The sequence below is a fragment of the Panthera tigris genome, chromosome D1 (assembly GCF_018350195.1).
Source record: "Panthera tigris isolate Pti1 chromosome D1, P.tigris_Pti1_mat1.1, whole genome shotgun sequence".
Lineage (NCBI taxonomy): Eukaryota > Metazoa > Chordata > Mammalia > Carnivora > Felidae > Panthera > Panthera tigris.
In genome coordinates, this window is record NC_056669.1 from 74,420,565 (window position 1) to 74,664,357 (window position 243,793).

General features: G+C 49.1%; 3 long non-coding RNA genes and 1 other non-coding gene across 6 annotated transcripts; 1 reads left to right on the forward strand and 3 right to left on the reverse strand.

Annotated features, from left to right (window-relative positions):
- The first annotated feature begins 39,017 nt into the window (after positions 1 to 39,017).
- Positions 39,018 to 243,567, forward strand: LOC122231086. 2 transcript variants are annotated; one of them, XR_006208218.1, is made up of 6 exons: positions 39,018 to 39,072; positions 137,187 to 137,355; positions 233,395 to 233,496; positions 234,956 to 235,054; positions 243,027 to 243,158; positions 243,285 to 243,567. It is a non-coding gene; the product is annotated as an uncharacterized LOC122231086 (long non-coding RNA). The 2 variants fall into 2 exon arrangements; XR_006208217.1 differs by lacking the exon at positions 39,018 to 39,072 and adding an exon at positions 123,469 to 123,559.
- LOC102952346 lies at positions 90,191 to 105,367 on the reverse strand. 2 transcript variants are annotated; one of them, XR_006208219.1, is made up of 9 exons: positions 104,903 to 105,367; positions 103,437 to 103,519; positions 102,693 to 102,914; positions 102,431 to 102,473; positions 99,554 to 101,966; positions 98,817 to 98,896; positions 93,114 to 93,239; positions 92,393 to 92,477; positions 90,191 to 90,939 (listed from the first exon to the last, which is right to left on the reverse strand). It is a non-coding gene; the product is annotated as an uncharacterized LOC102952346 (long non-coding RNA). The 2 variants fall into 2 exon arrangements; XR_006208221.1 differs by having other exon boundaries at positions 105,262 to 105,294.
- LOC122231087 lies at positions 163,285 to 165,632 on the reverse strand. The gene is made up of 4 exons (XR_006208222.1): positions 165,489 to 165,632; positions 164,036 to 164,140; positions 163,595 to 163,837; positions 163,285 to 163,387 (listed from the first exon to the last, which is right to left on the reverse strand). It is a non-coding gene; the product is annotated as an uncharacterized LOC122231087 (long non-coding RNA).
- LOC122231611 lies at positions 179,358 to 179,492 on the reverse strand. Its single transcript, XR_006208868.1, has one exon. It is a non-coding gene; the product is annotated as a small nucleolar RNA SNORA1 (small nucleolar RNA).
- Positions 243,568 to 243,793: the final 226 nt, after the last annotated feature.

The following is a 243,793-nucleotide window of genomic DNA, read 5'->3' on the forward strand; positions in this document are numbered from 1 at the left end:
AGCCTGCTTGGGATTCTGTCTCACGGACCAGGCCTCGGCCCCACGATGTCTGTATTAGGTTGGTGTATGATGTACAACCGTTGACCTACAACCCGTGAGGATGGCTACACGCCGATTCTCTGTGAAGAGTTACGGCGTTATTCAGAACGCCCTAATACTGCCATTCCTCTCACGTCCACGGCTCACCCAGGGCCACGCCGTGAGATCCACGAAGTCTGCAGGGTTTCCAGAAGGAATCTCGTGCTCCTTCCTTCTGGGGGCACCGCGCCTGACGAGGGAGTCTCCGCTGTGAGCTACTTCTCAGGCTCTCTGCCAGCATCCCTTCTGAGGTGCTCACCTTCTGAGGTGAGGAGGAGTTGGGTAATATTAGGTGAAGGGGTGGCCCGTGGGGCGTGCGTCTCATGGGTGGGGTGGGGCCCTCTGCAGCAGCGTGGCTGGGTCGTGCAGTGGGGCTCTCCATTGAAGCAGATCTTCCCTCTTCCAAAGAATTCAAACCATCCAAGCACATCATCCTTCCATAGTGGTTAGGCTGCTGTGTGTGGACTTAGGGACACTGGATTCTCCTAAAGTGGGTTTCATGAGTCTTCACTGGAGACTGCTGCCTTGTTTTAAGAGGGACATGGAGGGGTGAGGGAGCAACAAATGTGCAGTTCTCTGTGGTCGGGGCCCTGGTGATGTTTGTGGGGACAGGTAATCCGGACCATGTCCTGCAGGTACCACTGACAGAACCGGTGAGGGCTGCCTGGTGAGAAGATTCCGAGGGCTTTGGGTAGTATTCTTAGATTCTTGAAGGCCTCCTTAAAAGAGGAAGCAGTGTGTTTGGGGTTGTCAAAAGGTCTAAACTAGGGCTGTGGGTAGTCAAGGTTCTGTTCAGTTAGAGGAGGACCTCTCGGACCACCAGAGCTATCGATCAGTGGACGGGATGCTTCCAGAAGCAGTGATCTCTCTTGGTGTTGGAAGTACACAAATCAGGACTGAGGGACCACTTGGCAGGCCTGTTGGAGAGAGGATTGGATTCTCTGAGGGGTGTGTGTGTGTGTGTGTGTGTGTGTGTGTGTGTGTGTGTTGGGGGCACTGTCCTTGTGTCTGTTGGGGGCTGTAGACTCCTGACCCCTGATGTCCCAAACTGTTATAGCGACTACCAGTGGTGTGTGTGTTTGGGGGTAGGTGGGGAAGTGTATCATCTCAATATTTTATTTTTATTTATGCGTATTTAAGTTGAATTTGTTACAACAAGCAAGCATGGGTTTTATAATAAAAATATATCAAAGTCATACCCTGAATTAAAATTGCCCCTGAATTCCATGTCACAGAAAGAAGACTGGTAGACTCCAAGTCAGGAGACCTGGGGTCTAGCCTCAGCCTCACTGCACCCTTGCCCTGTGACTGCGCAGGGTACAATTCCACTCTGGGCTCAGTTTGCCCATCTGTAGAAGGGAGGACGGGACTGTATATGCTAAGCATGGACTTGTACAGCTCTGATACTCAGGTTGGCTGCTGTGGGGGGTCAGAGAGGGACAAAAGGAGAAAGGACAATATCAGTGTCTCTATAGGATCGGGGTAGGGCTAGTGACAGCAAAGGGATGCATGTCCTTGGACTGCATGCACTTTGTCAATACTGCTCTGTTCCCCGATTCTCCTAGGCAGCCTCTGCCTGGGAGATGTGCGGGAGGTGTTGGCACATCCCTGGTGTCCCAGAAACTCCATGATGCCTGGAGGGCTGGTCTCTGGAGAAGCTGGCCTGGGGGCTAGCACTGCTGGCGTCCCCGTTTGTCGGCCAGTCTCTGTCCCTTCAAACGCAACTGGCTTTCCTGTGCATCGTGCTTCTGCCCCCATGATGGCTTCTGGCCGTACTCACGCACTGGCTCATCATTCCTGAGTCCCCTCTGTGCTCCACCCACCCCTCTGCACTCCCATCCCCGAACTCCTCACCCCTGCTTCCATTCTCCCACCTACTGGAGGTCCTCCCTCCCTTGCCACTGAACCTCAGTTTCCCTTCAGACTCTCAGCTCCGCCCAGCCCCTCAATCCTGGTTAGACCCACAGCTGGGGACTAAGAATTGCCCTGCGAGTGTCAGCTGCGTGCAGCTTCCCCTCCTCAGCAACAGCCTGCCCTGTCCCCCTCTGACACCCCTGACCTTCCAGGAGAGGAGGATTTGGGCCCTTTCCTTCACCCATAGACATGCGCATAGTTGGTGGGTGAGCAGTGCTTTTGGACACCATCTCAGCCCCTGGCAAACACCTTTCCTGAACCCTGGGTCACTATTGCTTAAGTCACAGCTGGATGCTGACTTCAGAGCACACTGATTTCTCCCAGGACTTTAATAACCCTGAGCTTCGGTTTGCCTATTGGCTCCTTTGTAATGTATCAGTCTCATAAAATGGTCACTTTTGGTTAAAAGATCTTATTACTGCAAAAAGAGATGTTGAATCACACTTTCAAGGTCGCTGGTGAAATGTGATCTTTGAGACTCATTGGCTCTGGTCCAGGGCACAGGGAAGTGGATATTAAGAAGATAAATTAGAAGTCAAAACACAGTGCTGTTTTCCCCTGTGTCTTAAGCTGAGTGTCTGTGATGAATTTTGCAAGGAAAAAAAAAAATTAGAACTCCCTCTCCCTTTGCTGTACTCCCTGTCACCTTCAGAAGTCAGATTCCAACCTGGAAAGATCGTCAGCAGCTCTTTATTTCAGCCTCGACATTACCAGAATGGTAATTTCTCTGGGTAGTCACACGGGCGGCTCTCTTCTCTCCTACAAGTCTCCAAGGTTGGATCTACCCCTCAGCCCAGGTATTTTCAGTTCTGGGCAGTTCAGCAAGCCCTTGTGGATGGCCTTGCTGTGTGCCAGGCACAGTGTGCTTGGACAGGGGACACAGAGGAATAGGACAGGGCTCCTGACCTCAGAGCCTCCAGGCTTCCGGGAGAGAGATGGGGAGATGTGGTCAGAGCCCCCTTCTGCCCTCAGTGCTTCTGGGAGAGATGGCAGGCCCTGCTCTAAGTATTCTATGTACATTCTCTCCTCTATCCTAAGCTCTAGGTACTTGGGGCAATTCCATATATGGTGAGGAAACTGAGGCGTAGAGAGGTTCACATGCCCCGGGCCGGTGGTGGAGCCAAGGCTGGAACCAGATCTGCCGGTCTCCAAAGTTAGCCAGCTCATTACCCCACATATGGGACTGCCCCTCTCGGCACCCAGAGAAGCCCCAGGCCCCGATCCAGATGCTGGAGAAGCATCTTTAGCTTGTGAAGCCAACCCCCTTGAATGCCATTTTCACATTAATAAACATCCCATGAATGGTTCTCAGTAGCAGGTTAATGCTCTCAAATGACAGATTCCTGCATCTGGAGATGAGAGACCAGTCTGCCTTGAGGCACTGTTTTGAGGCCAGGGCAAAAGGGACCATGCCTGTTATCCAAAGGGTGTGTTTAAAGAAAATTGGGGTGGGTGCTAGAGTGAGTCGAGGGACAGCTGTGGACTCAGGTAAAACCAGCCTCAAGGAGGGTGGGAAAGTACGCCAAAAAGCCACCTCTTCCTGTATCCCTACCCTAGCCTCGTTTCTCCCTGTTCAACTCTGCAGTAAACACGGGTGCCAGCACCCACCTGGAGACGGTGCTCCTAAGGTTGACTCGCTCTTTGGTGTGGCTGGGCTCTCTCGTAGAGGGAGTGGCAGAGAAATGGGGACAAGAGGTTATTTCTTCCCCTATCTGCTACTAACTAAATCTTTGTGTCTCTAGGGTACTAGTATCCCAAGAGATCCACCATTGTAGCGTTTCACCTCTTTGCAGAGATAACTCTAGATAAGAGCTCTGTAAAAACACCTGGAGATTCCTTGGGGTAAATACTCCACTACCTAAGGACAATCTCCAGGGAAGGTCCCAGAGCCTTCCCACTCATCACTGGAGGAAGGCACAGCAGGGACTGGGCCATGAGTCTGGCCTGTTGGGCTTTTCTAAAGCTCTTAGGACTACTTTGGACTGGCAGATATTTTTGGTTAGTTTCTTGGGCCTCTGAACACTTTCCTGTCTACCATTCATTTGTTCATTCATTCATTCATTGGAAAATGACTCTCTGTGTTTCTAATGTGTACCAGGCACTGTCCTAGGCACTAGGGATGCAAACAGATGAGTCCTGTTCTGAGCTTATACTCTAGTGAGGAGAAGGGATAGTAACTAATCAAGATAAAATGAATAAAACATATAACATGTTAGATGGTTATAAGCGCTGGGAACAAAAACGAAGGCGGGTACAAAGCCTAGAAACGTGGTGACAGAATGCTGGCGGTATGTTACCCAGGCTGGTTGGGGAGGGCCTCGTGGGCATGGCTCACATTTCAGCAGAGTCCTGAGGTGACAGACTGAGGCATGAGGGTGTGTAGAGAAAAGAGAAGACCAAACACAAAGGCCTTGCAATGGCAGTGTGTTTGGTGTTCCAGGATGAACAGGGAGCCGCTGTGACTGGAGCCGGGAGAGCGATGGGTGCTTGGGGTCTTATAGGCAATAATAAGGACTTTGGTTTTTACGTGGAGGGATATGAAAACCCAGGAGAGGGTTTTGAGCAGTGGAAAGACAACATCTGGCTTACTTTTTCAAGGATTCACTTGAGCTGCTGTGTGGACGGTGCCTGGAAGGGGTGTGAGGGCATGAGGGGAGCAGTTAGAAGGTGTTGCAGTGATCCTCATGGGCGGTGAGGCTGACCCAAACAGTGGCTGTAGCCATGGAGGTGTAGAGAAGTGGACTGAATCTGGATATGTTTTTAAGTTTATTTATTTTGAGAGAGAGAGAGAGAATATGAATGAATGAATATCCCAAGCAGGCTCCTTGCTGTCAGGACAGAGCCCAGTGCAGGGCTCGATCTTGCATTTTGTGGGATCATGACCTGAGCTGAGATCAAGAGTCAGACGCTTAACTGACTGAGCCACACGAGTGCCCGTGGGTATATTTTGAATATGTGACAAACCATACTTGCTGATGGATTAGTTCTGGATTGTGAGAGAAAGTGAAGAGTTAAGGAAGGCTGAAATTGTTGGCCTGAGCCAGTGGAAAAATGGAGTTGTTCTTCAATGAACCTGGAAAAGCACTTGAAGAAGCAGGTGTGGGGAGAAGAAAATGTGGAAGGTTAAACTTTGGACACACTAAGGGTGAGATGTCTCTACTAGGGATCTCCAAGTGGAGGTGCTGCGTAGGCGGCTGTGTAGGAGTCTGAGGTTCAGAGGAGAAGACTAGTCCTGATATATACCTTTGGAAGTCATCAGACTATAAATAAATGGTATTTAAAACCATGACACTGGGAATAAATATAGATAGAAAAGAGATCTGAGGACTGATCTCTGGGTGCTCACTCCAACATTAAAATATCAGGAAGACAAAGAGCATCAGTGCAGGAGAAAGAAGGAACAGCCAACGAAATGGCAAGACAAGCAAATGATGCGTCGCATTGTGACCCACATCAGAAAAATACGGTTCCTTGCCATTCTCTGCTTCTTCCATCCACTTCGGGTCTCTAACTTTGGGCTCCTCCTGCAGAGGGAGCAGGGTTCACCCTAAGAGTATATCACAGTAGACTCAGAGATGCAGACTCCTCATTCTATTATATGTCCTGTGTAGGTTTCTAGGGAGATCCACTGGTCTTTGGCCAGGGGGACTCAGGACTACATTTCAGGTGGCAAGTTGTCTTAGGCCATCCCAGTAGTCAGGATGGATGAAGTTTGCTTATGGATGGAAGAGGGATGAGAATCTTTAGACTTTGAATTACAAAGCAAGAACGTGCAGACATCTTTCAGTGCGAAATCTGAGTTGGAAGTCTGGTCTTGGTATAAAGAGACCATAAAACCTGGTGACGTTTCTGGGGAGTAATTATGGAACCACTCCTGAGCAGGTGTTGGCTGCTAGAAACTGAACTGCCGTGGCTTCCACAGAAAATGGCAGAAGGAAGAGACCATTATTTCACTTCAATGAGAATGTAGCCTGGTGTCTTGGAAAGAACAAGAGACCCCATCTTAATTCAAATTCCAGATCCGCTCCTGATGAGTCATCTGTCTGACTACTTAAGATCTTGGATCTCAGTTTTTTTCATTTTCAGAAATATGTATTCAATACTGTATTTTGTTTTTTGTTTTTTGTTTTTTTAGTTTTTATTTAAATGCCAGTTAGTTGACATAAAGTGTAATATTAGTTTCAGGAGAGTCAGTTGCTTTTATTTGCTTTCCTCTAGGAAGGGCTGGGGCTTTTTAGGAAGGTTAAACACACATATATATGTGCCTCCAATTCTGAAAATAGCCCTCTCTCACAAGCACTCCTCAACCATTTGGAGACACAAAGCTGCTTGCTTGAGAGCATATAGAAGAGTCCTGTGGAGGAGACAGTCTGAGGGGAGAGAGGAGGCTTCAAACATGGCTGAGCCAAGAAGGATGGACAGAGTACGGATGGGTGACCTGGAGAGAGCATCTCTACATTTAGTTCTGGATTGTCCAGAGGTGAGACAGTTAAATGAAAATCCACTTTATTTGAACTCATTCATTCATTCAGCAGAAATTGGCAGCAACTGTGGCACAGAAAATAACAGAAGTTTTTGTCCTCAAGCACTCCCAGGCTTGTAGGGTATTTGAGATGCAAGAGAATATAAGAGAATATAAGAATAAGAGATCACGTTGATGATCCGGTGTGGTGAGTTCTCTGATGGGATGGGCAAAGGGGCTGTGGCCGCATTGAAGAGAGGCCTCTCATAGTAGACACAAACCTGAGAAGCAAGGGTTTAATTCAGTAAGAGCTTTGGAGAATCTGGTAGATCGCGAGTCAAGAAGGAGCTGAATTGTCTTCATCAAAGGAGTAGAGATGTCCTCATCGTGTTCCAGATGGAGGCTCTGGTGAGGGGCTTTGCTAGCATCACGGGGAAGCAAGGCCCTGGCTTTCCCATCTGTTCCGGTTGGTATCTTCCTTCAGTCTCCTGGAGTTAACGTTGGTCCCTCCGACTGGCCGGCTCATATGTTGTTCAGGCTTGTGCTGCGGGGGAAACAACCCACAGGATTTGAAGCCTGGGGGACTGAGTTTGAATCTCAGCATCAGTCTTGGCCAGCTGTGGGGCTGCCCAAGTCCATGTCTCCAAGTGTAGAATGGGGATAATGATCTCTGAATTGCAGGCCATTCATTGGAAGATGACTAGCTTATATAGTGCCTTTGTGAGAGTTTGAATTAGAAAAAGATATCCCTTCCTCACAACGCCTTTGCTGTCATCTTCTGGCCTATGACATGAATGGTGCCCCCTAGGGTTATATAGGATGACACATTATCCTTTCCATAAATGATGGCTGCTCCTGTTATAATCATTGTTTTCACCCTGATGGAAAATAGCTCCAACCTGACCTTTGGGTGGGTTAGTTGGATCAGCCTGATGCCTGATTAATCTAATTTCATCACAGAAGAGCAGTTCTCTTCTGACCAGCTAATATATAATCATGACAACAGCAGGGTGTGACAGGAGCTGTGTCTTCTTATTAGAGTTTTTTAACACTTGGAGTCAAAAACTGAAGGTCACCAAAACATTGGCCATCTCTAAATTATTGTGTTGCCAAAATAACTCCTACCACAGAGCAGACTGTCTCCAGCCATTGGAGATCAAAATAGAACCTAATGGATTTAGGAAGCAATCAATGCTTCTAAAGACATTTGTGGGTTGTAGCCCATAAAATATTAATTCTCTCTGTTTGTCTTTAAGTATATATTTTATATGTCAATGCATTATTAAAAAGTGCTTATAATGTTAAGTGACTCAAGGCCTGAACATTGAATGACCAAATTTATTTTTCTCTGTGATATAAATGTAAACTATAACGACAAAAACCACACCCCACTAACCGTGCTGTCAACCAGGCATTGACAGCCATGGGATCCATCCATACCCTTATACCATGAAGTTGTTTTATTTGCGTCTGGATGGGCAAATAAATAACTTATGTATGACATTTCCCACCCAATAAAATGTTTCACTGTTGGATTTACTGGGCATGTTTATGAAATCACAACGGTACAGCTCAGCTTTATTTGGCCTTAATGACATCAGGGCTGGGGAGAGTTGTATCTGGATCTTCAACGTACACAATGTTGCAGTTGAAGGAGGAGTGATTGCAAATCAAAGGAAGCAATCTGGAATACTGTTTAAGATCGACCCAGAATTCACCTTCTAGACAGAAGGTACTGCAGACATTTATTTGGACTCTCCTGTGAGTGGGCACAGCGTAAACTATACAAAAGTACCCATGGGGTGTTCCTTGGTATATTTCATGGAACACTAACTACGTTCTGGAAGGAGTGATTTACTGCGCTTTTTAGGGGGCCACGGACCACAGTGAAAATTTAAACCATAGTGCTGAACTTAAGAAGTGTGGTCGTTGGGGCGCCCGGGTGGCTCAGTCAGTTGGGCGTCCAACAGGGACTCTCAGCTCTGATCTAGTCCAGCAGCCCTGTTTTTCACCCCAGAATGCTGAAAATCAAAGAGGGGGTGGCCTGTCCTGGATCACACCGTTCCTGGTGCCTTGTCTCAATACCACCGCTCTAGATGGTAGAGGAACGTGTTAACTTGGCAGGGAGGAGTATAGACTCTAGAGCAAGACTTCTTTGGTTGATACAGTAGGTTTGCTACTTATTGGTGGTTTGACCTTGAGCAAGTCATTTATCTTTCTGTGCCTAAAATGTCCTCACGTGTAAAATGAAAACAACAATGGTACCCACTACACAGACGTGTTGGTGTGAATGATAAATGGACTGATGTATGGAGAGCTTGGTACTTGAAACACAGTAAGCACTTTGTATATATTGGTTTCTGTCATTGTATATCTAGATCAAGGTCCCCTGCGATGTGCTTTCCTAGTTCTTTGTATGTTTTCTTCTCGGTCTGGTGCTTTCCCCTTCATTGTGCCCGTAATGTAATTGATATCTATTGGAAATTATCTTGACTCTATGTTTGCTTATTTGTTTTCGGTTTATTTGAGTGTAAACAGATATGGCTTCATCCCCAATATTTAGAATGGCCCTTGGCACATAGTAAGCCAACAATAAACGTTTATTGGGTGAATGAATGAATGGCCCTTATTATAATCTGTCCCCGTGTACTCATGTGATTAAATAGCATCTGTCTCCCTCCTACTTGGAACCTCCCAATAGGAAGTTCCATGAGAGTATCACAGAAGTTCTCTCTAGCCTTCAGTGCTGTGCCTGGCACATTGGGGGTTCTCAATAAATATGTGTTAACTGAATGTATGAATGTTTATATGGAGGCAGGACTGACTAAGAATGACAGAGGGAGCATAGAGAGAAGAGGGAAAGAGAGAGAGAAAGGGTAATATTTAAGGTCCAACATGTATGGCACTTACCCATTCATTCATTACTAAGGCAATAGGGGGTGGTGTTTAAGAGCCCAGAATCCAGAGCTGGTGTCAAACCAGCTCATTCAGTGGCTCATTTCAGCCACTTACACTGTATGAATTTGGGGCAACTTAGTTAACCTCTCTGTGCCTCTATCTATCTATCTGAAATATGGGGTTATATTAGCACCTGCCTTCTAAGGTTGTTAAAAGGATGGCGAATTAACCTCTGCAAAGTGCTTGGGGTACTGCTAGGCAAATACTAAATGCTCCATGGGTGACAGCTGTAATTATCATGTATTTGCTAATTCGGCAAACGTTTATGGAGTGTTTACTATCCTCCAGGCCCTTGCTCGGTGCTCAAGATATACAGAACAAACAATACATTCCTCCCTGGGGAGCTCAGAATCTCCTAGGGGAGAGAGAGAAGCACATCAACCATTATGTTCTGGTGCAACGGAGTCAGCAATGGAGTCAGCAACAGAGTCAGGATAGAGCTGGCACCTTGCCAGGCCTGGGTCCAAGGCACAGGGACATGGAAGGTCCCAGAGAAGGAGGGGGCGGGGGTAAAGAAAAGCTGGGGTTGGCCTAGTGATAGAAATGGGAGGAAGGGCATCCCCCACAAAGGAACGTGTTCAGAGATAAGGAGGCACTCAGCAGCACACTATGAGAACAGCAGACAGAACTGGATGCCGTTCATCCATTTCATTCATTCTGTCGGTATTCATGAGCACCAACAATGTGAAGGGAAGGCACTGTTCTGTGCCCTGAGGATAGTGCAGAGAACAAAATGGGGTGAAGTCCCTGGTGCCATGAAGCCTCCATTCTAGCATGGTAAGACGGTAAACCGATGTGGGTATCTTGTGTCAGGTACCCATGAACACTCTGGGAAAGGATAAAGCAAAGTAGGGGCCATAGGGCATGTAGATAGGGGAAGGGGTGTTATTTTAGATGGGGTGGTAAGGAAGGCCCTCTTTGACAAGCGACGTTTGTACAGAGCCTGATGGAAGTGAAGGAGGGAGCCATGTGACTCTCCAAGTGGACACTGGTCTGAGTAGAGAGACAGTCCCTGAGGTAGGAACGGGCTGGATCTGTTTGAAAAAATAGCAAAGAAGCCGGTCTGGAGAGTGCTCAAGGGGAGAGGGAGGAGGCATGGTGGTGTGCTCTTGGGCCTTGTGATGACGAGTTGGAAACCTTGAGTCTAGAGTGGAAAGGAATACAGAGCACTTGGGGGTTCTGACTGCTCAGGGCCCCTGGGACAAGTCTGCCAGGTGATTGGATTTTCTTCATGAGAGCCAGGGGAGCCACGGAGAGATTTTCATCATGAGCATTGTGATGATGTTGTGTTTGACAATGATAACTCTGTACTGAGAGTTTATGGGAGAGGGTGGGAGTCAGGTGAGGAGCTCGTGGGGTCACCTAGGTGAGAGAGGAGGGAGGCTTGAACTTGGTGGGGGGAGCAGACCCGATTTCACCTGGGTCTGTCTCGTTCACTATTGGCAACCTCCTTTCCCCCCAAGTCCTTCCCCCCCAACCCCAGTGCCTCACCTGGAGTAAGCATTGCCTCCTAATTGAATTGTGGGCGGGAAAGGCCAAGACAGCAACAGTCAGAAGGCACCTTGCGCGTCTCTGTGTATCTTTCATAGATACAATTTCTGCAGCTCCAAGCCTGGGTTTACAACACGGAGACATTTTTATACTGCATACTGCAATATAAATCAGATTATTTAAAAATAATGTCATCTGTCATTAAAAAAATTTTTTAATGTGTCTTTGTCTCTGTTCTTGGAAAACACTCTTAATTTTTATGCTAAAGTGAGTGATCACAGCCCAAGAGCTCAGCAAGTTTGCACTTTAAACATTGACTCCGTGATTTATTTCCTTCCGATGAATTCATGATTAAATTTTAAGCCCACACTCCTATTCAGCAGGGATTCACAGCACAGAGGGTAAAATGACTTTTTTTTTCTTTTTCTATTTTTAAGTTTTAATCTGGGAGTGCTGTCTGTCTGGTCTTCACAGCCCCATTGCTGAATGTCTGCCTTCTCAGCTCCCTCTCTGCACCATTCGCCTGGATCTCCAGTTCCCCAAGGCAGTGGACAAGGAGTGTGGACCAAGGACAGAGGCAAATGTGGCTGGCCTGTCCATCCTAGATATTTTGTCTCTAGCCCCTGGAAGATAAGAATTGGTATTCACTGTCCTAGGAGAGCCCAGAGTCCTGATGCCTCTCTGAACGTTCACGAATAAGAAGAGAAATACTCACTGACAGGATTGCCGAAGGCTGCTGGCTTTAGACCACTAGGTTCCGCGCGCCCCCCCCCCGCCCCAACCAAACAGGGAAGCAGATGTTTGCAAAGTGCCTGCCAGGATATTGATAGTTTTTCACCCAGGTTTTGACACCGGACTGACTCCCCTCCCCTTCTCCTTTCCCACCTGGGTCTCCCTCCCCCACCCCTTCTTTTCTGTAGTGGTTGGTTCTGTTCTCCACGGAATTCTTTCTGTAGTCAGGGCTGTTTTTACCCTTATGTGAAGGACTGACGTGGAGGCTATCAAAAGGTGTGTTTGTTCTAAGACCGTCACCCTTTGCACACTGCAAGCAAACCACCCCTGACGGCCCCCACCCCCCCCCCCACGTACCCACAGGTGCTTGAAAACACCACCCCATTGAAAGCCAGCTTGACACAGTGGAATAAGCCACGTTCAAGGTTCAGAGAGGCCTAGGTTGGAAGTTTTACTCTGCCCCTCCCAGCTGTGGCGTTGGATGAACTATTGAGTTTTGCCAGGCCTCAGTCCCCTCATCTGTAAAATGGGATTGGCAGTACTTTCTTTGTGACTTGAGCACATGCCCATCACAGAGCAGGGGTATTAGGGAACAGTGACTGTTCTCGTTTTCGCGACTTTCATTAGGCCTTTGGGTGAAGGCATTGGGCCTCCAGACAGAGCCCTGTAAAACCGCAAAAGGGTTATGTAGGATGGATGCTGTATGATGCTGTCACCTGGATGGATCACCCTGGAATGGATTGCTTACCAGATAGGCAAGACAGGGCTATGGTGAGTAGGAGAAGCATGGCGTTGTGTGCGTGCGTGTGTGTGTGTGTGTGTGTGAGTTTGGGGGGATATGCAATTTGATGCTGGGCGCAAATAAACAAATATACAGGAAGAGCTCCTGGGTGCCTGGTGAGGCAGGCACAGGTGGAACACGTTTTGCTGACTTCCGGTGGTTGGCCCAGGCTGGCTTGGCTTCCGTGTTCTCACCTGGCAGCTTGGGCTGCCTGGCAGCCTGCCGGGCTCGAGGGAGTGCACAGTTTGGACTTACCCGGTTTGAGTGGGGGCGTGGCCACTGACTAGCTGGTGAGCCTGGACAGGTGACTCTATTGTTCTGATTCCCTGCTTCCTTACCTGCTAACAGAGGGACTTAACTGCTAGGGTGTGGGAGATTAAATGGTGTACATAGGAAAGCACATGAAAGAATGACAGGGTGCGAAGCAAACCATGGAGGGGGAAGTTTTCAAGAAGAGGAAAAGGGAACACAGACAGTGGGCAACTTGCTGAAAGCCACGGCTCCCTCTTCTCCAGGCTGGCCGGCTCAGATGCTTCTTGATACTTTTCCTGGGTGTCTCCCTGGGGCGGGGGATGGGCTCATGGCCCTAGGAGTCTTCTCCTATTTCCCCTCACCCTGGCTTCTCTTTGCAATTAACCAAACTTCTTTTCTCTCGGAACCCCTACTGTTACCACTGCCTTGTAGGGAACGTGGGCCTCACAGCCTGAGCATCCTCTAGCCAAGAGGGTCTCATTTGCTCCTGGCCTTTAAAACACATCCATAAAGGCAGCACGTACTCGTGACTGTTTTAGGAAACTCCCTGGAATCACCTTCTTCCCCATCTGCTCCTAATTCTCCAGCACCATCTCTTATCTTTCTGGCCCCAGACTTCTCCTTCATGTGCCAAATATCTCTACCTCTGCTCCCCTATTTGGGGTAACTTCCAAGCTCCCTCTTGGAGATTTTGTTTCTGGTGTCCTGTATGGCTTTCAGCTTTGTTAACTCATTTGATCTCTGTCTTCCAGTGCCAGATGGAGCCTCCTTCGGATGAGGGCAGAGGAGGGGGCGGGGATCCCGACCTCACCCTGGCAGGACGTGCGGCCCACTTAGGACTGCTGCATCCTGCCGGTGTGAAGCTTCTTTCGTGTGCATATTTACTTATTCGTCTTACAAACAGTTTCAAGCATTTACTTTGTGCCTGGCATGGGGCAGGTACTGAAAATGCCACAAATAAGGCAGACCTTGCCCCAGTGGATCGTACAGTCCGGGGAAAAGTAACGAGGCCTCAACAATACAGCTGAACGGGGCGGTGCTGGGAGAGGCTGACATGGGAGCACTAAATCCCAATTTAATGGTGGTCAGGGAAGACTTCCTGGAGGAAGCCAGTCACAGATGACACATAAAGGACGACTAGGAGTTAGCCACATGAAAGAGTGGAGAAAAGAGTGTTGCAAGGGCCCACATCCAAGGGCATCTGAATGAGTGAAGTGTGGCGGGAGTGGGGGAAAGACTAGAAGTGGTGCAGGCAGGGTCCAGAACGTGGAACGGTGTCTAAGTGTGCTAAGGAGTTTGGACTCTCTCCTGTGGACAATGGGGAGCCCCGGGATGGCTGTAAACAACAGATTTGCATTGTGGAGAGACCCCTGCTGCTGCCTTGTGGAGGATGGAACCAGCGCCCAGGCTGTGGTGGTGATAGATGACCTCAGCCCTTAGAACTTGTGCTCTGTAGAGAACGCCCCACCCCCACAGCCCCCATGCGCACCGCCCCCCCCCATGGCCCCGCCCGCCAACTTGCCACTTAAAAACGAAATGCCAGCCTTCCTTCCCTTCCACACTTGGCTTTTAGTGTGTCCCAGGCTTTGTCCAATCAGCACCGGCTGGCTCAGTGCCGCTCCGTTCCCTGGCTGGGGCCTGATAATGCGTGTCCTCCTTTGTTTCATTGTTCAAATATGTGTCTGCGATGTGGTTGGGACTGATAAGTAAAGAAAATTGTGTAGCTTAACAGCAGACATTTCATGACCTCCGGAGTCCCCCAAGATGCACGCTCCCAGCAAATTGTCGGCAAGCCCATTTATCACTGCTCTGACCTGGGACTTCGTGCACATTTCCCTATGAAAACAAGCCAGCACTGTCAGTTCCCATCTGCCCCGATGCCACCGTAATGAAGCGAGCTTTAACTAACCCTGGTACCCACTGAGCGGCCCCATCACAAATGGCTCTTGGGCTGCAGACACCTGCACGTGGAATGCATCATCTTCCTAATGGTGGATTCATGTGGAAATCCAATACACCCTTGAAGCTTTATTTATTTTTGGCTTAGGTAATTGGATAGCATTAATTATTTATATTTCATGTTGCAAGCGGGCAGAGAAAGGGCAGGAAGGTGGGGGGGGAGGTTGGGAGAGGGACAGCCGACCAATTGGGACCATAGCAAGCAGCTAAAATATTCTGAACTTGATTAAGTATGGGTAATTGTGTGCGGTATTCCAGATAATTTTTGTTAGGCGTTTTTTATGTGGCTCCTCAGAAACTCTTTGGTGACTCCATAAGGCAAAATAACAATTTGTCATTCTTTGGGAAGTCCCTTGGCCGTCCAGTTCCTGCTACCCCAAAACTCATTGCACTCCGCAGTTGTGACTTCAGTGATAAGCGCAAAATGCAAACCTTTGTTGGACGTTCACCGCATGCCAGGCGCAGTGCTGAGTCACTACAAATGTTACGCTCATTTGAACCTCACAAACTCCATGAATTTTCTGTTTAATTATTATCCCCATTTTACAGATGAGGAAACCGAGGCCAAAGAGATTAAATACCTTGCCAAGATCACAGCTAGTGAATGACAGAGCTGGGATTTGAACTTGAGCCTGGCTGACTCGGAGTTCAGCTTCTTTTTTTCTGAGGATGTTAGTACTCCAGACGGAAGATAGGCACCCCCCCTACCCCACCCCAGAACCTGTGAGTCCCACTGGGGTTTTAAGCTGCCTGGTCGGATCAGGAGGGAGAAGTGGATAGAGCTCTGTCTTTTATACTTGGCTTTCTTTATGAGTTGTGAAGCTAAAGGTTACTCTGTTAATTAAATGGGGAAGAAACGGGGCTGTTGGAGGATCAGTGGCAAAGTGACTCCAATTAAACCTTTAATGAGTATATTAAGCCATGTAAATCACACGCCTTTTTTCCCCCCTTTGGGAACATCAGCATCCCTTGGTGAGCAAATCACTGGCCTACCTCGTGTCAGCTGGGGCCTCCGGGAAGCTAGGAACATGGTTCATTCTGCAAGGAAAAAAGCTGAATGGTGTGTGAGGGTTTAAGAAAGAGAAAGTAAGAAAGAATCCCCTTTCGGTTGCTGGGGTTTTACTAAATGGGACTTCCAGACTTAACAAAGCATGGAGACTAATTTAGGTGTCGCCTCGTCCTGAGCTTTCATGAACAGAACTTGGTTTTCTGGGAAGCTGCCAACCTCTGCCAGTCGTCCCCTAAGCTCTCAGCCGCGTTCTTGGGTGGTGGGTGGCACCTGGAAGCTGCCTCCTGTTCCCGTCATTTAGGCAGTCCCCTGGGCTGCCTGGGGGGGCTTTGGCAAGGATGAAGGGACAAGTGATTTGGTGCTCTTCCCTAAATGGAGTGGGGGAGGCCATGAGCTAGAGTCCAAGACTCTGGTCTGTGTAATCATTCATTCATTCATTCATTCATTCATTCATTCATTCAGCAAATCTTCACAGAACGCCCAGGACACTCCAGGCTCCATGCCCCCGAATTGACCATTGCTATTGAATTACATTTTCTCAAAAACCCTTGGTGGTAGACTTTATTACCTCATCCCTGTTCTAAAGATGAAGAAACAGACCCAGAGAGGGTAGTTACTTACCCAAGGTCACAGACCTAATCTGTTGCAGAGCTGGGACTTGAACCAAAGTCTAATTGGCTTCAAAGTTTGGGATCTTTACTTGACCTGGAGTTGGAGAGTAATGACTGAATGTTCTAGTCTGGGCCAGGATTCAGGATTCCATGGGGGAGGGGCCGGGACCTGGGCACAGGAGACCAGACCCTACAGAGAGAGCCCCAGGATATCCACAGCACCTCTGTGCCCCAGCGTCCTCTCTGGAAATGTTTCTCTTCCTTCTAACCCATGTCTCCTGCTTGACTTCCGGGGGCACTGATGGAAGGGGCACCTTCCTGAGAGCTTGGGAACAGGCAGGGCAGTCCTGGGTGCGTTCTAAGGTTATCAAACTTTTTGTATCAGACAACTCCTGCCCCCCTTCATTGGGGCCCTTCCCTCCCTTTCCTCTATTATGTGGAACTTGATTCTGTCCACTGGTTTTCGTCTAATCCCTGCTGATTGATTTACGTATTCAGCGCACACTTAAATGGTTTTGAGTGTGCCGGGCATTATTTTAAGCACTTTACAAACACTAACTCACTTAATATCCACAACTACTCTACTAAGTAGATACTACCACCCCTGTTTTACAAATAAGGATACTGAGGCATGGAGAAGTTCATGAACTTCTGCAAGACCACAGTTAGGACATAGCTAAGCTGGAATTTAAACTCAACGAATATGACTCCAGCCTCTGGACTCCTGACCACTACATTGTGCCGATGTTTCTGGCAACTCTTTGATGGGATATTTTCATTCCAAAGAAAAATTTAAAAAACAAACAAACAAACAAACAAACAAAAAAACCCTTTCAGGTATGGATAATGAAGGTTTAATGGGATGGACTGCTGCATAGTAGGGTCGTCTGTCTTAACATCACACTTCAGACTGGGCAGGGAGGCCAGATCTCCCGTAGAGCCAGGCTTCCTTGACACAAGAAGGGCTTTTTCCCTTAATTAATTGCTGAACAGATGTTTCCTGAGCGCCTAGTATATACCAGGCACTGTGCTGGGTGGTGAGGACTCACATGAAACCTCTTCACTTGGGAACATCGTAATAGAGTGCAGGGGACAGAGAAAGGGACAACGTATGACAAGGCTTAGGGTGGAGGGTCAGGAGAGCTTAATGGGTAAGACAACAGACTTTGGCACCAACTTTACCTGGGTTCAGTCTGGCTCCATCACAGACCAGCAGTGCCTCAGTTTTCTGTAGTCCCACTCTGGAAAGTGGGAATAACATTATATTATGATGTAGCTCTCAGTTCTCTTTTAAACCTGGCCCAGCTGTCAGCAAATGAGAAGTGAATGCTGCTGCCACCATTAAAAATGATCACTGATGGAACGTGATGATTTTCCGAAGATCCAGATGGCGGGAGCACACAGTTCGATTTCTAGACAAGGGTTATATTCTTTTTAAAAAAAATTTTTTTTTGCATTTATCCATTTTTGAGAGACAGAGAGAGACAGTGTGAGCAGGGGAGGGGGAGAGAGAGAGGGAGACATAGGATCAGAAGCAGGTTCAAGGCTCCAAGCTGTCAGCACAGAGCCCGACACGGGGCTCAAACCCACGAACCGTGAGATCGTGACCCGAGCCGAAGTCAGACGCTCAACTGACTGAGCCACCCAGGCACCCTGACAAGGGTTATATTCTTAAGTGGAGTGGCAAAGGGCAAAAAGAGGTGACTCAGCACTGGAAAACTCCATTTAATAGTGGTCCCAGGCATCTGGAGATGTCTGGTCCTCTAGTGATAAATTCTCCCCACACAATTGAGGCGAATGCCATTTGTCCAAAGAGTACCTGGCTGTGCTTTTTGTTACCCACAATATTTAGAACCATCGCTCGCTCTTTAGTTGAGGGCTGTGGGTCTTTTCTGCACCAAATTGCTCTTTGGAAAGACAGGTCCTGGGGCGCCTGCGTGGCTCAGTCGGTTAAGTGTCCAACTTCAGCTCAGGTCATGATCTACGGTTTGTGGGTTCAAGCCCCGTGTCGGTCTTTGTGCTGACATCTCGGAGCCTGGAGCCTGCTTCGGATTCTGTGTCTCCCTCTCTCTGCGCCTCCACCACCCCTCCCCCCCTCAAATGAATAAATATTAAAAAAATGTAAAAAATTAGAAATACAGATCATCTATCATTTGATCAGTTGCCCTTCATTGCCTGACTGACCTCCGTTCATTCTTTCAGACCCACTGTTCTCTAGAGAGAAACCATCCCTGCCTGGCTTGGGCAGAGTGCTCTGTGCACAGCATGCTGTCCCAACAGCTGTCCCTACAGCTCTGTAGTGGTGCTGCGATTGTCAGGGTGCACGAGTAACCACAGGAAGACGAGGCAAGCACATGATCCAGTTTTGGAGCGTTGTATCCAAGGATTAACAATCAAAATTAAAATTTTAAAGTAATTAAATTCAAATTAAAAAGTAACTGAAATCCATTACTTACATGTCCCGGAGACACCAAATATACTCATCATCATCTACCACAATCCTTGGCAAAGCTCCCTTTTCTCTCCTCTCTCGTTAGAGCCGACCCCTCTCTCTGCCTCAAACCCCAAATCTCATAACACATGATGTGCGAGAATTTTCTGTCTCTTTCTTCCCTCTGCATGTTCTCTATTCCTTGTCTGTGGATATAGTTCCTTTCTTAGCAAGTAAAAATCTTTCCTTTTTAAGAGAAGGAAGCAGGAAAACCAAGATGGCAATACGGGATCTTCCTTAGCAGGTGAAGGTAAATATAAACACTGAAACACTTAAAGTCAGCCAATTTTTGTCCCATCACCCATAGGCTTTCTGTCCTCTCCATTGTGAGACTTTCTAGACTCAGTAGGGATTGAGCAATTCATCCCTGTCCTGCCTGTAGCCAGTGTTTCCCGAGGTAACAGGGGAGGAAGGGCGGGAGGCATAAATATTTGTTTGCTTGTTGAGCCCCTATATTTAAGACTTTATTTGAGTTCCGGGATCATTTTTTTTTACCACGAAGAGAATCAAGGACATGTGCACAGAGCAAATTGGCATCAGGTCTGCCTTTAGCTGGTCTGGAATACGGGGAAACAGGTGTTGGTGGTGCTGGAGGGCATATGCCCACAACTGTGGAAGCTTCCATGCCACCTCCAGCTCTCTCTCATGTTCTTCTGGCCAGTTAGCTCAGAAGGTCTCCACCTGAATGTGTCATAGAGTCACCTGGAGGGCTTTCAGGTGGTTCAGGCACCATTCCCTGAGTTTCCGATGTATTAAGGTGAAGTGAGTCCTGAGAGTCTGAAAATCTGAATTTTAACAAGTTCCCAAGTGATGCTTTTGCTGCTCTGGGATCTGCACTTTGAATATCACTGCATTAGCGGCAAAAGGTACTTCCTATTCCAGACCATCTTATGAGTTCATTTGAACTCCTGAAGAATTGAAAGTCCCTGGGTTATGGGGCGTTTAAAGGACCTTATAGGAACCAGAACACATTTTCTACCCACATGCCATCAATAGCATTTCCTTCCCCTTCCCAAATGTATCCAGAGTCTTTCTCCTTCATTACAAGACCCCAGATACATGGACGACTAGGAGCCATTTTGTGTGTGTGTGTGTGTGTGTGTGTGTGTGTGTGTGTGTGTGTGTGTGTGTGTGTGTGTCTGGCCAGGGTGTCTTTATTCTGTCAGTCTCTTCTGGCTTTCCTCCTTCTCATTGTGTCCTATTTATTATTTATTAAGAGGCTTTTAGCCCAATCCCAAGGTGCCCTGGGAATATACTAAGGGATGGGGAATGGGGAGAGGTTATGTGGAGAGACTGTTCCCTTCCATCTGGCGAGAAGAGGACCGGAGATCGTACTTACTCTAGAGCACAGCCCTGCTATGGGGTCTGCCCTGCTTGGCACGTCTTCGTTTTGTGAAGCATCTTCACAGCTGGTATCTCACTTTTTGTCACAGCATCCATGAGGCAGAAAGGGGAGGTATTACTGTCATGAATGTAGAGGTGAAGAAATTAAGGCTCAGGGGGGTGAAATCATCTGACCAAGGTAACATGGCTTGTGGCTATGGGAGTTTGGAAAGAACCCCCTCTCTCTGGGCTCCGATAAGGGCCCGCTGACAAACTGTTGTCCAAGCTGAAACTCTTATTCAAGGATAAATATTGACGGTTTAGGAGATGAGGGACAGAGAAAGGACATTCCAAGCAGAGCCCAGCATGTGTAAAAAGGTCTGCTGGCAGGAGAGAGTAGAGTATACTTAGGAAAGACCTCTGGGTCTGGAGCAAAATAAGTCAAGAGGAGAAAAGCTTGAGATGAGGCTGGAAAGGGAGGCAGCAGCCCGATCATCAAAAGGACTTTGAGCGTTTTTCTGAGGGCCATTCAAAGCCATTGGATGCCCTGTTGATGGCAACAGAGTATTGTGATCAGATTCCCGTCTCTAATGTGGCTGGAGCACCACGGTGGGGGTAAGGAGAGCGGTCGGTGAGGAGGTTGTTGTGGGAGTCCAGGTAGGAAGAGGGAGGTGGGCTGGCCTCAGGTGGTGGCAGGAAGGAGTGAAAGCTGGGGACAGATTCTGGAGAGACGGTTTGTAGGATGCAGGGTTTAATGGCATTTGGGAGGCAAGGGAGGGGAGAGGGCAAGGGTGACACCCGGCCACTGGTTGTACATAACAGTTCAGAGAATGTTTACGGACCTGAACACATCTGATGGCAGACACATGCCTTGAACGCTGAGCACTGAGCCCTGGAGGTGTGGGGTCAGTGGTCCTGGGGGACTGGCTCTATGTTGGATTTTGGAGTGCTTTTCTCTGTCTTTCATGGCCCCTTCCTGCAAGCTGCCTGTCTCCTCTGAACCATATTCTACGCATGTATTTGTTGTTGAAATGCTATGTCTGACAATTATTTACTTTTTAGGGAGCGTGTAGCTTTCCTGCCGTCTTTAGAGCAAAAGTGCTGCAGGTGAGTCTCTTCCAAACCACTGGAGAAATCCATCACGAGGACTTAGAAAACTGGGGCAACGGGTCTGATGTGAATGGGCCTCATGAATAAGGTTCTCCAGGGAATGTGGGCAGAACGTGTTTCCCAGCAGTTTGCACCCATCGGGACAGCTGAGAACGGATGTTGGTGCGACAGTCCCCTGCTTCTTCCTTTCTGCACTTTGGCTGGTATGAGGAAGGGCCCGCAGCAGGTGAAGCCTGAACACCTGGCTGTTAGTCCAGAGAGAGGAAATGGGAGTGAGAGAAATGAACATTCCAAGTTCTTTTTCAGAATTCTTCGGGATTAATAGTTCTCTCTTCTTTACTGGCTTCTTTTTTTAATGTTTTAGTTTGTTTTTGAGAGAGAGAGAGAGAGAGAGAGAGAGATGCATGAGTGGGGGAGGGGCAGAGAGAGAGGGAGACAGAGGATCTGATGAAGTGGGTTCTGGGCTGACGGCAGAGAGCCTGATGCGGGGCTTGAACTCACGAACGCTGAGATGCTTAAACGACTGAACCACCCAGGCACCCCTCTCATTAATGGCTTCTTAGTAATACCTTATACCAGGCTTAGTAATAGATGATTTGGGAATGAAAGATGTGAGATAAGGCCCCTTGCCTTCTAGCAACTGATAGTATAGGGAGGTGATAATAGGATGAGACTCTTGCCTAGATGGAGAATTTCTTGAGAGCAGGAATTGTTTCTGATTCATTCCTGTCGTCTCAGAAGCTAGCGTGCGGGCTGGCAGAGCAGGTGCTCCAAAAATGCTTGTTGAATGGAAGGATGGATGGACTGTTGAGTGGATGGATGGAGGCGGTTTATTGGTTGGATGTGTGGATGAGTAGATGGTTGGATACTCTTTAGTTGCAAGAAATCCTGAATCATAAAATGTGTGTACAGAATATATTTCGTCATTTCCGTGACCAGACTGTAGTCTTTATTCACTCAGTCTTGCTGACACTCTGTCCTTTCCAACAGCTTATATTCACAAAGACCTGCTTCATTTGGCATTTGATTTACCAGATGAGTTTGGCTCAGTTTCCTCTTAGGATTGACGAAGGATCTTCTGCTTGTTTCTACATGTAGTGAGTAAACCACTCAAACGTTTAGAAACAAATCAGTCCACCATATTTAAATTGGAAGGAACGTCAGAGATCATGTAGTTCAACACCTTCTTAGAAATGGGGAGGAAGTGAGTTGAGTCAGTATAAGCTCAGTGAAAGCATGTTGGACTGGAATCAGAAGAAAATAGGCCTGGGGCGCCTGGGTGACTCAGGCAGTTAAGCGTCTGACTTTGGCTTAGGTCATGATCTTGCAGTTCGTGAGTTTGAGCCCTGCGTTGGGCTCTGTGCTGACAGCTCAGAGCCTGGAGGCTGCTTCGGATTCCGTGCCTCCCTCTTTCTCTGCTCCTCCTCTGCTCTCTCTCTCTCTCTCTCTCTCCCTCACAAAAAATAAACATTAAAAAATGTTTCACAATAAAATAAAGATGAAAATAGGCCTGAAGTTTGTGTCTGCTACTCAGTTCACAAGCTCTCGAGAATAATTTCTTCCTTGCCTGCCTTCATCAGTGTGTTGTAAGGGACAGATGAATGAGCGAGGGCTCAAGTAGGGGTTTGTGCTTTGTAAAGACGAGTAGCAGTTGTTGCCTAATGGCATCAAGCTAGTAGCTGGAGAGCAGACACTAGGCTAGGTCTTCTGAGTCGGCATCTAGGCACTCTCTGCTAGACCACGTTGCTTCTGAGAAATGACATCAGCCGACGGGCTAGTCGTGCAGATTGGACAAAACCGAAATATGGGTGATTTATAACCTACCAGAATGGCTGAAATTAAAAAGACAAAAAAATCCCAAGTGTTGGCAAGGACAACTGAAATGCTCACGTACTATTGGTGGGAGTGGAAATCGGCGCACCTGTTTTGGAAAACTGGCAGGAACCACTAAACCTGAACAGGTACACGTATCATGACTGAGCTGTTGCATTTCAGTGTATACACCCAAGAGAACTGAGGGCAAATATTGTGCTAGAAGGTTCACAGCAACATTATTCATAACAACAAAGACCCGAGTACTATACAGATGCCCCGTAAGAGTAGAATGAATGAACTGGAGCAGGAAGTTCTGCTCCCGAGAATGGACAATTAGCCACCAATGAGAACAAACCAGCTAAAGCTACATGCAACTAAAGGGTGCGTTCCACGGTGTGCATGGCGGGGTGCTTGGGGGCCTCCCCTTCAATCCCCTGACTCCAGCCATAATCAGACCCCTGAGGATACCACTGCCCTTGAAGGCGCTGGCCATTTGCTCACCTTAGTGACACAGCTTGGGCAGTCAGAGCTTGGGTTTGATGTGTGGCTGGGGGCCCTGCCCCTTTCCCGCCCTCCACCTCTTCATGCTCACCAGTCTCCTGCACCGGATCAGACCCCACAGCCCTCGCTGGCTGCATCCCCACTGGAAACTATTCTCTGGGTTCTCAGGGATCAACTTCTGCCTCCTTTGCCTGCCTGCTGTGGTCCCGGTTCCCATCCCACAGCTGCCTCCACGCCAGCCAGCATCCACCACGGAAGACCAGATCACACGTCTGGGGAATGACCCAGACCCAAGCACACACACGCACGTCCACCCAGGCAGACAGGGGCAGGGACTCAGAGCAAGAGCTGAATGGAAGCTCAGAGGTCACCGAGTTCAGCACTTTCCCCAAGCAAGGCTCACTTGCCTCTGATGGCGTGCTTCTAAGTGTTACCTGGAGTTTGTAATTTAATTGTCAATTTCTTTTGTTGTGGATTAGGAAAGAATATAACCAGGGCATTTACATTCTTGATTTCATGTATAGTATTACCTAGGATGATGGTAAACATTTTATTTCATTTATTTATTTTTTTGATTTTTAATGTTTTAATTTATTTTTGAGACAGAGAGAGACAGAGCATGAGCAGAGGAGGGGCAGGGAGAGAGGGAGACACAGAATCCGAAGCAGGATCCAGGCTCTGAGCTGTCAGCACAGAGCCTGATGTGGGGCTCGAACTCACAGACTGTGAGATCATGACCTGAGCTGAAGTCGGACGCTTAACTGACTGAGCCACCCAGGCGCCCCGGTGTTAAACATTTTAAAACAACTTGATTTGAATTTGATTTAAAGACAAACGTTAAATATTAGTATATGCGATATAAGTATATGGTAAAAGTCATGAAGTGGAGGCTTGGGAAACACTAATCTAGTTTCCTCAGTTTACAATGGGGAAACTGAGGCCTGAGATGGGAGGAAAAGCATAATGATTCTGACTCCTAACATTGATCCTACACTTGATGCCTAGTAAGTGCCTTTAACAGAGAGGTTTTCTTATTAGATAGATTTGGCCCAGCATGAGAGGTTAAGATAATGACCATCATTCCTTACTATAAATGAAGGGGCAGGATTTCTGATGGGGCAGTGATGTGAATGTAGGCTTCAAAGCCAGATCAGCCTGGAGTCATACCCCAACTCCCCATTTTCTTGCTGTGTGACGTTGTATGTGTCACTTAACCTCTCTGAGCTGCAGGTTCCTTATCTGTAATAAAAAACCTTATGCACGCATCATGGTGGTGTTGTAAGGCTTAAAAGAGATGATCAAGTCCCAGGCCCACAGCTGGCCCATCTCTGTCCCTAGAGAGAGGAGGGATTCCCCTAGGGCAACGTTCAGAGGCAGAGACAGACCTGGAACCCAGGAGCAATCCCTCCTCATTTCAGTTCTGCAAGTCATTGCCCCAGTGGGGCGGTGCCAGCTGGGAGGAGAGCAGCAGTGTGGTTTACCCCGATCTCTGCTGGGCCGGGCCAACTGCTGGTGGTACGAGTATCAGTGATTTTAAGAAGCCTCCATGACTGAGGCTGTGGAGCATTGGGCTGGGTCTGCCCAGCCACATGGGCTGCCGGCTTGAGTGGGAGGCCCCCCGTTGCCCTGGGGAGCAATCTGAGTTTCTGCAAGGGGAAGCAATGCACCTGTGATGCCAGCCCCAGTGGCCACCTGTGTAGGGTTCTGGGCTGGGCAGGTGCTGGAGGGTCCCATCCCCATCCAGCAGGAAACCATCCCCATGGGCCTTCTGGGGCCAAGTGCAAATGAGAGGGCCGCCCTTTGGTGTTTTATACGCTGGCCGGGCATTGCAGGTTTGGAGACCAGCAGGTCCCCATGGCAGCAACTATGCAGAAGATCGAATGGGTACGATCTGGCCTTATAGGAGCTGCTCAGATTAATTAGAGCATTTGTGAGCATCCTCCTTCTCGTTCTTACTCCTCTCTTCTGCCTCTTCTTTTCTTCCTTCCTCCTCATCTGGCATTCGCTGATTCATTTATTCAAGAGGTACAGTGGCACCTCAGGGGCCCACAGGCAGAGAGACCTGAGTTTGAGTCCTGGCTTTCCCTTTTAATATCAGGTCGATCCATCTGAAATGGCCATGTTGTAAGTCTAAAATGGTCGAGAACTGTGAGCCAGTTGCTTAACCCCTCTGAGCCTCAGTTTCCCCACCTGCAACTTCACTTGTCTCACAAGGTGTAAATACTCATTTGTATTTTCTTAAAGGTGGGGTATAGGCAATTTCATATGGTTTATCTCTGACTCACATAGCTTCTGGGAAGTTGCCATGGCAAGTCTCTTTGAACTTTTGTGTCCTTAACTGTAAAACAGTGTCTACCTCAGAGGGTTGTTGTATAGATCAAATGAGCTAATGTGTGTGAAGCACTGGTGGTAAGCATCCAACAACTCCTGGCCATTCTTTTCCTTCCTTCCTTCCTTCCTTCCTTCCTTCCTTCCTTCCTTCCTTTCATTCATTCATTCATTCATTCATTCATTCATTCATTCATTCTACAGACATTTCTCAGCTAACAGCTGTTCCAGGCTCAGTGCAAGGTGCGGGAAACACAGAGATGAAGGAGACATGGCCGTTTCCTTTAAGAATTTGCCCTCCAGGAGGGACGCCTGGCTGGCTCAGTTGGTTAAGTGTCTGACTCTTGGTTTTAGCCCAGGTTCTGATCTCACAGGTTGTGGGATCAAGCTCCGCATTGAGCCCTGTGTTGAGCTGCACGTTGGGCTCTGTGCTCACAGCATAGAGCCTGCTTGGGCTTCTCTCTTCATCTCTGTCTGTCTTGACCCCACCCATGCTCTCTCTCAGATAGATAGATAGATAGATAGATAGATAGATAGATAGATGAACTTAAAAAAATAAGGGTTTGCCATCCAGTAGACTTGACAGGCAAAGGGCTCGTGAATGCTTTATGTTGTGGGAAATAAATAGAGCTGTCAGACTGCTGAACTCAGACTGAGTTTTGTCTTAAGTGGGAGGAGCATTTATTGAGCATCTATTCTGTGCTGGATGCAACATACACATGATCCCATTTAGCTTGGACACAAGCCTAGGAGGTAGGTATTACGTGAGGATCTGTAGTTCAGAGACAGAAGTTGCTTACTAATGTCTGTCTACCTCCAGTGTTCATTATCTTCTTGCTTTACGTGGCTGCCCCCCAGGGAACAGAGGTGGGGAACAGAAGTGACTGAGGACCTGAATGTAGCAGTCAGCTTGATCTGACTTGCTATGGGTTTCCTTCCTCTGAGTTACTCATGAGTCTGCAGAGATGTCTGGGGTCAGGGGAGACTTCTGACAGCCTTTTCCATCTTGCCTGGGGTGGGATCTTTGTGGCTCAGAAATAACTGGGTACTTCCTTAGGGTTGAAGCTTGAGCTGGGGGTCCTAAAATAGCATCAAGTCCCTTTAGATAGAACTCCCCTTTACAAAGATGCCACATTAACACAGGACCTCTAGAGCCCCAAAGCTCCCATATCCTGTGAAAGGAGTGATCTGGAATGGAAGTTGTAGGCTGCTCTGTGATAAACTAATGCTCTTAGAATTTTAGCTATTCATTGTATGAGCTGCTTTGGCAGGGAAATTAGACATGCAAAATTTTAAGCTCTGGCCTTATTCATTTTTAATTAATTTTTGTGTAATAAGCTATAAGCACATTAATATCAATGAGATACTTTCATCAGTGTGGCTAATATACAGCTTTAAGGAGCCATGGGTATTGTTTCCCCCTCTATTTGCGTTGAACAAAGATTACTGGTTCTCTAAGTATTATTTGCTGGTTCCTGGGAGATGGGGCTGCAAGAGAGGAGTTAAATTTTTCCAGCAGGCTTGAGCCGAAATGTTGTCATGGACATCTATAGCACTATATGGCACTCACCGAAGATTTGACTGTCAGAAATTAAAGGGTCTTCCATAAGAAGCCGTCACATGTGGGACCCATAACTAAACAAGCCATAGAATTTGGAATGGGATTATTCCAGTATTTTTATAAGAAGATCCAAGCCAGAATTTCAAACAAAAAATATTTATTTAATACTTAAAATATTAAAACTGGAGTAGTTTTGCTATGTTCAGACATTATGGGATTCCATTCATTCATTCATTCACTCATTCATTCATTCATTCATTCTGTAGTAATTTGAACACCTACTATGCACAGGGCATTCTGACATTATCAGGTACAAAATATGAAATCCAATCATGGGTCTAGGAGACTACAGTTCACTATGGAATATTTTAATTTTTTTTTAACATTTATTTTATTTTTGAGACAGAGAGAGACAGAGCATGAACAGGGGAGGGTCAGAGAAAGAGGGAGACACAGAATCTGAAACAGGCTCCAGGCTCTGAGCTGTCAGCACAGAGCCCGACGCGGGGCTTGAACTCACGGACCGTGAGATCATGACCTGAGCCGAAGTCGGCCGCTTAACCGACTGAGCCACCCAGGCACCCCTGGAATATTTTAATATAAGGCAAAGTGATAAGTATCATCATGCAGGCAAATTAGTGCTCGAACAGTGCAGTAAAGAGATTGTTTGTAGAAGAGAGAGCATGGACATAACTTTTCAACTGGACCTTTGAGGATGCATTCTTAGAGAAAGGAAAGCCATTCTTAAGATGGAATAGGCAATTCATATCCAAGACAAGTGGGGACAGGGTCACCAGATCTGAGGAAAATAATAACATGCTTTATCAATGACGAATCTTCAATCATGCTCTTCCCTCCTTTGAGAATGCCTTTTCCTTCTTCCAGCATGGTAGGTCTCCTTGTCCTGCTGGTCCCTCCCTGTTTTTCCTCCCATCCAAGGTCAGCCTGTGCTAATTCAACTGGCTCATCTCACATCAGGCAGAGAAGCTTAAAAGGCAGAGAGTTAAAAGGACATGTAGCTACTTGGTTATAGCCTTGACTAGAACTGGATCCTTGTGGTTTACTCTTCTCTGCATTCTATATATTTATGATCCATTATGTCAGAGAATAATGGCCAAGAAACTTTCCTCCAGCATGGGAAGTTCAGTGCTGCTTCCATTAATTGCTAGACCTGGGGACAGGGATGGTTCTGGATAATAGAGGCCTATCCAGAAAACCCTTTTGGCATCAACCGTTGTTAGTTCTGAGTTCTTTTTTGTTTTTTAAGTTTATTTGTTTTGAGAGAGAGAGAGAGAGAGAGAGAGAGAGAGAGAGAGAGAGAAAACGAACATATCGGGGAGGGGCACAGAGAGAGGGAAAGAGAAAATCCCAAGAAGCTCCACCAATGCAGGGCTTGAACTCATGAACCGGAAGGTCATGATCTTGAGCCCAAATCGAGTCACTTAACCGACTGAGCCACCCAGGCGCCCTAGGTCTGAGTTCTTGTTCATACTCTAGTGTATACAGCACAAGGCTCATATCGAATCCCACCCCCCCCCAAATCTTTTTTTGGACGATTAAAGATGTTAAAGCACCCCACGCCTGTAATTCTGAGCATCCATGCTTACAGCTCTTTATTGCTGATGTCAAGCCCAAGATAGCTGCTAAAAGTTATTGTCCAGAGCCCTCAGGTGAGATTGTTTTCTTATCTTTTTGCCTTTTTGTTTTCATGACAGAGGGAAAGAGGGAGCTAGATGGCTTCCGAGTTACCGAGGGCTCTGATATGGCAAGGTTTGATTAACTGAAGTTGTGCTCTTTCAGAGAAATGCGCTGTTTTGACAACTCCAGCTCAGTGATTTTGAGTAATGGTGAGAGGAAACGCGAGTTTGGGTTTGGAGAGACTCTGGGAATGTGGTTTTCTGCAAAATTTGACAGCTTCCTGCCCACCCTCTCCCTTACTCTGTGGCTGTAATCAGCGCTCAGAGCACTTGGCATCACAGCTCTAGATGCAAAGAGCTCTCTTCCCTGAAGAGGGCCTGGGCCAGGTCACAAGGGAGGTTTCTGGGATGGAGAAGTGCTGTTGTCCATCTCTAAGGAACCAGCTTTCCCAGGGCCACTGGGTGGTGGCTTGTCCCCCCATCACTCTTCCCTGGGAATTTTCGCCATCAAAAATAAAGAAATAAATCAGGGATGCTCCTCGGTCACAGAAAAAATATTGGCTTTTCCACCCTAGTCGCTGGTTTCCAAAGATAGTCTCTCGCCAACGATAACAACATCTACCCACAAATGGTTCCATTAACGAGGAGGGACAGGTCAGCAGGAATCCTAGTGTCTCTCATGGCGGACTTGCCAAGAAAGGAATGTGATTCGAGCCATGGGGAGAGAGAAGCCAAGGAGGCTGTAACCAGTGAGAACCTCATTGCAGTCCCAGAGCGCGAAGTCATATCATTTTTTGTTTTCTAACGAGTTGATTGACTCCTCCCCCAGGCGCTCTGTTGTAGTAGGAAATTCGTGTCCCTCTCAGGTGCTGTGTGCCCCCCCACCCCCACCACATTACCCAGGAACCTGATGATTTATGCAGTGCAAAGGGTCAGTCGTGCTTTCTGCTCTAATCGGAGGAAGCAATGGCATTTGACGGGTTCACCATGGCTGTTTCCTTTATGAAGAGCAGCCGTTGAAGACTGGTCTTGGCACCTCTCTCACTGAGGAAGAGGATTAAAGGAAAGCACAAATTAAATCTCTGGCATGGCACCCTGCTACAGTGTGACTGAGGCATCTCAGCAGTTGCCGAGGGCACTCTTAGCTTCTGGATTTCCTTTCTCTCCTTCAACCAAAACGACCCATATAAAACCACGCTTCTCCTCCACACGGTCCCAAGCTGTGGCTCCTTTGTTCAGCAACTCCCTATACACATCTGTCAAAGAAGGTCAAGTCCCATGGCTGCTCTGAATCTGTGTTCTCCCCTATAACAAGAGGATGACAACGCGCGGGGGTCCGTTGTAGGGGAAAAGTGAGATACTGTGCACGAAGCTCGGCGTGGCTCCTGGCGCACCGTGAAGTTGCAACAGTGCTAGACCCCCTCCGGCCCTCCCGCTGCTTCTCTTTTTCTTTCTCTCTTTTAATAGGAAATGGAAGAGCGCATGCAGCTCGGATGATGGCTGGAGCTTATTTATTTATTTTCAAATTTTTGTATTCGAGTGTAGTTGACACACGTTATTACGTTAGTTTCAGGGGTACAACGTAGTGATTCAACTTCTCTAAACATGATGCTCTGCTCACCACAAGTGTGGCTGCCATCTGTCACCGTACAATGGGATTACAATATCCCTGACTACATTCCCCACGCTGTACCCTTTATCTCCATGACTTATTCATGCCATAACTAGAAACCTGGGTCCTCCACGCCCCTTTAATCCATTTTGCCCGTCCCCCCAAGCCCCCTTCTCTCTGGCAACCATCAATTTGTTCTCTGTATTTTTAGGTCTGATTCTGCTTTTTGTTTGTTTATTCATTTTTTTTTTTTTTTTTAGATTCCACTTGAGTGAAATCATACTGTATCTGTGTGGCAGATGGCAAGATCTCATCCTTTTTTGTGGCTGTGTAATATCCCACTGCATGTATATAGGTGTGTGTGTGTGTGTGTGTGTGTGTGTGTGAATATGTGCATGTGTATACCAAATCTTTATCTGTTCATCTACCAATGGACACTTAGGTTGCTTCCCTATCTTGGCTATTGTAAATAATGCTGCAGGAACTCCCTTATTTATTATTATTATTATTATTATTATTATTATTATTATTATTATTATTTTAGAGAGAGTACAAATAGGGAGAGGGGCAGAAGGAGAGATAGAATCTTAAAGCAGGCTCTAGGCTCACACGGAGCCTGATGCGGGACTCAATCCCACAACCTTGGGATCATGACCTGAGCTGAAACCAAGAGTCAGACACTCAACCAACTGAGCCACCCAGGTGCCCCACACTCTTCGTATTTTTAACTAGAACTTTTGTCTAATTACAAAAGACATGTACAAATTATCATATGTGCTGCTGAAGCAAGCACGGCATGTGCAAATTAAATGCCAAATAGGACCCAAAGTTCGTGTTTCCATCTTCCGAATGCAGGTATGAAACTCTGAAGGGCCTCTCCTCATTGGCACACATGATTAAAAGTCCGATGGTTTCTGGACCGTGGCACAAAATAGTTGTTGTTTAATTTTCTGGAGGCGGAGTTGCAGACAGCCTCGCCAACAGAGTGTATTATTAAGGTTTTGGATACTTGCCATTCCAACCTGTGAAAAATGGCATCTCGATGTAATTTTTTTTCTTTAAATTATGAGTGGAGCTGAACATCTTTTCTATGTTTAAGAGCCACTAGTATATCATTATCTGTGAAGTGTCAGTTTATATCATTTGCTTATGTCTTACTGGGTTGTTGATCTTTTTACTTATTGATTTCTTGAAATCTTTATATACTAGAGAGGCTATACCTGTGGAATGTGAACTGCAGTTTTCCCCCAATTTGCTGTTTGTCTTTTTGACTTTGTTTACGGTGTTTCTGGTTTTCATGGAGTCAAATTTATCAGTCACTTTTTAAAAAATAGCTTCTGGATCCTTTTCTTGGGAAAGCCTTCTTTATCCTGAGGTTATAAAAGAATCCTCCAATGATTTCTTCTTCTATTATGATAGTTTCCTTTTATATGTTTAAATCTTTGAGATCTTCCAAGTTTTTAATTAAACTGCGGAAGTCAGATATTTTGCTAAACGTTCCAGTTGTTAATACTGGCAACTCACTCACGTAATATATACACATGTTCTATTGGCCTAACAAAACCACACACACGGGCCAGATTTGGTCTGTGGACCCCTGATCTGCAGTCTCTGATTTAAGACCAGACTGTCATCTTGCTTGACAATGTCAACTAATTGGGCAGCAGAGGTGTGCTATTTCTAAAGTACATCTCCATTCCCCTAGTACAGTCATTTCCCAATTTGTACAGAAGCCTTTGCCCTCTGTCTACCAGTGCCTTTGGCTTAGAAGGATTGTCTACTGGCCAGTACTGAGCTTTGACAGCCACTGAAAATTTTGCCAGCTGCAGATAGGGGGTAATCCGATTGGCCATCGCTGGGAATTATCTCCTTGACACACTCAAGCTACTGTACTGCCTGGGCTGTATATAATTGGTTTTGCACCCAAAGAGGAAAGTGCTTATCCCTGGTATTACTTACGCCGACACTGAATTCAGTTTTGGATTACCTGATTTAAAAAAAAAAAATGCAGCTCCTGTCCTTCCCCCTAAGTGCTTTGAGATCACTGGGTGAATGGTGCTACTCAGACGTGAAGTTCGATACCCTGGGAGCTAAACCTTCAGCTCTGTTCCCTTTGCTCTCTTGAGGGAAGTCCTGTGCCTTGCCGTCACCTTTCCTGTCACTCAGTCACCTCCTGCTGTAAAAGTTTATAAGCAGGGAATCAGGCTGAGAAGAGAAGGGCTGATTGGCATGACTGTTAAATTATGAAATGAGCAGAGATGCACAAACTAATTGTTGGCAAACATTTTCCCATGTGATCCTTCCTTCATCTGTATCGAGAAAGCTCTTGTCTAAAAACCATGACTTGTATGCAGGGCAGTAAGGTTTTTGCACTTGAAAGTAAGCTGATAGAGGACTTTCTGTCAGCCTGATGACAGAGCTGGGGAGCTCAAATTTGGATACTCCTGAAAGAGAGGTTGCCCGGGGAGAAAGGGGCCAGGCAAAATCCTGAATGGACCTCCGTCCCTTTCCATCCATCACACAAGCTCACGCACCCCTCTATGAAGACTTTCTAGAACCTCAGAGCCTTCTGCCTTCCTTCTCGGGATTGGGAGCTCAATTAGAATACAGACAGTGGTTTCCAGATCCACTGGAAACCTCCACTCGCAGCTCCACTCGCAGCTCCACTCGCAGCTCCTGGCACAGGAGGTAAACTTGGTAAAGGTTTGCTGGGTGAATGAAAACTTGTGCCAATGCGTTCATGCATCTGGCAGCTTCTGGCACGGCCAAGGGGCCAGGCCTCTGGTTACTTTTCGATCAATGACTCAATCAATGACTTGATCAATCAATCAATCAACCGATCTTCACTGAGCTATTATGGAAATGTCCGGGGGCTTGGTAGAAGGAAGACTGGCTTTGGGGGGAGATTTTGGTCCCAATTTTGACTCTGTCATCAACCTACTGGCTGACTCTGAACCTCGGTTTGGTCATGTATAGTGTAAAGAGGATTCTGGCTCTCCACAGTCTCTTCAGCCCTGCTGTTCTAGAAGCCCACTGGTTTCAGGGACTAAGGGGAGGGGGACCCGTGTTCAGTAACGGTAGACATGCGCTGGGCACCCCCAAGTGCCACTTTCTAGATGTTGGCATAAACACTTTCATTTTAGTCTTCAAAACCTCTCTAGGAGGTGAGCATTGTTATTCCGCTTAATGGGTGAGGAATCGAAGGCTTAGGAAGGTCAGGTTTGGATGCCGTAGACCAGTGTTTCAAGTTTTCTGAACTCGGGAGGCTCTGATGGGAAAGCACATTGTTTTTTCTCCTAACAGTGCCTTCAGTATCTCACTTCCCTGTCATTTGGTGACACACAGTTTCTAGTGCTTTTCAGCCACTAAAAAGAATTCTCAGCTTGACCTATTTGAACATCAAGTCCAATTTCAATCAAAAACTTTGATATTCAGTTTAAAACTTTATAACTCCGGGGGCACCTGGATGGCTCAGTCGGTTAAGCATCCGACTTTGGCTCAGGTCATGATCTCGCGGTTTATGGGTTCGAGCCCCGCTTTGGGCTCTGTGCTGACAGCTCAGAGCCTGGAGCCTGCTTCGGATTCTGTGTCTCCCTCTCTCTCTGCCCCTTCTCTGCTTGTGCTCTCTCTCTCTCAAAAATAAACATTAAAAAACAAAACTTTATCCCTCCTGTCAGCTCCAACCTGTTCTGGAACTCAGGGAGCAAGGGTGGGGAAGGAGGCGTGCCCTCTGCCTTTCGTTCTCCATTCTCTACTTCTCACCAGCCTCTCCTCCTTACTCCCCCAGCTCTGCTCCTCGGGGTTGGGCAGAGGAAGGAGCATGGCAGAACCTTCTTCATGCAGCTGATGCTCTTTGCACTCCTTGCTTAGCTATCCACTTGTCTTTGCCAGGGTGGTCTTCCAAAGTCAGCACTTCCATGAGCAGTGGTGGGTCCTCAGAGCTCTCTGCACTGCCCCCCACCACATAGACAATTCCCCCACCCCAGCTGACTCCTCTGGGGCCTGCTGCCCTCCTTCAGGCCCCTCTCCCACAGCCTTCTTCAGTGGGGTCTTCTGAGACAGTTCAAGCCCAGCTGGCCTTCTCCAGTGTTCTCTGTCCCGTGGGTACAATGCACCCTTGACCTGCTGCCATGGCCGCCTCAGCCTGGCAATGCTTTCATTTTACGTTCACCTTCAAATTCCTGGGGGCATGCACGCTGAGTTCCCACATATTTTCTCACTTCTGTCTGCTTCACTAATGCCAAGGAGTTTTTTGTTTTGTTTTGTTTTGTTTACAAATTTCTAGAACTCAACACACACCAGTTTTGGAGGTGAGAAGCCATTCTCCCCTGCTGCATGGATCCTCAGTCTCTGTAGGGTTCTTCACCCAATGAGGGGTGAGGGTGGAAGGCACCACCTTTCTCTCCCTTCCCTTTCCTCTACAAACGTCCTTAGAGAGAGAGGCCTGCCCCTCACCGAAGCTCCAGGCTCCTCTTACGCAGCCTGGACGGAGAGGGGGTCTCAGAGCTGGCTTCACCATCTCTCGGGTCATGCTGCTGAGAGGTGTCACACAGCTCTCTAGAACATGGGCTGTTTGTCACCCATTACCTTTAGTTGGAGGCTTTAGCCAAGATGTGGACACAGCAGGAAAAGCCTCTTTCCACAGCCTGTTAAAATGCTTATTGGGCTTATTTTAGTGTTACTAAAGGCAACGTGGAAGTGACATCTCCCGCCCGGGAGTTGCCAACGGCCAGTTTCACCCGCTGTCCCTCTGCCCTCGGTGGTCAGACGATGCCAGGGATAAACAGCTCATCCCTTTAAGCCGGGCTGAATTGGTGCTGCTTAAAAAAAATTTAAAAAGAAAAACTATTATTGACACAGCGGGCCATTGCTTCCTGGAGCAAGCAGGTCAGCTGTCATTTTTCCAGCTCTTTGCTGCATTTAAGGACTGCTGGAGTCACGACGGGGAGATGGAGTGTGCCCGTTGGCTTCAGCCTGCCCCAGGAGGGGGCCTGGGGGATCGTGCACGCGCTGAAAAACGAGACCAGCCACTGAAGCGCAGAAGCCCGAGAGGGGCCTGGCCTCTGCAGTTTTCAAGTTTTGCTTTTGTTTCGGGCAGCATTGTTCCCACAAACTCTTACCTGGAATTTAATTGCGTTCAACAGTTTTCCTGGCCAAAGTAGGGGTGGGGCTGGGTGCTACTCAAGCCCTCTGGTTCTGCTTCCTCTCTTCATGGTTCCGAGAGGGCTCTTGGGAATCTTTGGGATTTACAGAGCGGAGACAGAAAGTCCAGTGTCAGAAGACAGAATCTCGATTAAGTGAGAACCTGCAGGCCTGGGGCCTCGGGCAGAATCTGTGAAGGCGAATCGTGAGAAGAAAAGGTTTTGCACACACAGGTGCAGGGTGGAGATGGGCAGCTTAGCAGCAGCTGGTAAAAGCACAACTTTGGGATTTTTCTGGGGGGCTTAGAGTGCGACGCGGCCGTCGAAAGTGTCGTTCCGCCTGATTCGTGACGTGGTATGGGACAGGCCCAGCCAGGATAGGCTCGCCATCTTGTAAGACCCTGATGGAGCTCCTTGTGTAGAAATTGCCTGCCCCTCCCCTCCATGTTGGTTGGTCAGCGTTCTAACTAGGCCGTAGGCTGGGTGGCAGCTGAGAGGGCAACCTGCTGCTAAGACTGTGCGTGACTGGGTTGGTGGTGATTCAGTGATAAAAATATCAAGTTCTCTCCCCGTGGAAGTTTTGAATTTAAATCATAGAGAATATTTTGGGAAAAGACCACAAGCCACACACACAGAGGAGGCAGGTGGGAGGAGAAGCCAAGAGCCATCATGGGCGTGAGCGGGTGTCGCCAGGAGTAAGCAGATGCGAACAGACCTGGGGAATGGAGGGGGAGGCAGTTGGTGGACGGGATCAGGAGCAGCAGAAGATGGGACGGGATGGGGCTGGGGCCCCTGAGGAGCCCCTAAGGCCTCCGTGTAGTTAGAACTGCGTCGTCCTGAGTTCCCTTACACTTCCAAAGCGTATTCTGGTGCGAATCCATTCCAGGGTTTCCACGAGCTCCAGGTTCTTGCTTCCTCATCTTCACTTTCACCTTTCCAGCCAACTCTACGGTTGAGGAGAGCCTTGCCTTCCACTCAGGCGATTTGTTCTTGAGCAGAAGAGCCCGCTCACCCAGAGCCATAATGTCCTGAGCACCCGGGAAGGTAGCCCCAGTCCTCTCGAAATACCTGTCAGGCTTGAGGCTGTTGCTGGTGTTTCAGTTCTCACAGGATACTGAGGAGCTGGAGTATGTTCTGAAGAAGGGTCCTAGACATTGTGCTCTATGGAGAAGAGAGGACTTTGGGACAGAGATCAGAAAAAGATAAGTGTTCAGCTTTCACTTCTGTCATCAAATGCATGAAGAGTCAGCCTGTAGAGATGGGATTGAGCTTTTTTTTTGGGGGGGGGGTGCCTCTAAACGGCAGATGTGGGACTGAAGAATGGCATTGTTGTGGTTGGCCACTTTAATTTTCTAACTGCAGTGCCCTTCAACGCTAGAGCATGCTTCTTCATCGAGTGGTGAGCTCCCCACGACAAGGGCCAGCAAACACAGGTTGGGCGCTCCATCTAGGATGCTCTAAAGGGGATTTCTGCATTTGATTGGGCAACAAGACAAAGCCCAAGAGTCCTCGCAAGTGTGAGATGCTTGGATTCTTAATTCCTGTGCATTTTCGTGGGGAACAGAGATCTAACCCTACTGACCTGCATCAAGGGAGGAACTGGAACATGTTGACTGTTGCTTTTTAAAACTGAGTTCAGAAGCAGGCAAAACCAGGTCTATTTTTGGAGCAGCACATGCCAGCACAATTTATGTCAAACCCCCCATCTGCTCAAGTGAAAGGCAGTGGTGTGGACCAAGCATAACTTGTTGAAGTCCCCGTTTGCTACACGGGGACTGCCTGATTAGACCCACGAATCTAGTTGGGAGCCTTATATTAACTCCTTGCTGTTGTGACCACTGCTGGCAAATTGCATTTCCCCCAACTCGAAGGCAGATCTGTGCTTTTCAGAAAAAATCCCAAATCCAATTGAAATGTTTAAGCACAAATAAAATCTGCATTAGAAAAGAGTTCTCAAAAACAGATTATGTTAGAGTAAATAGTGCTAGGTGCTGTAACAGATAAACCTTAAAAATCTCAATAGCTTAACACAACAAGGGTGTGTTTCTCACTCGTGCCATGGTTTGAAGTGGATCAGCAGGGGGCTGTGCTTTATATAAATATTTGAGGACCCAGGCTTCTTCCAGCTCAGGGAACTCACATCACCCAGGGCCTGTTAGTATCCTCCATACCGTGAAACTATCATTGACCTTACGGACCACTCTCCGGAGTCGCTGGGTCTTTAGCATCTGGCCAATAGGCAGAAGAGAAAGCATAAAGATGATGCAGGTGATTTAGGCGCCAGGCCTGGAAGTGGTGTTTGTCACTTTGCCCACACTCTATTGGTACAAAATAATCACATGGCCTCCCTTGAGGGAAGGGGCCTGGGAAATAGGCCAAAGAAATAAGATAACATGGATATTGGTGAACACCAGCCGTCTCTCATAAGAAACAGAGGATATGACTTTCTATGTGTCTCAAGAGATGGCTGCTGCAAATTTATCAGTGAAGTTGGAGCCAGGCATCTGATTTTATACACAGCAGGTGATCGGTGGCTGTTGATGATGTGGACGTTAAAGATAGTAAGGCGTCTTGGTTCCTCAAGGGAGGAGGTGGCACTGGGGGTCATTTCTGTGCAATGCAGGGATGGAGAAATGAAGAAATTCTCAGAGAAGAAATAATATGTCAGAATGGCCACTGTTTTATTACTGATAATTAGAAAAAGAAGAATTAAAAACCAGGAGAGAAAGAAGGGAAGGGAGGGGTTGTGCAGTACAGCCTTGGGAAGCAGGAAGGAGCTGAGGTCCTTCCCATTGGAAGCATGGAATCTATCACCGAGTGAGCCTGTGCCTTCCTGGGCTCTGCGTGAGGTTGTGATCGATGGATCCACAGTGGTTTACCCCCATGTTTGGTCCTCATTGCTTCTTCTTTTCCCTCCTCCTCCTTCCTAACTTGTGCTTATTTGTGTCTGTGGGTGTGTAAGTTCTATGTAGATTTTATCACCTGTTCTAAAACCACAAAGACTCCTTATGTTGCCCTTTTATTGCACATTTCTTCTTTAGCTCCTTCAAGAGGCAAGTCCTGTTTTAACAGGTCTCAAGGTGTTTTCCTGGCTTGTGCAGTCAAATTATTCTAGACGGGGAGGTGGGAGCTAACACCTTGGCTTTGTTATAAATGAGCCTTTGAATATCAAAAAGATGTTCAATGACATTGTACATGGAAATTTCAACTGTAATTCAAATCTCTCCTACTTTTATGGTCCAATAGAAGCACAGGAAAGAAGCAAAAGCCTGTGGGAGACTTTCGCCAAGGTCCTTTTCAGCGAAGGTAATGAGTTCTTCGTGTTCCCCAAATCTGTTTTGACTTCTCACATTGGCGTTCATGTCTCCTAAATCTCGATGGTGCCAATCTGTCGGTGGTGGGGTGAGGTAAGTGGAGTGCAGAAGGGACGGCAAAGGCATCCTCGATCATGTGATCTGTCACAAAGGAGACAGTGACCACTCATGAGCTGAAGCTATTACCATCCTCAACTCTCACTTAACTGGACTGTCCCAAGGGCATATATTTCTGGTTATCTGAGGCCAACAAGAAATATCTTTTGTTTCCAGTCCTTGCCAATTTGTCAATAACCTCAAATCTACTTTCTTTTCCAAACCTATGTGGTAAATGCAATAGAATCTTTGCTTGATAATTGAGGATTTCAAGTGGCTCGGGGTCAGTCTTCTAAATACTGATTCCTGTCAGGATGGGCCCCGTATATGGATAATAATTGCTTCTGACACCTCTGTGCACTCTGCTGTTCATCTTTCTTTTCTATCCCCATCCTTCTCCCTTCATATCTTTTTAGCTTCCTCGTTTTCCAGCAAAATTATCTATGGGGAATATTGGGGACATAAGGGAGAGCAGTCCTTAATACTTTAGGGTGAATTCCCATTTTTTGGCAGCTAATCCTCACAAACGGGTCATGTGCCAAGTGTCTGTGAGTTAGTGAATTTCATCAAATCTCAGATGCCACTGGTGGTAAAATTCACAATGATTTTATGTGCCACTCAGAAAAAAAAAAAAAGATTGCCAATGAAACGATGACACAATGCATTCTCATCACTTAGAATTTCCCTCCTTACTGAAAGAGTTCTCTTACATTTAATTAGACATAGCTTGCTATCATATCACTCCTGTGCGTATGTAAAAAAGACACAGGCGAGATAAATTGAGTTAGAGATTCCGAAAATGTCTCCAAGTGGAGCCTGAGATTTCCGAATCACTTTTCGAGTCATCCGTGTGTGTCTTCCCACATAACGTCATTCTCTGGCGATGCCAACACAGGCGTTGGTGGTTTCGTGTTTCTGAAATGAATTCTTTTTTTTTTTTTTTTTTTAATTTTTTTTTTAACATTTATTCATTTCTGAGAGTGACACAGCATGAGTGGGGGTGGGCAGAGAGAGAGAGAGGGAGACACAGAATCCGAAGCAGGCTCCAAGCTCTGAGCTGTCAGCACAGAGCCCGATGCGGGGCTCGAACCCACGGACCGCGAGATCATGACCTGGGCCGAAGTCGGACGCTCAACTGACTGAGCCACCCAGGCGCCCCTGAAATGAATTCTTAAAATGAAAACCCATTGGTGCTGGGCCCTCCAGCTGCTTTGGCAATTATGTAGAGTGAGCCTACTTTCGACTCCTGCTTCACTTGGCTTCTGATTCGCCCCATCCTTTATCTTATAAGCATTCAATTCTTGGGATTAAAAGAGTCCTTTGCTGAGGCTCCTTACGTGGATGATCTCCTTACATGCCTCCTTACACCGCTCCTTACATGGATGATCTCATTGATCCTTACAACCACACTACGAGGAAGGTGCTGTAATGATGCTAGTTTACAGTTGAAGAAACCGAGGCTTCCAGAGGTTAATGTGTCTGAGACACAGTTAACGGCGGGTCAGAGTTTGAACCATGTTGGCCTGTCTGCTTATACCCTCAGTGCTGTTAGGATTGTTGACATTATATTGTTGACTTATCACCTCAGCTATGACATGTGCGAGTCAGAGGGTTAGGGGAGGCTCAGGTCTGGAGTCACACAGCTCCCAACTCAAATTCTGTCTCCAGCCTTTATCAGCAGTGTGATCCTGGGAGAATTGTTCAACTTTTCTGAGTCTGTTTCCCCAGTTTAGAAGCGATGGTAATAATATTGACCTCAGAGAGAGGTTGTGAGGGTTTGGGTGGGTGATCTGTGTAACAGGCCCAACATGCTGCCATGTTCACTTCCTGCCCCCCACATATGCTCACTCACATATTTGGCCCTTAATCATTCACACAGTACACAATCAAGAAATATATTTTTGTGAATGAATGTCATGATGGATGTAATTTCCTAGGTAACTGGGGGTTAATTAGAAATCCTCTTTTGTTCCAACCCTTGTTAAAACTACTTGGAAAATGTCAGAACCCATTTTTCTTACATGCCGTGGGCATGATTTAATCTTTGATTCATTCCTAACATCAGTCCTCATTACCCAGGACTGCAGGTATAGCCAAGAATGATGTAGGATACTGAGGATAACATGCAAATGGGTTAAAAAAAATTAATTCCAAATGTGCACTTTAAGGCCTCCAGCAAAATGCCTATGTATTTGAAGTTATGCCATGAAGGCAAGATATTAGAAGCATTCTATCTTTATATGCAATTGTTACTCAAGTATTTGTACAATCATTCATTCAGAAAATTCATTCAGAGCCTATTATGTGTCAGGCGAAGATAGATCTTGTGCAAGACAGATCTTGGTTGCTGTTACATGAAGTTACTGTCTAGTGGGGAAGACAGCCAATTGGTAGGGGACGTCCTGGGAGCTATGGGAAGCCATGTCAGGGATTCCTACCTCGTCTGGGTTTGGTGACTGGTGACGGTGAAGGTGGTGATGGTCAGGACAGGGCAGGCATTCTGCAGGAAGTGGTCAGGCAGCGTGAGCTGACGGATGAGTTGGAGTTGGACAGAAGTAAGGTTTTCTGTGCAGGAGACACAGAGTGTGCAAGAGTGTGCCTGGGGTTATCCAGAGTGCTGGGGTCATCGTAGCTGGAACAGAGAGTAGGGGCTCCAGGGGATTGAGAAAGGGTAGAGGAGAGGGGCCAGGTTATGCCCTGACTGACTGTATGGGAGGGGGCTTGTGGGGCTCCAGTCATTCTCCCATTCTTTCATTGGCCATTTACTTGGCACCGGGGGGTGGTGCTGGAGACATTGAGTGTGTTAGACACTGGGTACACACAATAAGCAGGTCACGGCCCTGGGCCTCAGGATTCCCACAGTCAATGGGGAAGAGAGTCACGTTGGTGCCGTCAAGCATGGTGGAGGTAAGGAGGTGGGCACAGATCATAAAGGAGGAAGTGGTAACTCCGCTCGGGAGGCGAAAGTCTCAAGAATGACTCTGTAGAGGACAGGACACATGAACTGTGCCTCGTGCCTGGTCCATGCCTATCTCGTTAACTGCTGGAACCTGAGTGCACAGCCCACACATCCTCTGGCAGCAGTGAGAGGCATCCAGTGAGCATTTGGTGATTGACTAACTGAACAAATGAACGAATGGGGGAGTGGCTCAACCCTCCCTGCTCGGAAGCTACTCAACGTGTCCTCTTCGGTCTGTGTTGCGTTCGCGTCTGCAAACACCTCTGCCTCATCGCAATGCAGGCCAGTCGTCCTGTACGGTGTTCTGGAAATCAGTACAGGGAGAATGCAGTTTGACCTTGCTGCCGTGGAGCTCACAGTGGAGTGGGGAAGACAGGCATTAAATAACTAAGCACACAAATAATTATGTAATTAAAATGGTGACACACGATACAAAGAAGATGTACCGGGTGATGTAAAGGCACATAAAGGGGCCAAGAAAAGCTTTCTTAGGAATTGCTGTTCGCATGAGGCTCGGAAGGGGCAAAGGAGGCTGGGAAGAATGTCTCAGCCAGAAGGAGGAGCAGAGGCAAAATCTCCAAGACAAGCAAGAGCATCGTGTGTTCAAGGACACGACAGAAGGCCAGTGGGGCCGGACCCAGGTGTTAGCTGGCAGAGTGGCTGGGGATGGGGATGGGACTGGATGCAGGGCTCCTGGCAGGAGGTCTGTCAGCCACGTTAGAGGTTGTGATCTTTGGCCTAAGAGAACTGGGCGCTGCGGCAAAGTTTTAAACAAGGAAGAGACACGATCGATCACACTGTGAGGCAGGCAGATTAGAGGGGAGCCCAAAGGACACTCACCGCCCCCCCCAGACACACACACACTCACCTACACGCACTCATACCCACTCACACAACTCTCACACACTTGCTCTCACACGCTTACATACACACTCACTACATACACACTCACCCACACACGTGCACACTCACACACTCATTCTCACACACTCACCTACACTCACACACTGAGACTCACAAACTCACGTACTCACACACTCATACATTCACACATGGACACACTCACTCTCACACACTCACCTACACTCACTCACCCACTCACACAACTCTCACACGCTTGCTCTCACACGCTCACATACACACTCACTACATACACACCCACACACGTGCACACTCACACACTCATTCTCACACACTCACCTACACTCACATACTGAGACTCACAAACTCACGTACTCACACACTCATACATTCACACATGGACACACTCACTCTCACACACTCACCTATACTCAACACCCACTGACTTGCACACTTGCTCTCACACGCTCACTACACACACTCACCCACACATGTGCACACTCACACACTTGTTCTCACACACTCACCTGCACTCACACTGCCTCACATACACTGACTCACACACACATACACACTCACCCATTCACACACGGACACACTCACACACTCATCTACAGTCACACACACTGACTCACTTGCTCTCACACACTCACTACATACGCACTCACCTCCATGTGCACACACTCACCTACACTCACACTGACTCACACACTGACTCTCACACACTCATACATTCACACACTCTTACTCACCTACACACACTCACCTACACACATGCACACTCACTCATTCTCACACACTCACCTGTACTCACATTGACTCACACGCTGACTCTCATACACACACACTCACACACTCATACATTCACACATGGACACACTCACGTACTCACCTGTGCTTACACACAGTGACTCACACAGTTGCTCTCACACACTCACTACATACACACTCACCTACACACGTGCACACTCACACTCACCTACACTCAGTAACGCTGACTCACACGCTCACACACTGACCTACACACACACAGTCACTCACACCCACTCATACATACAGAGCCTCCAGCCTGTCTGACAGATTTGTGTACAGATAACTGTGGGAGCCCCAGACTGAGCTCTAAGAGAGGCCCGAAATCTCCACATTATTTCTTGCTAGTCTTTCTGAAACGACTCGCCCCCTCATCCTGCGTGGAAGCTGCCCCTAGAAAGACGGCTGCCACCTGTTACTTTTAACCAATTTCACGAAGCAACAGACGCCGCTTCCCACGTGGTCGTTACTCTCAGGGAGACCGTGAGGGTCACAGCAGACAATGTGCTTTTATCAGAGCCCGTTTTCTCCCGTGGTGTTGGGGGGAGGGTCCAGGCCGGAGGTGCTAAAGTCGGACAGGAGTGGAATTCACCCCCGTGTCAGCGTTGGCTGGCAAACGAGCATTAGCACGTATTCAATTTGGTATAGGAGCTCCCCTCGGACACCGAACCTGGTCCTTATCTCATTTTTCCCATTAATAATGAGCTGTTAAATCACATTGCTCATGCCGTTTGCAGAGATCGTGATGTGCTGGCCTAATTGTGGCGGCCCTGACGCCCCATCATCTTAATCCTTCTCCTAATGGCTTGGCAGGGGGAGCGGCAGCTCCAAATTACCGGTCCGGGCCTGCCTTCCCTTAAGAAATCTCCAGTTTCAGAAACAGGGACTATCGCAGCTGAAATGGAGTGGAGCTCGGAGGGGCCAGGGCACTGGGGAGGGGAGACCACAGACGGTCCCATCTGTGCGCTTCCTCCTGCCCGTGTCCCCAGAGACCCTTTCAGGAATGCTAATGGGTTGAGGGAAAGGGGCTGATGTGGGCGGCCGGGCCTCCACTCCCGTGTCTCGTGTCTCGCTTCTTGTGTTCATTGCCTCAGCGTTTCAAGTAGGTCCCTTGCTCCTGTGTGGCTTTTGCGGGCAGCACGGACAAGCTGCTGACTTCTTGGGATTAGGCCAGCTGATAAACAGGGTAATTATGTCTGCGGGTTTGGAATCCCTCAGAACCAAAGGTGAAACGATTCACCTCAGAGGAGGGCTTTCCCCGAAGAAATGACTCATATCCTGTGGTAGGTGTGGCTAGGAAGAAGGTACATTTCTCAAACGTGGGGAGGTGACCATTCTGTGCTCTTCCTGGGGGAGTCCGGGCATTGGAGGGCTGGTTGGAGTTAGGGTGAGGGCCTCGGTTTTCTGCAGAAGCCTGCAGAGTTTGGGAGATGGTGGCATCAGAGAAAAGGCCCAGAGCTCTGCTCCCAGCCAGCCACCAATTGGCTGTATGACCTTAGACAAGATGCCCTTCCGCTGCCTTGCTCTCAGAGTCCCCATCTTTAAAATGGCTGTGGCAACGGGCTGTATCCAAAGTTTCATCTCCTCCCTCTCAACCGCCATTTTCAGGCGTGTGGCTCATTTCCCTTGACCAGAGAAGCTGCACAGGTAGAGTGCCCTGTTGTTCCTAACGTTTTCATCCCGGCTGCCCCTTCCATCGTGGGGAGAAAGGTGGTTTCTTCCGGGGAGAGATCTGAGATGCAGTCCTGCCCCGAGAGGTCTCCCTGTTTCCCCATCAAAGTGCCTGAAATGCCCACATTTGCATCTGATTCGAGAGGGGGACCGAATACTGTAGTGGGGAGAGCTTGAGCTCTGGTGATGAGACACGAGCACCAGGCATTTTCCAGATTGCTCACACCGCCGTCTTTGTGAAGATACTGCTGCCTCTGAGTCCCACTACCGCCTGGGGCAGCACCCTTGCCAGACAATCCGAGCTGAAGCTGTGGGCCCACAGGTGCTCCACACCCTCCACGGGCCCTCGTCCTCGCGGGGTCACTCCTAGCTGTGACATGTGGACAGAACGTCACAGTGCAGGTTCCGGTTTGTCCTCAGTGCCCACCAAGGGGCTGAGTGATACAATGTCGACATAGAGTCAGGTCTCCACAGACGTGGGCCAATGGGAAGAGGAAACTTGGGGGAGCTGGGCAGATCCCTCCCCGCTCTCTGTCCCTCCCATGGACCACTCTGAGGTACGTCTTGTCCCTTGCGGTGCAAGCACCCCTCTGCCACGTGACCTGCTGTGTGTCGTAGCAGCTTGTGGGGAAGCGGTGGCCAGCATGGCGAGGCATCTTATTGTATCCCTTTCCCTCTTTCCTTTTCCCCGTTCTCACTGTCCTGGAGCTACACCTCCCAAAGAGTGTCTGCGCTTGAATTCCTGAAGAAGCTCTGCTTTCTAGGAGGCCCGGGCTAAGACATCTGGCTTGGCGTTTGGGTCTGCCGCTGCCCAGCTGTGCGCACTTGTGCAAATTCTTCGCATCTCCTAAAACGTCCATTTCCTTTACTCCAGAAGAGGGATCATAAGACCTATCTTCTAGAGCCTGGAAACTAGGTATAAAGTGTACGGGTGCCTTGCACACAGCCTGGTGTGTATGCATAGTGAGTGCTTAACTGACGGTGGCTTCTTTTTATTATCTTTATTACCGCCACAGTTCCTGTTTGTGACAGAAAGGGCTAGCTGTCCACCAAAGATGCCTTCCACGATGAAGAGTTACTGCTCAGAAGCCCTGTCCAACCAGGGACTTCATTCTTCAGCCTTCCTCCAATCTAGGGAAAGCCGCATTCCTAAGTTCTGGCCGATGGAATGTTCGGTAGAGGGGACGTGCCGCCTCCTCCGGGCCTGGCCCGGGAAATGGGCTTGCTGCCTTTTAACCATGTGCAGAAGCCAGCAGAGCACCTACCACTCTGGAGCCCCAAAGGGCTGCAGAGGGGAGACCTCCTGCTCACCCACCCCTCACACCGCCCTTGAACTTTTCGCGAACAAAAAATGAATTCCTTTTTTGTTGAGCCACCAAGGCGTTGGATTCTGTTGTAGCAGGTACTATAACCTTAATAATTATACTCTTGTTGCTGTTGTCGCTACAATGTATTGTTCAGAGTAAGGCCTCGGCTGGGAGGCCCCGTGAAGGCTCTCCTAGGGGTCAAGCAGGTGAACTCTAGCACAGAATGCCTGGAGGTCAAGTCCAGCTTCGTCACTTCGCTGGCTGTGTGACTTCTGCGCCACGCTACTTTATAAAATGGGTGATGGGGGATTGTGAGGGTTGGGTGAGGAAATCTGCATAAAGAATCGGACCGTGTCATGCACAGAATGAGTTCAAGAGGCGTTACCAGCCGCCACTGCCGTCACCACCACCACCGTTGTCTTTTGTCAGAAGAGAACTGGGTGCCGAGTAAATGGGAGGTGGAACTGTGGTCTGGCTCTGGGGTTCAAGAGGGACGTGAAAAAGATTCAAAACAGGGTTCACAGCTTGGGGAAAAGCAGTCGAGCCGCGGGAGGATGAGGTGACGTGGCTCTGAAGACAGATGGGGCCCGCCCCACGGTTTGGCGAGGAGCAGGCTACAGTCTTCTGGAAGAGGTGTCAGTCCTCCTGGCCACCGAACATCTTCTGAGAGCCTGCCATGGATGGAGCACTGCTCTGGGCGCTGTGAGGGATGCAGAGGAGAGGACCCTGAACACCCAGGAGCATGAGGCACCGGACTGGGCACGGTTACTTGTTGAGCCTTCACCACAAGCTTCGTAAGGTTGCTGGGACACCCATATTACAGATGAGGAAGCCGGTGCACAGGACTCTGTGGGACCTGCCCAGAATCACACAGTAAACCGTGGAGCTGAGATCTGAATCTTAAACCGGATAGAGACTATTGTCTTGTGAGCCACATGCCCTCACCAAGGTGAATTCAGCAGAATTTCAAAATGTAGCTGGGGAAAGGCAAGGGACATCAGTAGCCAGGTTCTTGCTTTATCTTTGCCATTAGCTGCTACTGTGGCATCTGGCAAGTCATTTCGTTGTCTCTGACGCTTTTTTTTTTTTTTTTTAAATAAGTGGGGAAAGGCTCTGAAGGGAAAAGCCACACGTGTCAGGTGCCATACTGGATTCTTTCAGGACAACAACGGACTCATTACCTTTCCAGTAGTTTACAAGGTAGGTGATTGTCATGGCAAAATGAGACCCGAAGAGAGTGAGTTGCTTGTCCCAAATCTCTGTGGCATAGCCAACTTCCTGCGTGTGTGTGTCAACAACATTTCAGTGGTGTGAAGTCCCAGGTTATTGTGCCTGGATGAAGACACACTTGGGTGTCTTCAAGACCTCTTCCAGCTCTTAACTTGTTCAGTCTTCTTTCTGCAGAACTTCTCCAAGAAGCAATGCAAGGAAAGCAGCCATTTGCATAAGCCTAAGATGGTGGAAATGGAGCCTCGTAGGCCCTTTTGAAGCATAGGATCAGGGATCTTGGTTCTCCTGGCTGTGAACCCCTGTCTTCCTGCTCCTCCCCCGCTGCCATCCTAGCCATGGCACCCAGCTTCCTCTATTTCTTTAAGGATGGGGAGACATGGCTTCCATGCCAATTTCACATCCCTTCCCCCCAGATCTTCTACCACGTGTTCTGTGTCATTGACCAACTCCCACCCAGCACAGAGAACAAGACCAGGGGTTGTTTGGGTTTAGAAGAAAGTGCAGATACACAACTCGGGGTGTATCTGTTTCAGTGGACAGCTCTCCAGAGAGTGGAGTTTTTGGACTTGTGGGAGGGAGTGTTTTGCCTCTTCATGAGCTGCTTGTACCCCGCCAGGTGACAGCAGGGGGTCAGCGATTGCTTTAGGGGATTTGATAACAAGAGTGAGGACTGCATCTCAGACAGAGCGCGTCCCCCCTGGCCGCATTGAGACAAACAGCTGAAGTGCTGAACTGCCCAGGCTTCTTGGGTGCATGGGAGCTGGAGAGAGAGTCGGGGCATTGTAAGGGTACCCTTGGAATATGACATCCACATCTACAGACTGGGGACCCCACAGCTGCCAGATGTGGATCTGTGTCGACAGCTGTGTGGAACACGTGCTGATATATCCTGGGCCCAGTGGAGAGAGAGAGCCAGTGTCAGCCTGGCCCCTCAAGTGTCCTGAGAGTCCTTCAGGCAGGCGCGATTCAATTTCTCACCAAAGAGAGGGAATCAACAGTGAGAAAAAGAACACGGCGTGAGCCCGTGAGGTGATGACAGTGTCAGTTGGGCCAGGAGGGTGTTCTGTGTATTCCCGTCTCAGAACCTAGATGGTTTTGCACCCACTCATTGTACGATTTGGGATCCACTCTTGTCCAGAAGGCCTGTGGTAAAAGAGGGTTCTCTCCCTTCTGATCCTGACGTGAAAGCCTTTTCCAAATGGACAAACCAGTCGGAAACAAGACGCTGGCCGTCTCTTTTTAGCCTACTTGTGGCTCCCCTGAAATTGAGCGGCACGGTTCTTTCCAAAGCTTCACTGGTAGATTTTCATCAGACTGTTCTGCGGAGACCTGAGGGAGCACTGGCTTTTGTACCTTGCTTCGTGGTTCTCAAAGCACTCCCACTTACCCCTGTTTGAGCAGCTCGTGTGAGGTGCAGGTTCCGGGCCTGGGCTCTGGAATCTAACGGAGTAGGTTCCGACCCCAGCTCTTCCACTTCCTGGCTGAGTCATTGGGACCATGTGTTCGGCCTCAGCTTCCTGAACTGCAAAGTGGAGATAGCAATTCTGGTCTCGCAGAGCTTTGGGAGAAGATGAACCGAGATGATAAATTTAAGGCACTGACTCAGGGTCTAGCATTGAGTCCACTGCTATTATTATCACTATAAATAATTCTCAAAATGCTATGAGCTATGAGGTAATACTCTATGAGTGACTAGGGAGATGTATGCATAAATAGTATGCATCCTTGACTCAGACTATACTTTTGCCTCATGGCCGGACACCCTATCTCTTTTCACTTACTAGAGAAAGTCACAAAAGGTCAATTTCTGGGCCAATGAGGAACTTGAACTGATTTGTGAAGACGTCCCGGGAAGAATTCTGTCTTCTTATCCTTGATGTTCCATGAACAGGTCCTTCTGCTGGATTCTTGCAGGGAGGCATGAAAGATGAGGCACAATTCAGAACACACGAATCCACACCAACCCACCTTCCTTCTCGGTCTTACAAGCAAACACCCCAGCACCATGGTTTAGCCTAAGCTATTGCCCATCACAAGTGGTGGGAAATGGTTGAAGGTGATAGGTATGGTCTGGATGCTTCTTCAGCATCCCCAGCAGGCCTGACTGTCTCGTTGCATGAATCGAAAAGATAAACAGAGGTGGCGGCCACCTCCCTCTTCCCCAGAGAGAGAGAGAGAGAGAGAGAGAGAGAGAGAGAGAGATGGCAAGGACGCCTAAGGCTGGGACACCCTAGGAGTTCTGGATCCCTACTCCATCCCAAGTCCATTTTATACTGGATCCTGGCATATGTTTCTCCTAAGGGAGGCCATTTGCTGTTTAGCTGGATAATTTGGGGAGGGCCATTATGTTTTGTGCTCTGAGCTCTGAGTATTAGTTACCTGAACTTGAGTAAGTTCAAGCCTAACCTCGCTGATCCTCAGTTTCTTCATCTGTAAAATGAGACAACAATCCTTACTTCATAGTAAGAGCATTAAATGCAATAATGCATGTATATAGCGTGCTGCATATTACCTAGTACATACTAAGCACTCAGTAGACACCGTCTGTTTTCTGTTTTGTTCACATAATGATTAGTTGTATAAATAAAGCCTCTTTGGCAATGAAATTACAGTCTGTGCAGGAGAAAGAGAGGGGAGCCAGAGTCAATCTGCTAAGAGTGATAGCTGAGGAAATAGAGCTGTTTAGAGCACGGTTATTTATTTGTAAAATAAACCACCCAGGATTGTACGCAGTGTGGGATTATTTTTTTCAAACTGTGAAATGCAATTTGTATAACATGATCTATGGATTATTAAATTCACTTAGCCTCGAGCAAGCCTGAAATTGAGCGATTATTTTCACCTCTCCCTACCCTCTCCTTCCCAGCTCCAGCCTCTAGGTCTGACAAGCCATCCTGGACTTTGCCTCCACTTTGGGGCGCTGGACCCCAAACTAGGTGGGCTCTGTGCTGAGGAAAGACACACGCATGGCTTTGTCCATGGTGGTGTGTGTGGGGTGGGGGTGGGGCTCTTGAAACCCTCCCTAAGGGAGGCGTCTGAGGAATGTGGAGGCCTGATTTGAAATGTGGGAGTTGAGAAGTAACAGCCGCAGGCAGAATGTGTGGACCAACCCTGCAGGGAGGGCTGTGAGCTCAGGGGATGCACTTTGCTGCCTAATGATGCTACTTCCGTCTTCCTAGGCAGGGACTGCCACGCCTCGTCTCGTCTCGGGTCTGATCCTCCTCGTTCTTCATGGAGGGCAAAGGGGAAGTTCAGGTGGAGTGTGGGTATGGAGGGGTGGGGAGTAGGCAGGGGTAGGAGCAAGGGGTGTGGTGCAACCTATTATTATAGTCTGTTTCCCTATCTGCCCCCCACTCCAGGCTGTGTGGTCACGGAGGGCAGGGCTGGACCACGGCAGTGCCTTCTATGTCCCTGGTGCCTGGCACAGGGTCTGGCCCAGAGCAAGTCAGTAGTGGTGCTAAGAAAACAGTTGTGGGCTCCAGTGACCTCTCTTCCTTCTGCCAGCTTCTCTTGTACCTTGCCCTCAACCCTGAAGATTTGTGGCTTCATTCCGTTATGCTGAGAACGAACCAGACATCCAGAGCAGGGGCCAGCAAGGAGCCTTATTTGCTTTCTGGGGAAAGGCATGACAGGGAGGGATGCTGACCTGAAAATCATTTTCAACTCACCACTGGGACTTCATAAAAAAATTAATTGCCTTAGTGTTTGGAATGGGGTAAAAAAGACCTTTTACGACGAGAGTGAGGGTCTGGTCCAGGACCTTAGAAGTCCATTTGTTGCCATACAGTGCAGCTGCAGGGGTGAGTGATAGTGGGAAATGTGTGGATTTTTAAAAATCCCCTTCTGAGGCACATTGGAAGTCAAGGAGCAGCTAATTTCCCTGAACGGCATCCAATGATTTGGCTCCTGGGTGGCACAGGGTCAGTTGCAACCAGCAGCATTCAGAGGTGCGTTGTCCCCTAATTTCTTCCCCCTTTCATTTCCTTCTTTATCAGTCAGTGTCCAAAGACCAGCTCCTTCGAGTCGCGGGGCACTGGAGGGAAACTATCTGGTTGCAGGAGAATGGCTTGGACTGTCATTTTCTGGCCAGAGCTGGCCCAGGCGAATCACTGGTTCTAAGCCCTGAAGTCATTTGCTATGCATGTAGCATAAATGGCAAAGAAAAAAAAAAAATCAAACCACACACACACAAAACCCTTTCCTAATCTGTGAATGGCTTATTCAAAGCAGCACATAATTCAGAACCTTTGCTATTCCCCGGCGGAAAAAAATGCCCTATTAATAAAAATATCAGAAACTGTCACATTTGTAGTCTCCTTTTGACTTTTGAATGAAGGTCTGGTCTCCTGCGTGTTGAATTAATAAGATTTGCCCACATAACTTATGCAACTTCGTCACTCATGGCAAAATCCCGCCGCTAGACTGGCTTACTCGGTTTGGCTTGAGGTAGCAGCATGGTCGTGAACAGTGGCCACTGAGTGGCATCGATTCTTCTCTCTCAGGAACAAGGTCATGTGTGCGACCGGTCTGTCCTTGACGTAGCTGATGCTTCCTGGTCTGGGCTGCCTGAGCACTGTGGTTCCAACTGGTAGGTGATTGTTTGGGCCTGCTGGGTGGGGTAGAAGTCTATCGCAATTTCCGAGTAAGGTGTGGGCTTAGGGTCAAAGAGGACAGAACCACTTGGAGGCCTCTGATAGGAGTGACCAGTTAGTAAGTGACCACATAGTAGGGACTCCTCCAGTTACCCTCCCAGAATACACAGGGACGGAAGCTTAAGCTCACCCCACATGAACTCTACCCTGAAGCATGGAAGGAGCTGATAGGACACAGGAATCTAGCTTTGCCCCTTAACGATGTCCACAGCTCTCTCCCTCTTGCTCCAGAACCAAGTCCCAAGGCTGCTGTGTATTGTCTCCCTCTTCTCTGTTCCCTGCCCCTCTCCCACTCTCTCCTCTTTTTTTGACACCCAGGTATTCCTAGACATCTTCCTGTCCCCCAAGCAGCACAGAACCTGTGACACCTCAGAAAGGAAAGCATATCACTTGCTAATGGGCTCATTGTCCATCTACACCTCTCCCTAAATGATACACATTTTGTCTTCCTCCCTCCCTTCCCTCCTCCACCTCTTCCTTCCTTCCTCCCTTCCTTGCTCCCTCCCTTCCTTCCTTCTCCCTTCCTCCCTTCCTCCCTCCCTCCCTCTCTTCCTCCCTCCCTCCCTCCCTCTCTTCCTTCCTTCCTTCCTTCCTCCCTCCCTCCCTCCCTCCCTCCCTCACTCTCTTCCTTCCTTCCTTCCTCCCTCCCTCCCTCCCTTTCTCCCTTCCTTCCTTCCTCCCTCCCTCTCTTCCTCCCTCCCTCCCTTTCTTCCTTCCTTCCTTCCTTTCTCCCTCCCTCCCTCCCTCTCTTCCTTCCTCCCTTCCTTCCTTCCTTCCTTCCATCCTTCCTTCCTTCCTTCCTTCCTTCCTTCCTTCCTTCCTTCCATCCTTCCTTCCTTCCTCTCTCCCTTCCTTCCTTCCTCCCTCCCTCACTTCCTCCCTCCCTCCCTCTCTTCCTTCCTTCCTTCCTTCCTTCCTTCCTTCCTTTCTTCCTCCCTCCATCCCTCTCTTCCTTCCTTCCTTCCTCCCTCCCTCCCTCCCTCCCTTTCTCCCTTCCTTCCTTCCTCCCTCCCTCTCTTCCTTCCTTCCTTCCTTCCTTTCTCCCTCCCTCCCTCTCTTCCTTCCTTCCTTCCTTCCTTCCTTCCTTCCTTCCTCCCTCCCTCCCTCCCTTCCTTCCTTCCTTCCTTCCTTCCTTCCTTCCTTCCTTCCTTTCTCCCTCCCTCCCTCTCTTCCTTCCTTCCTTCCTTCCTTCCTTCCTTCCTTCCTTCCTTTCTTCCTCCCTTCCTTCTTTCCTTCCTTCCTTCCTCCCTCCCTCCCTTCCTTTCTCCCTTCCTTCCTCCCTCCCTCCCTCTCTTCCTCCCTCCCTCCCTCTCTTCCTTCCTTCCTTCCTTTCTTCCTCCCTCCCTCCCTCTCTTCCTCCCTCCCTTCCTTCCTTCCTCCCTCCCTCCCTCCCTCCCTCCCTCCCTCCCTCCCTCCCTTTCTCCCTTCCTTCCTTCCTCCCTCCCTCTCTTCTTTCCTCCCTCCCTCCCTCCCTCCCTCCCTTCCTCCTTTCCTTCTCCCTCACTCCCTTCCTGCCTCCCTCCCCCCTCTCTTCCTCCCTTCCCTTCCTCCCTCCCTCCCTCCCTCTCTCCCTTCTCCCTCACTCCCTTCCTGCCTCCCTCCCCCCTCTCTACCTCTCCTTCCTTCCTTCCTTCCTTCCTTCCTTCCTTCCTTCCTTCCTTCCTTCCTTCCAGCAGTTTGTCTAGTGAACACCTGCTACTTGTCAGCTCTGGGCTGGAAGCACACAGCAGTGGAGCCCAGGGTCTGGAGGTGGCACAGCCATTGTGCCTGTGCGAACATTCCAGGTGACCCGAGTGCTGTGGAGGAGAAGTGGGGGATGCCAGAGCTCCAGTGTCAGGCCAGGGAATCTGAGAGGCTTCCCTGCCCTGAGGATGTTCCTGCTGAGATGGAGGACAGGCTTCCGTTTCCTAAAAGGCAGGAAGGGGAGAGGGACAGAGCTCCAGCGGAAGGAACAGCTTCATGGCTCGTTCAAAGTCCTTGAGGCAGGAAGGAGGTAAGTAAGGTCAGACACTTGGACAGGACAGAGGCTGGCTGGTGCCTGGAGGCTGAGGGATGAGCAGCAGCTGCCGAGGTGGGCAAGGACGAGCACAGCAGGTCCCCACAGGCCAGACCGAGGGCAGGGATCTTTGTCCTGAAAGAGAGGGGTCACTGGGGAAAGTCGAGCAAGGAAGTATCTTCCCGTAAAGTATCCCCATAAGGGTGGTATCAGCTGTCCCGCCCTCACTATGTGGTTCCATTATCCTGTGATATGCAACCCTGTTTGGTCAGTTCTGTTAGGTTAAAAATGTGTGTGTGTGTGTGTGTGTGTGTGTGTGTGTGTGTGTGTGTGCGCATGCATGTGTGTGCGTGTGCACATATGTATGAAACCAAAGGTCCCCTTCTCCTTGTTTTCTTTCTATTCCTTCCATCTAAGTGGATAGTCCTCCAAAAGTCAATCCAACTAAGGCAAATTTAAGGACATCCTTTCTTTTTTTATGTTTTTTATGAATATATTTTATTGTCAAATTGGCTTACATACCACACCCAGTGCTCATCCCCACCAGTGCCCTCCTCAATGCTCATCACCCATTTTCCCCTCTCCCCCACCCCCTATCCTCCCTCAGTTTGTTCTCTGTATTTGATAGTCTCTTGTGGTTTGCCTCTCTCCCTCTCTGTTTGTACCTCTTTTATTTTTTCCCCTTCCCCTCCCTCATGGTCTTTTGCTCATTTTCTCAAGATCCACATATGTATGAGTAAAAACATGATATCTGTCCTTGTCTGACTGACTTATTTCACTCAGCATAATACCTTCCAGTTCCATCCACGTTGCTGCAAATGGCATGATTCCATTCTTTCTCATTGCCAAGTAGTAGTCCATTGTATATATAAACCATATCTTTATCCATTTGTCAGTTGCTGGACATTTAGGCTCTTTCCATAATTTGGCTATTGTTGATGCTGGCGAGGACGGAGAAAAGGAAATGCTTTCTGAAAACTCATTTAAAATGCTAAATAGTTGCCGAGCACCTACCGTGCTCCAGGCCACGCTGGGCCCTGAGACATGGAGGCCAGTGAGGAAGACACGCTCACAGGGTGGGGAAAGGGCCACAAACAAATGGCCCCGTGCCCTCCTTCTCTTCCAGAAACGTTACCTGGGCCCCCTCCCCACACTGTCTGGATGCCAAATGCTCTCTCTCTTCCACGGTCCTGTATTTCCACTCACACAGTAGCAACCAAGATACCACGCACTTACCCAGCGGTTACTATAGGGAACATGTTTTAACATGCATGAACTCAGTCCTCAAAACAACTCGTGATAAAGGCACTTGTTAGTCCCATTTTATAGACGTTGAAACTGACGCACAGAGACGTGAAGTAACTTGGTCGATATCACATAAACCCAAAGTCATAGGGTTGGCAAGTGCGAGAGCTGGATTTTGACCCCAGGCAGTCTGACTCCAGAGGCTGGGGTCATAACTGTGACAGCACATTGCCTATATTCAACTGTTTACTGGTGTGAATTCCCCTCTAGATGCTAACAGCAGATGCCATGTCTATGTTTTTTTTAAAGTTTTTTTTTTTTTTCCGGAGAGACAGAGACAACACAAGTGGGGGAGGGGCAGAGAGAGAGAGAGAGAGAGAGAGAGAGAGAGAGAGAGAATCCCAAGCAGGCTCTGCGCTGGCAGCACAAACCCTGATGAGAGGCTCGAACCCACGGAACTGTGAGGTCATGACCTGAGCTGAATCCAAGAGTCGGACGCTTAACCGACTGAGCCACCCAGGGGCCCCACCATGTCTCCGTTGTTCCCGTTGGATCCCTCAGCACTTAGCGTTGTACCTGGCACATCACACGTGTTCAAAATAAACACATGGAGACTTGCTCATTTCTAATAAGGGCCAAGTAAAATCCTGGTCAACAGATATGGGGCCAGGGACAGAGTAAACCTCTCGGGACTAGAGGCCCCTGAGGAGGTCCTTAAGGAGGGCTGTGGTCCAGCCTTGACAAAATTCCATCTGGAATCTCTCTGGCCAGAGAGATGTAGATCAGTTCAGGAAAATTGCTATTTCATCTTAAACTGGATGTTATACGTGTATTTGGAGGATCCCTGACCTTGCTGACATTTTCTGGTATATGTGGATGTGTCCCCCAGAGGCCCCCTGGAGACTCCCATGGGCTGTGTCATCTCTGAGGAAACCTGCAGCTTATCCGCGTGGCCAGGAGGCTTGGCCATGCTGATCCTACCAGCCAGGTCCATCAGCGTGGTCGGCCCGTCTGCTGAGCACTGTAGCTCCATCCAGAAGGCACTTCCTTCGTCAGGGGGCCATCTTCACCTCCCCCGGAGTACCTCGAGGGCTCTGGCTTCCTCTGGACTTGTCACAGCCCTGTCTCCTTAAAAAACTTGCTTTGAAAGCAGCTCACAGTCATTTCTTTTTTTTTTTTTTTGATATGAAATTTATTGTCAAATTTGTTTCCATACAACACCCAGTGCTCATAGTCATTTCTAACCTCTCTTATTAATTCTTTTCAAATTGACTGGAGGGGCTCCTGGAGCCACGGTCATGGTTTTTGGCTGAGACCCCACTGGGCCACCAGCCCCTCCAAGTTTCTGCTCCTCCTGTAGCCACAGGGCCTCAGTGCTACCCAATCCTTGAGGCCCCAGCCGCTCTCCGCCTCCTGAAATCCTTCCAGCCAGGAGTCTTAACCTTTCACTGATAAACCCTTTCTTTTTAAAATGACTCCTTTAAGGTTTTGTCTCCTGCTCAAGGCCAGAGTCAGCTCTTTAGAAAAGGGAGGAGAGAGCCCATCCGGAGCCATCCGTCTGCCTTCCCGTCACTATTGTGCCTTAATTGAACCCCTTTATGTGGGGCGAGGCCATTACGATCATTTTTCGTTATTAATTGCTCATCCGTTTATGCCTCTGAATAGCCTTCATGGGCAATTTTGGACATCATTCTCTGCCGCCGCCGTGGACACAGGTTCTTCTCACGGAGAGATGCTGGCTTGAACAAAACAAGGGACACAGGACTGTGAGTCCACAGCTCGAAGTCAACACCCCTCCTCCCGGGGCAGTGCTGAGGGGGCTGAGGGCAGGGGTCAGACTGCAAGGCCTCCCTGGGAGGGGGACTGGAGAGGCAGGAGGAAGGGCTCGGTCCCCCAAGGGTGACGCCTCAACAGTGTGGGGGTTGACTTGATTATACCAGAGGCAGGCTGTGTGCAGAGAGGGAGCCGTCCACCCGGCCTCATCTGGCAGCGGCCAACACCAGCTCCAAATAGCCACCTCAGTGCCGGCCAAGAAAGTAGGTCTCGGGGAGCTTTGAGGACACAGCCTCTCTGTGCCTCCCACTGAAGCATGGATCTCTCTTTCAGGCCCATCGCCCTGAGGCCTGGAGGTTGTCCGTGACACCTGTCATTTATCCTGTGCTCGGCCTGTGCTTAAGGGCTCTATGTGGACTGTCCCAGACTGGAACATCCCTGAGGGCGAGGGTCCTGTTCTTTATTCATTCTGCATATGCTTATTGGCGGCTCCCCACCTGCCTGCCCTGTGCTGAGGTGGTGGGCAAAGCAGAGGCAGCCCTTCCGTTGTGGAGCCCACGGGAGAGTGGGTGATGTAAGCAACGGGCACCCAGACCCAGAATTACCAGGCCAGCAGAGCCGAAAACAATACAGGAGGCAGATGGATGAAGATAACATTTCTGAGGAACTGGAAACTAATATGAGGAAGAGCCGGCCAGGGGAGAGCTGGGAGGTAGGGGGACAGATGGACAGAGGAAACAGCAGGTACAGGTCCTGAGAGGCGACAAGCCTTTGTGCCTTCAAGGAACAAAACGAAGGCCAGTGGCTAAGGCTCAGTTCTCAAATGTGCATCCGGAGACCAGCAGCACCAACCAGCGTCACCCGAGAACAGGTTAGAAGTGCAATTTCTCAGGTCCGCTGCAGATCTATGGAGTCAGGGACCCTGGGGTTAGCCGCAGCCAGCCCCCCACCGCCCCCGGTGATTCTGATGCCGGCAGAGTTGGGGAGCCAGTGGGCTTGAGCCCCGTGAGCAGTGAGTCCTGGGCAGTTGCCTTGAATGAGCTGCAGAGCTGGGCGGGGTCAGGGAAGGGGCCGTAGCAAGTCCAGATGGTAAGCGCTACAGGGAGTCACCAAAGGATCTCCAGCACTTGGGTGACATGATCTGACTTTTAATTTTAAATACTTCTGGCTGCCGTGTGGGTGGGGGACAGACCACGGAAGATGGAAGGCCAGCCGGGAGGCCGTTGACCGTTACCCCTAGCACCTAGAACCACACGTGGTGCAGAGTATATGTTCAGTAGCTGTTTATTGACAGAACGATCACATTTTAGACCGTCACACACTCTCAAAGCATCCTGTAAACTGCATGCATAGCATTTGCCACATACGGAAGTTAGTGACTCGTGCGTCATTGTTGGTATGTTTCTGCCTCTCTGCTACGACTTCTACAAAGCCAGAACAGGTACCAGGCACAATGCCTGCCACTTAGGGCCTGAGGGAACATATGTTGAATGAATAATCGAATGTAATCATGGCATCACTATAATGGGCGTTCTTCTTGTTCCCATTTTGCAAGAGATGGAACATTTCAAGGGGTAAGTAAGTTGTCTTCCTCCCAGAGCTAGGGAGTGGAGGGGCTAGAATCTGAAGCCAAGCTCTTCAGGACTATGTTAACTCCTCCCTCCTTTGTCCTTTTACGTTTGTGCTGTTTAAGAAAAATCATCAGTAGAATTCCAGGGGAACGTCTGTGCTGGCGAAACAGTTCTGAGAATGGTTCCCAGCCTTGAGCAACTGCACCAGAACCACAGCATCAAAAGGCCGGGGATATTTTGGGGCCTGCCGGGTTGCCATGGTATTTGACCTATTGAAGTCAGAGGCATCCTTGCTGTGGCTGAGGCCTGAGTGTGCATATTCATGGGGAGGCCCGCCCTGCAGAGGGGGACGGGAGGAGGCCAAGCCGGGCAGCACCAGCAGCTCCTGTGGATCTGGGTTTGAGTACTGGGAGGTGTGGATCCCTCAGCTACCTGGATCCCTCCCATCAGCTCCTTCCAACCAGGTGAGGACCCAGCTCTGGAGATCATAATCAGAAGGCTCTTTTATAGGTAGGAGAAGGAAAGTAAAAGAATGTGCCTTTAAAGGATACATGCGAGGGCGCCTGGGCGGCTCAGTGGGTTAAGCGGCTGACTCTTGGTTTCGACTCAGGTCATGATCTCTCGGTTTTGTGAGTTCAAGCCCCGCCTTGGTCTCTGCGCTGACAGTCCAGAGCCTGCTTGGGATTCTGTCTCTCTCCCTCTCTCTCTCTGCCCCTCCCCCATTTGCACTGCCTCTGTCTCTCTCAAAATAAATAAATAACTTAAAAAAAAAAAAAAAAGATGATCTCCCCTGCTCGCTAACACATGCTCGTGCGCTCTCCCTCTCTCAAAAAGAAAAAAAGGAAGGAAGGGTACATGTGATACACCAGGTGTTCCTGGGATATTCCCTACTGTGACTGTAAGTCATAACAGCTATTTAAGAGCACCTACCGCGTCCCAGGTGCCACGATAGATCCACGGGCACTATTTCATCCTCAAATACCGTTCAGAGGTATTAATGATGATTATTGATAAATAACACTGTGTGGAGCAGCCTGTAAAGTAGCTGTTACACAGCCAAAACACCTGGGGCTGGAGAGCAGACAAAGAACTTGCCTGACCTTCCAGGTGGAAGCGCCTGAGAGGGACCTGCACCAGGTCTGTCTGACTCCAGAGCTCCCCCTCCCTGCCCCACCCCGTGCTCTCCCCTGGGAGCAGTCTTCCCGGATGGCTTGCTGGTCCCTGCCCAGGACTGGACTCTGCTTTCTGGTGAGCTCTCCTACCGTGCAGGGCGACGGAGGGGAGGAGACTCAGAGATGAACTCAAGGCCTTTCAGACTAAAGCTCCTGTTGCCCCGTCCTCTGATGTGCCCTTACTCTGTCACTTCTCTAGGACTCAGCATTTCTGCAAAATGTGACCAAGGTAGGGGCGATCAGGAGACTTTTCAGGTCCTTTCTTTTATCAAAAACAGTTATTGAGCTTCTGTGTACTAGCCAGACCCCGTTCAAGGTTCTGGGGATTGAAGGGGACGTGAAGCCGATAATGTCTCCACTCTCATAGAATTCGTATTCTGGTGGGGGGAGAATAGAAGAAGAAGATAGATAGATAGAATGGAAGAGCAGGGAAACAAGGCCACCACCCATGTCGTTTGGGTGAGTAATGCTAAGTATTGGGAGGAAACCAAAGTAGAAAGATGCGATAGACTAGGCTGTGTGGGGGGCACCTGGGTGGCTCAGTCGGTTGGGCCTCTGACCTCGGCTCAGGTCATGATCTCACGACTTGTGTTCCAGCCCTGCATGGAGCTCTGTGCTGATGGGTCAGAGCCTGGAGCCTGTTGCGGATTCTGCGTCTCTCTCTCTCTGTGTCTGCCCCTCCCCCAATCATGCGCTGTCTCTCTCTCCTTCAAAAAGAAATAAACATTAAAAAATTTAAAAAAAGACAGAGAAAAGGCTGTGTGGGGTGGGGAGGCTGACTCAGATTGCGTGGACAGGAAGCATGTCTCTAGGACGGTGACTTGGAGGCAAGAAGGAGCCAGGATTGTGAAGACCAGGCAGGGGAAGGGCGAATACAGATGCTCTGAGGCTCAGTGGGTGGGAGGCAGGGAACAGTAGTCCTATCCCTGGGAAGAGTGAGGGAAGAGACCTGACAGAGCCAGCTCCGGGAGGGCCTTGTTGGCTGTGGTGAGTTTAGGTTTCATTTAATTAGTGTGGGAGGCCATTTGAAAGATGGAAGCAGCAAATGACACTCTCTGATTTGCATTTTTAAAAGGTCACTCAGGCTGCCACGTGAAGGAGAAATTGCAGGGGGCGGGGGTGGGGAGCAGGAAGACCAGTCATCCCCGTAGGAGGTGCCCCGGCCTGGTGTAGAGGAGGCAATGTGAGGAAAAGCAGAAAGATTTTATAACAAGTTTTAGGGCAGGACTGTACTGGGCACAGGGGAGAACAGAGAAGTGTGTGACAAAGCCCCTGCCCTAAAGGACCTTACAGACTAGTTGCAAACTTGTGTTTTACCCCCAGGAAATGATTATAGAGAATTAAGGAGAATTAAGCACAGGGGTGGGTTGTGGGGGCACGGGGTGGTCTGCAGGTGCCCAAGGAATTAGAGAAGGAAAGGAGGCAGGGGGTCTCCCTCCTAGGCCCGCTTGCCTACTCCTGCCTCCTTTCTGGCCCCACAACCTCTGTCTGCTCTCCCTCCTCACTGACGGTTGGAGGACACGTAAGGCACCTGTGTGCACGCACCCTGCTCTTGCCCAGTCTGCAAGCCCCGCCAGATGAGAGCATCTGGGAGGCGGAAGCTTCATGGGAAGAGGAGGACACGAGGTGGCCTTTGGGTCTGGTGCCCATCGCTGTCCCAAAGAGTGGCTCATGGCCTGCTCCCAAAGCATGTGAACAAGAGGTCATCCCAGTGACAACCACACTGTAGCTGGGAACAGAGGGTGCCAGTGCTGGGGAGTCAGGGAGATGCAAAGGTGACCAGCCAGCTGTGGCTGCTCCGTGAGCCCCCCTCCCATGGATGTCGGGTCTCAGTGCAGAGGTGGCATTAGATGAGGGACCCTCCACATGTGCACGTAATTCACCAAAGCCTTCCTGTAGCTCTTGGTAAAGGCCAGCCCTGCACCTGCCCCTCAGACCTGCCCAGGAGTATTTCATGGCTCCCTGTGTCCTACAGACAAGACTTAGATCGCTTGTAGTCTGTATTTTTTTTTAATGTTTATTTTTGAGACAGAAACAGAGCATGAGCAGGGAAGGGGCAGAGAGAGAGGGAGACACAGAATGTGAAGCAGGCTCCAGGCTCTGAGCTGTCAGCACGGAGCCCGACGCGGGGCTCAAACTCACGAACTGTGAGATCATGACCTGAGCCAAAGTCGGACACTTAACCGACAGAGCCACCCAGGCACCCTGCGTAGTACGTATTAAGCACTGCTCTAAGTGCTTTGTGTTTGTTAATTCATTTAATCCTTACAGTGACCCTTCAAGGTAGAATCTATCATCGCCACTGATTTATAGACCAGGAAGCCAAGGCACAGAGGGGTTACGAGGTTCAAGTCTCCCAGCTGGTAAGGGGTGGAGTTAGGATTTAAGCCCAAGAAGTCTGGCTCCTGAGCCCCCATGTTTAACTAGTTCTCTAAACATAGTAAATGAAGAATAGAGCTCAGAGTCCTCTCATGGCACACTGCGTGCATTGGTCCCTCATGCCACCTTCAGCCACATCTCCCACCTCTGAAAGGCAGTCTTCCACGGCGGGTGGTCATGCGTTCAAATGCTGAGGTGGGGGAGTGCAGGTTCCAATCCTGCCCTGGCCTTGAGTAACCTTGTGACAGTGGGGAGGGGTGCAGGTTACTCAGGCAGAGAGCAGCTCAGCTACTGGCAGGGAAGCTTGGGTGTGTGAGTTCAGGTGATGACACTGGTGCTGGCGTGGGGGAAGGGAAGTCCTAGGTGATGGCCCTGGAAAGGTAGGCTGGGCTCCTGATGGCTCGGGTTATAAGGTCACCCAGGGGACCGAATTTCCCAGTTGTAAGGAGACTGCCAGTTGTAAGCTGTAAGAAAGTCCAACCCAAACTAGCTTCAACATAAAGCAAACATCCAGGGGTAAAAGCGTTTCAGCCCAGGCTAGATCTTGGCACACCATGTCATTAAGAACATGCATCTTGTTTCTGCAAACTACATTCTCGTATGCAATCTCCCCAGGGTGGCAAGGGGGATACCAATGGCCCTGCACTTAAAATCCCCAAGAACAGAGGATGTTTTTGCCTTAGCCCAGTCGTGGAATTAGCTCCGGGGTTAACACTGGCTTGGTTTAGCTTACTTGCCCGTACTTGAATCTATCACTGCGGCCTGGGGGGTGTGGTGCTCTGATTGGTCAGGTCTGGTCACAGGCTCACCCCAAGGTAGACTGAGTGGAGGACAGCCACCTCTATTACCAGTGTGATGAATGGTGGTCACAAATACAGCAGATGTCTTCATAGAGTCATGTTCAAGCAAAGGAACAGTGTAATCGAGCAATATTTTGAAAAGAACGCTTTGGTGGTAGGAGAAGGATGGACCTGGCCAGGGAGATGGGGAAGGAGTGGTTATCTACTTGTGCTTAAAAAGCACTGTTGGGTATGAACCCTGGAAAGACTGTTTGGATCTAGACTGAGGAGAGCCTGAAGCCGGGCTAAGTATTCCCTAGGCGCTTGGGAGCCATAGTATGTTTTTGAGCGACAGAGTGCTACAGCCTGAGTTGTTTTACGATGATTAATAACCACAGTAACCTATAGGGTGGATTGGGAGTGGGAAGGAGAAGCCCTTCCGAATTCTAATCATCATGCTGTAGTGGAGAAAGCAAGAGATTTAGACTCAGGGAGTGGGATTCAAGCCTGGCTCCTCCAGTTTTAAATTATGTGACCCTGGGCAAGATACTCAACCTTCCTTTGCTTCGGTTTTCTCATCTGGAAAATGAGATAATAATCTTGGTCTGAAAGGAATTTTGTGATACAGAAAACTTCTATGAGCACCTAGCCTGTATAGAGCAAATTTGCCAGTATGCAGCAAATAAATCCTAGTGTCGTCTTTTTTCCCCTTCCTCTTCCTGTGATCCCATTCGACTGCAGAGCTTGAGGAAGTAGGTACTGACTTAAAAGAGTACATGCTTGGGCTTTGAAGCCAGACACCTGGATCAAATCCAACCTCCCTATTTACTGGCTCTGTGGCCATGGACAACTTAGTCAACCTCTCTGCGCCTCTTTCCTTATCTGAAAATTTTCATTTACAATCCTACCTTACCTAACAAAGAAAGCTCGGCATGTTGCCTGCTTGGCACATGGCAGGTGACCCCCGGATAGTAGTTATTAGAAATCATCATTTAAAACAACTCCTGGGCAGGAAGATCAAAGATGAACTTTCTAGGTATGTGAATATCTCACCTGGCGGCCCTGTAGGAGAGATTCCCCCTTGCTTAGTGGGTGGAGTCCTTTATACTCCTCATTTCCTTCCACATGCAACAGAAGGAGTTGAGACTTACAGCATATTTCTGATGGGATTCATAATTTCAGGTCCTTAGAATTAAATTCGGGTCTGATTTTCCAGGAGGGGGCGATTAACAACTGCAGCGGCTTCCGTCTGCAGAGTTCAGGTGCTGTGATTGTAATTTGTAACCAGCACCTTCCCATTTGGCTCCTTTGCGGCCATCTGGTCCCTTTAGCAGAGATCTGTTTTGTTGGCAACTATTGCACAGAGCAAATGCCACGGGAAAGTCGAAATTTACCCGTCAGAGCTCAGTGCACCACGGAGATTCCCTTCTTAGGCCCCACAGAATGATCATCTCCGACCCTGCCTCCCCCCTCACTGGTCCATTGCCAACACTCCTCCATGGGGATTTTCTAGGGCTATGATTATTTTATTGCCAAGAATCAGAATAATTATAACTTTTGGAGGGATTTCCTAGGAAAAGATACACTTAGATTTATGCAGAAATCTAAGAAGAGGTTTGGAACCTGAGCATTTTATGCGGTTTTAGATGCGAACATGAGTTTCATTTCCCTCAAAAATACTTAGTGTCTACCTGATGCTTACTTCGTTGATGATGATGATGATGATGATGATGATGGTGAAAGCTACCATTAATTGAGCAACAGGCAATGTGCTAGGTATTTTACAAACATCTCTTCTGATCAGCCCAGTTGGAAGGGACTGCTTGGATCATTGTTTCTTTTCAAGCCATAGCTTGAGATCCACTAATGGGTCATGAAACCAATTTGAAGAACTGGAACCAGCATTTAGAAAATGAAATAGGGCAAAATGATATGAAGTAGAATAGCAAGTATCAGAGAGCATTTCTAGTAGGAAGGGGAAGAATGTTGCAAGAAACGTGTGTCTCAGTTATGAACATAATGTGTGTGTTGGGGTATGAAGTTATGATGGAAAATAGATTTCTTCCTGGGGGTTGGGTGAGAGTAGTGTGAACACAGCAGGCCTCCTTCAGTGGTTCCCAAGCTTTTGTGTACATGAGAATCACCTGGAAGCCTGCTAAAGCGGCAGGCTTGACCCCTCTCCAGCGTTTCTGTAAATGGGGCTGGGTAGGGCCTAAAGATATGTTAACATGTTTCCAGTTGCTGCTTCTGCTACCTCCAAGCTATGTTTGAAAATTACTGACCTAATTATCCCCGTCTCATAGTTGAGGAGGCTGAGATTCGGAGAGATAAAGTAACTCACCATGGTCCACCGTTGGTACGATTAAAGAGCTAGAATTCAGATCCAATCAGCCTGACCCCAAAACTGTAAACCTTGCCAGCCTTACTTTGGTTTTGGAAATAATCTGTCTTCAACGATTGGATCTGGCAGGAATTTCTCACTGTGTATTTTGTGTGTGTTTGCATTTTCGAAGTCCCATGTGAACAGCCCAAGGTAGAAGAAACATGGTATTTGCAAGTCTAACCCCCGCACTATCCAGATGAGGGCCTAACACCCAGACTGGGGGAGCGATTTGAAGATCATATCGCTTTTGAGTAGCACAGGCTGGATGAGAAGCCAGGCAGCATCTTTCATTTACATCAAGCTTTGCAAGCCCACGCTACCGCACTCTGTTAATTTCCTTCCTGCTTGGGTCTTAGTTGGAGTCTTGACACACGCATTGCTTGGTTCATTGAAGATCCCAAGGCCAGGAGGAAGCCCCGCTGTTCAGGAACATTCCCTATATCAACTTTGTTTCTGGAAGGGCACTCATAAAGGCCAAACTTTGGTACTTCCTGGGCTGGGACAATGAGTATAATATTGAGAGTACAGTATTGAAAGGGTACTTGAATACAGAACTCAGAGTACTGTATTGAGTATCGTATCAGATGATACTTTTCTTCTAAGTTTAGCTGAGTTGAAAGAGGAGTAGCTATGGGACTAGAAAGAGCTGGGTTAAATCCTGGGTCTATTACAATGTGATCCTGAGCCATCTACTGAATTTTCTCCAGGTTCTGATTTGCCGTTTTTTTGTATAGGACTAAAAATACGTATAACCTCATAGGAATCCTTTGAAAATTAAATAACATACAAAAACCACTTAATGGTATTTGGTGGTTAATAAGTCCTCAATAGATAGCAGCTACTATAGTCTCCGTTTGTCAACTCACAAATGTTTACTGAGCACCTACTCTGTTCCGTGCACTGTTCTATGTATGCCAAAGCTACAAAGCTGACTATGGCCCTGCTCCTACCTTTAGGCAGCTCCCAGTCTATTGCTAAACTGGCATGTCTGTCTCCACTCTCGGAGTCCATGCTTGGGGCTGACAGGGTTAATTGTTTTATCATTTCACAGTGAGCTCAGTATGCAACTTTAGCATCAATCTCCATGGCAATTTGGGCAGCGTTACCCAGCAGATGAGTGAGCATAAACCACTAGCTTCTCTGCCTTCCCTAGGTTAATGAGTGAGACCCAGAAATGGACAATTATGTGATGTGCGTACACGTCACTTGGGGAAAACAGAGGTCCTCAGGAGCAGTGTGAGGGAGAGTATGATGTGTAAGACTTCCAGAAACACCTAAGTCTGGAAGGACAAATAGGAGTGATCAGGGAGAGGGGAGGACAGCATGCATGCACTCATACATATAAGACAGACAGGCAGGCAGGCAGATATCTATCTCCCTATCCCTATCTCTGGTTCTGGAGGTGAACAGGAGCGAGGAGCATTTGGGGACCTGAAGGGCGGACAGAGTGTGGGGATAGGATGTTTTTAAGATTGCAGCAGTAAGGAGGGGCCTTCCGGCCACGTTGGCATCAGCGGACCTTCTCTGTGGCTCTGGAAGCCGGCAGGTGAGCGTCCCCAGCTCCCTGTGAGGGAGCTCAGTGGCCACTGCTATGCTGCATGGGAGGGAAGGCTGAACTGATGCGGATTAACCTGGAGAAAAGAAGCCAACAGGCAAGAAATGTTCCTGCTCTGTGTGAAAACCCCTGAATCCCAAGAAAAGATTTAAGGGATAATGGAGGCATTTCTCTATTTCACATGGTAGTAATCCGGGTCCCTCAGGATCAAGCACAGAACCTGATTAGTGCTGGGCCAAAGCAGCCCAGAGCACCCGTTTCCATCACGAGCTGACTGCAGGCTACACTCTAATGGGATTGTTTGTTTAAAAAAATGCCATCCCTGCTTGAAAAGAATGTCCTTCTTGCTGAGCCCGAGCTCTGTTGCTACTGTCAGGGGACGGGACTGGAAAAGATATTTAAGGTCCCACTCTTGGGGATGATTGCCTTTGAATTTTGGCTGCAGAACTTTCTGGTTAATAGGCTTTCGAGGTGAGGGAGTAGAAAGGAAGTGACTGTATGTTGGAAAATACCCTCTGGTTAGTGCAGAGGGATGCAGAGGCAGCACCCCTCTCGGTCTGGCATTCAGACTCACACCTGCTGGACCTTGAGCAAGACTCTTCCCCTTGCTGGGCCTCAGTTTCTCACCTGCAGGAAGGAGAAGTTGGAATCATACTGTCTACATTTCCCACCATCTGTAACGTTCCTCGTTTAGACGGCAGTTGCCTGGCAGATTTAGTTCATAGGGAGTTTGGTCAGCAGAGTTTCCAGGCTCTTCTCATCCATCAGAGGGATGCATGCTGCTAAGATGCCTCATCCAAATTTGCTTCCATGATCAGAAGCAAACCATGTGGTGCAAGAAAGTTATCCGTTGCTGGCAGGTGCCTGCTGAGACCTGTGCTGCGTCCCTATAGCTGGTTTTGGGGTCTCTTGTGTCAAACTCAGAATGCACTTTCCAGGAAATACTCCATTTGGAGGTAACTTTCTTGGCCAACCTACAAAGACGCTGCTTAGCCCTCAGTGGAACGAACATAATGTTGGTTTTATGACTAAGCTGATAATAAAACTTATTTCTGTGGAGCAACCTGTGGAGCTCTTTCATGAGCTAGCCTGGAAGAGTACTTTTCTGATGGGCCTTCTGTGGACTAGTCCCATTTCTTTGGGTTGATCTGGAATAGTGTTGACTTTGACAGGCTGACTTGGGATGAAGCTATCTTGCAGGTGGACCCAGGAAACCATCTGTGAATTAGCATTTTCTGCTTTCCTTGGGGTAAGAGGACCCCAGGGGTATGTTTTCTCCTGCAGGTATGTCAACTATGGTAGCAAGGCCTGAGTGCTTCTGATTGCCCAAAGAGAAAGGAGCCCCCTGCTGGAGGGAGGACTGCCCTGCTGTCCTAGCCACAAAGATGTCAACATTTCTATTTCAAGATTCGTCTGACCTATGGATAGAGTAGAATCAAAGATCGTAATTAAAAAAAATTATTTTAAAGTGTTTTTCCTATTAAATAACCATTATCTTTCCAAAGATTTTAGTTGTTATTAAATAAATCAAATTTAATTAACCAGCTCAACAAAGAAAAAAAAAAGCCTATAACATTTCAGATTCATAATGAAAGACTAGGAAAGAAACTCTGGACTTTTTGGGTGTTAGGAAGTTCCAGGAAGGGGAACATGAGAGAAAAGTCCCCTGAGGAGGGCTTTTGAGAAAGTGATTAGACCAAGTTGATGGCTGAACTCGAAGAATAGAAGATGGTGTTGCATAAAACATTTGTTTGAGGATGTGCGGTGGGCCAGCCATCATTTATACGTAACATTTCATGTTTTCCTCAAAGCCAGCCTGCGATGTAGGTGTTTTACAGTTGGGGAAATTGAGGTTTTGCTCACGAGTAGTGGAGCTGTGGTTCAAACCCAGCTGTCTGATTCCTTTACTCTTTCTAATGTCTTAGAATTAGAGATGGCCTTTTTCCCAAGGAACGAACCCGGAAGGCAATCGGTAGAGAGGAAACGAAACAGTTAATGCTCTAGCTAGAAGAGCACCAACTGGTCCCTATAATGTATGATGCTTTCTGGAGAAACACAGGGGTCCAGAAATGCTCGTGAATGGGAGCATCATTAAAATGCAGTTCACAGTAGAGTTCATTTAGTTGAATTTCTTGTTTCCATGAGAGAGTGATGATGATGATAATATTGGTGCTGTGTGTGTTTGGTATTTTATTTAAATTTTTATAGCAACGTGCCAGATGGAAAGAGAGGCAGCATTTATAAAAGCCTTGTTGCTGCGCTGGGTGATAGGCCAAAATGATGAGTTAGACGTTTCATTTTGTCTGTAGTGGTGGGATTTCTCCTCCTGTGACCTCACTGTGGAAAATCCATTTGCACCTGTCCACAATCCTGTCCACCATCCCTTGTTTCCTCCGCCAAGCATCCCTACCGCGCCTGTCCCTGAGATGCGTCTGACAGCCACACTCGTGGGAGGGACTGTTCCCAGTTTGGGGGTGAATGGGCTCGCCCCCAGGTCCTCCTAGCTTTTGTTTGTGAAAGTCTGGGAACAAGGTAAGATGTGTGCAGGTGCCGGAGCCAGCTGCTGCTCAGAGCAGATGAGCGTTTCTTGGAAATAGTCCCAGATGATGAATGGCTCGCGTGGTACAGAGAGATGCACTGGAAAATTGTCCATTCACTGTGCCCGCTCTTTGACTCTTGAATGCACTGACGTTTGCTTAGTCTACAGCTCCGCGTGGCTCAGGAATGAGCCACACATGAAAGCTCTGGATGAGCCACGGGAGGAGCCCTGTGTAGTCCGCCGGTTAAAGCAGGGAGGGGAAAGGTTGGTGTCTGGGACATATGACTGGACAGAGATGCCACTCTCCTGCTTCCCCTCCAGTTGTAAGACATTGTAGAGAGCTTAGAAAATTACAAAGAAGAAAAGAAATTCACTTCTAGTCTGCTACTCAGACGAAAAGGATTTTTGAAAATGTATCTCCTTCTGTAAATCCAAGAATCTCTCTCTCCCTCACCCTTCTTCTCCCCCATCTATCTATTTTTCTTTCTTTTTCTTTCCTTCCTACAGTCCAAATCGGGGTCATATTGTGTGTACAATTTTGTAGCTTGATTTGTTTTCGTTTAACCTTATAGCACCCGTATTATCCCATGATATTACATTTTCTTCAGAATTTACCTTGTTTATATGCCAGGTATGATAGTTAATTTTTGGAACGATTTTTTAAGTCAGTAAGGCATAATATTCTATGAGCACACTGCAATTTAATCCATCACCTATGGCCAGACATTTAGGCTGTTTTCAGTTTTTTCAAAATAATAAATAGTATTGTGATGAGCATCTTTGAACATAAGTCTCGGTTGGCATTTCTGACCATTTTCTTAGGGAAGATTTCTAGAAGTGGATAGAAACTATGAACTTAAATAAAAGGAAAAACCACGTGTGATATTCGTGGCTTTCTCACTTTCCGGGAAGTTTGTACCAATTTACATTTTCGTTGGAGCCCAAATAGCTTGTTTCAGCGGACCCTGGATGGACGCAGATTTTTCCTTGGGAGACGGCACTGAATTTAGAGTAAGTTGGAGGGACAGACCTGATGTCCGATGCTGCCCAAAATATGTGGGAAATATCTTGTGTCTCGTGAGCGTCTGTGAATCTCTCAAGTCTTCTAATGAATCGGAATGACCTCTTGCCGCCAGGCTCAGTGTCCTGTCACTGGATGGGGCAGTCCGAGGGCAGATGGGCAAGTACCGGGTGAGCCTGAACGCCCTGCCCTGGGCTCTAGGCAGAGCAGCAGAAGACCTCACTGGATCCTGGCCTGAAGGAGGTTTCAGTCTAATAATGGAGCCCAGGCTCACCCCGGACTGAAGAAGGCCCACAGAGGGGGGCTTAAAGAAGGTGCCACATGGCCCTGCACGCTCTGTGGGAGCGTGGGAACTCAGAGAAGGGAGAGGCCATGTGGACAAGAGTCAACAGGGAAGGCTTCTGAGGGGAGGTGGGCCACGGGGCAGGCAGCAGGAGCCGTGAGGGCAGCGGTGCATGCAGAGGATTGACACGTACTGAGCCTTCTCCCGCAGACAGGCCATAGGCTTAGTGGTGGAGCAGGTTGGAGTCGGGCAGCCTCACATTCCATTCCTAGCTCCGCTACTCACTCTCTGTGTGATCCCAGACAAGCCAGTTAATTCCTCTGAGCCTCCTCATTTTTCTTCTCTGTAAAAACAGAAAAGCAGTTGCCTAGGGTTGTCCGTTAATTTCTAGGCCTGCTGTAACGGTACCATTAGCTGGATGACTTAAAACAACAGCAATTGATGTCTTCACAGTCTGGAGACCAGAGGTCCCAGGGCAAGGTGTCGGCAGGGCCATCCTCCCTCCAAAGCCACTGGGGCAGGATCCTTCCTAGCCTCTTCCAGTTTCTGGTATTCCAGGCCTCTCTTGGCTTGTGACAGCATAACTCCCATCTGCCCTCTCCTTGTGCGTCCCTGTGTCTTCACCTGTCTCTCTCCTCTCTGTGTCTCTCTCCTCTTCTTATAAGGCCACCGTTCCTTGAGGCCCCGTCCTCCTCCGATGTGACCTCGTGTTACCTGATTACAGCGGCAATGACCCTATTTCCAAATAAGGTCATATTCTGAGATACTGGGGATCAGGACTTCAGTGTATCTTTTTTGGGGACACAATTCAGCCCGTTACAGGTTGGTCAGGAGGATTGAATTGAAGTAAAACTCATAGTCCAGTGGCTGGCTGTAGTCAATCTAAAAAAAACTGGAAGCTATCATCGGAAGCTGTTATTACCGTTGCTGGGTAGAGATAGAGGCCTCTCTGTGTTGTTATTGCATTTGTGGAAGCTATTTGTCCCCCACTTTTTGAGGAGGAAATTGAGGTGCAAAGAGGTTATGTGAAATATAGATCCCATAATGGTTAAGTGCAGAGATTTGGGAGATGGAGAGCTGAAGTGTGAGTTCCCACATACTCTGTCAGTGACCCCGGAGCTGTGTAATAGGGACGATCGGACTGACCTCGTGGGATCATCATGAGCTCTCATGATGAGAGGACCAAATGAGAGAATTTCATGTAATGCTCCAAGTATAGTCCCTGCATATGGAAAGTACTCAAACACTGACAGTCATTTTGCCCACGTGGCAGAGCTGGGAGCAAACCCCAGATAAGTGCAACATCTGAGTTTCGCCCCTTCCAGGGAACCCGCTGCCTCCCAAAGGCGGATGCTCCCCTGGCTCCAGTTCTGGCCCCGAGAATGCCTATGTACGCATGCGAGTCAAGGAAAAGCTGAGGCAGGCCCCTGGGATGAGGCAGAGGTGGTGGGGAAGCCATCTCTTCAGACTGTGATCAGTGGCCTTTGCCATCAACTCTGTGGGGGTGGGGTGGGAGAAAACATGGGGCTTAAAAGATCGGCCTCTGGCTTCCAGAGGATTGGGTATCTTCTGCCGTCCCTTCCAGACTGGGCAACAAAGACCCACCATTCGTAGAGCCCAGCTTCACTGACCCCGCCAATAAAGCCATCTGGTCAACCAGAGCCATTTTCCCCGAGTGGCCAGTGGTGCTGGTGCCTGTGCTGTCTCATCTCCAGTATGTCACTATGACCTCTCATCTCACCTCACCAGGTGGACTGTCACCAGCCTGCGGGATCCTGGCAGACTTTGCCTTGGCAACTTTGGCAGGCATTAGAAAGGGCAGGTGAAGGAAGGAAGAAACCCACTGAAGTCCAAAAGTTATCTTTCTGATCTGGCCACATTTGTCTCTGGCCCTCCTGCCCTTCAACCTGTCCTATATTTTCTTGCTGGACCACTTTTAGTTAAATTTTTTTTCTTGCCGTATCGAATTTTTCCAACGAGGCGGCTCTGGCCAGCCGCACGAAAGCCCCTGGAGAGGCTCTCACTTTGATTCCCTGTCTTCTTGGAAGGAGGCAAGAATGCAAAATAAGGCAGGCCCTGTGTCTTGTCTGTCACTTCAGTATCTTTATTACTACTCAGAGAGGAGGGTTACCAGGTGACCTGCTGGTAGCTTGACGTTGAGCTTGCCTCTGGTTAGAGGGTTAGCCCAGGCCATTACCAGGCAGCCCTTCCTGTGTCTGGTGGGAATTTGTTTCCGCAGAGATTCCCTGTTTACAAAGGCCTGGGCAGGGATGAGGGAACCAACAGGAACTGACAAAAGCAGGAGCTATTCCAAGCCCTATTGAACACTATTCTGAGGGGGAGGTGGGGCTCCATGTAAAGCACTCACAAATAGGAGTCAGCTCGTTCCCCTGTGCAAGTTACTGAACCTTTCCAAATCTCCATTTATTCGTCTGTAGGTCGGAGCTAGTAATACCCTCCCCAGCAGGTGGTTGAGATGAGAAACTGTTCATAATGCCCTTGGCCAGTGCCCGGCACATGGTCGATGCCCAGCAAGTAACAGTATTACTAATGAGGAACCGCAATAACTATTTCTTGAGCACTTACTCTGTGCTGGGCGTATGTTTTTGACTTTAGGACCATCTACAGATTCAGTTCCCTTTGGTGGACGAGGCACTGTTTCCATCGTGATTGTGTCTATGCAGGACCTGAGGGGTAGAGATTAAGCAGCTGTCCGTAGTCACAAGGAGAGCAAATGAGAGAGTTGTCCTAGGACTTTATTCTTATAACCATTAGCCTCTACTGCTTCTCAAGAGTGAGTACATCACCATCCTCACTTAGGATTCACCTTTGATTTTCAACCAGCAAAGAGTAAGCGTGAAGAGGGCACTGCTTAGCCCAATCAGAGAACCTGGTAGCATTGCAGCTCCTGCTGTACCTGCTTGGGGCTGCCCTGGTACCCATCCGTCTGGCTTCCAGAGCCACCGGAACCTTCTCTTCCACTGCCATTTTCACTCTGCTTCTTTTCCCATAGGTGCTGCCCTCAGATCCTCCCTCCTATAGGCACCTTCACTGAGCACCAGTGAGATCTGTCATATTCCCAGATCTGTTGATATAAAATATGAAGGTCAAGGGGGTAAAGAGTGCTTTGCTTTAAAATTCATTTAATGTTTATTTATTTTTGAGAGAGAGAGAGAGAGAGAGAGAGAGAGAGAGACAGAATCTGAAGCAGGCTCCAGGCTCTGAGCTGTCGGCACGGATACCGACGTGGGGCTCAAACCCAAGAACCGCGAGACCATGACCTGAGCCAAAGTCAGACACTCAACTGACTGAGCCACCCAGGCGCCCCAAGAGTACTTTGCGCTTAAACTTCATTATAAATTCCTCCCATCTCCTAGATCTCGGCTCTGCTGCCGGTATTGTTGCTGCCATGTGTGTTATTAGGCAAGTCTCTTTTCATCTCTGGTTCTCAGTTTGTCTATCTGTAGAATGGGGAGATTGGACCTCAAGGCTGTTTCTCCAAGGCCCTTGTTTCTTGGTCAGTTTGGGCGGTGCTGTTCATAAATCCGGTGGTGCCTGGAGGGGAGATGAAACTCTGCCTGTACTTCAGTGGTGGAACCACCACCAAGGCAGCTGAGCCTGGTGCCGCTCCCCTACCTGAGGTGGGACCCCTCCCCACCCCCAACCCCAACCCCCCCCACCCCCCGCCCCCAGCAGCTCAGCTGTGAGGCTCGCACGAGCACCATGACGAACTGGAGGTTTTCCAGGTCTGGATGTGGAGCCCACCCTTTGTGCTGCAGGCTGGTAGGCCCCATTTTCCAGATGAGAAGACCCAGGGCCCGTGGGAATGTCTCCCCGAGAGAGCAGCCAAGCTGGGATTGGAGCCGGAGTTTCAGAGTTTGGCATTCCGGCTCAGACCCGTACCTGCCTCTTTGGTCCTGATTCTCCCAGCTATGTTTTCTGAGATCAGAGCCAGCTGAAGCCAGAAGCTAATGTGGCTTAGTGGCATCTATGTGGGTCTATTTCCTGCCAAGTCAGGCTTGCTTTGTTCATGCATCTGACAGGATCTTTGACCGTTGCTAGAATCCTTGCAGAATAGGTCAGAAATGGGCCCAGGTTGGAGGGTACAGATAGCTCAGTTCAAAGTCATTTCCATGAAATGGGCTTGCTCATACCCTGCAGGTGGGTGTATAAATCCGCACAGGCATAGGTGAAGGGGGAAGGGCTGGTAGAACTATAGCTGTTAAACTTATTTTATTTTATTTTTTTAATGTTTATTTATTTTTGAGACAGAGGGAGACAGAACATGAGTTGGGGAGGGGCATAGAGAGAGGGAGACACAGAATCTGAATCAGGCTTCGGGCTCTGAGCTGTCAGCACAGAGCCTGATGAGGGGCTCGAACCCATGAACCATGAGATCATGACCTGAGCTGAAGTCGGATGCTTAACCGACTAAGCCACCCAGGCACCCCTAAACTTATTTTAAATGTATTTAAAAGTGCCTACCCAATGACTTTGAACATTAGTATATACTTTAAGCTGTTTTTCTTATTTTTTAAAAAAATTTTTTAACATGTATTTATTTTTGAGAGAGACAGAGACAGAGTGCAAGCTGGGGAGGGGCAGAGAGAGAGAGAGAGGGAGACACAAAATCCAAAGCAGGCTCCAGGCCCCGAGCCATCAGCACAGATCCCTACACAGGACTTGAACTCACGAATTGCAAGATCATGACCTGAGCCAAAGTCAGATGCTTAACCAACTGAGGCACCCAGGCACCCCATACTTAAAGCTGTTTTTTAGAGAAACTTCAAATCAAATGGATCTAAATAGCACTCAAGTTAACTTTTCTTTCCTTTAAAAGCTGCAAATGATCTCTTTATGGCTAAACCTGCTGGGTCCTGTTGGTCAGAACCTGGCCACTTGTACTTCACCGTGCACGGGCCTGGGAAATGGGGCTGCTGTTCTGGAAGTGGGTGTGGAGGATGCTGAATCGCCTGGGTTCCTTCATCAGGGCTGACGTAACCATCCCTAGCTGCTGGAAATATCGGGGACTGATGGTACACAGCGGTGTCTCTCTGGTCATTGCCCAGAGTTGCAGGGAATCGTCTTGCCCAAGATCACACTCCCTTGAAGAACAGAGGCTGGAGGCCCTGGGTGGCTTAGTCAGTTAAGCGCCTGACTTCAGCTCAGGTCATGATCTCGCGGTTCATGAGTTCAAGCCCCGCGTCGGGCTCTGTGCCAACAGCTCAGAGCCTGGAGCCTGCTTCAGATTCCATGTCTCCCTCTCTCTCACACTCTATCTCTGTCTCTCAAAAATAAATAAACTTAAAAAAAAAGTAAAAAAAAGAAAAAAGGCTATTTTTGCCAATAATTAGATTACACAGGCATAAAAAATGCTCCCAGGAGAACTTCTGCCTGCAACACTCCACACCAGAGACAGTTTCAGGGAGCCCAAATGAAGAAATCTGTGCTCTGTACCAGAAGAGAGGTAGAAGGATGCCAGGAGCAAGTCTTCCCTGTCGCCTGCTGCAATCCCATTTCTCATATCGGCTCTGAAAAAAATACTTGCAAATGTGCCCCAGAACAGGGTGCAGGCCACTCCTGCAGCGTGGTCGGTGAGGGCAAAAACTGAACAGCTAACAAATCACGGTGTGGCTATATTATGGAACATGTTAAGAAGACTGAGAAAGTTCTAGATTTGCTGCCTTCTATATTCTCCAAGAGTTTATTGAGTATAAAAAGTAAATTGTGGAAACATACACGCAATATAATTATGGAAAAGTGATGAGCACTACATAAATGGGTAGCTATGGATGTATATAGATGATAAATACTTAGAAAAACAGCGGAAGGTCACTGTAGAAGCTTCTCATGGTGGTAGACTTTGGGAAGCAAAGGAGAGATTTGGATGTGTGAGTGTAGGGGTGGGGTGAGAAGATGGAGTAGGGTGGTATAAAGAGCTTTTTAAATTTTTTTTTAATGTTTATTTATTATTTGGAAACAGGGAGAGACAGAGTGTGAGCAGGGGAGGGGCAGAGAGAGAGAGGGAGACACAGAATCTGAAGCAGGCTCCAGGCTCTGAGCTGTCTGCACAGAGCTTGATGAGGGGCTCAAACTCACAAATTGCAAAATCATGATCTGAGCCAAAGTCGGATGCTTAACTGACTGAGCCACCCAGGTGCCCCAAGAGCCCTTTTTTTAAAAAAATTTTTTAATGTTTATTTTTGAGACAGAGAGAGACAGAGCATGAACGGGGGAGGGTCAGAGAGAGAGGGAGACACAGAATCTGAAGCAGGCTCCAGGCTCTGAGCTGTCAGCACACAGCCCGACGCAGGGCTCGAACTCAGACTGCGATGCCCCAAGCCGAAGTCAGAGGCTCAACCGACTGAGCCACCCAGGCGCCCCAACCCCAAGAGCTTTTTAAGCCTTATCTGTAGACTGTTTTGTAAAAAGAATATATTAGCCTATATTCATGGATTGTTTCATTAGAAATTTATATTAAAAAGGAAAATAGAAATCCATGCACACTCATGGGAATCATACTCCCAAGTCATTTCCTGAGGGCAGATGAAAAAAAGCCAGTTTTGCTTTCCAAAGACAATCCTTTATTTTCATTTCAAGAGACCTCGAGGCCTTGGGCAAGTCACTTTAGCACCCTCTAGCCTCAGTTTCCCCATCTGTGAAGTAGCAGTCACAAACCTCATCTCATGTGTTGCAAGGTTGAATAAGGTAAAACTGAAGAAGCTGTTAGCTCAGTGCACACCGTGAAAAAGGGGCTGATGGACTTCAAGAAGAGGTCCTCTGCTTCTGGAGGAAACCCTGGCCGCTCTTGACAGGGGTTTCGGGCTGGTCAAATGAACAACGGTCTGGCTCAGCCCGACTGGCCAGTGGCCAGCAGCTTGGACAGCCTTCAGCTGGGCCCTGGGTCAGCAGCCACAGGGAAGGGGAGGGCTTCTTTCCCTGGTCACAGCCTGCATCTGCGGGGGGCCGAGACAGACTGTTCCAGAACGCTCCAGGTGTTCTGGGACTGGGTCTCAGTTTCTGGGATATGAGCAGCAGCTTGTGTAGCTCCCGAGGATGTATTTTGTATTATGTCAGAGGGTTCGGGTGGTTTTTCTGTCCTCTTCTTTCTCAGAATGAAAAGGACAAAGCCTCCCTCTCTCTCAATGAAGCCCAGCAGACCAGAAAGGCTTTGAAATCATGAAATGCAAATACTGGCTGCTTTTGAACTGCGTTGAAGGCGGAGCTGCTGAATTAAATTAACATGGCCCATAAATACAGAGGTTACAAAATGGGACACCAAGTGCTCAGAGCCTTTTGTCCAGAGGAAAAGTAATCACAGGACAATGATCTAGTTTGTTTGGATTACAGGCCGGCCGATATCACATTAGCTCAAACCTGGCAATATTTATGTTGAAAACTGCTGTTTGCTGAGCCCTATTGTCCCAGTTTATCTCTGTGGGGAATCCCTCCAAGCAAAGCGAGCTGGGCGAGGGAAACCTTTGCCTCCTGCTGACCTGCCTGGCTCTGCCCAGATTGCCAGAGTGCTGGGGTTTGGCTATCTGCAGAGAGAAATGGATGGAGGTGGAAGGAGAAGGTTCTAGCACAGACAAGCTGGGGGCCCATAGGAAAAAAATTTAGGGGTTCCTGGTTGGCTCAGTTGATTAAGCATCCGACCCTTGATTTTGACTCAGGTCATGATCTCAACGGGTTCGTGAGATCGAGCCCCATGTCAGATTCTGTGCTGATAGCATGGAGCCTACTTGAGATATTCTCTCTCTCTCTCTCTCTCTCTCTCTCTCTCTCTCTCTCTCTGCCCCTCCCCCACTTGTTCAGGCTCTCTTTCAAAATAAATGAATGAACATTAGAAAATAATTTAGCCTGCAAAACATTGTTTTTTAGGAGCTCTACCATATACGTTTGTCTGTCCTGCTTGTCTTGAGAAATCAAAATAGCAGCAACATTTGAGCTGCATGTTCACGTGACAGTATCATAGGAGCCAAGGAGTGACTGTCCCTTTAGCCAGAGTTCTCCTGTTCGCTGCAGTCCCTGCCACTCTCTCTTACTGCCTCCCCCCACCCCCCAAAGCCCTCAGGCTGAATGCCATTGCCATCATGAGCTTATCACTCCTGGGCCTAAAGATTGTTCATCTTTAGGCTAAAATTATTTATTTCACCAAACCCGTGGCATACTAAAATGTAAGATAACATGAGGTGGATCATCCAGAGGCCTCTTTTCTCATAGCCAGCTTTACTCCTGTGGGTGGTTGTGTGGCCAATCACTGGGTTACTGCCGAAGCCACTAGGCCTGGACATTGGTCTCAGTTCTTCACCGACTGATTTTAGGCAAGCAACCCCTCTGCCCCCCACTTTGGGTTCCAGTGTCCCCGTATGTGAAAAGAAAGAGCATCCCGAGCTGTGTTTCAAGTGGCATTAGCTCTGTGGAACATAAATAGGGTTCCATGATCCGATAACCTGAGAAGTGCTGTTAGAAACAATTAGGTCAGTCCCCAAACGCAGGCCTTTCCAGAGCCCTGAATGCACTGACATGCATCTGTTTCCCAAATGAATTTACCAAAGGAAGCCTATTTTCATGGAGCATCTTGGGACATTAGAGTTCTCTGGCCCGGATCCCAGGGACGGGAAGAGTGATGCCCAAGTTCCTGCCCAGCAGGAAGGCTCAGTGCCCAGGCTTGGCCTCCTGGTCCTGCATCAGGGCGTCTTGCCTGGTACCAGCAGGCCCAGCTGCCACCTTGCGATGGGGCTTCCTTCTGTCTTCCTCCCAGCTTCCACTCCCAGCACCCCCTGGGCATCAGGAGAATCTGGAAGGCAAGAAATCATCACCCTCCCCATCATATCATGTTCCTCAGAGGTCCTTCACCCCCAGACTGGGCCACAGTAGGATAAAAGTAGACAGTCCTCGGCTAAGAAAAATGGTCTATTTGGGTAAGGATATAAAAACACTTTTCAAGGTGAATCAGACACTCACACAGCCCTCCATTAATGTTGGCAGATGAACACCAGTGAGGGTATCAGTAAGAAAAAATTGCAAAGTGTGTGAAACCTGTCTTGTTTATGGCCCTTTTTGTCAGACTCTGCTGTTCTGTCTCCTGCAGTGTTTGCTGCTTGTGTTAAACCAGAAGTCCTAGAGGGCAGGGGGCTGCATTGATTTTTTTGCATGATCTATTATTATATCCTATACATTCAAACAGTTAATCAAAAGGATTTAGCGAGTGGGGTTGCTGACCCCTCAGGTATAGGGTCCTACGTTAGAGTTACGAATAACAAAATGCCCACAGAGTGGCAGAGTGAAAGCTGCGAACTTTGCAATCAGATAGAACAGGGATAAGATGGTCTATGTGACCTTGGTCACATCGCTTCTCTTTGAGCCTCAGTTTCCTCATCTGTAAAGTGGGGATCATACTAGAAAAGTCACAGCCTTCATGAGGATTCCCGGCATAGAGCTTGGTACATAGCAGGCTACAGGAGAATACTGTTGTTGTGATGCCTGAAGGTTTGCTAGAGGCTTCCTTCCACGTACATCATCTCATTCCTTTCTCCTTGAGCTAGGTAAAGCCAGGATCTGGACGATCTGCATTTCGCAGATGAGGAAACAAAAGCTCAGAGAGGTGGAGGGGCTTGCCAGAGGTTTCTCAGCCAAGAGGATGGTGGGAACCAGGCTTTAAAGTTTGGACCTTCTCTTCTGCACTCTGGGTGGCCTCCTGCACAGCACCGGTTCCCGCATGACAGTGGTTTGCCAAATGCAGACAGCATTTAGTACATGGGCTAATGTATTGTTGTGACAAACTCAGCATTTAATACTATGGGCAAGGATCTCTCCTAGAAAGATGTGCTGGAGCCCTCGAAGAGCCTGTATAAGGATAATAAGCTGCATCCATTAAAAAAGAGTTTTACCAGGTAAAAAGTGGTCAGGATCACCTAGAGAAAGCGTGTACATGTCTGGGGAGAGGTGGGGGGGGGGCACTGCAGCTAGAGCCCCTCTGGGAGGTGGGATTCACAGAGGCACAGCAGGAGGAACGGGCAGAGGAGGCCCCGAGAACAAAGCTCCGCATCAGCAAAGCAAAGGGGGAGTCTGGGTCATTCAGGGTGACCGGACAGGCACATCCAGAGCCAGGTGCCCGCAAGAATCGCTGATGGAGGCCTTTCAACGTGAGGGGATGACAGAGGAGCGGGTGGGGGGTTGCAGGAGACAATGTCAAAGCGATAGACAGTGCAGCCAGCTTCAGGTTCACCCACGAGGAAATCAGCAAGGGCCTAGCAGACCAAAGGACAAGAGAAAAGGAGGGGCTTATGAACTAGTTGATACGTAATCAGATTTTTCAGTCCACACAAATTTATGAAGTTCCTCCTGTGTGTCGGGCTTAGTAGCTGCTTCCGCAAGCACCAAGATAGTACAACGAGGTGATAGGGCCCAATCTCAGCCAAGCAGGATGAGAGCCGTAGTCCTGCCTGCTGCCCTAGCCCCTCCGCCATACGCACGCCCGTGTACATGAGTGCACAAACACACTCACGCGTGCACACACCTCCCCATTTCCTGTTTCTGCTAGTTTCTATAAATGTCACCAGGCATCCCTCCTCCTCTGTCCCAAGGCAAGGCTCCTAACTTGTCAGGTCAGAAATTCTGATGCAAATACAATGTCTACTCTAGAAACAACGCTTTCCCCGTAATGAGATCATGAAAAAGGAGGCTTTGCCAGGCATCTGTTTTTCGTTACGTGAGACAGGTGTTTTCCCAGCTTCCAAGGTGTCCCTGATGTTGGCGGTCTGGACCTGGCCTACAGAGGTGGGTGGACTTTTCCCCCAGGCTGCCCCGGCCAGCTGGCTGGGGCTGAGTCTGGGGGGCAGCTGTGAGTTGAGCCGTAGTTCATTTGGTGGCCCGGTCACCATGTCGGGTGTAATTAACTGAGCTGAAAGGAGGCTAAAGAAACTTCTCTGACAGGGAGGTCAGAGAGGATGAACTCTGATGGGAAATTAATGATGAGAGTCTGGAAACTCCATGAGAGGGCTGTGGCTCCCTTGCTCTGGTGGCAGACTAGTGGTTGGTCTTTCCCACTCCTTACCTCCTAACAGAACATAAGCACCCAAGGGGCCTCTTTGGGGGATTGTTTCTTCTGGGCATTCCAAAGAACACTCCACTGCTAGATAATGGTATTAGTAATAAAACTGAACTGTCATCAACAACATGAATAATTAGCGGGTGCTTACGTGACGATGGCTGTGCCAAGTGTTTTATAGTCTTTCATAAACTGTCACGTTGACTCCACATCTCTACCTCAGGAGCTGTAACAGAGCTTAAGCCATTTACCGAAAATTCTCAGAATCACTAACTGGCAGAACTGGGATTTTGACCTAACCTCTCACCTGCTGTGTTATTTGACCTTTTAGTAGGTCTTGCCTAGAAAGGAAGGCAGGGCTGGTGTAGTTCATGGCCTAGGGCAAAGATTGGCAAACTGTGGCCCTCCAGCTGTATTTTAAATAAAGTTTTATTGGCACGCACTCACGCCTTTTTGTTTACACATTGTCTATGGCTGCTTTCCACTGTAACGGTAGAGTTGAGTAGTTACAACAGTCTAGATGGTCGGCCAAGCCTAAAATATTTACTATCTGACCCTGTTCACAAAAAAGTTTGTCAACCCCGATTTAATGAAACCCAGGGCGATGCAAAATTAAATAGGTTTCTTTGCCACATGACTTTGCAGACATCGTGAAGGTCCGAGAAAAGGCCATCGTATGTGGCAAGTCCTCACATGTCTGCCTAGAGGACCCCCTTTTCACGAGGCATCCTCGAGCTTTGGGGAGCACTACTGGAGACTAAACTCAGTCATTTGGTCAAGGAGAAGATGGGCTCAGAGATGACAAATTGGTCCAAAGGCGTGCAGCTTGTGTATGGCTACACCAGGATTTGATTTCGATTCCGAGAGTTCCCCAAAGCTGTGCTGTGCCATTTGGCCTTTGCCCGCTTTGGTAAGAGTGACTGGTGTAGGTCCAGGAGCTCCTTCTCCTGAGGGGGTCGTCAGCGGTGGTGGCCATGGAGCAGCCTTTTCTGCATTCAGCTGTCCGATTACAATGATGTTCTACAACGCCGTCTTTATGGGGCCTGTTTGTTCTTCAAGCCCAAGAAGAGAAGGAAAAATCATCATACTAATAATGAATGTCAGGTTTAATCAGCATCATCTGACATTATGAGAATTGAATTTCTACCTTTCACTGCATACATTAAATATGGGGCTTTATCTCCTCGTGCAGAATTGATTTGCTATAATTCTCTCCTTTGGTTCTTGTCATGTAAATCGTGGCATTTCTCCCCTATTGACTGCATGAAGCATAATCTGCAGAAGCAGATTAGAGGTGTGATTCCAGCCTTCCCCACCAGCTGCTGCTGGGCTCTTTGTCTGTCTGTCTTTCTTTTCTCATTCACGCTCTCCCTGTCTAGAATTGTCATTGGGGCTGCTAGCTGGCCAGTCATGCCCTCTGCAGATGAAACCCACCCGACAGGGATGGTGGTGTGGGGGCTGAACAGATAGGGTGCGTGGAAGTCTCGAGACCTCAGCTAGGGGGATCTCCAGCTCCTGCAGTGTAGACTGGTGACCAACTTGGTTTGTAGAGAGGAACCACAGGGACATTTGCAATTCTTGGTCCACGACTGAATCAAACCACCAGTATCCTCAAGAGTGCTGTACTTTCAAATATTCCCCAAGGGGCCCTGGAAAATCTGCAGCTCCTGGCACCTGTTACTGGATGGATGAGGACAGAGGTGGCTTCTGGCTGATAGAAGCGCCAGGAGCCAGGTGGGGAGCTGGCCCCCGGGCTGGGCCTATGAACCGTGGCTTGCAAACCAGCACGAGGTTTGGTGGAAAGGAACAAGTTCTCGCAAGAGCTGTCTCTGACACATAGGCTGTATCACTTAGTGAGACTTCACGTGTGGACATCTGTACCGCTGCTCCGTAAAGCCCTTAAGCCTCATTTTTATATTGTGACTATTTCTTGCTAAATACGTCAGCGGTATTTCTGGAGGCAGAAAGACCAGGGTTCAAGTTCTATATTTTCCACTTATTAATTGGGTGACCTTGGGTAAATTACTTAACCCCTCTAAACCTCTGCTTTACCAGTCTTTAAAACGGAGTCATAGCAACAGCCCCGTCCGTGAACTTATTTGGAAGATTAAATGAAATAATGCACGTGAAGCATCTAGAACAGTGCCTGGCACGTAGCAAATGGTCAATACAAAGAGGCTGCTCTTAATGATAAATCTTTGTCCTGTGCCAGGTGTGTCTGAAGACTTAACTCGTGGTAGACTTTGGCGTATCTACCAAAGTGCTTCAAGGCCACTGAATACCAACAGTGGGTCTAGGGGTATCCCACAAAGGTGGGGATGGGGCAAGCAAGAATCTACCCCTTCCTGAACATTTACTGAACACCAGGCACTTTAATAGTAAAAGGCCAATGACAGGTGGCTTCCATAAATATCACTGATAGCATGTCCCTTAAGTGTTGCTGTCAGAGACAGAATCCTGGGGAAATAAGAGATCTGGCTCTGGTGGAAAATTCTTAACGCTATCTCTAGAGAAGGATAACTTAAAAGGAAAAATACAAGTTACGTTTGTGATTTTAAATTTATAATTCATTTATTGAAAGCTTGCTATGTGCAAGCACTGTGCCTGGAACTTTACTGTGATCTAATTATGTTCCACAACAACCCAAGAAGGCAGGTGCCATTATCATTCCCATTTTATAGATGATGAAACTAAAAGCCCTCTACCTCGTCACTGGAAGGAGGAAGGCATCAGCTCCAGAATCAACTCCAAGATGAATTTCCCCTACAAGCCTTCTGCTGCTCTGTGGTTAGCCTCCCGATTCTGTACTGAGCCTCCAGTAAAGAGAATGCGCTGCTGAATTAGTACCTTGTTACCTGGACTGTCTCTATCTACACTCAACTGTCCTAGACCAGAATGGAAGTCCCTGGGGACCCCTGGGTTATCCTTGCCTGTGGAAGGAGATGGCAGTTTTCCCCAAGTCAAGCCATGGCCAGAGCAATACTTGCAAATATAGGTAAACTCACTGTAAATGGAGGTGGCAGTTGATCGTAATGACGGGGGAAGGTCAGGCCTTGGTTGATGTGAGCCACTCTGACCGCTCGGCGCAGCCCTCTCCAGCAGCCTTCACAAGCCAGGACGGCTGGCACAGGCCAGGCAAGGTCCTGAGAGGTTAAGGAGTCAGCCTGAGCTGGCCAGGTGGGCAATGATCTGGAATCACTCTCAGGACCACCAGAGAAATACCCAGCACACCTTAGTGCTACTCATTACAGGTAAAGGTATTTTCTCGAAGGCAGGTGGGATAAACTTCGGCCTCTCCCTAAGCGTTGTGAGCCTGCTCACTGAGCCTGCTGACTGTGTACCGGGCACTGTGCTAGCCTTTGAGCCTGCCCTCTGGTTCAGTCAGACCCTCAAACACCTGTTGTAGGTGAGTGAGCACTGTAATTCTACTTGGTTTTCAGAAGCAGAGGTGGGAGCACAGAGAGGCAAAGTAGCAGAAGTAGCAGGAAGTAGCGGAGCCAGAATGCAAACCAAATTCTTGATTCTGAAGCCCCGATGGTTTACTCAGTAGGTCTTAGCCACAGCGTCCTGCCTGTCTGGGTGTTACGGACCATTGTGAGATGGGCTTCAAGCACCCTGTTGCTGAATGAAGTACTGTCTCTTCTGCGTCTCGAGTCTAGTTATGCTGATCTCCGTCTCCTCCCTGCCCCTCATGACCTTGGATTTGTGACTGCTCTTCACATACACACACACACACACACACACACACACTCACTCACTCAGAGAATATTGCCTAAAGGCTCTTTCCTTTAAACCATGCTGCCTCCTGCTTCAGGAGATCGGGGGTACTTCGGGGTCACTTACCTCCTCAGCATTCTCAGATACTGGTCCAACCACTTCTATACCCCTCTGATGACGGGGAGGTCACTGCTGGTTCCACTATTGCAAAGCCCTGGATGTTAGAAAGCATCTCTTCCTAGGGAGCCATAATCGTCCCCTGGAAAACCTTGCCCCAGATGAGAAGTTCAACCAACTGGTGTTTTTCTGTGTGGAGGAAGGGAAACTTTAGCTCTTGACCCTGAGAAGCCTTTGCTTGGACCCTGAAGTCCGTTCTTTTAGACGTTGGGCTGCGATTGCTCACTGTTCTCAAAGCTGGATCCTTTTGGGGGAAGTTCCGGCTTCTGGTCTCCTTTCTTTCCCAGAGGGAGGTGACAATAGACTTTGTCCACCCTGACCCCACCCCCTCCCTCATCAGCCTGCCAGCACCTGAACCCTCCAGCCCACACCCTTTCTAGCCACACAGCTGCCAGCTGCTGAGGTCAGGCAGGCAAAGGGCTGATGGATGAGCCAGCAGGTGCAAGGAAAACCTCTCAGTGTTGAGTCTCTGGCAGCTGGCACAGGGCCCGGCTTTTATCTGCCTACTCTCCTGCCCACATTCCTGCCCCACCCAGCACCCATCCAGACAGGGCTGGGAGGGGACTTCCATAGGGACTGATGGGATAGCTGTGCCCTCAAGGCCAAGAGAAATCTCTGCTTCTTGGGATGGCTTCAGTCCTTCCTGTGCATGTGTCCATGGGAGTTTCCTGTGATAAGTTCTAGGGAAGACACCCCCCCCCCCCACTGTAAATCAGTGTGGTGCATTGGACAAAGCACAGGCCTGGGATTCCAGAGTCCCAGGATCTTTACTTTGCTATTCACTTGCTATGTGACCTTAGGCAAGTCACTTGCCCTGCTTGGGTGCTGATATTCCCATTCACAAAGGGCTTGTGTGAATTTCTGGAGAAGCCTTGAGGCCAGGTGACATCCAAGGCTCTTTCTGGTTCTGACTTTTCATTGCCAGAACCTGCTGACTTGAGATTTCCCCTGGGTGTCAAGTTCAAGTGGGAAGTGAAAGAATAGAGAAAAATAAGGTCACTTCATCTACCTCTGCCCTCCCTTCTTCCTGGGATAAGACTACTGGAATGTTACCAGCATACAGGGCTTGATTTGGGAGACATTGGAACACCCATCCACCTCTAAATAATCTTTTCCACCCTGTTAATTCAACAACGGCAGTCACTCTTTTGGGAACACGTGGTATCCAGAAGTCACCTGTCAGTATTTAAATATGGTATCTTGGAAGCGAGTTGAATAAACTCATTCCCACCCATTAATTCCCAACAGACTGAATTTGTTTCCTGTGAAGAAGATCCTTGAAGGAGCACATGGGTAGAATGAATTTTGATATGGGAGAGTCTATCAAGGGAAAGGAAGGAAGGAAGGAAGGAAGGAAGGAAGGAAGGAAGGAAGGAGGAAGGGAAGAAGGGAGGGAGGAAGGAAGGAAGGAAGGAGGAAGGGAAGAAGGGAGGGAGGAAGGAAGGAAGGAAGGATGGAAGGGAGGGAGGAAGGAAGGAAGGAGGAAGGGAAGAAGGGAGGGAGGAAGGAAGGAAGGAAGGATGGAAGGGAGGGAGGAAGGAAGGAAGGAGGAAGGGAAGAAGGGAGGGAGGAAGGAAGGAAGGAAGGAAGGATGGAAGGGAGGGAGGAAGGAAGGAAGGAGAAAGGAAAGGAGGGAGGGAGGGAGGGAGGAAGGAAGGAAGGAAGGAAGGAAGGAAGGATGAAAGGGAGGGAGGAAAAGGAAAAGAAATGGTGTCTGCAGGGCAGGGGATGGCTTCAAATGTTAAGGCACAGAGTGTCCAGGGGTGGGATGCTGTGGCATGGAGGTGCTCTGGCATAAACATGGCCTGGGTCCTGATTATGCCAACGATAGGCCCTGTGGCATTGCATTGTGCAGGGTGGGCCTGAGCCAGGCTGCAGGGCTGGGGAAAGGAACCTGCAAAATCTCCTTTACCACATGCCTCAACCTGACCCAGCTGTGGAAGCTTGGCACGGCCCACTTCTCTGAGTGGGGTGAGCTTTGCAGCCCTTCAGGAGTGGGGTACAGCAAAAGCATCTCCCCGAGTAGCCTTGCCCAAGAGGCACAAAATAACCTTCCTCTGATGTTTGCTCCAAGTAGCCTCTGGGGTGCAAGACCAACCAGGCAAAAGCGGGTGGCATCAGAATAGCTATGGGTGGAGTTGAGGGCGGCTGCCAAGGAGCAGGGAGGGTTTCCATGCGTCCACCTCTAATCTCCCCTGGGATCCTGTGCCTCTGACACCACTGGGTAATGGGTTTCTCCACTGTTCTCTCAATACTCAGGCCTTGGGTCTTTCAGGTTCTTCCATCTCGGTCACCCTCCCCACCTTTCATCCTGCAAGACTCGGCTCAGACTGTTCTCTCTGAAGCCTCCTGTGAGTGAGTGAATGAAGGAATGAATGTGCATAGTCCCTCAGATCTAGAACCAGCCTCGATTTATCAAAGCACTTTCTGGGATCCTTGAGTCAGTGCTCTGCACCCCCAACGAGCTCCTGGAGGCCCCACAGGATGCCCAGGCAAAATGGCAATCAATTAGCTACAAACTGCAAAGTTTCTCCTGAACTTGAGAGGGTAATCAGGATTGGGGTGGATATCCACCCTACCCAGAGTGGGCCTGGGCTCAAAGACCAAAGGATAGGGCCTAAGCACATTACCTGGGCTAAGTCGCTTCCCCTTCTGGGTGCCTTTGTCTGGAAAATGCCTAGAGGGCAGGTATACTGCTCCTGGAGTCTGGATCCTGAAGCCGAGAGAGGCTGACTCAGTGGTTTTAAAATGCAAAGACTTGACACTGGCGAGGTCACCCAGAAGTGATGCTGAAAGGCATTCCTGTTTAAATTTTCTTCCTAAGGAAAAGAAACATCTTCACAAAATGGGAAACGGAGATAGTGCTTTGCTGTACGTAGCTTCTGACTTATTCCTAATGACCTCTGCCTTCTAGAGTTCACTCCCTCATATGGTCCCCTCCCCTAGTGACTTGTTTTTACAAAGTAGAATACCGCAGTGATGTAGGGATGTTGCACTCCTATCAGGTTACAAAAGACCGTGACCTCTGTCTTGCTGGATTCCCTCTATTGGTTTCTCAGCTTGCTCTTGATGAAGCAAACTGCCAGTTGGAAAGACCCAGATGGCAAAACTGGGGGCAGCCTCTGGCCAACAACCAGTGAGAAACTAAGGCCCTTAGTCCAACTGTGTTCAGGGAACTGAATCATGCCAACAGCCGTGTGCGTGAGCTTGGAAGTACATCCTTCCCCAGTTGACCTTTGACATGACTCTAACCCAGGTAGCACCTGGTTCGAAGCCTGTAAGAGACGCTGCAGTAGAGAATCCCGTTCAACTGTGCCTGGATTACTGACCTACAGAAATTACCGACCCACGGGGCGCCTGGGTGGCTCAGTCGGTTGGGCGGCCGACTTCGGCTCAGGTCATGATCTCGCGGTCCGTGAGTTCGAGCCCCGCGTCGGGCTCTGTGCTGACAGCTCAGAGCCTGGAGCCTGTTTCAGATTCTGTGTCTCCCTCTCTCTGACCCTCCCCCGTTCACGCTCTGTCTCTCTCTGTCTCAAAAATAAATAAGCGTTAAAAAAAAAAAAAAAGAAAAGAAATTACCGACCCACAAATAACATTTGTGTTTCAAGCCACAGAGTTTTGGGGTAATTTGTTACAGAATAGGTAATTTACACAGGCTCCTGGGGTTTGAGGGAGCCGTGGATAGAAGCCCTAAGAAATGGAGATACCCTCAAAATTGGGAAGTTCCTTCTCCAACTTCAGAGAAGGAAGGAGAACATCAGGTGCTGACACAGAATGATCTCAGACATGGCACTGGCCCTCCCCTGCCTCAGTTTCTCCATGTGTCAAAGAGGGGGTTGGGTTAGCGCGATGACCTTAATGAGTCACAACTTCAAGATTCCAGGGATCGCTGCCTTACTCTACCTTAATAATTTTGCTCCCTGTATCAGTGGATTGAAAAGATGCAAACAACAAAAAACTACTCTAACTACAGTGATGCTTCAATCCACTTTATTAGTCCCAGTTTCACTTCTATACGTTTGAGGGTTTCGCATCCCTTTTACTGATTCAACCTGTAGGCATTGCTGGGCAGGGAACGGCTATGGAGGGAAGACGTTCTCTTTGAGCACAACGAAGACGGGACTCAGGGGCACAAACGCGCAGGTGGCAAAGTGAAGTTTGGGAGTGGGGATGCTCGCCTTGGGTTCGTTTCCCAGGTCTGCCCCTTCCCGGCCATGTGCCACCTCTTCATCTCTGAAGTGGGGATCGCAACACTCACCCCAGTGTTGTGATGAGAATTAAATTAGGTAATAGACAGAACTAGCAGCTGCCATTTATTGAGTGTTTGCTATGAGCAATTCTTTGGGGGCAAAACTCTTGGCATAGCATTTCAGACACCAAACTTACAGAACTTCCAGTCTGGAGGGTGGCTCTGCCTGTTCTCATCCCTATGGGGGTAAAGCAGACAGCTTTCTCCCTTGGGATGCTTTGGATCACTTGGGCGGGCCACCCTCTCGAGGACATCGAGGTGTCTGCTCTCAGGAGTCGGTCACACAGTTGATGCTTTCCTGGGTCCAGAATCCTGCATCGCTTCTGCTCTCCCAGGGTCTGCTGCTCCCTGGGCAGAGTGGGTCATGTCCAGAAGGCTCCCCTGCCCAACAGAGGCGATGAGACTGTCTCAGCTGAGGAGAGGGTATCCCTGGGACTGTGAAGATCCAAGGCCCCTACCCCTTCCCCAGAGAGTTGTACCTTGGGGTGAAGCTCCACCTACAAATCACCCAAACCCTAAAGCTCAACAATAGTGTCTTAAGCCCCTGTAGGGGGTGGGCAGGGAAGGAGGGTGTTCTATAGTCTGGAATCCTGGTGCCTTTCTCCCTCTGCTCTCACTTTTAATAATATGTTTCTTTGAAAAGAAAGCAAGACTCTGCATTATGTCGCGAAAAGGCAGAGATTCTGGTTTTAAGCACAGTAGCGTTTAATTCTAGCTTCACGAGTCAAGGCTGTTTGAGTAGCTTTTAGCACTTTTCTATATCTCAATCCTTCATTCGTGAATGACAGTCTAGCCCCAGCCTTGCAGGAGGACACTTTGAGAGGCAAAGCAGCCACCTGGATGCCAGGAGTTAAAACGAGATGCACAGAGTAGGTGGTCAGTACGCAATGGGAAATCACCTGAGCCTGATTCTCAACTTTGCCCTGGGAAATCAGAGATGACATGGGAACTATCTTGGGGAGTGTTGGGATATACTAGGTACTGGGTAAGTGTTAAGTATCATGGTTAAAATGTTTCTTATGAAGATAGCTTTCCTCCCCCAGTTCATGCCCGACTTCTAGGCCCATGATTCTCCCACTGCCTCTTGAAAAGGATACTGCCATGAGACCTGCAGGGAGGCTGGAAAATACATTCATTTTTTTCTTCCACAGTTCCACCAGAACTCCAGTATTTTAGCTGGGTGCATATTCCCACTCTGGGAAACACTATCCTTCTCACCTTCCTTTATAGCTAAATGTAGACACGTTACTAAGTCTGTTAAGTTATCTATCAGCAGGTATTTAAAGAGGTGGGCCACTCTCTTCTTTGTCACTTCCTCCATCCAGCTGCCTGGAACTTGGTTGTGATGGCTGTGGCTCTTGCAGCCATCTTGGACTATGAGGATCAATTCCATACCCTAAGGAGGGCAGAAGGTAAGGCAGACGGAGCCTGACTTCCTCATGTGCCACTATACAATGTCTATCTTCAGACTTCTTTATATAAGAATAAACCTCTGCCTCATTTACGCCAGTGCTGTTTTTACTTTCTCGGCTATATTTAGCACAACTCCATCCCAATGGATACAGATAGTAAAGCTCTCTTTTCCAAAAGGGTTAAAAACCTTGTCTTCCGGGAATTTATCCAAAGGGTATAATTAGATAATGCATAATGTCACATGCAAAAAGATATTCAGTGTAATCATTTGTTTATGCACGAGAAGTGGATACAACCTACATTTCCACTAGTAATGGAGAGGTTAGCCGGAACGTGGTACATAATAGAGCAGTGGCTGGGAGTTAAGGACGTGGAATCTGGAGTTAGAGACCTGAGTCCGAATCTCCCCTTGGCCGCTTACCAGCTCTGTGACTGCAGCCACTTCTGCTTCACCTCTGTGTGTTGTTTCCTTATCTACGAAGCAGGCTGACGATGACAGTGTGGGTCTGTAATGTTGTCAGAAGGATAGAATAAAATAAGGTGTGCAGAGCACTTAGCGTAATGCCTAGCTCAGTGTAATTACTGTGAAAGCTAGCGATCCTTCTCTCCTCTCCCCTCTCCTCCCTCCTGTTCTTCCCCTCCCCCACTCTCCTTCTTCTCCAATGGGATAGTATCCTGCAACTAAAGGAAGCTGCATCCCTACCACTACGACTAACACAATAAAGATGATCAAAAGATACGCTAGTGGAAATTGGAGAGCCCATTGCACACGTGTGTGTTCAGCATGACTCTAGAAGTTTGTATGTATCAGGAGGGAAACACAACCAGCAGCACTTATCTCAAAGATGTGGGTTTTAGTAATTCTACCTTGTCCTTTAAGCCTCTCTGTAATGTCTACATTATGGCGATGGACATGAAATATTGTCATAATTTATCATTACACATGACTTATTATTTCCCTTTCCTAAAATAAAAAAGCTAGGCATCCCTGAGCTATCCCCAGCCTTGGAGGAGCTGATTCTGTAGGGACCTGGTGAGTAGAAAGCCCCCAGGTGGCTGACTCAGCTCTCTCTGGCCAGATGGAGCCCTCATGGTGGGGCAGGTACAGGAGATGTGGGAGAGACCCGTCTCTAAGCAGTTACCAGGGAAAACTGCTACGTTTCCCATCATCTCTCCTGAGCATTTCCTCCCAGCCTCTTCTTTGACCTGGAGGACGGTCTCCTGCACCTTGAATGCCAGCCAGAGAGTGGATTTCAGTTCTCTCTTCCCTATGATGAAGAAAAGTTATTTGCCTAAAAAAAAAAAAAAAAAAAACCATGCAGGGAAGAAGACATTAGCCCACTAGCCACATACGCTTAGCTAATGTGCTGTGTATTTTGCAAATCCTCTTAGTAGAGAATTGTTCTATCTCCCCTCCGGCTGGGTCTGCCGCTGTGGTGCTGACGGATGCCGGCCTGGCCCCTGCAAGCCCAGCAGAAAGCCTCTGGGACACAGGCCCCCCCCCCCACCCCCGGCAGCTGAGTCGCTGCCCCAGGTGCCGTGGTGTTTCAGTGCCTGGTTTGACTGCCCTGGGGAACGGAAGACAAGACAGCTCAATGAGGTTGGAGCAGGGCGGTGGAGGGGCCCAGCTGGGTCACTGAGGCAGGAGCACCCACCAACTGGGTGGGGGCTTCCTGTTGTAAGTGGTTATTCACTTAACTGTCCAAGGGACTCAGGCCAGGCTCCCTGGGATCTCTGAAGTCTCGGCTCGTAGGTGACACCGGCATGGCTTATAGGTTGGTATTCTTCCTAGGCTCCAAACCTTTCTTCTTTGAGCTACCACGTACTGGTACTTACCATACACTTAATAAATATGTGCTCTTTATGAGGCAATCTTGACACGTCGTTTAACCCTCATACCTCCCTGTAAAGTTGTCCCCATTTTACAGATGAGGAAAGTTAAGACTCCGAGAGATAATACCACACAGATCATTCGTAGCTGGGCCAGGGTTTGAACCCCGATGTGTCTGGTTGCAAAGCTTATGCTCTACATGTGGAAGTTCTCAGCCAAGGTCGCATATCAGAGTCGCCTGTGGAGCTTGTCTATTCTAGAGATAGTAGGACCCCACCCCGGGTTTCCTGAATCACTGTTTTGCAGATGAGTCTGAAGTACAGCCTGGCTGAAGGTCACCAGAGGTCCTCAGAATCCTGAGTGCTTGCCCTGTGTGGCTCAGTCCACTGGTTCTTATGGGAGCAGGGTTGTTAGGCCTAAGAGCCCATGGTGGCTGTGGCTGTGGCCGTGGAGCACATGGCTGGTCTGGTCTTGGGGCCCTGCCATCCTCTTCCCTGTCCTCCTCACCCCATTCCCAGTTAGCCTCCTGCAGACCCCAGCTGGCCACTGGACTACTGTGGTACTGGGGCTCCTGATCAGGACCACTGCACCCGTCTCCCCCTCTGCCTCTGCTGGGCCTCGTCTCTGTCCCTTAGGGGAGAGTTGTGGGGACAGATCAGGGGCCGCCTGGTGGGGAAACTTATGCCTACCCTCTAGGGCCTTGGTCTCCAGAGGACCCGGAGGTAACTCTGTGGCTGGACAGTTGGGAGGGGAACACGCATTAACTGCTCAGGTCACACCGTGAACCCAGCTGTCTGCTCAGCCTGTGATAGCTGGGTTCCCTTATCTTCTTGGTTCTTTCCTTACCTCACCTTGGCTGTCTCCTTCGTTCATTCAGCAAGGGAGCACCAGGCTTTTTGTTAGGGCAGCCAGAGATGAGGCAGTGTCCAGATGCACGGAGTCAACTGGGCGTGACAGACCGCAAAGAGACCACTGTGTGCTGCGTGCTGTGTTCTCTGCTAGGAGAAATGGAAGCACACTCGGCTACGAGCTCAGCTGGAGGATCCACTTCTAAGACGATTCAGTCGCATGCCCGGCATGTTGGGGCTGATGGTTGGAGAAGGTCCTTGTCTGGTGGACCTCTCCAGAGGGCTGCTTGAGTGTCCTGACACCATGGCAGTTGACTTCTTCCAAAGCAAGTGATTTGAGAAGGAACAAGGCATGTTCCCCAACATGTTTTAGGATCTAGCCTTAGAAGTCACAGGACATCAGAGCTGGAGTGTCCTATTCGTTACACAGGTCAGTCCTGTTCACTGTGGGAGAAGACTATACACAGGCATGATTACCAGGAGGCAAGGATCACTGGGGGCCATCTGGGAGACTGGCTGTCAAAACAGGCACCTAAGAGAAATCTGTTTTTAAAATGACATGAGGTGCACCTGGGTGGCTCAGTTGGTTAAGCATCTGACTCTTGATCTTGGCTCAGGTCATGATCTCACAGGTGTGAGATCAAGTCCTGTGTTGGGCTTCATGCTGAGCATGGAGCCTGCTTAAGATTCTTTCTCTCCCTCTCCCTCTGTCTCTTCCTGTTCTCTCTCTCTCTCTCTCTCTCAAAAATGAAGTGAGAATTATTCCAGGAAATTTTTGGTAAGTCATCACTAAAAAATCCATTCCGCTTGACTGTTACTGCTTAAGGCCAGGTTGGCTCCTAGTGACAAAACAGGGGGTACAGGCTTTGAATTCATCCAAACCTAGGGTTAATTCGGAATTTCACTTGTTGTGCTTGGACACGTTACTTAATCATTCTGTGCCTCAGATTCCTCACCTATAAAGTGGAGAGCGATGACAGCCACCTTCTAGATTGCTCATAGGACTCACGGTGAACAGTAGCCATCCCAGCGTGCAGAGTTACAGAGTTGAATCCTGGTGCTACCAGATATTGGCTATTTGACTTTGAGAAAGTTTCTTTACTTCTCTTTGCCTCTCCACTTCTATCAAATGGCAATAGTCACAGTCTCTGCTTCATGGGGTTGTCACGAAGATTGAACGAGCATTTTTTAAATGAAATTTATTGTCAAATCGGTTTCCATACAACACCCAGTGCTCCTCCCAGCAGGTGCCCTCCTCGATGCCCAGCACCCTGAACGAGCATTTTTATAAAGTGCTTACTTAGCACTGTGTCTGGCACATCCTAAGTGCTATGTGGATATATGGGAAATAAAATAGTCTTAGTATGTAGTAGGCGTTCAATAATGGGTAACTCTCTTCCCTCCATCCAGGCTTTTGCCCCATGACAGAGACTGAAGGTACCAGAACATACTGGGGGAAAAAACGTTCATTCCCCTGGTTGAGAGGGCACTTTTAGAATGTGGGGTGGGAGCCTCCCTGGAGTGGTGTAATGTGTTTGCTGTTGCTTGGCTTTTCACTGCCTCAGATTTCCCAGGCTCCCTTCCTATTTTAGAATTTTCTCCTTGCTTTTCCGTGGTTATGCAAACAGCTGCAGCCCCAGGCCCCAGGATCCGCATGGCTCCGGGAGTTCAGGAGTCATTAATCACAGAGTGGGAGTGAATGAATTTTGCTAACCAGGGGGTGAGCCCACCACCTGAACTTGTGACCTGAAAGCCACAGAGAGAAAATGCAGTTCCCTTTCAGAATGTCTTGCTCCTAAACATCAGCTGGCAGAAGGTCCCCCAGGAGTCCCTTTCTGCTCAAATGTTGAGGTGGGGGTTGCCAGGTTTGGAGCGGCAAGCAACAAAAAGGAGCTTGGAACAGCCAACTCTAAGAATGGTCATGAACATCCGTGGCTTGCTTATTCTCAGCCAGATACTATTAGAGCTCATCCTGGGATCATTTTATCTTTGTCCTAATTTTACAGATAAGGAAACTGAGGCACTAAGAAGTTAAGTAACTTGCATAAGAACACGCACTTGGGAAGTTATAGAGCCAGGATTCAAACACAGGCAGCGTGACTCCAGAGCTCAGGCTCCGGGCTCTATATGCTGCCCTAGTGGTTCCAGTCTCTCTGGGCCGTCCCCATGCACTATATGGCTCCTTTGGAGAAGAGGACAACAGACCCAGGCAGCTCCCTGATTCTTATTTGCCACAGACCCGCTGGGGGCTGTGATTAAATCATTGCACTTCCCTCTGCCTCAGTTTCCCCAGCTGCAAAACCAGATCCCCCAGAGTCCTCCCAACTCCCAGTGAGAAGGGCACAGGCTTTAGGAAATTGGCAGACTTAGCTTTGAACCCTGGCTTCTTTGGCCAGGTCCCCTAAGTAGAGGCTCCCCTCTCTGAGCCTCAGTGTCCTTTTCTATACGCAGAGGATGGTTAAGCCAACTCTGGAGGCGTGCAGTTAGAACTGAATGAGAAAATGTATACATCATGTTGATCTCCAGAAGGTGCTCAGTAAATGTTTTCTTCCTGTTCCCACCCAACCCTGTAAATATTGTGGAACTTGACTTTTAAAAAATCCACACCCATTTATTTATTCCGCAAACATTCACTCCTACCTGTTTATCCCCAGATTTATGCTGTTACATTCATTCATCTATCCATCTGCCTGTCCGTCCTCCTCCTATCCATCCGTTCACTCATCCACACATTCATTCCCTGAAATATTGATTGAACGCTGACTTTCTGCTGGGTTCCAAAGATGGGAAAACTAAGGTCCTTGCTCTCAAGTAGCTCACAATCTGGGTTCAGCATATGGTGTCGAGTCTCATGTCACAACCAGACGTACAAAGCCTCGTTCAGTCAAGTTTAATTCACTAAGTTGACAACTCTGTTATGAAAGTAGCTTTTCCCCGAGGTTTTTTTCTCACTTAGTAGCGAGGTACTATGGTTAAACCATTAGTTTAACCTCTCATCATGTTCAAATCTGTGTTGTTGAAGTAAATCCACAGTCAACATTTGTCTATAGCCCATCCATTTTATTTGAACCATATGGCCCAGGCAACCTGCTCAGACCACCTCTGGGCTGTCACGTAGATTTCTTAGAGAGCAGAGCCAAACCCTAGGCAGGCACAGCTGCCTTTGCTACCTGGGTAACGTGATTTCTCCAGGAGTGCTCACCTCATCTAATTGGTGTAAGTGGTGAGCAATTAATGACTTGGAACCTCTTTGAAGGCACTGTAAATAAAAGGCCGGGCACCTAAGATTGAAGTGAACCAGAGGTTGCCGTAACGATGATGAATTGTTTCTCCTAGAAGGTGTCTGTTGTTGCATTTTTTTTTAAAGGAGCTAGTTAGCATCTCTCAACCATGATGACACCACACCAGGGTAAAGGTGGGAGAAGGTAGGGATTCTCTTTGCAGTTGGTGATGTCTGATAGATGCTGGAAGGGGGAAGTGTCATGAGTCATTTCTCAGGAGATGTGGACAGTGCCGGGCACTTAAGTGTCTCTTAAACCAATGAAAGAACGTTTTTCAGAGTGGAGTAGAGTGAATCTGGGTTTTGGAATGAGATCGATGTAGCTCAGTATCTTGAACTTGGGCATCTACACAGCTCCACCTTGCTCAGCTTTGATTTCCCTGCCTCTTAAATAGAGATGAGTATAGAGATCATCTTTCAGAGCCAGCATACAGTCAGTCAATGAGGTAACATAGTGTTTGCAGCTATGTCCCCAGTGACTGACCTGGGCCTGGCACGTTGTAGGAGTGCATCAAATGCTGTTCTTTTGCTCCTTGAGCACTCATGTTAGGCATTCCATTAGAAAAAAGGCTCCCTCCCTAAGAGGTTTTGTTAATCTCCATATCCCCTAGATGAGTTTCCGATTTACAGTAGGCGCCTAATAAATCTCAAATAAAGATGACCCAGTTTTCTTTGCTTTCCTTCTCTGTGGTAGATTAACTATAATGGCCCCAATTCTTCATACGCAACGTGCACACACACACACACACACACACACACACACACCATTCTATCCATGCCCTTAGCCATGTGTCCGCACTTCCTTGCACTAAAGAACCATTTACTTGGCTCTAAGGCTCAACCCGTGACATGTTTCGGCCAATGGGATGTTACCTGTGACACATACAGAGGTTTGAAAAGACATTGGCACATCTCTGCTCCTGCTCTTGCTTCATTCTGTTGCCATGAGAAGATGCTCAAGCTGTCCTGGTAGATGGTGAGAAGCACACAGACAAGAGTTTGGTCACCCAACTGCCATCTGGCCGCCAGTCATGAGAGTGAACTGAGTCGCGGCCAGCACTTCCCAGACAAGCCCAGCCTAAACCACAGACCCACAGGCTCGTGAACGAAATTAATGTTTATTGTTTTCAGCAACGGATTTTTCAGCTATCTTGTTACATAGCATTACTGTGGCAATAAATAGCTGATACGGCCCTCCCCAGTTAGTATCTGGGATGGATCTTAAACAGCGGCCGGGCGAAATGATGAAGCACTTGCTGTCATTTTTTTTTAAATTGTGCCTGGGAAAATATTTGGTCAGGAGGAGGCTGGCATTAATTGCTTAAATGATTTTTAAGCCTTATGAATTGGAAAGTCCCAGCCATCCCAGTTGGGCTGTTTCTCGCATGGAGTGTGGTCAGCTGGAATAATAACATTAATGATATTAAAATCTTACCTCCACAATGCACTTTAAGACTCACAAAACCTTCCCTACTTCTGATAGATGAGGTGACTCAGGCAGGGTCACACAGCTAATGAATGGTGGAGAACTCTTAATACAAGGTATATTCATTTTCTATGGTGGCTGTAGCAAACTATACCACAACTATAGTGACTTAAAACAACACAAATTTATGATCTTACTGTTCTTTAGGTTAGAAGTCTGACAGGGTCTCAAAATTGCAGTGTCAGGAGGACTGCGATTTTTTTTCTGGAGAATCTAGGAATAAATCTGTTCCCTTGATTTTTCCAGCTTCTAGAGACTACCCATGTCTCTTGGTCTGTGGCCGCTCTCCTCCGTCTTCAAAGCCAGCAATGTTGCGTCCCTCTGAACATTCATTTATAGTCATAGCTCTCTGACTGTAGTCTGGAAGTTTCTTCCACTTTTAAGGATTCGCATGACTAGGCTGGGTTCACCTGGATAATCCAGCATTCTCTCCCTATGTCAAGGTCCTTCACCTTAATTACATTTGCAAAGCCCCATCTGCATGTAAAGTGATATATTCACAGGTTCCAGCGGCTACGATGCGGACATCTTTGCAGGATGTGCCATACAAAGGGTCATTTCCAGTGACTTAACTCATCAGGCTTTGGCAGGTTATTGACCACCACCCCTCCCCCACCACCTTTCTCCTGCTTCTTTTTCTTCTTCTTCTTTTTTTTTTTCCTGGACAACTATAGTTCTATAGCTCCACTGGTTATGAAATCAACGTTTGGCCAAGCAGAGAGAAATGCTAAACACTTTCCCCAAAATAGATCTTGAGGCAGAGTTGCATTTGAGTACTTTGAGTCCAAGGTATTTTAGATTCCTATAAAATCACTTATCGTTAGCTACAGACACCTTTCTGATTAAAATGGTCCAAAGGGTGTGTTCCTTCAGCATTTACTGCTTACTCATCTCTGTTGGTGCAAAGAGACCAGATCCTGTAGGAGAAACGGATGTGTTTTATGGCGGGGTAGCAGCAGCAGAAATTACTTCATGCAAATGAAGCTTGGCAGTGTGACTTCATGAATAAGAAATGAACCAGTGCCTCCTCTCCCCACAGGCAATATTGCGCACTGGGAAATTAATTGTGGCATTCATTGGGTGGCCCCGGCTTCCCTGTCAGGGTTTCAGGCAGACACAAAGATGCTTCCCTTCACCCAACTGGATGTAAAACATCTATGTCCTTTACAGCTTTGCTCCATATTGTAAGTGAACAATGGGCGTGTCTCAAGTCTAAAAGCTTCTAAAGACTGTTAAGGACTTGAGAGCTCGGGGTGGAAGTCAATGTGGCACTGAGCCACACACAGTGGCCATGAGTTCAGATCACCTCTGAGTTGACCTAAGACGGCCTGGCTCTTTCGAATGACGGTCTCCTTAGTGGTTAGGCGCTTGGTCCCAGGAGCCAAAGTAACTGCGTTCAAATCCCTGCTTTGTGCCTCTCTAGCTACGTAGCCTTTGGCAAGACACTTTATCATTCTGTGCCTCAGTTTCCCTATCTACCAATTAGACCTTATAATAACATTTACCTCGTAGGGTTGTTGTGAGGGTCAAATAAGTAAATGGGAAGAAAGCACTTAGAACAAAGCCAAAGAAGTCTACTGACACCAGGCCATGGAAGTGCCAGATAATGTTACTTCAGCTAAAATTGAAATGAATGGTTGGTGATCTTTGCTGCTGATGGTCTAGATGTTCACAGTGTCATCAAGATCAAATAGAAAAACAAGACTAAGAATGAGAAGTCTTGGGTTCCAGCCCCACCTGTTGGTCCCCAAATGTCTGGGTAATTCATTTACCTTACTCAGTCTCTGTCTTCTCATCTGCTGGATGAGGTAATAATTGTTCCAGTTATATGTCACCACGTAACAAATCACCTCCAAAGTCAGTGACTTAAAATAACAACCATTTTGTTATAATTTATAATTTTGTGGGTTAGGAACTCGGGCAGGGCTCAGCTGAGTGATTCTTCTGCTCCATATGGCATCGTGTGGAGTAAGGTCACTTGTGGAATTCAACCAGCGATGAGTTGACCTGGAGGGTAGAAGATGGTTTCACCCAACGTACGGGGCCTTGGCTGGAGAGATGCCTCGAAGGCTGGGCTCAGGTGGAACTCTGAGCTGGAGCACCTACATCGGGCTGCATCAGCATGGTGGCCTGAGGGTTTGAAGTCCGATGCTCCCAGAGACAGTGTTCCAAATGACAGAGGATGGGAACTGCCAGCTTCATAAGGCCTGGCTTTGGGAACCGGCACGGTGTCACTTCTGCCATATTCTATCAGAGTGGAAATAGAGCCCACTCAGATTCAAGGGGATGGGACGTAGACTTCGCCTCTGGATGGGCAGTGTGTCAAAGAATTTGCCATCTTCAATCTTCGAGATGATTCTGGCCTTATGATCATGGCGTGTGGACACCAAGTACTGTGCTAACATGGTGCGTGTGAAAGGGAGCTATCTGTTGTCTTTTTCGAAGGTCTCTCCTTGGCTCATGATGGTGACGTACGCAGAAGAACTTCAAGGCTTTGATCCCACGGTGTTACAGAAATCTGGAACTTCCAACATGTCAAAGACTCCAAGCCTGTTGGAGGAGGCAAAGTAAATGTCATAGCTATGTAAAACTTGAATGTGCTGCCTTTGTGAGGAAGTGAGCGTCCTGTCACTGAAGGTATTAGGGCCAAGCTAAATGACCACTTCTTGAGGATTTTCAAAGTGGTCCGGTGTGAACGGTGAAGCTATGTGACATGTGAGGTAGACTTCGGGGATGAGAGTTTATGAATCTTCAGTTTCTGGGGGAAGCCTCTGGGTCTTGTTCTCTCAGTCTAGAGTACTAGGATGAAGACAGTTCAGAGCGACTCACAGGGCTTTGTGACTACACCCAATGGGTCCCGGGGCCAGAAGCAAAACCTGCCTCTGCAGATAGTCCCCACCACCGACTTGGGAGACAGGGAAAGGGAGTCAGCATTTTGAGCAGATATTGGGGGATGGCGAGCAGGCTGTGCTACGCATGTTATATGCATGATCTCGTTAGATCCTCACGCTTACCTTGAAAGATGGTGGTGTTCTCCTGATTTCTTAGATCTGGAAACTGAGGCACAGAGAGGTTAAACTCCTTGCCATGGAGTTCAGGACTCATCCCCAGGCCTGTAGTCCTCCCAAACCCAGCCTCTTCCCACTTCTACATTCCACTCCCGTCAGTGGGAATACACTGTGCTCACTGGGCTTCCTTTGGTGGCCCATGACAGAGACGCCATTCGGATGGCATTGGGTAACAGGGGGCGTTTAATGGAAGGTAGTAGATAAGTACCTAGACCAAGTAAACCCCAAGGAGGGTAAAAGAGCAGCTGAGCTTAAGGAACTCAGGAGCCATGCCTGTGACAGCCAGTAAGTCTCTTTCAGTAGCTCCTGCCTTGGTTTCTCTCGGCGTGTCAGCAGAATTCTTCTTTCGTGCCACAGGCTGACCTTATTTAGGTGGCAGACAGCATGGCCACTAACCACTCACGAGATTTCTTACATCCAGCTGTAGATCCTGTGGGTGTTTGTTTCAGAGAGAGAGTGTGTAAAGGAAAACAGACTGAGTCACTTAATCCCCGCTTTTAAAAAATCCCAAGGAAGGGAGGAATTCATTGGTTCAGCTTGGGTCAGGTGTCCCCAGTGGACAGATTAACCATGGCTTAGGGTGGGTGTGAGGGTCCCCGTAAGACTAGGATGGAATGGGCAGGCCGGGAGAAGAAGGAAGACTAGCGCTGGTCAGCAAGGCTGGAAATGACCACTGTATCTTTTAGATGGGGGTCATTCCTACAGCTCATGGCAGGACCAAAGAGCCATAAATCACACCTCACTTCCAAGTTCAGCCTGTAGGAAGCTCCACCTTCCATACTGAGAAGGCAGTCTGCCTAGATGTGTCTTAGACCAGCTTCTCTAGGATACAGAGCCTGAAGCAAAGATGAAGATTTGGATGCTTCATTTGGGGGCTGCCAACCCAGGCCACGAAGGTGAGACAAAAGGGAAATGAGGTGAGAGGATGCGAAACAACACTGTGGTGCCTTACCTTGATGGCTGTTGTCTCACAAAGAGCCGTGGAGAAACACCCAGGTCACCACACAAGATCTCTTGGCTTGGCGCATGGGGATTCTGTGAACGGGCAGCAAGAGGAGACTGTCGTGAAATAGTCCATGGAGAGAGGAAGAGAAGGGGAGGATGTGGCCAGCATGCCCCAGTGGGAGTTCACTCTTCTTAATGACTGTGTCCCCCAGTGCCATCAGCAGCCTCTGGGGTGTCAGTTCTCACACCAGGCTGCATAGTATTTCATCCAAGTCGAGAAGAGGTCAGAGGAGCCAGGACCTCTGGGCAGGTGGCTGGGAAGGGCCCCCACTCCTAAGACTTATAAGAGGTTTGACAGAATCACCTGGGCCCAAGTGAGGCACAGCAGCAGCCAAGGGAGAGTGAGCAGCCTTGAGAAGGCCTTTGGGACTGTTCATAAGATTTATGTCCCAAGGACTTTGGGAAGTGACTGGATTTCTCTGAGCCTCAGTGTCCTCAACTGTAAAATGGATTTGACAGTACCCACCCATCTTCCAGATCAGAAATCGTATCAGTTCCAGTTGAGTGTGGTGCCCAGCACCTAGCCAGCACGAAGCACAGAGCGACTATTATTTGTAGGGTTATGAGTGGCTCCACTCTGGTGACGTTAGCGTGGCTGCATTCCCTGGGGGAAAACCATTGAGTTTTGATAAAAACTCTTGAGCTATGGGAATGCAAGCTGGTGCAGCCACTCTGGAAAACAGTGTGGAGGCTCCTCAAAAAACTAAAAATAGAACTACCCTACGACCCAGCAATTGCACTACTAGGCATTTAGCCACAGGATACAGGTGTGCTGTTTCGAAGGGACACATGCACCCCCATGTTTATAGCAGCACTGTCAACAATAGCCTAAGTATGGAAAGAGCCCAAATGTCCATCGATGGATGAATGGATAAAGAAGATGTGGGATATATATACAATGGAGTATTACTCGGCAGTCAAAAAGAATGAAATCTTGCCATTTGCAGCTACGTGGATGGAACTGGAGAGTATTATGCTAAGTGAAATTAGTCAGAGAAAGGCAAAAATCATATGACTTCACTCATATGGGGACTTTAAGAGACAAAACAGATGAACATAAAGGAAGGGAAACAAAAATAATATAAAAACAGGGAGGGGGACGAAACAGAAGAGACTCATAAATATGGAGAACAAACAGAGGGTTATGGGAGGGATTAAGGAGGGGGGGTGGGCTAAATGGGTAAGGGGCACTAAGGAATCTACTCCTGGAATCATTGTTGCACTATATGCTAACTTATTTGGATGTAAATTTCAAAAAAAAAAAAAAAAACAACAAACAAACAATAAAATTAAAAAAATAAAAATACATAAAAAAAAAAACTCTTGAGCTAGAATATTGGGTGGATTCACAGATCTGAGAGAGAGACGAAAAGAGGAGGAAAATGCCATCCAGAAAAGAACCGCATAAAGTACCTGTCCATTGCTCACTCCTCACATTGCGTACTTTGTGGGGATCACTGCAAAATGGACACGCGCGGCCCCTCGTTTAAAAATTATTAAGAATTTGAAGTTGGCAGAAGCAGAGCACTAAACCAAGCATGGACCCTTCTGAACGCAGAGCCCTATGCGACTATATAGGTCACACGCCCACGACACCGTCCCCATCCCCACAGTTACACATTGTCACCATGAAGCATATGCTGCTGTGGGCCAGAACTTGGCAATGATCCCTTTTCCCTAGCAACGTCTCTCCCTGCCTGTGCCCGCTTGATGGGGTCTTGGAAGCATCCTAGAAGGGGGAGAGATTTGGAGCGGATTGAAAATGCCTCGACCTGAGCCCTGATGGTGTCATCAGCGAGTCAATGTATAATGTAGCGTTTAAGGGCAAATATAGAACATATACGTATATATAGATTTTTTCTGTTGATGCGATTCTATGTACTCACAGGAGTGTTGCCATGGTGATTGGCAGGGCCAGCTGTTGTTTCGTTTCCCCCAAAGAATTGTATGGTAATGATGGCCCCCTGGAGAGTTCCCCTGGGGCAAGGAATGATATTAAAAATCTGCAAATCAATGAACAGGTAGTGCATAGAACCTCATTCTCATTAGTTGTAATTAACAGGATTTTACAGCACATTGATGAGAAGTGGCCAACTTGGGATAGAAATGTAGAGAGTGGACTGCTTTTAGAGCCTGAGTGTGAATCTTTATTGTCACTTAATAGCTGTGTCACTGAATTCCTCTGAGCCTCAGTTTCCTCATTTAGAAAATTGGGATCATTGTGCCAAACTGTGGGGGCATTCAAATTAAGGTATGTGAAACACTTAGCTCAGTTTCCGGAATATTGTAGACATGTGTTACATGGTTGTTCTGATGGTGATATTAATGATAATAATTAATAATAATAATGCAACTTCCATTTATCGAGGAATCCCACCCATTGTCCTAATGTTTACCTACATTGTTTCATTTAATTTTTATAAGCAACCCTATCAGGTGAGTAAATTGTCATCTTCATTTTATAGATGAGGACACAGAAAGGTTAAGAGACTTGCCTGAGGTTACATAGCTAGTAAATGACAATGTCAGGATTCAGACCTCTGAGGTCTAACTATAGAACCCAAGCTCTTAAGTGCTATATACAGTGTCCCTGGGATAAGGATTAATAAAGACATGAAACCCGAAAAATACTGGGAGCCATGCGGTCTTCTAGATTTCAAGATGGGTCCTTGATGAAATAGGAACACATTTCTTTCTGTAGCAAAGGCAGTGGTGAGGCAAGATTGGGGCAGGGGGTGTTTGAATAAGGGTCTACCGGTGGGGACTGCTCTGTGGACCAGCCTTGCTCAGTCTCAGGGGTTCAGAGATCTCTTCCTAGGACTGTCTCACCCATTCTTCTGGAGCTGTAGCAGCTCCTACCCTGGTCTGAATTATGGGTCAGGATCAGTGGGTTGACTCACTGACTACCCCCTCCAACGGACCTTCCTCCCCAGGGCTCTGGGGCTGATGATCTTCATCTTCCTCTGAGCGAAACAAAAACAAATAAGTATTCAAGCACAAAACCAGACTTCTCTCTAGTCCGATCTGGTTCCTCAAATCTGGCAGGTAACTCCTCTCCCCAAGGCCTCTGCACTCGTCGCTCTCACTTTCTGAGCTGCTCGCTCCAGCCCTCACCCCTAGTCCCACTCGTTGTTGGACAGATACCTGATCATCCTTCATATCTGAGGGAAATATTTCTTCCTCAGGGAAGCCTTCCCTGACTACCCCCGATCCCAGGCTATGCTAAGTCCTCCTGTTATACGCTCTTACAGCCACCTGTCTGCCTTTTGTATCATTTATGAAAACTTTAATTAACTATGAGAGTAATGATTTGATTAAGATCTGTCTCTCTTAGTAAATCTCTTATTACTCTTGTATCCCTTAATGCTTATAACAATGACTGACTCTGAATTTGCTGAATAAATAGATGAACGGATGTAACTTCCAAAGTCCTCCCATCTGCACTGGGGGGAAAGCTTGTGCCTCGCAAGGGGAAAACATCATAGCTTTTCCGGCTTCCTCAATATTTGGCGGGATGGCTGTGGTCCTACTAAGTGTTCAAGAGAACACAAAACAGAGTCATTACATAGCAGGTCAGCATGGGAAGGAAGAGAAGAAAGTAAAATTACTAAGCATGTATTACAGTTAGAATTTAGTCCTCAAAACCCCTGAAATACAGGGGAAATGATTTGCATTTGACAAATGAGGAAACAAAAAAAGAACAGAGCATTAATTAGGGCAAATTAGTCCATACTCTGCACTCCAGTGCTCTGTCCTGTAAAATGAGGATAGAGATAGGTGGCTGGGACAACCCTTGAGATCCCTTTCAACCTGGGGGTGCCTGAATGGCTCAGTCGGTTAATTGTCCGACTCTTGATTTCAGCTCAGGTCATGATCTCATGGTTCGTGGATTCAAGCCCCCCATCTGACTTTCCACTGACAGTGTGGAACCTGCTTGGGATCCTCTTCCTCCCTCTCTCTCTCTCTCTGTCTCTCTCTCTCTGCTCCTCCCCTGCTCATACATTCTCTCTCTCTCTCTCCAAAACTTAAAAAAAGATCCCTTTCAACTTGGTCCTTCTGACTGAAGTTTAGCCTCCTGATGTCCATCTGTGTATGTGTGTGTGTCTGTAAGTACACAAAATCATCTGGAACAGGAACGTTGTCGTTAGCACGAGTGCAGGGGCTGCAAATTCTCGGAGGAGCACCCAGCCTTAGATAATTACATCCCAAAGTTTGGACAGGAGTGTCCATGTCCTGTGCACCCTGGGGAGGCTGGAATATCTTGTTCAGCTCTTATACTATGCCATAGGAAGGATTATAAAGGGATTAGATGCAAATGCATTTAAGATTTGGCTGAATCAGGCTTGTATTTCCAGCACTGATAGTGGGATATTTATTCAACCTAGGATCATAGGATGCTTCTCTTAGCTTTTTCCTGCTGAGCTGTGATAAATGATAATGCAATCAGCAGAAGCAAGATGGGAAGGTAATCAGTTGTCCCACCTTCTTTTTGCTGGTTCTTTGCATTTCACCAATGTTTACCCCCTTAAGCCACTGATTTGCCACGCCTAGAACTCTAAGGAAGAAATGGAATTTTATGCTGGAGGCTGATCAGTTGAACCCTTGATATTTGCTGGAATTGCTTTCATCTTGCCCAAAACATTCAGCTGGAAAGGTTATGAGCTGGATCTTGCAGGGACCCATCCCAAAGGATGGGTCTGGGTCTCTCCTCCTTCCCCAGGGTATTAAAGAACAATCTGGTGGTTTTAGTTCCTTGACTTTTATAGGCGCAGACAGACTGTCCAATGAGACTGGAAAGCCAGAGGCCATTTTACAAGTTGGGGATATGCCAGAAGGACACTTGCAATGGAAAACAGGGACCAGAGAAGGTATTCAGGGAGAGGAAGATATCCAGTGAAAGGAAGATACAGTGAGAGGAAGAAATCCAGGGATTGGGGTTGGTCCATGAGGAAATGAGGAAAAACCCTTTTAGGAAGTAATACTAACCAATCCACCTACAGCTCTGTGTGCCAGGCACTGCTCTAAGCACATTATGTGCATGAACCCACCGAACCCCGCAGTTACCCTATGAGTTTGGTACCATTTGTGTCTAATTTAAACATGAGGAAACTGAGGCATAAAGAGGTAGGAGCCAGTGCTCTTCACAGATTGGCTAGCCTTGCCCTCTGATAATGGCAGTGATAATTACAACCACGATGATATTAGTTAGCAGTGGTGGCTACAATTCACTACTGACCAGTAGCCCAGCTCTGGGCTAAGTCCTATCTCAGGTGATCTGAGCACACACCTCAGGAGGTTGTACCTATTTTTATCCCAAATCGTGCAGGGGAGGAAGAAGGTGGGAGGTGGTCAATTGGGCTTCCAGAGGTGACAGAACAGCACCAGCCATTAGGCCCAGGACCATCTTGGTCCAACCCGTTTTTCGTCACTGCACAGCACCTTTTGCATTGACACCCTGCCCAGTGAGGACGATCCTGTCATTTTCTCACCAAAGAGCACCGAGAAGTGGGCAGCTCTTCTCTTCCTGGCTTGTCAGGGTAGCATCTCTTGAGTTTTCTTTGGCAACTGTGTCCTAGGCACATGGAGAAAAAAATATGAAGAATAAAGGTGGGGGGTGCCTGGGTGGCTCGGTCAGTTAAGCATCTGACTTCGGCTCAGGTCATGATCTCATGGTTCGTGGGTTCGAGCCCCGTGTCGGGCTCTGAGTGTGCCGATAGCTCAGAGCCTGGAGCCTGCTTTAGATTCTGTGTCTCCCTCTCTCTCTGCCCCTCCCCTCCTCATGATCTCTCTCTCTCTCTCTCTCTCTCTCTCTTTCTCTCAAAAATAAATAATGAACATTAAAAAAGTGTTTTAGAAGAAGAGTAAAGGTGGGTGCTGGGGCAGAGGACTTGGAATTATCAGGGTAGGAAGACCAGCTCTTTATTTTTCTTTATAAACTCAAAAAAAGCTGGGATTGGGCTCTATTTATTTGCATGTGATGTGCTTTATCATGTACAATGTGTGTGTTCACACGCCCCATCTTGGTGGGTCCTCGCCGCAAGGCTCTGGGACACTTGTTTATTAATCTTGGTTTGTGGCCAAGGGACAGGTCCAGGAGGCTTGGTCAGGGTCTCACACCAGGAAATGGCAAAGCCTGTCCCTCTGCCCATATTTCCTGAGGCCGAGTCTGTGGGTCTTGTCAGGCTGTGGCCCCAGGATGCTTGAACTGGGTCCCAGGGTGGGGCTTAAAAAGTGAGGAAGGTCTGATTTCACTGACACGAAATATCCAGAACAGGCAAATGTAGAAATAGAAAGTCGATTCATGGTTGCCCAGAGTTGGGGAAGAATGGGGGGAAAGGAGTGACAGCTTGTGGATGTGGGGGGTTTTTTTTGGGCGGGCATAAAAATGTTCTAAAATTGATTATGGTGATGGTTGCCCAACTCTGAACGTATTAAAAACAACTTAGTTGTGCACTTTAATTGGATGAATTGTGTGAGCAAGATGTATCAATAGAGCTGCTATTATCTAAACAAACTTGAGGAAGGCATTTGGGGGTGAGGAAAAGCAAAGGGAAGTGCGTGAGAAGTGCCGGGCTGGGGGCGGGAGCTTGTTCCAGCAGCCTTTCTGGTCCATAAAACTTCTGCAAAGCAGAGGCTGCTGACTTCTCATCAAACAACTGCTATTTCTCTGCCAGTCTCCGTCACCCTTCTGTTTGGGCCTGGGAGGTGATGCTGGAGGGGATCTCTGCCCTCATCACCCAGGCATCAGTGCCCTGAGGACCACCCCATAGGGCCTCTGCCTTTGCTGGGGCCCTGGAGAGCCCAGCAGCCTCGTCCTGGCCTCAGGCCTTGCCATCTGGCCCAGCCTTTCCCTTCTGACCCCGGGCACTTTGCACATCCAACCCAGACTGAAAAACAAAGTCCTATCCAAAAACTGCATTTGCCAAATAGGAGTGGATGTAGCCAGTAACAACACATTCTGGTGTCTAATGGCCAGAATTCTGCACGCTGTCCTCTGGGGTCCCTGCCTAATGCCTTTTGTACCCCAGCCCAGTCTTTGACATAGCTCCGCCTGGACAGATTCCAAAGGAAATAGACAAACTCTGTTGTCCTTCCCACCAGGAAGCTACTCTGTTCCCTGGGGATCTCTCCACCCAGAAGGTTCTGTTGGGACCCTTAGGTGCCCTTCCTGAGGGTGGGAGGGAGGTGGGGGTGTCTGGTCAATGCTGAGAGATGGGGGCCGCAGGGAGGGGGTGAGTGGTACTTTGCAGACTCCTCTGACTTTGTCTCCAGGGAAAATAGCCTCTTTCATTCGCTGTAACTGAAACCCATAGCTGGCAGCTTCCTTTCTTGGGCAGCCGCTGGGCGCAGACGCTGGGACTTAATTAGAGATGAAGGCGGAGGGAAATCTGAGAAGGGAAGGAAGCTATGGGAAGTGGTACGTATGGAGGGGCCAACTGCCAAGAGGTCCAAGTGTCTGGGGAGCCAGAAGAGAGGCTTCGCCAGGGAGCGGGGGGAACAAGGAAAGAGAGTCCCGTCCCCTGATGGTAGGCTAACATCACGCGGTGACTGTAACGCATTCACATTTTATTTAAATTCTTAGAGTAGAAACTCAATTCCCTAGGATGGGGCAAAATGGCTAATTTGAATTTCTAGGTAGCTCAGGCACAAACCACTTTTCTGTTTCAAGCTTTGCAGGAAAAGAGTTTGGAGGTAGCCTCTGTCTCCTCCTTGTCTGTCCTGGGTGGCTTTCTAGCAATATGTCTCAGTGTCGTTATCCCACACCCCTTCCCAGGCATGCCCACCAAATTGCGATCAGATCCCCAAGTAAAGTTGGCTTTTGCAGCCACAGAATACACGTCCTGTTTCCACTGGTCTGGGCGTCGCGACGACGAGGGCGCACAAGCTGCTGTGGATAAGAAGTAGAAAGTTACTTCTCACGATTGACTTGAAAGATGTGAGAACTTGGCTTGGATCATATGTAGGAGAGCACAGAAAGGCCAATAAAGAACTCCACTCACACAAGTGTGACAGCTGGGCACTTTTATAGAAAGGGTGAAACTTGGTTCTGTTGCAGCGGCAACGATGTGATTATCGCCAGCTCGGTTCGTGGTGCCTCACGTCTTTTTATTGCTCAAGAGCGTGTCATCCGCAGCTTTTGTACTTGAAGGGGTGTTATTCTCAACCAAAAAAAGTTGCGCCCCAGTAGGGTCAAGGAGCAGGTGGAATGCGTAATGACCCTATTAATTGCAGCGGCCGTTTGTATGGAAAACCGTGTGGTGGGGGTGAGTGTCCCCCAGGGAAGGCCTCTGGGTTCTCAAATCCCAGAGTGGTGGCACCCTGATGTGGCTGCCGTGCTCTTGTCATTGAGCAGCAGCAGCAGGGTGTCTCCATGAAAGGGACGGACGGACGTTCCTGGGCCGGATGGGGCTCCGGTGGACGGGCCGGTGCACAGTGATGCGCACACTGTATACGTGCCCTGCCCCCACACTCCCTTATTTTGTTTCTTTTGTGGCCAGTTGTTATGGGTAGAATCGCATCCCCCAAGAAGATAGATTGAGGTTCTAACTCTCACTGCCTCAGAATGCAACCTTATTTGGAAATAGGGTCCTCACAAGATGCAACTCGTTCAAATGAGGCCACATTGGAATGGAATGGGCCCCTGATCCAATATGACCCGTGTCCTTATAAGAAGAGGAGAGACAGACACATGGAGAGCAGACCGCCATGGGATGATGGAGGCGGAGATCAGAGTGGGGCAGGCTGCCAGCCAAGGAATGGCAGGGATTGCCGGCCGCCCCCAGAAGCCAGGAACAGGCAAAGAAGGATCCCACCCAGAGTCCCAGAGTGAGCATAGCCTGCTGACACCTTGATTTTGGATTTCTGGCCTCCAGAACCGTGAAACGATACGTGTTGCTTTATTTTTTTAAATTTTTTGTTTGTTTGTTTTTGTTTTTATTTATTTGAGAGACAGAGAGAGCACGAAAGAGCGCGGGAGTGTGCACAAGCAGGGGAGGGCCAGAGAGAGAAAGACACAGAATCCGAAGCAGGCTCCAGGCTCCGAGCTGTCAGCACAGAGCCCAATGAGGGGCTCAAACCCACAAATCGCGAGATCGTGGCCTGAGCCAAAGTCAGACGCTCAACCGACTGAGCCGCCCAGGAGCCCCAGTAAATGTTGTTTTAAGCCACCCAGTTTGTGTACCTTGTCACGGTAGCCCTAGAATGCTAATACGCCAACCCCCACCATGCCCCGCCATTGCAGCCTGACGTGCATTTTTTCTTTAAAAATTCTAATACCTGCATCGAGGGCAGCATCCAGGCCCACAGGCCTGTGGGCCGTTCTTCCTCCTCAAGATGCTTTTGCAGTGCTCTGCTCCAGGCCCTGTTGTGTTTGTCTCTAGGGTGCCTATAGCAGGGGAAATCCTAATTTGCCCATTTTCAAGCTTCAAGGTGGGACTGTTGTCCTCAGAACCTTACTTTTACAGACATTTTAGGTGAAATTATTTGCCAACCACCCAGCTCAGATCTTCCCATCAGGCCACAAGAGTCACTCAGGTATGGCTCCCACCCAACACAGCCTGAAAGCTGCTGATGGGAGCAGAGTCCACTTTCTCCTCATCTCTGAGAAGCTCACTAGCTTTTTTTTTTTTTATCTCTGATGTTTGATTTGGAGGTGTATTTGACATTTAACCCAAGGAAATGCTCCCTAAATCAACTATGCATTTAAAGCCTGGGAGGAAGCCACTCAGGCTGCCCAGGGCGAACTCCTGGCTCCCAGGCCAGTTGGCTGCTTGGCCATCCATAGCAGAGCTCCAGGCTTTCCGAAAGCCTTCCCTGTAGCAACTCCTTCTTTTATGAGGGGGAAGCTTTGGACTCGGGAGCCTGACCAGAGCAGGCGGCGTGGCCCAGGCAAGCCCGGGCTGGCCCAGGCTGTGTGCCAGGCTGAGACCAAGCCCAGAGGACGAGTGTTGAGGGGCTTCTGAGCACATCCACCTTCTGTTTTAAAATAGGACAGCTGACCGGGGAGTTTGGAAACTGAGGCTCCCCACTCCCACTAAATGTATGACTTTGTAAAGGAAGAAAATAATAGTGAAGCACATGGACTTGGGGTTTTGGACCCCAGCTCTGAACATGACCAGCTGTGTGATTCTGGGCTGTATAACATAACACCCATAAGCTTCAGTTTCCTCAAATGTGGCACGAGGTGACGTGGGGGAGAGGGAAACACCTAACCTGAGACAGCTCGTGGGACGAGTAATGTTACGGTGTTTATAAAGCACGTTGCACGGCGTCTGGCACGCGGGAGGATGAATTCGGCTTGGTGAGAAGATGACAGAAGGAATCATTGCTGATTCCCTTGCTCGGGCCCCGCGGTCCACCCTCTCGGTTGCCCGGGTTGTTACGGGGTCATCTCAGAGCTGTATCTTGCAGACGTGCTCGGTTACCCTAGTGCCAGCCTGGAGGGGCTCTGGGTGTGGTTGGCCACCAAACGTCTGGGAGTCATTCCGGAATTCCAGGTCCAGCCACAGAGCTAGATGAGGCTCGTGACTAGGCTTACCCAGATGTTGCACCGGGAGCCAGTGACACACTGGCCAGGTGGAGTGGTTCTCAACCGGGGTTCCGTGGCCCCCAACTGGTATGCCCAGCACCCTTCACGGGGGAGAAAACCAACTAGAATCAATGGGTGAAAGTAATTTTGTTATAACTGGGTGGTAGAGCTGGGATTCGAACTCCGCCCACGTAGCTCTAGAAACTCCAGCAGTGGGTAGCACAGCCTGCGGTCCCCCACCACCTACGGGATAGGGGCCAGTCCATACATATTTGCTCAGTGAATGAAGGCATGCAAGGCTGACCGCCTTCCAGCTCCGGCATTCAGGAAGACTTTCCCCGGCCGTACCTGCTTTAGCTTGTGATCCAGCCAAGCTCACTGGTGAGCCATATTATTCCCCCTGACTGAGCGGACTTGGCCAGGGCACGGGAGTTCACTGAGATCAGACCTGGAGGAGTTGTCCTTCGGCAAACAGCTCTTGGGAGGAAAGAGCATGAACGCCACAGGAATGATGATTCCACAAAGCCTGGCCGGCCTCTCCGGGAGATGCTGTGCCTCCTCTGGGGATGCTGAGGCTGGAAGCAGGATGCGCTTTTGAGAGACAATTCAGCTGCAGCATGAACCTGCTAATTAGGGTTGTGTTTATTTTGCGCTACATAAAGCAGATTTGATGAACTGAGCCGGATGGAAACGTTTTGAGGGAATAGTTCTTTCTCTCTGGCGGGGACTTTGTTCAGCTCTCTTTGGGCCTGAGGGCCCCGAGGTCCTTTCTTTGCTGGCCCAGAGAAGGCAGAAGGTTTCTGGCAGGGCACCTGGAGCTGGGCTGTCCTCCTGCTCAGGTGGCCCCTGGCTTTAGGGATAATATGGCTGCCTCTAGCCCTTTTACATGCCATGCACCTGTAAACAAACACGCATGGCAATTTTGCCAGATTATGGTCCAGACGCTAACACCGTACCATTTTAAGGCACGTGTGGCCATCTACAGATGAATTTAAACAGTTTGCTGAAATCTAGGAAACTATTAAAGGACTTACCCGTATAGAAGAGAACAAGCCACATGATGCCTATAGCATGGCAAAATTCTCCCCGTGGCCTATGCCCCCCCCCCCCCAACTGTCTCTGCCCCATCTGTTCGGCACTTTTCCCATCCTCACACCCTACTCTGTGCTCCAGCCACACTGCTTGCTTTCTGGTCCCATGCCAGCTCCTTCCTGGCTCAGGGTCCTTGCAAACACTGTTCCTTCCTCTTCCTTCCTCTTTTCTCCTCCTTTGGGGATGCCCTCCCCTAGTTTACTCTGTCTTTAGGGACTCCAACTGCAGGCCTCTTGCAGAGAACACGAGCTCCCCAGTAACATGAAAGATGGTCCGGATTTCCGAAAAGAAGAGTAAGAGAGCCCAGTGGTGTATTTCCAGGTATCTCTGGGTACCAGACATTCTGCTGGTTTCTGTCATGATCTGGCATTCACAGGAGGAAGGGGTGTGGGCCTCGAGAGAGCAGAGGCCACTGCCAGCTGCCACTGTCATTTCATTACTCATCTGCTAATTGTGGCAAATGGGGATTTTACAGCTCCCCTGGCCCTCATTGTGAGCTGTGGCAGTGTTTTGATGGAGAAGGGGTGGGGGGAGGAAGGCCAGCCTGAGAATCCTTTCAAGGGGCCCATGTGTCTGCCTGGCTGGTTCATGTGGGTCTTGTGAGCCTGAGACTGGGTCCTGTAACCGTTTGGTGATGAGGCAGGGAGGGTAGGGACCCATAGATTCCAGGCCGAACCCTGCTTCTCCCGCGTCTTGGCGAAATCGGCAGCTTGGATCGTTCACATCTGGTGGTCAGTCGTTCCCACTGGGCTGAGAAGAGTGCTAGGTCATGTGTGGCTGCTGGGCTGACCTTCTGAGGGGGGTGGTGGGGGCCAAGGGTAGACACAGGACTTCCTTCTGGAGACCACGGATCCAGAAGCCAGTCCCCAGGTCCTGGGCGGCCATGGGGAGCCAGAACAGCAGGGAGCAGGGCTCTGGAGAGCAGAGGCTCAGGAGGCTGACCAGCAGGACCTGGCTGGCTTCAAGTGGCAGGTCATTTCATCTCTAAGTCTCAGTTTCCTCACCTGTAATGTGGGAGAGTAATCCTCCCCTCTCCGGGCCGTGAGGAAGATGAAATTAGACATGTGCATAAGTGCTTAGCAATGAAGGATGGCTTCCAAGAGCCAATTGTCAGGGAGGGAGAAAATTCTCATGCCCTGCCCAGAGCACAGTTCCGTTCTTGGCTTATCTTCCATGTTAGTGGGGCTGTTTGAGGAGCCCCCATCCTATCTGCAGCTCTGTACTAATAACCATGAACCAGAGCTGCCTTTAGGGAGCACTTTTTAAAGGCCAGAGCTTAAATAGCATATTTCTGGCCTTACAACCACGCTAGGGCCTCTGAGATCCATTTCCCAGGTGAGAACGCAGGAATCAGAGAGGAGAAGAAACTTGCCCAAGGTCACTCGGGAGATTCAAACCCAGGACTATCCCTCTGCCCGGCTTGGGACCAGGGGTTGTCTGGATCCTTCCTTTCTCTTTGGCCACTGTCATTTGGTTAGCCAACTTTAGGGCCCCAGCCAACTTTATCTTTCCGTCCCCTGCTCCAAGAGGTGGAATGCAGCCGGAGTTAAAGCAGGTTTGGGGAGTTCAGACAGACGAGCGTCTGGATCCAGCCCAGCCCTTACTAGCTACATGGCTCAGACAAGTCGTTTGCCCTCTTTGGATCACACCTCCCTGTTTGTGAAGTGAAGATAAGGTCTGCTTCACAGAGAGATCCCAAAAGAATAGAGGAGTTCCCGGATATGCCAGTGCCCAGAAAGATGCCAGATCTCTGTCCCTTCCTCAGGGACAGCTGTGCAGCTTGGAAGTCTCCACAGAGCCTCCTTCTGCAGACCAGCAAGAGGGTTGGGGGCAGACTGGACATGAAGCCAGAGTGGGCCCCTCACAAAGGCCTGCCCTTTCTCAGTCATCTCCATGCCAGGGGACCCACCACCTCATCCTTTTTAATAAGAGAGGAATGGTCCACAGAGCTCCTGTTTCTATGGTTACAGGAGTGTGGCCTCCAGAGGCTTCTTTCTGATCTGGTGATGAATGGCCCAGGGAAAGCGGCCTCACACCTTCAAGGGGCCCGCAGAGATGCCTCCTCCTTCCTACCTTTCTCACCAGCTGGGGGCAACCGAGCCCCCCACCTCTGACCCCAGCAGGAGCGCCTGAGGGCCTCTCGTTCTCCCTGTGGTGTGCACCCAGGCTTCAGACGGTCACTGGGCCCTCCACGGGCACCTTGCGGCCTGCATTTGCATGTGTCAAAAGGGCCTTTCTTCACTATAAAGCCATCTTTCCACATAGGAGAAAAATCAGGAAACTTCTGAAGAGGGGACTGCTGTGTTATCCTTCAGGAGAGGAAAATATGCTCCGGCCGAGTCGTTGTTTCGTGTCTGTGCTTACCACCCCCCACCCCGCCCCCCCGCCCATGACTCTCCCGTGTCAACAAGATCAAGAACACGTGCCTGAGCTGGCACTCAAAGTTCTCCATGCACCCCGACCCACCTCTGGGATCATACTAATAGTTATAGTTGTGATGGGGAATAATGATGGTTGTCGATTAACATAATCAGCCATCTACCTTCGAGGCCTCACAAGGCGAGAGGTGATGTCCTAAGCACTTTGCTTGCGTTACCTCGCTGAATTTCGATGACAACCTCAGGAGGTAGATGTTAGGTCCCCGTTTTCCAGTGAGGAGACTGAGGCCGAGAGAGGGCAAGTCCAGAGGCTGCTGGACTCCAGAGCCCAGACCTCCCTCTACAAGACCATTACCCATAGAGCTAAGGCCCAATCTTCTCTTCCTGTGTGCCTTCCACCATCTTCCCTCAGGCCTGCTCATGCTATTCCTCTACCAGGAAGTCCTTAAGAAGCAGCATGGTGTAATGGGTAGGACACAGGCTCCAGATAGAGTCAGGCACACCAGGGGTTGGAGTCCTGGCTATACCGTGTCCCAGCTGCCAACCTATTTAGGCTCCCTGGGCCTCAGTTTCCTCACCTGGAAAATAGGAGCATGGCATGGCCTCGCTGATTTGATGAGTCAACATATGCTTAGCACCTGGTTGGTAACACGGCTCACCTGTCCGAGTTCTGCCTGAAACTGGAGGCCCAGCCCTGGCGTCCCCTATATCGTCCCCTCCATCGAGAACTTCTCTGACTGACCCAATCAGTTGACATTTCTTCTTCTGAACTACTCTGTGCCACCACTATGTATGTCCCTTGCTCGTCATATCACTTGAAGGCAGAGGCTGACATTGACCTAATTCTATCCCCTGTAACATGCAAGAGCTTGATCAAGATTTGTGGAATAACTGCCGCAGGGCTCTTCACCGTCTGTACGTCGTCTCCCTCTCCAGCACCCTCACTCTGTACCCCAGGGTCTTGACCCTTCACTCCCTCATCCCACACTTGTGCCCCACCGTGCCCAACTGCCTGTGCTGCCTCAGACGTCAGTGTTCTCTCCTCCCTCCTAGTCCCTCTGTCTGTATCGCCTACCTCCATTCTTTCCCTGGGTAACTTCTGCTCCTCCTTTAAGACTTGGTTCAGGCAGTCTCTCCTCCTCCAGGAAGTCTTCCCTGATACTCCGGACTGGTTAGATACCCCTCTTCTATGTTCCCTCGGCCCCTCTGCTGACCTCTCCTAGCACTTGTCACAATGTATTTGCTGTATTTGTCCAGTTGTCTATCTTGACTGCTAGGCTGCGATCCCCTGGGGGCAGGGACTACGTCACGGTCATTTTTGGAGCCCTGGCATTTGACACAGCGTTCACCGTAAAGCCAGTGGTTGTTGAGAGGATAGAGGGATGAATGGATGGATGAGTGCCTGGCTGAAAAACTCTCAACACTTGCTATTTGAAGTATCTGCTGACTGGCTTATGCACTGTCTGTGCCCATGATGTGACTCGGCCACTTTTGCCGTTGCATCCTGGAGACTGCACCAGGCTGTTAGGGGACAGGACCCAGAACTGCAGAACTGTGTCTAAATCTGCATGTGCATTTCGTGCTTCCAATTCAAACCTTGTTCATTAGCACAGCAATTAACAGCAGTGCCTAATGACAGATGGTCCGGCTGCGTGCCTGAACCCCTGGCTCCACGGTGGGTTTGGAGTGGGGCAGACACGTCTGGCAAGGTTGATGTTTTCATTGATCTAGCAAGTCTGAGCTCCCAGGGCTGCCGGCAATGGAAATAGTGAGCTGACGTCAGCGCCGGCATTGGTGGGGGCTGGGCCTAAAAGGGCCAGGCCTTGGAACTAGCGCTTGGAGAGGCTGGGAGCGCGTCCTGGGGCCATTCTAATCCTAGCATTTTTGTTTTTTTTTAAAGATCTGAATTTCATATTGGGAAGCCCTTGATTTTCTCAAGCCACTAAGCTCTAGAGAATTCTCTGGGAGCTGGTGTCCCTTTCCTATTAATTCCTTAGAAGCTTCTGGGCTTTCTGCAATCATTTTTTAGACTTGTAATGACCAGGCCCCTTGGGTTAAGCTAACGGACACGTAGAATTTAGTATTAGGAGTTGTGTAAGATCTATGTTTGTATAAACACAATTATATTTAGGTGACTTCGGGGAGAGAATTTTTTTTCCTTCCTTTTAATCCCTGGTTTGAATTGGCTCAGGAATACTCATTCCTCCATGAAAGAAATATCAGATTGGCATTCAGATGGCTGTCTTGGTCGTAAATTCAAGCCAGAGTGTAATATCCTAAACCAGAGTGAGTTTCACAGAGCTGGAATCCATCCCAGAGTTATCCTGCTATCTGTCCTGAGATAGAGCTAGAAAGGATCTTCTTTTCCATCCCTTCCTCCTCCCCACACACAGGGAAACTAGGACCCAGAGAGGTACATTGATTTGCCCAAGAACACACAGCAAGCTAGTGGCCCAGCTGGATCCTCTTCCCTACACCGTGTTTCAGATCATCAGAAATGCTCAAGCTTTGCCATGTGCCCACCTCAAACCACTCCGGCAGGTTCTTTAACAGGTACGGGGTATGCTTTCTCCATGGCCTGTCAACAGACTCAGTCTGAGTCAAAAGGAAGAGAGGGTGTGGACTGAGGAAGGCTGTGGTCTGTTGTTAGTCATGCAGAAAGCACACGTCTCATTGTGAGAGGTGTTGACAAGGAGCCCTACTAGAGAAGAATGTTAGCTACGGTTGAGGAGTCCCCCAGTAGGGAGCCTTTGTGCCATGGCACTTCTCTTGGATGGGGGGCTGCAGGCAGGATTGGTTCCCATAAGTGCTGGTAGGAGAGATACCCGTGGTGTAATGACCTGCCCTCAACAAATCTTCTTACCAAATGGACAGACTTCCTGGAGAGAACCTTCCGGTGCTTCCCATGCTCCATTTGCTGTAGGCCCTCGCTCTCCCCTTCCTCCCTCGTCGGTCTGTAATCCTAGGTATTGATCTGATGACCTGCTGAGGGCACTGTGAGGAAGAACTTGGTCCTCCTGAATCTTCAGCCTTAGTGCGGTTTGTCATCAGAGGACAGAGAAAAGGATTCCTGAGACCAATGTCTTAGAGCTGAGGTCCACGTGGTCTTGGTGACCCAGGGACAGGTCCCACCTCCCCTGGCAGTGTTCCCCACCCCCCTGTCTGGACATGCCAAGGTTTAGGGGGGCATTGTAAAAAGTCCTGGAAGAAGGGTTCATTCTCTCTCAGCATCATGCCAAGAATGTCCATGGCCTTATTCTCAGTTGTCACTGGGCAAACCTGTCCTTTCTTTGTCTTTTTATTTTTTTTGAAGACTTTTTAGTTTTTCAGTAATCTCTGCACCCAACGTGGGGCACCAACTTACAGCCCCGAGATCAAGAGCTACGTTCTCTACCAACTGAGCCAGCCAGATGCCCCTGTCTTTGTCTTTGTCTTTTTATATTTTATTTTATTTTATTTTATTTTATTTTATTTTATTCTATTTTATTTTATTTTATTTTATTTTATTTTATTTCATTTTATTTCATTTCATTTCATTTCATTTTTTTGGTCTTTGTCATTTTAGAAACTTGTCCCAGGGCCCTACCACTGAAGGAGGGTTCAGGCACACATTCCCCTCTTAGGACACAAAACCATGATCAAAATTTATCTAGTCTTGGGGACATTTTCTCCTTTTCTTCTTGGAAGACAGTTTTTTTTTTTAATCAAAATATAAAGGTAACAGGAAGAAATTTTGATGGGGAAAAAAACATTTCTCCTATAACCCCGTCATCGTATCATAATAATTTTTCCTTCCAGGCTTTGCGTGGGCACGTATATTTCACGTAACTGTCACTTTAGTATAAATATAATTTTCTTTGTACTTTTAAAATTTAGAAAATTCATTTTACGTGCTCTATTAGGGTGCAGAATAAGCTTTTGTTACTTTGTTTAACAAAGAGCCCCTAAAACCAGTGTTGAGCAAAGCGGAAGTTTATTTCTCTTTGATGTGAGAACCCAGAGAAAAGTGTCTACCTTTATAACGACCATCACCACTATACTAGTGTTAGTATATTACCACACCACGCTGCTCCCACTACTGCTATTACCCAAAATTCATTGAGTAGTGCTGTGTCCCAGCTAATGTGCTCTGTGCTTGAAATGTGAAAATTCCTTCTAATCCTGACCTTATCCTTTGGAGGATTACCATACCCGTTTCACAGATGGGAAAAAGTCACCCTCCCAGGGTCCCTCAGCTAGTATGCGACAGAGCTAGGGTAGGACTTCACATGCTCTGCCTCACAGTCTTTTTGGGGGAGCATGGTCACCAAGACCGGAAGGGCCAGAGATAGGATCTGGGCCGGAGTCGCCTGGCCAAAAGTTCCCGCCCTTGGTAGAGGTGAGATCGGGAGTCTCCACGGCTGGAAGAAAGCAAGGCAGATAGATAGATGCCTGGGGTGCTGGGGAAGGACTTGAGGCTCGCTTTGGGGACTGGTTTCGAGGAGCTGGGGAGGAAGGGCGTGTTAGGGTTCCCGATGACAAGAAACAAGGAAGCACTCTTGCTGCAGTAAGGAAATGAGTTCACTGATAGGAGGCAGCTTGTGGACCTGCCAAGAGGCTGGAGGCCAGGCTTAGGAATGGGCAGGCAGGGGGGACGCCGGGGGGTGGCCAGGACCCCACCAGGTGCCTCAGGGGCAGTCTGCTGGGGCTCCCGCAGTGGCCCTGACCCCCGTCGGTTTGCACGGCTGTCTCCCATGGGCAGCCTGGCTGCAGCCCTTGTCACAGCTGCCACGGCCACCGCTGGACACTGAACATGGCCTCTGCTGCTTCTGCCATGCCAGCGGAATGCTCCTCCTGGTTCCTCATTCCTGTGCGCTTTAGTCAAGCACAACTCTGGGGATGAAAGGAATGACTTCCTCTTTGTCTCTGATGAGTTTTTCTGCTTCTCTCGAATGAAAACGCAGAGAGGTCCCCTGACTTGTGCATGCACTGTTAGGCATATGTTAGGTCACTGGAAATCACAAAGCCCAGTCTCCACCCTGGAACTGGGATGCCGGGTCCTGTGTGCTAACTCCAGCTCTGCATGCGGTTTAAAGGGGGAATCTCCGGGGCGCCTGGGTGGCTCAGTCGGTTGAGCGTCCGACTTCGGCTCAGGTCGTGATCTCGCGTTTCATGAGTTCGAGCCCCGTGTCGGGCTCTGTGCTGACAGCTCGGAGCCTGGAGCCTGTTTCAGATTCTGTATCTCCCTCTCTCTGACCCTCCCCCATTCATGCTCTGTCTCTCTCTGTTTCAAAAATAAAGGTTAAAAAAAAAAATTAAAAAAAAAAAAAAGGGGGGGAATCTCCACTTCTCCTTCCGGGGCCAGCCTCAGGGCCAGCCTTGTCTCCGGGCGTGCGTAGGATCAGACTCTCCTCCCTCTGTTCTCCCTTCACCCTCGTTTGACAGACTGCCGGCTCCAGGCCAGGGCAGAGAGAAGGAGAAGGGGAAAGTAGGAAAGAGAAGATGTCACTGAATTGGCATGTCGTGGCAGCCGGCTTTGGGCTGCTCCGTGGGGCCGACACTTAAAGCTGCCTCTGCAGCCGGGCCCCTGCACACTTTCTCCTAGACCCCCGTGTTGCTCCTGCAGTTCCTGACCCTGGCTGCTTGCACTTGACCCTGAAGTCACTGCTGGCCTGGTGCCCCACAGGAAGCCTGAAGCTTTCTTTCTGCTGAGGTCCGTCGTATCCCCGGACAGCTCCTCCTGCATAGCTCTCCCTTCCACGTCTGGAAAACACCGTTTTTGTACCCGCAAACCCTAGGAATAGGGGAACAGAAACTCTTCTTTGTGTCCAAGTATCCCGTATGGCTGGTATTTCTATAGAAGTCCCAGGTCCCTAGGGTTCATGCCCCCTTAACCATGCTGGGGAGGGAGAGTTAGTTTTTGCTCCGTGCAACAGCACCTCTGTCTGTCTGTCTGTCTCTCTACTGACAACCATGCTCCCTTGCCTTTAATTTTCTCAGGCCGGTATCAGGCACCGGCCCAATGAACCTCCAGTCTCCGGTGGACATCCTTCAGGCTCTCCAGCACTCTCCACCACTTTCTCTAAGCTTGAGGTAGTGGCCCCCTCAGCCCCCACTGCTGCCCCCGGTAGCCCTCTTCAAATCCAGGACTGTCTTGAATTTATCAGACACTGACCATGAACTTCTGCATCCTGGCCTTCACGACACTATGCAAAATACACAATATCTTTTTGTCTGTCTTCGGGTCTTGGCTGAAATGGACTCTTCGTCCTGATTCACAGGCTGGGCTGGTCCCTTCTGCGTGGTGGGGCCTGTCTCCCACCAGAACCCCTACAGTGGAGAAATCCGCAGGCTTCCCTGAGTCTCCCCCTGAGGGCTGAGAGCAGCCAGATCACAAGGAGATAACCCCCTCCTCCCCACCAGTCCTGAAGATTAGGCTACAATAGTTCCTCTTAACAAATGGTTGGGGCGTGGGAGGGGAGACTTCTCCGGGAGCTTTGTTAAAGCAAACCGCGTTCGTCCCTTCATTCCCTGCTCTGCGATACGGTGGCAGACATGAAGGGTTAATAAGTTTTGCGCCAAGGAAACATAACACACTCTTAGTGCCTGCCCCCCAGGCCAGCTGCACTTTTCAATCTTAGAGAGGGCCAGGGGGCAGCAAAGGGAATGAAAGAGTGATGGTAGAATGGAAAAAAAAAAAAAAAAATAAGAAGAAGATGGTTTCAGAGAAGACCTTTTGCATGAGCCCCTGTTAAATCTGCCCTGGTACATCCTGGGCATTGCCCCTTCCCCTGCCCTTTGGAACAATAATGAGTATTTTGCAGTTTAGGGGCAGCCTGTAGATGACTGTATTTCTCACATGCGCAGTATGACTGCCAGAGGCCTGAACCCCATCACCCCAGCCCCAAACCAGGGACGAATCTGGCAGGTGCACAGAGTTATTCAGGAGCATTTACCATCTCCCTCTAGGAGGCAGCCCGTTTCCTTTAACCTTGAGGCTGCCAAGGAGAAAGGCTATGAAAACAGTGGTTCCCGTGTCTTTGGATTTCACAGACCAATAACATTTTTTAAGGCTGGGAAGAAACTTCTTTTGTCAAGGAAGGGCATCGAAGAAAAAAGAAACCTAAAAGAACATTTCCTAGCACCATCATTTCATAAAACAAAGGACATGGTAGTGTGTGCACATACACACAAACGCACACGCACACACACACACCAAGTAGGAAGGAACCTAATCTCAGAATACACAACCCTTTATGATAAATGAATTTAGACTTTTGTCTGAAAACGGTCCTTACTTTTCTTATTTCTCACTTACAGTGAAGTTAAAACTTCACTGTAGTCTGTTCCTTGGATTAAAGCTGAGAAAGCATGAGCTGGAGTCACTGAATTGGTCACAAGGTTAAGTGCAGTCGTGTATACAAACAGTGGCATATCACTGCATTTACTGACTGATGTCAGTGTTTAACATACGGGTGTGGATTGCCTAGTTCTCCCTGGGCGCTGGGTTTGTGTGGAGATACACATGGCTCCCTGACTTCAAGGGAGTGTGTACCTGGGTCTGCAATATGGAACTGTCACCTCCTCAGAGAGGTCCTCCTAGACTACCCCATCCATACTGGCAGCTGAGACCCTCCCCCCTCACCATCCCCAGTAATTCTCTAATGTCACCTTTTTTTTTCCTTCAGAGCCCTTGCCTTCATGGAAATTGCCTAGTTTGTGTCTTTGTGGCCCATCTTCCTTTGTGGCCCATCTCTGCTCTCTAGAATGTAAGCCCTGGGGGTGCAGAAACCATTCCCTCCTGATTCACCACTGATGCTCCCACATGGAGGAACCGGGGTTCCCCAGGGCGGTTGGGGTAGGGAGGGATCCCAAGGCTGGAGCAAGGGGTGGAATGAATGGCCTCACTATCCTGGGCCTCCTCACCCTGCACATAACCTCCCACCTGCTATGAATGGCTGACCTGGCTTCTGAGTCACTGGAGCTCCAGTCACGAAAATAACTTGGAGTGGAACAATAGTGTTTCTTTAAAGGAAGGGGAAAAAAAAAAAAATCTGCCGTCTACCATTTAGTTCCTTTGCTCAGAATGTAGAGGTTGCTGGAAGGTCATGGACAATATTTAAAATAGAAAACTGAAAAGGTTCCCCACTGCCCTCCCTCCAGTGGAAGTCAGCGAGCCCAGCAAAGCACACTGGGGGCAGCAGGACAATCTTCCTCACTGGCTCATGTCGGAAGTGGTCAGAGAGGTCTCAGGCATTAGCATCCCCGTCGCCCTGGCAAGGAGGCAGGTGTGGGACTGCCTCTGTGTGGGGCTGGGCACAGTGTGGTTGTTTCTCAGGGGATCGTTGTAGTTACAGAGAAGTGACTGCAAGCTCCTTCCGCTGGGTGTAGCTACAGGAAGGCAGGCTAAGGTGAAGCTCAAAGCCACGCCCTGGGCGTCAGGACCCAGAGAGTGAGCTCTGCGTTTGTGGGAGAAGCCGGTTAGGTGGTAATAATGTGAGTTAATATTTGCTTAGAATTTGCCATGTGCTATGTGCGTGCACCAGAAATGCTCATAACAATCGTATAAAATAGATGTGATCATTATCTGCTCTTCATGTGTGAGGACACTGAAGCTCGGAGGGGTTAGGTATTTCCCCTGCGGTCACACTGCTGATGTATGACTTTGCAGGGACTCGGATCCCAGGCTGCCTGCCACCCCCCGCCCCCTCCCGCTCCCACTGAGTGTATGCACACCTCTGAGCTCACCTCCAGCACGCCCTGGTTTGGTGATAAGCCCCAGAGCTCAAATTCTAGAGGTTGGAACAACAAGAATAATAATAGTAATAAATGACTACAGAGTACCTAGTAAGTGTCAGACACTGTGAAGGTGCCTTTTTTTTTAAGTTTATTTATTTTGAGAGAGAGAGAGAGAGAGAGAGTGCAAATGAGTGGAGGAGGGGCAGAGAGAGAGAGAGAGAGAGAGAGAGAGAGAGAGAGAGAGAGAGAAATCCCAAGCAGGCTCTGTGCTGCTAGCGTGGAGCCCAACATGGGGAGCCTTGAACCCACGAACTGTGAGATCATGACCTGAGCTGAAATCAGGGGTGAGACACCTAACCGACTGAGCCACCAGGCACCCCTGTGCAGGTGCTTAGTGAATATTAACTCATTTAATCGTCACGACAGCCCTGAGAGGTACATCTTCCCATCCCCATTAATGCAGGTGAGAAACAGACCCCAGTAGTTTGAATGAATCTTCCAACTCACACAGCCACAAAGCAGTAGATTCAGAATTTGAACTCAGGTTTGTCTGACATCAGTGCTCCCTCAGAACCATCATCCTGGGGGAAATAATTCATTCAAATATTTATGGAGCACCGACTATATGCCAGGCACTGTCCCAGAGGACAGGGATTAGGCACTAAACAGGAGAGACAAAAATCTTTTCCTTTGTGGGGCTCGCATCCTGGTGGAGAAAACAGACGATAAATGCAGAAAGCAATAACCCTGTGTAATTTCAGCGAATTATAAGTTATTTAAAAAATTAAACAGAGTGGGGCACCTGGGTGGCTCAGTCAGGCGTCCAACATCGGCTCAGGTCATGATCTCACGGCTCGTGGGTTCGAGCCCCGCATCGGGCTCTGTGCTCACAGCTCAGAGCCTGGAGCCTGCTTCGGATTCTGTGTCTCCCTCTCTCTCTGCCCCTCCCCCGCTGATGCTCTGCCTCTCTTTCTCCCCAAAATAAATAAATGTTAAAAATTTTTCTTAAAAAATTAAACAGAGTCATGAAGCAAGAGTGAGGGTGGTAGGGAGCTGGGGGGTCCGGCAGCCTGTCTTAACCACCGGCCCCCTCCAGTGGCACACGGAGTGGACACTGTAGGTGGGCGGGACAGCAGGGGACCAGTGCAGAGGCCATTGCTATAATCCCGGAAAGGGATGGGGGTGGCCTGGAGCAGGGTGGTGGTGGTGGATTGGTGGGAGGCGGGTGGATTCAGGGTTTATTTTGAAGGGAATCAGCAAGATTTGTTGATAGATTGGATGTAGATTAAGAAAGAAAGTGAGGGGTCAAGGGTGACCCCCAGGTTTTAGGCTAAACAACTAACAGGGCAGAATTGCCAGTTGCCGAGCCGGGGAAGGACCGGAAGGTCGGGAATTCAATTTCATTATTTGTGTTGGAGGTGTTTATCCCCCATCCAAGGGGAGATGTTGAAAAGCCATTGTGATTTATGAGTCTGGAATTCAGAGGGTATTCTGCAGTAAGCCTGTACCATATTTCATCAAATATGAGATGCCACTGACTGGGACCCCCATTATTTTATGTACTAGTATGAAAACGCGCTGCCAGTTAAACTAGGGCACGTCCCAACTTCGAAGATATTAAAATGTGTCTTAGAATCAACAGGGTATCGTCAGCGTGGGAGTTTCCAGAATAGAGATGTTACTCAAGGTGGTGGGAGGGGAAGAAATCACCAAGAGCGTGACGGAGCCTAGAGAGAGACAAGAAATGGAAGTCTGAAGACTCTGTCCACCGGACGGCAGAGTTTTCAGCAGGCACCCCCGTGGCCCCGTTCCAGCCAAATGCGAAGTCAGGCGGGTCACACTCTTCTTCACAGGCAGGTGCCGTCAGGCCCCTCCCCGTGAGGCTCCAGCCTGAGGGTTCAGAGCTCCGAGTCCGGGCTGGCTGCACAGCACACGGCATCACCTGGCTCCGGTACGTGGCGTCGTCCAGAAAGCCTCACCTGGCTTCAGTCCTGGCCTCGGTTTCCTCACCAGAGACACACGCATACCGTGTCCGCTCTACCCTCCCCAAACCCAGGAAACAAGCCGGTCTCTCTTCTGGGCCTCAGATTCTGCCCCTACAAAATGAAGATGTTGGCCAGAGTAATCTCTCAGCCCCCTTCTAATTCGGGCGTTGCGGCAATAACGTGAGCAGCAGGGCTTTGAGCGTCTACAAGGTGATTTACAGAGCTGTTCATCATCACAAACAACCATTCAGTCATCCTGGGAGAAGGTCAGACCACCGAGAGCCCAAAACCCCGTTGCACCCTGTTGGTCAGTGACCTCCCGCTGGGTGTCAAACCTCGGGAGGTCTCTCTGCTTTTCAGACCGTTTCGGGGCTACGAGGGTTCTCTGATAAAGCTTACATCTAAGCGGCCTGCAGGTGTTGTCAGCTCTGACAGTCGCTCAGAAGCGGAAGCCACAAAGCAAGCTTCGAATGGCATCCACTTCGATCCTCAAGTTCCACAAACGCTGCTAAAGGCAAACCCGAGCGTGGCCGAGAACAAACCCGCCGGGCCTCCAAACCCTACTTCTCTGCCCAAGATCGTACCGCACGCAGTTCGCCACTGGAGACCCACGTGAGCCCACGGTGCCCGTGCCTCACCCCAGTAGCCCTCGCACGCTCTGCACCCGGTGGAGTTCGCGCCTGCCCTACCCCCTCCCGCTTTCAGCTCCCCCCATTCACTGCAGCCCCCGTGCCCCTGGCTCCAGGCTGGAAGTCCCCACGGTGCTGCTGAGTACCGGGTTCCCGGTGCGTGAGGGGGACGGCCACCTGTCTTGTGGATGTCGATGCAATCTTCGTGGCCGCTGCTCCCAAGCTGTTCTACAAAACTGGAGCGTGCTGGCTCGGAGCAACTTTGTGTCCAGTTTTGATCCCTTCGAGAGTTTGCCACAGCCTCTATCACACTTCCGTGTTTCTTGAACAAAAAACAATGTGATACGAAGTTTTACTTAAAAAAATTTTTTTTTAATGTTTCTTTATTTCTGAGAGAGAAAGAGCACAAGGGGAAGAAGGGTGGAGACAGACAGAGAGAGAGAGAGAGAGAGAGGGAGAGAATCGGAAGCAGGCTCCAGGCTCTGAGCTGTCAGCACAGAGTCGGAATGCGGGGCTTGAACCCATGAACTGGGAGATCATGACCTGAGCTGAAGTTGGATGCTTAACTGACTGAGCCACCCAGGCGCCCCAAAAAGTTTTACTTTTTCACACGGTAAACAAAAAAAGACCATTCAAGTAAGTATATTATTAGTCTCATTTCACACATGAGGTAGCTGAGATCGAGAAGTGGGGCAGGCCACTCAGAGCAGTGGAGCCAGGCTGTAAAGCTGAATATTTAAATTTTTTTTAACGTTTTATTTATTTTTGAGACAGGGAGGGACAGAGCATGAACAGGGGAGGGTCAGAGAGAGGGAGACACAGAATCCGAAACAGGCTCCAGGCTCTGAGCTGTCAGCACAGAGCCCGACGCGGGGCTCGAACTCACGGACTGCGAGATCATGACCTGAGCCGAAGTCGGCCGCTTAACCGACTGAGCCACCCAGGTGCCCCAAAGCTGTGTATTTAAAGCCAAGGTCTCCGGCTTCTAACCAAGCTGCCTGTCCCCCTGCTGGGACTAATGTGTAATTCTCGAACTAAACTTAGTAGCATGGTGGCTAGCGCCCAAGGGTGTCCCCTTCCTATAATATGATAAATGAACTTCAGGATCTCCCATGCTCTTATGGAAATGGAGTGGCTCCTAGAAAAGTGAATAGAAAGAGGGGCAACTGACATTAGGTGTAGAGGTAACTTATACCCAATCCTGTGGACTCAGAGTCCAGTGCTCTCTTAGACCACATTTTTACATGTCAAGGGCCATTGTCTACACAGAGTGGTGCTGAATGGGGTTCCCTTGGTCAGAGCAGCTGGCCAAGTTTGCCTGATCTCCTCTGTTGTCATGAGAGGGTTTCTTGGGCAAGAGGTGGGAGGGAAAACCTGGATTTGGGTGAGTTTGTGTGACGGGGCAGAGCTGACTGTTGGCCTAGGCCCAGAGCTGCCCGGGGTCAGTTGCTGTCAGCACCTGTATCACCGTTGTAGTGTAAATCTTGGCACTGGGGGGATGTCCTGTGCATTATAGGATATTTAGCAGCATCCCTGCACTCTACCCACTAGATGCCAGTAGCGGCCCCCCAACCCCAGTTGAGATAACAAAAAATATCTCCAGGCATTGCCACGTGTTCCTCGAGGAGCAAAATTGCACCAGCCCCTTCCCCCGTTTGAGAACCATCGGTATGAGCAATTTCCTTACCCTCCAAAGAAGGTCATCAGCTAACCGCTTCTTTGCATGTCCCGGGGACTTCCTGGGGATTCTCCACGTGGCATCTGACTGCAGGGCAGAGTGAAATCTGGACTCCAGTATAACCAGGTTCTCCCTGTCCTTTCACTAATTGTCCTGCTAGAGCCACCTCAGAGCGAAACCTTCTCTGGACAGGTGCTTTCTCCCACTCCCTTCTATGTCCACTGGGCACGTTCTTCTTCTCCTCAGACACACCAAATGTGTTCCCACCTCGTTCTGCCTGTCTGTGCATCTCCTTCTCATCATGCAGGTCTCCATTCACACTGCATCATCTTATGGGCCCTCCTGATTATCACTCCAGTTATGACTTGCTGTATCTCTCTGCCTGAGTTCCTTCAGAGCATTTTTCCACACACTGGTATCATCTTGTTCGTTAATTTGCTTATTGGTTTCTTGCGTTCCTCCCCCACGGGACTGTAAGCTTCCCAAGGACAGAGACCTGGTCCAGTCCGTTCCTGGCTGTATCCACAATGCCAGCTGCAGGGCATCGGCTCATTGTTGCTTGAATGATTTTGGTGAGCACTTATTAGGCACCTACTCTGTGCCAGGCACTGTGCTAGTCGCTGAGAATGTCAAGGTGAATAGCACAGTCCCTGCCTCCTGGGAACTCAGTGCCTTGTGGAGGGACAGCAATGAAGGAAGTGAGGATAGAGAAGTATAGGAGCAGGTAAACCTGCCTGGGAGGTGAGGAAAGATCTCTGGGGAGGTCGTTTGAGGGGAAAAGGGAACACACAGCAGCCATACAGTCATGGACATACAGGGGATCGTGGATGACGCTAGGGGACAGAGAAGGAGTGTAGCCCAAAGCTGGGCACTGCAAGAGGGCTAGTGTAATGTCTGATGAAGCAGGAGGTGAGGGTGTGGAGTACAAGAGGCCTGGGATCCCATATGAGGAAGCTGTGACCTTATCCCGTAGCAAACGGGAGCCACAGAGGCAGCATAGGCTCACGGTTAAGAACTTTGGTGTTGACGTTCGTTTCAGATCTTGGTTCAAATCCTTACTCCGACACTACCGCATTGCGTGACTGTCCCAGAAACGTCATGTCTTTTAACCTCAACTTTCTCGTTTTTGAAATGGGGTTCATGTTTATCTTGTTGGGTTGTTGTGAGTGTAAGATGAGTGCTTAGCACAGTGCCTGGCACATAGTAAGTACTCGGGAACTCACTGCTGTTCCTCCTGGCGTGGTTAACAGGGAGGCATTGGGGGTTTTCCAAACAGACGAGGGATGTGACCATAGCATCTCAGCAAGGTCGCTCAGGCAGCGGTGGGAAAGCAGGTGAGACGGGAGCCAGTTAGGAGGTTGCTGGAATGAAAAGGGAGGCAGGGGAGGGGGGGCATGTGTCCTGGGACCTGGAGCCTCTAGTGCGGCAAACTGCAGTGGCAGGAGGTGTGGCCATACTCCACCCCTCAAAGGAAGGGCATGGGGTGTAGAGGAGGAGACTCCAAGCCTGACAGGTAATAGACACCTAGTGAGGACAGGTGGGGACTACGGCTCAGCCTGACCTGGGCTCCCTCAGCGGCTCACAGCCTCTGCACCCCTGGAAGATACAGCCAGCCCTGCATTTCAGACAGTTCTCATCGTGAGAAGGGGCGGCTTGCCGTTTGCATGGGTGATATACTTTTAATTAAAATGGTAATCATTTGAGCATTCCTTAAAGTTTTACTTTGGGAACTTGCCTTCTTGCCAGCTCTGCCCTAATTTGCATTCCCTTTATCTCTTATTAATAAATTGTATCTCAGCAGTTTCCTCCACCTCCTTTGATCACAGAGTTGCAGCATTTCTGAGCCAAACTCCATTCCGTGTTGACATTCAGGGTGCCGTAGACCCAAACTTGGGGCTTGAGAATTAGGGTCCTCGACTCCCAACAACATAGGGACCCATCTTCTTGCTGCCCAGCCGAGCCGCAGGCAAACATACAACAGGTGCGCCTCTGAGGTCAATAGTGCAGGACCCCATGGGGGCAGACCTTTTGAGGAAGGACCTAGATTAGGCAGATAGGCCCGAGGCAGTGGCCACAGATATATTAGGAATCCAGGACCAGAACTAGGAAAACAGAAGCAGGAGCTAGTGGGGTAGCTCATGCTTCAACCCCAGGCTCAGAAAGGTTAAGTGACCTGATTCGGGTCACAAATTCAGGTAGTCAAATGTTAGGGAATCAACAGAGACTCACATTTACTGGGTATGTACCATGTACCAAGTCCCACGTTAGGTGCCCTATGCTCATGGTCCCTGGTACTAGGCCAAGCCAGCTACACAGGTGTAGACGATTTTGTCTCCAGTCTCCAAAAAAGAAAACCAAGTCTTGGTGAAATTAACCAATATCCCTAAAGTTACCCAGCTAGCAAGAGGTCCACTGGCGTTGAAGTCAAGGTCTGTCCATCAAAGACCTCTCTCAGCTGACTGCACCATGCTGCCTGCGTTAGAGCCAAGATCTCCTGGGTTGAACCCCCTGACCTATCTTTTAAGGTCCCATCTGGAGGGTGTTGTTAGACCCTTGCTACTCAAGCTGTGGTCCAGGGACCAGTACTATCAGCTCACTTGGGTTCATGTTACAGATGCCGAATCTCTGTCCCCAAACAACACGTGTGAAGAATCTGCATTTTGACAAGAACTTCAGGTTGTTCCAATACTCACCAAAGTTTGGGAAACAGATTAGAGATTTGATATTTGTTCCGTACCTACTACATATCTGCACCAGCCTGCCAAGGTCAATGCTATTACAACTGAACAAACATGGAAAAGGGTTTGTGACTTCTCCCGGGTCTTATATGCAGTTAGTGGCAGCATCCAGATGTGGGCCCTAGGCGTGGCCCTGACCTGGATTCTAGAAGCTGAGGTCTGAGATTATCCTGTTATTTTCAGGTTGGTGTCCTTGGACTTCAGGAAGATGGTAATGGCTACTGGGAGCCATTTTTAGCATTCCTCAAAGCCCAACTGTTATCTCCTACTTCATCCTAGTCAGATCATAGGGACATGAGCTCAGGCACAAATGCCTTTGCTTTTGGCAAGAATTATAATGGGCCATCCTGGAAACTGGTTATTTCCTGGGGAGAAGGAGTTTGGATTGGCAATCATACATGTCCTTGATTAATGAAAAATGGAGACATAAATTAATTACCTTTCAAAAATTTGACGTGTATAGAAGACAATGGCTTTCAAATTGCAAAGTTCATAGTGGGGAGGAGATTATAAAAGGAGTCCCTAGGGGTTTAGTAACAACTTTTCATTTGTGTTGAAGAAGAAAGCCCGTGGACCAACGTCACTAACCATCAGGGAAATGCAAATCAAAACCACAATGAGCTGTCACTTCACACCCGTTGGAATGGATATTATCAGAAAGACAAGAGATAACAAGCACTGGAGAGGCTGTGGAGGAAAGGGAACCCTCACGCACCCGTTGGTGGGAATGTAAATTGGTGCGGCTACTGTGGAAAATAGTAAGGAAGTTCCTCAAAAAATTAAAAACAGAACTACCGTATGATTGAGTGACTCTACTCCTGGGCATTTATCCAAAGGGAATGAAGACACTAACTTGAAAAGAGATGTGCACCCCCATGTTCATTGCAGCATTATTTACAATAGCCAAGACATGGAAACAACCTAAGTGTTTATTGGTGGAAGAGTGGGTAAAGAAAATGTGGTCTATGCACGTGCATGCACTTGTGCATGTGCGTGCACGTGCGCGCGCACACACACACACACACACACACACATGCACACACACACACTGGAATATTATTCAGCCATAGAAAAAGAAAGAAACCCTGCCATTTGTAATACCACGGATGGACCTTGAGGGTATTATGCTAGGTAAAATAAGTCAGACAAAGACAAATACTGTATGACCCCACTTATAAATTTAATCTGAAAAATCCAAACCCAAAGAGAACAGACTAGTGGTTACCAGAAGTGGGGGGGGGGGGCTGGAGGCTGGGGATTAAGGGGAACGTGTGAAGGTGATCAAAGGGTACAGACTTCCAGTTCAAAGTTGAATAAGTCCTGGGGATGTAACGGACAGTGTGGTGACTATCGTTAACAATGCCGTATCGCATATTAGACAGTTGCTAAGAGAATAGATTTTAAACGTCCTTGCCACACGCACACGCTAAGTGTAATTATGTGAGATGATGGATGATGGATGTGCTAACTAGACTTATTGTGGTTATCATTTTGCAAAACATACAGATATCGGATCATTACAGTGTACCCCTTAAACTTATGCAATGTTACATGTCAGTTTTAGCTCATTAGGGCTGGAAAAATAAAATTAAAATTTCCAAGTTAAAAGAAGAGAAAACCCATAGAACTGCAGGGAGCGCTGACATGGGTGTTATCACACGCGGTCTCTATTTCTCACTAAGCCTATGATAATTGCAACGGTAACAGCAACATATAATATTAATAATAATAATGGCATCCAATATGAAAAAACTGCCCACTCTGTGTCAGCTGATGTTCTAAGCCAGCCTCCCAAAATTTTATGAGGAAGGACTACGATTAGATCCATTTGTCACCCCCATTTTACAGCTGAGGAAAGGGGGACTCGGGGAGAGTACGTGACTTGACCAAGGCAACTAACCTGATAAATGGTGGAGCCTGGATTCAGACCCATCTCCCAAGTACCCTGGGAGTACTTTCCACAGTACCCTGCCTCTCCTGCTGCATGGCTTCTGTTTGTCATGCCATTGAGGCTGACAGCTACACTTCAGCATTTCAGAGTCAGGGCTTTAGAATTGACCCTCTCTCAGCAGCCACTAAGTGGACCTTGTCTTTTCCTTCCGCTCTTAAGTGAATTCTGGACACGGTCACCTTTACTCTCCGTTTGCAGACTGGCTTCTCTAGTTCTGGACACAAACTCACAGCTATTTCAGGTCTAGACCAAGTGCCTTTTTCAAGTCAAACGGACCTGGATTCAAGTCCTGGCTTTGCCACTTTCTGCATGACCTGGGCAAGTTTCTTCATCTTCCTAAGCTTTGGTTTCTCTAAAATGGAAATAACGATAGCACCCACCTCATAGGGTGTGGTGAGGATTGAGAGGTAAAATATATGTGAAAGAATTGGCCTGGAGGTTGCATTTTGCAGGGAAAGCACCTGAGTTCCAGAGGAAGGAGCAACTTGGCAAGGTTCTGAGGCTTCTCAGAGGAGGGGCTGGAATCCAGGCCAGGGTCACTTACCTCACCTCACCTTCTGCACCATCTGTGCTCTGCAGTGGGTTTGATGGCAAAATGCCACACAGAAAGCCACTCAGACCACTGGAGAATCTCAGTTTGCTTTTTGGTTCCCATCCCTTTAAGTATCGTTGACATTGGAAGGGCCCAGGTGAAGTCCAGTAAGGCAACTGAGCTAGAAAAGGTGACTTCTCTAGAGTGGCCTGGCCCAGAGGGCTCTCACCTATCATTCGGTTTAACTGTGAACTTTTCTTTAATATATTTTTTAATGTTTATTTATTTTTGAGAGAGACAGGACGAGAGAGAGCGAGCGAGCACAAGTGGAGGAGGGGCAGAGAGAGAGGGAGACACAGAATCCGAAACAGGCCCCAGGCTCCGAGCTGTCAGCACAGAGCCCGATCCGGGGCTAGAACCCACAAGCTGTGAGATGGTGAGATCATGACCTGAGCCAAAGTGGGACACTTAACTGACTGAGCCACCCAGGCGCCCCCTAACTGTGACCTTTTCTGAGAGGTCTCCCCTGACCAAGCTTTGGAAGCTCACTGTTCATATCCTCGTATAGTCCTCTGTTTTATTTTCGATTTACAGCTTTCTTATTTATATTTTTATGCTTCATGCCATTCTGCATGTAAGTTTGTGTTTTATTTAATGTCTTTTTTAATTAAACTTTTGATTTTGAAATAACTCACATGCTGCTGTAAGAAGTAATACAGGGAGATCTTGTTTATCCTTCATCCAGTTCCCCCCAATGGTCAAACCTTGTAAGATTATGGCATAATATCACAACCAAGATACTGACATTGTGTTTCTTTTTAAAAAAAAAAAAAGTTCCTTCCAGGGGTGCCTGGGTGGCTCAGTCGGTTAAGCGTCCGACTTCGGCTCAGGTCATGATCTCGTGGTTCGTGGGTTCGAGCCCAACGTCAGGCTCTGTGCTGGCAGCTCAGAGCCCGGAGCCTGCTTTCGATTCTGTGTCTCCCCCTCTCTCTGCCCCTCCCCTGCTTGTGCTCTCTCTCTGTCTCTCAAAAAATGAATAAATGTTAAAAAAAATTTTTTTATAAAAAAAAAAGTTCCTTCCACTAGAAATTTAGGCCATTAAACCAGTGACGTTGTCTTGTTCAGCACAATATTCTCAACATCTAGAACAGCACCTGACATACAGAGGGGTATTGTTAAATGTTTGCTAAATATATGAATAAAAAAATACAATGCAAGAGCCTGTGTCATTTTCCATCCGTTCCCTCTCTCTACCCAGTCTTTTAGTGTCTCTGTGATACCCGGACAGCCTTACTATGGAAAAGTCACAAGTTTATCCAAGCTCTGCGTACTGAGTCTCTGAGTCTCGTTAAGATCAGTTAGCCTTCAAAGTGGGGTGAAGATTTTGCGGGGGGTAGTAAGTATGCATAGTTTGAAGGGACTCAATTTCCAGATACTTACTCAATTTGTTCTTCTGCTCTTTTCCAAGACTGATCTGCCCAAGAAGGAGACCTACCCAGAAGGGTTCACAGAGGCTCTTCTCCTACTTGACAAAAAATAGACCCCTCTCATCCCAAACCTTAACAGGATGTTTTGCCCTTGGATTTCAAGCCACCTGCGGTGTCAAACAAAGGGATAAATTGAAATGCTAGTTTGGAGTAAGTCATCTTTAATGATTAACTATGGTACCTTAAACACACAGAGCTTTCTGTCTTTTCCTGAATTGTGCATATTCCTGATATAGGCAAAGCATAGCACTGGAAATACGGTCTTTGAGCTTGCGTCGAGATGTTTTGAATCCAGAATACACAAAGAAGTATGGCTTGGTGATATTGATCTTCTCAAGGTGCTTGGATGTTTTTCAGGACGACCATTTTTTTTCAGGCTGTATTGGTAAAAATCCATGGATAAAATTGATATGTGATCTCTTTCCTATTTGATATGCTTTCTTCCATTAAGGTGGTTCAACCTTATTTTTTAAATCACGTCATGAGATACTTATTCCAATTATACCTCCTTCTAATTTTGTTCCATCTTATAAAATGTATACTATTTGCTACTTCCTATTAACCCAAAGTACACTTATGTATATGCATAATGACAACTTTGAGCTGATCAGTTTAACGATGCACAAATGTTTTTTCAACATTCTTGGTGGGGGCGTGATTGGAGCAAAAAGATTGAAAGCCACTGACACAACACAGCCATTTGGGAAGCCCATTATCAGCTGCCATTTTGATTCAAGATTTAATGTCGTTGGCATTTGGAAGCTTTTTTATTGCATCCCAAATTTGATGCAATTAGTCTACTCCCTGAAAAGTTATCAAGAAGCAGCCAGGCTACAAATGCTCAGGGTTGAATAGTTCCCTTGAAAGAGGCCTCACTGTGTTGAGCTGATAATCAAACGAATGGCTACGTTGAGATAGGTCGCCAAGGGGGACCCACCGCACCCCCATCCCTTATCCAAGCCTGGGCTCTGTTTCTCGCCCGATAGGAACGCATAATCCCATCAGCGCCAATGGGAGTTGTGTGCCTGCGGTACTGGAGACAATAGGCCGTCTGAGAGGGACAATTGTTCCCAGCAACTGAGGGGGTAAACACAATTGGCTGTTCCCAGCCACCATCCAGGAAGGGCCCGGCTGAGCCCCCAAAGCCCTTTCTTTGTTAGGCTGCAGAGCTGGAGGATGGCGGACGAGGACGTGGCCTGCCTTCTCCTTCAGTGACTGCCATCCCCACCTCCAGTGGCGACCTATCTCTGGGGCATCTCCTGAAGTTGCAGCCAAGACTGGTTGAAGGAGGCCTTCCCACCTTCTCTCCTCCTTGCTTCTCACTCTAAAGACAAACCCGAAGAGCCTTTTCTAGTTCATTCTTCACAGCGAAATCATGATCGTATCAATAATAAGAATTGCAACCATTTATCGAGCACTTATTATTAGCCCAGACACCAAGCATTTTATATACATTGACTCATTTAGCTTCAAATGCTTTTGGCAGGGTAAATATCATTGTTCCCATTAAACAAGGCAAAACAGAGCCCTGCATCTGGTAAACTGTAGAACCCCTTCTCAAACTCCCAGGGTTATTCAGTGTCCAAATGCCACGCCCCAAGTTCTGCGACTGTTTCCTTGGAGATACTCTGAGACAAAATTTCAGAAATGCTGTGCAATATACCTGCCCACTCCCTTCCAGTCCCTCTCTTGGAGATTCCCAATGCATTTTAGTTTATTCAAAGGTCTGGGCGTCCTGCAAGAAGGAACCTTGTGAACTTGCTTAGCTCAGTATACCCCAAGTTTTTATCCTTTTTCGCACAGCCCAGATCACACTTAGTTAAGGTCAAGGCCACATTGTGTTGATGCGGGGAGAGGGGCTAGAAGGAGTTCTAAATGTGTCCAGCTCTTGCACTCACAGCCCCTCCTCCAGCCGTGGCAGAACTACTGACTGCTGCTGCTTTGGCTTTGGGTGGCCGACGAGGGAATCACAGCCACGTCCTCTTACACTGCTCTGGCGGCAGCTCAGAGCTCCACCTTCCAGCGTCGACTATCCCACCTTTTGATACTAACCATGTGACCTGCTTTCCCATAATAGGGGAAAAAGACAAACTGTTCCAGAATACAGGGAAGGAGAGATAGAGGGCTGTTTTGAGACTCTCCTGCCCTGAGTTGGAGCTGAAATACACCAGGGCAAGAGTTTTAATATACCTGAAAGCTTTGGGTCCTGGTCCACCTCTGGACTGGAAGCCCACGGCAGGGTCCCCATGTGATTTTGGCTGTCCCTGGGGCTCTCTGCAGCAGCAGGCTGAGGCCAGGGCTCCTCCACTGTGCCCCGGGGGCTCCTCCTCTACACTGGGATGTTCTCACAGCTGAGGCCCCTCATCTCTTTGTCCCACTGGAGGGAAGGGACGGAGCCTCAGGCGTCAGGCAGAGCACGAGGTCCAGGCTGATGTGGGACATGCCCAAATGACATGTCATGGGGATTTGTGGGCCTCACCGGAGCCATTTCCTCCAGGGGGTCATTTTATTTAGTTCCAATTGGACCCTGTGATTGGTCTCAGCCCTGGGCCACCTGGTGTCCTGGCTCCATATGGCAACGGCTAGGAAGATGCCATTTTTCAATTGAAATATGCTTCTGCCCTACTGCGGATCAGTCTGTAATTGCCTTTGGCTGAAAGGGGGGCTTTGATTTTTAAAACTAAGCCGGGAAGTCATTTCTTCACTTCTGATTTGTTGCGCTGATGGGTCAGTGTCTTCTCTATTAATTCAAAGTGAGGGTCACAGCATGGGAGTGACAGGCAGGGTTTTAGAGGTCAGCAAGGGCCACCGTTGACCTCGTACGGGAATCCCTTCCACCTACCCTTGACAGATGGCCTTTCATCTTTGGCTGAGCGCCACCACAGACGGGGAGCTCACTCCCTCACTGTGCAGACCTGCCTGCTGTCGGCCACCCCTCAGTTCTTTGACCCCACTTGGAGCTAGGAACGTGTGCCCTTCAAGGAATGCTCACTATCTGCCAGACTATGCCAGGCATTTCCTGTGCAGGTCTTCTTTCGTCCTCGTAATAACTCTCTAAGGTAGGTACTCTTATTATCCCCACTTTGAAGAATGAGCAAAACAAGTCACAGAGGGTTCAGGAAGCTGTTCAGGGTCTCACAGGCAGTAAGTGATGGAGCTGGTGTTTTCCGGAAGGCTCATTCCAGAGGTTGTAAGCCCGTGGCTTTCGGCCTTGGAGAAGAAGAGCTCATGTTGGTTGAATATTTACTAGAAACCGGGCTGTGTTCTGAGGTGTCCCCTATATGCTGTCGCGTTTCATCGTAACAAGCTGTGAGGCAGTTCTTAGTGTGCCCGTGTTAGAAACGAGGACCGGAGTGTCCGGAGACCGTGATTCAGCCAAGGTCACCAGCAGAGCCACACTTGTCAAAAGCTGCCATTCTGGAAACTGAGACTCTGGAAATTCAGGAGTTTGTCTGAGGTTTGAGCTAGAAGTCTGAGCAGAACTCAGGAGGTGGCCCGACTCGACCACGAGCTCTTCCTTGGCTTCCTGCTCACCTCCAACCCTGCGCCTTCCCTCTCCTGTCACCTGGGTCCTGGAAGACAAGACAGGGCCCTCTGAGGAGAGGCTAACCCACCTCCCTGTCTCCCCCAATAGCTTTAGCATGCTTTCCATGTAGCTGGTTAAGTGTGGGTCTAATTGCCCAAGTGTGAGGACCACCCAACTAGAGACAGCTCATGGTCTCTTCCAAGTTTGGAGTTCTAAGAATCCCTCCATCTCTCCTTGGTCATCTTCAGAAGAGGGTCATGTAAAGCAATGTAAATTTGGAAGTCAGAAAGACGTGGGTTCCAATCTCCTCTGTGTGACTAAAAGCAGATTGAGCACCCTCCCAGAGGTGCGGTTTCCTTGTCTACAGGATGGAGATAAAAATGACTGCCTCGCATGGTAGTCAGTCTGCCTGTTTTGGAAGAGGGGCTGCCTCCTAGAAGTACTTTCTTCTTCTTTCTTTTTAATGTTTATTTATTTTTGAGAGAGAGAGAGAGAGAGAGAGAGAGCGAGCAGGGCAGGGGCAGAGAGAGGGGAAGACACAGAATCCAAAGTGGGCTCCAGGCTCTGAGCTGTCAGCACAGAGCCCAATGTGGGGCTCGAGCTCACGAGCTGTGAGATCTTGACCTGAGCCGAAGTCGGATGCTCAACCGACTGAGCCACCCAGGTGCCCCCCGTCCTGGAAATACTTTCTAAAGGTATCTCTGAAGTTCCAGGAAACATAGCTTGAGCTGTTGATAACCTGCGTTGCCCACTAATATAGCAGCAACCACTGCTGTGGCTGAGGAGCCATCCCTGTGTTTTCTGTGTTTGCTTGCACACTCTCATGTCTGTTTGTGCTTCCTTTGTCCCCACAACAAACCCCACCTAATCCCATTGACCCAGTCTCTCCAACTTGACTCCTCCTTTAAGAAAGGTTCAGCCCGTTGTAGGAGTTAAACTCCACAGGCTCTGGAGTCAGGCGTTTTGCCGCTGTGGGCTGTGTGATCTCACACAAGTCAGGCAATCTAGCTGAGCCGGCCTCCCTGAGCTAGAGTCGTTCAAGGTTAAAGACGTGTTCCTCGTGGCCATCAAACATCATTTCTCTTCCTATTCCTTGCCCTCTGCGCTCTCCCTTTGGCCACCTCTGAGGCCGACCTCCCAGCAGTATCACCTCCTCTCCCTCTTGTGTTTCCAGGCTCATGCTCTTGGTTTGAGCTGAAGGATAATCTATCAAGTGTTATGATGGACACAAGTGTACTTTACAAGCCTTATAAAAAGGAGCATGCCAATGTAAACCACTTCTTTTTGTCCTTCCAGGCCACATCTTGTGAATTAAATACATTACTATAGCAATATGATTTGCACTGTATGCATGCATATTTCTTGAGTATCATGTAGGTATGTAGTGATTATACTATGCCTGGTGCATAGTAAGTGCTTGATAGATGTTTGGTTGCTGAATAAATGATTGAATGAATGAATGGATTACTTCAAGGTAGCGGGACACGGGCAGAGCTGGCTGCCATCTAAACCGAGTGACTTAAGGGGTGTGAGAAGGAGATAGACTTTGGTTTCAGACCCTCTAACTCTTGAGTTCTTTCTGCTGTGAGTTTCCAGTATGAGCAGGATGGGATCCGTGCTATAAGCCAGCCACAGATTTCAGGGGTGACAGTGTAGATGGAGGTCACCATAAAGGCCAGTTCAGATCTGTCATCCCCAGCACTCACTGGTTCCAGGGCCCTGCTTAGGCAGAGTTGGAAACCCAACGTTTTGAGCAGCCATCAAGGCTTGAGCTGGGTTCTGCCTCCCGGGAGTCTCTGTTCCACACTTGGGAAATTGAAGTCAGGCAGGAGTTGGGCGGGCCGTGTTTCACTGGGGGCACTTGTCTGTGCTGATGGCTGGAGTCGGGGAGCGAATCCACTCTTCAGAAGAAATGGGTTTTCCTGTTCAGCCTCTTCCCAGTTCCTCACCCCCTGGCTGCTTACCTGGCCACCCCATCCTCCCGGAAACAGTGAGAAGAAAGCATGGAAAGCCAGAGTGGGCAACTGAGTCCAGCAGAATGAGCACTGGCTCTGGAGCCAGACAGAGGTAGAAGGAGCCTGGCTCCACCCACTAGCTGTAAGACCACAGGCAAATCTTCCAGCCTCTCCCTCAGCCTAAATCCTTGCAAATGACTTAAAGCAAAGGGATGGGAACGGGAATCATAACACCTGCCTCATCGAAAGGCTCCACACGTGTAGAGCACCTAGCACGTGCCTAGACTATGGTCAACATTAGATTCTCCACCTCTCCATCCTGCGTTCAGCACAGGAGGCAGTGAAGCCAGTTTGGAGGAGAGAAGTCACCGAGATTAGACCCTTTCCTCCCACCGAAGCTGCTCTGGGCCCTGTGGTTCTCATCCATCATTTGTTTTCTCGTCCGCCTCCTGTATGCCCCAGCCCTCCTTGCCAACATGGGCATTTATGGTTAGGAGCTCCCAGAGGGCCAAGTTGCTGGCCAGCCCTAACTGGCGACCGTTGTAAGGTTTCCTAGGGTGGACAGACGTGCATCTCAACGCTGCCTCCAGCTTGGTTTGCACATGGCAGCCCATGGAGTTATTGGCTACATATGTCCTTGGTCTTCGTCTCTTTCCCTTGGAGACTCTTGTTTGGTTTCTTTTTTTTTTTTTTTTAACGTTTATTTATTGAGAGACAGACACAAGAGCGTGAGCAGGGGAGGGGCAGAGAAAGGGGGACACACAGAATCCAAAGCGGGCTCCAGGCTCTGAGCTGTCAGCACAGAGCCTGACATGGGGCTTGAACTCATGGACCATGAGATCATGGCCTGAACCGAAGCCGGTCGCCTAACTGACTGAGCCACTCAGGTGCCCCTGTTTGGTTTAAAGACTGACGGTTGTGTTGGGTGTGGCCTCCAGGGATAGAGCTCCTTCCTACAGGACATCTGGCCCACCATGAGGATGGTCAAAAGACGAAGGTCCTGGGGGGTCGTCACCTTTGTCATGGCGCTCCTGCCTGGAGACCTCACTCCTGCCTGGAGGCTGGCGTTGAATAACTAGGAGTCAGCTTCTTGTCCATTTAACTTAGGATGAATAGGCCACGGTGCATTTTTTTTTCCTTGAGGGTACTAACCATTTGGGGAAATCACCTAATAGTTGTAACCTTTGTTTAAGCAGAGGAACTCTTTTGTTGTTTGTCCTCAAATAAAATTGTACCTGAGCTGTGACTGAAGGCAGAACAGCTCTCAGTGGGTCAGGCTTCTCTCCCTGCTGAGAAAGTTTCCAACAGGTGCTGCCAGAGAACGCTAGAATTCCACGGAACTGTTTTATTTATTTATTTTAATGTTTATTTATTATTGACAGAGACAGAGAGAGAGAGAGAGAGAGAGAGAGAGAAGGAGTGGGGGAGGGGCAGAGAGAGAGGAGACACAGAATCCGAAGCAGGCTCCAGGCTCCGAGCTGTCGGCACAGAGCCTGATGTGGGGCTCGAACTCATGGACCATGAGATCATGGCCTGAACCGAAGTCGGACGCTCAACCAACTGAGCCACCCAGGTGCCCCAGTGGAGCTCTGTTTTAAAACCAAGGGAAGTCCTTCTCCAGAAAACCACACCAAACTGTGTTCAAGCAGGCATGGAAGCAAATAGATGTGTTCTTGCAAAGAAATCTCCTCCCCATTTGGTCTTAATTTGGAGCCTCTAACAAGGCCCGACGGATTTCTGAAGAGCGGATGACAGGGGAGCCTGAGTCCCTAGCTGAGAGACTTCCTCTGCTTTCAAGCCTGGCTGTTTCATAACTGACGCCATACTGAGGGCGGACTGACTGATGGACTGACCGGTGGGGGTCCGGCTGCCGTGACTAATGCAGGCGCTGTGGTGGCCCGTGCTGGGGGCCCAGGGTGTGGGGTCTGGGTGGCAAAGGCTGAGCCGCTGGGGGCAGGTAGGAGAACAGCCTGGCAGCTGGGTAGTGGAGCCGGCTGGACTGCCTCAGCTCAGAATCCCAGGCTCTCCAAAGCCACCTGCAGGGTGGGCTGACTTGGAGGAGGGGTGGGGGGAGGAGGGGGGAAGCACTGAAGGAGGGGCTGGTTCCCGTGGTAACCACCCTTTGTTGTCCAAACTCCAGCGTTAATCACCCTGGGCTATTTGGAGGTGTTTTCTATTATTTAGATTGCCTTGGGGAACGTAGAAAAGATTTTATTTCCCAGGTTTTGAGCTAGTGCTCGCGCGCTCTCTCTCTCTTTCTTTAAAGTTCCTCCAAAGTAAATGTAACCATTTTAGACTCTTTTTTTCCTCCATTTTTCTCCTTGAGATAGGAAGACCCATGCCTAACACATGTCATTTTCTAACCCCCAGATGCAAACATCTCCCCATCTATACAACAAGGAGCCTCTGGGTACCCTCTAGCCAACACCACTTCTGACTCATTTTTAGATCAGGATCTGGGAAATCCATTGAGATTTAGGCCATAGTTAATACGTGGATTCAGGAAGCCCGGCTTAGCCTTCGTACCTTCCTTCTGAATGGCAGGTAGAGAATCAGGGGTGGGTGCACAGAGACCGTGTCACGTGTGCTGCCGGGGGTGGGGGGCAGGGAGCAGATATTGACAGAGGGGGGTGGGCCTCCCAGCCCTGCATGTGGGGTTTAGTGATGCAACTTTAACTCCGGAGGCCAACTCTCAGGTTGGAGTGCAGTTGTTAATTGAGGTAGCGGAGCCTGCGAAGCCCTCTGTGGAGCCCAGTGGAGCGCCTGCTTTCTGGCCCGGCAGATGGAGGGCCCCAAAGAGGCTGCAGACACTTGAGCCCCGCTCGCCCACCCCCAAATGTAATGCCAGATAAAAGCAATACTTCACCACGCAACACACAACTGGGACGTGAAAATAGCTTCCTTCTGCTTTTCCTGACTGCAGACTTGGGATAAGTGGTTGAAGCTGGTTTCCCCGCCTTTTTCCTTCTCCCGCCACTGCCCCCCTTGGTGGAGGTGACTGTGTTCTTGCTCTGCAGGCCGGACGGTCAGGCATTGACAAGAGGCTGCTGGCTTCTGGCCGCAGTTCCTGTCTTCTCTCCCTCTTCTGTGGCTTTCTAGGTTTTGTCTTCCCTTCCCTTGGGGCCCTTTATACGAAGGATAAGCTGGTGGCTGAGAGGCTGGGGGAAGACCCTGCCCTGCACTTCTCCTTTTCTCCAAGACCTGCCCATCCTTGCTTCTGGATTAGTCACAATAGCGATAATGATGATGATGATAATAACAGCAAAGGGCGTGAGAACGCACTTTCACTAGAGGATTGGGCTGGCTTTCTGAGATGTTTCTGGGCTTCGATTCCTTGCTAATTAAAACACAGCAAGTGCAGAGTGGAGAGTAAAATTTCAATTTCTGCAACTTGGTGGGTCTTTAAGAAATGGTTGAGATTCGGGCAGCCTCACTCTGGCTGCATTGATCTTCCCTGGTATCTCTGTTCACAGGGTGAGGTTAGTTAGCCATGATGTCTGTTACTTGACAATTTCGTGGCTGTCTATAATGAGTATCTCCAAAGAGCAGTTCGCCATGAACAAAAAGCAAAGAAATTTAAGGAAAGGGCATGACAATAAAGTGAAATCCTGAAACTGCAAACACGAGCAGTCAAAGGGAAGTCAGATAAAGGGGGACTTCGGTTACAGCCTTTCGCTCCCACCCACAAACATCCCTGCAGCACGTACTGGGTGCCAGGTGTAATTCTGAGCGACGTGGCATCCCAGGCCCCAGGAGGTGGGACCCATTCTGGTCTCCATCTTGCAGATGCAGTAATGGAGGTACAGAGATACCAAGTCATTTGCCCAAGGCCACACCGATAGTGGAAGAGTGGGGATTCATGGACCCATATTGTCGAGGCCACACTTTGCCTTTGTAACAAAAGAGGGTGCCCTTTGCCAATTACCTGCCAACCATGAGTAACAAAATATTTAAAAACATTCTGGAGTGTTTAAACATGTGTAAGCTCCTCAAAGATGAGATAATTTGTAGTAAGTAGGGGTGACTGATTCTCTCCACACCTTCCTTCTTGCCTGACCTGGGGTAACAGACAAAAGAGATGAGACTATCCTTTCGAATTACTGATTCCCCAACCCTTCCCCAAGAAGGGTTCAGAGGTCATCTGGGCCCCAAAGTAGGTGAACGTCTCAGCTTTGGGGACCCAAAGTCATTCTTCTCTTTATGACTATGACAGGATATTAAGAGGGACATTTCTTACTGTCTTGGAGTTTTGTCTGAGGCTCCTGAGCTGACGGCAGGTGTCCACACTTTGTAAAGCAGGAGCTGAGCCGTCCTCTCTGGACTGGCTGAGAGGTGACTAACATCACTCCTGAGGTTCCTACTTCCAGGGTGAAAAAAGGCAGCCTGAGGTGGGTGATAAGGGAGATCCCCTGGAACCATTCAGAGAGACTGAGGCTGCCTTCAGGAAGGGAGACTGGCATCTTATCCCAGCCATATGCCTGCCAGTCCTTGTGGAAACCCATAGGCATCCTCTCTCCGCCTTGTGCTGTCTCTTGGGATTGAAGGACAAGGGTCCCCAAGAGCTTGCGGGTTCCCCTGACAAAAAGAGATGCCCTTGACTCCAGAGCAAGGAAGACAGGCACCATGAGAGAGTGTGACCTTTCCTCAATAGTGTGGCAAGTGGACAGTGAGTGGTAGCCAGACTGAGTCATCTTTCAGGACCCCATCCCGGAGGGAGGGCTGCGTGCCAGGGAGAGGGGACAAGAGCAGCAGAATTTCAGGGGAGTGCTGGAGGGCAGGCTCCCAGGAGGAGTAAGAGGCACCCACAGGACGTGGAGGCCCCAGGGGGCAGAATTCAAACTGCTCCCATGAGCACCACGTCATCCGCCATCGAGGGCTCCCTAAGCCAGGTGACAATGACATCACTCACACTACTTGTGTCCGAATCTGCCCTTTCCCCGTAGCCTCTCATCCCCTTCCCCTGGCTCTAGAGGGGCCAGAACAGGAAGGCAAGTGGAAGGGAGATGGGGCCAGGAAAACAAAACAGGAGACCGCCTCTTCCTGCCCTGTTCTGCTTGTCGGGATCCACGGCTCACACCTCAGCCAGGGACAGAGGACACACGTGGAGCTGGAAGAGAGCCACGTTTTGATTTAGATGGCACTGGACTTTTTATTACCTGAAAATGAGATTGTTCAAATATCCAAAGGCAACCAGAGAAACTCTGGGACCTGCCTGAGATCTTGTCTAGGGGCAAGGAAGGGAAATCTGACAGGGCAATATCTGAAGGGAGACACGAAGAAAGCTCTTCCTGGTGTTCATTTAATAAACTGGCCACGTGAAGGGAATCAACGGCGGAGAAACTCCAAATGTCCTTCCAGAGCCCCTCTTGCAACAGGAAAGAGGAGGGGAAGAGGATGCACATTAATTAAGCACTTGCTGAATGCAGGCACTGTGCCAGAACCCTTGTACCTAAAACATCATTAAATCCTGCCAGTAGGGGCGCCTGGGTGGCTCAGTCGGTTAAGCGTCCGACTTCAGCTCAGGTCACGATCTCGCGGTCTGTGAGTTCGAGCCCCGCGTCGGGCTCTGGGCTGATGGCTCGGAGCCTGGAGCCCGCTTCGGATTCTGTGTCTCCCTCTCTCTCTGCCCCTCCCCCGTTCATGCTCTGTCTCTCTCTGCCTCAAAAATAAATAAACGTTAAAAAAAAAAATTAAAAAAAAAATCCTGCCAGTAATCACATGGGCTTGGGATTAACGATTAATAATTTCTATTTCATAGATAAGGAAACGGGGACCCACAGAGGTCAGGTGACTTGCCTGAGGCCACGGGCACGTGGAACCTGGAGCAGGGATTAGAATTTACAAGACCATGTACCACATGGGCAGGAACTACGTATGTGCGCTCACTGCTCTGTCTTCGGGGCCTGGCACGTCATGGATGCTCCATAAATATTTGCTCAATCAAAGCCCACCTCGTGGGGGACTTAGAGTAGCTCACCCACCTCTTTCTTTCTGCAACTTGCGTGAGACTGTGTGCAGGTAGCAGGCTGATTTGCACTTGGGATCAGGTTCCAGAGCGTACACGCTGCAGGGGAACAGACCACTTTCTCTCGCCCACAGGGACCTCCTGAAAATTACCACCTGAGGAGGGGGTAGGGGACCGGGCTGAGCATCAGAGAGGTCACGGGACATACCCCCAGTCAGCCAGCGTGTCCTCCTTGCCGAGCCGAGGACCCAGGTGGCTGCTCCGGGCCTGGCCCCCTGCAAGTGTTCCTCTGGCTCGCAGCGTTCCCCCCACCTCTGGCCCTCAGCCCTCCCCCCTCCCCTCTGGCCTGGCAGCCGCCAGGTGTGCGAGCAGTCAGCTTCCTCTGCGCCGTGTTGCAGAACATTGGAATTGGCAGGGCTGACGAGGCTCCACAGTGCGTGGTTCAGACTAGTAGCTTAAGCAGATGTCTTGTCAAAACAGAATAAGAAACTGTGAAGAAATAGTCTGTGAAACCCAGCCATGTCCTGCTTCCTCTCATTTCTGGGGTAAAACAGCAGCGGGGGGAAAAATGGCTTTTAGTTCTGTTCGAATGGTGCATTTCATGCGTGATGCATGCACAACTTCTAGAATTGTTATTCTAGGTCAGGTTGATTCTCCTGCCTTTCCTCACCCTTGCCTTCCTCCCCCTCTGCCCCTCACCCCTCGAATCCTCTCCTGGCTCTCCCCGCCTCTCTTCTCCTTTGGAGAGGACTTTAGCTGCCTGACTCTACAGCCCTGGGTTCCAGGCGCTTCCGAGGCCCGCACATTCCCCTTTCCTTTGTCTGAAGAGCAGAGGGGAGGCTGGTGAATAATTGATGAAGTGCAGCACTCCGGGAGGCCCGGGGCTGAAGCTGGGGTGGCCCGGGCCCCTGGAGAGGGCACAAGACTGGTCAGTTTGGGAGCCTGTAGGGTGCAGATGGCAGAGTTTCTGCAAGGGGGAAAGTGCTTCTCACCTATGGCTTCCTCTTTGCTCCTCCTGGGAGCACTGGGGTTACTGGGAATCTGCAGACAGATGGAGCCAGGAGAGGGGAGGGGTGTGTGTGACTCCTGTAGGGAATTCACAGTTTACCGTCACTGGGTGTTCAGCCTCCCCACTGTGCTCCTCTTCTCCGAAGCAATTCTTAGAGACCCAAGGGCAGCCCCGTCATGGCGAGGGGGCCCGGAGGCCAGTGCCCGCCTTGCTGGGGTCAGGAACAAACCCCACGCCCGGCCCCCTGCCATCCCACCCAGAGCAGGGCAGGATCTCCCCCAGCCAGAATCCCATTTGGGTCCAAGAACCAAGAAGAAGCTCCATTTGTCACAAGGCCATGGAACAACATTCAGGGGAACCACTCTGAGGCATGATGGACAGGCAGAACTGTAAGTTATTCAGAGTAGCAGATCTTATAGGCATTTTGGAGAGAAAGTGAAAAAAAAAAAAAGAGAGAGAGATTATTTCAGCGCTGTAGTCTGAAAGAGCTGAACCACATTCATTGGCCAGCATGCTGTGAGGATTTTCTGCCTTAAAGTAGCTTTCTCTGAGGAGCTGTTTCCTGGGCAATAATTCTATCCAAGGAGGAATTTGCTTACTCCGTTAGCATTAATGTTGAATTGTGTGTGCATGTGCGTGTGCCTGTGTGTGTGTGTGAGAGAGAGAGAGAGAGAGCGTGTGTGTGTTTGACTCAAGACGGTGAAATTAATGTGTAAGCAGAAATTCTCGTCCGCTGCATCTATGGAGTGATAAGGCAGATTTCGGCAGCCCTGTCTCTGCCCTCGGCAAGGCTGTGTAATGTGCTCTCCATGAACACACTGTACTGGAAAATGTCACTAGGGTGAGGGGAGGCTGTCCCTGTCCCTTGAAAGAGCCCTGCTTAGATGGATTCTTGAGAAAGGCAGCACTCTTTGGATGCATGGTCCTGGACCATCCCAGGAGGCCCCTCAGCCAGAGCCTCTTTCTAGAAGGTTCCCCAAAGCTTTGCCTGGTCTCTAGAATCTGAGATACAGGAAATCAACATACACTCTGACCCCAACTCTGGGCTTCTCACTTGTTAATTTCACTGTCTCGAGCAGGACTCCCATCTGTCAGGGGGCATGTGAGGGCTCTGCTCCAGAGTTTGCCCAGATTCCCTACAGAAGGAGGAAAAAAGGTTGGGGGGCACCCCTGCTTCACTCCATGTTCCCTCCTGGTGCCCTTCACTTAGGGCTCATGGCCTCCAGAGCATCCATATACTCAGATGAAGACAAAGCACGTGCACACACGTGCACACATACACTTTGTCTCTCCCTCCCCCCACCCCTAGGATGGCTGAGCAAAGGCATTGGCCACCAGGTTGTCAAATGCCCAGGAAACGGTGGGCTGGGGTTGCTGGTGGCTGCAATCTGGTTCGAATCTCCACCTCCAGGCTGCATTGTTTGTAACAAATGGAGGTGTTTAACAGAAGAGCCCATTCAAACATGCTTTGGCATTGCAAATTGAATCCAGCCTTTGCTGCTGCTGCAACAGCTGAAGGTCTAGCCATTCTGGTTTTGGAGAGACATTTCACAGCTGCCTGGCTCCAGGAAAAGAGAGGTTCCGAGGCTGGACCTGGCTGTCTGTGGGAGTCTGGGAAGTAGTCAGATGGTGGAGGCCCTGAATGGGTGGCAAATCCTCTGGGCTTTAGGCAGAGTGGTGCTGCCCTCTGCTGGCAAGTCTGGGCTAAGTCACTGCCTGGGTAGCACTGATTCTTAGACATTCCCTCCCCGGTAAGGCTCAAAGGGCCTTGCACCCAGTGGAAAGGGAGGCTGGCTTCTGCCCTCTGGCACGGAGAGAAGGGGACAGAGAATCTGATCTAATTCCATCCTGAAAATCTGTGAGTGTTCTTTCTTTTTGGAAATACTGTGCTCTATGCCCAGGTGGTAATGCAAGATAAGGGAGGCCCTAGGAAACAAAGGCTGGGTCGTGCTCTCTAGGGCCTGGAAGTGCTGAAAAACCTACATACAGGTTTTTATTTTAATGTGTGGCTCAGTGAATAACTAAGCTGTCCTGAAGACACAAAGCTAGCAAGCTGCAGAGTCAGGATTGAATTCAGCATGCCTGATGCCAATGCCCATGCGATGACCACCATACAGGTCAGGATTTCTCTCTGGATGTGAGAGTGAGGGCAGGGGAGATGCCAGACCCTGTGGGGGAGACGCCAGCCTTCAGGTCCCTGCTTCTCCCCACTAATGGAATCAACTCCTGTCTAGATAATGGGTTATTTTAAACAAAGCTAGTGAGAGGCAGTCTTGTGGGACAGAAGCACCATTCGTCCAGCTTTGAGCTCGGGCTCTGATGTTTATGGGCCGTGTGACTTTCAAGTCACTTGCCTTGTGGGATTCTGTGGGATTCTGTTTCCTCATCTATAAAACGAGGGAGTAGGCGGGGACCGGAACCGGATGTTGTTGTTTTAGCCCGCAAGGATCTTTGTAAAAATGGTTTCCTACCTCATGGGCACCATGTTTTGAAAAAAATCATATCTACCATTGTGTGTTGTAATCATTTATTCCTTCTCTGATTTTTTATTAAATCAAGATATGGAACCGTCTTAGGGTTCCCAGAGAATGCAGAAAGTCGGGGTTTGCTCTGGCAAGCCATCCGTGAGGGAGTGAGGGAGGGCGGTGGGAGTGGGCAGAAGAGAGGTTGGAGAGATGCGTTTGAAACAAGGGCCTGAGTTCATCCCCAGGCAGTGCTGATCAGAGGGGCTGTGGAACTGTCTCCACTGGGTGAGGGTGCTGGGCCTGTGGACCAGACATCAATCAGGCCGGGGCCACAAACTTGGGTAAGACAGCTCCCTTCAGGCCAGTGCAGCTTCTGGGGAGGGACGGAGCCATGAACAGAGCTGGGGACATGAGGGCCTCGGTCCTGAAACTGGGATCTGGGAAGCACAGCACAGCATCCACTATAATAACTGTGTGTTCTTAAGGAACAAGAGACTGCAATGACCTTCAACCTATAGAGGGTCATTGTTAATTTTTATTCAATGTTTCTGAAATAAAACATGCTCATGAGCCCACATTTGTGCTTCCCCAGATACTATAGGCCCAGGCTAAAAATGTGCTTCCTTCTTTGTAGCATTATCTAAGGGTATGCTTGTATATCCCAGAAACCTCAGGAGATGCCGCCACTAGGGAGCAGTGGTGGATTTCTCCAGTAGGTCTGCCTCTGTTCCCATGGTGCTTTTGGGAAGACATGCCTTCCTCTGGGCTGTCAGCCCCAGGCATTGTGCATGGATTGTAGGGGAGACTGAGTAGAAAGCTCAACGCATAATTATCACCTGGGTCAGATACCCTTGATCAGTGCACAGCCTGCACACATGTCCATGGCAGCCTTGTCCTCCCATTTGTTTTTCTGGCTCTACAGCCTCTCTTTCCTGTACCTTTTAAAGCATTCTCTCTTTTCTCTCTCTCCTGATTGTGAGTGCATTCTGCACTCTGGGAGTCAGGGAAGATGTCCAAACTTTGAAAGTGTTCACTTTGCCACTGCTGGGCGTCTTTGCTCAAGGAAACAATCTAAACTCTGCAGGAAGATGCTTCTCCCAATGTCATTTATAAAAGTGACAGATTCAAACCATCCTGGCTGGTAGCCAACGATAGGGGGATGGTATATTATGGTGGATCAACAAAATAGACTATTATGCCACCATTAAAAATTATAAGGCAAGAGATACCATGAAAACATGTTTGTGGCTAGTTAACAATGCGGGATACAAGGTTGTAGTACACAACCTGATCACAACAATATGAAATAAGACTGAGAAGACAATCTGCCCTGTTCACGGGCTTGAGTGGAGACTCCACAGCAGTAGGACTTACCTCTCTGTGGGCAACGAAATCTTTCTGGCTGCTTGGTAAGCCTGTGGGCCCCTCTCAGCATGTTTTTAAGTGCGTGAAATATACAACATAGAATTTCAAAAAAACCCAATGATATTGAAATATGGATATCAAAGTGTTGAAACAAATTTGCCATATAGTAATGTGTATGCTTCCTTTTACTACCTTGAGTAATAAGGATTATCTAGCAGGAGGTCAAATAACTACTACACCTACGAAGGAGTGACAAACACAAATAGAATTTCAAAATCCTTGCAGAAATTAAAATGTGGCATAAAAATGCCTGGGATTTCTATCAGGGACAGTGTAGCTTGTACAGCCAAGACTTACTGTGGTTTGATGCCTGTATTCATAATGGATGGAAATGCTGCACTTTAGTTAGAGCCTGATGAAGTAAGTATGTCACTTTTCCCATCCAAGTTCATGGACCCTCTGAATGGCTGCTGATTTAAAAACCCATGCATCAAAGTCTTTCTTTCCTTTGCCTGCTTCCTTCCTTCCTTCCTTCCTTCCTTCCTTCTTTCTTTCTTTCTTTCTTTCTTTCTTTCTTTCTTTCCTTCTTTCTTTTCTCTACCTCCCTCTTTCTTTCTTTCTTTTTTTTTCTTTCTCTATTTCCCTCTCTCCCTCTTTCTTCCTTCTTTCCTTCCTTCCTTTCTTTTCTCTATCTCCCTCCCTCTTTCTTTCTCTCTTTTTTCTTTCTCTATCTCCCTCCCTCTTCTTCCTTCCTTCCTTCCTTTCTTTTATTCCTTCCGTCCTTCCTTCTTTCCTTCCTTTCTCTCTTTCTTTCTCTTTCAGTATCCAAATTTTATGTAACAAACATGCATTACTTCTATAATGTAAAATAGTAGAGGAAAATTAAAACTAAAAAAGCAAATGAGCAAAGAAAATAGGATTCAGGCTTCTCGATCGCTTGGGCTCTGAGGCGTCATATCATTTACTCCCAGGTTAACTTTGTGCTCTCACAAAGCATCTCTCTAGATGCTGTCAGGATAGCATTTTGCGAATGAACACTTTGAGGCCAAGGGAGGTTAAAGGACTTGTCCGAGGTTGCGCAGCCAGTAAGTGATAGAACCAGAACTCGAACCCAGGTCTGTCTTTTTACTTGTTAGATTCCACTGATTCTTCTAGTCTGTGGCTAATGATGAGTAAGGTGAATGTTGCATGTGTCTGCTTGGTCTGTCATAGCCACTGTAAAACAATTTCAATGTGAACGTCTCCATTTCTGAAGAACAGCTGGCTTTGATTACATCCTGTCTCTGCAGTTCTCGGTATGCTGGGCTTGGAGGAAGAAAACTAAGGGTTTCTGGGAGCTTCGCTTCCGCCGATGGTTTGGGCAGGGGCGTTCTCTTTCCCCAACTGCTCTGTCGGTTCTCCAGGAGTCTAGAGGCACCTCAGCTTGAGCTTCAGGTGGGAAGCTTTCTTCTGAGCAGTTAACACGACGAGCCATGGCTGAAGCAAGATACAAACAGAACGGAAGGGAGCTGCAGCTCCAATTGGGAAGCATGGGGGCGGGGCTCAAGAGGGTTCCTGAAGGAATGACACATTCCTAAACTGCCTGCCTTTGCTTGGGGATGTGTCATAGGCCAATACAAGGCTATAATAGTCAGTGGCCACTGGAGGGCAGCATTGAGTCAGATTACAGAGGGGCTTTTGGTCCAGTTACTACCTGAGCCCACGTGGAGCTTCCTCTCCGAGGAGGGGATGCCACTGCGGGACCACACTCTGGAGGGACAGTCTCCTTCATGACTCTGAGAGGCATGTGCTTTTATAACGTGGTGCTTACAAACGTGGATGATGGAGTTAGCTCGCCTGGGTTTAAATACAGCTCTGCCATTTGTTGGGTGTGTAACTTCGGGCAAGTTGTTTAAACTTCCTGTGCCTCAGTTTCTCCATGAAGAGTAAACAAATGTATACAAATTAGGCACTGGTTTATTTGTCTACCTTCGCAAAACAAATCACCCAGAACAGCAACTGTTTGCTCACGATTCTGCAATTAGAGCAGAGCTCCGCGGGGGGGGGGGGGGGGGGGGGGGGGGTGCAACTCTCTCCTCCATATATGATGTTGGCCGGGACAGTTCAAATGGGGCCAGATGATCCACGAGGCTTCCTCAAATGTATGGTAACTCATCTAGGGGCTTGCCGGACCTCTCTGTCCAGCAGGGTCATCAGAATGTTTTTACATGGTGGCTCAGGACTCCAACGGAATGAGTATAAAAGCTGCCACCCTCTTCAGGCCTAGACTAGAAGCTAACAGAGGAACTTGTACCACATTCTGTAAGTCAAGGCAAGTTACAAGGCCAGCCCAGATTCACGGAGGGGAGAATAAGCCCCGTTTCTTGATGGGAGTACTGACTTGCACTTCAGCGATGGGCGGAAATATTGGTGGCCATCTCTGCAAACAGTCGAGCACAGATACTTAGAACAGTGCCTGGCACAGATGAGACTCTCCCTATACGGTAGTCCCTGTTGCAACTGAGCAGACCAAGGCCGAGAGGCACTACAGAGATTTTTCCCAAGTTCCCACAGCTGGTAAGGGTAGAACTGGAATTTAAACCCAAGGCTTTCTGAATCCAAAGCACATTCACTTACCTCATCATCCACGCAAGCTGTGTGCCTTTGGCCGAGTCATTGAACCTCTCTGAGCCTTTTTCTCCTCATGTGATACCAGACGGATATAGTAGAGACAACGACGTCATAAAATGACCGTGTAGATTAAAGAAGGAAATGCCCGAGAAATCATCTTATAACCTATGAAGCATTGTGGGAGCAGGCATTATTTGGAGATGTTACTTTGAACCTCATTCATCTGGAATTTGTCTCTTGCTGATAGAATCTGGATTCATGTTTACCTTCTCTGGCGCTGGCAGTGAAACTAGTCCGGCTAAGGGTAGATGACTGTAGAGGGTATACAGTGCGTAACCCACAAGCAGTAGCCGTTTCCAAGCCTTTGGGAAGCAGCCATTGACATGAATGTTAATTACAAGCCACTCTGATCTGTTTAGTAAAAAATTTCCCAAGAACCTCTTTAATATGAAAGATGAATCTGGAGACAGGAAGTTGCTTTCTTTTAAAGCCTCTGGGCTTTTCTCTTTCTCAAGGCCAGTCTGGTGTTTGTACTGTCTCTTCTGGTAAAGTCTCCAGAGCACTACCCGCCCCCCCCCCCCACCTCAATAAACTGCTCTGCGCCCTGAGCCCTTCTGCTCTTTGGAGAGTGGACAGACAGACCCCCCTCCACTCCTGCCTGTTCTACCTTGAGTCTCCACTTCCTGAGTGGCCTCCCCCTTAGCCATTCACCTCACGTGCCTGCCTGCTGTAGCTGCAGGGACCAGAAGCCGTGCTTTTATTAAATTTCATCCCCATCAAAATTGCATTTGGTAGTTTTCCAAGTTATGACTTCCTAATTAGCTCTTTGTTGAAGCTATTTTTCATTGCTTCGTTCGGAGTCAGTGGTAAAATGGCCCCCATTTTCTTGATGGTTTGGCCTCCTTTGATTATTTCCCCCACTTAACAAAAAATAAGAGAGCAAGGATATGCTTCCTGAGACATCTGATAACTAATCATAGCTTTGGAAAAACCCTGATATTCCCAGGTTATCAGCAGCGCAGACATCTGCTTCCTGCATGCAGGGAAACAGCGTCTGCTCGGCAGCTGGGCAGGGGCTGGGAGTTGGGCTCTGCAAACTTTCTGTGTTCAAACCTTGGCTCTGCTATTTCCCAGCTGTGTGACCCCGGGCTCATTCATTGGGTTCTCTGGGCCTCCGTGTCTTCATCTTTACAATGAGAAAGATAAGTACATACTTCAGAGGTCTACCGCGTAGCTCAACTAACATCCTATCTGTAAAAGCCCTGCCTTGGAGAAGGCCCTCAACAACACTGACAACTCTTATTATATCCTGAGGATAAAATGAAATACCATGAGGGGCGCCTGGGTGGCTCAGTCGGTTGAGCATCCGACTCTTGATTTCGGCTCAGGTCATGATCCCAGGGTTGTGGGATCAAGCCCCATGTCGGGGGCTCTGTGCTGAGTGTGGAGCCTGCCTGGGATTCTCAATCTCTCTCTCTCTCCCTCCCTCCCTCTGCCCCTCTCCCCTGCTTGTTCACACTTTCTCTATCTCTAAAAAAAATAATAGTAATAATTAGCGATCTGGCCTTGGGCAACTCTCACTAGCTTTCCAGATATCTGGACTAGATAATGGGTTACAAATTCAGTTGCCTTCAGTAAGCAGGGATGTACTGGAAATGAGTAAAGTGGACCCGGTAGAAGTGTTATGCCCATAGTTATTAGTATAGAAAAAAGTTCCAAAGTTAAATAAGTTTGGGAACAAAATGGAACAGGTATCTTTATGCAGGGTTCCTCTGAGCCTTTAAAATGCCCACCTGCGGGGCGCCTGAGTGGCTCAGGACTTCGGCTTGGGTCATGATCTCGCAGTTTGGGGGTCCGAGCCCCACATCAGGCTCTGTGCCGACAGCTCGGAGCCTGGAGCCCGCTTCGGATTCTGTGTCTCCCTCTCTCTCTGCCCCTCCCCTGCTCACACTCTGTCTCTCTCTGTCTCTCAAAAATGAATAAACATTTAAAACAATTAAAAATAAAGTGCCCACCTGCACAGTGCATAAGGGCAGGAGAATGCATACGTGTGTATAGGGTTTTCCAAACCTCTCTGACTACAGAACCATTTTCCCACTAAGACCAGTGTTATATTGAATGCCCTGGCACTTTCCCGGCCTGATCTCAACCATCCCTTCCAGTTCTGCTGTTCGGCCAACCCCCTCTTTTGCTTGGGTCTGTATGTCAGAAAGAGGAATTTCTCATAGATGATAAAAGGCGTGTGGGGTTTTTCCTTTTATTGTTGATTGTCACCAAAATTACAATGAATTCTGTTCATATGACAGTATAGCTTGGTGTGGTCAGCTATCGGTGAAGCACATGTCTGGGTATAGATGCTCCCAACCAAGCTGAACTTCCATCAGAGACAGAGATAGGGGAGTCAGTGGGAGGCCGGGGAAGGGGCACGGTGCTGGGGTCCCTCTGTTATTTGGGGAAAACCAGGAATCGTCCGGACTTCTCATTGGCTGGGCTCAACCTTGGCATAACAAGGGTGAGGTTCAGAAATCCAAGGTCTGCACCAAAGGCCATTTGAGGCTGGCCTTTGCTTTTATTGTGCTAATACTTTGACTGAATGTCTCCCCGTTAGTGACGGAAGAAAAGTAAATCAGTGAACATTGTATGAGCACTCACTATTACTAGGCATCCAGAAGTCACTTAATCATTTCCATCAACTTGTTTAATTTAGGTATATGATGGGGACTCCCTAGCATCTCAGTTGAATTGTGGTGAACCCCAAATTCCATAGCCTACAGGTAGGAAAAGCCCTTCCTAAGATTTCTGCTTCCTACACCTCTTGGACACTGAGTGCGTTGAGTGGGACCTCTGTCTCCACCCTCTTTCTGTTTTCTTTTTCTTTCTTTCTTTTTCTTCTTCTTCTTTTTTTTTTTTTTTTTTTTTACCTCACAGGGTGATTGAGAGAGTTTAGGGAGGTCAGCCAGGTAAACTCCTTGGCATCTTGCAAGTGCTTGTTTAGACATAGTCCCTGTTTTCAGCTATCCACATGGAGGCCACCTGGAGGTCCTGAGGGGTCCCAGGAGCCGGTCCCCCACTCAATCCTGCTCTACCCCTCTCAGGAGGCATATGCTAGTGTAAGAAGTCTGGACCCACCCTGTCCCCCCACAGTGGCAGCGGTCTTGGTGGGTGCAGTGTCAGTGGCCACCTGCAGGGGGAGCCATACACACACACATTTCAGTGCCAGGCCTGCGGGCGATCCCTGAGGAAGAGGGCTTTCTATGGGGAATGGGTTGAAGCTGGCATCAGCATGTTTTCTGGAATCTTCCTCCCATTGTGGAGAGGAGCGTCTGGGGATATTCACAAGGCAAGGTGCTGCTTTTCCTCTGGTTGCTGGAAAAAAGTGAGAACTTGAGCTGGCTTGATGCTGGAGGTCTCCCCTGAGGCCTCAGAAAGCGCCTTATTAGCTGTTGATTTTATTTTCACCACCCAGCCTGGCTCTGGCAGGCCCTCCGCAGACTGCTGGCTGCAGTGCCTTTCTAAGGAGCCTCTTGGCAGAGCTGTGAGCTGGGCCTCGTGTTCTTCGCTCCATCTGAAGGAGCAGACCTGCGTGGGGTGGCTGGCCATGCTTAGCAACCTTCCTTCACCTCCGAGTGGGGGCGGAGAGTGGGGTGGAGGCATGAAAGTGTACAGACCTGCCCTCCGATCCCCAGCTAAGTCCGTTTGCTGCCGTTCCCTCTGGAACAAGGGACGAGGAAGCCAGTCACCGTGGTGTGAGCACCTCTGTGACCTGTTCTGCAACCTCAAGAGCATTCTACCGAGGTAGAATGGAGGCTCAGAGAGGTCTGGTGACTTGCCCAGAGCCACACAGCTAGCAAGCAAAGATGATAATGCCATATGCCACTAACTGAGAGCCTCACCGTTGGCAGGCTTCACGGCAGTCGCATCACATATGCTCAATCCTACAACCAGCTTTGTAAAGCCCGTCTTCTGCCCTCAAGTCCACACTGCCTCCGGACCCTTCAATGGACCACTCTCCTGTTTCCCCAGTCTTTCAAATTGCTGAAATTCCCTTTTGCCCCACGGTTTGAAGTCCCCTCTTCCCTCTTACCCAAGAGTACTTTGGTGAGAGGGGCCATGGTCCGACTTCAGCTCAGGTCATGATCTCGCAGTCTGTGAGTTCGAGCCCCGCGTCGGGCTCTGTGCTGACAGCTCGGAGCCTGGAGTCTGCTTCGGATTCTGTGTCTCCCTCTCTCTCTCTGACTCTCCCCCGTTCATGCTCTCTCTCGGTCTCAAAAATAAATAAACATTAAAAAAAGATGCACTGCAGGACAGCGCCCGGCATCCCTGTCGGAGGGCTAGCCTCAGGGGTCATTGTAATTTACAGTGGTTACAGGCAGGATAACAGACTCTCGACTCTAATGACCTCTCTGAATCCAAAGGAGACTGGGGCTGAACACCACCGTAAGCCTCAAGGTTATCTGTAAACTTGAGTTCTGTGAACACCATTTGGCACCGTTCTGAGATTCTTTCTGTCGTTGTGATAGCCGTCCCAGTGTCAGAGAGACGGGGAGCCCAGGCAGCTTGTGGCAAATGGCCTCGTCTTGGTACTACTTGGGGACTCGGGCATTTCTGACCTGCTGGTCACATAGGAAGTTCATGTGGTGGAGCAGAAGACCAGAAGAAGAGAATTTACCTTGACTCAGCACCCAGATGCTCATTTTTTTTTTTTTTTTTTTTTAATTTTTTTTCTAACATTTATTTATTTTGAGACAGAGAGAGACAGAGCATGAAGGGGGGAGGGGCAGAGAGAGAAGGAGACACAGAACCGGAAGCAGGCTCCAGGATCCGAGCCATCAGCCCAGAGCCTGACGCGGGGCTCGAACTCACGGACCGCGAGATCGTGACCTGGCTGAAGTCGGATGCTTAACCGACTGAGCCACCCAGGCGCCCCCCAGATGCTCATCTTATGGTCACATCATGAAGATGTCTGTATCAGCTCCATGTAGGTATAGGACCCAGCCCATGGTCACCCAAGTGGCACAGAAAGGTTCCAGGAGCAAATCTAGGTAGGTCTAACGCAAATCCATGCATTTTCACTATCGCCTGTGGGATAAAACGTCCCAAGTATCACAGGGGTGCGTCTTCATTTGTTTTATGGAAAGGGGCCCATACTTTCTGTCGCCGTCATTTCTGCAGGCAGTGAGAACACCGTCCTGGCGAGGGAAATCTACGTCAGACCAGAGACTGGACAACGGAAGGTTGTTTCTGAAATATTTATCCCTGCAAAGTAAATATTTCTGTCTCCATCATTCCAGAATTTCCCAGTTGACAGCTTCACAGCTTCTTTTTCTTTCCTCTTGAACATTTAGCCGTCGCTAGAGACAGGGACACAACTGGTTCTTTTCATTTTCGACCGTGGACTTCTTGCCACCAAAGGAAGGAAGGCAGGCAGGCAGGCAAGTGACCCAACTAGGGTCCCGACCAAGGACAGGGGGTGGGGCTGGGGAGGGGAGGCGTCAGGTTGGGTCCCCTGTGGTAATCCTGGGGGAAGACTCACCTGCCGGAGAGCCAAGCTAGGGTGCAGGTGGTTCTTTGAGGTCATCTTGCAGACTTGCTGCTATAATGTTCTCACATCCATTCTGTCCCCTTCTCTTCTTTCTCATCAGTACCTCTCAGAGAGGTTGAATAACTTGCCCAAGGCCTCGCAGTTAGTTAGTGCTGGCTTTCCACCTCCCTAGTGATGACCTTGCCTACTGCTCCTGCTGCTCTGTAATCAAAAGGCCCTTGTCCCCAAGCTCATCCTCGGGCACCTCACGATAGCCCTCTCTGCTCCGGCCTGCTGTGTACCAACCCCTCCAACGGAAACTTTCTTCCTCGTCTTTAGACCTTGCTGGGGCTGCTCCTGCTGCCTGGGACTCCCTTTGTTCATGTTGTCCTCTCTGAATAAGAAAGGTCCTCCTGGAACCTTCATACAGTCATGCTCAGCTTAAAGATCCCCTCTTCTGAGGGGTCTCTCGTCACTTATTCACCTGCTCCTCCCTAGTGCACATACCCTGTCGCCCGCCTCACTCCTTGTAAAAGGCTCCCCCCTCATCCCAACGCTGATCACACTTAGTGGGACTTCTCATTTCATTTTCTGATTCCCTGACCGTGAGCTCTCTGAGGGTGGAGGCTTCTTTACAGCTGCAACCCCAGCAACTGATGCCCGGCCTGACCCACCGTAGGTGCTCAATACCTACGTTGATGAGAGTTGATGAGAGCGTGAGTGAGCAAGCTAGAGAATAAGTAAGGGTCTGTACTCATTTGTCACCGTGGTCCCCTCGGCCTGACACACCCTCCTCCGTACTTCACACTTACGTTCTGTGTGAGTCTGCTTAAAGGGCTCGTCTCTCTCTGTGCCTCGGTTTCCTCATCTGTCAAAGAGGAAATAGTAACGGTGTACCTGAAAGCTTCCGGCACTGTGCCTGGCCTGTGCTAGGTGCTTAATAAATGACGGTGATTTTGTGATAGGTCGTAGCGTGATATTAATTAGCATAATCACCTGGGGAAACCTATGCCAACGCGCTGAAGCTTGCCAAGGACAACTTCCCAGAAACGGCACACCGCGAGACCTACAGGGGACAACATCATTTCTTTTGAAAACCTGGCCCCAAATTGCATTTTACAAAATCTCTCTCTGACTTTTTGTTCGGGACCTATTTGGTCTCTGAAACCTAGGGAGGATTCTGCCTTGGCGTTTCGGCTCAGAAGGCAGTCCCCTTCCTTCCAGGTGTGCCCGGGCTGTGTCCACTGTCTACAGGTTACCCTCTGCCCCCCGATGGCCAAGGGCCAGCCTCATCACTGCCTGTACTTCTCAGAAGTCACCCTCTTGGCGCACCCGCCCCGGCCACCCTTTCTGACCCTCCGGCTGCCTCTCCCCCACTTCCTAACCTCCCTCTCATCGCGCTTTTCCTTGTTCAGACATTATCCGACCCGCTGTATCATCGGTGCCTTGTTGATGGTTCCCTCTCCTCCCCCAGCCCCCTAACTAGACGGCAAAGTCTTTGAACTCAGAGATTTTGACCGTTTTGCTCATTGCCTTTTCTCCAGGGCCCAGAACGTGCCAGGCACAGAGCACGGGCTCCGTGCATGTTTGTTATGTATTTGAGTGTATGGGTGGGAAGGAGGGTTTGCTGGCAGGTTCTGAATTTGGAACCCACCTGATACAGGTATGTGCTTAGCAGGGAGAACCAGTCTTCCCTGAGCTATCTGTCTGGGCCAGCCTTGGGTAGTGCTTGACGCCTCACTTCCTTCCATCTTCACGGTGGCCTTCTGGATGGGAAAGTTGGGGCTCAGAGAGATGAAGAAGCTTCCCTGTTACACAGTTTATGGGCAACAGAGCCTAAGGACTGTGCCCTCCCATCCTGGACAGAAAGCAGTGCCTTTGCCCTCTGCCGCACCCCAGCCTGTCGGGGAGGCCTCCGCGGGTGGTTTCTGAGCTGGCTGCTTTGCAGGGCCAGAAGGCCCATCCCTCCTCACCTGTCTGTGTGCGGAGGCGTTTTTGGCATGTGCACGGAGTCAGGTGGCCCAAGCAGCTTTCAGCGGTCGGAGGTGGCAGGCTAATTATCGGCTCCGGGAGCAGCGGGTGGATGTACTGGGGATTGTCTGAAAAGTCCGCTTAGAACCGTGGCCTGGAGCAGGACGCCCTCCACCTCCTTCCCTGGGGGAGTGGGGTGCAGGGCAGGGCCAGGACAGGCAACGTGACAGCGTGAAGGGTGTTTTCTGCCCAAGGGAGATATTAGACAAGAGTTAGAAAGACCTGGATTCTGATCCTGGCTCTGCCACTGACAAATTGTGTGAAATTGACTACGTTTGCTCAATATCTCTGAGTCCTCTGCTCATACAACCCCAGCGGTAACCCAGGCATGCCTCCCAAACTTGGGGGCATGATCCACGAGACAACGTCAGCAGCATGCTTACCGCAGGCACAAAATAGATGCTAGCTGTTTTATGTTTATCCATTGCAACATGTGACTTCCTGTCTTGTGAAGCGTGGAATGAAAGGTTTCATTCAGCAGAACAGGCCTGGCACACAGTAGGCACTGAATAAAGGTCAGTCCCCTAGCTCTTCCCCTTCCCATCCTTCAGCGCCAAGTTCCAGGCCTCTTTGTCCCTGGGGACGTGACATCCCTGCCCCTGCCCTGGGGGTGTTTCTGTGGGCTCCTGGTTAATGGGGGACTGGTATGGTCATTTTGGAACGATTATGTTAGAAGCCCCCCTCCCTTCTTCCTTCTTTTCTCTCTCCCTTCCTTTCTTCCCTCCGTCTCTCTCTCCTTTCTTCCTTCTATTCAATTCATTTTCAGTGAGTACCTACTAAGTGTCAGTCACTGTGCTAGGTGCTGTGAATACCGCTGTGAGCAAGACAAGATCCCTGCTATCATGGAGCTTAAGTGTAGGTGGAGTCTGGTGATGGAGGAGAAAATAAACAAGTATATAAGGAAATAAAATAAGCATTATAAAAGCAGAAAATAGAATCATATACTAGGAACTGAAGGAGGGCTAGTAAAACTACTTTAAATGGGGAGCCAGGAAAAGCATTGCTAAGGAAGCAATATTTGAATCCAGACTTGAAAGATCAGGGTAGGCCCACCACGTTCAGCCTCGGGAAAAGGGGTCTCAGGCTGCAGGAGCAGCGTGTGCAAAGGCCCTGGGGAAGGCTGTACTTTTCAGTGGGGACAGTGGGCCCCCAAATGAAGCCCCATCTCTGCTCCCCCGGCTCAGGCAAGGCAGGCAGGCTTTGTCCTCGAGGCTTGGCTGCACTTAAGATCCTGCTCCCAGGATGTCCTCTCTGCACTTAATTTGCTGCAATTGGCAGAGGTTAATCCTGTTCATGTTCCTCAGGGCCCCTGCCAAAGCCGGCCCTTCTCACAGATGCTGGTTTAAATTAGAGGGATTGTTTTCGGAAGATGAGATTCCAAACTGGTCCTATTTCTGAGCCTTCCTAATGGCAGGCAACAAAAAGAATGCTGGGCTAGGCTGGCATCTTGACAGGTGGGGGGGTGGGGTGCCAGGTCCTGCCAGTCCAGTGAGAAGCAAGTCAGGCCCCATCAGCCCCCCTCCTGCCAGAATGCCAACCAGACCTGCTGGTCCCCCATTTGAGGTGCTCCAGGCTTGGCCCCCACCTGGCTCCTCCCTCTTCCTCCCTGTGCACGCCCTCCTGCCTAGCTCCGTGCCTTTGCCTCCCCTGCCTTCTGTCCCCACATGGGAAGGTCTGCTCACTGTCCCAGGATCTGCCTCCTAGAGAAAGACTTTACAGACACTCCCTGGGGGAACCTTTTCTCCTTTAGTCTCCTCATTTCTCTTATGGTCTTTAAGGCATTGGCCATAGTGTCAATTGAGCTGGGGAGACTGAGTTCCACTGGAGTGTGAGCACCTTGAGGGCAGGGCTCCCAGGTGTTCGTCTCTGCCTTTCCGGGGGCTCGCACATCATGCATTCAGCAAATGTTAATTCATCCAGCCAACGTCTGCTCTGTCCCAGGCTCCCCGAGAGGCAAAGGGGGAATAGCTCTGGGTGAAGCATGCCTCTTGCTCTTAGCTTGCTCCTGGCTTAGTACAGGGGACAGGCCATGAAGAGACATTGTGACACGGAGGAGGGCTGAGCGGATCAGGGTGCATGCTCTCGTAAGGGGTGCCCAGGAAGGTTTCTCAGAGAAAGTGATAGCCATGACACATAGACTGAGGACAGTGAGGGCCAGGGGGTAGGATGGCTGGCCCCAGATCTCCTGTGTAGCGCATGGCAGAGTGAACTCTCAAATCGGGGCCCACATCAGTGCCAGAGTGGGTTCCCTGCCTACCACACCCCCCCCAGTTAGCACACTCCTCTCTGATCCTGCCCCACAGGGTAAGAAGGAAAAGTGTCAGACCCACTTGCTCAAAGCCTTGCCACATTCTGCTGCAAAATCTTCTGTTTCCAAGCCACTTCAGACTTGTGATGACTCACCAGGTCCTTGGAGTCGCAGAGACTGTCAGCAAAATCCGAGGCCAGTGAATAGATTTCCCACCGCAGGGTATTGTGGGACAGCTCGCTTCCTACTGACGGTTGTTTCTTCCCCCCCCCCGCCCCCGCCCATTTCAAAATAATGCATACTAATTGTAGAAAATTTGGGGAGAAAATGCAAATCGCCCATAATTTCACGACCCAGAAATAACCATTGTTAACGTTTCGGCGTACTGAGATGGTTACTTTGGGATTTTATTTAGAAGTCGCTACAATATATAATTACTGCTTATTAATATATGCAAATATATGAATATAATTTACCTTGTATGTATTTAGCTTATTGTAAAGATTTGCACCCTCTACTGCCTGGAAACCTCAAAGACGGAGAGCGTGAAAGAAGTAGCTCTGGGGCGCCTGGGTGGCTCAATCGGTTAAGCGTCCGACTTCGGCTCAGGTCATGATCTCGCGGTCCGTGGGTTCGAGCCCCGCATCAGGCTCTGTGCTGACAGCTCAGAGCCTGGAGTCTGCTTCAGATTCTGTGTCTCCCTCTCTCTCTGACCCTCCCCCGTTCATGCTCTGTCTCTCTCTGTCTCAAAAAGAAATAAACATTTAAAAAAATAAAAAAAAAACCTTAAAAAAATTTTTTTTTTAATTTTTTTTTTAACGTTTATTTATTTTTGAGACAGAGAGAGACAGAGCATGAACAGGGGAGGGGCAGAGAGAGAGGGAGACACAGAATCTGAAACAGGCTCCAGGCTCTGAGCTGTCAGCACAGAGCCTGACGCGGGGCTCGAACTCACAGATCGTGAGATCATGACCTGAGCCGAAGTCGGATGCTTAACCGACCGAGCCACCCAGGCGCCCCAAAATTTTTTTAAATAAATAAAAAATTTTAAAAAAGAAGTACCTCTTATTGCCGACCTACTACGTGCCCAGCTGCAACTCACACTCTTTGTACTGACAATGCGGGAGTCGCCCTTCTGTGATGAAGCAGACATTCTCTCATTTATCCTGATGGCGACCCATCAGATGGCTATTGTTCTTATTTCCACTTGACAGATTAAAAAAACAAAACCGAAAACAAAATAAAGGAGGCAAGACCAGTAATCCCTTAGCCAAGAGCACAGAGCTGGGATGCAGTGGGCCTGGGAGTGAGCTCCTGGTCCGTCCTGCTTTCAAAGTGCATGTTCATTCTCCCTGTCGTGAAGTCCCACGTCCTTATCAGAGGCCTCGGAGAGAACGCACGCATGCTGCCCTTAGAGATGGCCAAGCAGAGGTGACTAATGGCCAACGGCTGGATGTCACCATCATTTCTTTATCCAGCCCTCTGGCAGACCAAACCCGGGGCCAGCCTCTGGGGGACTCACAGGGAAATAGGCTTCTCCCAGTATTCTGAGGTTGCTGAGAGACCTCAGCGTTCAGAGGAGGGAAAGGGTCACAGAGATCAGCTAAGAGCTGTGGCAGTCACTGCACTTGAAAGAAGAAACAAGGTCTGAGGTTGTAGATTCCCCGGGAGACACCTCTGCTGGCCGCCAGCCAGAAGGCCTCCCAAAATAGATCTCCTGTCATGATGACAGCAGCCCAAGGCCTGACCCTAAGCCTGTAGGGCCCAGAAGCTGCCTCGTAGCAGCCACCTCCCACACACCAGTCGATACTCCAGACATGAAGCTATTGATCTGCAGGGTGTTGCAGCCCGGATTCTGCAGGTTGAGATGGGATAAGAGGTGTCAATGGCGTCCCAGGGAGTAACACCTTAGAAAGAAGAGGGCAGAGAGCGTGCTTGTGCAGGAGAAGCCTGGATGGTGATGCAGACAGGACAGAGCCTCTGCCAGCCCAGGAGAGAGCAAGCGCCCAAGCAGAGATTGCCACCAGAGGGGTCTCACGTCGGACAAAAGTGGCTGGGGCCTTGTTACGCTGCCTTGCTCAGTCACTGAGGAAAGCACGCCCAAAGGCACATCACACGCCCTGCAGCTGGGCATCCGGTCCTTTTTGGCAGGAGGACTCGAGCCACGCATCTCTGTGTCTGCCACACAAGGAGAAATCTAACCACCACAGGGTCTAGAAGGCTCCTGTTGGCTTCATCAGTGAATTCACCCCACATGGAAGAGCAATGTGGGAAGTCAAATAGGATCCGAAGGGTACCGGGTGGGCATGGAATCAGACCATAGGAATTGTAAAATCGAAATCCTTAACGGCACCAGGCTGAGGTAGTCTGACAAGGTGACAAGCTGACCTGCTCTTACGTTAGGCTTTTATTGCCCCTTGTATTAATTTGTGAGGACGGCCATCACCAAGTATCAGACTGAATAGCTTACACAACAAAAATTTATTCTATCTCTGTTCCGGAGTCTGGAAGTCAGACGAAGGTGCTGGCGCCCTTGGTTTTCTCTGAGTCCTCTGTCCTTGGTGTGCACATGGCTGTTCTCTCACTCCCTCTTCACATGGTGCCCCGATGTCTCCCTGTGTGTCCTGATTTCCTCTTCTTACAAGCACATCATTCAGGTTGGTAAATTTCTAGGGGACATAATTCAGCCCATAACAACTCCTAGCCCCTCTTTACATGGACAGAGTCTGCCTAATGTAACTGACTCGGACACAAGTCTTGCCTGGATGAGTCCATCCTGCCTCTATAGGGCGGAGATGGTTGACAGGGGATAAACTTGTAACGAGATACCCAGCCATGAAGGCCCTTGGATGTCAGACTAACGAAGTTGTATTTTCTTCTGAAAGCCAGGGGGAGCTCTTGGTGGGGCAGTGGCATGATCAGATGCATATTTTTGGAACATCACTTTGCCCATCACTTGGAGCATGGATTGAAGGAGGCAGGACAGGAAGGAGGAAGGTTCATAGTGAAGAGAGGATTGTACTAGTTCAGAGAAGAGATGATGAGGCCTGAACTGGGGTGGCTGCCCTGGGAATGAAGAAGAAAGAATGACTTTCAGAACCTTTTAAGATACATCCTTCCACAGTATCATGGCAAGGGCTGAGGGAGGCGACATTCAGATGGCCAGTACACTCATTGAACAACAAAACCTAGTCACGTGAGTCATCTTTTTAACAGCAAAATACTTCCTCCGGGTGAAATCTTAAGTGGGAGATACGCATATAAACAGCTTATATAGAGAGGTTATATTTTGTTTGGGCAAAAGTCATGATAAGGATCCCAAACCTCTGCCCACGGGGGTGACCATTGTCTCCTAGTGGGTTCTAGAGACCCTGTTCCCATCCTTAGAGTTCCTCTTCCTCCAATTCTTCCTCCTTTTGGGGGCAGACATTTAGCTGGCACACATTGGTACAACCACATCTCAACCAGTTGGTGACATCCACTGCCCTGAGCCCTCTATGTGCCTCCCTGCTCAATAGCCTCCAAATATCCAGCCCCTGCCACAGTTCCTAGACCTCCCAACAGTCCAGCAGCCAGTGGGGCAGGTCCAGGCACACAGAGGGGCTCTTGGACCCAATTCTCCAGCACTGTGGCCAGCATCTGTTGACTGGTTGGACCTTTGCCGTGGCAATTATTAAATCTGTTGAGTATCACTAGTCCTTATATCTTGCACACCAGCCATTTCCAACTATGGACATTGTTCTCAGAAATACCATGGTATTTGTTCCTTCTCATGGGAATGCTTTCTTCTCCTTTCTGCCTGGCCGGCTCCTGCACATCCCGCAAGACTTAGCACATATCACCTCCTGAGGCCTTCCGTGCTGCTCCCAAGGCAGTGTGCATGGTTCTCTTTTAAACTTAATTCTCTTGTGGTCCTTTTTGTGCCCCAAAGACATGTATCTGTTCACCTCTGTCTTTTTGTTTAATTGTGTGTGTGTGTGTGTGTGTGTGTGTGTGTGTGTGTGAGAGAGAGAGAGAGAGAGAGAGAGAGAGGGAGAGCCATGTGCACACACGTGCATGAACACATAGGGGACAGGCAGAGAGAGAGAGAGAGAGAGAGAGAGAGAGAGAGAGAGAGAGAATCTTAAGCAGGTTCCACACCCAGTGCAGAGTCCAACGTGAGGGCTTGATCCCATGACCCTGGAAACATGACCTGAGCCAAAATCAAGAGTTTGACGCTTAGAGGACTGAGCCACCCAGGCACCTCCTACCTGTCTGCTCTACCCAGTTTTCTTTTTCAAAAGGGTAGACCGAGCCTTTCTATTATTCTTTCTCCAGAATGTAATGCATAGTAGGTACGTAGAGTTGGAAGGACTGTCTGTGGCCCTGACAAGGTGCCGTGGGGCTCTTCGATTCAGTTGTTTCTGGGCGAGCAGTGCTGGTTCTGTATTTCAGAGGAGCGTTCTCCCTTCCCTGCTGTGTCCCCCAAGGAATTGAAATACCCGACAGCAGGATTTTATCTTCCTCGTCAGAGTAGGCCGGGTTCCCAGGACAGCGCCTGGTACACAGAATGTCCTCAGTCCGTGTTCGTAAAAGCCCAAATGATCCGAATAATGCCGCTTTGGTAGTTAGAATGCAGGTATTATCACCACAGCACTATGACATGACTCTAACACTGTGTTTATTTATCACATAAGGAAACTGCGGCTCAGAGAAGCTAAGCGGTTTGTCCACGGTCACCGTGTTAGTTAGTGATGGAACTCCAAAAGCCAAGTTCTTGGTTAGCCTCTACCCTGCACTCTACCCGCTTCCCCTATGGGGCTGCATTTCAGATCCCCATCCTCCGACATCTGTCCTACTTGAAGGAACTTGCCAGCTCACCCTCTTTCCCTGCCTTGAGGCCAGGTGACACAGCACAGGATTGGGACCCCTGAGTGCGAGCGCAGACTGGGCATCCAGGTGGCCGTCCTGGTCTCTGGGCTCTGTCCCAGCTACTTCTGGGTTCCCCGGACTATCACCGTCAGCCCCTCTTCTTCCTCTGTGTCCTTCACCGCCGATCTTTTTCACAGCTCTGCTTCCCCTCCCGTCAACAGATCTCTCAACAAATGTTTTCCATCACTGCTGGCTATTTTTATCCCTTTATCAGAGTTATTTCCTTTGGTAAATAGCTCCCTGGCACAGGGTGGGTAGCCTCACTCAGGTGCCAGCAAGCACATGCAGGCAGGAGGTGCGGGGCCGGTGGGCATCTGGGAGAGGGAGGAACGAGCGACAGGGGCCGGGCCCGGCGCTGGGGGACTGTGTTCGGTGCTGATGGCAGTGGCAGCAAGAGGTTCATTCATCCGCGCCCCCCCCCCCATTTCAATTTGTTAAAACCATTCTCTGAGAAGGCAGTGTGTGCCGAGGGGCCTCGGAAGCAGACAATCAGTGACAGGCGCCCAAAATAGCCTCGGAATCAGCAGCGTTTTGTTTTGCTCCAGGCTTTTCATGCCTGCGAGGGGAGGAAAGAAAGGATCCAGAGCATTTTCTGCGTCCAAACACACATCTTTTTTACAATAAGACAAATGACTCGTATTCCTGCTATTAAACCCAGCAGCGTCCCCTCCCCACCAGCCACCCCTTCTCTGAAGACCTCGCCAACATTTCCTTTTGTGGCTGCAAGAGGAGAGAATAGCAGCTCACGCGGGTTCCGGCGCAAGGAGCCTCTGCCTCCCCGGGCTTGCCTTTTACAAGCGGGGATTTTAATAAATTAGCGCCAGGGCGCGTGCCGCTCACTGCAGCTGCCGTGACAGCTCTCCAGGAGGGCCTGCGAGAGCCAGGCCCTGCTGGAGAGGACCGAGCCAGCGGTTTGCTGGTGGGAGCCCCTCGGCCTCAGTCCCGGCTGACACCAGCCCCGCGGTGGCCCCTCTCCGGCCGCGGCCCCTCGCAGCGCTTACGGGACCGGCCTCAGCTTCTGGAGGAGACTCCTTGGGGTCCGGGGAGGCCGCGTGCATCAGGAGGAGTCCCAAGGGGTTCAGCACGACCCCTGGACTCCAGTCTTACCCCTGTGCTGACTCCCCGAGCAGCCTTGTCCAAGCCGCCGCTCGCCGTGAGACCGGTTCCTGGGGAGTCAACTCTCAGAACAGGCTGCTCCCTCTCCTTTAGAGCGCTTGCCCCGTGGGAACTTAGCTCTTACTTGTGGGGCAGTTTGGCCACTTCGATCACGGGCCTGCATACTTTTTAGGCCCATGGGCCGTATCTGGCCATACGAGTTTATGTTGTCTGGTCTGTGGCTGCTTTCACAAGACAGTGGCAGAGCCGAGCAGTTGTCCTGCAGAGGTGGGATGGGCCCTAAAACCTAAAATATTTACTCTTCGGCTTTTGACGGGAGAACTTTGCCACCCCCTGGTCTAGCTGGTGAGTCCCACAGAAGGTTTAGAGACACTTCTCAAGATCACTCAGCCAGGCCTGAAAGGAAATATGAATGCGGAATCCTCAGTGCCCCAGACTGTCAGGGATGTTCTCAATTAAATGTGCACGAGTAGAGTTGGGATTTGCTAGAACAGGAATCCCTCCCAAGCTAGGACATTGCCTGGCAAATACTGGGGGCCTTCTCCAGCCCTGGTTCCCCTCACTGGTCACAACTGAGCTCTGACTGGTAATGGACGACATGTTCTATCCTAGCCTCTATCTGAAGGTCCTTCCTACACGGCTTACATGGCTAGATAGAGAGAGTAAGGGTCCTGGGATCACGAGGGGTAACAGGATGTAGAGGTTGAAGACTTGGGAATCACTAGTTCAAAGCTTGGTGTTACTACTCATCGAGCCACATAACCTCGAGCGTGTCGGTAGACCTCTCCGAGCCTCACTATCTGAAAGGCGGAAGGAAAACTAGAGCCTTCCTTGCAGGGTAGTAATAAAGATTAAACGCAATAATGTGTGCTGTGTATTCAGCGCAGGACCTGGCGATCCAGAAGAGTAAATAGTAAGCATTTAGTTGTTGTTCCCCTGCGGAGCTGGTTTAGGTTTATTCCAGCTTTTCCTGAGTTTCCCAGGACTGGTGGCTATGGGTGTCTCTAGGCCCCTCATGGACTTCACCTTGGGAGTGAAAGGCTCTGACAAGTCCTCTGTTTTGTCTCACTGAAGTGGAAATTTCTATAAAACCCAGAGGCACCACATGCCAAACCAGCCTGCTACGCTCCTGGCATGGGGACCAAATAGTGACTTTGAAAATGTGTGTTTTCTTGGATAAAACCTCTAATTGGACAATTGTAGGTCTTCTGGCTTTATGTAGACTTTATGACTTTGAAAGCTCTTAAGCTGGGGCGAGAGAAAATTTATGAATGGGATTTCTTTATTTCTGTAACACTCTGACTCATGCTGTTGATCCACTTGGGGGGCTGGGCTTCCGTTACTTGCTAATTTCTCTTTGCCAGGTGGTCCTTGCTCTGCCTCAGTGAGCCACAGCCAGTGGGTACTGAGCCCCAGAAGGGGGTCAAAAGGGGCTAAAAGATTGTTCTGGACCCAGATTGATTTCCTAGGCAAAGAAATAGAGTGCTTGGGAATTTCTCAGGGAAGCTCTATAGTTTTTCTCTTAAATTTTGAAAGCTTGTTTTTACCGGGCTGTTTCAGTTCCTCTCATAGGAAACTCTCACTGTCTACATAAGGCACTGGTCTTAGAGAAAGGGCCGATTTCTGGCTGAGGGACGTTTCCTCTGGGTGCCCTCATCCAAGAGCTCGTTTGAAGGTAGGCAATGGAGCTACCAAGATGTGTCTCGATCAGCATACTAATGAGACTGACTTTACTTAAACCGTGTTGGTTAGGGTAATGTACGTTTCTAAAACAAACAGATTCCAAAATGGATAAAGGCTCAAACACAATAGAAATTTGTTTCTCATTTACATAGTCATCCAAGGCTGATATTTCTGGTAACAGTGGGTGGCTTTCATCCACCCAGTGATTCAGGAACCCTGGCTCCTTCTACCTTATGGCTTCATCATCCTCTCTAGAGCCTTGAAGTAACCTGCATCTAGCCAATGGAGTTGAAAAAGGGCGCAGGGAAGGCTCACCTTCTTCATATAAGCCTTGGCCCAGAAGTGAGTGTTACCATGCCTTGCATTCCATTGGTGAAGTACACGGCTATACCTAAATGCTAGTGGGGCTGGGGACTGCAGTCGTTTGATGGGAAACCGCTTCACATGGACAACTGTGTGCAAAGGAAGGGGGCACATGAATTTTAGTAGGCAATCAGCAGTATTTGCTATAGAAAGAGAAAAGTATCAAAAGAGAAAAGGCCATCGAAGATTAAATACAGAGAGGATGCCATTGGGTCTAGCACCTGGCCAATAATAAGGACCATAACTATCCTTGTCTGTGAATCCCCATCCCTTAGAGCAGTGCCAAGCATACAGTAGGTGCTGAGTAAATGTCTGTGAAAGAAATAAGTGAAACAGAAATGAGAAAGTGAAAGAAATAAGAAATAAGTGGCCCAGAGTCCAAGGGTTGGCCCAATGTTTCCCCAAAAGGGATCCAGACGCTTATAGTTACTTATTCAATTTACAAGTTGCTTTTATTGAAGGCAGTAAAAAATCATATAAATTTGGGACTATCCCGGACAATCTAGTGTATAGATGTTGTACCCAAGGTTTCACAGGATTTCTGATTAGAAGATCCCTTCGAGGACATCTAGGCCCATAACTGCAAATGTCTCCCAACTCACAAGCTAATGCAGTGACCGCCTGGCATTGGATTCTGCAGGAAAATGTGCTGTGATTGACTAGTGATGTGTACCACAGGCAAGGGGAAGAACAATATGGTAAGCTAAGTTTTTGACAAATCCTATCAAGCCTAAGATTCCCCCATAATTTATATATAGGGGCGAGGCTCAGAGAGGAGAGTGGTGGGCAGCTGCCTTTGGAGACTCGTTGGAAGGCCTGGATGAGGAGGTGATTAGGGCCAGGAACTAAGTAGATAATGACAGAGATCAGAAGAAGGTATGCTGGAAAATTCTCTTGGAAATCCAAGGGAGCCAGGGGCTACAACACTGGTCTATCGTGACTACTTCCGAAAGAGAAAAGTGGAGGCAGAGCACCGTTTCGACTCTTTGACTGACATGCTTTCTACTGAGCTTGGTCAGCCTTAGAGGGGTTGTGGTCCAAAGCGTATCTCCCCAAAATTCATATGTTGAAGTCCTACTACCCGGTACCTTGGAATGTGACTGTATTCTGAGACAGGGTCTTTGAAGACGTCATAAAGTTAAAGCGAGGTCATTGGAGCAGACTCCAGTCTAATGTGACTAGTGTCCTTACAAGGAGAGGAGATTAGGACACGGATACGTGAACAGAGGGAAGCCCACGTGAAGACACAGGGAGGAGACGGCCATCGACAAGCCAGGGAGAGAGGCCTCAGAAGAAACCTACTCTGCTGACACCTTGGTCTTAGGTTGCCAGCCTCCAGAATTGTGAGAAGATAAGCTTCTGCTGTTCAAGCCACCAAGTCTGTGGGACTCTGTTATGGCAGCCCTAGCAAAGGAAAAGAAGGGGAAAATGAAGTCTGCTGTTCTTGCCTGCGTTTCTGTCTAGGGCATGTGCCATAAGGCAGACCCATGAGGTCACTGGGCAGTGAGCAGATGGCTCGAGGCCTTCCTGGGCCTCTAGGACTCCCTGGAGTTTAGAGTCCAGCAGGCATCTCATGGTGACCTGGACACAAAGGGCACCATCCAGTCCACGAGCCCCACAACCCATCACCAACTGGTCCCTCCTCTGTCCCTGCCCGTGCTGCCGGCTGGGGGTCCAGAGCCACAAGGGTCATGGCTCCCAACCCTGGGTGAGCTCGGTCTGGAGCGAAGAAGAGTAGTGTGTTTCCTGGATCCTAAGGCGACGTTGATGACAAAATACGTTATCAATTCAGCAACGGTGTTTCAGGAGGCAAGAAATACTCCCAAATTAATGAGAAGCACGGGTTGGTGGAACTATCCCGATTTTAGTAGAGTAAAAATAGGACCACCTGCACGGCTTTGAATCAAGAAAGTGGAGTCGATCAATGGTTAGAGTACCGGGTGCTTTGTGCTGTTACAGGGAGGGTGGTGGGGAGGGTGTGATTGTTCCTGCCTTGGCGGGAGGTCAGGGCCCTAGAGAGGGGACATCTGAGGAGCAGTGTGCCAGGCCGACAAGTCAGGAAGGGTATTCTCAGCAGAGGGAACAGCACCGGCAAAGGGCCAGGGCGTATGCATATCTGCAACCGTGTACACAGAGGAAGAGACTGAGGTGAGGGTGTTCAGACAGAGCAGCCTGTGAAGTGCCTAGAATGCCATGGCCAAAACCCACTTCCGCTAGAGCAGAGGGCGAGCAATGAAGCCTCAGGCCAGGAGGGAGCGAGCCCTGGCCCCGTTCAGAACAGCATTGCAGCCAAACCCGCCCTGGCGGCTCCTCTCCATCAGCAGCTCCCAGAGCGGGAGCACAGGTGCGTGGCAACCAAGAGATGGTCTGTGTAAAGCCACTTGCGAGCTGGTTCTGGAAGGCACACTGAGGATGAGGGAGAGAGGGAAGGAGCGCGTCGGGAGGAAGACGCTCTGAGAGGAAATTGCTCTGCCCCTGCTGAGCACCCTGTGGGGTGTGGGGCAAGTCCCTGCTGCCCTCTGGGCCCCCCCTTCCTCGGGACCTGGTAGTGGAAAACCGTGCGGGTGCAGGAGCCAGCTGCGTGGGTTCAAAGCCAGGCTCTCTTGCTTATGATCTTGCTTAGATCGTGTTGTTAGATCAGATTGCTTAGATCAGTTGGCCGAATTACATAACCTCTGGGTCTAAGTCTTCTCCTATGTGGAATGGGATAATAATGGTACCTGTTCTTTAGAGTTGCTCTGGGGATTGCATGAGATAATACATGCAAAGCACATTCAACGGCGCCTGGCACGCGTGAAACTCCCCAAATCAGCTATTGTGAAAAGTGGTGGTGATGATCATTGGTTGTGTAGGACTAGCTTAGTGGGTTTTAAATCTTAAACCATGGAACCTTTCTTCCAACATGTTTGGAACATCAACGTGCAGAAAAGGTTACATTGAGCTCTTTTTTTTTTTTAATGTTTATTTATTTAGAGAGAGAGAGAGCGAGCGAGCCAGCACAAGGTAGGGAGGGGCAGAGAGGAGAGGCGGAATCCCAAGCAGGCTCCCCACCATCATGGCAAAGCCCGATGCAGGGCTCAGAGTCCCAAACCGTGAGATTATGACCTGATCCAAGATCAAGAGTCAGACGCTTAACCGACTGTGCCACCTAGGCGCCCCAAGCTCTTTTCGTTGAGGCAAGAGACCCTGAGCCCAGACCCTCAGCACCCCCTTCCCCAGAGCTGTCTCCCAGCCCAGCGGGGGCACCTCTGCAGAAGCTTTAGGCTGCAGAAAACCAAGATTGAAAGCAGCTGTCCCAGAGGATCTTTGAGGTCCCCCTCAGCTGCTCCTTTTTATCTATTTCTTCCTTCTGTAGCTTGAGTATACATCTGGAAAAACTATCTATACAGCTCAAAATCATGTTCCAAAAGCATTAGCTGAGCCAGGCCCCGGGAATAGCCCAGTGAGGGCAAAGCAAAGTGGACACGCGAGCAACAATCCTGACTGCAAAGACCCACAGACAACTAAATACCAACCCCACATTTTTTTAAGCCCATAAATTTTTATTTAAGAAAGTTTACATGTTATGATTCATTCCACTGTCCCTCAGAGTCACTTTAGTTCCTGCAAAGTCTGAGTCAACTTATTTTTAAGATAGACCTTTTTGGAGTGCCTGGGTGGCTCAGTCGGTTAAGCATCCGACCGGCTCAGGTCATGATCTCGCGGTTCATGGGTGTAAGCCCCACGTCCGGCTCTCTGCTGACAGCTCGGAGCCTGGAGCCTGCTTCAGATTCTGTGTCTCCCTCTCTCTCCACCCCTCCCCTGCTCACACTCTGTGTGTGTCTCTCTCTCTAAAAATAAATAAACATTAATTTTTTTTAAAAAGATATGCCTTTTTAAAAGATCTCATGTCTCTTGAATAGACACTTCTCCAAAGAAGACATCCAGATAGCCAACTGACCCATGAAAAAATGCTCAACATCACTCATCATCAGGGAAATTCAAATCAAAACCATGATGAGATACCACCTTATACCCGTCAGAATGGCTAACATGAACAACTCAGGCAATAACAGATGTTGATGAGGATGAGGAGGAAGATGATCTCTTTTGCATTGTTGGTGGCAATGCAAGCTGGTGCAGCCACTCTGGAAAACAGGATGGAGGTTCCTCAGAAAACTAAAAACAGAACTACCCTATGATCCAGCAATTGCACTACTAGGCATTTATCCATGGGATACAGGTGTGCTGTTTCGAAGGGACACATGCACCCCCATGTTTATAGCAGCACTATCAACAATAGCCAAAGTATGGAAAGAGCCCAAATGTCCATCAATGGATGAATGGATAAAGAAGTGGTGTATATATACAATGGAGTATTACTCGGCAATCAAAAAGAATGAAATCTTGCCATTTGCAACTACGTGGAAAGAACTAGAGGGAATTATGCAAAGTGAAATTAGTCAGAGAAAGACAAATATCATATGACTTCCCTCATATGAGGACTTTAAGACACAGAACAGATGAACATAAGAGAAGGGAAGCAAAAATAATATAAAAACAGGTAGGGGGACTAAACATAAGAGACTCTTGAGTATGGAGAACAAACAGAGGGTTACTGGAGGGGTTGTGGGAGGGGGGATGGGCTAAATGGGTAAAGGAGCATTAAGGAATCGACTCCTGAAATCATTGTCGCACTATATAGTAACTAATTTGGATGTAAATTAAAAAAATAAAATTAAAAACAGGAAAAAAAAAGTAGAAGAAAAAAAGATCTCATGTCTCTACAAGCTGAAACGCAGAAAGTACATCGCTCTTTTGGCTAGTGATCTAAAATGTATTATTCCTTAAAAAAAATAAATAAATAAAATGTATTATTCCTTGGGGCACCTGGGTGGCTCAATTGGTTGAGCATCCAGCTCTTAATTTCAGCTCAGGTCATGATCTCATAGTCATGAGATCAATGAGCCCCGCATCGGGCTCGGTGCTGACAGCATGGAACCTGCTTGAGATTCTCTCTCTCCGTCTCCCTCTGCCCCCACTCTCTGGCACAGGCACAGTCTTTCTCACTGTCACTCAAAATGAGTCAATATTTTTTAAAACATATTGTTCCAGGGGCACCTGGGTGGCTCAGTCGGTTAAGCGTCCGACTTCAGCTCAGGTCATGATCTCACCGTTTGTGAGTTCGAGCCCCGTGTGGAGCTCTGTGCTGACAGCTCAGAGCCTGGAGCCTGCTTCGGATTCTGTCTCTCTCTCTCTCTCTCTCTCTCTCTCTCTCTGTCCCTCCCCTGCTTGCACCCTCTCTGTCTCTCAAAGATAAATAAACATTAAAAAAAGTATTATGTCATAATACATTTCTAAGATGGAGGTCGTGTTGCTTTCAATTTCCCTCGTGATCTTAGCAAAAAAATTGCAGGTCTCGCTGTCACGGTTGCAAGACATTTACTGAGATGGAAGCATGATCTGTGTCTCAGGTTAGCCCCATTAAGAATTTCTGGACACCGGGACCGACGGTGCCCATTCTCATGGGAAGTGAGGCTTCACCTCCTCAGTTTTTAAGACAAGTTATGTCGACGTGACTGTCTCCGCTGGCCGCGGTCGGCCCTGCCATTGCCCTGAGTGTGGTGCACCGGGGTTGACTCTCCCCTGCTAAGGGGCTGCGTCTTGTTCCTTCACCTCCAATCCCTGAGCACAGGGTCTGCGTGTAGCAGGCGCCCAATAAGTCAACACTGGGTCCATCGGATGGAGTTGAATCTGGACACCTCTATGAGGTCGACTCCAACCTGGGTTCAGCGATGACCCAGACAGCCTTGGATTCTGACCACACAGAAGTTATTGTCAGGGAAGGAAGATAAATAAGTACAAGTGTGACAGAGTTCCTAACTCACTGTTGAGACTTAAAACTCCAAAGCCCAGGATAACTGTTGTGGGGCCCTAGGACGCACAAGAGACAGAGGTTGCTAGGTGGGACCTTTGCTGTGGGCAACAGAGGTTGCTTCAGGATCTGCTAGGTCTGGGCCTTGGAACGACCCTGGAAAACTTTATCTTGAGGTCCTTAAATGGACCTCAAGGACCTCCCCGCTTCCTGGGAGCCCAGAACCCACTGTGCAGCTCAGCCTGACTGTTTCAGCATAAACAGAAGGCTGGCCCCTTGTTGTGTACTTTGTTTTAACTACACGTGCACTTTCCACATTGCCTTTCAACTCGCCGGGCCTTTGCAGGTTACAGTGAAGGAGCCCAGTCCCCAGCCTGTCATCCAGAGCCCATCTTCACTGACTGCTCTCTGCTTTTCCTTCATCTGCTGTCGCTACCCTGGGTCGTTGCTGTTCTCCAAGCACTGCCGCCACTTAACCATCAAGTTCTTTCTGTCTGAAATGCCTTTTCCTGTACCGCTATTCCCTTCCACGCCTACTTAACCCTATTCCTCTTTCTTTTAATGTTGTTTTTTTTTTTTTTTTTGAGTGAGAGAGAGAGGGCATGAGTGGGGCAGGAGCAAAGAGAGAGAGGGAGACACAGAATCCAAAGCAGGCTCCAGTCTCTGAGCTGTCAGCACAGAGCCCGGAGCAGGGTTTGAACTCACAAACTGCGAGATCATGATCTGAGCTGCAGTCGGACGGTTAACCAACTGAGCCACCCAGGTGCCTCTCCTACTCATCTTTCAAAACAATCCCAAATGCCACCTTCTCCAGGAAGCCTTCCTAGATCTCCTCAGTTGAAATCCTATAGTCTATCTCCTGTCCTCCCACAGAACTTAGGTTCTGCTTGGGTTTGAGTTATATCTCTTACTTTGGTCACTATGTTATAAGCTTGACTAGAGCAAAGATTTTTACCTTAGTGGTCTTTGTACCCACATATATATATGGGAGGTCTATGGATTTGGGCTTCAATTTCTCAGTCTTTCTGGGTATGTGAGCTTAGGCAAGTTATCTAATGTACCTTAGTCTTAGCATTCCTGTCCAAAAAATGGTAAAAAAAAACAAAAAACAAAAAACAAAAAACCCTTCCTCATAAGCTTATTGTGAGCATTAAATGAAATGACTTCTATGGTGTAATAATGAAAATGACATAATAATCATGAGAGCTAATATTGATTAAGTACTCGCTTAGGCACTGATCTAAACTCTTTACCGTTCGTTTAAAACATGGATTTGCAGAAGTTGCAAAATAGTACAGAGTTCCCTCACACCCTCCACCTGGTTTTCTCCAGTGGTTACATCTTACATAATTGTAGTACAGTATAAAAAATAGGAAACTGACATCCTTATGATGGCGTGTGAGTGTGGTTATACTTGTTTTATCATTTGTGTAGATTTGTGGGACCACCACCGCAATGACGATGCAGATCTATTCTGTCTCGGCAAGGATCTCCCTTGTGCTACCCCTTTATAGGAATACCCAGCCTTCTCCCTTCTTCCATCCCTAACTTCTGGCAACAATTCGTATGTTCTCCATCTGCAGAATTTTGTCGCTGCAACAGTGTTATCTACATGGAATGACATAGTACGTGACCTTGTAAAACTGGATTTTTTTCACTCAGCGTAATCTATCCAAGTTGTTCTGTGTACCAATAAATAGTTCATCCCTTTGTTGTTGCTGAGTAATATCCCAGGGTATGGATGTACCATAGTTTAACCATTAAAGGACTTCTGGGTTGTTTCTAGCTTGGGCTATTCCAAATAAAGCTGGGTATATAGATTTTATTTGAACGTAAGTCTTCATTTCTCTGGGATGAATGCCCAGGAGTACAGTTGTTAGGTTATATGACAAGGATATGTTTAGTTTTTTAAGAGTCACCTGTTTCCCAGAATGGCTGTACCATTTTATATTTCCTCCAGTGACTCCGTTTTTTCACATCTTTCCCAGCATTTGGTGTTATCACTATTTTTTATTTTAGCTGTTCTAACATGTGTATGGTGGCATCTCATCAGGGACTTAGTTTTCATTTCCCCAATAGCTAGTGATGTTGCGTATCTTTTCAGGTGCTTATTTTCCATCTATATATCCTCTTTGGTAAAATGGCTTTTCCTGTCATTTGCTCGTTTTCTAATTGAATTGCTTGGTTTTTTAATGCGGAGTTTGGGGAGCCCTTCTATATGCTAGATATGAGTCCTTCGTTAGCTATGTGGTTTGCACCACTTGCTTGTGTAATCCTCATAACATTCCCATGAAGAGGACACGAAGATTGTTTCTATTTACTAGATGAGGCAGTCGAGGCACCGAGCGGTTATTCTGACGCCCGGCACACAGCAGACGTTTAGTGAATAATCACGGGGAGCTTTACACAGATGGAGCTCAGACTAAGGCACACACAACTCATGGTGCTTTTGTGGAAATAGTGGGGCAGCTGGAGATAAGATAAGAAGATGCAGGTTGAAGCCGCAAATAGGGGACTTAATACCTGGCTGCAGGCCCATTTGACAGGCTGAGAAGTTGAGGTACAACAATTAAAATCGACTTCCGTCTGTCCAGAAGTCCCAGTAAGCCTGCTAAGACTGTTCCTTCTTTCCATCGACATCCTATCCCTCTCCTAAATTGCAAGTTTAATGCACAGCCGGCCAGTATCCACCTCAGGGTCTTGTTTCTAAGGGAGGGGGTTTCTCCCATGCCTGCCCTTTCCAGGGTGCTGGGAGGCCGCCTGCTGTCATGGGAGGCACAGGGCCGGGAGTCAGAGTGCCTGGGGCTGGTCCCAGCCTGCTGGTGACTAGTGTGGAAACTGAGTGCTGTACTTTCCTGAACTTTCCATCTGCACATCTGTCAAATGGGAGAAATAACAGGTGCTAACTGGCAGGGCTCTCCCCTCTCTATGGGTTTCTGTGTAAGCTTTCTATGTAACCTTGACCCAAGAGCTTAAGATTTCTAAGCCTCGGTTTCCTTATCTGGAAAATGGGGACAATCACAGTTCCTACCTCAGAACATCTGGGCAAAGATTATATGAGACGATGCATATCAAATATTTACACAGATCCTATCTCAAGAGGAATATACTTCATACAAACTAATGCTTATTGAGCACTGACTTTGTGCCAGATCTGCTTGTCTTAAGTTGGGCTCATCCAAAATAAGATTAGGCACCAGAAAAGGGTATAGATGCAGGAAGTTTATTTGGGAGGGGATCCTACGAAACAGAGTGAGAGAGGGGCAAGGAGACGAGGAAGGGAGTGCTTCCATGGGCCAGTGGGGCTCAGCCCCACTGGGCACCCTCTGAGAGACTGGGGGGGATACTCAGACTTTTAATTTTTTTTTAATGTTTATTTTTGAGACAGAGAGAGAGAGAGAGAGAGACAGCATGAGTGGGGGAGGGGCAGAGAGAGAGAGAAGGAGACACAGGATCTGAAACAGGCTCCAGGCTCTGCGCTGTCAGCACAGAGCCCGACGCGGGGCTCAAACTCGGGAATGGCGAGATCATGACCTGAGCCAAAGTCAGACGTGGAACCAACCGAGCCACCCGGGTACCCCTGGGGGGGATATTCAGAATCCCTGCACTGAGGAGTCCTCATCGGCTGAGAGCTGCTCCTGGGGTATTAATTCCACCACACTGACACTCGCCTTGGGCTCGCGCTAAGTGTGTCCCACAGCCAGAGAGCACCCTCAGGAGAGTGACTCAGGATGCTGTTGGCACATGCTGGGAAACTGGACTACCTCCAAGGGGACATGGGTGGTGCTGGTGGCCTGTGCTCCACTGCTTCAACCACTTAAAATGTTAATCCATTCAGGGCCTACATCAATTCTATGAAATGGGCACGATCTCTATCCCCATTACAACCCAGCTCCCAAACACGCTAAAGAAACGCAACCTTCCACAAGGCAATGCTAATCCTTGCTCTGTGCAGTGAGTGCACTCTAAGATTTTCTGGTCTTCTTGTTTGTTTGTTTGTTTGTTTGTTTAATCATGTTATTTTTAAAATGCTATTTGTCGGGGCACCTGGATGGCTCACTCGGTTCTGTGTCGGACTCCTGACTTCGGCTCAGGTCAGGATGTCACAGGTTCGTGAGTTCGAGCCCCGCCTCTGGCTCTGCACTCAGCCTGCTTGGGATCCTCCCTCTCTCTCTATCCCTCACCTGTTCACACTCTGTCTCCCTCAAAATAAATAAACTTAAAACAGTCTTTTAAAATAATAAGGAGGAAAACATTTTTAAAAATTTAAAAACTGCTATTTATTACCCACTAAACTGGTTTCATAATCCAGTAATGGGCTGCAATCCACGGTTTTGTAAAAAGCCGGTGCCCTAACATTCTGTTTACTAGGACAATGTTGATGGCAGTGATGATGTCATAGGCTGGCATCAGGCCCGGTGCCCAGAAGGTGCCCAGAGAATGTTGGTTTCCTTGCTTGCCTTCCTGGCAAACCAGAGCCTGCGAGCAGCTGCCTTCCAGGCTTGCAGACAGAGGCTTGGGCTGGCCCCAGCGTGTCTCCTGCTCTGACCCAGACTTGCCTCAGTGGGGTCTACACAGCCCCCTCCCTGGAGATGGGCACCATCTTGGGCTGTGACCTTCAAGACACCAGCTCCCCAGAAGCCAGCCCCTCCTTGGGAGGCGAGGTTATGCCCTGTCCCCATGATGCTGTCACTTCCTTCCCCTGAGTCTTTCTGAGTGGAGATTGTTCCCCTAATCAGGATGGAGACGCAGCTCATTACAAGCTGGTGAGGCAACGGCTCTGTGCTCCCGGCCCGAGACAGGCTGTCTGGGAGCTTGGCCAGCTTCCCGCTGCCCCGAACACCAGGGCAGTGGCCTCAGAGCTGAGCCAGCCCTCTGGGTTTGTTTGCCCCCTTCCCAAGGGACAGAGGCAGACAGACACTCTACTGAGACCTCCATGGCTTCCACTGCTGCACAAACTCTGCCATGCTCAGATGATGAGTTTGCTGCTTCTGAGAGCATCCGAACAGCTCCTGTAATAACAGCTGGCATTTACTGGACATTTGTCGTGTGCCGAGCACTGTACAGAATGCTTTATATGCAGCATGCTGTGTAGTCGTTATCGCAAACCCGCTAGATAGGCATGATTAGCCCCACTTTGCAGATGTAGAAACTAAGGCATGGAATGTTTTGGTAACTCGACAAGCTCTCCAGTCGACTAGAAGGGGGCCACATCCAGCTGTCCCCACTGACGCCGCACCTGCCTCATATCGCCATGTTGCCTGTGAGAATGCGACCCAACGTTTCCCCGTCCTTCTGGGTTCCAACCTTGGCTTCCCTCTCTGTAGCGGCCAGGTGAGTTCCCACAGGTGACATCACTTCTCTGAGCCCGGTACCCTCATCTCTAAAGCAGTTCCTCATGGCACGTCCTTCCTAAGGTTGCTAGGAGGAATAAATGAAATCGTGTGTACACATGCATCTCTTGGCCCTCGAGACAAGTTAGAGGTGCTCAGTGAATCTATTTATAAAAGAGCCAACTCAGCTCTTTTCCCACTGACTTGACAATAGCCTGCGGCCCTTTCCCAAAGGCATGATGTCACCATCCCCAGGGGGACGGCAGCCCATCTAGAAACCTCCATGTGCTCCTCAGCTTCTCCCGTTCGAGCCTTGTCTCGCTCCGCTGCCTGGCCGTACTGACCTTCCCGGCAGAAACCTCCAGAATGACTAAGATCTCTTGGAGGACTGTGAAGAAGCCGTTCGTTTTCTCTAACAACAGACCCCTCCGCCCGGGGAACCCGGGGGCTGGAGCGGTGGCTGCAGAGCGGTGGTGCTGAAATCCTCGTTAGCTGTGGTTTAATTACTGCCTGCAATATAGGTTTTTAATAACCGTGAGTCCCAATTAGTTGCTCGTTACTTCAGAAATAATTACCGATAGTGGCCCTTTGTCTTTGTTGTAATTCCCGCTTCATTCTCAAGCTGCAGGAATCTGAGTGAAAAACTTGGGGGTTCCGGGGGTGTGTGAGGAATGTTTGCACAGAACCGTCGGTGTGGCTAGGGTGCATGCACCTGTCTGAAAGGGCCATCCCTGACCCCTGAAGACACCTCTGGAGTCAGGGAAAAGCCCGGGGCCTTTATCGTGAGCAAAGGATGGAGATGGGGTTCTGCTGTCGAGGGCAAGTGGGTCTGAGACATGCCGCCCTCCTCACAGAGAGACCACAGAGCTTCCGGCTTCCGGTTGTGAACCGTGCCTGTGCCCTGCCCTTCTGCGGCCCCGGGGGGCCGGCCTCCGGTCACTAACCACAGCAGCGACAGGCACAGCCGGATGGCAGAGCTGCTTTCCAGTGCAAGCAGGGGCTGTGCCCGTTCCTTTGCGGGGACAGAGCCCCAGTCTCAGCCACGCTTCTGGTCTGCCATCTATCCGGGCCTTTCTACCACACCGAGGTGAACTTGGGAATGCCGGGGGGACCTCAGAGCTCTCACTGCACCTGTGGCACGCACAGCCATCAGCCATCCGTGCTCCCTCACAGCTGTGCACAGGTAAGGCCATCGCAGCTTTGTTCTAGGCACGACGGTCTCCTGGCTTCCGGGAATCCTTCTTTGGTCTGACCCGCTTTCATGCTGCTTTGCCTTTTCAACTTTTGGTCTGTTGCACTTGTGAGAACGTTGTAGTGCCGGGGAGCTATTGTCTACTAAAGCCGTGTGGTAACTACAGGTAACGCATCGGGTACTCAGGATACGCCAGCTCCTTTTCCAGGTGCGTTAGACATACTGACTCATTCAATCCTCGCAGACAACTCTCTGAAGTGGGTACGTTTATTATCATCAGCTCCGATTTGCAGATGGGGAAACGAAAGCACACAGAAAGGTCAAGCATTTGCCCAAGGTCACCCAGCACATCAGTGGCAGAGCTGGGGTATCCCTTCACAGGAGGTTTGGCTCCATAGCCAAGCTTTTGCCCAGTAGGTCATCCTTCCTCCGACTGGAAGAGCCTGAACCCCTGGAACTGGGGGCATTGCAATGCAAATACCCCCCACCCCCCATATTTTCTTTAGTCAGTTCTGAATAATACATTCAGATATACTCTATAAATATTAATATGAATAATATATAATATATTCTTTCATGGCCAGGGTTTTTTTTTTTCTTTTTTAAAAAATCCTTGTGTTGCTTTTTCACTCCGACTGCGTTCCCTGAAAGCTTCTCCCCATGTGGACCTTCCAGGGCACTTCCAGCCAGATGACCTCCATTTCCAGTGTTTCTACAGCTTTATTCGTCACGAATAAAATGGGCAGGGAACCTTTGGGACCCAGCCCCGGGACTGTGACTTCAGCGGCCCTCATTCTGAGGTGACACGGTCCCCCTTCCCCATCATTCTGGCCAGCTCTCAGCCCTTTTCAATGTGTCCTGTCCCCGTTCCCTCATGACCGTCTTGTCAGGGGAAGAAGCCACGTTGCTGAGCCAGTGATTTTCTTTTTTCCACCATGTTCTTTGGTCTCCTTCCTCCTGAGTGTCCTTTTCAAGGAAATTGCAAACCGTTTGTCTGGAGGAACCTGCTGAAAATTCATCCTGTCTCTTGCTTTTTCTTTTTGCCTCCCGTTCATTGAATCGTTGAGCCCACATCGCAGTGCTGTCTTACGGTTCATAAGCTGGGCTCTTCTGTGTTTGGAAGTTCATTTGGAAAACGGTGTCCAAGAGGCCGAAATGCTCCACTTCATCCCCGACACAAAGGGGCCGTTTGAAGGTGCAAAGGGCCTGGGATTAAGTAAGTAAGCAAACAAGCATGGCCTTTGAGTAGAGGAGTATGGGCGGGTGGGGAGAAAAGAAAATGGCCTCATGAAACCGTGCCTCAGTTTATTTAGACCAGAGGGGCTCATTTGTGCGCGTTCTACACTCATGTCCCAGAGCTTCAAGGAATGCCCCTGTGTGCTACTCTGTAGGCACCGGGGATCTTGCCAGAATCCCTTGATGACCAGCCTTTTTGAAGTGTCGAGTGAAATGTGGGCTGAGGGGCTGTTCTGCTTGAGAATCAGTGTGAGGGGAACCTGGTCCAGGTGCCCTTACTGGGAGTTGCCCCTTCTGTCCGAGGGCTTATCTGTGCCTCTCCTCTCTCTAGCTCTTCCCCTGACAGCATCCAGAAACATCACAAGCCTCAACAGGTGATATCTCTTCTTTTCCTCTCTCTCCAAACTGATCCGCGTCGTGTCTTAGCTTCGTCCTCCAAACAGACCCCGAGGGAGGGATGGCCATGCAAGTTGTTGATTTGGGAAGTGATCCCATGGGCTATTTATTCACTGATTCACATGCCTCAGGATGCTCCTGGGGTGTGAGCACCCCAGCGCTACCGGCCTGCCCTCTTCAATGGTCTAGCATCCCCCTCAGAGAGAGAGAGAGGGAGAGAGAGAGAGAGAGAGAGCGCCTCCATGCAGAGGGGCACTGTTACCATTGTGAGTGACCGCTAGGCCAGGCCAACAGCGATGCCTGGATGTCAACAGCATCTGCTACAGCAGCCAGATGGTCTAACACCACCACGAGTGTGGAACAAAACAATAACCATGGCCAGTATTTACCTCTAACTGCTAACCAGCTATGTGTATATTAACCTTACCGGCCCCCAAAACCTCAGAGATAGGACTGCTGTCATGGATTCTGGAACCGGAATAAGTAGGTTCAAATGTCATCTTTTCGGCTGAGCGGTTGGTTGTGTGACTCAGGCAAGTTACCGAGCCTCTTTAAGCCTCAGTTTCCACACCTGCAAAATGGGGATAACTATAGTACTTATTTCAGAGGGTTGTGTTGATGCTCAAAATCGCTGACACATATAAAAGCACTTGCAACAGGGGCGCCTGGGTGGCTCAGTCTGTTAAGCGTCGGACTTCAGCTCAGGCCATGGTCTCGCGGTCCGTGAGTTCGAGCCCCGCGTCGGGCTCTGTGCTGGCAGCTCAGAGCCTGGAGCCTGCTTCGGATTCTGTGTCTCCCCCTCTCTCTGCTCCTCCCTGGCTCGCGCTCTGTCTCTGTCTCTCAAAAATGAATAAACGTCTTAAAAAGTTAAAAAAATAAATAAAGGCACTTCAACAGTAGCTGGCATATGTTAAGTGTTCAATAAACCCTAACCATTGGTGTCATGCTACAGACAAGAACTTTGAAGCTCAAGGAGGTTATTATGAGCTGAAGGTTGTGTAGCCATCAAACGGTGGACTCAAGGCCTTAACTCGGGCCTTCTGCAGCAACAATCACCACTTTCCTACTCTGCCACATGACCTTGTAATCATTTATGTGTGAGGAAGCACTTTATAAACTGTAAAGTGCTCCCTAAATGCTTTGGTTATGTGCTGACTCTGTCTCAGTCCTTGTAACAGCAGATACAGTCTTGTTCGCTCAAGAGCTCTCGTCTGGTTTTTGAACTCTGCTATCTGTCATCGCTCCACAGCTGGCACTGGGCGCGGAGCCTGGCTGGACGTCAGCTAAGCGGATGAGTTGCCAGAGGCCCCAGGACAGGCCCCGCTCACACCTCCCGTCAGAGCTCCCACCTTGGAACTTCTGTCCGAGTCAGGCCCTCCCCACCACTTGCCCCCGATGCTGTCTCTGTCCCACTCCGCACTGTCTTCTGCCTGCTCCAGGGATCGCCGTCACCCACGCCACGGCCTCCGTAGTGTGGTATCTCCTTCCCCTTGCCTCCCCCAGCAGCCCTCCCCCCCCCGACCACCGCCCCCCACCCCCCCGGGCTCAGAGCATCCCTCTACTTTCTCCAACCCCTACCCCGACATGTGCTCCATCACAAGCTCCTCACGAGCTGCTCTCTCCCCACCCTGACCCCAGGTTCAAGGGCAGAGATGGGTGGCATTCATTCCTTTCTTCATCTGTTTGTCCACTGTGGTTCCAGCCACCGTATCCGTTTGGGTAATTGACTAGGAAATGGGGACCCACACATGGAGATCATTGCATGACTAGAAGAGCTCAGTCTACAGGGAGACTGGCATGCGAACACCACTGGCGATGACAACGAATCTTGGTGGGGACCCAGAGCTGAAGGCGCCCCAAATCTCGGGCCTTCTGTCTCCACGAAGTGGAGTCAAGGAAGCCCTTACAGAGGTGACACTGGAGCTCGGCCATTAGATCAGGATTGATTTGGTTGGAAGGAAAAGCAGTTTTCTCAAGGAAAAGCCAGGTCGAGGGAAAGTGGGGTGGGGAGGTGGATAACAGAGAAGTACAAGGGAGCCTTTGGAAAGCAACGAGCAGGACCTTCCCTCTGGGAGCCAGAGAGTCGTCATGACCCCTGGTCTCCTTTGTCGCTGGTGTCCATCCTGCACATCTCTGCTCATCTCCCTTTCCCTGTACGACCCCATGTGTCCCAGCTCTGAGCCTGGATGACCTTACTCCATCAGCGCCCGCCCTGTGGCCTCACCATGCAGTTCCCAATGCCCGTGCCACTGTCCGGCCCAGCCTGGGCCACCTGCCTATCCTTGGTCCAATCAGCTTTGGCCAGGGAAGCAGGGGCATCTAAGTGCAGAAAGGTCACCTCAGACCCAGCACGGCTGGGAGCCCAGGACTGCATCTGTACAACAGTCTTGAAGGGGAGCATGCGAATTTCCTGTGGCTGTTGTAACAAATAACCACAAACTTGGTGTCTTAAAACGACAGGAGTTTATGCCCTCACCGTTCTGGAGGCCAGAAGTCCAAAATCAAGGTGCTGGCAGGTGTCTGGGACGTGTCTGTTCCATGCCTCTTCCAGCTTCCGATGGCTCTGGTGTTTCTTGGCTTGGGGCCACAGCACTCCAGTCTCTGCCTCTGTCTTCACATCGTCTTGTCCTCTGTATCTTCTCTCCATCTCGTCTCTCACGAGGACGGCTTGTGATTGGATGCAGACCTCACCCTAATCCATGATGATCTCATCTTGAGATCCTTAACTTAATTACATTTGCACAGACCCTTTTTCCATATAAAGGTCACCGACACAGGTTCTGGATGGACATATCATTGGGGGGGGGGGGCACCATTCAACCCCCTCTAGTGAGTCTGACAGATGGACCAAGATGAAGGAACAGTGTGAGCAAAAGATCACCGTGACTCAGGGGACAATGACACACTACTGCTCCAGGAGAACAGGGTTTGCTGATGGCAATAGAGGGATCTGAGGCCGGGTGGGACCAGACCCCAAGAGAGCTTCTATATGATACAGTAGTTTCGCCCTGTGGGCAGCAAGGGGCCACAGGTGGTTCTTAAGCAATGAAGGAGCATCATATGATCTGTGTTGTGGCAAATGAAACTGGGCACAGCATGGAGCTGTCTTAGAGGGGGATAGGAATGGAGGGAGAGAGTTGTTCAATAAATGGTTACAAAGCACCTACTATGTGCCTGGCATGTTTCTGCAGACTTGAATAAAGCACTGGGGAAAAGCAACGAAGCCACTGCTATATTAGGGCTTAAAATAGAGGAAGGAGAGGGGGAAAAACCCACAAAACCCCCAGATTTATAATATTAACCAGCAATAAGCTAAAAAGGAAAATAAAGCAGAGAAATGGGCATAGCACATGATGAAAGGTTTTTCTTTTTTTCTTTTTATTTGGGCGGGAGGGAGTATTTATTTATTTTGAGAGAGAGAGAGAGAGAGAGAGAGAAGAGAGAGAGGGAGAATCCCAAGCAGGCTCCTCACTGTCAGCATGGAGCCTCACGCAGGAACTCAAACTGACAAACCGTGAGATCATGACCTGAGCCTAAATCAAGAGTCGGACACGTAACCGACTGAGCCACCCAGGCGCTGCTGAGGAAAGGTTTTTATACAGGAGGTTCGAGGAAGACCTCTCTGATGAGGCGACGTGTGGGCAGAACCTGACGGAAGCGAAGGAGGAGCCCTAAGGTTTCTGAGGGAACAGTGTTTTAGGCAGAGGGAATGGAAAGTGCAAATGCCCGAGGCAGGAGCATTCTTGGCAGGTTTAAGGAGCAGGAAGGAAGAGAGTGTGGCTGGGGAAAGTGAGCAAGAGGAAGAGAAGGAGGTGATAGCATCCCAGAGGAGGGGGGTCTGGGTCACGTAGGACCTTCTAGGCCCTAGTGAAAACTTGGCTTTTTAAAGGATTACTCTGGAGGCTGTGTGGAGGAGAGATTGAGGGCCAGGACGAGAGAGTAGCATAGGCTACTGCAGTAGTGTGTACAAAAAGTGACACTTAGCTTGGAGTGTGGTGTCGGTCGGGGGCTGAACCCACCGGAGTCTGAATGTAAGTGTGGAATTGACAAAATTTGCAGGTGGATTGCCTGTGGGGTATGAGAGAGAAAGGAGAGAAAAAAAAATGACTCCAAGCCTTGGGACGTGAGCCACAGGAAGGATGCGGTTGTCGTACTGAGATGGGGGACCAAGGAAGGACTGGGGTGTCCCAGGTGGGATCAAGAGGTTGTTGCTGGTGGTTTGGGACATACTAAGTTGTTGAACCTTGCTTTGTGCCGAGCCATGTTCTAGATGCCTCACGGGGATTAACTCCTCTGAAACTCACAGCAGCCCCGTGAGATGCATATTGTAGTGCCCCATTGACTGGTGACGAAACTAAGGCACTGAGAACTTAGTTACCTTCCCTGCGGTCTCCCGGTCTCCCAGGAGCTCAGGTAGGTTCCCGATCACGACATAGGACGGCCACTGGACTTTTGGAGAGGTCGAGGCGGGGGAGGCAGGGCAAAGGGTATTTGGGAGAAAAACGCCCAGAGGAGATGCTGATGGGCCCCCACCCAGCCTCCTCTCGGCTCTTATTCTCATCTAGATCTTTACGCCTGGGGAGAAACTCCTGGCCCTCCAGCCCAGCCTCAGCTAAGATTCTCTCACAAGGGGGGTAAGGTCGCGCTCCTCTATGCTGATTTTAAGTGGATTTGCCATCATTCCCTCTTGGTCTGTTTGTGAGATGCTGGCTTTGTTTCTATCTACTTAAAAAAAAAAATACACCGTGGCGGGCGCGGGGGGGGGTGGGAGAGGGGGGCGGGGAAATAACTCAGTGGAAACGTTGAAAGTTTCCGGGTCCAAAACCATTTATAAATATTATCCTAAAAAATGAAAAAAAAAATCATGAAAAGTGGCCTAGGCTGTGTCTAGCCCAGAAGGCCTGAAGAGGGGGAGGCCGGGAGAGCAGAGAGGAGGGAGGAGGGCCCACGCCCCGCCTCGCAGACAGAGCCTTCCTGGCAACGCTGCCTCCTTGGCTTGATTTGTTTGGGAAGGATTCATTCTGGAGGCTGCCTTTTTCTGAGAGCTTCAACCGAGGACCCGGAAAAATGGGTCATTTCTTTTGTTAGCTTCGACAGGTTTCAGATTCAAGGCCCCAGGCCCAGGCTGTGCTGTGTCCCCAGGACGCCCAGGTAGGGTGTCGTCCCCTGCAACCTGCCGCTGCTCTTGGAGGCTGTGAGGGCGGAGAGAGCAGGCCAATAATTCCAGGAAGTCGGGGTCTGTGGAATCACACCAGTTCAGACCAAAGCAAAAGATTGATGGGAATTAGCAAGAGGTCTGCATTCAGGACTGGTTTTGAATTCTATAATTGTGTCTGTTTGAGCTCCGTGTAAGGGCTCATAATTGCTCAGAGGCAGTTCAGCAGAGAGGCAGGAGGGGGGTGGCTAGCTTTACTGAAGAGTTGGGGCTAATTTGTGGCTGGCTTCTTGGTAGCACAAGCCAAGCTCCTTTGTTTGCCTGTCAAGATTCCGCATGGGCTTATTTGCTTTTTATTTCCAAATGTATTGGCTATTGGAGACCGTTATGGGCCAAGCAGTTCAGTGGATGCTTTCACAATTGTTGTGTTATTTAGTCCTTATTCTAATCCTGACGTCTGAATGTTTAGTACTCACTTATCGAGAGGAAACTGAGGCTCAGGGAGTCAGCCTGCCCCAGGTGTCACAGCCGATGAGGGTCAGAGCCCCAGCCCTGTGTCCAGAGCTCCCCCGTGACTCCACCCTCGCGCCTCTCTCTTTTCCACCTGCCTCTCTCTTATCTGCCTGCCCCCCCTCCCCCCCCCCCCCAGCTGCTACAGCTAGGCTATGCTGGGTCCTAGCCCTGCGTCTCTACCTGGTGAGTGTCAAATCCACATCCAAATCCCTGAGCCCTGCCCTAGCCCTGCTCCTTCTCCAGAATGGCACTCTGGGGAGCCCCAAAGACCGGAAGAAGTGAGAGTGCTCTTAATTACCTGTGCTGAGAGGCGTGGCGCCCAGAACACTGTGGAAGTCAAGAGAAAGGCCCCCTGCCAGCCCTTGCCTTGTTTCTGTGTCGTCGTGTACCCTGATGCTTTCTCAGGCCAAGTGCGGTCCGCAAGGTGGGCCAGCAGCACGGCCCCGCCTGAGGTCTCCTCGAAATGCAGAGTCAGGCCCTGCATCTTAGGTCTGCATCTTAGCAAGGCCGCATGTGATTCAGGGCCCACATCCTGAAGCTGGAGGAGCGCTACTCTGGCTGGGGTACTCCCTCCACACCCACGGCCCAGGGCCCGGGCCAGGGAAGGGAGCAGGGGTTTGCCCACAGCTGGGCGCTGTTCCCCTCCTCCCTGGTTAGAGACCCTCTCTTATTTCGTATCCTCTGGGGTCTGGTGAGGGCACAGTGGGGAAGTGACCCCAGCTTCACAGTTAGCCTTTCAGCTTCTGCTCAGACGGGCCCCTGGGGGTGAGCGTGACCCCCCCCCATCCTGACTTCTTTCCCAGATCTCCCCTCTTGTCTGCCCTTGGAGCTGGGAACCCTCTGGGCCCAGGGCAGAAACAGGATGATTCCTTCTTAGCCTTCCTGTCTCCGCTCAGCACAGGGACCAGTTCTGCAAGGCAGCCCCCGCCTTGGTGAGCAGGGAGGCACTGCCTTTGCAGGCAGAGCTGGGGCACCTGTCATTTGAGGTGGCGGCCAACGGATGGCCGGTCCTGCATTTAAACGTGCCCGGCTGCTACTTGAGCCCATCCTGAAGGTTTCCTGCCCCATCAGCGGATTGTACTTCTTGCTGCAGAGGTGGGAGTAAGTGGCCGCTTCTCCTTGCAGACTGACTGCTCCACTCCCCAGCTCAGCTCTTCCCCCTACAAGCCTCAGAGCCTCTGATGGATGGGTCTAGCCAGCCTGAGAACACTGCTGGGGGGGACAAGAAGGAAAACAGGTCCATTGAGCAGGACCGCAAGATGGGAAGCTCAGATTACAGGCGTCTAATCACAGCATGGAAGAGAGGCTTCACGCCCAGAGGGAACCCAGGAAAAAAATATTTCATGCCTTTTGGAAACCTTTCAGCAGAGATTCCTCCAACGAGATAACTGCCCCCAGAACCCTAGTGTTATTTCTTTACCATCATTCATTTTGACACCAGATCAGGGGCTAGGTGCAAGAGCTACCATGGGTCGAGAGCGATTTCTCTCGGGGGCGCTGTGCTATGCACATAAACACAGTATCTCACTGGGTACCCAGAACCACCCTATTCTCCCATTTCACAGATGAGGAAAAGAACAGTAACAAACCCAGGGACCACAGCCGGTAGGAACCAGCATTCAAATCCAGCTTTCGGCACTGTTCTGCATCACCGTGTTCTACGCCGTTCCACATCCCAACAGAGCATGTGGGCCGGTTTAGGACTTTTCAGAGCTCCATTTGTCCAATAAAAGGTCTGGGGTCCTTCTTGTAGAACGCACTTTTAACTGCAAAAATGTAGGTACATTTACAAGTGGTAAAAAATTGCCATTGGGACTGGGGCCGCCCTCCCCCCGTCATTCACCCTCCTGCCCTCTCTTGCACGGTACCCGGAATGCCAGCTGAAGACCCGCAGATGTCACTGCGAAAAGAGAGCACAAGGAAAGCAAAGCCAACTGCCTGGCAGTGCTTATTAGTGCGTGAAGACAATGATACCCTTGATGTCTTTCAGAGGAGGGGGTGTGCAGGCCAAATCCACTTCGGCATGTGAGCCCCTCTCCACACAAAGGTTCAATTGAGAGGAGAGCGTCCATTCATTTTGAGGAAACCTGTCCTGTGTCAGCCATGGTCTGGGAGAGAAAAGATGTCCATATGCCATCTGGGCAAGTCCCATCATACACACACACACACACACACACACTCTCTCTCTCTCTCTTTCTCTCTCTCTCTCCCAGAAACTCTGGTTGTACTGACACTAGGAAATATAAATTCTCCTGTGAGAAACAGTTTCTCTCTCTCTCTTCTGAAGCCAGCTGTATTAGTCTCCTACTGCTACTGTAACAAATTATCACTAACTTTGTGGTTAAAGCAACACAAATTTATTATCTTCTGGATGTCAGAGTCTAAAATCAAGATGTCAACAGGCTGTGGCAACTTCTTACTCAACACGTCTCTGGAGGCAAGGGAAACAAAAGCAAAAACGAACTATTGGGACCTCATCAAAATAAAAAGCTTCTGGGGTGCCTGGGTGGCTCAGTCGGTTAAGCATCCGACTTTGGCTCAGGTCATGATCTCGTGGGTTCGAGCCCCACATTGGGCTCTGTGCTGACAGCTCAGAGCCTGGAGCCTGCTTCGGATTCTGTGTCTCTCCCTCTCTCTGCCCCTCCCATGTTCATGCTCTGTCTCTGTCTGTCTGTCTGTCTGTCTCTCTCTCTCTCTCTCTCTCAATAATAAATAAACATTAATAAAATAAAATAAAATAAAATAAAATAAAATAAAATAAAATGCTCTTGCACAGCAAAGGAAACAATCAGCAAAACTAAAAGGCAACCGACAGAATGGGAGAAGATATTTGCAAATGACACATCGGATAAAGGTTTAGTATCTAAAATCTATAAAGAACTTATCAAACTCAACACCCAAAAAACAAAGAATCCAGTGAAGAAATGGGCTAAAGACATGAATAGATACTTTTCCAAGGAAGACATTCAGATGGCCAACCAACACATGAAAAAATGCTCTACATCACTCATCATCAGGGAAATATGAATCAAAACCACAATGAGATACCACCTCACTCCTGTCAGAATGGCTGACATGAACAACTCAGGCAACAACAGATGTTGGCGAGAATGCAGAGAAAGAGGATCTCTTTTGCATTGTTGGTGGGAATGCAAATTGGTGCAGCCACTCTGGAAATAGTATGGAGGTTCCTCAAAAAATTAAAAGTAGAACTACCCTACGACCCAGCAATTGCACTACTAAGCATTTATCCAAGGGATACAGGTGTGCTGTTTCGAAGGGACACATGCACCCCCATGGTTATAGCAGCACTATCAACGATAGCCAAAGTATGGAAAGAGCCCAAATGTCCATCAATGGATGAATGGATAAAGAAGATGTGGTATTTATATACAATGGAGTATTACTCGGCAATCAAAAAGAATGAAATCCTGCCATTTGCAACTACGTGGATGGAACTTGAGGGTATTATGCTAAGTGAAATTAGTCAATCAGAGAAAGTAAAAAATCATAGAACTTCACTCATATGAGGACTTTAAGAGACAAAACAGATGAACATAAGGGAAGGGAAACAAAAATAATATAAAAACAGGGAGGGGGACAAAACAGAAGAGACTGATAAATACGGAGAACAAACAGAGGGTTACGGGAGGGATTAAGGAGGGGGGGTGGGCTAAATGGGTAATGGGCGCTAAGCAATCTACTCCTGGAATCATTGTTGCACTATATGCTCACTAATATGGATGTAAATTAAAAAAATAAATAACAATCGGAAAAAAAAAGGTAAAACATGAAAAAAAAAAAAGATGTCAACAGGGTTTCTGAAGGCTGTAGGGAAGACTCTTTCCTTGTCTTTCCCAGTTTCCAGAGGCTTCCCACACCCCTTGTGGTGTCCCCGAGCCGGCAATCCATCCCATCATTGGGACCTCCATTTTTTTGTGTGTCTCTGTCCCCTCTTGTGCTCATCAACAACCTCTCTCATCCATCTTTAAGGACCCTTGTGATTTCATTGGGTCCACCTGGATAACCCAGGATTATCTCCCTGTTTTAAGATCCTTACCTTAATCACATCTGCAAAATTTCTTTTGTCATGAAAAGTAACATATTCCCAGGTTCAGAGAAGTAGTTCATGGAGATCTCTAGAGGGCCATTATTCTGCCTTACACACTAGCATAGGCCTTTGTAAAAGCAGGTAACACATGAGATTTATTAATAAATTAATAAAATTCACGTGTATTTTGGGGTGCCTGGGTGGCTCAGTTGGTTAAATGTCTGACTTCGGCTCAGATCATGATCTCATGGTTCATGGATTTGAGCCCTGCATTGGGCTCTGTGCTGACAGCTCAGAGCCTGGAACCTGTTTCACATTCTGTGTCTCCCCCTGTCTCTGCCCCTCCTCTGTTTGCACTCTGTCTCTCTCTCTCTTTCTCTCTCTCAAAAATAAATAAACATTTAAAAAAATTCAGGCATATTTTAGCCATTTACATTACTACCAAAAGGACAGTAACCAATTCCAAATATAAAATTGGGACAAAACTTGAAGTTGACAAAAGGGAGAGGAAGGGAGGGAGAAAAGGGCATCACAAAATGTGGCAAGAACAAATGGGTAGAAACACAAGTTAAGGAAGACGTGCAGAGGAGAGAGATGCGAAGGGAGGCTTGTGGGATGGAATGGTGTTACAGGTGGAGGGAACAGCGTAGGCAAAGGCCTAAAGGCAAGATGGAGCCACACCCAGCTCGATCTTCCTGGGGCTGTCGCTGGTGGTTTGCAGGTTGGCCTCCCTTGGTAGACACCGAGCTCTCGGCCAGCAGGGATCGTGTCTTCACTTCTGTACACCCCGAAGGCTCAGCAGACAACCTGACCCCTGCAAGCCTCCTCCAGCCCTAACTAGGGGGGCTGTTACCATTCAATATCTGGGATTACTTGAACAATTGGTTCTCGGCCATGGGAGCCTCTGTGTTCTCAAAGATTCCATTCCTGTTCCACTTTCAAAGGCTGAGCAGAAGGGAGAAGGCGCTGCTCAGGCTGTCCACACAGGCTCTGGTGCAAAGACTTAAACTGGCTTAAGTCATGGCCACCTTACACCCACCAGCAATCACAGCCAACCCTACAGAGCTTACCACACATCTTCCCAGCAGTCCTGCAGGCCAGGAGCTGATCGGATCCCCATTTCACAGTGAGAACACCAAAGCGGGAGCCCCCTCCTCGGATGCCCCGAATCAGGCCTCACGGTTACTTCTTAAAAGGCTACCGTCCCTTGGCCAACAAGAGGCAGCACTTTAGTCACATCCTCGGGGATCTGGGTGAGGGTAACAGGGAGTGTTGAAGTTTCTGCTCAGGGGTTTGCCAGGGAGCTCCTCTCAGTTTCTGAAATAAATCCCCTCTTGACTCCAGCTGTATGAGTTCAATGCAATCACTTTTTCCCTTCGTGATTCAACCTGATTCCAAAAAAGGATGCGAGGAGGCTTAAAATATATAAGCTAATGCAAGGTACTAACCTATATGCAGTCAAGAAAGTCAGAGGAAGGAGGAAAATAAGGAGAGAAGAAATCAGGAAATTATTTCCAAGGCAATGAGTGCCCTGGGCTCATACACGCTACACGTATGTGGGCTATAATTGTGGCACTGAGTTGTCTATAAAATGAACTCCCTTCAAAGTCTCAGAAATCTCGGGGCGGCTGGGTGCCTCAGTCGGTTAAGCGTCCGACTTCGGCTCAGGTCATGATGTCACAGTTCGTGAACTCGAGCCCTGCATCGGGCTCTGTGCTGACAGCTGAGAGCTTGGAGCCTGCTTTGGATTCTTGGTCTCCCTCTCTCTGTCTCTCTGACTCTCTCTGTCTCAAAAATAAACATTAACAAAACGTTTTTATTGGAATTCATCCATGCAAAAAAATTTTTCCCTTCTTTTGAAATTGCCAGCTTTGTTTCTACCACTGAACAGAGTAATTTACTTGCACCTTGTCACTTGCAATTCTCATGACTTAGTGCTGTCAATAACTAAGTCATGGGTTTTGCAATGCTTTTCTATAGAATATGGTAATGTTAATGAGGAAAGTGGCGTTATTGACCAACACAATAATAAAACAGAAGATAGGTTGTGATTTTGCCCTATAGATTATGTGTGTGAGTCTGTGTGTGTGTGTTTCAGATAGGGGAGGACTGTATAAATATTATACAATGCATTAAAAATATATTTCTAAGTGCAAAAAAAAAATAAACACTAACGAAAACATTTTTTAAAAAGTCCCAGAAATCTCTAATTGCTGTATAATATGTACGGAACACAGCCTCTCACAATTAAAATGCCTTATGGCTTAGGGGGTTCTGTCACAGCCTGCCTACATCCACTGCTCACATGCCGACCTTCAGTCTTAGCGAGGAAGCCCAGAGGTCAATCAGCTTCAGAACAGATGTTGGCATTTATTCTTTGTAGTTCCAGCAGGTGGATGGCAGACAACCCGGATGCTGCAGCAGCGGGAGCCTCAGTCTACCTGCCCACGTGCCTGGACGTTAAGCACCGCCTCATCTCCCTTTGGGCCCAGGTCAACCCCTTCCCAGATCGGAGGGGCCTAGCGGGCAAAGTTCCACGAGTGGCGGAGGTCCACCCGGTGTCTGAGCTGAGGATATGAATGGAACGAGAGGCTGTAGGAAAAGAGATGTGTTTTCAATTTTTCTTTTTTATTACTGTTCTGAATATGTCTTCCTGTTTCTTTCCCCAGCCTGTTTCTGCATCAGACAGGCCTTGGGTATGGGTGGATCTCCTGGAAAGGGCTGCCCTTGGCCTCCCAGGCTGGGCGTGTCCTGATGTTTACTAGGTGGTGGGGAGCTGGCCGTGCCACGCCCTGCCCAGACTGCAGTAACCTCCTCACGAGGAAATGGGAGGGCATCTGAGCTGTTCTTGAGATCCAAGCCTGGACCCCACCAATAACCTTCCCTTGGACTTGGGGGATCGCCGTAACTCTCCTAGCCCAGGTTTTGCTGGGTTGAAACAACTGTTCGTGGTGGTTCAGAGCCAAGCTGCTGGAGTTGGGATGTCTGCTGTTGACTGGCTGTGTGACCTTTGGCAAGTTAGTGGACTTCACTGTGCCCTTGTTTTATCAATAATTATATTACTTACCTCAGGGCGCCTGGGTGGCTCAGTCGGTTAAGCGTCTGGCTTTGGCTCAGGTCATGATCTCCCAGTGTGTGGGTTCGAGCCCCGTGTCGGGCTCTGTGCTGACACCTCAGAGCCCAGAGCCCATTTTGGATTCTGTGTCTCCTCCTGTCTCTGCTCCTCCCCTACTCATTCATTCATTCTCTCTCTCTCCCTCTCTCTCAAAAAGAAACATCAAGAAAATGAAATAATATTACTTACTAATATTAGGTTAGTAATGAAGATTAAATGGGTTAATTCCTGTGGGGCGATTCGCACAGTGTCTGGCCTGTTGTAAGCAACTCAATAAACGTGACATAAAAATTGCCCCGAATTGCCTTGCCCACCTCTTAAGATTTGCTATAAATCTCACAGGAGCCATTCAATCCCGTGGTAAATAATTATTGAGCACTTTCTACATGCCCAACCTGGCAAGAGGGCCTAGAGGTGAGATGCCTGCCTTTGGGCCTCTTTTGTAAAAGGGCTTTGCAAACTACAGGTTGTACGCAGAAGAGGGAGGGCTGGGGTCTCACCCACGTTTGAGCTCTGAACAGAGGTCTGTAAAACATGACTCTTCATCACAACACTCATCGAGTGGGGTTTATGCAGAACCCCAACCGATAGAACAAACAAAAACAGGGCAGCAGTGGCTGGGGGGCGTGGGGGTGACACGAGGGGCTGCATGCTGTTGCACCGAGGGCTCTGTTGCTCTCTGCTCTTTCGCCGGCCCTGGTGGCCTGGAGGACGCCTCCCAGAACCTCCTTGGCTACTTAGAGCACAGTTGAGACTCTTGGACCTGGAGTGGCTTGTGCCTTTTTTGGGGGCGCCACACCTCTCTCCCTCTCCCTTTTTATTTAATACAGTTTACTTTTTTTTTTTTATTTTTTTTTAACGTTTATTTATTTTTGAGACAGAGAGAGACAGAGCATGAACGGGGGAGGGTCAGAGAGAGGGAGACACAGAATCCGAAACAGGCTCCAGGCTCTGAGCGGTCAGCACAGAGCCCGACGCGGGGCTTGAACTCACGGACCGTGAGATCATGACCTGAGCCGAAGTCGGCCGCTTAACTGACTGAGCCACCCAGGCACCCCTAATACAGTTTACTTTTTAGAGCCGTTTTATTTTCACAGCAAAAAACAAAGGGAAGTACAGAGAATTCCCATATGCCCCCACGTACCCTGCGTCCCTGCCTTCCCCGCTACCAACTTTCTGCCCCAGCGTGGTGCGTTATCACCCCAAATCTGTGGGTTCCTTTAGGGTTCACTTGTGGTGCCCCACTGTCTTTTGAACATACATCCCGTCAGCATGGCAGGTACATGTCTGGATGCTGGGGCCCCAGGCACTCAGCTCGTGGGCCAGGTGACCAAGGTCATGCTGAGTAGAGACGCCTTTGGCTTTCCTCTTCTCCTTGGAGCCTCTGTCTAGAATGTCCCTCAGCTCCTTCTATACAGTGGATGGCCAGGCCCTGCAGGCCTCAGTGAGGATTATGATCAGAACCTCCCCGGATCCCTATATGCTCTCTGGTTTTCTTTGGAACTTTTCCTTAATGGCCCCTCTGGCTACCATAAAATTCTCATTTTTAACATCCGACATGGTCCCTTCTTTGTGACATCTGGACTACCTCTGGCACCGTCTCTTTATGCTCAAGATAACGTCCAAAAGAGAACCATAAGGGTCACCAAATAGCTGCCTGCCCCAAACTGAGGAAAACTCAGAATTCATTGCATGAGAGGCTAGGATTGTTGGTGTCCACTTGACTGTTCTGGCTGACTTCCTTGACAGTAAATATAACACACACACACACACACACACACACACACACACACACACACACAGTTTTTTAGCACTTAAGTGGATTTGTATTCATATTCAAACTCCACTTGGGTAAATTTCCTCATCTGTGAAATGGGTATAAAATGCTACCTCCTCATAGGGTTATTGTGAAAGCCAAACAAGATAATATATATAAAGGGGCACCTGTGTGTCTTAGTCGGTTAGGCATCTGACTTCGGCTCAGGTCATGATCTTGCAGCTTGTGGGTTCGAGCCCCGCGTCAGGTTCTCTGCTCTCAGGGTGGAGCCCGCTTCGGGTCCTCTGTCTCCCTCTCTCTCGGCCCCTTACTCATGCACGTGCTCTCTTCCTCTCTCTCTCAAAATTAAATAAATATTTTTTAAAAACATTAAAAACAATTTCTTAAAACAGATAATACATGTAAAGTGCTCAGGACAGTGCCTGGCACTGAGCGAATATTCAATAAGTGTTGGTTGTTGTTTTTGTACTTATTACAAATGCATCTCATACACATATGTGTTCTTTAAAATATTTCTGAGACATACAGTGCTATAAGGAATCAGCTCGCAAAGGGACAGTTATCAAAGGTGACAATGGACTGATTCGTGTCACCGTCACCGGTGGTATTTGTGATTGTAATCACATTAACGGCTTCCCCGTGTTCAGTCCCTGGGATGTGCTGGGCGCAGTGCTTCCAATGTGATTTCAGTGAATCTTTCCAAAGCAACCATCAGGGTAGGCTTGCGGTTTTTTGCTTTTTTGTTTTTGTTCCTTTCAGGAAATTGAAGCCATAAGCCTATCAGCTACAGGCTCCAGCTGTCTCTGTCTCAGCCATCGGGGGACCCCGCTCTTGATACAGCCTTTACCTCAACCCTGTCGGCAAAGCGCCGTCCTCCCCCCTCCCCCGACATGTTCTCTGAGCTGTTTGTTTTCGTGATCCCCACTTTATCTGAGAGCCCACACATAGCTACACAGCTTGGGGGCATCTCTCCTGGCTGCAAAATTTTTAGACGCAGCACACAGTGGAAACATTGGCAGGATCTTTTCCCCTATTTTCCAAAAGACAGCCCTGCACACTGTGTATGTGTCCACATTTAGCCCTACGTGTCCCTGTGGGTGTCCAGGAGCCCAGGGCAAGTGGCATCTGGGTATTTATGTGTGTGTGTGTTTAGTGTGGGCCCAGCGCTCTTTATCAGTATTCAAAGATAACCGTTTCTGCCTGTGTGTGTGTGTGTGTGTGTGTGTGTGTGTGAGAGTGAGTGGTCATCATGGGTCTGTGGGCTGGTCTGTCTCCCCCAGGCGGTGTCCAAAGGCCCATTCATCCCTGTGCGTGTGTGTTTGGAAGCCTGGGTATATGACCCTCTCTCCCGAGGGTGTCCATAGATGCGTGTCAACTATCCCTCTCTTCTGTTGTTGAGACTCTCTCCTAGGACACTCTGGCCAGTGGAGCAGGGAGAGCTGGGAGAGGGAATGTTTAGTCTGGCGGCCAGGCAGGCTGCCGAGACTCCCCGTGGAGTACCCAGGCGGGTGAGCCGGACCCCAGGGCCGCTCCAAGTGCCCCAGCTGGTGGGGAAGACGGGGCTGTCCACGACGCAGGATGCCCCTGTTTGGCCAATGCTGGGCTCAGGACGGCTCTTCTGGCATGAATACAGAGCCGGCTCTTAGCCTACCCCGGTCCCACTGAGACAGGCTCCTTACTTTTATTTTCCTTTTCTTGGTTCTTTTCAGACCTCTGAAGGATAGATTTTTGTGCTGAATTGAAGCTGGGTTGGCCCAGGCGTGTAGAAAGAGCATGCAGTCTGGCGTCTGGCAGTCCTAAGACTGAATGCTGACTCTGCCATAAACTAATCACGCAGTACCTAGACAGGGTCAGTCACTACACTTCTGAGCCTCGACTGCCTTACCTGTAAAACAGGTGCAAAAACGTGGCATTGCAGGCTTGTTCAGGAGCCCAGTGACGAGGTCTATGTAAAGTCCTCAGTAGATTCTCTATCACTTCTTGCCCCGCTTGGTATTGTGGAATTCTCTGGGTAACAGCTTTGTGACTGGACCAGCAGGGCAATAGATAATCGCTAATAAAAGAGCTGTTTATTTCTGATGACCTAGTCGAAGGGCAGAGAGAAAGGCTCTGCTTTGCAAATGGCTTCTGTTAGCTTGTGGTAACTTGGGTTTAAACCCCGATATTCAACTTTAGGGGGTGTTAGCGGGCAGGAGGGCCAGGATGGAGTTTCTGCAGGAGGCACGCACCTGCCTTCCCAGCAGGAGCCAGGTTTATGAGCTGGTAACTGGCCTCACTGGGGAACGTGCAGCTGTTAATGGGCCGGTAGGAGGGGTGGCTCCCTACTTGCTGCATTGCCATATAGCACTCTGGTGCTGAGAGGCACTCCCCTAGGCCGTGGGGACTCCACACGAAACGAGACAGACACAAGGCCTGCTCTCCGGCAACTTTCACTCGGGTGGATGAAGACACAGACACAGGAACCAAGGAAACCCATATTAGCTAACTTCCAGAACAGCACGTGCTGTGAAAAAGATGAAACATGGTCGTTGTGATAAAGAGTGAGTGGTGAGATGCGGGGTGCCACTTAGATAAGGTGGTCCTAGGACAAACCTCCCTGAGGAGACGGCTTTGGTGCAGACCTGAATGATAAAAAGACAGCAAAACAAAGATCTGGGGTGGGGATCAGAAGGAAGAGGAACTTCTAAAGCCCTCCTCGTCTTCAGAGTCCAAATCCAAGTCGGGACGGTGGCTGTCACGTCCCTGTGCAATCTGACTTGCTCCTCTATTACTCTCCTCCGGGTCATTCCACTCCAGCCATACTGGCACATATCCACCTCAGGACCTTTGTACTTGCTCTCTGTTCCACTCGGAGCATTGTTCCATGGATAGCCACGTGGCTAACTCACTCCCTCTTTCAAGACTTGATTAAAGATCACCTTCTCCACGGGCCCTGGATTCTCCTCACCTTGTGCTATTTTTTCTGTTAGCCATCATCTTCTAACATACTCTGTAATTTACTTATTTATTATTTATTGTCTTTCTCTCCTTCTTCGATGATAAGACCCATAAGAGTAGGTATTATTGTTAGGTTTTATTCTTTGATGTAAACAAATATCTAGAACTGTGCCTGGGATATAGTAGTTGTTTAACACATATTTGTTGGATGGATGGATGGATGGGCCCCTGGTGACTCAAGGCTCACCCTTATCATCAGGAGAAGCAGTGAGTACCATATGAGTCTCTACCATGGGCCTAGCCCCATGCTAAGCCGTGGTGATGGGGAGCTCAAGATCTGACATGGAGATGGGACCGGACAAAGAAAAATCAGCTGAAAAACTTAGAGTTGGGTAGAGGAGAACCAGGCTCTGTGAGGAGATATGTGGTCTGAGGGCCATGAGAAATCTGAGAAGGGGAGAGTCAGCGGGGGGAGAGGGACAGAGACAAGTGGAGTGAGAAGGAGGAGGGCCTCTCTGGGACCCCAAGGGCTAGAGCTGAAGGGTTGGGGTGGCAGGAAAAAGATGGAAAGATCCAACACACACACACACACACACACACACACACACACACACACACGGATGCACATGCCTGACCGTATTCTTATAATTCAGTCTCAGATGTCCATCTACAGAAGCACATTGATGTTCCCACAGACCTGAGTTCCTATCCTGTCTCTGCTCCTTACTCAGTTACATAGCAGTTCTGTGCCCTGTCTCTGATCCTGGACTAAATATTCCCTACTTCATGAGAATATCATAGGTCTAAAATGTGATAATCTAATTTATTAGAAACATGGGCTCAAGTTCAAGTTCTGGTTCCAATTTTTACAAGCTGTGTGTCCTTAAGAAAGTGACTCAACCTCTCTGTTCCTCAGTTTCTTTAATTGTAAATGGACATCACACCAACCTGATAATGTAGTTATGGAGGTGAAATAAGGTAATAAATGGAAAGTGTGATATGTGTCATTTATGATATGAAAGGGCCCAGCGCATGGCCTGGCACATAGTAGGACGTCAAGTTCTAAAAAGGTATTTGGAAAAGGCGAGGCTGGCTGAGGGGTATAGGAACCTCGGCGCTTCCAGTCTCAGCTCTGCCTGTGCCATCTTGTGCAAGTTCCTTCACCGGAGCCTCAGTGTCCTCATCTGCCCAAACGAGATCGTGGTAATCCCTAGCAACTATGGCTGTAGGGAGGCTTAAATGAGTTTATTCATGTGAAATGTTCTGCACGGGGCTGGCGCATGGCAAACACCCAATAAATGATGGCTACTTTAATCACCCCGGGAAGATCTCTTGTTGCTGACACTCTTGGAGCCGGTATGTTTCCCTCCCACTCTGCCCCCGGGGTTTGGCTCCCTGGATGCTCCCCGTTCTGGTCAGGAAGCGCCTTGCAGCGCAAGACAAGGGAGTTGGACTCATCGGGCAGGAGAGGAGCCAGTGGACATTATGTTCCTTCCCAGGAATGGGAAAGTGGGAATGTTCTTGGGCAAGGAGCAGCGCTCTGGGGCAAGCACCCCGGGAACATCTACTCCCCCTTCCCTGCTGCCCGGAGCCTCGCCGGCTGTGCCGGACCCCAAGGGGAGGGAGGCACGCTGCAGAGGTTGTTGGGTCCCTGGCACATCTGTGCACACACACAGAGTAGAGGGTCTGCACATTTACAAATCTCCCCACAGCCCTACACACACATGGAGTGACACACAGCCGCGCTCACAGGCCTTCTCACATCCACACCCACATGGCCACTGCTCGTCTTTATTCATTTGTACACACGTAACCACACATCCTGAAGTCCAGGCCCCCTATGCACGTACTCCTACATATATGGGGTATTTCTGCATTTCCATACTTACACGTACTCACACACACACACACCTGCACGACCACACAGGTAGCGGCCCTCATGAACACACTGATATAAATATGTATCGTGGAAACATGCACACACGTGGCCAGGTACGCCAAACACCCTCACCTTTTAGCCTTCTGGCAGCATCCATCGCTTGACCCTCCAAATCAAACAGCGCGTGCCCAGTCCCCCCTACCCTGAGAAACCCCCTCTCCCCAGCACCCCCAGGTGTTCACCCCTTCCATCCGTGATGCTTCTGTCTTCCTGAGCTCACTCTCAGCACTGGAGACTCGAGCTCCCTCTCCTGTTGCCCATCGCCATTCCACAAGCCATCGACATGAGGTTCCCGGGGCCACCAGACCTTTTCTGGAAATACAGGAGTAGGCAAAAACAGCTCGATGTTCCCAGAAAGAGGGTGGCCGTGTCCTGTCCCCCATAGAGTGCATCTCCCACTACGTTTTGGGATTCTGTCTTCATTTCCCTTGTCACACTCCATTTCTGAGCCCTGCCCAGCTCCACGACCCAGCCTTCACGCATCCAGCCTGTGGGGCTTCCAGGGAGCAAAGCTCAAATGCCATTTCAGGTAGAACAGTTTAGCCTCCTCTTTGTTTCTCCTTCCCCTTCCAGGCCAGGGACCAGAGAGTCCATCAAGGCATTTTCCTAGAATAAGAATAATAAGAAGAATATTTGTGTTAATAATAAATCTATGTTAGAACAACTCCCCCATGGTTAATTGTGGCTCTCTAAAAGAAGGGAGAAGTAGCTTCAGGTAGTGTTTAATATCAGTGGTATTTTGTTCTTATGTGCACACACATACACACACACATGCACACACGCACACACACACACACACACACACACACAGCCTGGGAGTATTAATTTCCTTTTTCCTGCTCTCTCCTTCTTCTGCCTCCTATCTTCAGGACAGTTGCTGGAAAGAAAGAGGCTAAACCCCCAAACAGATCCCAGAAAGGCAAGGTGGGCTAGGGTGGGAAGGACAAATCCTGTTCGCAAAGGGGACAGGGCAGAGGCTGAGCTGATCTGTTTTGGATGGTTCGACCATCACACCCGGCGCTTCTCTGCCTCTTGGCCTTTGCTCTCCGAGCCTCTCCTGTTTGGTCCCATCAATGATCCCAACTCTGCTGGTCCAAGTATCCCCTTTTCAAAGGCCCTTGCCCCTGTCAGTCCTGAAGGACTCTCTGCCATTCTGTACTCCTCATGGACTGTCATGGGCACTTTGGATAAAATTTCCTCCACCCTCTGGTTTGTGGGGCAGCCCTGGGAGCCCCTGTCTGTCTCCCCAACTCTGTTGTGAGCTCCTGAGGAATAGGGCCCATGTTCCCCCAACTCTGGGCCCCTTATACAGCCACACAGCCCGGTACAAAGAACACTCAATAAATGATATGCCTTTATCTTCTTTTCTCTGTGTCTGTACACGATGAGTATCTGCATCACCTATAGCTATACCCACCTGCATAGTAGGTGAGAGCAGGGAAGGCTGCCGGGCCCAGCCAAAAGCCCTTGACCTGGACACCAGGAAGCTTGATGGCTGGTTGTGCCTCCACCGCTTCCTGGCCTTTTGACACTGGACAGATCACTTTGCTTCTCCAGATCTCTGTTTCCCACGCATGAGGTACAGGAATTGAATGCGGACAGTGCTTTTCAGACTGGATTCTAAGGAATCCCAGGGTTCCAGGAAAATGTGATGGTGAGAGCAAGGCAAGAAGGCGAGGCGAGGCAGCTCCTTGCTCTGTTTCGTCGACTACGGTTCCACTCGAGATTGCAGCTAGACAACGTGTCCCGTGGCTAAAAAAGGAAAAAGAAAACTTTGTAAAACATGGGCTTAGATGCTGTGCGAGGGCCTTTCCAGCTCTGACAAGCCAGGATTTGTCATCTGTGTCACCTCATAAAATGCCCATGGAAGAGAAAGCAAAAGCAATTCTTTCTTTACGGATTTAGGGCTGTCTTTCCTTTTGTTTCCAGAGTCAGTGACCACCTTTCACCTCCCCAGCAAGACCAGGGGTGCGTAGATAACCTCCCCTCGCCTCTACTTCCTCTTCTAGCAAATGAGGACGCTTGAGCACTTAACTCGCGGGCTTTTAAGGAGACTTGTCTTCAGGGGGCGCCTGGGTGGCTCAGTCAGTTGAGTCAGTTGAGCGTCCGACTCTTGGTTCCGGCTCAGGTTATGATCTTATGGCTTCGTGGGTTCGAGCCCCGTGTCAGGCTGGAGTCTGCTTTGGATTCTCCCTCTCTCTCTGCCCCTCCCCTGCTTGTGCTATCTCTGTCTCTCTTAAAATAAATAAATAAATAAATAAATAAATAAATAAATAACACTTAAAAAAAAAGAGAGAAAGAGACTTGTATTCAGTCAGTGATGAATGCAAATCCCCAGCGCAGAGCACGGCACCTGGAAAGTGTGCTCTGAGCGGTGGTTTTGGTGACCACCGGAGTCCCGGGAGCCTCTCTGGGCATCGTGCCCGGCTCGTGGCTGGGGTTTGCAACCCCCAGTGAAGAGTGCTCTGTGATTCGGAGCCAGTGTGCTGTGAGACATCTAATTAGCCATCATCTTCCCAGGAGACAGCTCAGTTGTGTAATTTTTATTTCCATATTTTATACACCCTCCCTCAGCAAAAGAGACCTGGGCCAATCTTTCACCAGGCTCATTGTTTGTTTGCATTCCAGCTCTGCCAGTTGCCCCCTTCCGGCTTTGCACGGTTCCCACCCACCGGGGAACACGTCTGCCGGCGGGCAGGGTAGGGGTGCAAGCAAGAAGTTTTACATGCTGCTTCAAAGACCCATCCCCAAGACCAGCACACTGAGAGCAGCTCAGTCGGTTGGACGTCCTGACTGGCTCTGGGGAGGGCCAGTGACTGCATACCCCCGTTCACCATATGTCTGTCTGGCAGGCGTGGAATGGTGTGAAGGACACTAGGTGTGGCAGCAAACAGGACCCATCTCTGTCTAGCAAAATCTAATGCACCTGAGCCCTGGCTTCCTTATCAGTTAAATCAGGATCCTAATTCCTTGCATTAAGAGACGATTGCAAGGCTCTGTCCTTCGACGCATATTGATGGGGCTCCCCCAGATGACATAAATAATGTTCGTGATGGAGCTTCACAGACTGAGAGTGCTGTCTAGAGGGGACTGATTCTCACAATTGCAGTCTGCCCTTGATTATTCAAGGAGGTTTTATCAAGTTAGGCTATCCAGACTCATTATTAGGAGATTATTAGGCTCTGGCTACCCCCTTCCCGCCTGTCGTTGCCTGTTTTGTGGTTTTCTTCTTGGTCCGTTCAAAGAGGCTGATTCCTTGGAGCAAGCCCAGTAGAGGGAGACTTATCTCCTGGAGTTATTATTGAGGGCAGTTTCTATCCCATCAGGATATACATTCAACCTCTCTCTTACTTGGAAAACTAAGTAAGAAACCACGGGTGCTGTGAAAGAAATAGAGGCTCAGGTCCCTGACTTCTACACAGTCTGTCTAATTGGAAGGGCCAAGATCCTGTAGCAAGCACCATTTTTATGAGCAAAGTACTTTATGAGCAAAGCACTTATGCGCTTCTCCTCCGAACCTTTTAAGTGGATATCATTAGTTCCATTTCACAGACGAGAAAACTGAGGCCCAGAGCGTTCATCACTAGTCCAAAGCCACATAGCCGATAAGGGGTGCAGCCTGAAGAAGCTGAGTCCCTTTGACACCTTGCTGAGATTGTCTGCCCTGCGTCCACCACCCCCTCCAGACTCTGAGCTCCTCGGGGGCAGGAGCTATCTCTTTCCGTCAGAGTGGCTGGCAGAGGCCCCCTCTTCAGATGCTGGCCACTGAGAGCGCTCATTCTGGCGCCCAAACTCTTCCCAGTCTCTCCCCACTAACCTCCCCTCCTAGTCACATCCCACAAGGACTTCTGCCTTCCCGATCTGCCCCCCAGCAATTCAGGGGCCTCTGCTCTGCTGCCAGGGTGTTGAGGCAAGCGAAGTCTTGACCGGGGCCTGGGGCTCCTGGCCGAGCTTCCCAGACAGAGGGGGAGGTCCCTGGCATGCAGGACCCTGGGCCCTTACCTGCCAGCAGGGCCGGGGGCTGCTCAGCCAGCCAGGAGGCTGCGCCGCTCACAGCTGCCAGTGGAGACAGAGCCCAGGAGGCCTGGTCAGCGGTTGCCTGGGGGTTGAGAAATGTGCTGGCTCCGGTCTGGCTCCTTCATCTGAGAAACAGGGGAACCTGACCCAACAGCCCAGTGTTTGTTTCTGCAGCGTCTGGAGCAGTCATACAAATCAGGCCTGCCTGACAGAGCCTGGGCCCGGGGAAAAGCAGCCTGTTTCTTTACTCTCTCCTCCAGTCCGTGTTCAACAGGCCGCTGCTAGGAGAAGCCTTCGGAGCTTTTTTGTCAGGCCAGGACTGATGTGCGGGCCTCATATCTACACGAGGCCCAGGCCCTGGGTGTCGTGGAGAAACTAGGCATGTCTGGCTTCTCCTTTTGTCTGCTGAGATGCATTGGGTGGAGCCCCTGCTCAGAAGACGGGAAGGCCCTGTTTTGGATTCCAGCTCTGCCACTTACCAGCTGTGTGGCCTTGGGCAAGTCACTTAACTTCTCTGAGCCTGCTTCTTTATTTGCCAGATGGGGATAATAACAGCAAACTTACAGGGTTGTTGTGAGGACAGACTCGCTGAAATAATACTTTAAATTGTCTAGCATATGGCAGGTGCTTAATGAAGGTACATTCCTTTCTCCTTTCACACCATGCCAATGTTTCCTGACATATGTCTTGCCTCTCACCTGTGTCTACAACATGCAGAGAACCCAGAGCTCTGGCTTCTACACCGACTGTGGTCCAGCAAGTTTGCTCTAAGGGCTTCCCTACAGCCTGGGCTGCTGACCTAACTGTCCCCGCGTTGTCCTCAACACACACAAGTGAGGGAGGTGGCATTACGTAAAGGCGTAGGTTATTATCAGAGAATAGCCTGTTCACAAATCTATGTATTAACCTACTTCATTCATTCATCCATAAAACATTTACTCAACTTCTACTCTGGGAAGGGACCCCAGAAATGCAGGCATGAAAAGACACAGTCCCTGCCCAGAGTCTAGTTACTGGAGCAGATGGGCAAGGAAAGAGATAATTAAGATTCCTTGGGTGGGGGCCCCTGGGTGGCTCAGTTGGTTAAGAATCCGACTTTGCCTCAGGTCATGATCTCGCGGTCAGTGAGTTCAAGCCCCGCGTTGGGCTCTGTGCTGACAGCTCAGAGCCTGGAGCCTGCTTCGGATTCTGTCTCCCCCTCTTCCTGTCCCTCCTCAGCTCATGCTCTGTTCTCTCTGTCTCTCAAAAATGAATAAACATAGGAAAAAAAAAACATATTCTTTGGGTGAGGTACACTGTGTGCACTGAGAAAAGCACAGAATTCTGGGAAACTTCAGAGAGAGGCTCCTAACTCACCCTAGAGAACTAAGGTATGCTTCCCAGAAGAGGTGATGCCAGAGTATTACGGGATAAGTAGATATTTTCTGGGCAGAAAAATAAAGAGAAAGAGGTTGTAGGGAGAGAGCGCACACTTGCGAAGGCCTATTGGCCAAGAGAACAGGCCGTGTACTAGCTGGAATTTTCCGACTGCTGTAACAAATGTCCCCAAGTGTCAGTGATGTCATACAATGAAACTGTTCCTTGTTCGTGGTGTTTCTGATTGGGTGGTTCTAGATGCTGTCTTCCAAACAATGATTCAGGGACCCAGGCACCTTCTGTATGTGACTCTGCCGTCCTTGAGAGCCTCGTCATTCATCACTTCTAGCCATGTCCCTGGGAGGAAGATGAAGTGCCTTTTAGTGAGTACATAGCACTATCTCCATCAACCTGTGTGAAAAATTTCCAAGAGTTGGAGAAAGTGGGAACAAGTTATACAATGGCGTGGCAAGAGACGTGGTTGTATTGATAGGCAAGACCACAGCGTGAGGGTGAGATAAGCCACATGACCTGAGACGAAACCAAGAGTTGAGTGCTTAACCGACTAAGCCACCCAGATGCCCTGAGTCATCAGAAATTTTTAAGCAGGGGGTGACATGATCAGATTTGCTTTTTAGACCAATTACTTCAGCTGCTGTGTGGAGGATAGATTGGGGGAGAGAGACTGGGGGCAGTGGAACCAGCCAGAGAGATATTCTGGTGATCCAGGCCATCTTACCTTAAGGATAGTGGGCAGGTGGGGGTTGGAAGGAAGTGTGGGGATTGGAAGTCATCCTAAGAGGCAGTCTGGGTCATCGATTGGCATCCGCATCGCTGCAAAGCCTCAAATAGCTTTCGTTTCCGTATCTAGCTCAATGGCTAATTGAACTTCATGCTCATGAAATTATAGTCAATACAGAGCAGCTTGTCTGAGTGCTGTTTCCACCAGCCCGAATCTCATCCATTAGCGACCAGTCAATAGATTTGGACAACACATTTGCTAGCTTTTGCAGGAATCAGACATGTTTGTGTTGTTCTCTGAACATCTGTGTCTTTCTTCCTGTCGTGCTCTGTTCTCCAGGCCAGTTTCTCAATACCTTTGTCTGCCCCTAGAGAAGCAAGGACTTGCTCTTGAGTGTCAGAGGGAAGATGGAGGTTTGCTTGCCTTTGGTAAGGGGCTCTGGGTCCATGGCTCTCTATTCTTTGGAAGGCCCCCTAAAACTCAGGGGCACACCACCAAGAAGGGGCCCTGTTGCCCCCAGTTCTTGAGTCCAGAAGGCTGCCCTTTTGCTTCGTGCTGAGTGAAAGAAGAGATCCAAGTCCCTACAAGCCGTTCTTCTCTTGAAATCTTTGAGTCTTTTACTTACTCTGAAGGGTGCTGGAACTTTAGGGTGCCTCACACCTTCTGGATTAAGATACAAGACCTCGTCCATCCAGACCCACTTGACAGAGACCCACACGTTGTGAAAAGTGATGAGTTTCCTCTTGAGAAAAGGGGGTTTTAGCACTGGAGATTAAAAATATTCCAATGGGAGGGGTGCCTGGGTGGCTCAGTCTGTTGAGCATCTGACTTCGGCTCAGGTCATGATCTCGCGGTCTGTGAGTTCGAGCCCCGCGTCGGGCTCTGTGCTGACAGCTCAGAGCCTGGAGCCCGTTTCAGATTCTGTGTCTCCCTCTCTCTGCCCCTCCCCCGCTCATGCTCTGTCTCTCTCCCTCCCTCCCTCTCTCTCTCTCTCTCTCTCTCTCTCTGTCAAAAATAAACATTAAAAAAAATTTAAAAACAAGTTCCAATGGGCCAAATGCTGGTCCCAGTGTAGCTCATCCTTTCCAAGGTAAGGCTTCTCTGAAGTAGCAGGTGAAAGAATTTCTGAGCCTTCTTGTTTCTGTCCATCCAGGAGTTGGGGTTTGATCTCCTGGCCACATGAAGGACCATGCACTTCTAGCTTCTGTGTTCCCTGGCTACTGGCCCTGTGTCTGCCTTCCACTTCTGCACACCTGTTTTGAGTCCCAGCTTACCTCTGTGCTCATGATTCCCTGACACTGTTCCTTTCCCCAACCCAGACTACCAGTGCCGACACATGTAAGGTGATCTGGGGCCCATCATAACTAGTGGGAGTTTGGTTCTCTTTGTTTCTAGGAGACTTCTTAGGCTCGACTGGCAAATTGGCTTTTATTTCAGATATAGACTTCTGATGAAATAAGCACTCATTTATTGAACACTTATTGTGTGCTCAACATTCTGCACATGGTACTTTATCAAATCCTCACAGTAATCCTGGGAGGTGCATAGAATTATCCCACTTGTAAGGCACGGTTACAGGATTGTGTGCTTCGAGTCCCCTTTTCCAGGAGTCCCTTCTGCAAATCCATGTGGTTTCAGCAGGAGCTACCTGACCCCACCCGCTGAGCCCACATGAGTGATCCCAGGGTGAGCACTTGACAATGGCTGAGCCAGTTCCTTCCCTAAGAAGTTTGGTGTTGGGACTAAAAGAAGGAAATCAGTTTCTCTCTCAGTGTCTGGACAGTAATGAGTAAAACACGGGGACCTTCCATAGCCATGCTTTCTACCACGTGAACCGAAAAAAAACAAGCCTTGGGCTTGAGAAAGCAGAACTTTCTGGAAGCAATAATGTGGTAGAATAAGATAGATGTGGTGGAATGAAACAGACCAGGCTTTGAAGCCTCGCTTTGCCAGTTACTACCCATGTGGTTTGGACCAATAATACTAATATTATCTAACGCATATTGAGTCCTTACTACGTACCAGGCGCTGTTCCAAATGCCTTATATGCAGACTTACAAACACTATCCCTTTGCCCTCACAACAACATAGGGTAGTTTCTATTATCACCTCACAAGGACACTTTTTACCCATGAGGACACAAAGGCCCAGCATAGTTATCAGAGTACCTGAATGTGTACAGGTGCCTGGATGCATGTCTTGAGCCTTAACCAACCCATCTGGGAACAGAGAGAGTACTGGCCTTTGTGCAGGAAAGAGTTAACACAGCAGGCTGAGACCGCTCTCCTTATGAAGGTTGTCCCTTGTCAGGTGGATTTCTGGAGGGCTCCCGCTATTCCTTGAGAAGGGTGCCTCACTGTGCTTAAATATTTGGGCAAACAACATGGCTTTTGCTTGACGATCCCTGACAGGTCTCTACCTCAGCTCTGTTGCCCTAAGGAGGGGAGGAAGTGGATTCACTGCTTTGGAGAGGGTCTGGTCACCAGCAGTGCCGATGAAACAGACGCTCTGTGAGTGCCCCCAAATAGGGGGCATGGCCTGCATGCTGGCCCCTGGCGTCCTTCCACTGCCACCCCCATTACTGTTTTTATTCCTCCGATAACTGTTCTTTAGGACTGGTATCCCGCATCGAATGGCAAAATACTTCTACACATTTTCTCAGCAAAGGAAGTATTTATTTCAAGAGGTTTTCCAGTTTTTAATAAGGTTGTGCACGGAGAGGACACTTACCATTGCTGTGTTTTTAGGCTGCTTCTCTGGGAAACTGAGCGCCACAGGCCCACGGAGGCTGAGGTAGCTGATAGAGGCCTTCGTGGTCTCCTACTTTCTCCTCAGAGGAGGAAATGGGGGCCCAGAGGAAAGAGATTTTCTGGGTGTCTCACAGGTGGCCCACAGCAGAGTGAGACCTGGCTGCAGGGCTGGCCACAGGGTTCCCACTTGTCCTAATGGAGCCAGGGGACCCCACACTGACCCACCAGCCTTGTGTGCGCTCAGAGAGGTAGAGTAGAAAGTGGGAAAAACACGGAGAAAGGGCCCAACCATTGGGATCCCCTCTTAGGAATGGGCAACAGAGTATAAACATTCAGTTCCATCTAAGACCTGGTTGTCAGCCATGGGATGACGAATTTGAATTCGGCAGGGCTGAGAGGAAGGAGGAAAGGCAGCTAGTGGCTTCCAGCTTGTTCATCAAACCCAGTGTGTATATGTAAATGAAGCCGGGTCTGTAAGCGCCAATAAAAAAGACAGAACCCACTAAGCAAGTTATTGAATTCAAAAACACCATTTGGGCTTGAAAACATCTAAATGGTTCAGAGCAAAGTGGGACCTGGGGCTGAAGTTCCCCGTTTAACAAATTCCATGTCATAACTCGGTCACCTGGAATGGTATTTCCCAAAGTAGAGCTATTAATAGGAGGTGCTCTGGGAAGGAAGGTTGCTTTGGTCGATACGTTTAGGTAACGTACTCGTCAACAAAGTTGAGTGGGAATCTTCACTGCAGGACTTGTGAGAGCCTGCTCATGTGCATTGTGAAACTCCAAGAGAAGTTTGCGGTAGAGTATTCTAATATATACACACACATACGTATGTGTTATGCAAGTATCTGTAATATATATATGTATATACGTGTATATATATATGTATGTATATATACGTATATATACATACGTATATATATACATATGTATGTATATACATGTATATGTATACAAGTATGTATACATACGTATATATGTATATATATGTATACATACGTATATATGTATATATATACGTATACACACACACACATACACACACACACACACAGCATTGCCCAGATGCATTCATCCAAGGATCTCTTGCTATGCAGTATCTTATGGGGTCATCATTTCAGGGCTGCCTTTGGGAAACACAGTTTTAGATGGTGATACCCCATTCCCGAGACCTAAAAGAACAGGGACAGGGTTTAGCCAGCCCAGTTTCCTGGGGCCAAGTGGCAGGGCTATGACCTCAGGGATACAAATGCAGGGTTCAAGAATGTTGACATCTTAGCTTCTTGTCCTTTGGGGATTCTCTGAACTTGAATGTGTTGAAGTCTACCCGGGTGTCGCACTTGTGAAGGAACATTGTGACTCTGACAGAGTTCAGCACAGCCAAAGGAGAGCTCTCCCGTGACCACTGCTGACTATCGGGCCATAGGCAAGTGGACCCTGGAGCTGGTCAGCTCGCCATCTCATGCGAGCAGGGGCTGATGACCTCCCGGTGGGCCAAGGATCCATTTAAACTCTGGCTGAGATTTCACGGAGGTCTCTCCCAGCCATGGGCTTTTTGAGTGTGGGTAGTTGGACTTTGTGAATTGACTGATGACGGCATTCTCCAGTCCCCTGACGTGCTACGTCCAACCCATCAGCAAGCCCATCACTTCTATCTACAGATGAATCTCAAACGCACCCTTCTCGGTCCTCCTCCACTGCCCTGTGCTATTTCAGGTGACCATCACCTTGTGCCTGGAGTACCATAGAGTACTTCAGTACTGCCTGGAGTACTGTGGCCTCTTAGCTGGTCTCTCTGCTTCTCCTCTTGCCCTCTTTTAGCCCATTCCCCTCAGTGATGATGGAGTTAAGCCTCTTGGAAGAAGGACACCCTCCTCACCCACCCACAAAGCCCTCCCTGAGCAGACACAGGAGGCTCTACACTCGCTGTGTGAAATACAGCTGCCTCTGCCCCCTGCGTGGCAGGTCCTTCTCACCCTTCAGGTTTGGGCTCGGATGTCACCTCCTCAAAGACGCCTCTGTGGTCACCCTATCTAAACGAATCCAGCCTTCCAGCCCCACAGCTTGTACTTACTCTCTCTGTTTTTCAGAGCACTTTGTCTCCTTCCTGGCACTTGTAATAATCTGAAATATAAGTTTTATTTACTTGTAACCTGACCCATCTCCCTCCCCCATCCCTCCCATTTCCATCTAAAACGTAAGCCTCCTCGGGGAGAGACTGTTTTGTTCTCAGAAAAGTGTGTGGCAAATTCAGGTTGAATTAATGAATTAGTGACCACTTTATGTGTGTTGGGGGGCAGAAGGGGTGGCAGCGGTGGGGGTTCTCTTGGTTGTGTACCATAGGTGAAGAATGTAAGCCGGGAGGATTCCCCTGGAGCTCCCTATGTCTCCACTGTCCCACAAAGAGCTGCACCTGCCCCCCCACCATGACTTTCCCATTCATACCACACACATACCCCACTTCGAATATCAGCCAGGCCCACCCAGCAATGCTCCTGGGAGAGGGGCCAGTCCATGAAAGTTCTGGAGTGTTTCATCAGACCTGCAGCAAGAGACAAAGCCCTTTCTTTTCCTCTGTGTGACAATTGCTCAGTACAGGGTTAGGAAATCTTCTTCCCTGGAGGGCTTTTTAAGCAGAGAGATTCTCGTCCTTCTGGGGCTGTGTGGAGCGAGCCAACTTCCGTCTGGAGATGGCGAGTGAGACAAGCTAGGGCCTTAGATGACCTCAGGAGTCAGGAATCGAAGGCTCCGTTCTTGTCGGATCTGGCGTCCCACTGCTGGGCTCTCCCTGGCTCCTAACCGATCGCTCTGGCTGCTTCCTCTCCACCTGGGCTCTGGATGCATCAAGGCACCGTGCACTGAGTTGACGGCTTTGATTAAGCAGCTTTGATCTCTGTTGAGCATCTCAGAATAATATCTTTGCTCTCAGCATCTGTGCCAATTCCCAAAATAGTTTAGCCCAGGCAAGCAGGAGGGGGGCTGGATTGCAAGTGTATTATATGAGAGATTTAAAAAGAAAAGGCAGCTGCAAACAGTCAGGGGTATGTGTGTGTGCCTGTGAGTGTGTGTGTGTGTGTGTGTGTGTGTGTGTGTGTGTGTGCGAGGGCTCATGTTAATGTGAGCACCCAAGGTCCCTGGGAGATGATTACCATGTTACCAGTGTGCACCGGCTGAGAGAGCGGGCACCTTGCAGCAGGGAGCCCCTTGAACCAAGAGGCAGTCTTGTTGGAGAAACAAAAACATCAAAGGCCTTTGCTTCTATTTACTTGGCTTTTGCTTATTTTCACGAAGACATTCGGAGATGGTGTGCCAGGTGGCGTTCTACATGGCTGTCCGTCTGGCGTGGGCCTCGGATGTGTGCGTGAAGTGGGAGTCACCATGGTTTTCAGGTGTGGGTCCTGGGTGCAATCGTATGTATGCCACAGTATGGATGTGTCCGTGCTTCCGAGGGTGCGTGACGTGTTTGGGCACATGCTCACCGTGAAGTTGGTATTTAGCCACCTCCGGGCAGTTAAACACACAAATGTGTTAGTGTCTCGGGGTGGAAAATAGGTGCCCCATCTGTATGCACGGCGATGCCTCCACGTGTGCCCTGTCATCGCAGGGATGAGCATGTGGGTGCCTGGGGCTGTGCGTGTGCACGCAGACATCCGTGGAGTGGCATGCTGGGTGGTGTGCATACCTACACGTGTGTACTGGCTGTCTTTTGGTGGCTTGGGTGTCCTGGAGGGGGATGGTATATGCACACAACAGAAGGGTGCATGTGTGGTTGTATTTGCGTGGGGTGAACGCCAGAAACGGATGCGAGGGCAAAGGTGTTTGATCTCAGGGCATTTTGAACTGTAAGTCATTATTTTTCCTCCTTTGGTGCCCATCCCCTGGGAGCCTTGTCCTTGTCTGTAGCTCCTCCGCATTCACAAGTGGAAGAAAAACATCTCTATTTGAGACCCTTTGTTCCTCTATAGGAAGCATTCCTCTGTGCAGGGTGTTGCTGCAAGAAGCCTTTGTTCCTATGGTGGCCACAGGCCAGTGGATATGAATTTATGCATCTAATATAACCCCTTGTGGTGAAGGCCTTTGTACTGAAGCTGAGAGTTGTGGGGGCCAGGAGGCAGGCTGTGGTCTAACATTCCTTCTGATCCAGCCATTTCATGTGGCTTCCTTTGCTCAGAGGATCCCACAGCTATGGGTCACGAGGCAGCCACGGAAGCTAGGCCTTTGCTGGAACTAGAGAATGAAGCTCTGGGAGGGAGCAGTCTGCTTTCTAGGGCCATTAAGGGGTCTGAGCCTACAGGAAGAGGTCCAGAGATGGTTGGGGTCATTGGGTTTCAAGCTAAGGGGAAGGTGTGCGTGACGAGGTAGTAAAGGTAGGACCAAAAAGGTCCCAAATTAGGACAGATGGGCCATTGGGCCAGGGCAGACTATAATCAGAGCACTGCAAGATGAACCAGTTAGTGGCATTATGTGTACCCGGGGCGGGGGTGGGGGGCGGGCTTGACTGAAGGCCCCATCTGCTATTTCTCAGTGGTGGTTGCAGGGAACACTCTATTGGGAAGAATTCTCAGGCCAAGTGCATTATTATGGGGAAAGATGATGATGGGTATATTAGTTTCCCATTGCTGCTGTAACCAATTACAGAAATTTGGTGGCTTATAACACAGAAGGTTATTCTCTTCCAGTTTGGGAAGTCAGAAGTCCAACACGGTCTCGCTAGGCTGAAATCAAAGTGTCAGGAGAGCTACATTCCTTCTGGAGGCTCTAGGGGGGAATCGGTTTCCCTACCCGTGTCAGAGTCCAATAGCCGGTCATATTCCTCGGTGTGTGGCCCCTTCCTCCGTCTTCAATGGCCAGTGGAGTCTTTCACACTGCATCTCTCTGATACCGACCCTCCTGCCTCCCCCTTACAGGCATAAGGACCTTTGTGTCTGCACTGGGCCCACCCAGATCATCCAGCCACAAGATCCTCATATTAATCACAGCTGCGAATTTCCTCTTGCCATGGCGCATAGCACATTCACAGAGTTCAGAGATTATAATGCAGACATCTTTGAGGGGCCATAATTCTGCCTACCACAATAGGGATAGATTAGTAATGTCTGTCAAGGCCCTGGTAGGAGTTTGGGGTGATAAGAATGCCAGATATTCACCATCCCTAGTCTGGTAGCCGATTACACATCAAGTTGGATGAGGGACAGTAACAGGCTGGCGGGGGTGAGGGGTGACAAGAAGAAAAGGGGACTGACATTTATTGAGCCTTTACTCTGTGCCAGGCCCCTGCTATATGACTCAGAGGCACATCTCATTTCATTATCGTCATAACTCTTTGGGTAAACCGGTAGCTAGTATTTTACAGTGGAGAAAACTGAAGCCCAGAGAGGTCACGGGACTCACTCGAAGTCACCCAGCTGGTAAATGACAAGGTAGAAATGAAAAACCAAGTCCTTTTTTTTTTTTTTTAAGTCTATTTATTTATCTGGAGAGAGAGACAGAGAGGCAGAGAGAGGGGGAGAGAGAGAATCCCAAGCAGGCTCCACACTGTCAGCACAGAGCCTGACATGGGGCCTGAACCCACGAACCTGAATCCACGAACTGTGAGATCATGACCTGAGCTGAAACCAAGAGTCAGATGTTTAACTGACTGGGCCATCCGGGCGCCCCGAAACCAAGTCCTTTAAAGTGGAGTTGGCTGCAAGGGCAGTGGTGCTGTGCCGGATGGCTGACCGCACCTGACACAGAGCTTTCCCCTGGAGCCTTGCCCACCTTGCAGAATATTCCCGAGCTGTGCAAGTGGGCTTGAGTGAGAGGCCAGGGCTGGGAGCTTCGGCCCCATCAGCAGAAATGCTCATGGCCTCTATAGCAAACGTCAGAAAACGCACACCCAGCATCTCTGAGTGTGACTTTGCGTGAACGTGGTTTGCGTTCCAATTGTCTTTATTACCGACCTCGAGGGGCTGCGGAGTGAAGCTGGCTGAGAAAAAAATGGACGTGTGGTATGGGAGCTCTGTGTTTTTAATACAAATATTCTAATCGGCACATCAGGACTATTTGAAGTGGGGCAGAAGAGGCCGGCAGGCTGGCTTCCTCCTGCCTTTTGTCCTTTGTGCGGACAGGGTTGGACAGCCACACGTGGCAGGCAGGGATGTGGATCTATGACGCCATCCAAGCTGAGGGCCTGTGGTGGTCCGTACACATGTTTAGAAGGAATCACAGACAACAATTTGCGAGTAGTGGTTATGCTCTGGGCACTACGCTAAGTGCTTTAAATATAAAATCATTAATCCTATTCAAAACACCATCAGGTACGTATCATTGATTTCCCCCAGTTTGGAGATACGGAACATGAGGCCCAGAGAGGTTGAGGCACTTGCACAAAATCACACAGCTGGGATGTGGCAGAGCCAGGACTTGAACTGAGGCGTCACTCTGTAGCCATGTCTCCCCCCAAGTACTGAAGGCCGGCACTAACCCCCTCAAGCCCGAGCCTCCAGAATTTCTGAAGGATCTGCCGCAGGGAGGGGGTGGGGGCCCGGGAGACGCCAGCCTCTTCTACGCAAAGCAGAGGCAGGGTAGGAGACGGCACTTTCCCTCCGGGTCTCTGGCTTGAACTGCTGTAACCGGCCGGCCGCAGGTCCGTGGTCTGGATTGCCCCGACAGGGTTCCCATACCAAACTGCCCTCAGCGCACGAAAACCACAACCCTGAGGGGGCTGAGGCCGAGTGCCCACACACCCTCCCATGTGTGCGTCTGTCCACCGCGGCAGACCCGGGTTGGGATCTGTCGCTGGACTCCCAGTAGTCACGGAGAAGCAGGCACCGTGCGTCAGCGTGGGGAACGGTCCTCGGGTCAGACCCAGGGTGAAAGCTGCCCTCTGCTCTCTGAAACGTCCCTGCCCCCTCCGTCCCCACCCAGCTAAGACCTAACTGCGGCGCAAAATGAGCCTGTGCTGGATGGCTGGCATCTGCCCTCACCGCCAACGGCACCAGCCCCATCTTCCATCGCCGTTATGACTATGAGGCAGGCAGCCGGGCCCCTTCTACAGACGAGGAAACTGAGGCTTAAGGAAGTGAAATGACTTGTGTCGGCAACAAGCAAGAGGCAGCAGCAGCACCTGCTTCCAGACGTCCCAGCTCTCCAACCTGGATGCCCACCACACCTTGCTGTCTCTGTGGCCGGTTCCCGTTAGGGGCTGCGCCCTGACCACTGACAGGTGTGGAATGGATGCAAAGTCAGACCTCCTGACCCACCCTTTCCCGAAGGGGGAGAATGAAGGGGGAGAAGTGGAGGTGGGCCCAAGGGGCGGAAGGGCGAGGGGTGGGGTGAGCTCTGGCTCTTCCTCCTGTGTCTGCTTCAGGGAATGTTTGGAAACTAATGGTCACGGAGCACCTCTTGTGTGCCAGACACAGTGTAGGGCTTTTACGTTAATCCACCCTCCCCCCCGCCCCGCCTCCACTGCAGCGAGTTAGAGTATTAGTCTCATCTTACAGAAAAATGAGAACACGGAGAGGCTCAGGCAGTTTAATAGCTTCCTTGAGCATGCGTGGGGCAGAGGCTGTCTGTGAGGGAGGGCGGCCGGGTTTGCAGGGGTGTGCCAGAGAAGGCTAGTGCCTGTGCATGAGAGCCGGTGGCTAATTCGTTAGGAATTTCATGAGCTACTTGTTCAAGACAGTTGTTGTTAAAAGTTCAATTACATAACCTGTCGATGACATTCAAAGTATTAAAAACAAAGGTAATAACTCCAAAGTCATCGCGCAAATCGCTTGCTCGATAACTTTACGGGTCTGTATGTGCTCGAAGTTATTTATGTCACCTGTTGCACTGCGATGGGAATACTATTTAAAATACTGTACAGAGGGGAGCGGGGCTCCTGGCTGGCTCAGTCGGTGGAGCATGTGACTCTTGATCCTGGGGTTGTGAGTTCGAGCTTCATGTTGGGTGGAGAGATTGCTTAAAAAATAAAATCTTGGGGCGCCTGGGTGGCGCAGTCGGTTAAGCGTCCGACTTCAGCCAGGTCACGATCTCGCGGTCTGTGAGTTCGAGCCCCGCGTCAGGCTCTGGGCTGATGGCTCGGAGCCTGGAGCCTGTTTCTGATTCTGTGCCTCCCTCTCTCTCTGCCCCTCCCCCGTTCATGCTCTGTCTCTCTCTGTCCCAAAAATAAAAATAAAAAAAAGTTGAAAAAAAAAATTAAAAAAAAAATAAAATAAAATCTTAAAAATAAAATAAAATACTATCTTATGGTTAGTTATGCACATTTCTTCCCAATGCCACATTCAGAGATGTCCCATCAGTAGCTTGAAATCAGCCACGAGTGGGTATTCATACCACAGAAATAAGCAAACACTCCACAGGCACCTGGGTGACTCAGTTCCCTGGGAGTCCGTCTCTTGATTTTGGCTAAGGTCACCAGATGGTGGGATCCCATGGTTCGTGGGATCGAGCCCTGCATCAGGTTCCCAGTGAACCGCATGGAACCTGCTTGAGATTCAATCTCTCCCCCTCTCACACTGCCCCTTTCTGTGCACTCTTACTCTGTCTCTCAAAGTAAATAAACTTTAAAAAATTAAAAAAAAAAAAAAAGGAAAAGGCAAACACTCCAAATCAGGGCTGTTTTTATTTTTCCTGGACATCCAGCTGTTTACCATTTACCTGCACACCACTGCCCGATAGCCCTCAGCTGTGTCATGTTTCAGGCCAGCCCAGTCATCCCGAGGAAGGAGCCTATGGTCACGAGTCTGAGTAGCCCAGTCCCCACTGAGGATGGCTCTTCGCTTGGCTGAGAAGTCGTTTTGTCCCACTGTCGCTGCTGATGGGCTAAGATGTGCGAGGGAAGACCAGTCCTCGAGAGTGGCTGCTGATGGGGCCCCCTGGGAGGTCACTGGGGTGTGCTCTTTCCACTCTGCTATGGTCAGCCTTTAGGATTAGACAGGCAGTGCCAAATGTGTGTCCTTTGACCATCGTGCCCTGGCAGTAACCCAATTCAACACTTGTACAATTATTAACTAAATGCAGAGAAATCAGAGAAGACAGAAAAGTCAAAAGGAAATAGAAATGACCCAAACACCCACCATCTAGAAATAATTACTGTTAACATTTAGATATATTTCCTACCTATCTTTCTACATGGTTGGTGAACACTTTTAAAAGATGATATTACATGTGTGTTTTATAACTGGCCTTATTTTCATTGCACATTGTATTATAAGCATCTTCCCATGTTAATTTTTATGGTATTTGTCTTAGTGGCTTAGTGTCTTAGTGTTGCATCATATAGACTTATGGATGCATCCTGTTTTAGGGCATTTAGGTTAATTCCCGTTTTTCTCTAGTAAACACTGTGCTAGAAGGAACATTCTTGTTGCTTAATCTTTGTATGTCTCCTCTGGATAAGTTCTCTAGAGTAAGACTGCTGTGTTAAGGGACATAATACCCTCCAGTATTTGCATCTAGTCAGTGGGTTACATGTTCCTACCCCTTCCGCCATTTAATTTGAGATTGAAACAAAGAAGTCTAAGGGATTTTAGCATTAGACTATAACTCCTGTTTTTAAAAGTCTGTGGAGGATATATTGTAAAGGACGCTTACAGTTCAATAAGAAGATAAACAATTACAGATAAAAATTGGGCAAAATATTTTAACGGACTCTTGACCCAAGAAGATGTACGAATGGTGAATAAGCACATAAAAAGACACTCAATATCACTGGTAATCAGGGAAATGCAAAATAAAACCCTAACGAGATGCCTCCACACAGCCACCGGAATACTTAAACACAAAAGTGTGATGGATACCAAGTGTTGGCAAGGCTCTGAAGCAACTGGAACTTTCTTATGTTTGCGAGTGGACGTGTGAAATGATGCTACTACTCTGCAAAATAGTTCAGCAGCTCTTGGAAAGTCAAACGTCTATTTACCACGTGTTACGGTTTGAACTGTAGCCCCCCCACAGAAGATATGTGGAAGTCCTAACCCCTGGTACCTATGAACTTGACCTTATTTGGAAATAGGGTCTGTGCAGATGTGGTCGAATTAAGACGAGGTCATTTGGGTGGCCCTAACCCAGTGTGACCAATGTCCTTAATATAAGAAGAGGGAAATTTAGCCACAGACACACAGGAGAGAGTGCTGTGTCATGACACAGACGAAGAGGTGAGATGGCCCAGGAAACAGAGCCTGAGCTGGAAGACGAGGCTGCCGGAAGCTGGAAGATGGAAGAAAGACTCCCCGAGAGGGTTCTGAGGCAGGGCCCTGCCGACACCTTGATTTTGGATTTCCAACCTACAGCTCTGTGCGCAACAGATTTCTGTTGTTTTAAGCCCCCCAGTTGGTGGTACTTTGTATGGCAGTCCTAGAAAACTGTATACACTTGTGACCCAGAACGTCCCTGCCTAGGCACTTAACCAAGAGAAGTGAAAATACTGAGTTACACAAAAGACTTCTTTACTTACATACGAGCACAGCAGCTTTATTCGTAATAGCCCCAAATTAGAAACAATCCAAATAGCCAGTAAATAATGGATATGCAAATTGTGTTATAGCCACACAATAGAGCACTAGCCACAAATTAAAAGGAATAAACTGCCAATACGTGTGCCAACATGAATGAATCTCAAAAATATGTTGAATGATAGAAGCCAAACAAAAAGACCGCATAGCGAATAATTCCATCCATGTGAAATGCTAGAAAAGACAAATTTAATCCTTAACGACTGAAAGCAGAAGGTGGAGCTTTTGGGGCGATGGAAACGTCTACATCTTGAGTGGGGTGGCAGTTACACCGTCACATTTAAAAAACCCATGATGGGGCGCCTGGGTGGCGCAGTCGGTTAAGCGTCCGACTTCAGCCAGGTCACGATCTCATGGTCTGTGAGTTCGAGCCCCGCGTCGGGCTCTGGGCTGATGGCTCGGAGCCTGGAGCCTGTTTCCGATTCTGTGTCTCCCTCTCTCTCTGCCCCTCCCCCGTTCATGCTCTGTCTCTCTCTGTCCCAAAAATAAATAAAAAACGTTGAAAAAAAAATTTTTTTTTTTAAATTTAAAAAATAAATAAATAACCCATGAAACTGAACACGTAAAGTGGGTGCATTTTGTTCTACGTACGTAAGTTATTTCTCAATAAAGTCGGACTGAGTGGGAGAGCTATTTGCCCAGGGTCACACGGTTCTGATGGTCAAGAGGGAACATGAGTCCCGTTATCGGAGTCTTAGTTCAAGACAGCTCTTGGGAGAAAAACACCATCCCACCGGGTTTGCTGTGCGAAGCCCTTAGATGTGCTGTATAGACCCTCTTGACACGCTTGAAAAGCTTTTCCCTGGAAGGCATTCTTTACAGCTCATCGGGGAGGATGTCTTTTCTCAAGGGCCCTGTAAGAGCACAGAAATGAAGTAAGAGCTTGACTCAAGCATTTTCAACCTGCCAGGCCCCACCGGGGGAAGGGAGGCTCAGGTGCACTTCCCTGTGGGATGGAGGGATGAGTAACTCTGGGACGTGTTGCGCACAGTGGGACACATTGTGTGGCATATACACAGGACATGCTCGACTGAATACCCTTCACTGCGCACCTCAGCAGGCCACTGTGACTGCACAGGCGCCCACACAGCCGTGAACCCCCACTGAAGAGTATGGCTGAGAGGTCAAGAACCCCCTTTCACCCGATGCTTGCCGGGCCTCGGTTTCTTCATCTGTAAAGGGAGCACATGATACGACTGAAATTTCACCGAGAAATAAGTGAGACAATATCTGTGGAGCACTGAACACCTCGTGGCATAAGGTCAAAGCTCCACGTGTGGGGACCTGTTTTACCATTTTAATTGGCATTACCCTTCTGGCTTCATTTAAGAGTCTGCGGATGATCCAAAGGAGAAATGGAGGCGGGGAGACTGGCTGGTTATCCGCTCTAGGCTTCAGAGCGAAGACGGGGCAGATGGCAGCTTTGACAGATGGCATCTGTTTCTAGAAACCATTTCTGGCAAGATGAGTCGCAAAGTGTTAACAGGATATGCTTTCTTTCTGACCTAGAAGGATGAGTGTCTGGTTAGGCCAGATCCTGGAGGACCTTGAGTGCCGGGGTAAAGGCTTTGTTTTGTATTCCATGTACCGTGTTGCAGTGGTGGACCACAGAGCATCCTGGAGCAAGGAGCGACCGGGCAAAGATGAACTGAGGATATCAACAAGTCAAATGAAATTTACTGGGAAAAATACAGTCTGTGTCCCTATGATCCCAGCTCACAGAAGCCTTCATCCAGAGTCTCCACCAGGACCGGGGGTTCTGGGAGGGAATGTTTGGAGGGGTCTTGGCTGGGCAAGCACTCTTTGGGACCAGCTTCCTCCTGGGGCTGCTCTGGCCTGAGCAGGCACGGCTGAGCCACAGGATGGGTTTCTGCTGGAGCCCTGGGTCACGGCAGCCCCAATCCCAGCCCCAATCCCCACCTGCAGAGGTGCCCAAGAAGCAGGCCGAGGATTGGCAGCGAGGGATGTGTGTGCCTGCACATTTCTCTGAATCAACCGTGATGTGAGTGCAAGACCAAGCTTCCTGCAGACCCTGAACATCCTTGACTGGATGTGCTTTTGGGTTTGTGGACAGAGAATTACTGGTTTTCGTCTCCTTTTTCTCTTTCCCTCCCTTAACTTCCCCAGTACTACATGCATGCGACAACCAACAGCATCCGTGTATATGTGGTACAAAGCAGAAGCGTGGCTTCAGCCTCCATGCTTGCCCTGGATGCCCTCCCCCCTCCCCCCGCGCGGGGGTAACCGCTATTAACAGTTTGGTGCACAGCTCATGCATTTACATGCATATATGTCCATATCCAACTATAGAGCTTTGTTAGCATAAATGGAACCATCCCATACAGAGCGTTCTCCACCTTGCTTTTTCGCTTGGCAGCTTTCCACAGCAGCATATATAAATTCACTTCTTTCCTTCTGATGGAAGCAGAGTATTTCATACTTTGCACGGACTATAATTTCTCTAACTAGCTTCCTGCTGATGAGTATTTATGCCATCCCCACCTCTTTCGAGACTACAAAGCATGGGTTTTTCTTTGCAAAGCTCTGGGGAAGGCAGGAGGCCGCCCGGCACTGAGCCCTAGCTCTGCACAAGGGACCTCCTTGGTCATCATCTTTTTCTTTTTCCATGCTCTGCTTCAGGCTCCCCCTCGTCTCAGCCTCTCCTGCCCTCGGCCTTAATAACATGTGACACTTGGCACAAGAACTACAGAGCCAAGGAGGAGCTCCACTCTGTCTCTGATGCGCTGTGTTTCTTTAAGTGCTCTTGTTAATGTTCCATGATGGATGGCAGTGAAACCTGGGAAATGTACCAGCCTGGATTCTTAAAGTATCTGCTCGCGCTAACTTAATGTATTCATTTATTCAGTGTGACAGTAAAAGAGGGGAAAAAAAGTACTGTGAATGCAGAGGCGAGCTCCAAAGGGAGGTAAAGGAGGACAAGAGGGAGAACATTAACATTTATTAGATCCCTAGTGAGTGCCAGGCATTTTAGATTGTGCGCTCATGAATACTCCTCGTGTACCCAGGATGTTGCTATCGATATCCTCATTGTGCGGATGAGAAAACTGAGGCGCGGCCACTTGCCCAAAGAACTACAGACAGGCAGAGCTGGGATTCAAAAGCTAGACGTGCCTGGCATCACCTCACGCTTTTCCCATCCAACTCTGCCGCCCTGGGTGCCGCATTATTGGAAGACATCAGAGATAATGAGGCATGACAATAATAGCGAACACTTGCTGGGCGCTTACTACGTGCCAGGCACCATTCTAAGCCCACGACGTGCATGAACACATTTCTGGTCGTGGGAGGTAGTGAGCCACTCTTGTACCCATTTTACAGACAAGGAACACAGGCTGAGAGAGCTTATGTAACTTGCCCATGGTGACATAATCCTAGCTAGCAGAGCTGGGACTTGAATCTGAGCAGGTTGGCCCCAGACCCTCTGGATGACCCAACAGGACAGACCTTTAGGGGGGATTGCAAAGATCAGACGGCAGCTTCCCATTCCTCTGGGCTACTGGCTGGAAAGATTGTCCAGCTGCTCTCCTGGTTTCTAAGGAGTCAGGAGTCTGATGGGGGCTGGGGGGGGGGGGTTACCTGGAGAAGACTTCTCTGAGTAGGGGCTCGAAGGTGTCAGTGGCCCTGCTGCACCCTGGTTATCTCACATCACCGTCTCCAGCTACCTTTCTCTCCAAATAGCAAACAAATGACAGAAGGCAGAGCACAGAGGGACTGTGTGGAGGCACCAAATTTCCAGGGAAAATGGCTGCAGCAGCTGCAGAGTCGATTCTCAGGGACGAAGTCCCATCCCCCATCTCAGGAGAGAGTCTATCTTACGTGTTTTCATGGAGCTTTGCACTGTACTGGACTCTGCAGCTCAGCATTGATCTCACAGAGGGACCCGAAAATGCAAAGTGCTGGAGACGGGAGGCAGCTTGGTTCATTTGGGGAACAGAAAGAAGGCTTCTGTGGTGAAGTGCTGTGAGCAAGGGAGCCAGACTGGGCTGAGACTTGCAGGCTGGGATTTCCCTCCAAGTTGGAAGGGAAGACGTCGGGGGGGCGGTTTGAGTAGGGGAGCGATTTTATTTGCTTCACGTTTTAATGTCAAGCCCCTGGCTGCTGAGGAAGTGGACAAGAGAGGAAGCAGGGTGACTTTGTCAGAGGCTCAGTGCTTCCCAATATGACTCGGGCACCGGGCAGCACCCACCGCACCTGGGAGTGTGCTTGAAACGCGGACCTTCAGGCCTCACCCCAGACCCACTGACTCGGAATCAGAGAGAAGCACTGCTCTAGAGAGAGAGCTGATGGTCTCTGGACTGAGGTGGGGACAGGGGAGAAGCTAAGAAGTGATCAGATTCAGGCTGTATTTTTTTTTTTAATTTTTTTTTTCAATGTTTTTTATTTATTTTTGGGACAGAGAGAGACAGAGCATGAACGGGGGAGGGGCAGAGAGAGAGGGAGACACAGAATCGGAAACAGGCTCCAGGCTCCGAGCCATCAGCCCAGAGCCTGACGCGGGGCTCGAACTCACGGACCGTGAGATCGTGACCTGGCTGAAGTCGGACGCTTAACCGACTGCGCCACCCAGGCGCCCCAGATTCAGGCTGTATTTTAAAGGTAGGGCGGACAGTGTTTGCTAATGATTTGGGTGTGGGGTGTCTGGCAGACAGAGGAATTACTGGCTGTCACCTAGGCTTTCAGCCTGAGCAACTGGATGAATGGAGGTGCCATTTACTCAAGATGGAGAATGCCAGGGAGGGAAGGCCCGTGGCGGGGAGGGGGACACCTGAGTTGTGTCTTGACTGTGATACATCTGAGACACCCTCTAGACACCCAAGTGGTGCTGTTAGCTCTCCAGATCCAGAGCTGAGGGGAGAGGTCAGGGCTGGGGATATAAATCTGACTGTAAGAAATCCATGGGGAATTCTCACAAGTATGAGTAGAATAGAGTAAGGCCAAGGACTGAACCTAGACTTTCAATATTTAGAGTCAGAAAAAGGGGGAGAGCCTAGGGCAGATTAGGAGAGCCACCATCATGGCCACTCCTTTTTAAGGACATAACTTACGGCAGGTGCATAAGTATGTTGTTAGCTTGTTTGTACGTCTCCACTGAGCAGGTAGAACTTGTTTTACACATCGAATATGCAAAAAGGTACAAAAACAAGTGTGAGGTTCAGAGAGGGTAGGTATGGAGCTGAGGATCTGAACTCAGGTCAATTTTCAATGTCTGTGTTCTTTTGACTCTATGCCCCCATCCGGGGCTGATCTTCACGTGGATTCTATATATGAGGGAAATGCGCCTATGTCTGAATTGTTGCCCATTTCCCACCATCCTGTGCTGCCCACCCCCGTAGGCTCTCTGAACGCACTCCAGTCCTGTATCCCGAGAGGGCCAGGAACACGTGAGTTGGTGACAGCAGACAGGTTAGACCAGATGGGGAGGACCTTGCATAAAAGACGGTGCTCATGTCTCTCAACACTCAAGCAAGCTTCATCGGCTGCCCTGAGGCTCCAGGGCAGGCAGGAAGTGAGGAAGGGAAGCATGAAGAAGAGCCGGTGTTCCAAGAGGGTTAGACAAACAATAGGTCCAAACAATAAGGCCTCCCCAGGGAGAGGAGCCCAGGGTAACAGAGCAGCTTTCTGGATGCATCATTAGATCAAGGACAGAAGCACTGAGTGGTATATATTAGATCTGGGGCACAGCCGAGGACTTGGACTGGGAACATAGTCCAACATCAGGTATTATTAATAATGAAAGCTACTACTATTTACCAAGCCCTTACTGTGTGCCAGGTACTATGCTAAGGACTTTTATATGTGCTACTGACATTTAGTCCCAAACAATAGCAGCAGAGTTTTTACTCTGTTAGACATTATACATTTGTGAACTCGCTTCATTTCCGCAAGCCTATGAGGCAGATACTGTTCCATTTTACAACTTAAGATGCCTGAAGTACAGAGAAGTTGAGTAGCTTTCCCAAGGTCGCACAGCCAATAAATGGCAGAACTAGGATTTGAACCTAGGCTGTCTGACTCCAACTTTAGGCTTTTAACTGCTACTCTATAGTGAGCACTTTACACAGAGAAACTCACTTAATCATCATGACAACCACATAGGTACCATTATTATCTTCATTTTATATATGAGGAAAGTGAGTCTTAGAATGCTGTGTGATTTGTTCCAGGCCACATAGCTGGGAGGCAGGGGAGGTGGATTACGGATACCCAAGTCCAAACTTTGAACCACCAGCCATAGCACCAGAACCATGCCACCTGGCCAAAGGTGGAGTCGGCAAAGAGGATGCTTCATGCGGAGCCCTTTGAGCATGGAAGTCAAAGTCCTTGAATCCCTTACTGAGGATCAGATGGGCTCTAGCACCAATGACCCCAGCAACGTGCAGATGTGGGCTCTTATTGTCTCACAAGAGCTAATTGCACTCGTTCTTTCCAACTCTGCATTCGCTGCATTATGTTGGTTGCTTAAAATCAGCTACAGTGGGAGTGATTACACCATGGAAATCAGCAAGTGCTACAAATCAAGGATTTTTTTTTTCCAGAGAGCCGATGTACCAGAATACCACTGATTAGACTTGAGCTGACATTTACAATCAAGTGTGCTCCGTTGGGGCCAGAGGAGGGTTGTGGAGTCAGAAAACCAGGTACATCTCTCCAGTGGCCCTAGGGGAGGCAGAAATCAGTAAAAACATTCTATAAATGCATACCTAGTGTTCAAGAGTGCTCTGTTGTCATGAAATTAGGCCATGAAACTATATCAGTGACTTTTAACAGACACGCCTCTGATCCTGTGAACCTTATATAGTCCAGTGGGTAAGATGGATTAAAAAAAAGGAGAAATGAAGAAATGTAAGCATACATTTTCAAGTTGTGTCATCGTGAAGGAAATAGAGGAGAATCTAGTTGGATAAGGAGGTAAGGAAGGCGACTGTAAGGGGTTGGACTTTAAACCAGAGATCTCTGGGATGAAAAGAAGCCAGCAAGACCCAGGAGACAGAGGAATGCATGTGAAGTTCAGGTGCTGGGAAGAAACTTGGCAAATGTTGGAGGCCAGCTCAGGTGCAGTGGGTGGTGGGCGAGGGAGAAAAAGAGCACAAGATATGGCTAGATGGTGTCCTGTGCACCATGGGAAAGGGTGTGGTGCAGTGGGAAGCTATCAGAGAAGGGTTTTGGGTGGGAGTTAGGTCAGGTTGGCGACATGTTTCGGTTTCTCGTAATGAAAGAATGCCTTTGGTGTGGGTATGGAAAGTAGACTGGCGGGAGGGTGTCGGAGCAGAAGGAGGGAGATCTCTTAAGAGGATATGGTAGGGATTCAGGCAAGAGGCGATGGCAGCCTGGACTAGATGGGGACACATTTGAGATGTATTTCAGGAGGCAGAATCATTAGAACAAGCTGATGGACTGATATGGCCTTTAAGGCGAGAGAGAGGGTAGAAACAAGGATGTGTCCCTGGTCTAAAGCTCAGTTTCCTTAAGACACTGAAGACAAGAGGCCTGAACCAGACTCCCTGAGACCAAATCAAGACCACCCACTAGCCCAGTGGCTAGTGACTCAAGTGACTCAACCCCCAAGGGCCTCCGTTTCCCCATCAATAAGATAGAGTTCTTCCTTCACAGGGTTGTTGTGAGGTTTCAATGAGTTATTTTGGATAACGTGCTTGATATAATACATGAATACAGCGAGAACTATGTGAAAAAAAGAATTATTGTCATTATTATTAGTCTATTGATAGTTTTTCTGTCTGCCATCAAGAGATTGAGTCTTGCAAGGCAAACAAGTCTTGTTTGGAAAGAAAATGTTCTGGAGTGAGTACCGCAGGCGTCCCTCTTTCCCTGTGTTTGTGTTCCCTTCCCCTGCGTGAGTTTGGCAGGAGAAGCTGTTCAAAATAAACACAGGTCCAGTGCCCCAGAAAATATCAGGTTAGGCAGCACAGCAAAGGCCAGACACACACCCCTGTTGGACAGGACAGGAGCAAACAGGCTTGCTTTATGCTGACCTCGCCAGCTCGCTGCGTCCCAGGGGCTGCCCAGCAGGGTGGGCCACTTTGGCAGGTGGGGCCATCATCTGCAACTCATCACCTGTGTTGTCTGGTCCCTCTGCAGGTGTGGCATGGAGTGAGTCACCACGGTCATTCACCACTTCCTGGCCTGGACATTGTGATTCACAGGCTCTTGAACCTGATATCCAGGCAGCAACAAGAGGTGGGGTCTGGAAGAAAGCAAGTGGGCAGTGGGCGACAGTACAACTAGGCTATGTCAGGAGTAATTGGAGGTCTGCAGGGCCCTGGGGAGGAGAGAAAGGCAAGCACGTGGGGGAGGGACGGCAGATCCTAACCGAAGCCGGAGATTCCCAGCTACCTCCAGCCTCAGATGCCTCGACTCAGGGTTTCTCAGCCTCCTGGTTCCATGTCCCAGCAGCCTGGAAGATTTGGACAGGGCATGTTACAAAAGCGATCAGTAACTCTGCTTGCTTTCTAAATGTAAAATGACAATATTGAATATAATTTCTAAACCGTATATGTCTGCTACACGGTTCTGATATGAGTGTGAAGGGGCGTGGCCCCAGTAGAGAATGGAGAGTTGCCTTCTGATTATGGTGGTGGTAATAATAGCCATTTTCTGTGCAAATCTCTAATAACTGAGGGAAAACGGAGCTTTTACGCAGTATCAGTCTTTTCTTTTAAAATTGTAAAATGTACGTAAGGGGTGCTTGGGTGGCTCAGCCAGTTACACCTCCAGCTTTTGATTTTGGCTCAGGTCAAGCTCTCACGGTAACGTGGGTTCGAGCCCTGCATCGAGCTCCATGCTGACAGGGAGGAGCCTGCTTGGGATTCTCTCTCTCTCCCTCTCTCCTGCTATCTCTCTCCCTTGCCCTCAGAAACAAATAAATAGAACTTTAAAAAGATAAGTTAACCCGTCACCACCATCCATCTCCAAAACTTTTTATCTTCCCAAACTAACACCGGACCCATTAACCAATAAACTTCCTACTCCCCCACCCCCACTCCTAGCCCCTGGCAATCACCATTCTACTTTCTGCCTCTGTTGATCTGACTATTCAAGATACTTCGTAGAGGTGGAATTATACCATATTTGTTCTTGTCTGCCTGTTTCATTTAGCACAGTGTCTTCAAGGTTCATCCACATTGTAGTGTGGTGTCAGAACTGCATTCCTTTTTAAGGCTGAATAATATCCCACAGTATAGCCCATGGATATACCACATTTTATGTATCCCTTCACCCACTGATGAACCCTTGGGTTACTTCCACTCTGGGGCTGTTGTTGCAGTGTAGGTCTTGAGGCTAGGTTTGATGACATGATTCGAAGTCAAAACAGCCTATAAAGTAAGAGGCGTGAGTATCTTTTGTTTGTGCAGTGTTTTTAACTTGTCCGAAGGCTTTTGAAACTAAGGTGTGGCAGAATAGGAGTTTGAAGGCCAGGTGGGCCTGGGTTGTGATCCTGGCTTTGTCCCTTACCAGTTGTATGACTCGGCACAAGGTCCTTAGATGTGCTGTGTCTCCGCGTCCTTATGTGCCAAGCAGTGAGGCGATTATGCCTGGGATGGACAGTTATTGTGACAGTAAATAAGAGAGCAAGTGTGAAAATGTTGAGCAGAGGTCCGCCACTTGTATTTAATAGATGCCATTGTTAATTTCATGTTATTTCATTTCATCCGTCCGATTCAAATGAGAATTTGTGGTTAGATAGGGTGTGTGACATTTGTCTCATATAATGGGTAAGGACACAAAAACAGTTGATTAATGGCAAAGGTCAGATTGGAACCCTGTTCTCCTGTTTGTCACGTGAGGGATGATCACGGAGCAAAGCACATTTAATTACATGTCAAACCCCGATCGATTGCCAGGGCTGCCTGGAATGTAGTTGAAGAGTTTTGTGCTTGGTTAGCAATGTCTGCCACAGGTATGGGAATGAGGACTGGGCCACGGCAGCCGCATACATGTCTCCTACCTCTGGCCTCGATGATAGTTTCTGGCATTTTAAAAATCATTATTTTTTAAACTTCTGAAGGGAAGGAACCTCTGCTGTGTATTTTTAAAAAAACATGTTCATTGCAAAGATAATAGAAAAAAAAAATGATTGCATAGATGTTAGATTTCTAGTTTGCCTACCATCAAAGACCAGAAGGTTGTTGTCCAAAGCGATTAAGAGCAATATTATGATTGGCAGCTGATCCCACGCCAGAAGGGTACTTGCTGTTGTCAGAGTCCCTCTGGATTTCAGAGTAAAGAGGCAGCCTTCCCAAGGAGGCCTCTTTTCCCACCCACACTTCAAGGATGGCCCCAGGAGCCAGGCAGTGGGATGGTCTGATAGAAACTGATTGGTAAGATCCATTGTTGCACGTAGGATCAGACAGATCCCTGTGTCCTCAGGGAAAGAGTGGCGATTATCCTTCCACCTGCCTTTCAACCTTTCAGACCCCAAGTGAGCCTCATGGCCCCTGTCTGTCCTTCCTGCTAACCACCATGTGCCAAGTAGCTGCAGGGATGTTGTGTGACCCTGTGCAGTTGGCACCCCAGAGGCACCGGTCAGTCCTGCCCTTGAGCCTCCTTTCCATGTAGTCACGTTCTGGTGATGACGCTGTACCATTGGCTCAGGGATTCCCTTTGTGGCACAAGGGTTCCGTACAGCAGCACCTCCCTGCATCAGCCATGCCTGAGACACTCACACCCGAAGTCCAGTGGCAAGCGGACTATGCATTTTGGACCTTCCCTAGCCTGGTGTGCCCTCCTCTGGCTGCATTACTGCCTGATTTCGTGTACGTGTAACCCGATGCCAGCCGGAGCCCTCTCCATTCACAGGGCCAGACACCATTAGCTTGAACTCCACCTTCCATACCCAGAGGAAAACCAAAGGTCTCCTCAATTTCAGTCAGTTCCTGACTGGGGTCCTGGTAAAAGAGCCATTGGCACAGTCGCCTCACGTCACACGCTGTTGCCTCCTTAGTTGAATGGTCGTCTTCCCACATGCCCGTGTTGATTCTGCATCATATTTCCGGGTTGGGAACCCCGTCCCTTTCACACCAAGCCTACGAAAGCATATGAAAAATTTCCTGGTGAGACAAAGAAGGGGTACGTAGTTCAGAAATGTGTTAGTTTCATATTGAATAATGGGCACTGTGTGTGATAAATAAAAATGACAAAAGCTGACGTTTATGGGGTGCTGATCATCATAGGAGGCACCGTGTGAGTACTGTATATACATGACCTGATTTGATGGTCTCCATCACCCTATGGATTAGACATATTGTTATGCCTACTTTACAAATAAAACGGAGGCTTAGAAGGGATAAGAAACTTGTTCAAGATTACACAGCCTGGAAGTAGCAGGGCTGAGGAGTCAGACTCAGGCAGTCTGGTTCTAAGCCTGTCACCCCAACTGCTCCCCTGGTCTCCAACCTCCCACTCTGACTGGCTTGGATTTTTCACTGTCTGCTTTACCACACAGCTCTCTAGCCTCACACCAGCCCCATAACAGATTCTCTTTTCTTCCCATTCTCAGTCCTCAGCCGCATCTCCTTCCTTCCAGCTGAGCATGAAGACTACTGTACTTTCTCCTTGTGTTATTGAGAACAATTCTAGGCTCCCCAGCCCTTTGTTCCCAGCCTCCTCTTCTATGTCAGATTCCATCAACGTTCTCGGCAGAAGAGAAGGCTTTGTGTGTAATCGCATCCACACACCTTTGAGGTTAGGGGCGTGGACTCATAATACGCACGTTTTCTGCTACGAGGCAGGGATGACAAGTGTGTGGCATGTGGCTACCACTCCCCGCTCCCATACCCGTGGCAGACATCACAAATTAATGACAGCACGCCTTCCTGTGGAGCTTGGACGCAGCTTCGGTACCCACGGCACAGAGCCCCAGCAAGCCATCGCCAGCTGATCTGGCCAGTTGCATAAAATGAAACCTGCTTCCTTCCCTCCCATCTGGCAAAGCCATGACTGTACAGAAATGAGACCAGGCTGCCCTTCAAAGGGAAAGGCAAAACCCAACTTTAGTCATTAGAAGAGACTGGACTTGAACGATGGGCCTTCTACTGGCCCTCAACTCCTTTCTCTGGCCTCTCTCTTCAGCCTAGTCTGTTTTAGTTGAAGGCTCTTTTGGGTGAGAGAAGAAAGTTGACTCCTTGTCACATGGGCGCACGTCTCACAGCTGGGTAGGTGCCAAGGATTTCCTGTAACAGTATGGGGGCAGCTATGAGGACTCCAAACTGAAGCCAAACCAGATTCGCCAGTTTCCTAGCACTGCCTGAGTCTCCCTGTTGCTATCTCAGAGTCTGTAGTGGTCATGTTACATGTCCGATCCTGGTCATGACTGGTCTGCAAGACATAAATGAGGAGCTTGTGAGTCCAGCCTTAATTTAGAGCCATTTAGAGAAGCATCCCTCCCCCGCCCCCACCACCACAAGTCAATGTGGTGGTGACAGGGTTAACCAGAGAAGTGAGTCTCCCAGAGGAGAGTGAGTCTGTCATCCTTAGATGTGGTAAGCTTTAAAAAAGGGTGAATTATAGAACTCTGAATCTCATTAGAAACTGAGAGCCAGACAGCATTCAATTCTTGAGCTTTAGTTTGCCTGTGTTTGAACCAGTACATCCCAAGAACTTCAAGATGCCAGGAAGCTCTTGCCATGGAAGAGAATGTTGGCCTCCACCTGCCCAAAGAAGGAGGAATTGATGAACATTTATTGAGCACCTACTGTGTGCCTGCAACGTACAAGACATATTTATATCCATTCCCACGTTCAAACTTCAGAACAGTTAAATGGGGGATAGATTATCCCTCCCTCACACAAGAAACACCTAGAACTCAGAGAAGTTAAGGAACTTGCTGAAGCCACATAGCTTGTGAGTAGCAGAAATGGAATTCAGATCCTTGTGAATGCATCGCTGAGGCTTGAAAGCGAAAGAGCTTATCACCTGTATTTCCTGTGGGGGCTCGTCGGGGAGAGGCAGTCCCAGGCGTGAGAGGCTGAGCTGAAGGACTGAGCAAAGAGAAAGCCATTGTGGAGACCAGCACCAAGAGAACAACAATGAGCACTTAACCCCAAGAAAACCAGAGGCATGCTTGCATCCACTCCAGGGACAGCAGCTCCTACCTTGTGGCTCTTGGAGCTCCCTGGGCTGCAGACGACCAGCTGGGGTCCTCTTTCTCTTCAGCTCACCATTACCCAGGAGTCCCTTTGGGCCTCTGGAGCAGATGCTGTTTTCAAGGCTGGGAAGGAAGTGGGGCAGGATCTAGGGGGTGGCTTCCTGACACCCCTGCTCATGGCTGACGAGCCAAGAAGAAGCTTGGGGCTTGTTCATTCTAAGGAACTGGCCCTTTTGTAAAATGAAGATATATTAATATTTACCTGGAAAACTTGTCACTCATATTAAAATCAATATATGTAAAAGACTTAAGAGATTACCGATACCCCATTGCCCTTACTGTTATTATCTCTTGATTTCTGATTCATTAAGATATAGATTTGAGGATAAATCTATCTCAAACATCTCACCATCAAAAGTATTTATCATCCCCTCTGGGAAGAGCAGAAAGGCATGACAAAATCAATTTAACAATGAAACATTTGGCAGAGTGTTCTCATCACTGTTCTTATAAAGAGCTTTTTTAATCAACCAAAGTATAGTATGTGAATGTATTTATGATCAATTATGGGCATAATTGAAGATTACGTCATCCCATGATTATGAATTGCAACGTAATTTCAAAGAATGAAATAGCAGCAGCAGCAGCATCACCATTATCCCATCATCACTATGACAGTCTTCCATCTACGGAATTGGACCCTCCACATGCCTACAAATGAGGTACCGTCAGCCTCCTTGTGCAAATAAAATAAAACTGGGTCTTCTTTCTGCAAAGCTACGTAACCGTATAGCTTCAAATGGCAAAGTCTCAGGGCTAGAATTTGAACTTTGTTCTCTCTGATTCTAAAAGCATGCGCTTTCCCCACTGTAGAGCTGGCTTCCAGTATCTCATGTCTTTTTTCACTGGCCCCACCAGCCAGTGAGACCAGCCCCACTGACTCAGGTGGTCTGGATTGGGGCCCAACACATACAGCGGAAGCCGGGTGCCCTTCCATCAGCATCTGGGATAGTGTAGAAAGGCCACCTTAAGCCTTTGCAAAAACCGATGGTCACCCTGATGCCATCACAGGGCACAGCCCCTACCTGGCTAGGTGTTTGTCACAGTGCCTCCTCCAGCAGCCTGTAAGCAGTAGAAGATAGCCACCACTGAGCATGGCTGTCATCAAGGGAGGTGACAGCTCGCACGTGGGAGGCTGGAGCCTAGGAAGTTTGCTTTTCCCCTGTAGCTGGCAGCCTTCCAGGTAGCTGGTAGAACTTGGGGTGTCCTGATGCAGGCATAGAGCTGAGATGCTGCCTCCCTCCCAGTCTTTGCCTCCACCTCCCTATGCTTCTTTGAGTTCCTAGACTATGCTGTGCTCTTTTCTAGCTCAGGACCTCCACACATGCGGGCCTGGAAGGCTCTTCTTGCTCACTACACACAGCTACCTCCATATCCACCTTTATACAGCTTAATGAGGCTCTACCCTGGCCTCTCAAATTAGAATCAACAAGGAAGTTAAATAATTAATTAATTAATTTTCAAAAAGATGACATTCAGGCCTCACCTTAGACCAACTGAATCAGAATTTCTGGGAGTGAGTCCCTGTCTCCAGGTTATTTTTATATGCAGCCAGTGTTGAAAACTGATGATTCTAGCTATTTCCACTTGATTCAAATGTCACTTCCTCCAGAAACCCTTCCCCAGTCTAGCTCCCACCCCACCACAGGGCCCCCATCTTCAGACTAGAAGAAGCCGGTCAGTCTCCCAAGAAGCTGTTAGCTCTTGGGCAGAGTGACCCAATCCGCCATGTTTACTGCCTGGGCCTCACAGCCAGTGCCATGTATGCACCTAGGAAGGACGTGTTCTGATTGGCTGGCTGATGGAAGGAGACCAAACAGACATTCTGAAATTCTACCATTATTCACTGATACTTATTCACAGGATACTTGCCAGATCCCGTGCTGGGCCCTGGGGATTTAAGGCTCAGTACAACATGGCCCTTGATCTTGAGATGCTCAAAGTCAGACAGGGAAGACAGACGTGTGAACAAATAGTTATGATATGACATCTGACTAGAGGCACAGATGGAAGGTTGACAATGTCTTCAAGCCTGAGGACCCCAGTTGGGACACCTGTGGGTATGCCCTGAGGGCACCCGGAGGTGGGGAAAGAGCGTGAAAATGAGGCGGCAGCTCAATTGGTGAGTTGTAGGATCCAGGACTGGGGCTGGGGAGCTGGGGGAGCTGGGGGGAGCTGGGGGAGGAATTTGCTGGGTGCTTGTTAAGAGCTTGTTGAGCGAATTGATGAATAAATGATTGAATGAGGCCGATCAGTGCCTAGTCTCAGGAACCGGGGAACTCACCGGGCAAATATCAATGTGTGTTTTTTAGATTTCTTTGCCATGAGATTAGTTAAAAGAACACAGTTTGTAAAACAGTGACCCACGGGCTTCAGGCCTGGAGCAGTGTCATGGTTAAAAGAACATTTCAGAGGCCAAAAGGAACTTGAACAAAACTCAAGTCCTTTATTTGTATTTCCCAAACACAGTGAAAGAGACTGAAAATCCACTGTGATGCGTCTCAGGGTGTCTGTTGGCTTATTTTTCGGCACTCCCATCCACTGCCCTTACCCCTCTCAGTGCCCCTGGAGCCCATCTTAGCCAAAACCTCCCCAGTTCCCCCAGCCCAGACCCCCAGGCCCACCGAGCGTCTCCTCTCTCCCTGTCCTCCTGCATCCAAGAGGACACCTCTGGGGAGGAGAGAGGACAGAGGCAGGAGGGAATCTGAGCAGGCAGAGCAGGAAAGGAAACACTTTAAAATGTACCAAAGAGAACTTTTTTTTGATCAAATATAAGTAAGGTCTGCCCTTCCCATGTGAAATGCTATTCCATCAACTGCCTCAAAAAGCAACCTTGGGTTCTACAGCCCAGTGATTTGAAGTGTGTCTGCAACTCTCATACCCAGTAGTGGGGTATGAGACAGGGAAGACAGAGAGTACGGTATGCACTCTGGGAATGAGTGGGTATGCTCTCATACCGTTTCAGTCTAGGGTGAGATCCCCCTCTTTCTGTCCCTCCTCATTTAGGCCTTTCACTGAGCCCTGCTTCCAGGCTGAGTTGAGGAAGGGGACACTGAGCCACCTTGCCCGGGTGTCCAAGCTGTGGCTGCCCAGAATTCAGGCTCTTTCCTGTCAACTCATCTGCTCGCAGAATCAGAGGTGAGACCACTGGCTCCCTGCCTCCCTCCGCTGGGGTATTAAATAGGATTCTGGGGAGGCAGGACATTTGCAATGGAGAAGAGCATCCCGATTCGTTCTTATCAAGTGATTTCATCTATGCTTCAGGCCTATGGGAGACAGTTAGGAAAACTGGGGATTTCCTCTACTCTCCATCTTCTTGCGGGGCCAGCACAATGAAGGACGAGCAGATGGACAAGTGGGCAAATGGAGAGATGGACAAGTGACCACTGCACATGGCAATCAGAGAGGCAGACAGCTCCAGCTGATGCAGGAGAACAGCAGCACAGAGAGGTGCAGCCGGCAGCTAAAGATGTATTGAACTGCCTCTTGGTGTCCGAGCTGTACCGGGCCATTCCATATGAAAGGCCATTGAACGGCACAAGACATCTGCAAGGTGGGCTCCAGAGCGCTGCCCGTGTCCCACAGGCTCCAGACATGTCAGAGCCTACGTGCACGGCCATCTCCTTGGTTCTCCTCAGCTCCATTTCACCTGGCTTGCCTATTCCTAAGCCCTCAGTGACCTTTCTCATCTCTTTCTCTCTTCTTCACTTATTCATTTGAAACAGCTCTACCACTTGTTGGCTGTATAGCCTTGGACAAATTACTTATCCTCT